This window comes from Hippopotamus amphibius, chromosome 6 (genome assembly GCF_030028045.1).
Source record: "Hippopotamus amphibius kiboko isolate mHipAmp2 chromosome 6, mHipAmp2.hap2, whole genome shotgun sequence".
NCBI lineage: Eukaryota > Metazoa > Chordata > Mammalia > Artiodactyla > Hippopotamidae > Hippopotamus > Hippopotamus amphibius.
In genome coordinates, this window is record NC_080191.1 from 116,502,751 (window position 1) to 116,770,463 (window position 267,713).

The 267,713-nt window shown below is 38.1% G+C and overlaps 3 protein-coding genes across 11 annotated transcripts; 2 read left to right on the forward strand and 1 right to left on the reverse strand.

Moving 5' to 3' along the window:
* The first annotated feature begins 25,963 nt into the window (after positions 1–25,963).
* On the forward strand, positions 25,964–209,578 carry PPP2R3A (protein phosphatase 2 regulatory subunit B''alpha). 5 transcript variants are annotated; one of them, XM_057738039.1, is made up of 16 exons: positions 25,964–26,109; positions 69,563–69,717; positions 85,473–87,934; positions 107,124–107,390; positions 113,361–113,464; positions 122,807–122,909; positions 141,315–141,389; positions 149,308–149,394; positions 152,742–152,898; positions 157,929–157,977; positions 158,439–158,528; positions 180,570–180,745; positions 182,198–182,316; positions 184,024–184,130; positions 191,822–191,868; positions 206,916–207,047. In XM_057738039.1, exons 3-15 carry the CDS (start codon positions 85,940–85,942, stop codon positions 191,856–191,858), a joined length of 3,366 nt encoding a protein of 1,121 aa, XP_057594022.1. In that variant the 5' UTR covers positions 25,964–26,109; positions 69,563–69,717; positions 85,473–85,939; the 3' UTR covers positions 191,859–191,868; positions 206,916–207,047. The 5 variants fall into 5 exon arrangements, with proteins under 5 accessions (XP_057594022.1, XP_057594018.1, XP_057594019.1 ...); XM_057738035.1 differs by lacking the exon at positions 191,822–191,868 and having other exon boundaries at positions 206,916–209,578; XM_057738036.1 differs by lacking the exon at positions 191,822–191,868 and having other exon boundaries at positions 25,984–26,109; positions 69,537–69,717; positions 206,916–209,578.
* A 651-nt stretch (positions 209,579–210,229) lies between these two features.
* On the reverse strand, positions 210,230–242,600 carry MSL2 (MSL complex subunit 2). 5 transcript variants are annotated; one of them, XM_057738044.1, is made up of 4 exons: positions 241,127–241,260; positions 222,317–222,462; positions 221,867–221,931; positions 210,230–214,387 (listed from the first exon to the last, which is right to left on the reverse strand). In XM_057738044.1, the coding sequence occupies exon 4, from the start codon at positions 214,305–214,307 to the stop codon at positions 212,796–212,798; it is 1,512 nt and encodes a 503-aa protein (XP_057594027.1). In that variant the 5' UTR covers positions 214,308–214,387; positions 221,867–221,931; positions 222,317–222,462; positions 241,127–241,260; the 3' UTR covers positions 210,230–212,795. The 5 variants fall into 5 exon arrangements, with proteins under 5 accessions (XP_057594027.1, XP_057594025.1, XP_057594026.1 ...); XM_057738042.1 differs by lacking the exon at positions 221,867–221,931; XM_057738043.1 differs by lacking the exons at positions 221,867–221,931; positions 222,317–222,462; positions 241,127–241,260 and adding an exon at positions 242,334–242,600.
* On the forward strand, positions 225,373–225,615 carry LOC130855102 (cytochrome c oxidase subunit 7B2, mitochondrial-like). Its single transcript, XM_057738046.1, has one exon. The coding sequence runs from the start codon at positions 225,373–225,375 to the stop codon at positions 225,613–225,615; it is 243 nt and encodes an 80-aa protein (XP_057594029.1).
* Positions 242,601–267,713: the final 25,113 nt, after the last annotated feature.

Consider the following 267,713-nt stretch of genomic DNA (forward strand, 5'->3'; position numbering starts at 1 on the left):
GAGAAATCTGCAGGCATCTGCTTTGAAATAATTCTACGAGAGAGTAGAGGAATCCTTCCCAGTGCCCCAAATGAGAAAAAGAACAGTTGCAGTTGGATGTCATTCCTGTTAATCATCTAGACCAGAACAGTCCAACAGAACTGTCTGCAATAAAAGAAATATTCTGTATTTGTACCTTCCAGTTTGGCAGCCATTAGCCACATAGGGGTATCCAACATTTAAAACATAGCTAATACAATTGAGGAACTGAATTTTAAATTTTATTTAATTTCAATTCTTTTAAATTTTAGTTTAAGGCATCTATGGCTAGTGATACCATATTGGACTGCACAGATCTAGATTATAAAACAAGAGGCCAAGCTACCTCGCCCCTTTGAGCATCGTGACCAAGTCTGCCCACAGAACCTTGCCATGAGGACCCTTGCTTAGTCAGCTCCTCCTAAGAAATTAGTCTCCACCGCTCACAACTTTTGAACAAAAAAACAGAAACCCCATGTAACCATTGTCCATTTCTGCAACAAATTTCCACAAACTTTGAAGGTTAAACCAACACATAACACATATTTGTCTCACAGTTTCTGTGGGTCAGAAGCCTGCATATCGCATAAGTCAACCGAGTTCTCTGCTTAGGGTCTCACAAGGCTCAAGTGAAGGTGTCAGCCAGGCTGTATTCCTTTCTGGAGGCTCTGGGGAAGAATCCACTTCCAAGCTCATTCGGCTTGTTGGCAGAATTCAGTCCCTTGCTGTTGCAGGACTAAGGTCTGTTTCTCTGCTGAGTGTCAGCTGCACTTAGCTCTGAAAGGCCTCTCCCTGGTCTACGCACATGGCCCCTCTATCTCAGAGCCAGCACCAGCACATTGAATCCTTCTCATGCTTGGAATCTCTCTGCCTTGCCCTTCTGCCTTCAGCTTTTAAGGGCTTACATAAGTACACTGAACCCACTCAGATAATATCCCTATTTTAAGGTCAATTGATTAGTAACCTTAATTACATCTGCAAAGTCTCTTTGGCCAATAATATACCACAGGAATAATGTCAGGGAGCAAAAACCTTGGGGCCAAAATTCTGCCTATCACAACCAGACAGCAGAGGATGGAGAAACCAGTGAAGCCATAGCTAGCAATTACTTAGTGCTTTCTTGAGTAGAAAATAAAAAGGACTTGGTGGAAAAATGATTTTTAAAAACCTCTTTTGACTATTTTCTGTCTCTTAGATACTTATTTGTCTTACTTCATCACTACAGGAAACTGGCAGCATAGTGGCCATCTCTGATCTCTTTCAAGGATCCCCAAACATTTCAGCTTACAGTCCTTGGAGGGTCTTTATCTTTGGAATAGCTTCCAGCCCAGAAAAGAGAGTTGCTACCACCTCAGAGTCCTTTCCCAGCATAGCAGTAGCTACCAGCAATCTCCAGCACTCTTTCTGGTTTAGCCAGTGCTGAGTTAGATATTAAGTCCTGATAAGGACAACCTGGCCTGAAGGCTGTTAATTAATGAACAACTTTGTGTGCGTACTAAGCTCCTCAGCTCCAGGTAGCAAAATTTCCAATGAGAAAATGAAGTGAATGGAAAAATACTTCCTTCCAATTAGGTGAAAAGAGACACTGAGTTTTCAAGCCTAAACAAAGAGTTGCTTTGTGTCTGTCCTCCTGGAGAGAAAGGAGGAAGATATCTTTGCGCTAGGAGTTCAGAGACAGAGAGAGAACTGAGGCAGAACCAGTCTGTTACCTGAGAGTGAATAAAAGACAAGCTGATGCATTTTCCAAGAGCAAGCACACAGGTGGTCTGGAAGTTCCCATGAGAGAAATCGCTCAGGGGGCCACAAAGTTGAGAACGTGTGAGAACCAAGCCCTGGTTGAGAAGGTCATGGGAAGAGCCCAGCACTGTCTAAGTACCCCTCCTCTGCCCATCATATCAGGAACCACTTAAAATGTACCTGTAGGTTAAGCCCCAGTGCAGACTCTGGGAGCCAGCTGCCTTTCAATAGGGGCAATAAAAATAGAGAAGTAAGGAAAATCTTTTAGCCAGCTTGCTCCAGAATTCCTCTTAGAGAAGCAACTATCTTGTTTAGGAAAATACCTTAAAAAGCCAGGTGGTGGTAAAGGGTGAGCCCTGGGACAGGAGCTGGCAGAAGTTAACATGGAAGCAGATAAACGTCTCTGCTTAAAAAAAAAAAAAAAAAAAAAAAAAACTGAAAAGGGGCTTGGAGTGGGAGAGAGTGAAAGGGGAAGGGGTTGGAAGAGAGGGGAGAGGAGAAAAAGACTTAAGCAACATGGTGGGAGTCTGGAATCTGGGAGTTGGGAGAAATGGCAAAGGGGATTTTTCAACAGGCCTATCCGATGTTAACTCTGTGTCTCTCACTGTCTAGTGCTGATCTGGAGGCCACCAGAAGTTCTCCAATGTGCTGCAAACTTCTACGAGTGGTGCTTTAGGAGGAAACCAAGGAGAAGGAGCTAGACCCATGACTAGGTCCACTTGGCGGGGGAGAAGAACTCAGCCAGAGTTGGGAATCACAGCTAGAGGGGCTGTGCCGAAACCCGAGGAGGGCGATGAACTTCCCCAGGCTGGACTTGAGCCAATCCTAACAGATACTAAGGGGCAGAGTGACTACAGCTGACATCTGAGTTACATAAAGATTAGATCAGCCACTCACCAGCTCAGCACTGCATATATCTTGCTGCTTTTCCTGTTTTAACTTAATATCAATTTTTCCCAAAACCCAAATTTACAGTTTTTCCCTCTTGGATCAAATTCCCAGCTTCATACCTAAATCCCCAGCACCTGGCCCCCTACGCAGACAGGGTTGGGTGAGGTGTGGTCACCCTAGCAAAGGGAAGCAGTACTGGGGAGACCCACTGCCATCATTACAAAGACTCTTGGAAGCAGCTTTATTTTCTGGTCACCTGGTCCGCTTGGGTTGGCCCAGGAGTTTAGGTGCTGGTTTCTTTCCTCTCCCAAACTTGAGGGCTCTGTGGCTGAGGCCCAAGGCTTTCAAGGGGACACCAGGGATGAGGGTGTGTCACCAACATGAGGAGAGGCTTGGCTACTTTGTCAGGACCCATGATTAGATGCACTCCAAAGGCTTGGGAGAGTGTATAATTCTATTCCTTTGATTCAGGTCTAACAATTCCACCCTCCTTAGCTGAGGCTTGTTCATGCTGAAATGCACACAACCGTACAGCCATGTTGCAACCTTTGGTGCCCTGGGCAGAGGCCTCTTGCTGCCGACAAGACTGTGAGTGTGGGTAGCACCTAGCTTCACCTCAGCCGGAACCCTCTCTGCACGGGCTTAGAAACCCCTTATGCCAGAGGCCCAAACAGACCCTCCAGGCTAGTGAATTCTGGTTTCCCCATCTCTCCACTGCTGGCAAACTTTGCTTCCACCCTCAATACTAGCCCCTCTGACGGCCCGTCTTTTTCTGTTATTATCAGCTCCATCCTCCCCTGGCTCATCCTCTCACTTTGCCCTCCCCCACAACCCACCACTTTCCCAACCCTTTCTGCGGGCCCTCTGGAGCCCTCATTCGCTGACAAACTCCCTTCTCTACAGTGTCTTTCTTTGGGCTCCTTTGCCCTCCTGCCTTAACTGAAACACAGCACGTGTTGAAGGATACTGCCTCTCCCACAGCCCCCCGGGAGTGAGGGTGTTTATTCTTCCATTCTTCACACACCCCATGCCTATTTGGGAGAAGGAACGTATTTATTCTTCTGGCCCCCTATGGCCATATCCAAACACTGTTCTTCACTCAGTTAGAAAAACGCTCCACCCTTTGCTGTGACCATCACTGTTATCCACCCTCCCCTTGGTCACTCCCTCCACATTCGCTGGACCTCAGTCTAACTCTCTGCCCCGAGTCTTGCCAAGGTTACAGGTGACTTTCACCTGCTCGCCTCTTCACCAGTCGCACCTGTGGCTTCACCCTGATCATAATCATTACCCAGAGCTATTTCAACTCTGCCAACTGAAAACTCTAATATCCCACCGTGCCAGTCCATTTTTCAGTTCTCTCTTTTACGAACAACAAACAAAAACAACTACTCTTTGACCTCCTTTCGCGGGCTAACCCACGGGCTCCTCTATTTTATTCTAATCTCTCTCCCATCTGCTTTCACCATCTCACGTATGTGGGCCCCATGTGCTGTCCGTTAAACCAGTATTTTACCACTATATTTTATCAATCCATTCAGAGCTAGAGACCCCTGAGAACAGGCAAGCTTATTTATAAATGAAACTCTAAAAACGATGAACAGTGTTCTATGTAAAATAAATATTAATAAAAGAACATTTGTACTAGTATTGACATTATCCAGGTAATCTTAAGCTTTTCCACAGGGCTCTGGCTAATATTTAATGACTAGTAAATCTGAACAAAAGCACATCAGATGCCTATAGGTAAACTCTACTTGGATTTAAATAGAGCCAATTCACCTCCCAGTGGGATTTTGAGCAGTGTTGGAGCAATACAACTTAGAGGAGTCTATCCAGGAACAAATTAAAATTTTATTATCCAACAAATGTTTCTCCTCTCAGCACTATCCTGGTGCCTTATCTTTTTAAAGAATTGTTATAATGTCTTCAGGGAATTATCTCCTTTTCAACCTAACTCTCCATTCATCTTATATCACTTTTCTTCTTTTATCATAATGTAGAAATACTTCTTAATGTCAAACTATAAAAAGTCACTTATATCCAATATTCTTGCCAAAATGTATGAATACTAACCTTCAAATCAAGTCTCTGCAGGAAGCCTTGGCCATAACAGGTAGGCCTTGCTATTCAGATGGCAGGCACTGTTTTCTTCTTCCTTCTCCACTTCGAGCCATGGCTCTCTAGAGTTGAGACCCAAAATCTTGTAAGAAGACGACTGTCAACATTTGTATCCAGCAAAGGGTTAGGAAAATGGTTGCCAGGAGATTGTAGAAAGGAAAAGAAATTGTAAGGCAAAAAAGCCAGAGATGGAAGTAGAGATGGGCCCAGCAGAGATCAAAAATAAAAGACAAAAATCTGAGCCTGATGCAACAGGCTCAGCCCAGTTACAGGCCAGGGGTTGAGAGGCCACAGGAAGAGCCCACTCAAAGCACTGGGTCAAAAGAGTGAGGGGCACCGGGTAGAAGAGGTTCATTGACGCATTCTGTTCACGGAGGCACAGGAGAGATAGGAACATGGGCCGGGTCTCAGGAAACAGGCTGGGCAGGATCACTGTGTGAAACAGGCCCAGGACACCTAGCAGGCACATTGGGATAAGGCTTTCTACCCCCACGCACCATTCAGGAAACCAGTGACCTGGGCACCCAGTCACAAGACGGCTTGGGAGGAATTAGCCCCCTGCTGATGGAGGATGGCTACAGGGAGCCTGGCATCTCTGATTTATAGCCAAACCCCACTGATTTATGGAACAAAAACTACTGATCTCTCCATCTCTCCTTAAAAGGGGTGGCACTCATGAGCAGCTTTGATGGTAATAATCCCTCATTCATTCATGGATCATTTACTGAAAACCTAATATGTGCTAAATGCAGAGCTTAGTGCTGAGGGAACAAAGACAAATATGACAGGACAAGCATGTTAACGTACTTGTATTCACAGCCTCCTCCTCCCCTTCTGTCAACACTCCCAGCCATTTTACGGAGGTTTCTGCTCACATACTCCACTTCTGGATCTGTGCTGTGCTCTGCTGGTCAGGAGAATGGGTGAGAAAGAAGACTGAAAGAACTCAGGGGAGACCATATAATAAAGAATTGAGCTAGAGATGACTGGAGGAGAACAGAGCAGAGTTCGGGAGAGTGGAAGAAAGGAGGGAGGGAGAGGGAAGGGGAGGAGGAGAGAGGGAGACAGAATGAGAGAAAGAACTGAATGAGGCTGGAGTTGAGGTGGTGACAAAATTGGGAGCAGGTGCATCAGTGAACAGACCTGGGGAGATACACCTGTGAAGGCCAGAATAGCACGGGGGTGTGTGTGTGTGTGTGAGAGAGAGAGAGAGACAGAGAAAGAGAGAGAGATTGTAGTTTCTTTTTGTTTTCTTTTTAAGAACTTTTATTGAGATACAATTGACATGCAATGAACTGCATATCTTTAAAGCGTATAATTTGATTTTTTTCTTATTAGTAATGTATATATGGTAATCCCAATCTCCCAATTCATCCCCCCCAACCCCCCCCCCCCAACTTGGTGTCCTTATGTTTGTTTTCTACATCTGTGTGAGAGATTGTAATTTCTGCCCACGGTCTCTTGGAGACTTTATGAACTTCTTTACAGTTGGAATTGTGTTTTACTCTCAGATGCCACACAATGATAAAACTGGCTGCAAGGTGGCCCAGCTCTCAGGGGATTACAGTATAAAACATGGTCCCTGCCCTCTAGATGCTCAGAGTCCAATAGGGAAAACAGTCATTTAACATAAAATAATGCAATAAAACACTGCCAAGTGGTGTGTCACACCTCTCTGTAGGGCATAGGGGTGGCAACTGAGGGAGAGGTCACCTAGTTTACCTCTAGCTCAAGACAGATACATGCTTTCTCAGCAGTAAGGTCAATGGAGCTTAGGAGGGGGTATTTTTTAAGCTCCCGAATCGATTACCAAGAACAACCTATGCCTCAGTCCTGGACAAGAAGAAGCAGGAGATCCAAATTCCCTTCTCGAACTGATCAAAATTCCATCACCTCTAAGACTCACCTGGGTGTCAGGCAGCAAGCAGCCCACTTGGGCTAACTGAGGGCTTCCTTTCCTTTTCTGACTAAGAGCTCTGTGGATAGGGCATGTCTTCCTTTCTACTCCACTACCACCTAAACAAAGGAAAACGTGTGTAGACCGGGGTGTTAGCATCAGAGAACACTGTACGAAATCACATAAGCGTGGAAGGGGAAAATTCGTGAATGCTCAATGAAGCCTGAAATTATATAAGTGAAACACAAAGTCAGCCCCAGAGCAGCTGCAATATTATAGCTGTGGTTTGCATTGAGTTTGCTTCCCCCAGGCAAAGGGAGGACTTAGAGTTTCCAAGCAGGGCTGAAGCAATCACTTTGCTGGTTTGTGCCAGCCAAATGACTCACTCTCAAACCTGTTTAATATGAAACAGCATTAGGAGACTGGATATAGCCTCAGGGAGATCAGCTGCTAACCAGCTCAGATTATAGCTGCAATCCCTCAAACACGGCCACTTAAGAGTGTCTTTCTGCATGTCTTCAGTGGCATATGACACTAAAGGAAAGGGACTGTCCTTGAAGTAGAAAGATCAGGGTTCTGGTTCCCATTTGGTAGCAGTTCATCATGTGATTTAGGTCAGCCTCACCTGAAAAACGAGACTGATACCTTGTCCACAAAATAGGGCAATACCTTCCCTGCCTACCCCCTGCGGTAGTTTTGAGAATTGAATGAGAAATATTATGGGAATTAAGTGAGACGATGGAAATGGTAGAGAGCTGTAAACTAGGTGTTATCATTACAGGCAAGGGTCATAAATCTCCTTTTACACTTTCATTGGAACTAGAGGGAATTTCCTTAAATAGCAGGAATGAGGAAATAAACACAACAAGAATTTTGCTTCCTACTTTAATAGCAGCAACAGTGAAAGCACCAATTTAGTGGGTTATTGTGGACTTCTGTCATCCAGGCAGTAAATTGGAGTCTTCTCAAAAAAGATTAGAGCTCCTCGCCTCAGTGTTATCTGGGACTATCAGTTAGACCAACTCTGATATTTTCCAGCCAGAATTTTGATGAGATCTCTGTCTGAGAAAATTATGAAACTATTTCTCCCATTTGTAATTACATGGGCAAGAAAATAAGCAAAAAGATCTTTCATTGTTTTTTTTCTTTTTTTCTTTCTTCCTTTCTTCTTCTTTGTTTTCTACCTCCATCTCTACCTCCCAGAGGAACTGAGTGAAGCTTGTAAGATGAGTGAGAAACTTGTCTCAGATGAAATTTTAATTGAGTGCCAAAAAACCTCAAAAATCAAGATAGGGACTTCCCTGGTGGTCCAGTGGTTAAAATTCCATGCTTCCACTGCAGGAGGCACAGGTTCCATCCCTGGTCAGGGAACTAAGATCCTGCAAGCTACACAGCTTGGCCAAAAAAAAAAATCAAGATAAATACATTTTAATGAATTATTTTCAAAAAAAAAATTAATTCCAAAAAAGAATGAACAAAATATCACGTTTTTAGATAAAGGTCAGTGACAGTGCTATACCAAGACATATTGAAGCCTGAGGCAGAAGGGAAAATCAGTATTCCTGATCCTGTCTATTTAAAACTTGGTATTTTGTTCATCATTGATTTTTGCCTTAATTTTGATGTATCATGGATAGCAATTTTTTTTTTTTAGATTCTTAGCAGCATCTAAAATTATAGTTTGCTCCTCCTGCACACTGTTGGTGGGACTGTAAAGTGACACAGCCACTACGGAAAACAGTAGGGAGGTTACTCAAAAATCTAAAAATAGAACTACCATATGACCCAGCAATCCCACTACTGGGCATATACCTGCAGAAAACCATAATCCAAAAAGATACATGTACCACAATGTTCACTGCAGCACTATTTACAATAGCCAGGACATGGAAGCAACCTAATGTCCATCAACAGATGAATGGATAAAGATGTGGCACATATATACATTGGAATATTACTCAGCCGTAAAAAGGACTGAAATTGAGTTATTTGTAGTGAAGTGGATGGACCTAGAGTTTGTCATACAAAGTGAAGTAAGCCAGAAAGAGAAAAACAAATACCAAATGCTAACACATATATGTGGAATCTAAAAAAATGGTACTGATGAACCCAGTGGCACAGGAAGAATAAAGACACAGATGTAGAGAACAGACTTGAGGACATGGGGAGATGGAGAAGGAGAAGCTGAGACAAAATGAAAGAGTATTATTGACATTTATACACTACCAAGTGTAAAACAGATAGCTGGTGGGAAGCAACTGCCTAACACAGGGAGATCAAATCAATGATTGGTGATAACCTAGTGGGGTGGGATAGGGAGGGTAGGAAAGAGGCTCAAGAGGGAGGGGATATGGGGATATATGTATAAATACAGCTGATTTGCTCTGTTGTACAGCGGAAACTGGCACAAGAGTGTAAAGCTATTATACTCCAATAAGGATCCAAAGAAAAAAATAAAATAATAAATAATAAATTAATTAATTAATAAATAAAACAAAATTACAATTTGCCTTAGTATCGATGGCATCTTAGATTTGGAGAAATGTTTTCCATGTGGTATGTGGAGCAAGCATGACACCTGGCAATGAAATTCAACTTGGCTTTGTCTCCCTCTTTTTCTTTTACACATTTTTTCAGTGGAAGTCACCTTCCCTGTTCCGGAACAAAAACTCTGTGAGTCCTATGGCTTTTCTGTTCCCTCTTAAATAGTGAACAATCCCACAGTCATCTTAAGTTACAAACACAATCTCAGTTTAGCAATCAGAATGCACAATCCCCTGAAATAATCAAAACTTACAAATGCACCTAGTGGTAAACCTTCTCCCTTCCACCAGCCCCCTAGGCTGGCAGAGTGCTGTAGGAAAGGGGAATAGGGTCTTCTGCTCTCCACTCTCCTTACGTGTCTTCCTCACCCACTAAACACCTGCTGTTTTGCTCTCCTCCCGAATGGTAGGGCCTTGGCAGCAAGGAGAGGAAGGGGATGGAACAGTTCTTAGCAGGCTTGGTGGCTTCACACTTTCTGAGCCAGGAAGATGTTTAACTGGGACCCTTTCTCTTTGGGCATCTTCATTGGCTCATCAGAGCTTCCGTCTCCATTCAAGTATCTGTAACACTTGTCCCATCTGGGTGGTGACTACATGGATGTTTATTATGTAATTAACTCTACTCTTCTGTATGCTTTATATATTCTAATATCTCTTAATTAAAAAAAAAACTGTGAGTGAGAATAAGGAGGAAGAATCCTAAATCTACATGAAAACAAACTTTACTAGATAGAAACTTGCCTTATCAGTCTCTCTCTCTATGTATATCTCTGTCTCCCTCTCTCCCTCTCGCTCTCCCTCCACTCTCGTTTTACTACCAGCCATATCTTCTCTCCTGGTCTTCATTCTTGTCACCCCTACAGACCTATAAAAATAAAAGTTTGTTTAGATGGAGATAAACTTCCTTGCCCTTGTCACATACTAGGTTATTTCTTACTCCTTCTGAATAAGCAGAGCCATATCCCGCTGGTTTCTAATTTCTTCCAGAATAAATGGCCCTGGCCAGAATCCAGTCCACTCCCAGTCCCCTGGGAACTCGTCAAGAGAGCTGGAACATGTCGGCCCTTGACCTCTAGGGCAGAAATCAACAAGAGTCCCACAGCAAGCAAAGCACTGTAAAAACAGCAGTGTCACCAAAGGCAGAAAATACATCTCGTTCTCACCACTGAGAGTCCCACTGTACTGCCAGTCTCCAGGCACTGCAACTGAAGAGAGAAGAATGTTGCAGAGGCTAAACAGTTGTCCCCACTTTAATAAAATAATTGCCTTCATTGTTTAACTTCACAGTACTGGCAGTATATTACTTATATCCTTGAGGGTTCATTTTCCATAGCAAAGTCTTCAATATTCTGCTTTATTGTGGTATTTAAATGTGTGGTTCTATTTTGCCTTCTAGGATCTATAGAGGTTGAAAGTGAAAAACACATTCTCACACATTTCAAAGGGCCTGCCCAGATTCAGGGTGTCTGGAGCAAAACACTTTTCCAACGTGACAAGTTTCAGGAGGATAAGGAGAGAACAATTTGCTATGGTCTTGTGGATAAGTCAACAAAGCATACAGAGAGAAACCAACACAGAGTCCAAGCCTTCTGTGACTAGGGCTGATATTTATGGTTGAGGAGTTGCTTGCAACAGCGGGCTAGGCCTGTGGGGGCGGGGGCAGGTATCCGTTCCAGGAGTAAATCTGTACTCATCTATATTCCTCACTCCCTTCAATCTCCTTCTGAAACTCGTCCCAGAGGGGTTAATAAAAATGAACAGAAAATGGTAGTAGATGAGACAAAGTAAAATGTGAAAAGGGTGAAGAATCTCACAGAACAGAAATGGGATTCCATTAAGCCAGGAACTCAGAGGAAGAAAAAAAATTGCATCTTTATTTTCACTAACCTGTAACTGAAAATCTAGCATTTTCTTCGATAATGAATGGATGCAATATTCCAGAGCAGTTTCATAGCACCAGTGACTTAGTCACCAATACAATTCACAGATATCTTCAATTAATTTTATGGCTATGACAAAAATCTTGAAATATCATTTTGTTCATTGTTACTTTGAAATTATGATGGCAAATTAAATTTGTCACTAGATCTTAATATTTAACCTGTTAATAAAGAAGCATATATAAATATACTGCACATCTGTTTTAATATTTTGATAACTATATTTCAATACTTGGTTTTCTTTGTGATCTTATGCATTTTATGAAATAGATTTTAGAACACTATTCTAAGAAGAGATCCATAGGCTTCATAGACTGCCAAAGGAAAAAAGGTTCAGAATCCTTTCATCAGGCAGTTGCAGACTAGTTGGGGAGATACAGTTCCTTCCCATCAACCCAAATTCAAAAATGTTTGAAAAAGACTTTGGTGAAAAAGGAGGGAGTACGGGCTTCCTAGGTGGCGCAGTGGTTGAGAATCTGCCTGCCCATGCAGGGGACACAGGTTCGATCCCTGCTCCAGGAAGATCCCACATGCCGCAGAGCAACTAAGCCCGTGTGCCACAACTCCTGAGCCTGCGCTTTAGAGCCCGTGAGCCACAACTGTTGAGCCCATGGGCTGCAATTACTGAAGCCCACGCGCCTAGAGCCCATGCTCTGCAACAAGAGAAGCCACGGCAATGGGGAGCCTGTGCACCACAACGAAGAGTAGCCCCCACTCACTGCAACTAAAAAAAGAAGGCCCGCGCCCAGCAAAAAAGACCCAACACAGCCAATAAAATTAATTAATTAATTAATTTTTAAAAAAAAGGAGGGGGTAAAAATATACTTTAGTTATACCTAGAGACTATGCAATTCACTAGAGTATGAAACAGGTTAAAAGCATGGGCTTAGAGAGTCTCTTCATTAAAAAAAAAAAAAAAAAAGGATGGTTCAGGAGGGATAATCTAGGTGACCTTAGAGCCAGTGTCCAGTATCCTGACCTCCAACAGATAACCCCAATCTGGACTATATGGTAGACCCACATCTTCTCCCTAGTGACTGATGTTAATTCAGTTGGGGGTCCTTTCAACCCTGGAAAGGAACCTAGAACTAAAAAGAATAGAAGTTTTTATAGCCAAGTTTCACTTTACCAAATTATTAAATTAACAAACATTCTCCATTCCTTCTGTAAAACCTAACAGTTGATACCCAAGATACAATGAGCCCTTGCAGCTAGTGCTAGTACTCGAGGGCTTCTCTCTAGTCCACTGGCACTTCCTCAGAACTCAATAATAAGAAAACAAACAACTCAATTTACAACCGGCAAAAGCCACATAATTATTAAGGCCTCCTAGACAGCTATTCCTCTGGCAATACCACACAGTAATCAAGACAGTGTGTTATTGGCAGAGGATAGCCAAATTGACCAATGGAACAGAATAGAGAACCCAGAAACAGAGCCATCCAAATTTGCCCATACAAATCTTATTGTTTAAAATAGACTTTATATTTTTTAAAGTTTTGATCTATAGAAAAATTAAGTAGATAGTTCAGAATTCCCATATACTTTCACCCAGTTTCCCTTATTGTTAATGCCTTATGTTAGGATGGTACATTTATTACAATGAGGAAACCAGTATTGAAACATTATTATTAACTAATGGTCACAGTATATTCAGATTTCCTTAGTTTCTGGTTGTCATGTTTCCTAGGCTGTTCTTGGCTATGACAGTTTTTCAGACTTTTCTTGTTTTTTACCACCTTGGCAGCTTTGCGGAGTACAGGTCATATATTTTGTAGGATGCCCCAATATTGGAATTTGTCTGATGTTTTTCTCCTGATAAGACTGTGGTCATTATTATTAGGTAATGGTTATTAGGAGGACGATAACAGAAGTAAAGTGTTATTTTTATCACCTCATATCAAAAGTACATATTATCAACATGATTTATGACTGTTGATGTTATGTTTGATCACCGGGCTGAGCTAGTATTTGTCAGATTTCTCCACTGTAAAGTTGCTTTCCCCCTATTTCCAGACTGTGCTCTTTGAAAGGAAGTCACCATGCACAGATCACACCCAAAAGAGTGAGGAGTTATGTTCCCCTCCTCAAGGTCAGAATATCTACATCAATTATTTGGAAGTCTTTTGTATGGGAGATTTGTCTATTCTCCCCATTTATTTGTTATTCAATCATTTACCTCGGTATGGAATCATGGGTATTTATTTTGTTCTTTGAGCTTTAATCCAATATTACTTTATTTTCTTGCACAAATTGTTCCAACTTTGGCCACTGGGAATTCTTCCGGTTGGCTCCTATGCACCTTTGATGTACCCCCATCAATGTGTTTTGCTTTTTAATCACTTCCTTATTTTCTGATACTATAAGCTGCTCCAGTATCATCTTATATATTTTCTGCCACAGCCCTAGAATCAACAGTTTCTCTAGGAGCACTATTCCTTTTATTGGAGAATGATATTAGAAACCACAATCTGGACACTAGGTGTACTCCCTGTTACTGAGATACCCAACTGTTTTTTGACAAACATGCAAAAGCTAGTCAGTGGAGGAAGGATAATCTTTCCCACAAATGGTGCTGTAGCACTTGACATCCATGGGGGAGTGGGAGCAGGAATAACCTCAACCTAAAATTCACATTTTGTGTAAAAATTAAGTAAAAATGAATCATGGATGCAATGTAAAATGTAAAACCATAAAACTTTTGGTAAACAGTACAAAATATTTGGGATCTAGACTAGGCAAGTAGTTCTTAGACTTAAAAGAAAAATAATACAGAAAGGAAAAATTGAAAAATTAGACCTTGTCAAAATTAGAAACTTTTTCTCTGGAAAAAAACAAAAAGCAACAACAACAACAACAAAAACTCTATTAAGAGAAAGAAAAAAGCTACTAAAGACTGGGAGAAAATATTTGCAAACCACAAAAGTCCGACAAAATGCTAGTATTTAGAATATGCAAAGAAATCCCAAACTCAACAGTGAAAAAATAATCTCATTAGAAAATGGGCAAAAGACGTGAACAGACATTTCACCAAAAAGGATTTAGAGATGATGAATAAGCATATGAATAGATGTTCAACGTTATCAGCCGTATTTAAACCACAAAGACATATCACTACACAAAGAAATGAAACTGTTTGTTCACACAAAAACCTGTACATGAATATTCCTAGTAGTTTTCTGCATAACAGACCCAAACTGGAAACAACTCAGATGTCCTTCAACAGGTGAATAGTCGAATAAACTGTGCTGTATCCACACCATGGGATACTACTCAGCAAGAAAAAGGAACAACTAATGACACACACAGAAATTTGGGCGACTCTCTAAAGAATTACACAGACATCAGTGGTTGCCAGAAGCTGGGGCTGGGGGGAGGGGGGTGTGGGGGAGTGATTGACTACAAAGGAATAACACATGGACATTTGGAGGACATTTCTACACCTTGATCATGGTAGTAGTGGTTACACAACTGCAAGCATTTGTCAGAGCTGATAGGACTATACACTCAAAGGGTAGATTTTATTGTATGTAACAATTGTAACTCAAGTTTTTTTTAAAAAATTGTAACTCAATTTTTAAAACCATGAAAAATGATAGAAACTTTTTAAACCAGCCTCCACTTAGCTCAATTACTAAATTAACCAACATTCTCCATTTGTTCCTTAAAATATACCTATTTGTATCCAGGACACTTTACAGTTGAGTACTTATAGCTAGACCCTCTCTGGTATACCGGCATTTTCTGCTCCCATCAGTTAAGCACAACATAAACCAAGAATCAGCTGCATATTTTCCCAAACTTACCGATGTTAGTTGTGCTTGTTATTCTAATTACCCAATTTAATTAAATGTGACATAAGCCCATGAAACATGAGCATGGAAAGGAAGAGTTGTCGTGTGTATGAAAATTAAGATGAATGCTTTGGAAAGACTAGGTAATGGCAACCTGATAAAAAGAAAAATTCTTAAACTAAAATTGGACAAGACAGCTAATGAAAGACTGAAAGGAAATGTAAAAATCTAAACTCAATCCACAATTACACTGCTTTGCAAGTAGCTTCAAGTTTTAGCTCCATTTTAACACAATCCAAACTAGAAATCATACAGGATACAACTTGAGAGTGGTTTATGCAATGAAAATGTCTCAGAACTCCAATTCAGACTCACTCAAAGAAAGGGTATGGCAAATGAATGTATATTTATATGTTCTAAGCTAAACATATGTTTTAAACCCTTAGCTTAAAATGTTAAACTAGGTATGAACTATTATTTATGATTCCTCACTTTAGCTGAATTTTTCTACTAGTCAATCTTCCACAACCCCCAAATAAGAGTGAAGTGACTCAAACCTAAGATTTAACACTTTTTGTGTTGAGTTCAAGAACAAGATATTTTTTAATCATCTTGGCAATTTGGGTATATTTTATTTGACAGATGGGGTGCTTGAAATGTTGAATTTAGACTTGTGATTTCAATTTGAAATGTTTAAGAATTTAATTGATAGTAGATTGGGGATTCAAATTTGAGATGGGTAAAAGTTGAATTGATTATGATTATAAACTGTGTTTGAATTTTTCAGAGAATCTGAGATACTAAATCTGTAACTTTTGAGTTACTAAGTTTGTAAATAGAGTTTAAGTGCTTAGGAATATTGGTTTTTAGATTTGTAAAATTGCTTATTGAATGTTTAAAGTGCTTTAGAGGATCAAATATGTCACACTTGTAGTTGTAGTTTGAAATATCTAATAATTTCATCAAGTTAATATTGTTAATAATGTTTAGGGAAATTTATCGTATTTATAAACTAATTTTAAGGTGTAACAGAATACTACATTTATAAAAAATTTTAATATTTAAACTTAAAAGCCTAAGGAAAACCAAATTTTAAAACTGGTTACCTTTAACTAATTTGACATTAATTAACCAAATGTAGCTCTAAGTGTTTCTGGTTTGTTTTTTTTTTTTTTTTCTTTCTGTATACAAAAGCTTGCCCTTTAAAAAAACGTAAATGATGAAATAATGAAAAACCAACTTCTCCCACATCCTGGCTCTCATTAAAAACCATCTCCTTAACCTTCAAGCAAAGAAAATCAAACACTTTAAACACAGAGTTACCACATGACCCAGCAATTCCACTGCTAAACATATAGCCAAGGGAAATGAAGGCATATGTCCATGCAAAGACTTACATATGACTGTTCTTATTTGTAATAGCCAAAAACTGAAAGCAACCTAATTCTGGTCATTAGCAGGTGAATGGATAAATGAACTGTACTACAGCCATACTGAGAATATTATTCAGCAATAAAAAGGAATAAAGTCGACACCTGAATCAGTACAATACAGATGAACCTTGAAAACATTATGCTACAGATATGAAAGAAGCAAGATACAAAAGCCACATGTTAGATGATTCTATTTATATAAAATGTTCAGAACAGTTATTGATACTGAAAGTAGACCAGTGGTTGCTGGAAGGGGGGATGGGTAAAAACAGAGTGGATTAATGGGTATGGAGTTTCTCTTTGGGTTGATGAAAATGTTCTAAAATTAATTTTGATGATGATTGCACAGCTCTGTGAATATACCAAAAAAAAATAATGAATTTCACATTATATGGTGTGTGAATTATGTCTTGATAAAATTGTCACAGGAAGGAAGGAAGAAAGGAAGGAAGAGAGGGAAGGAGGGTTGGAAGGAGGGAGAAAACAAAAAGAAAAACAGAAAAGAAAATGAAACACAAACTTCAAACTTTTTAGATTTCCCAAAGTAGTCACACTCCCCCTGCAAGGAAACAATGTCCCTAGAAACTTCCGCACATACATCTAATGACTTTATTCAGTTGTAAATGTCCTGGTTCTTCATATCATGCTCTTCTAATTAAAATCTTGTATGGTGCATCTGACTGAGCCTAGGTCATACCCTCCCATAGCTGCAAAGAAAGAGGGAAAAGTGAGTTCTGGTTTCAACCTGGGAGTCAGAACTCCTAACAATAGAGATTCCCCAAATAAAGAAAAGCTAATCACAGATGCTAAGAAACTATAAGAATGTGACAGACTGTTCACTATGTTCAACCACCTGTGGAATGTGAGTTAAACAGGAGCAAGATGGGAGGCAGAGGGATCAGTTAGGTGGCTGGTGCAGGCCCACAAAGAGAGATGATGGTGACCTGAGCTACCGGTGGCTGAGGCAGCAGTAAGAGAGGCAGAGAGGAGCAAACAAATTTGAGGAACAATTTGAAAGAAAAGTCAGCAGAATTTGGAGATTTGTTTCACAAGAGAGATGAGGAAGCAGGAGGAATTAAGAATTTCTAGCTTATGTTAAAAAAAAAAATTTCTGGCTTTTATAACTGAGTGGATAACGGGATCTTGACCAAAATGAGAAAGGAACATGGAAAGAAGAACAGGTTTGGGAGTGAGGGGAAGGATGAAGGAGTACACTAAATTCTAGATATGTTGCTGGTTTCTAATATAATTCCACTGTGGTCAGAGAGCATACTTTGTATGAGTTGAATACTTTTCAATGTATTGAGCTTTGTTTTGCAGCACAAAATCTGGTCTGTCTTGGTAAGTATTCCATGTGTATTTAGAAAGTATGTGAATTATTTTATTGGATGGAGTGTCCTACAAATGTCAGTTAGGTGAAGCTGCTTAATTGTGTTATCCAAGTCTTCTATATTTTTGCAAATTTTCTGTCTACTTGTTCTATCAATTACTAGAGGAAGGGTTTGAAATCTACAACAATTGTAAATTTGTCTATTTCTGGGTTTGCTTCATGTATTTCAAAGCTCTATTATGTTAAATATATAAACATTAGAGTCGTTGAGATAGGATCAAGATGGCAGAGTAGGAGGACGTGCGCTCATTCCCTCTGCAAGAGCACCGGAATTACAACTAACTGCTGAACAATCATTGACAGAAAGACACTGGAACTCACCAAAAAAAGACACCCCACATCCAGAGACAAAGGAGAAGCCGCAATGAGACAGTTGGAGGGGTGCAATCACATTAAAATCAAATCCCATAAATGCTGGGTGGGTGACTCACAAACTGGAGAACAGTTTTACCACAGAAGTCTACCCACGAAAGGGAGGGTTTTGAGCCCCATGTCAGGCTTCCCAACCTGGGAGTTCAGGAACAGGAGAAGGAACCCCCAGAGAATCAGACTTTGAAAGCCAGCGGAATTTGATTGCAGGACCTCTACAGGACTGGGGGAAACAGAGACTCCACTCTTGCAGGGCACACAAAAAGGTGTGCTCACCAGGACCCAGGGGGAAGGAGCAGTGACCCCATAGGACACTGAACCAGACCTACCTGCTGGTGTTGGGGGGTTGCCTGCAGAGGTGGGGGGCAGCTGTGGCTCACGAAGGAGATGGGGGCACTGGCAGCAGGGGTTCTGGGAAGTGCTCATTAGTGTGAGCCCTCCCAGAGTCCATCATTAGCCCCACCAAAGAGACTGTGGGCTCCAGTTCTAGGTGGCCTCAGGCCAAATGACCACCAGGGTGGGAACACAGCCCCACCCATTGGCAGGCAAGCAGATTAAAGTTTTACTGAGCTCTGCCCACCCAGCCCAACCCACCATCAGTCCCTCCCATCAGGAAGCATGCACAAGCCTCCTAGATAGCTTCCTCCGCAAGAGGGCAGACAGCAGTATCAAACAGTATCAGCAGTATTTCATCTTTTGGAACTGAAAACCACAGCCACAGAAAGATAGAGAAAATGAAAAAGCAGAGGACTTTGTACCAGATGAAGGGACAGGATAAAACCCCAGAAAAACAATTAAATGAAGATGAGATAGGCACCCTTCCAGAAAAAGAATTCAGAATAATGGTGGTGAAGATGATCCAGGACTTTGAAAAAAGACTGGATGCAAAGATCAAAAAATTTACCCAAGACCTAGAAGAATTAAAGAGCAAACAAACAGAGATATGCAACACAATAACGGAAATGAAAAATACACTGGAAGGAACCAATAGCAGATTAACTGACACAGAAGGGCGAATAAGTGACCTGGAAGACAGAATGGTGATAATCACTGATGCAGAAAAGAATAAGGAAAAAGAATGAAAAGAACTGAAGACAGCCTAAGAGATCTCTGGGACAATGTTAATTGCAGCAACATTCGCATTATAGGGGTCCCAGAAGGAGAAGAGAGAGAGAAAGGACCTGAGAAGATATTGGAAGAGATTACAGTAGAAAACTTCCCTAACATGGGAAAGGAAACAACTACCCAAGTCCAGGAAGTGCAGAGAGTCCAGGCAGGATAAACCCAAGGAGAAACATGCCAAGACATATAGTAATCAAATTGACAAAAATTAAAGACAGAGAAAAATTATTAAAAGCAACAAGGGAAAAATGACAAATAACATACAAGGGAACTCCCATAAGGGTAACAACTGATTTCTCAGCAGAAACTCTGCAAGCCAAAAGGGAGTGGCATGATATATTTCAAGTGATGAAAGGGAAGAACCTACAACCAAGAATACTCTACCCAGCAAGGATCTCATTCAGATTCAACAGAGAAATCAAAAGCTTTACAGACAAGCAACAGCTAAGAGAATTCAGCACCACCAAACCAGCCCTACAACAAATGCTAAAGGAACTTCTCTAAGTGGGAAACAGAAGAGAAGAAAAGCACCTACAAAAACAAAAACAATTAAGAAAATGGTAATAGGAACATGCATATTGATAATTACCTTGAATGTAAATGGACTAAATGCACCAACCAAAAGACACAGACTGGCTGAATGGATACAAAAACAAGACCCATATATATGCCATCTACAAGAGACTCACTTCAGACCTCGGGACACATACATACTGAAAGTGAGGGGGTGGAAAAAGATATTCCATGCAAATGGAAATCAAAAGAAAGCTGGAGTAGCAATACTCATATCAAATAAAATAGACTTTAAAATAAAAAATGTTACAAGAGACAAGAAAGGACATTGCATAAAGATCAAAGGGTCAATCCAAGAAGAGGAGATAACAATTATAAACATATAAGCACCCAATATAGGAGCACCTCAATACATAAGGCAAATGCTAACAACTATGAAAGAGGAAATTGACAGTAACACAATCATAGTGGGGGACTTTAATACCCCACTTACACCAATGGACAGATCATCCAGACAGAAAATTTATAAGGAAACAAGTGTTAAATAACACAATAAATCAGCTTGATTTAATAGATATCTATAGGACATTACATCCAAAACCAGCAAACTACATGTTCTTATCAAGTGCACATGGAACATTCTCCAGGATAGATCACATTTTGGGTCATAAATCAAGCCTTGGTAAATTTAAGAAAATTGAAATCATATCCAGCATCTTTTCTGATCACAATGCTATGAGATTAGAAATCAGTTACTGGAACAAAACTGTAAAAAACACAAACACATGGAGGCTAAACAATATGCTATTAAATAACCAAGAGATCACTGAAGAAATCAAAGAGGAAATCAAAAAATACCTAGAGACAAATGACAATGAAAACACAATGATCCAAAACCTATGGGATGCAGCAAAGGCAGTTCTAAGAGGGAAGTTTATAGCAATACAATCCTACCGCAAGAAACAAGAAAAATCCCAAACAAACAATTTAAACTTACACCTAAAGAAACTAGAGAAAGAAGAGCAAACAAAACCCAAAGTTAGTAGACAAACTGGGACATTTGTAGAGACATGGATGGACCTAGAGACTGTCATACAGAGTGAAATGAATCAGTAAGAGAAAAACAAATATCGTATATTAACACATATAGGTGGACTATAGAAAAGTGGTACAAATCAACCAGTTTGCAAGGCAGAAATAGAGACGCAGATGTAGAGAAGAAACATATGGACACCAAGTGAGGAAAGCAGGGAGGGTTGGGGGGAGTGAATTGGGAGATTGGGATACCAAATTGTACACTCTAAATATATGCTGTTTATTGTCTGTTAACTATCTCAATAAGAGTTCTTAAAAACACAAAAAAACAAAGAAAAACATTAGTCATTATGTCTTCTTGATGAATTGACCCCTTTATAATTATGAAATATCCTTCTTTACTTCCAATAATATTCTTTTCTCTGAAATCTTTTCTTTTGATTAATTTTCTTTTGTTTGCATAGTAAGTCTTTTCCCATCCTTTTACTTTTATTTGTGTCTGTGTATTTAACATGCATTCCTTGTAAGCAGCATAAGGTTGTGTTTTCTTTTTAATCCAGTCTCTGCCTTTTAATTGGGGGTGTTCAATCCATTTACATTTAATGTGATTTTGATACAGTTTGGTTAAAGTCTATCATCTTGTTAATCGTTTTCTACCTTTCCAATTGATTACTTGTTGCTTTCTCCTCTTTTTACATGTTCTTTTGGAGTAATTAAAAAATTTAATATTTACATTTTAACTCCTTTGTTGCTTTGTTAGCTTTTATTGTCTTGTTATTTTAATAGTTGCTTTAGGGTTTGTATCATGAATCTTTTTTTTAAATAAATTTATTTATGTATTTATTTATGTATCTATTTGTCTGTTTATTGGCTGTGTTGGGTCTTTGTTGCTGCACGTGGGCTTTTCTCTATTTGTGGCGAGCAGGGGCTACTCTTAGTTGTGGTGCACAGGCTTCTCATTGCGGTGGCTTCTCTTGTTGCAGAGCATAGGCTCTAGGCGCTCAGCCTTCAGTAGTTGCATCACGTGGGCTCAGTAGTTGTGGCTCGCAGGCTCTAGAGTACTGGCTCAGTAGTTGTGGCACATGGGCTTAGTTGCTCCACGACATGTGGAATCTTCCTGGACCAAGGCTCAAACTGGTGTCCCCTGCATTGTCAGGCTGATTCTTAAATACTGCACAACCTGTGAAGTCCTATTTTGCCTCCATTTTTAAGAAATCTTTAGATCAGAATAGAATTTTAGATTAGTAGTTTTTTTCAGTACTTTCAACATGTTATTTCACTATCTTCTTGCTTGTATTATTCCTAAGAAAAGATCTGCTGTCATCCTTTCTTTCTACCTCTATACATAATGTCTCTTTTCTTCTGCTACTTTTAAGATTTTTCTCTTTATTACTGATTTTGAACAATTTGATTTTGATGTGCCTTCATGTGGCTCTCTTTATGTTTTTTGTGTTTGAGTGGGTTGAAATTCTTAGATTTGTGAGTATATGGTTTTCATCAATTTTGAAAATTTTAGGCCACTATTTATCCAAATACTTTTTGTCACCATCTCTCTCCTTTGGAGACTTCATTTACATATGTTAGGCCACATGAAATTGTCCCACAACTCACTGATCTCTTTATGTTTTCAAAATCTTGTTTTTCCTATGTATGCTTCATGTCGGAAATTGCTACTGGTGTGACTTCAAGTTCACTGTTTTCTTTGGCAATGTCTAATTTGCCACTAATCTATCCAGTGTATTTTTATTCAGACATTGTTGTCTTCATCTCTAGAAGTACAATTTGGGTCTTTTTATATATCTCATGTCTCTGTTTAACTTTTTGAACATTTGGAATACATTTAGAGTAACTGTTTTAATGTCTTTTTCTGCTAATAATAACATCTATGACAGTCCTGGGTTTGTTTTTGATTGATTGACTTTTCTCTCTGTTATGGATTGTATTTTCCTAAATCTGAACAAGTCTCTAGTTCTATTATCTGTTTATGAGAAATACAGGGGTAGAGGAACATGTTAAACAGCACCTCAGGGGAGTCAACAGTAAAGTGCAGGATGTGGGAAAATCCACAGGACTAACTACCAATTTCTTCAATATATAAAGTGCACAGAAAGAAAAAGGTTTAAGACTTTTTACCATATATAATGTGATGTGAATCCCCTGGCGGTGTATTGGTTAGGACTCCACGCTTTCACTGCTGAGGGCCCACGTCAGGGAACTAAGATCTCACAAGCTGGGTGGCATAGCCAAAAAATAAAATAAAAATTTTAAACTAAAATAAAAATTTAAAAGGAGCATTATTTAAAAAGACAAACAAAAACAAACAAAAAAACAAATACAATGTGAGGAGATTGTTTGAATCCTGACTTGAAAAAAAAAGTATTTAAAACACTTATGAGAAAATTGGGGAAATTTGAATACTGACCAAATGTTAAGAAATCATTAATTTTTAAAGATAAATGATTTTGTTGTTGTTAAAAACAGACCTTACTTTTTAGAGATACATAGTAAAATATTTATGGGTGAAATAATATGCTTGCTTCAGAATGACCCAGGGAGGGACAGAGAAGGTGAAGATACAGATGGAACAAATTGGCCATGAGATAACTGTTAAAGCTGAGTAATGAGAGCACAGTAGTTCACCATATTATTTTTTCTGCTTTTGCAATATTTGATTTTTCCATAGTTAAAAAAAAATTGGATGTTCTCTTTTCTGAAAAGTCTTGCCATACTCTCTCCCTACACCTAAAAGAATTAATTGTGCTCAGGACTGTTCCCCTATCATCCAAATAAATTAAGTACTCATTTATTTTCAAATCATTCTCCCTAATTCGGCCATAAACCCCTTGAGAGCAAAGATTATGTCTTACTCATTTTCTCTTCTTTGAATTCCCATCACCAACCACAGAGCTGGGGTGCTCAATAAATGATGATGAATTGGCAACTCTCTACCCTAATTTGCCAAGGTGCTTACGACAGAGATGCTGACTCCGTCGTACTGAATCAAATCTCAAGTTAGATGTTGTTGCCTTTATAAATTCACATCATACTGAATGTAAACGTATGGCAAAGGAGCCCCAAAAGTTCTAAAGTTGAAAACTCCAGTAATAAGACTGTCAAGACAAACCAGGAATCCAGCAGGGATTGGCAGCGTCAGCAGTACTGAAATTGTTGTGTAGTTCTCTGTGTACATCCCTTCATTGCAGGTATGCATTACACTGTGACGTTTGTAAAGTCCTTCTGTCCTTCCCTGCCTTTCTCACAAGACTGCTCTAAGTCTCTAGTAAAATACCCGAATGCACACGGAACGGCCTTTTTTAAACTGGAAAGCAGTATGAGGTTTAAAGTACAATATAATGGGGGCTATCCTGCGGCGCAGTGCTTAAGAATCCACCCGCCAATGCAGGGGATAAGGGTTCGAGCCCTGGTCTGGGAAGATCCCACATGCCACAGAGCAGCTAAGCCCATGCTCCACAACTACTGAGCCTGCGCTCTAGAGCCCGTGAGCCACAACTACTGAGCCTGATTGCCACAACTACTGAAGCCCACGTGCCTAGAGCCCATGCTCTGCAACAAGAGAAGCCCTCACAGTGAGAAGAGTAGGCCCTGCTCGCCACAACTAGAGGAAACCTGCATGCAGCAACAAAGATCCAACACAGGCAATAAAAAATTGATTGATTTTTTTTAAAGTATAATATAATGACGTCTTTCCAAGGCATGAAGGCATCTTACAGAGCACATCATTTTAGCTCTTGGAAGATTTGGCCCTGGATGAAATTGTTCAGTAGGCAAAGCATACTTTGAGTGATTGTACAGTTGACCCTTAAACAACAAGGGTTTGGACTTTGCAGGTCCGTTTATACAAAGCAGATATTTTTCAATAAATATAGTACTTGTATTTTCATGTTAGAGATCTTTAAATGTGTGGAAAAGTTTGCGCTTGATAAGAGATTACAATATGTGGAATCAAAAGAACTGGGGTTTGAGTCCTGAATCTATCCAAACTTTTTCAGCTTCCTGCCCGTGGGTGAGTCATATATCAACTCCTTTGTTTTTGAGGCAGAGATAGCACTACAGAGGATTTTCCACTGCAAAGGAGGTGGGTGGGTGGTAGATGCCCCTAACCCACCCAACCTTGTTAAAGGGTCAACTGTATATATATATATATATATAGAGAGAGAGAGAGAGAATATTTTTCTTTCCTTGAACTATAAATACACACACAGCCCCTATTGTATGTCCAGCGCTGTGCTAGGTGCTAGTGACACAGTGAGGACAGATACATGTCCAGGACCTGTCCTCACAGGCCACCTAATCCTTGGCTATTTTTAAGTCTTCACACACCCACATACTTCCCACCCCTAGGTGCTCCTTACTTATGCTGTTCAATCTCCTGATTGGCTTATTTAAGTTATTTACATGTTTATGTATTTATTGACTTATCTTTTTAATTAAGAATTTCACTTTTCCAAATTTTTCGCATGTGCTCTTAGCACATGATTGTGGCAGGTGGCCTATGAGTTCCTGTGCCAGTTACAAGGAAGGCAATTTTGGGAGGACCTTCCTAAGCTGAGTCCTCCCAGCTAGCAATGCGGTTTATGTTTTAAGCCACACCATTTTATATGGTGTTAAATCTCAGGAGTAGTTATAAGCGTGTATGTCTCAGGATAATTCATAAGTTGCACATTGGTTTTATACGGATTTCCGTATTTGTGTTATATTTAACAATAAGTTAAAAATAAATATCTCTTCTTTCAAAATGCACACAACTTGTTCGCTATTTTATAATGATACGGCGCAGGTGCTGGCACTGGTAGGATGGGAGTGACGGGGAGCGCCTGGCCCCAATGGAACCATCCAGTCTGCAACAGGAGGGCAAACCAACTAATGACGATAACAACAACAACGATAACAGTAATAATAAATCAGAGAGTGAAACTCGCATCCGCCAAATCGTAGTAAGCACTACGAATCTCGTCCCCGCAGGGCCGCCATACAGGCGACTGCTCGGACAGCGGCCACGGCGGCTCTCGTGGCGCCCCTGACGGCCCCCTTTCACGCCCGGGCCGGCAGAGTGGGCGGGGCCCGTTGGGAGGGGCGGAGCCTGGCGGACGGGGCGGGGAGCCCGCAGCAGAGGGTGGGGCCGAGGGGTAGGAGGCGGTGGACGGGCGGCTGGGCGGGGCGCGCTTGGGCCTCAGCTCCTCAGGCGCCGCTCTAGCAGCCGCACATCCCGCGCCACCGGCAGCCCTGGCGGCCCGCGCTGTCCGTGAGCCGAGGTGGCAGCCAGAGGAGGAGCCGCAGGCGCTGAGGTAAGCATGGGGGCCGCCCGCCGCGAAGTCCGGAGCCCTCGCGCCCCGGGTCCGGCCCGCAGGTTGTGGCGAGGCCGGGGGGGGCGGTGCGCGGAGGCCCGGGCGGGCGGGGCCCGGGCCTGGGGGCGGAGACCGGCCTGGCCCGAGGGGCCGGCGGGGCCGCGCGGCGCTGACCCTGCTGGCGCAGCCGCGGAAGTCGGGGTTCGAGGCGGTGCGGGCGCCGCCGCACGCCCAGCCCGGTCCCGGGCCTTGTCAGCCAGGGAGGTGTGGAAGCGGCCTGCCCGGGGGGCGCCCACGGCTGAGGGAGGGCGGGGGACGGCCTGATCCCTCCCACTTTCGGAGCTCCGGGGCCAGTTCGCCCGTACAGCCCTCGGGAACTTGTTAATAGGAAAGCTTGGCAGGGAAACAAATGCCAACGTTTTGGAAGAACTGAGAGTCACGTCGTTAGGCGCTGAGGCTTTATTTTCCTTCCCCGCCCCCTGCCCAACCTCGGCCAGACTTGGCCAAAGAAGGATGTGTCACCAGCTTGGGGCCTCGGGCGGGATCCCGGGCCCGGCTGGGAGCGGGAGTACCTGGAACAAAGGTAAACAGGGGCCGGGCAGACCCCGGCCCTGCCCCGTGACCGCGGCTGGGCCACCCGGGTGGGTCTCACTCCCGCGCCGACCCCGGCCGCCGCCTCGAAGGGGCTTTCTCCTGAGGGACCTCTCGATGGAAACCAGCTGGCCGGCCTTGGAATTGATGTTGCATCTGAACTCTGCTATGCTCACGTTATTCCCAGTCCTTTGACTCTGGTAAAGCTTAAGGAAATTGTATCCAGTTTTAGTAGTCAGCAAACGTAAGGGAGGAGAAATTGCTCTTTGTAAATTATAAGGTATTTTCTTATTAGGAAATGGTCTGGAAACACGAAATAAAAATTTTTAACACGTAAGCAAAAAAAGTGATTTGTATGTCTTCCAAAATCTGAGGAAGTGTTCCTCCTCGAATCATTTATGTACAGAACATCGCCCAAACCTTCCCTGCCAGGCATTTTTCTTTGTTCTTCGTTAGTCTCAGGCCTCAGTTTCTTGTAGGGAGAGCACCCAATCTGAGACCTTGAGGATGGCCATACTAGAGCAGAGCGTGTGCTTCCAGCTCAGTAGGCAGGAGGCGTGTGTTATAGTAAAACATGGTTTTCTTTCTTGGTCATAGTATTTTAAATTATTTCAATTTCATTTCTTCCAGGAGTATCCATGACTTTTAGTGAATGCCTTTGTAAAAATCTATAGACTATTCATAATTTATACATACAATTTATTCACACTTATTGCATCCTATCCTCTCTGGCAGAAGAACTTATAGCAAGAGATACTTGTGGAAAAACTTGGATTTCTAAATCTGGGAGCTCAGAAATTGAGCGCAGGAAAAGAAAGTTGTTGTTTTTTTTAATGGAAAGCTTTGGAGAAGTCTTTACCAGGACCAGTCTGTCTGTTGAGTTCAAAAACAGCTTTATCTACAAATAACCTGCACATTAAGCAGTTAAAGATATATTTGTATTCGTAAGTATTTGCATATTTTAATATGCAGCTAACATTCTGGAGAGTGAAAGGGCTATTTGACTTTATCTTAGTCTGAATTAGTTTGGCCGTAATGTTTAGCTGAAACCACTGCCCTAAGAGAATGAAAGGTTTGTTTCAGCAAGAAGGGAATAAAGGGTGTGAGTAATATTGGGGTATGGGGTACTTGAGGGGGGTACGCATCAAACCATAACTTTGCTTTTAAACTCTTCAGTGGCTTCGCATTACCTCTGGCAAACAGTCTACACTGATACGGTCCCTGCTACCCTTCAACACACAGCTTAAAGCTTTACTTCCTCTCTGAAGTTCTTCTTGACATCCTCACCAGCCCACCTCTCCCCTCCCACAGCCCCCCCCCCCAAAAAAAAACAAATCCACCACCTGGAGTAGAATTGATCACCCTTTTGTGGAGGCTATCCTGTGCATTATAGGATGTTTAGCAGCATTTCTGACCTCTAGTTAATAGTTGCCAGTAGTCCCCCCTCACACACACACACACAGTTGTGACAGTCAAACTGTCACACAAACCGACAGTTGTCATGCTCAAAAATGCCTCCAGAAAAAAAAAAAAAAATGCCTCCAGAGATTGCCCAGTGTCCCTTGGGAGGGCCAAAATCACCCCTAGTTGAGAACCACTGTTCTAAAGGGACTGCTGTCTTAACACTAATAACACTACATTGCCCTGTTGCTTCTGTGTCAATTTATTCCGCTAGGTTTGAAGGTAAGAGTAGTCACTCATTTAACAAACATCTGAGGGAGGGCCTACTTTGCCAGCCAGACATTAATTTAGGTCTTGGAATACAGTGGTAAAAGCCACTGATGTGGTCTCTGCACTCCTGGACCTTACAGTCTAAGGAGAGTGACAGACACATACATGTATAATTATACATGTTCTCATTATAATTGTGATAGATTCTGGAAGAAGTACAGGGTGCTCTGAGTACATAAAAAAAGGGGTCCTGACCTAGTTTGGAAACTAGGGAAAATTTCTTTGGGAAATAACCTCTAAGGTGAGGTAGACTCTGAAGAATAAATAGAAGTTACAAGGCAAAGCTTAGGGGGACTACATTCCAAGCAGAAGGAACAGGACCTTTTCTGGGAGCTCATAGGCCAGTATGGCTGGAGGATGGAGAGTGATAGGGCCAGATGATACAAAATGAAGCTGGTAAAGTAGGCGGAGACTGGTGAGCACCAGTTCTCAGTCCAGCCTGCTAATCAGAATCACTAGAGGAACTTAAAACAATACTAGTAGAAGATGTGGCATATATACACAATGGAATATTACTCAGCTATAAAAAGGGATGAGATGGAGCTATATGTAATGAGGTGGATAGAACGACAATCTGTCATACAGAGTGAAGTAAGTCAGAAAGAGAAGGACAAATATTGTATGCTAACTCACATATACGGATTCTAAAAATGGTACTGATGAACTCAGTGACAAGAACAAGGATGCAGATACAGAGAATGGACTGGAGAACTCGAGGTATGGGAGGGGGCAGGGGGTGAAGGGGAAACTGAGACGAAGCGAGAGAGTAGCACAGACATATATATACTACCAACTGTAAAATAGTCAGTGGGAAGTTGTTGTATAACAAAGGGAGTCCAACTCGAGGATGGAAGATGCCTTAGAGGACTGGGGCGGGGAGGGTGGGGGTACTCGAGTGTGGGGGGAGTCAAGGAAGGGAGGGAATACGGGGATATGTGTATAAAAACAGATGATTGAACCTGGTGTACCCCCCAAAAAAATATAAATAAATAAATAAATAAATAAATAAATAAATAAATAGTGTATGGAAAAACAAAAAAACAAAAAAAACCCAATACTAGTGCCTGAGCTATGCTCCAGGCCCATTAGATCAGAATGTTTGCAGTGGGTCCTACTCCCTCCCCCAGCAGCCACGTTCCCCATACTTTTAAAGGGGTAACCACTCTTAGCAGTATTATTATTTAGACATTTTCTGTGGGCATTCAAGTAAATGCATATTCTTTCCTCCTGTTGTTTATACAAATGGTAGCATACTGTATACACTATTCTGTTCCTTATTTTATTCTCTTAACAATGTCCTGGAAATCTTTCCACTCTAATACATAGTTTTCTTATTCTTTTGAATGACTGTATAGTATTCCATTGTATAGATACACCACAGATTATTTAACCATTCTTCTAATGAGCAACATTTAAATTGTTTCCAGTAATTTACTGTAACAGATAGTACTATGCATATGCTAGTTCACATGTGTGTGAATAAATTTGTAGGTTAAATTCCTAGAAGTGGCATTGTTGGAAATATGTACACATACACTGTAAACATTTGTGGTTCTAAAAGATTACTCTGGTCAGACTGGAGAGAATGGCTTGAAAGGAAATGAGTGAACGTTGGAGAAAACTGATCCTAAGATTACAGTGTGCTGTAGAGTGAATTGTGTCCCCCTAAAATTGCTTTTTAAAGCCCTAACCCCTAATGTGACTATATTTGAAGATAGTCTTTAGAAGGTAATTAAGGTTAAATGAGGTCATAAGGGTGGGTCCCTAATCCAATAAAATTGGTGGCCTTATAAGAAGAGGGAGGGAAGGCCATGTGAGCACACAGTGAGAACATTGCCATTTACAAGCCAGAAAGAGAGTCCTTACCAGAAACCAACCTTGCTGGACCCTGATCTGGGACTTCTATCCTCCAGAGCTGTAAGAAAATTAATTTCTGTTGTTTAAGCCACCCAATCTGTGGTATTTTATTATGGCAACCTGGGCTGGCTAAATACAGTCAGCCTTTGCTATCTGCTGGGAATTGGTTCCAGGACCCCTTTGGATACCAAGATCCACGGATGCTCAAGTCCCTTATGTAAGATGGCACAGTACAGTCAGCCCTTCATATCTACAGGTTTGCATCCATGGATACAGAGGGAAAACTACACTGTGGAAAAGTAGAGGAAGAACTGGTAGCTGGGACCAAGTTGGTAGCAGAGGAGATGGAGAGAAGTAGATGAATGCAGTAGGAGGCAGAATTGGTAGGATTTGATGATTGATATGGTACAGGCAGTGAGTGGGAGAAATACGTGCATCAGATGAAGCCCAGGGTTCTCGCTTACGCAGCCAGGTGAATGGTATTGTTACCTGAGCTAGAGAACATTGGAAGTATAAATGGTTGTGGTGGTTTAAATTACAGTTCACTTTGGGACTGATGAGAAGCAGGTGTCACATAAGTATTTGAGAATTCAAATCCAGAGCCCAGAAGAGTGGGACGAACTGGGGAAACAAATATTTAGCTGTAAATTGAAGGATATAGATGGAATCATCCTGGGCAGAGGTTGTACACGCGCAGGGCATAGCTGAATCTGGTTTACAGATGTGTGTTGTTTTTCACATACAATGGTTTTTGTTGTTGTTGTTGTTTAATTTTGAGTTAGTTGCCAGTAAGTTAAAATCTGAAGATCTCCCATGAAAATCTAGATTTGGGGTTTTCCTTTAAAGTGAGAAGATGTAGCACTACTGAGCTGGCTTTCCCACATGGGAACAGTTGATTGGAGCTAAGTCACAGCTGATCCCAGCTGCTTTCTAGTCCACCAAAGAGCCTACCACTCCCTGAAACTTATTCCTGGCCTGCTTTGTTTATTTTCTACTCTGACCCTGTAGGCATTTGAGTGTGGGATCTCTGCTGTAGGGAGAAAGTAAAGAATAGTGATTCTCATTTTGGCTACGCATTGGAAACACTGAATGGTTAAAAAATACTGATGCTGGGGCCTACCTCGTAATTTCTATTTCTAATACTTGGTCTAAATTGGATCCTGGCGTTTTTAAAAAGGTCCTCAGGTGATTCCACTGAGCAGTGGAAGTGAGAACCATCAAGAGAGATTAAGACGAGAAGAGGGCTCAGACTGAGCATTTCAAAGTTGGGTCAAGGAGGGTAGCCCCAGGAGAGGGGTGAGAAGTGGCCAGAGAGGTACAGTGGAATGGCACCTTGCTTGCAGTTAAGGTATGCAAACTTAATCTAATACACTTGAAGGTGTTTCTGTAGTAATTAGATGAAAGAAAGTGTTCTATTTTGCACGTATACTTACTATTTGTTTGGCATGTGCACATATATGCTGTTCATTGCTGCATAGAGTTATGTATACAAAAATTAGGCTTTACTTACTAGGCCATTTAAAGAATTTTCAAGACTAATTTTAACTATATTTGATTTTTGTCATAGAAGCTCACTTTCGAATTTAATTCCAGTTTAAGATGTGTCATGAAAGGCAAGGGAAGAGAGTATTTTTAAAAAAAGAGGAGTCATCAAGTAAAGGTGTAGACCTAAAATGATGCATTGAATTTAGCAAGATGGAGTCTTTGACCTCAACAACAACCATTTTAAATTGAAAAAGACAGAAACCAGATTGAAGTGGATAGAAAGTAAGGAAGTGGAAATGGTGATTGTTGGAAAAATCTTTTGAGAAGTTTACCCAAAAGGGGAGTGATGAGGGAGGGAGAGGTGTCTTATATGTCTCTATGGTAGGTGCTTAGTCTGTGTTGGTTATCCAAACACTTCTTCTGACTTTTCAGTGAGATATCTCAGTGGTACCTGATTACCTCTCTATCCCATTTCAGAGGGGTCTTGCTTATATTTGTTTTGGAGACTTTGTGCTTTTCACTGAGAAGATATTTTGTCAGGACCCTTGAGATTCAGATGTTGGTGATTAGGCCCTTAGTCTCTTTCTTATCTGGGAAGCCATAGAGCTCCTAAAGGCCAGCAGGGCTCCAGTAATCCTGACATCATCCTTTCAGTGAACTGATGAACAAAGACCAGATTGTTGGCATGTTGAAAATGGAATACTTGGCTATGTTAGGGAATATGTATCTAGCTGTCATTCCTAGGGATAGTTTTTGCAGCTGTGTTTTTTTCTAATTAACTTGATAATGCAGTTTGGTTTTCCAGATGCATCCATGTAACATTTCTCATACTTTGAAATCTTTATCATTGATGGTGATTAAAGGGTATAGATGTAAGTTGGATAAGTAGACCGTCATTGAACTTTGAGAGAAGGAGAAGGAGAGAACACCAAACAAACTTTGTTTTCCAAAAGGGTGAATACCATTACCTTGAAGACTTTGGGTTAGAGTGACTCTTTAGAGTGGGTTGTCATGCAGATGTTCACTACCAATCTGTCTTTTATCCATTTCTGCTTCATTGGCAACCTTAATTTGGCACAGGAGAGTTTAAAGGTCAGTTTTACAGTTCATGTTTCTAAGAGTTGTGATCTACCAGCAGAACATAAACCACAGGGGTTGGAAAATGCCAAGGATTATTAGTGAAGAATGATATTTATTAGTTGAAGGCATAAGCCCCATTGCTATAGTCTTTTTGCAAACATGAGTATCATCTTGTAAGGGATGATCCTTCGTAGCTGTCATTGGTTCATCAGTTAGGTGGATGATGGTTAACTTCAAAATGAATGGTGACTCGGTGACATGCATAGCAAATCTCGGTTTAAGAAAGTTTATACTGGGAGTCTACAATAAGAAAATATTTTGTTGAGAAACTTGTGTGTGCTTAGGCAATTGTAGGAATTCTGTTATCACAAATATAGTTAGGTACTATGCCTGATGGTGGTAGATGGAGGGAAAAGTTCACTGCCAAGGTTGTCCAGAGCTCCTTTGGTTTGTAAAGGAGACAATGGTTGCTTGGTAAGAGGATTTAGACTCAGTTCTGGGGTGCATGGCCTTGATCTGTCAACTGTGAGCTCTGCGATTTATTGTTTTTATTGAGTTAAAATTCGCATAACATAAAATTAACCATTTTAAAGTGTACAATTCAGTGAATCTCAATACATTCACAGTGTTGTGCAACTATCACCATTATCTAATTCCAGAACATTTTTTGTTACCCCAGAAGGAAACCCTGTACCCATTAAGTAGTCACTTCCCATCCCTCCCCCTCCCCCATCCCCATTCCCTGGAAACCAGCAATTTGTTTTCTTTCTCTATAGAGTTATTTATTCTAGACATCTCATATAAATGGAATCACACAATATGTGACTTCCTGTGTCTGCCTTCTTTCATTTAGCATGATGTTTATAAGGTTCATTCATGTTGTAGCATGTGTTCCTTTCTTTGAATAATAGTCATTCCTTTCTTTGACTGAATATAATTCCATTGAATGGATATACCACGTTTTGTTTATTCGTTTATCAGTTGATGGACATTTCGATTGTTTACACCTTCTGGCTACTGTAAATAGTGCTACCAAGAGCATTCGTTTGCAAGTTTTTACTTGAATACCTGTTTCAGTTCTTTTGTGTTTATACCTAGGAGTGGAATTACTGGATCATATGGTAATTCTATATTTTACTTTTTGTGGAACCACCAAACTGTTTTCCACAGCAACTGCACCATTTTATATTTCCACTATCGATGTTTGAAAGTTCCAATTTCTCCATGTCCTTGTCAACACTTGTTATTTTCTGGTTTTGTGTTGGTTATAGCCATACTAGTGGGTGTGAAGTGATATCTCACTGATTTTGATTTGCATTTCCCTAATGACTAATGATGTGCATCTTTTAATGTGTTTGTTGGCCATTTGTATATCTTCTTTGGAGAGATGTCTATTCAAGTTCTTTGCCCGTTTTTTAATTGGGCTGTTTGTCTTTTTGTTGTTGAGTAGTTAAGAGTTTTGTATATATTCTCATTACTAGATCCTTGTCAGATATATGATCCTTCAGCAACCACCTAGTCTTCCATTCTAGTGCATAGATGAGTCATGACATAACTAGAGGGCTGGGATCCAGCCAGTCACAGGGCTCCAGGTGCAAAAGGTATTTGGATAGGTTGTACCCATCCAGAAATGAAAGTATATTTTCTTGTGCAGCATGTATTTGTCAAATTCTGTTACTGTTCCTCTCAAATTTAGGGATAGTTGTTCTAGGTGTGTGAGTCATAGTTTTCAAAACTAAAGAGTTTCAGGCGTTGAAGGAGAAAAAGGCAATTCTTTTTATTGGACCAAGAATTCTTACATTTCAGTGTATCAGCTTTTAAATGATCTAGAACTGAGACTATTTCCTGATTCAATGGTTAGTGTTCTCATTCACTTCAATCAACAAATATTTATTGTTACCACTATGTGCCCGGCACTTTACTAGATACCAGAGATACAGTCCCTTATGATACAAGCCCAAACTCTCCTTTGACCCTGCATCCTCCTCCATATCTGTTCCTCTCTCCTGTCTAACTCACCGAGTCCAGTTCCTTTCCACCAGTCTCTCTTGAGTCCTCTCTCTTGAGTGAGGCCTTTACCCTCCACATTGCTAACTCCAGGGAGAAAGCTTATAGTCTTTTTCATACTTGACCTTTCAACAGCATTTTGCACAGTTGAGTATTCTTTCTTTGAAATGCTTTCTTCCCTGAGCTTCCAGAATACTGCATTCTCTGGATTTCTTCCTGCCTTACTGGTGATTATTTTCGCTCATTCCTCATCATCTTCCTGACCTCTGGAAGTCAGAGCCCTGCTTGTTCCTCAAACTTCTCTTCTTCCTTATCACCTCCATGTCCTTGTCATTTCACCCAGTCTCATGACCTTAAATCCACACCAGCTGCTACCACCAAGAACTACCAGTTTTTACTCCAAGTTAGACCTCTCCTCTGAATCTCATACTCTGATATCAAGTGCCTACTTGACCTCTCCATTTGGATATCTAAGGGACATCTAAAAACTGAACTTACATCTTCCCCCTCTAAAACCCACTCTTCCCACAGCCTGTCCCATCTTGGTAAATAGCAGCTCCATTCTTCCAGTAGCCCAGGCCAAAAACCTTGGCGTCATCTTTGACTCTCTTCTTTCTCTTTCACCCCACATTCAGTTTATCAGCAAACCCTCTTGGTTCTGCCTTCAGAATGTATCTAGAATTGGTCACATCCCAACATCTCTACTGCTTCTACCTTGTCCAAACCACCATTGTATCTCACCTGGATTATTGCCATAGCCTCTTTTTCCCTGCTTCTGTCCTTGCTCTTCTAGCAGCTAGAGGGACCCTGTTAAAAGTGAGTTCTCTGGAGGGGGCTGGGGGTAAAGGGGAAGCTGAGACGAAGCGAGAGAGTAGCACAGACATATATATACTACCAATTGTAAAATAGCCAGTGGGAAGTTGTATAACAAAGGGAGTTCAACTCGAGGATGGAAGATGCCTTAGAGGACTGGGACGGGGGGGGGGGGGGGGAGTTGAGGGAGGGTGGGGGGGGAGTCAAGGGAGGGAGGGAATACAGGGATATGTGTATAAAAACAGATGATTGAACTTGGTGTACCCCCCCAAAATAATAAATAAGTAAATAAAATTTTTAAAAAAAACTGAGTTCTCTGATCAGAGGCTTTATGCTTACCTACAAGGCCCCACATAATCTAAGCCCCCTTTTATATCTCTGACCTCATCTCCTACTATTCTCCGCTGTGCTTACTTTGTCCCAGTCACAAATGGTACCTTGTTCTTCCTTCAACAGAACAGTTACATCTCTGCCTCAGGACCTTTGCTTCTCCTAATATCTACAAAGCTCCTTCTCTCACATCTTTGCTGAAGTTCATTTTCCCTAGCACTCCGTTCCCTTTGAAACACTTCTTCCCAGAGCTCTCAATAGTCTTAGTGTTCCTACCACCCCCCCTAAGACTGAGCACTGAGGCTATTTCTCTCCTCACTGTTTGTTTATTCATCTTAAAGCTTTATTTTGAACCTAGTTCCTCCAGTTTTTTTTTTTTTTTTTAAAGCAGTTTGAAAACTGCTTGTCTGTGAGGTTAAAAATAAAAAGCAGAGATTAGTGTCTGTGAATGGGTATGTCATTAAGGACTTAGAAATCATAGCAAAACCACACTGAGCCCTTCTATTTCATGATCACAGGCATATTCCGTATTTCACAGCCTTGAGGATGGAGCCCTGGAATGCTCCTGCTGTGAGTACTGATGAACACAGCACTCCTACCAATGCCAAGCCCCACTCAAGCACTGTGGCTCAGGTGTCAGCATTTTGTATTCTCTCAGCATGGTAGGTCTTAGCAATCTTGGCATTCTCCTGGCATTCTAGTTGAGACTTCTTTCCCATGGAGGCCCTGCTCAGTGAGTGGAGGTTCACTCAGCAGTATTGGAATCCACGTATTAAATGCAGTTAAGGGTTCCACATAATGGAGAGAGTGTGTTGATTCTACTGTGAAATGCCTCAGACTCTAAAGAAAAGGGCAACAGATCACATCCAATGACAGTCTCTCTGGGTAGCAAGTTGAGAGTCTTCATCGGGGTCATTGTTTCTCAGCTTGTTTGCAGACCTGCAGGCCTTCTGAGGGCCTTCTGGTGGGATCGTATTATTAAAGGCTGGAATGGTATCTGTTAATTCATTGTTTTAAAAGATAATGTGTTATTTCTAATGAATTTTTAACCAAAAAAGTATTATATAAATATGTTCTCCTTGCCTCTACTCTTTTCCTAGATGAGCTAATTTCCTAGATGACAAATAAGCAGATACATAAATAATGCAATTTCAGATAGTGGTAATAGTGCTGTGAAGAAAATTAAGAAGGGCTGTTCCTCTAATGGTGAACACTTGGGTTGTTTCCAGTTTTTCCTCTTTTAAACATTACTGCAATGAACATCCTTGTGCTTATGCAAACGTGACTGTTTATATCATATAGATTCTGAAAGATGGAATTACTGGGTAATATAATCGTATAATCAAAATATTAATAGATAATGCCAAATTGGTCCCCACAGTGTCCAAACTAATATTATATAACTAGATAATATGGAATATAATTAAAAGCAGTAATGTGTTTGTTTTTTAATAAAATATTTTTATTACTTTTAGTTACACTAGAAGTATAGAATACATTCTCTTCGTAAAAAAAAATTAACAAAGGCTAAAAATCCTCATGCCTTCACCAACTTAGAAATTTTTGCCGTTCTCAAAAGTTTTTTAAACTCCTCTCTCCTTGTTTTGATTTTTATTCCCCTGTGATTGAGCATTTTTTCTCATTTTTTGACCATTTGTATTTCTTTTTTTTTCTTTTCTATTTGGATTGCATAGCAAGGACTGCTGGTTACCTCCTGTGATCCATTCTTCCTTCATCTTTAGTAATAGGAAGCCCGGCTTTTAGCCAGGTCCATAGCTGCCCATCCAGAAGACTACATTCCTTGGCTTCCTTGGAGCTAAGTATAACTGTGTAAGTTTTAGCTAACAATATGTAACCAGAAGGGTTTGATGTGACTTTCTGAAGTCTCCTTTAAGAGCAAAGACACTCCCTCATCCCTTCACCCATTCTGTATATTGGAACACAGATGTAATGACCAGAGCTCTCACAGCCATGCTAGACTATGAGGATCATGGTGGTAGCTCAGTGAGCCAGAAAGTCTGGGCTCTCTGAGCATTTGGTGGAGCTGCTGCACCAGCCCTCAATTTCTTTTGCGTGAGAGAAATTTAACTTCTATTTTGTTTAAACACTCTTATTTTTTTTTTCTGTTTTATGCAGCATAGCAAATATTTTTTATTTATTTATAAGAGTTCTTTGGGTTCTAGATACTCATTCTTTATTTATGAAAACGGTACATTTTCCTAGAATCTGTTGGAGTCCTCTCCCTTTGTTAGTAATGGTTTTTAATTTTGGTGTCAGATTTACCTATCCTTGTTTCTATGGCTTTTCACTTTACTGCCTTTTTTTTTTTTAATTAACTTTTTAAAGGCTGTCTTTCCTGCCCTGAAGATATACACATAGAATCTCACATTTTCTTATACTTTTATATAAAATTTAAGTCTTTAATTCATCTGGAATTTATTTTTGTGAATAGTGTAAGGGAGGAATCTTGTTCAATTGGCTATCCATTTGAAAAATAATTTTTCTAATAAGTGGCATGCCAAATTATCAGTTAGTAGATTCTCATATATGTGTAGGTTGGTTTTAGGACTCTAGTTCCATTGATCTTTGCTTCTGTGCCATTAATATACTTTTATTTACTATAGCTTGATAACATATTGTAATTTTGGTAGGCAAGGTCTTCCTTCTTTGTTCATTTTAAAAAATATTAAACATCGACAGCACAATATTTATAAAACATCTGTAAAGTGTAAAGAATAGCAGTACAATGAACACTTATTACCCACTGCTCAGTTTAAGGAAAAAATATTTCTATTACTTTGTCTTTGTTCCCCCACCCCAAGGTTCGCTTGACTTTTCTTTCACATTTTCTCTTCCATGTTAGAATTAGCTTATAAATTGATCTTAGAATACATTCATATAATTGAAGGCAATAATAGTTTCTGTATCAATTGCTTTTTGGAAATTAATAAGCTAATTATATGAATGTTTTTCCCATTAAAAGAAACAACTTGGGTTGTTTCCATGTCTTAGCTATAATAAAGCTTGAGTGAATATGGGAATGCAGATATCTTTTCAAGTTAGTGTTTTCATTTCTTCCAGATACATACCCAGAAGTGGAATTGCTGGGTCGTATGGTAGTTCTATTTTTAATCTTTTGAGAAACCTCCATATTGTTTTCCAGAGTGGCTGCACCAATTTACTTTCCCACAAACAGTGCACAAGGGTTCTCTTTTCTCCACATCCTGGCCAATGCTTATTATTTGCTGTCTTCCTGATAATAGCCGTTCTAACACGTGTGAAGTGATAACTCATTAGGGTTTTAATTTATATTCCTCTGAGGATGAGTGATGTTGAGTACCTTTTCACGTACCATTGGCCATCTGTATATCTTTATTGGAAAAAGATCTCTATTCAGATCTTCTACCCATTTTTTTAATCGGATTGTTGGGGTTTTTTTGCTATTGAGTTGTGTGAGTTCTTTATATATTTATATGTTAACACCTCATCAGATAGCTGATTTGGAAATATTTTCTTCCCTAGGTTGCCTTTTCATTTTGTTGGTGGTTGATGGTTTCCTGTGCCATGCAGACACTTTTAGTTTGATATAGTCCCATTTGTTTATTTTTGCTTTTGTTGCCTTTGCTTTTGGTGTCAAATCCAAAAAATTATTGTCAGGACCAGTGTCACAGACAATTTAATTACATTGTTTATACTAGTAAACATTTAGGATGTTACCGATTTTTTACTAGTATAAATAATGCTAAAACAAAAAATTTTTGTATTGTGACTGTTTTTTCTTAAATTAATATTTTGTTTGTTAAATTTTCTCAGAACAGAAGATGCACTAAGGTTAAAGGGGTATAACTATGTAATGCTCTTGATACATAAGACCAAAGTTCTTTCTAAAGGACTTTATCATTTTGTATACTCAACCAACCTTAGGTTTTGTTTGTTTGTGTTTACTCTTTTTCTCCTAAGCAAATATAAAATGTATGGTAGGATAGGACTAAACACAGCATTGTCAGTATCAAGAGGCCCCTACTTTGGTACATAATAAGTTCTCAAAAAAGGTATTCTCAAGTTGGATATGCAAAAACTGAACAATTAGGACAAAAGTGGTGAATATCTATTACTATAAGGATGAGGGAGTGGGGACAGGAGTATTTTATTATGCAGAATAAAAAATTATAAAATTCCTACTTTATGGCCTTAAATGTTCTTTGACTATAAAATTCTAGCTTTTTATATGAAAAAAAAAAAAGATCAGTGTCACAGAGCTTACTGCCTATGTTTTCTTCTACAAATTTTATGGTTTCAGGTCTTACATTCAAGTCTTTTATCCATTTTGAGTCAAGTTTTGTGTATGGGTAAGATAGTGGTCCAGTTTGACTCATTTGCATGTGGCTATCCAGTTTTCCCAACATCATTTATTGACGAGACTCTCTTTTCCCCATTACATATTCTTGGCTCTTTTGTCATAAATTAATTGACCACATATGCATGGGTTTATTTCTGAGCTTTATTCTGTTCCATTGATCTCTGTGTCCATTTTAATTCCAGTACCACACTGTTTTTATTACTGTAGCTTTGTAATATATTTTGAAATCAGGTAGTATGATGCCTCCACTTTTGTCCATCTTTCTCAAGATTCCTTTGGATATCCGGGGTCTTTTGTGGTTCCATACAAATTTTAGGATTGTTTGTTCTGTTTCTGTAAAAAATGCTGTTGCAGTTTTGATAGAGATTGCAATGCATCTGTAAATTGCTTGGGGTAATAATTTGGGCATTTTAACAGTGTTAATTCTTCCAATCCATGAGCATGGAATATCTTTACATTTATTTACATCTTTTTCAATTTCTTTCATCAATGTCTTACAGTATTTCAGTATATCCATCTTTTACCTCTTGGGTAAAATTTATTCCTGGGTATTTTATTCTTTTTAATGCAAGTGTAAATTCGATTGTTTTCCTAATTTCTCTTTCTGATAGTTCATTATCAGCATATAGATGTGCAACTGATTTTTGTATATTGATTTTGTATCCTGCAAATTTACTGAATTTGTTTATTAGTCCTAACAGTTTTTTGGTAGAGTTTTTAGGGTTTTGTAAATATAATACTGTGTCATCTGTAAATAGAGACAGTTTTATTTCTTCCTTTCTGATTTGGATTCCTTTATCTCTTTTTCTTCCTATTGCTCTGGCTAGGACTTCAAGTACTACGTTGAATAAATGTGGTAAGAGTGGGCATCCTTGTTCCTGATATTAGAGGAAAATCAGTTTTTCACTGTTGAGTCTCATACTAGTTGTGGGCTTGTCGTATATGGCCTTTCTTATGTTGAGGTACATTTCCTCTATTCCCAGTTTGTTGAGAGTTTTCATAATGAATGGATTGTGAATTTTGTCAAATGCTTTTTCTGCATTTATTGAGATGATCATATGCTTTTTATTCTTCATTTTATTCATATGGTGTGTCATGTTGGTTGATTTGTGGGTATTAAACCAGCCTTGCATCCCTGGAATAGATTCCACTTGACCATGGTATATGATTCATTTACTGTAGTGTTGATTTCGGTTTGCTAATATTTTGCTGAGGATTTTCATCTCATCTTTGTCCATCAAGGATGTTGGCCTGTAATTTTCTTTTCTTTCTTTTTTTTTATAAATTTATTTACTTATTTATTTGTATATTGCCTGCATTGGGTCTTCGTTGCTGCACACAGGCTTTCTCTAGTTGCAGGGAGTGGGGGGCTGCTCTTCATTGTGGTGCATGGGCTCCTCATTCTGGTGGCTTATCTTGTTGTGGAGCATGGGCTCTAGGCGCATGGGCTTCAGTAGTTGTGGCACATGGGCTCAAAAGCTTTGGCTCATGGGCTCTAGAGTGCAGGCTCAATAGTTGTGGTGCATGGGTTTAGTTGCTCTGCGGCATGTGGGATCTCCCTGGAGCAGGGCTCGAACCCGTGTCCCCTGCATTGGCAGGCAGATTCTTAACCACTCTACCACCTAAGAAGTCCCTGTAATTTTCTCTTCTTATAGTGTCATCGTCTGGTTGAATTAATGGTAAGGCTGACCTCATAAAATGAGTTTAGAAGTATTCCCTCCTCTTCTACTTTTTGGAAGAGTTTAAGAAGGACCATTATACTGCTTTTAAGTGTTGTTCTTAGTTGTAAGTATAGTTTAATTTGTACTCATAATGGACTGCTGGTTAAAGATGGAACATGTGTGAAACACATGTCAAAATATCATAAATTAATGAGGAGCATGAAAAATGATAATTCTGCAAAACTATTTCAAGATGCTCTTTATGAAATACATAATTTGCATTCATCTGATCAAAATTTTTATGAAATATCAAGATGTTTCTAATACTAGGAAACTACATGATTAAAGGAAGCTGGGTGAAGGGTATAAGGGAATTCTCTGTATTCTCTTTTCAGTTCTTCTGGAAATTATAATTATTTCAAAATAAAAAGGTTTTTTTAATCATTTTAAATATAAAAACTTTAGCCAGGAATGCCTTAGTTTAAAATCATATGCGTATTCATACATGCATATAATTGGTATTTACTATCTCATATTCTTAAAGCCACTCTAGAGAAAATAATTTCAGGTTGGTTAACCAAATACAAATAGCAAGGTAAAGATACTATATTGAGAATCATGAAGCCTATATGGGGTCTAATCAAATTAAGATGGTTTCATTTCTAAAATGGATTGTCAATTGAGAGACTCCATGTGTTATGAAGTAAGGAAGAGGTGTGCTCTAAAAATTCATTTTCAACCTACTATACAACTAGTGTTATAGACAGCTGGATGTTTATTTTATTATAATTGATCATACTGTGTTTAGATACTTAAAATTCTAAAAAGGAAAGATTTAAACACTTGAAATATGAAAAAGAAAAAAATACAGAGTTATTCTATCCAACTGGCTTTTGTTTATTAGTGATAAAGATCTATAGTGTATTTGTTTGCTAATAACTTCTCTCAAAGAGCAGCATGAAACCACTTCTTCTACCTTGATATTTAAAAACTAAAGCTCCAAATTATCAAAAGCACTTGATTTTTATATGCTCAAAATGGAAGAATTCCAAGTGTCAGGTTTTTAAAGCTTATTTATTTTGGATGCTACAATGCAGATTAAATTTCACCCTACATTTCCATATACATTTGGTGCCAAGTCCATTTTTAAATTTAATTTTTATTTTATATGCGAGTATAGCTGATTTACAATGTTGTGTTAGTTTCAGGCGTACAGCAAAGTGATTCAAGTATAGAAATACATATATCCATTCTTTTTTAGATTCTTTTCCCATATAGGCTATTACAGAATATTGAGTAGGCTTCCCTGTGCTATATAGTAGGTCCTTGTTGATTATCTATTTTATATATAGTAGTGTGTATGTGTTAATCCCAAAGTCCTAATTTATCCCTCTCCCCACCTTTCCCCTTTGGTAACTATAAGTTTGTTTTCAAAGTCTGTGAGTATGTTACTGTTCTGTAAATAAGTTGGTTTGTATCACTTTTTTTAGATTCTACATGTAAGTGATACCATAGGATATTTGTCTTTCTCTCTCTGACTTACTTCACCTAGTATGATAATAATCTAGGTCCATCCATGTTGCGGCAAATGGCATTATTTCATTCTTTTTTATGGCTGAGTAATATTCCATTGTATATATGTACCACATCATCTTTATCCATTCATCTGTTGATGGATGTTTAGGTTGCTTACACGTTTAGGTTGGCTGTTCTAAATAGTGCTGCAGTGAACATTGGGGTGCATGTATCTTTCTGAACTATGGTTTTTCTCTGGATACTGGTTGTAAATCCATCTTTTAATTTTTTGGCAATTTTATTTGACAACATGTGATTTTCTTTACACCATAAAACAGTTCATCTACTATGACTAGAAGTCAAAATTTGTCCTTAAATATTATAAGTATAATTAAAGACTTTGCCACATGAACTTTATAATAAAGCTTTAATAACATGTTGATCTAAGATGAAATAGTTTTACTTAAAACTGCTTTATCTTGTGTCATACAAAAGTTTTTTAATTTTTTAAAATCCTAAGGAGGTTCACAATATTATTTTTAAAAACATTTATTTTTAAAAAAAGGTTGGGGGTTTGGGGGGAATGAATTGGGAGATTGGGATTGCCATATATACATTACTAATAAGAAAAAAATATCAAATTTTACACTTTAAATATACATAGTTTATTGTATGTCAATTTTATCTCAATAAAAGTTCTTAAAAACATAACATGAATACAGTCCTCTTCCTAATCTGCAAAAAAAAATAAATACATAAAAAATAAATAAAAATAAGTTGAAAATAAAAAAAGGTTGGGAAACAGTGATCTGCATTGTAGACCTGATCACTTAAATTGTACTAATTGATGTCAGATTGGGCCTGGATCCAGAATGGCCAGCCTAGAAAAGACATGTACCATCATCAAAATGTAGGGACAGGGTGTGTCATGTGATGTGGCCCTTTAACCGAAGAGCCCAGTATTGCTGCTCACTTTCAGAAGGGTAATAATTTCCCTTTTTCAATACATGTTGTTGCTTTGGTCTTAAAAGCAGGCAGATGAACACATATTATTGCTCAACAGCCCCACTGTAATCAAAGATTAGAATGTCAAAAAGATTGTAGGCTGCTTAAAAAAAAACACCATGTTAAATATCCATTGCATATGATGAAGTTTTTTGGTTATAGATTAAATGAAGAAAGATCAGGGGAGGGAAAGCAGAAGAGTATTATGAAAGCAAGAGCTGAAAGAAGAATGGAGAGAGAATATCAATGAAGGTGTATGTTTGCATGTCATAGAAAATAATTAATTGTAAGGAATAAATATCCACTTAAAGATATGTTAGTAAAAAGATTATTTATAAAAATAGGCAAATGGGATGTAATGAAACTTAAAAGCTTTTGCACAGCAAAAGAAACCATAAACAAAACAAGAAGACAACCTTCAGGATGGGAGAAAATATTCATCAATGAAGCAACTGACAAAAGATTAATCTCCAAAATATACAAGCAGCTCATGCAGCTCAATATCAAAAAAACAAACAACCCAATGCAAAAATAGGCAGAAGACCTAAATAGACATTTCTCCAAAGAAGACATACAGATGGCTAACAAACACATGAAAAGATGCTCAACATCACTAATCATTAGAGAAATGCAAATCAAAGCCATGGTGAGGTACCACCTCATACCGGTCAGAATGGCCATCATCAAAAAATCTAGAAACAATAAATGCTGGAGCGGATGTGGAGAAAAGGGAACCCTGCTGCACTGTTGGTGGGAATGTAAATTGGTACAGCCACTGTGGAGAACAGTATGCAGGTTCCTTCAAAAACTAAAAATAGAGGGGCTTCCTAGGTGGCACAGTGGTTAAGAATCCGCCTGCCAATGCCGGGGACATGGGTTCGATCCCTGCTCTAGGAAGATCCCACATGCTGCGGAGCAACTAAGCCCGTGTGCCACAACTATTGAGCCTGTGCTTTAGAGCCCATGAGCCACAACTATTGAGCTTCTGTGCCGCAGCTACTGAAGCCCACACATGTAGAGCCCGTGCTCCACAACAAGATAAGCCACCACAATGAAGAGCCTGCGCACCACAACGAAGAGTAGCCCCCCGCTTGCTGCAGCTAGAGAAAACCCATGCGCGGCAATGAAGACCCAACAGCCAATAAATAAATAAATAAATAAATAAATAAATTTTTAAAAAGCTAAAAATAGAACTGCCATATGACCCAACAATCCCACTACTGGGCATGTACTTGGAGAAAACAATCATTCAAAAAGATACATGTACCACAGTGTTCACTGAAGCACTATTTACAGTAGCCAGGACATGGAAGCAACCTAAATGTCCATCAACAGATGAACAGATAAAGAAGATGTGGCACATATATGCAATGGAATGTTACTCAGCCATAAAAAGGAATGAAATGGAGTTATTTGTAGTGAGGTGGATGGACCTAGAGTTTGTCATACAGAATGAAGTAAGCCAGAAAGAGAAAAACAAATACTGTATGCTAATGCATATATATGGAATCTAAAAAAATGGTACTGATGAACCCAGTGGCAGGGCAAGAATAAAGATGGAGATGTAGAGAACGGACTTTAGGACATGGCGGGGAAGGGCGGGGTGGTGGGGAAGCTGGGATGAAGTGAGAGAGTGGTGTTGACATATATATGCCACCAAATGTAAAGTAGATAGCTAGTGGGAAGATGCTGCATAACACAGGGAGATCAACTCGATAATTGCTGATGACCTACAAGGCTGAGATAGGGAGGGTGGGAGGGAGGCTCAAGAAGAAGGGGATATGGGGATATATGTATAAATACAGCTGATTCACTTTGTTGTATAGCAGAAACTGGCACAACAGTGTACAGCAATTTTACTCCAATAACAATCTGGGAAGAAAAAGATTATAGTAAAAATATACAGGGAGCACATCAGTTCACTGCAGTTTTAGAAACTGAACATACTCCTCTATGTATATTATATGTGCTCTATTTTCTTAACACCAGCTTCTCCTGCCATGTTACTCATTATGGATGCCCCCAAACAGTGGTCTCAGCCATCAACTCTGTAGGACTTTAAGACCCAGACCTCTCAGCTAATTGACAGTGTTTCAGTGCTTCAATTCCAAGTCCCCAGGAGAGAAAACATGATTGCTCTACCTTGAGTCAGTGTCCCAACTAAATTTGACCAGGGATTGGAGAGCATGTGACTCATAAAGTTGTCCCCCCTAGCCTGTGAACAAGAAGTAGGGACATCTCTTGTTTGGTATATAGGAGAGAAGACTTGTTTGGGAAGGAATAGATTGGTGCCTGAGCTCTGAAAAAAAAGGATTATAAAATATCTATGCCCCCACAAAAAAAAATAAAATGGCAGTAAGGGTGTAATAGTCTCCCAAGTGTAATCTTCCTAGGAAGATTAGGTCAGTTTACATAAATTGCAGCAATATCTTTTTGGATCTATTTCCTAGAGTAATGGAAATAAACACAAAACAAAAGAAACAAATGGGACCTAATTAAACTCAAAAGCTTTTGCACAGCAGAGGAAACCATAAACAAAACAAAAAGACAACCTACAGAATGGGCGAAAATACTCGCAAACTATGCAGCTGACAAGGGATTAATCCGCAAAATACACAAACAGCTCATACAGCTCAATATCAAAAAAACAAACAACTCAGTCAAAAAATGGACAGATCTAAACAGACACTTCTCCAAAGACATATAGATGGCCAAAAAAGCACATGAAAACATGCTCAACATTGCTAATTATTAGAGAAATGCAAATCAAAACTACAATCAGGTATCACCTCACACCAGTCAGAATGGCCATCATCAAAAAGTCTACAGGAGAGAAAAGATGGCGGCGAAGTAGAGAGACGTGGAGTGCATCCCTCTCCACAGATGCATTGGGAATGCACGGAAGGATGCAGTAATTCCCACAGAGAACCAGCTGAACACCAGCAGACGTCCTCGGACACCAGAAAGGGCTGTGGGGAGCCCGACATAGCCGTTAGGGAGGCATCTACGAGGGCTCAAAGAGGGTGAAGCGGTGGAGCTGTGGCAGATGGGAGGGAGTGAGAAACATACGGAGGGTCCGCAGCGCAGCTCAGCGTTCCCGGACCAAGACATTGATCCGCGGCTGAACGGAGGGTCCAGGAGCGGGAGCGTGGGAACTGGAGAGCTGGTTCAGGGTGAGAAACATTGTTGCCGGTGGGGTGACCGACCGAGAGCACAGGAGGGAGGAGGTCCGCGGAGAGGAGTGCCCGTCCCTGAGAGCTGCCCGGCCATGATGGCGGCTGGAGGCTGCAGGCTCATGGGCAGGGGGGAGGAGCCGCGCGCATAGCCTCTCCCTCTCTTTCGGCGCCTCTGCAACAGGCAGTGGAGAGACGCCCTGTGGGCCACCTAAGGCACTCAGGGATAACAAGCACCCTCAGGCACTCGGGCGGGGCTAAATTAAAACCCCTTGCAATGCCAGCAGCAAGGAGGCTGCCGAGAAAAAAAAAACAACAACAACAGCATCAATAAGAAAAAAACCCCGAGAGAGGCCCAACTCTAAGACTTTCTGTGTACGCCTGAGCCACCAGCGCCCTCTGCAACAGGCACCTCCAAGCCTGACTGAAACAACAGTGCGCCACTGCTCACTCACTCCCAGGAGAAGGAGCCACTATTGTACCCTCTCCCTCCCCACACACCGACGCTTACAGACGAACAATAAAGGAACCTCTGCTGGTCACAGAATAACGCAAAAAAAAAAAACCCAAGGCAAGGAGAAGGACACTTACAGCTGAGACGCTAAGGAGAGAGAAATAGTAGTATCAATACCTGTTGAACTGGTCCATTCTGGGATCAGTTCTGGATTTTTTTTTTTTTTTCCTTTCTCTCTCTCTCTCTTTTTTTTTGGACTTATTAAATACGATCTTAGCCCTAAGGGATCTACAAGTTTTATAACATAATTTTTTAATGATATTTTTTTTTTTTTTGCCTTTTTATATACTTCTATATCTAGCTAAGTTTTTGGTAGTACGGACAATATATCTCTCATACTTTCCTTTCATCCCTATCTTTTATACATTTCTATTCCTTTCTTTTTATTTGCATATTTCCAACCACATTACGCTCTTCTGTTCCCCTTTCTTCCAGCCTTTTTAAGTTTATTTTATCTTAACATACTTATAAGCAACACTGTCGGTCTGCTCAGACTCCTTGCTCTATTCTCCAGATGACGCACTGCCTTGGTATCTAATATTAGGCTTTTGTCTTTATCTTAGTTCTTAGTACAGTTGTCTAATTACATTCTGAGAATCTCCATTCTCTCTGGTGGTACTCCAGCTCTTTTTTATATTTGATCCTAGCTTACAAAATCTCCCTGGATTGATGTTTGTATGTGTAGGGTGTTATTTGTTGTTTGTTTGCTTTTGCTTTTGTCTCTGATTTGTTCTGTTTCAGTTGTCAATTTCTGTTGGGTTTCTCTTTGAATATCTGATAGCACACTGGGGTTCTGTCAGGTCTTTCTAGAGCCTTATGTCCTAACGGATTCAGTAATAGTGTGTCTTATACATGTATGTGTTTCCTAGACTTAATATTCGTTTAATCCAATACTTGGACATTAGTCTGAGGCTTGGACAGTCTTCTATAAACACCTCTATCGCCAGGACAAGCAATCCCAAAAGTTTGGACAACCATGAGGAAACAAAGAAACACCATGCAGGCAAAGGAGCAGGAAAAAAACCCACAAGACCAAATAAATGAAGAGGAAATAGGAAAAATGCCTGAAAAAGAATTTAGAGTAATGATAGTAAAAATGATACAAAATCTCGATAACAAAATAGAGAAAGTACAAGAAACAGTTCATAAGAACTCAGAAAAACAAACAGCAATGGATAACAAAATAACTGAAATTAAAAATACTCTAGATGCTATAACCAGCAGAATGACTGAGGCAGAAGAACGAATAAGTGAGTTGGAAGATAGAATGGGGGAAATAACTGCCACAGAGCAGGAAAAAGAAAAAAGAATAAAAAGATTAGAAGACAGTCTCAGAGACCTCAGTGATAACCTTAAACGTACCAACATTCGAATTATAGGCATCCCAGAAGAAGAAGAAAACAAGAAAGGGTCTGAGAAAATATTTGAAGAGGTTATAGTGGAAAACTTCCCCAACATGGGAAAGGAAATAATTCACCAAGTCCAAGAAGCACAGAGAGTCCCATACAGAATAAACCCAAGGAGAAATACACCAAGACACATATTAATCAAACTAACGACAATTAAACACAAAGAAAAAATATTAAAAGCAGCAAGAGAAAAGCAACAAACAACATATAAGGGAAAACCCATCAGGATAACAGCTGACCTTTCTACAGAAACTCTGCAGGCCAGAAGGGAATGGCAGGATATCCTGAAAGTCCTGAAAGAGAGAAACCTACAGCCAAGAATACTCTACCCAGCAAGAATCTCATTCAGATTTGAGGGAGAAATCAAAAGCTTTCCAGACAAGCAAAATTTGTGAAGAGAATTCAGCACCACCAAACCAGCCTTACAACAAGTGCTAAAGGAACTTCTCTAAGTAGGAAACACAAGAAAAGGAAAACACCTACAAATACAAACCCAAAACAATTCAGAAAATGGTAATTGGAACACACATGTCAATAATCACTTTAAATGTAAATGGATTCAATGCTCCAACCAAAAGACACAGACTGGCTGAATGGATACAAAAACAAGACCCTTCTATATGCTGCCTACAAGAAACCCACTTCAGACCAAGGGACACATATAGACTGAAAGGAAAGGGATGGAAAAAGATATTCCATGCAAAGGGAAGTCAAAAGAAAGCTGGAGTAGCAATACTCATATCAGACAAATTAGACTTGAAAGTAAAGACTATCAAAAGAGACAAGGAAGGACACTACGTAATGATCAAGGGATCCATTCAAGAAGAACATATCACAATGGTAAATATCTATGCCCCCAATATAGGAGCACCTCAATACATAAGGCAAATGCTAACAGCTATAAAAGGGGACATCGACAGTAACACAATAATAGTGGGAGACTTGAACACCCCACTTACATCAATGGACAGATCATCCAAACAGAAAATAAACAAAGACACACAAGCTTTAAATGACACATTAGACCATCTCGACTTCATTGATATTTATAGGACATTCCGTCCAAAAACGACAGACTACGCTTTCTTCTCAAGTGCACATGGAACATTTTCCAGGATAGATCACATCTTGGGTCACAAATCAAACCTCAGCAAATTCAAGAAAATTGAAATCATATCAAGCATCTTCTCAGACCACAATGCCATGAGACTAGATATCAATTACAGGAAAAAAACGGCAAAAAATACAAACACATGGAGGCTAAACAGTTCACTCTTAAACAACCAAGGAATCACTAAAGAAATCAAAGAGGAGATCAAAAAATATCTAGAAACAAATGACAACGAAAACACAACAACCCAAAACCTATGGGATGCAGCAAAAGCAGTTCTAAGAGGGAAGTTTATAGCAATACAGTCCTACCTTAAGAAACAAGAAAATGATCAAATAAACAACCTAACCTTACACCTAAAACAACTAGAGAAAGAAGAACAAAGAAACCCCAAAGTGAGCAGAAGGAAAGAAATCATAAAGATCAGAGCAGAAATAAATGAAAAAGAAAGGAAAGAAACCATAAGAAAAATAAATAAAACTAAAAGCTGGTTCTTTGAGAAGATTAACAAAATTGATAAACCATTAGCCAGACTCATCAAGAAAAAAAGGGAGAAGATGCAAATCAACAGAATTAGAAATGAAAAAGGAGAAGTAGCAACGGACACCTCAGAAATACAAAACATCATGAGAGACTACTACAAGCAACTATATGCCAACCAATTGGATAACCTGGAAGAAATGGATACATTCTTAGAAAAATACAATCTTCCAAGACTGAATCAGGAAGAAATAGAAACCATGAACAGACCAATCACAAGTACAGAAATTGAGGCAGTGATTAAAAATCTCCCAACACACAAAAGCCCAGGACCAGATGGGTTCACGGGCGAATTCTATCAAACATTTCGAGAAGAGTTAACACCTATCCTTCTCAAACTCTTCCAAAATATTGCAGAAGGCGGAGCACTCCCAAACTCATTCTACGAGGCCACCATCACCCTGATACCAAAACCAGGCAAAGATGTCACAAAAAAAGAAAACTACAGACCAATATCACTGATGAATATAGATGCAAAAATCCTCAACAAAATACTAGCTAACAGACTCCAACAGCACATTAAAAAAATCATACACCATGATCAAGTGGGGTTTATCCCTGGGATGCAAGGATTCTTCAATATACGCAAATCAATCAACGTGATACACCATATCAACAAATTGAAGGATAAAAACCATATGATCATTTCAATAGATGCAGAAAAATCTTTTGACAAAGTTCAACATCCATTTATGGTAAAAGCTCTCCAGAAAATGGGCATAGAAGGAAATGACCTCAACATAATAAAAGCCATATATGAAAAACCACAAGCCAACATCATTCTCAATGGGGAAAAACTGGAAGAATTCCCTCTAAGAACAGGAACAAGACAAAGGTGTCCACTCTCACCACTATTATTCAACATAGTTTTGGAAGTTTTAGCCACAGCAATCAGAGAAGAAAAAGAAATAAAAGGAATCCAAACTGGAAAAGAAGAAGTCAAATTGTCACTCTTTGCAGATGACATGATATTATATATAGAAAACCCTAAAGACTCTACCAGAAAACTGCTAGCACTAATTGATGAGTTTAGTAAAGTAGCAGGATACAAAATTAATGCACAGAAATCTCTTGCATTCCTATACACTAACGGAAGAGCAGAAAGAGAAATTAAGGAAACTCTCCCATTCACCATTGCAACAAAAAGAATAAAATACCTAGGAAGAAACCTGCCTAAGGAGGCAAAAGATCTGTATGCATAAAACTTTAAGATATTGATGAAAGAAATCGAAGACGACACAAACAGATGGAGGGACATACCATGTTCCTGGATTGGAAGAATCAACATCGTGAAAATGACTGTACTACCCAAAGCAATTTACAGATTCAATGCAATCCTGATCAAATTACCAATGGCATTTTTCACAGAACTAGAGCAAGAAATCTTACGATTTGTATGGAAACGCAAAAGACCCCGAATAGCCAAAGCAATCTTGAGAAGGAAAAATGGAGTTGGTGGAATCAGGCTTCCTGACTTCAAACTATACTACAAAGCCATAGTGATCAAGACAGTATGGTACTGGCACAAAAATAGAAAGGAAGATCAATGGAATAGAATAGAGAACTCAGAAGTAAGCCCAAACACATATGGGCACCTTATCTTTGACAAAGGAGGCACGAGTATACAATGGAAAAAAGACAGCCTCTTCAATAAGTGGTGCTGGGAACATTGGACAGCAACATGTGAAAGAATGAAATTAGAACACTTCCTAACCCCATACACAAAAATAAACTCCAAATGGATTAAAGACCTACATGGAAGGCCAGACACTATAAAACTCCTAGAGGAAAACACTGGCAGAACACTCTATGACATACATCAAAGCAACATCCTTTTTGACCCACCTCCTAGAATCAGGGAAATAAAATCAAGAATAAACGAATGGGACCTCATGAAACTTAAAAGCTTTTGCACAGCAAAAGAAACCATAAACAAGACTAAAAGGCAACCCTCAGAATGGGAAAAAATAATTGCCTATGAAACAACGGACAAAGGATTAACCTCCAAAATATACAAGCAGCTCATGAAGCTTAACACCAAAAAAGCAAATAACCCAATCCACAAATGGGCAGATGACCTAAATAGACATTTCTCCAAAGAAGACATACAGATGGCCAACAAACACATGAAAAGATGCTCAACATCATTCATCATCAGAGAAATGCAAGTCAAAGCCACAATGAGGTAACACCTCACACCAATCAGAATGGCCATCATCACAAAGTCTGGAAACCACAAATGTTGGAGAGGGTGTGGAGAAAAGGGAACTCTCCTGCACTGTTGGTGGGACTGTAAGTTGGTACAGCCACTATGGAAAACAATTTGGAGGTTCCTTAAAAAACTACAAATAGAACTACCGTATGATCCAGTAATCCCACTCCTGGGCATATATCCAAAGAAAACCATAATCCCAAAAGAAACATGTCCCATAATGTTTATTGCAGCACTATTTCCAATAGCCAGGACATGGAAGCAACCTAAATGCCCATCAGCAGATGAACGGATAAAGAAGATGTGGCATATATATACAATGGAATATTACTCAGCTATAAAAAGGGATGAGATGGAGCTATATGTAATGAGGTGGATAGAACTACAATCTGTCATACATAGTGAAGTAAGTCAGAAAGAGAAGGACAAATATTGTATGCTAACTCACATATACGGCATCTAAAAATGGTACTGATGAACTCAGTGACAAGAATAAGGATGCAGATACAGAGAATGGACTGGAGAACTCGAGGTACGGGAGGGGGCGGGGGGTGAAGGGGAAGCTGAGATGAAGCGAGAGAGTAGCACAGACATATATATACTACCAACTGTAAAATAGTCAGTGGGAAGTTGTTGTATAACAAAGGGAGTCCAACTCGAGTATGGAAGATGCCTTAGAGTACTGGGGCAGGGAGGGTGGCGGGGACTCGAGGCGGGGGAGTCAAGGAAGGGAGGGAATACGGGGATATGTGTATAAAAACAGATGATTGAACCTGGTGTACCCCCCAAAAATAAAAAATAAAAAATAAAAAAGTCTACAAATAATAAATGCTGGAGACGGTGTAGAGAAAAAGGAACCCTCTTGTACTGTTGGTGGGAATGTAAATTGGTACAGCCAGTATGGAGAGCAGTATGGAGGTTCCTTAAAAAATTAAAAATAGAGCTACCATGTGATCCTGCAATCCTACTCCTGGGCAAATATGTAGAGAAAACTATAATTTGAAAAGATACATGCACCCCAGTGTTCACTGCAGCACTACTTACAATAGCCAAGACATGGAAGCTACCTAAATGTCCACCAACAGATGAATAGATAAAGGAGATGTAGTATGAGTGTGTATATATACATATACACACACCATAAAAAAGAAATAATGCCGTTTGCAGCAACATGGATGGATCTAGAGATTATCCCGTAGTGAAGCCAGAGAAAGACAAATATCCTATGTTATCACTTATATGTGGAATCTAAAATTAAAAAAAAAAGATACAAATGAATATGTATATAACAGTTACTCTGCTGTACACCTAAAACTAACATAACATTGTAAATCAACTATACTTAAATTTTAAAATATTTTTTAAAAGAAAATAAATAAAAACAAATGATACAAATGAAATTACATACAAAACAGAAATAGACCCACAGGCATAGAAAAACTTATGGTTACCAATGGGGAAAGGCAGGGGGGTGGTCAGGATAAACTAGGAGTTTGGAATTCACATATACACATTACTGTATATAAAATAGATAACCAACAAGCACTACTGTATAGCACAGAGAACTGTAGTCAATATTTTGTAACAACCTATAAGGGAAAAGAATCTGAAAGAGTTGAGATATATATGTATGTATAACTAAACACTTTGCTGTACAACTGAAACTAACACAACATTGTAAATCAACTGTACATCAATTTAAAAAAATTATTAGGTCAGTTTACAACATGAACCACCCATTGTCCATTCTATAACCCTACGCAACTTTGTTGCCCCAATAATCTATACAGCTGATTCCCACCCAACAGGAATGAGGGCCCTAGGAGATGAAATGAAGTAATAAATGACTAAAACTTTAGGAATATAACCAAAATTTTCCGTAAGACCTGTGCTGTAATGTCTGTCAAGGTATAGACAGAGACCTTGGTCTAAAGTCTGTTTCCCAGCTGCAGTCACGATAAAAGTCTGTTTAGGCAGACGCACAACAAGTCAGACTAGAGAGCTCCATTAAGTTCCATCCAGCTCACCTAGCTTGGTAACCATCAACCTTCAAATGTCCTAGTCCTCCCACTCCAAAGTAATGGGATTGGTTTTGTCTTGAGCCCTTCATGCATAGCACAGGTGAGTAGTAGCAAGGGCATTCATGAGATGGAGGATCACCAGGGGTAGATGTACTGAGTGACAGTGCTACTAGCAAAAGCTCTTAATGGTCTCTTATCAGTGTGGATGTGTCACTTTTCTAAAAGGACGAAGACGTGGTTGACAATATGTTCTCATACTTTGGTAACCAAATACTTATATAGGAATGCATTCTCCAGGGATTTGGACATGTGTTAGCTAAGTTTAGAGATCAGGGTGGTACAGAGCCCCCTTACTGGTGAACCAAAGATCTATTGATGAGTAGACTTTTATAAAAGATGCTTCCTAGCTATAGTACAAGAATAATCGATCCTCCCTTTGGCAGGCAGTCTTTCTCAGAGTGTATTGGGAGGGAGTGCTGGGTCATGCACTTCTAGTGAATTGTCTTCTGTATGTTGCCTCTCAGTACTAGTGCATTTGTGATAGGGCCCAGAGATACTGGTCTTAGGTATGAGGCACATGTTAAACCTTTTCATCAAGTAAAATGAAGGTTAGGCTAAGCAGTTATCAGAAATGTCCAAGAGGGCCGCTTCATCCTAGATGGTGTCAATCAGTCCCTCCTGAAACTAGTTTTAAAAGGTGACCTTTTTCCTAGTCTAAGTCATGTCCAAAGAGTCAGAAATGGTAGTTTATTAGCAAATTGCTTCCTTCCCTTTTTCTTTCCCTTCCTCATTAATTTCTTCCTCTATACCAGGCACTGTACTGGTGTTGGGATACAGTGATGAACAAGCAAACAAGACCTTTGCCTTCGTGGAGCCTACATTCTGTTGCAGGGATAAATACAATAAATGTGTAAACAATAAATAAAACAATCACTGGTACTGATAAGTGCTGATACATTACCAGGTAATGGGGTCGAGAGTAATGAAATGGGGCCTTGGTCAAGGGAGAAGAGTCTGTTGGAGGAACCAAAACAAAGGCCAAGGAAGAGCAGTACAACATGAGGTCAGGGAAGTGGTAGGCAGATTCTGGAGCTATATTGGGCCATGGTAGAGGAGTTTAGATTTTGTTCAAAATGGAGTTAGGTAACCATTGGAGCATTTTAAATAGGAGAGCAATTCACTCTGATTTGTATTGCTGTAGTTGTGCTATTTGGAAAGTGACTGGAGTATGGAGAGGCAAGAGTGGAAGCAGAGAGACCAGTTAGAAGGCCACGATGGTAGTGCAGGTGAGAGAGCTGGATAATTTGGGCCAAGATTATAGCAAGATTCCAATGAGAAGTGGTCAAAATTGAGAGATTTTGGAGATAGGGTTGATAGGTCTTGGTGAATTTATATCTGTGTATGGCCTACACATGTGTCAGATGGCCATTGCTCTTTTTTGGACTTACAAATACCTACCAAGGTATCTGTAAAAAGATCTATTGCCCGCATAAGGTACTCTGGTTGTGTATGTAACAGGCTATACTGGGTTGTCTGTCTATACAGTAAGTAATTAATAACAAACCCTTGCTAGACCTCATCTGCAGGAACACAGAGGTCCCTTAGTCCCACATGTAGAATGTCAACTGAATGAAGAACTTTGGGAGTGTCTCAGGGTTCTCATCATATCCCTCAGGATACTTGAGGCTGAATGACAGGTCGGTGAGGCAGGCTTGGTGGCTGCCCTGACCCTAGACTTGGACCTATCAGTTCAGTCTAACATACCACATGTATGACCAGCAAATATAAAGCAAGTCATGAACAACCTCACTTGTTCTGTTATAGCAGATAACTCTCTGTTTATTCTCAGCTCTCCTGCTCTTCTATTTCTAACTCTATGCTCAACCTCTGTACCTGCTTCTAGCCTTTTGGTTTGGATGCCCGTCATGTCTCCCCTTTGACCCTTGTCCTCAGCTCTGCTTTCCTGTCTGATCTCAGTATCCTCTTTCCCAGCTCCCCGCTCTCCCAAACACACTTATTATGATATTGAATGAAAATTTTCCTGCTGAAATTATGGCCACAGAGCCCCTCTAGAGGTGATGACTCAGACTTGTGCCCCAAGTGTTGTTTTGTTTAGTTAGGTACTACTCTTGAGCCCACAGGATCATAACCTCTTGCCTGAAATTGCCTTACAGAAAGACAAGTGCTTCCTGCACTCTTCCAATGGGCATGCTCAGAGATTCACTGGATTGGTGCAAAAGTGAACCAGTGATCTTATTTGTGATACGAGTTCAGCTTAGATATGTCAAGGTTGATTAGATAGAGGGAATCAGTTGGCTCAATAAATAAGATCCCCAAGCTGTATCCAGGGCAGAAACAAAGAAATGGGGAAGCAGTGGGTTCTGTGGAGGGACACATGAAAACTGTGAAGGTTGTCAACTCAAAATCATCTGCATTTCCTTCTTGCCTGTAGATATTTCCATTGGGCTTTTGTCCTGATCCCCTACCCCAGTTGAATTTTGGGGTGCTCCACAGCATCTGACAATTCATACATTAAGAAGATAACACTGAATTCCTATCTTACACTGTGCCCTGGCTCCACACTGGGGATATAAGGATGAGTAAATGGCAGCTTTCTGACTCATCTCTGCTTCAGCTTCCCTGATCCGGTGCCATCTGAATCCCATCATTTCCCTTCCTGAGAAACTGTAGCAGTGCTATACATGCTTAATAAATAACCTTGTGAATAAATGGAAATTATTTCTGTTTCTTTTGTTCAGAGACTCTTTGCACTAAATCTTTGTATTTATGTTTCCTCCAAATCAAATCTCATATTTCACACTTGCATTAGTTTTCTTCTTGCCCTGATGTTTGCAGCTCCTCCATGTTTAGAGTCTTCTGCATTTTTTATTTCCCTCCTGTTGATTTAATCTCATAGGCCACTTGTTCTAAAAGAAAAATTAAGCTTTGTGCTTGGCTTTATGACATGTCTTGTATATAATTCTGTTTCTGGATATAGTGCCATTTGTGAATATGCTTTTAATTCTCAATTTTATTAGACAAGCTCATTGTCTTAATTATGCTTATAAAGTTTGGTAATATGCTTATCATCTGAAGTTCGGATAAGTACAATAGCATTAACATTATTCATTGGTTTTTAAGGGTCTAAACTTTATTGTCTTATCTGTTATGATTTTATTTTATATGGCTATTTGATGTGTCAGTTTCATCATTCACTAATAAATTAAATTTTCAAGGTTTCTGAAACACAAAATTGGGGTTAAAAAAAACCTTTTGTGGAATTGTGGAAGGGACTCAGGTATTGACTACCCCAGCTCCTTTGGCTTTAATATGGACATGGTATAGGACAGAGGGGCTTTGATGTTAGAGAAAATTGTGCTCAAATTAGTTTTTTCACTTTCTGTTGGGTTGGCCAAAAGGTTCGTTAGGTTTTTTCTGTAAAATGGTTCTAGTAGCACTTAGTTGTGTTTAACTTCATTTGAAACAATTTTGTTAGATTGTTGTCATATCAGCTTGCATTTTAAAAAAGATATCAAAATTGGTGAATTTTCATTTAGCCATTTTAATATTGAAGATGGAAGAAAACATTTTTGGCATATTATGCTTCATTATTTCAAGAAAGGTAAAAACTCAACTGAAATGCAAAAAAAAAGATTTGTGCGGTGTATAGAGAAGGTGTTGTGACTGATTTAACTTGTCAAAAGTGGTTTGCGAAGTTTCATGCTGGAGATTTCTTGCTGGACGATGCTCCACAGTCAGGTAGACCAGTTGAAGTTGATAGTGATCAAATCAAGACATTAATTGGGAACAGTCAACATTATACCACGTGGGAGATAGCCGACATACTCAAAATATCCAAATCAAGGGCTGAAAATCATTTGCACCAGCTTGGTTATGTTATTCGCTTTGATATTTGGGTTCCACATAAGTTAAACAAAAAAACCTTCTTGACCGTATTTCCACATGTGATTCTCTGCTTAAACGTAATGAAAATGTTCCATTTTTAAAACAAATTGTGACGGGCGATGAAGAGTAGATACTGTGGAACGGAAGAGATCATGGGGCAAGCAGAATGAACCACCACCAACCACACCAAAGGCTGATTTTCATCCAGAGAAGGTGATGTTGTGTATATGGTGGGATTGGAAGGGAGTCCTCTATTATGAGCTCCTTTTGGAAAACCACACAATTAGTTTCAACAAATATTGCTCCCTGTTAGACCAACTGAAAGCAGCACTCAACGAAAAGCATCCAGAATGGGTCAACAGAAAACGCATAATCTTCCATCAGGATAATGCAAGACCCCATGTTTCTTTGATGACCAGGCAAAAACTGTTACAGCTTGGCTGGGAAGTTCTGATTCATCCACTGTATTCACCAGACATTGCACCTTCAGATTTCCATTTATTTCAGTCTTTACAAAATTCTTTTAATGGAAAAAATTTCAATTCCCTGGAAGACTGTAAAAGGCACCTGGAACAGTTTTTTGTTCAAAAAAATAAAAAGTTTTGGGAAGTTGGAGTATAAAGTTGCCTGGAAAATGTCAGAAGGTCATGGAACAAAAGAGTGACTACTTTGTTCAATGACGTTCTCAGTGAAGATAGAAATGTGTCTTATTTTTACTTAAAAACCAAAGGCATTTGGCCAACCCAATAAGTATGTAATATGAGCAAGTTGGTTTTTTTTTTTTTAACTTCTCTTAGCCTCAGCTTCCTCATCTTTGAAATGGAGATAACACTGTGCTCAATGCTGGCATAAAAATTAAATTAGATAATGCAGTTAAGTGCTCAGCACAATACCTAGCATATAAGTACTTTTTAAATGATGGTGTAATAATACTAATTTTCCCTTTGCACGCCCAGTACAAGAAGGATCAGTCAACATAGCAGCATGCCTCTTCCCCTCCCCCAGTCCTTCACGCACACCTCTCCCTGCATCTAAGGAATACAAGCCCAGGATAAGAGGAAGCATGTCAAATTCTCCTGGCTTTCTCATTATCTGCTGATGATGGTAGCATGAATTCCTGCAGAGGATGGTCTTATGCCTGATGTATGACCATTTTCTTGACTCTGCCAGTGGAGGCTTAGAGAGGGTGTTCTTACTCTGAACTCACCAGTAAATTTTTGGTAAATGATACGCCTTCAGATGTTGTGGTTATTAAAATATACTTTTAAGTGTTCTAAAGGTGTGGGGCAGGATCATGGGAGAAAGTGGCTAAAACAGGGTAGAAGACAAGATTAACATATTTAACATTGTGGAGAAAAGGTCAAGAACCTAAGAGGCCAGGATATCAGATGGATTATCTATTTGAATGTTGAAATCAATAAGAATTACACTAGAAATAGTATTGGAGTCACAGTGAGCCAAAAGCTAAAATTGAGGAGTGAAAGGAGCCTTAAATCCTGCAGTAAGGAAGAGTGATGAGTGGTAGGGTCTAATGGTATGTGACTCAGAGCAGGGAATTTGGGGAGAGGGCAGTGGGAGAATGGTGTGGAAGTAGCAATGAGGAACAAGAAGGGCACCTACCAGGCCTCATGTTTGAAGGGTGTAGAAGAGTAAAAGAGTCGTCATCTAAGAGGGCTACAGGGAAATCAGAATCCTCAGGGGAAAGTACAGTTTCAGTTTAAATAAGAAGGTAAAGGAAGTTGAAGAAAGCTTCAGAGAAGAGATCCAGGATCTGGGAATTTTGCTGCTATCTACCCATGAGTCCCACAAGGGCTCAGTGAAAGGGTTAGGGTTTCTGGAGATAGGATAGAGGCTTGGAGTCCATCATCATCATCATCTCTCCCTTGCGTACATCCTCAGTTCCTTTGCCTCTCTCTCACTTCAGCAGCCTTGCCTGGCTAAACCACAGCACTGATTAAATGCAATTCTTTGCCTATTCCATGCCTGTAAAATCATGCTGCTGAGCTTGCATTAAATTAATGACCATAACCTCAGGTGGGCCCGTAATGCTGCCTGGCAATCATACTAGATTTCCCCAGTCATTTTCCGTTTCATTTCCTCCTAGATGATTATTGCATGTCTTCAATCTCTTTACACGTTCACCATCTCCTCCCCAATCTTCACTTTCAACTGATGACCTTGCTTCCTAGTTCAGAAAAGAAATAGAAGAAAAAGAGCTTTCACCAGCTTTCACCACCATTCCTACCTACTACTTGCAGTAGTATCCATATACTCTGCTTTCTTTCCTGTTACTGTTAAAGCACTAACCTAAGTGCTTTGTAATTCTTTCTCTTATATTAGTTTTACCCTTTCTGAATCATTGTCTTAAACATGAAAATATGTTTGTATTTCCCCCATCTTAAAAATAATCCTCCTTGACTCCCTTTTCCCTCTAACTACTGCCTTGTTCCAGTTAAGCTTCACAGCAGAACTTCTTGGAAGAATTGTCTATATTCTGTTGCTAGTTTTTGTCTTTGCATTCTTTTTGGTACTCAAGCCAGTCACATTTCTGCTCCCAAAATTCCATCAAAACATTTCTCTATAGTTATCTGACTTAACATTCAGGAGCAGAGTTAACTGCTATCTCCTCCTTGAAATACCTTCTTCACTTTAAAATCCTTGTCAAGCAATATGGTACTGGCACAAAAACAGAACTGTAGATCAATGGAACAGGATAGAAAGCCCAGAGATAAACCTACATACATATGGTCACCTTATCTTCGACAAAGGAGGCAAGAATATACAATGGAGAAAAGACAGCCTCTTCAATAAGCGGTGCTGGGAAAACTGGACAGCTACTTGTAAAAGAATCTAGAACATTTCCTAACACCATACACAAAAATAAACTCAAAATGGATCAAAGACCTAAATGTAAGGCCTGACACTATAAAACTCTTAGAGGAAAACATAGGCAGAACACTCTGTGACATAAATGACAGCAAGATCTTTCTTGACCCACCTCCTACAGTAAAGGAAATAAAAACAAAAATAAACAAATGGGACCTAATGAAACTTAAAAGTTTTTGTACAGCAAAGGAAACCATAAATATGATGAAAAGATAACCCTCGGAGTGGGAGAAGATATCTGCCAATGAAGCAACTGACAAAAGATTAATCTCCACAATATATAAAGCAGCTAACGCAGCTCAATATCAAAAAAACAAACAGCCCAATCCAAAAATGGGCAGAAGACCTAAATAGACATTTCTCCAAAGAAGACATACAGATGGCCAACAAACACATGAAAAGATGCTCAACATCACTCATCATCAGAGAAATGCAAGTCAAAACTACAATGAGGTATCACCTCACACCAGTCAGAATGGCCATCATCACAAAATCTGGAAACAACAAATGTTGGAGAGGGTGTGGAGAAAAGGGAACTCTCCTGCACTGTTGGTGGGAATGTAAGTTGGTACAACCACTATGGAAAACAATTTGGAGGTTCCTTCAAAAACTACAAATAGAACTACCGTATGATCCAGTAATCCCACTCCTGGGCATATACCCAAAGAAAACCATAATCCCAAAAGAAACATGTCCCATAATGTTTATTGCAGCACTATTTACAATAGCTAGGACATGGAAGCAACCTAAATGCCCATCAACAAATGAATGGATAAAGAAGATGTGGCATATATATACAATGGAATATTACTCAGCTATAAAAAGAGATGAGATGGAGCTATATGTAATGAGGTGGATAGACCTACAGTCTGTCCTACAGAGTGAAGTAAGTCACAAAGAGAAAGACAAATATTGTATGCTAACTCACATATACGGCATCTAAAAATGGTACTGATGAACTCAGTGACAAGAACAAGGATGCAGGTGCAGAGAATGGACTGGAGAACTCGAGGTTTGGGAGGGGGCGGGAGGTGAAGGGGAAGCTGAGACGAAGCGAGAGAGTAGCACAAACATATATATACTTCCAACTGTAAAGTAGATGGCCAGTGGGAAGTTGTTGCATAACAAAGGGAGTTCAACTCGAGGATGGAAGATGCCTTAGAGGACTGGGACGGGGAGGGTGGGGGGGACTCGAGGGAGGGTGGGGGGGGGAGTCAAAGGAGGGAGGGAATACGGGGATATGTGTGTAAAAACAGATGATTGAACTTGGTGTACCCCCCAAAAAATAATAAATAAATAAAATTAATAAGAAAAAAAAAGATGCTCAACATCACTAATCATTAGAGAAATGCAAATCAAAACTACAATGAGGTATCACCTCACACCAGTCAGATTGGCCATCATCAGAAAATCTAGGAACAATAAATGCTGGAGAGGCTGTGGAGAAAAGGGAACCCTCCTGCACTGTTGGTGGGAATGTAAATTGGTACAGCCACTATGGAAAACAGCATGGAGGTTCCTTAAAAAACTAAAAATAGAACTACCATATGACCCAGCAATCCCACCACTGGGCACATACCCTGAGAAAACCATAATCCAAAAAGGTATATGTACCACAATGTTCATTGCAGCACTATTTACAATAGCCAGGACATGGAAGCAACCTAAATGTCCATCAACAGATGAATGGATAAAGAAGATGTGGCACATATATACAATGGAATATTACTCAGCCATAAAAAGGACTGAAACTGAGTTATTTGTAGTGAGGTGGATGGACCTAGGGTCTGTCACACAGACTGAAATAAGCCAGAAAGAGAAAAACAAATACTGTATGCTAACACATATATATGGAATTTTTTTTAAATTTGTATTCATCAACTCAGTGGTAGAGGAAGAATAAAGATGCAGAGGTAGAGAACAGACTTGAGGACATGGGGAGGTGGGGAAGGAGAAGCTGGAACAAAGTGAAAGAGTAGTACTGACATTTATATACTACCAAATGTAAAATCGATAGCTAGTGGGAAGCAACTGCCTGACACAGGAAGATCAACCCAATGATTGCTGATGACCTAGAGGGGTGGAATAGGGAGGGTGGGAGGGATGCTCAGGAGGGAGGCTCAAGGGGGAAGGGATCTGGGGATAAATGTATAAATACAGCTGATTCGCTTTGTTGTACAGAGGAAACCAGCACAACAGTGTAAAGCTATTGTACTCCAGTAAAGATTGGAAAAAAAAATACTTGTCAAGAACTACGCAGGATCTAAGATTTTACCCTATTTGTAAGCTAACAAGTTAGCTTGCCAGTTTCTTGAATGGTGGTAGAAGACACAAGACTTCTGGGTCAAAGACAAAAGACAGTTTATTACTTACAGCAAGTAATAGCAGTAACCAGAGTAGGAGTCTCTTTGTACTGGTTGCCTTAGGCCCAGTTAGTCTGAGGCAGTGTGGAGAGGGCCAGACTGCACCTGCACACATGGTGGGTTGAGTTATTAGAAAGGAAACCTGATCTTAGAGAATCTAAATCTTTTATAATGGGCAATAAGCATGCCTTCTCTTTGCTCCAGAGAGAGACAGTACCAAGTTTTTCCAAGGCTGTTTGCTATACAGACGTTCTTTAAAAAGATCATATGGAACTATCCTATCATATAAAATATCGTATCACTGACTATCAAGTCAGGCAGTGCCTTGCTTGCAATGAGTACAGAAACATGAGAGACCCATGGAGAACTGTCTCACAATTCCTCCCTCTCTGACAACTTCTTTTCTTTCTCCTCTGCTGATTCCTCTTCACTTCCCCAGACTCTAGGTCTGAGCTGTCTAGTAAAATAACCACTAGCGCATGTAGCTATTTAAATTAAATTTTCAGTTATTCAGTTGCATTATCCATATTTCAGGTGCTCAATAACCACGTGAATGGCACAGATATATAAATATTTCATCATCTCGGAAAGTTCTGTTGGACAGCGCTGCTTTGTGTGTTTGAGTGCCCCTAGGCTCAGCCTTTGGATGTTTCTTTCTGTATTCTACTCCTTTATTGAAATATAGATTTCTATAGAATCTTGTAGAATAAGATTTATTATAGAATAAATATTTATATATATTTCTCTTTTCTTTCTATATTCCCTCCCTAGTTGATCTCATCCAGTCTGAGGGCTTTAAATATGACTCTCAAATTTGTATAAGCCTAAATCTCTCCCCAGAAGTCCAGATTTAATTCTCTAATAGCATTCTGCACATCTTTACCTGAATGTCTTATAGGCATCTCAAAAGTAGTGGCCAAAACTGAACTACTGACCTTCTCACCACCACTGTTCCTTCTCCCACCAATAAACCTTTTCTTCCTGCAGTCTTCCTGGTCTGAATTGTCAGTTCTCTTCTTCCAGTTCAAGCAAACAACAAACAACAGTTTAAAAAAACAAAATCAACCCTTAGATTCATCCTTGACCTCCCTCTTTTCCACAAAACCCACAAATCTGTCCCATTGGCTCTTGTTTCAGAATATATCCAGAATCTGACATTTCACCCTTCTCCTGCTACCACCTGGTCCAAGCCAACATCATCTTTTATCTGGATTATTATAGGCAAATTTGGCCCCCTTTTTGGTCTCCATGCTTCTACTCTTGTCCCCTGTAGTCCATTCCCATAAGAGTAACTAGAATGATCTTGTTTAAAAAGTAAGTCAGATCATGTAATTTCTCTGCTCAGAATTCTTTAGTAGCTTCATATCTCAACTCAGTAAAAGTCAAAGTCTAGTCACACTGGCATTCTCACTCTTGCTAAAATATTCAAGACATGCTCCCACTTCATAGCCTTTATAATTGGTGTTCTTTCTACCACTTCCCCCACAACCCAGCTCCACACATATGCTTTTTCCCTCATGATACTGACTTATTGAAGAGACCAGGCCAGTTGTCTTACAGAATGAGCCATATCATGAATTCCTCTGTTTACTCATGGTGGTGTGTAACTTATTTCTCTATTGCCTGTATTTCCTGTAATTGGATATTAAATCTAAAAGTTTGATTAAAGCTAAATATTCCTGGCAAGAAAAGTCCATACGTAATATTCAGTCTTCATATTGCATTGAATTGGGAGGTACATATCTGATTATCCCACCATTAGTAATTCTAAGTTTAAGGTGTTAAGATGGTGACTTTCAGATCCCTCCATTATAAATCTATATTTTTACCTTTGTGATTAACAATCTGAAGGGTGAATGTTATTTTTTTAATCATCTGATTTGGAAGAATATTTTTTAGCTATGTAAGTGTTTTTTCAAACAACATTTTTTTAGAGATCCATCCAATATATAAAACAGATAAGAGCAGAGCTATTCTAGTTGCAGTAGGAAATGGCTACTATTGGCAGTGTCGAAGGGAACTCTGACGAGCGCAGTTTGTAATTCACAGAGCCCAGCCAAGCGCTGGAGGAAATGGAGACCCAAAGAGGATTCATGAAGTCTTAAGGCAGCCTAGCATCTCATGAGAAAGGCTCTGTGTACTTCGTGTTAGAGCACAGTGTGGGGAGCTGTCACTTCCTGGGAAAGCCGTGGTTGTGGATGATCACTAGAATGGCACTTGGTTTTTCCCTGGCAGTCCACACACTGTTTTTAGTTGCCTGAGTGCTGTCTTTGACATTCTATCTGTTCTGCAGATGTGAAGATTTGAAGTTACTTCATTTTTAGTGTGTGTTGGGCTGCAGTCTTTTTCTCTGTTTCTCTTTTGGAAATTCTTCATCCGCAAAGAATTCCAGATTCAGACATTATTCATCTCATGTCTGGAACACTAAAATCTCATGAGCTTCCATGTGTCTTACCTCTTTCCACCTTTAGAATATTGAAAATGCTGCCACAGCTGAAGTCAGTTTTATCATTTGTTTGCTGCTTGCTTCCTTTCTGCACCTTGCTTATCATATAGCCTTAATGTGCCTTAGTAAAGAATTGAACAAGTAAATTTGGTATATCCACAGAATGTATACAAGGTGTATGGTATAGATTTTTATATTCATGAAAAGATGTTTCCCTATATTAAGTGGAAAAAGCAGATAATAAACTGTAACTGTCTCACTTTTGTTTAAAAAATTAATAAATATTCACAAAAATCCCCATGTCTATTTATGTGTATGTTTATGCATGTGTTGAAAGTCAAAAAGGGCAAAAATGTTCATATTGAATAGATACTGTCTCTGGGTGTGATCTTTATTTTCCTCTTTGTATTTCTCTTCCTCTCTCTTTTTTTCCTAGCAGTCGTGTCTTATTTCTACAGTCATTGCTTTTATAAAGATTAAAACTATTGTTTAAAAAAATAAGCAATAATAACTTTGGTCTGTCAAATCCAAGCTATGTCAAAGGCAATCCCAGGCTCCTCCCCAGCTCACTGCCATCCATGTCATCTTTTGGGATTTTTCTCTGTTCTTATCGTCCCATTCAAGCAAGTTTTCCCCTGGCCCAGGCTTCTATTTATTTTACTTCCAGTTCCTGGTCATCTCCTAGAATTGCCCACTTGGCTCTGGAGAGCTTCCCTGCTCACTTGTACCCAAATAAACTTGTCAGAAAAGGAAATGAGGATGTAAAAATTATATTCTAAAAGCAACTGTCTCTAGAATGTGGTCTCCATCAAGGCCTAGAAGTGCCCCAGTAAATACCTGTTGAATGAATTGATCTATTCTTTTTTGTCTCATTTATTTTATAAGTTCCTACAATCAGGAGCTTTGCTTGTTTTCTATAATGCCCTAAACATTTTGGGTACTTAATATACATTAATGAATAGTCCTTTTTTTTTTTTTTAAAGATCCATAATTTACCTAATAAAAGTGAATGTAGGATCTGTTGGGAAGATTCCACATGCCACGGAGCAACTAAGCCCATGTGCCACAACTACTGAGCATGTGCTCTAGAGCCTGTGAGCCACAACTATTGAGCCCATATGCCACAACTATTAAAGCCCATGTGCCTAGGGCCCGTGCTCCACAGTAAGAGAAGCCACTACAATGAGGATCCTGTGCACCACAATGAAGAGTAGCCCCCGCTCGCAGCAACTAGAGAAAGCCCATGTGCAGCAACGAAGACCCAACGCAGCCAATAAATAAATTTAATTAATTAATTTTTAAAAAAAGTGAATGTAGGATCTGTTGTCCACTTTGACCAGAATTTGTGCTTGCATAGCGATACAGAAAAGAACAGGATTTAAAGATAACTTACATTCAGATCATACTCATAGATTTATGATCATGGGTAGTCACCTAAGCCTCTGAGCTGCCTTCATTTGTAGCCTCACTGATTCTCTTCTGGACTCTCCGCAGAGCCCTTCTACCTGGTCTGCCTGGCTTTGGTCTCGCTTCCCCAACTCTGTCCTCCACAGTGCTACACAGAGTGATATACCCAGTGTAAATCTGACCTGCTCCCCACCCCACCCCCACTGAAACCTCTCAGGGACTCTCTGATGCTATGTTGCCTCTCCCCCACCCCTTCAGTGGTAGCACCTAGAAGCCTCTCTTCAAACTTGACACTGGAATAATGCCAAAGCCTCCTGGTAGCTCCTAATACCTCCCAGGCTACCTCCTGCCTTGCTCCCTTTGTCTACAAAGCATCTTCCCTTGCTTTCTGCAGCCACTACTTCTGCTCAGCTCCAGACTGGGCTTGGCAGTCCTTCTCTCTGGGGTGCCTTCCTTGATATAAAAGATATTCTCTTTCTCTGCCCACTCACATTGTAAGCTGTTTAAGGCAAAAATATAGGATTTGTAGTCCCTTATCTTGAAGAGTACCTGGGTTATAGCAGCATTCAAATGTTAATTAAACAGTGTTGTATATATGTTCTTCTAAACCATCCAAAGGATTTTTATCTACAGAATGTGATTTCATTTTTATATGATCTCCTCCAAAATAAGAAAAAGGCTTAGAAAAAGAAAATATATGAATTAGAGTAACTTAAAATACTACCAGCACACAGGGACAACTGTTGTTGATGTTTTGGAATATATTATAGAGAATTTTTTTTTAATTATAAGATGGTCAAACTTTAACCTCCTAATTTTCCTTTTAGTGCCAGTACTCAGAGAAATCAGTAGCTTTGCAAATTACATGCATTAACAAGTAATAGCCAATTCATTGTGCTTCTCAAATCAAAGAATACAAAATAGTTTTCTGATAAAATACAGCGTTTTTGTAATTCTAAGTAAGAAAGAATTTTTTTGCTTTTCTTGTGTTCCCTTGACCCCAGAGCCATCTTTCGTCCTATTTTTCTAGAAGAGAAGGTGAATCCCAGTGAGGGAAGTGACTTGACCTTCTTACTGAGCTGGACAGTGCAGAAGCAGAAGCTGGGACAAGGAGCCCCTGACTGCCCACCTGGTGCTTTTCCCCTCAGCCACATTTCCTCTTTCTCCACTGGAGTAAAGATAAAAGTAAGTTTTTAAGTGCTTCCTAATTCCTGTATGCTCAAATTAGGCCTGCTGCTGAGATGTTCTTTTTTTTACTTTTAGTCTCATTAAGACATTAGCCCTAAACCGAGAGCATTAATTGTTCTTTCATGTTCATGTATATAGTTTCTTTGAGCATCAGAAAAATACTGCCTTCTAGGAGATTTATTAATTTATTTTCTCTACTGTTTTTGAAGTGAACACAACAAATAAAATACTGCAGGTCTCCTTTTTTATCCTGAAGTAGTTCTATAGGGTATGTTTTTGTAGTCCTCTAAATTGTTCTCTTGGGATCAGTTTCCATACTGAGTCATCCACCACAGAGTGCCTGTGTTTTCCAGGCAAACTGTTTTATTATTTCTAAATGACTCATTCCTTCTGAATCATCACACCTTATGTACTCTGTTAAAGAAAAAGTTTTAGTCACTTTTCTACAATTTTTCCTCCTCTAGTCTTCAAAATGTCCCATTTAAATGACATGGACATTCAGCCAATTTTCCCTTGCATCTGCAATTTATGTGGATCATTTTCTTCTTGAACTCTTTAATCAGTTGAGATAAGCAGTGGAAGTTCTTTACCTCATACTCTCTGCTCCAGATGTTTCCTGAAATAGGACACATAAATAGCAACATAAAAATATGTGTAACATCATTCCCTGTTTTCCATCATTATATTTATGTTGTTTAAGCTTTGATCATCTTCCCAAACTTCTACATGAAATTAGGGAGAAACACCTATAAAACAAAAGTATAGCTTTAATGTTTGTTGGTACAGAAACTCTTTGGAATTCAGCAAAATGGAAGAATGTAGCACTTTCCTCCCTTGACTTCCAGGTCATATTTGGCTGGTTCTCTTCCTGCCCTTTGAAAATTCATTCTCCATCTCCTTCCTTTCATCCTTGTCCTCACCCTGTATATAGCAGCCTTCCTCAGAGGTTTTTTTTTTTTGGGGGGGGGGGGGCTTGTATGGTTGTTGTTTTTTTTTAATTCTTACCAGAGTATAGTTAATTTACAATATTGTGTTAGTTTCAGGTGTACAGCAAAGTGAATCAGTTATACAATATACATATATCTACTTCTTTTTTAAGATTCTTTTCTCATACAGGCCATTACAGACCTGTTGTTTTTTTTTAAATACTGGGTTTTTTTTGGTGGGGGGGGGGGTGTTAAGCTTTTTATTGGATTATAATTGCTTTACACTGCTGTGCCAGATTTGCTGTACACCAAAGTGAATGAGCTGTATTTATACATATATCCCCATATCCCCTCCCTCCCATGACTCCCTCCCACACTCCATATCCCAGCCCTCTAAGTCATCACCCATCATCGAGTTGATCTCCCTATGTTATGCAGCAACTTCCCACTAGCTATTTTACATTTGGTGGCGTATATATGTCAATGCTACTCTCTCACTTTGTCGCAGCTTCCCCTTCGCCCCCCTGCCCCACCCCATGTCCTCACGTCCATTCTCTACATCTGCATCTTTATTCTTGCCCTGCCACTGGGTTCATCAGTACCATTTTTTTAGGTTCCATGTATATGAGTTAGCATACAGTATTTGTTTTTCTCTTTCTGGCTTACTTCAGTCTGTATGACAGACTCTAGGTCCATCCACCTCACTACAAATAACTCAGTTTCAGTCCTTTTTATGGCTGAGTAATATTCCATTGTATATATGTGCCACATCTTCTTTATCCATTCATCTGTTGATGGACATTTAGGTTGCTTCCATGTCCTGGCTATTGTAAATAGTGCTGCAATGAACATTGTGGTACATATACCTTTTTGGATTATGGTTTTCTCAGGGTATATACCCAGTGGTGGGATTGCTGGGTCATATGGTAGTTCTATTTTTAGTTTTTTAAGGAACCTCCATGCTGTTTTCCATAGTGGCTGTACCAATTTACATTCCCACCAACAGTGCAGGAGGGTTCCCTTTTCTCCACAGCCTCTCCAGCGTTTATTATTCCTAGATTTTCTGATGATGGCCAATCTGACTGGTGTGAGGTGATACCTCATTGTAGTTTTGATTTGCATTTCTCTAATGATTAGTGATGCTGAGCATCTTTTCATGTGTTTGTTGGCCAGCTGTATGTCTTTGGAGAAATATCTATTTAGGTCTTTTGCCCAATTTTTGATTGGGTTGTTTGTGGATTGGGTTATTTGCTTTTTGGGTATTAAGCTGCATGAGCTGCTTGTATATTTTGGAGATATGTCCTTTGTCCATTGCTTTGTTGGCAAATATTTTCTCCCATTTTGAGGATTGTCTTCTTGTCTTGTTTATGGTTTCTTTCGCTGTGCAAAAGCTTTTAAGTTTCATTAGGTCCCATTTGTTTATTCTTGATTTTATTTCCACTATTCCAGGAGGTGGGTCAAAAAGGATCTTGCTTTGATGTATGTCATAGAGTGTTCTGCCTGTGTTTTCCTTGAGGAATTTTATAGTGTCTGGCCTTCCATTTAGGTCTTTAATCCATTTTGAGTTTATTTTTGTGTATGGTATTAGGAAGAGTTCTAATTTCATTTTTTTACATGTAGCTGTCCAGTTTTCCCAGCACCACTTATTGAAGAGGCTGTCTTTTTTCCATTGTATATTCTTGCCTGCTTTTTCAAAGATAAGATACCCGTATGTGCCTGGGTTTATCTCTGGACTCTCTATTCTGTTCCATTGATCTATATTTCTATTTTTGTTCCAGTACCATACTGTCTTGATCACTGTAGCCATGTAATATAGTTTGAAGTCAGGAAGCCTGATTGCACCAACTCCGTCTTTCCTTCTCAAGATTGCTTTGGCTATTCAGGGTCTTTTGCATTTCCATACAAATCACATTACAGAGTGTTGAGTAGAGTTCCCTGTGCTCTACAGCAGGTTCTTATTATTTATCTATTTTATATATAGTAGTGTGTATATGTCAGTCCCAGTCTCCCGATTTTTCCCTCCCCCCACCATCCCCTGGTGACCATAAGTTTGTTGTGTACATCCGTGACTCTACTTCTGTTTTGTAAATAAGTTCACTAGTACCCTTTTTTTTAAAGATTCTACATATAAGTGATATCTTAGGATATTTGTCTTTCTGTGTCTGACTTACTTCACTCAGTATGACAATCTCTAGGTCCATTTGCTGCTGCAAGTGGCATTATTTTGTTCTTTTTTATGGCTTGGTAATATTCCATTGTATATATGTACCACATCTTCTTTATCCATTCTTCTGTCGATAGACATTTAGGTTGCTTCCATATCCTGGCTATTGTAAGTAGTGCTGCAGTGAACATTGCATGTATCTCTTTGAATTATGGTTTTATCCAGGTATATGCCCAGGAGTGGGATTGCTGGGTCATATGATAGATCAATTTTCAGTTTTTTAAGGAAGGTCCTTACTGTTTACCATAGTAGCTGTACCAATTTACATCCCCACCAACAGTGTAGGAGGGTTCCGTTTTCTCCACAGCCTCTCCAGCATTTATTGTTTGTAGATTTTTTGATGGTGGCCATTCTGACCAGTGGGAGGTGATACCTCATTTTAGTTTTGATTTGCATTTCTCTAATGATTAGTGATGTTGAGCATCTTTTCATGTGCTTTTTTGGCCATCTGTATGTCTTCTTTGGAGAAATGTCTATTTAGATCTTCTCCCCATTTTCTGATTGGGTTATTTGTTTTTTTGATATTGAGCTACATGAGCTATTTGTATATTTTGGAGATTAATCCCTTGTTGGTTACTTCGTTTGCAAATATTTTCTCCCATTCTGAGGGTTGTCTTTTTGTTTTGTTTATGGTTTCCTTTGCTATGCAAAAGCTTTTAAGTTTAATTAGATCCCATTTGTTTATTTTTGTTTTTCTTCAGAGTTTTGTCCTTGGCTCTTTTCTCACCCTGTGCAGATTCAGTCTTGTCCACTCTTATGGCTTTAAAACCTTTATCTGGTGCTTACTCCCAAGTCTTTATTTTCAACTCCTGTCTCTTCTCTGCCATGTATATTCATCTGAATGGGAAATCTCTCTCCTGGGTATTTCCCCACCAAAACAACCCATGCCTGAAGCTGAATATGTTTCCCCTACACCTTGCCACCCAGCCTTAGCACACAGTAAGCAGCCCCAGCCTCATTTTTACATCTCCCTAGAACCCATTGTTAAAAATTTGTTTTCAAATATTACATATTCTCATATTTAAAGTGTCAGTCCTTAAAAGACCTTTGGAAAATACCAGTTTTTCTTCCTAAGTAGGCCTGCTTCTCAGAAACAACCACTGCCAAGTTTTTCTTAGCTATTTCTCCCATTATTTGCCTTCTTATTTATAAATGCTTATATATTGCAACTTCATCAATTAATTTTACATATTGTCTTGCCTTCCTAATATGAATTTCAATTCTCTCACCCCTAGTCTACCACATTAACAAAATAAAGGGTAAAAATTATGTGAGCATCTCAACAGATGCAGAATAAATATTTAACAGAATTAAACCACCTTATGAGATTTTTTTAAACTCTCAACAAACTAGAAATAGAAGAGAGCTTTCTCAAGCTGATAAAGGATATCTACCAAAAACCTGCAGCTATCATCCTACTTAATGGTGAAAAACTGAATACTTTTACCTAAGATCAGGTACAAGGCAAGGATTTCTGAACTCACTACTTGTATTCAGTATTGTTCTGAAGATCCTAACGAGTGCAATAGTCAGCAAAGCAGTAAATATTGGAAAGGAAAAAGTAACACTAGTCTCAGACAATATGATTGTCTATATAGAAAATCCCAAGGAATTTACCCCCCAAATACTATAATTAATAAGTGAATTTAGCCAAGTGGCAAGTGACAAGATCAATACACGTAAATCAAGTGTGTTTCTCTATACCAGCAAGAAGCGTAATTGAAAATGAAATTAAAATAACAGTACCATTTGTATTAGCATCAAAAAGCATGAAATACTTGGGAGTAAATTTAATGAAAGGCCTACAGACATTGCTCAGAGAAGTTAAAGAGACTCTAAATAAATGGAGAGATACAGTATGTCCATGGATTGTAATGATTGGAGACTTGATATTGTTAAAGTCTCCTTTGTCACCAGGTGGAGATTTATATTCAGTGAAATCCCAGTCAAAACCGCAGCAGGTTTTTTGTGAAAATTGGCACACTGATTCCAATATCGATATGGAAGTGCAGAGGACCTAGAATAGCCAAAAGAAAAAGAAAAAAATGGAGGATTTACATGATTATTTTAAGGTTTACTGTAAAGCTACAATAATGAAGACAATGGGGGGGGCTTCCCTGGTGGTGCAGTGGTTAAGAATCCACCTGCCAGTGCAGGGGACACGGGTTCAAGCCCTGAGCCAAGAAGATCCCACATGCTGCAGAGCAACTAAGCCTGTGCGCCACAACTACTGAGCCTACATTCTAGAGCCTGCAAGCCACAACTACTGAGCCATGCGCCACAACTACTGAAGCCCATGTGCCTAGAGCCCATGTTCCACAAGAGAAGCCACCGCAATGAGAAGCCCACGCACCACAACGAAAAGTAGCTGCTGCTCGCTGCAACTATAGAAAGCCCCTGCACAGCAACAAAGACCCAACACAGCCAAAAGTAAATAAATAATAAAAATAAATCTTAAAAAAAAGGCAGAATGGTATTGGTTTGTATAAAGACAAAAGAATAGAGAATCCAGAAATAAATCCATATATATGGTAATTTGCTTTTCAACAAAGGCTCCAACATAATTTAATGGGGACAGGATAGTCTTTTGAACAGGTGATGTTGGCTGATGTTCAAACTCAGCCTCATACCATACATAAAAATTAATTCAAAATAGATGATAGACCTAAACATAAAACTTGAGATCCCAAGAAAACTTTAAAAGAAAACATCTGTGGCCTTGAGATAGGCAGAGATTTTAAGATAGGATACAAATGTATTAACTATAGAAGAGAATTTGATTAATTGGATTAATAAAATTAGTAGAATTAAAACCAAAAGCTATGCTTAAGAAAATGGAAAGGGAAGCCACAGTCCAAGAGAGAATATCTACCTCTAAAATATGTAAACGAACTTTTAGAATTCAGTAGGCAAAGACAACCCAAAAGATTTGAATAGAAACTTCACAAAAAAAGATACATATGAATTGCTAATAAGCATATGAAAAATGCTCAATATCATTAGTCATCAGGGAAATGCAAATTAAACCCACAGTAGGATACCACTTCACACCTGCTAAAATGGCTAAAATTAAGGAAACTGACAAATATCCAAAAGGTTGTAGAGCCACTAGAGCTCTCAAGTGTTGCTGATGAGAGCATAAAATGGTAGAACCACTTTGGAAAACTATTTTACAGGTTTTTATGAAGTTAAACATACACTTCTTGTGACTCAGTAATTCCATTGTTAATTACCCAAAAGAAATGAACGCATATTCACAAAAAGACTTTTACTTGAAGGTTCATAGCACTTTTAATTCATAGTAGTCCAAACCAGAAACAACCCAGATGTCCATTAACTGAATAGATAAGACAAATTTGGGTTTACTTAATTATATAGTAGAATATCTACTAAACAGTATAAAGGTGTATACAACTGATGCGTGCAATAACATGGATGAATCTCAAAACCATTGTTTGAAGTGAGAGAAGCCAGACTAAAAAGTATACATTTTGTATGATCACATTCTTGTGAAGATGTAGAACTGGCAAACAATCTGGTGTGATAGGAATCAGATCAGTAGTTGTCAGATATTGCAGGGTAGGAGAATTTATTGGGAAAGGGCACAGGAATAGTTTTAGGGTGATGTAAATGTTCTTTCTTTTTTAGGGCATTGGTGCTTGTTAAATCTTGAAATACACAATATGAACATTTTTACTGTATGTAAATTATACATCAGTAAAGCCGATTTAAAATAGAAGTGAGGCTCTAAAGAGCTGAGAGGAAGCTCTCCGTTTTGGAGTAGCGTTTGTCAGTTAGTGGGCTTCACTATAAGGTGATCATGTGGTTAGGTGGGATTTCTAATCTCCAGAAGAGGATCTGTTAATCCATAGTGGGGGCTGGGAGTTGGAGGTAATAAGCCTGGTTTCTGACGTGGACTTGGGCAGGGAAAGGGGGCTGGTGGGCTTATTCAGAAAGTAGACTTCTACTCAACTTTAAGGTCTTTACCACCCTCTCTGTGCGTGATAGCCCTGGGGTTGGTGCTTTTCTGATTCAGTTTTTTTCACCAGCAAATAAGATTCCTGTCTTAGCAGGATGAAGGAGGGATGATTTTCTGAGTTTGTGGAGTAGGGTTGGGGAGAACTCTGACTCTTCCTTTGCAGACTTTCAGACAATCCCCGTGTTCAATCCTCTACTCTAGCCCATTTTCTGTGGTACTTGGTACCTCCTAACCTGGGCCTTTTGGGGGTTGGGCAGGGGGAATTGGTTTGTTTGCCATTAGTATTCCTTCCTCCTCTACTCTGCTAGGTCATTTACCATTCTGCTGCTATTTTTTATCTTCATATACAGTGATTTGGGATTACAGGTGTCTCTTAGGTTCTTTAAAGATGGAGTTTACTTTCCTATTTTTGTTCTTACTGTTTGGAGGAGACCTTAAAACTGTAAAATCCATACCATACATTTTCAACTTCAGCAATACCAAACTCCTGCTAATTCTCCAAACACGCAAGGTTTCTTCATATCTCTGTACCTTTGTAGAACTCCTTTCGCTTGTAAGATCCAGTTTAATCCCTTCTTCACCTGCTAAGGCTTTTATCTCTCAAAATCCAGTTCTCCCTCCTAACTTTTCTTGTCGGCTGCCTCTGTACCTTTATTTCACGAGAAATCCACTTCATCAGGAGGTTTGCTCTGGAGGAATACCAGGAGCCACTGGAAAGTACTTGTTAGAGTAATCATACACTGATTAAAGTGGAAGTGATAGGAAGTGTTGAATGAACTCTGAAGTTGTGTATGAACCACTTAAACAGAAATTGGGAAAACAGACTCTGGCCCATTGGAGGGATGAAAGAACCAGGGAAAATGAAAGGCTTGGGGGAGATGGGCAGGCAGTGTGCAGCAAGACCTGAGGAGGAATAAATGTAAACATTCAATGTATCAATTCTTAATTTCCCTTTATGCTTTCTACCCCTGATATAACATGTTTAGACTGATATTTCATCAAATTGAAGATTGTAAAGCACTTCTTATTTTCTGTGCCATTAGGAAAGAAAAAACTCAAACTAGACTTCCATTGACAGATATTTTTAATTATACATAACTCTTGTGCATACATAGTCTTTAAGAATTTTTTTTGAAATCTTAGTTGTCAAGGTTACCAGTGACCTTCACAATGGCAAATCCAGTAGGATATTTTTATTTTTCCCTGACCTCTCAGCAGCATCCAACACTAGCGACTCCATTTTGAAAGTTTCTCCTTCAACATCCTTGAAATTGCTTCTTAGGATCCCTCTAAGAATTCTGTTCTTCTCTTTAACCCAGAAATGTCAATGATCCTCAGCCCAGAGCCCTTCTCACTTTATGTACTCACCATGAGTGACCTCTCAGGGCTGCCTCTCCAACCCAGATCTTGCTGCTAACTCAGGTTTTTTTATGCACATTTCATCCAGTCATCACCACTTGAATGTTCCACAGGTACCTCTTCAAACAACACATTCAAAATAAAATTCCTCATCTCTTCTATGGCCACCTCCCATAAACAAAAACAAAAAGTCTGTGTTGGAAGTGACAACATTAGTCCCCCAATACCCAAGCCAGAAACCGAAGATTCCTCCCTCTTACTTGCTCCTCCTCCTTTTCTGTGAATTCTTTCTCACTACTGAGTCAGTGCCCCCCTCTCTGTTAACTACTGCCACCTACTTGGTTGAGGGTCTCACCACTTCTTGCACGGATTATTAGAGTAGCCTTCTAATTGATTTCCACGCCTCCACTCAGCTGCTAGAATGGTCTTTCTCAAACATAAATCTCATCATGTTACTCCCCAGCCTAAAAGTCTTTGCTTCTTTTCCCATAGTTTTCAGAATAAAGTTCAGACTGCTTAGCTTAGCACACGAGACAGTCTGTGTTCCAGTTCCTGCTGCTCTCTGGTTTCCCCCTCTTGCATGTCTGTACACTCCCCCCAGTGAAATCAGCTGGAACTATCATAGTTCTGAACTCACTGTGCCATGTTAGGCCCCTGAGCCTTCACATGTATGTTTCCGTCTGCCTAGAGTATGCTTCCTTTCCTTTTTGTCTAATGAGTTCTCATTCATCCCTCAAAACCAGGTACATACATCCCTTATTTGAGGAAGCCTTTCCTGACTCTTAGGTCTGATTTAGCTACTCTCTTTCAAAATGGACAAAGGGCATGAAGAAAGGCTTTGTGAATGAACAACACAAAATGTCTACCAGGTAAATAAAAACATGTTCAGACGCAGAGTAAAATGGTGCACTTCATTTTTCCATCCATTAAATTGGCAAAGATTTAAAGAGTGCTATCACTCAAGGAGCATGTGGGGAGATGGGCCCACTCCTACACTTATGTTGGAAGTATAAATTTGCCATTTTTCCAAAGGGCAGAAAATGGGTGTATGTATCTGTGTTTCTAAGAACCATTAAAAAGTGTCTGCATACACACACACCCCTTTTGACTCAGCATTCTACTCCTTGGAATTTATCCTAAGAAAATAACTTTTCTTTGTAAAACATATTTTCACAAGAAAATTTCAGGATGTTCATTCATAAAAGTATTAACAGTGGTTATTTCTGAATGGTGATATGAGTAAAATGTTTTTCTAACTTTTCTAATTTTCTAAGTTTTCTGAGAAGAACATGTGTTAACTGTGAGAGCAAAACAGGGGAAAACAGGAGCCCCACCCTAGTGTTCCTGATACCCTCTTGTGCTTGCCTCCCTCGTTGCCCTCATTAAACAGTGAGTGTGCTGAGAGCCATCACCATGAATCACTCACCATAATCCCACCAGCGCCTGGCTCAGAGTAGAAAATGCTGGATGCATTACTGTTATACCAGTAACAGCTAACAGTTATTGAGCATTTCCTGTGTCTTGAGCACTGTTCTAAGCATTTGACATCTTAGCCTAATCCTCATGAGATGGGTACTATTATTATCTCTGTTTTGCATGTGAAACAGGCTGACAAAAGTTAACCAACCTCTGTAAGGCTGCATAGCTGTAAGTGGCAGGGTTGGGATTCAAACCCATGCAGACTGGCTTTCACTGAGAGACACCAAATAGCATCGTGGTTCTGAGTTGGATTGTATCTCTGATTGAGAATAGTTGGATTAGATTCCATGTCTAGGATTCCAGCCAGACAACTGGGTATCAGTTGAATAGTGGTCTAAATAAAAAGGCAGAATTTGACACCCACAGATGTGAACCAAATACCAGGGAAGTAAACTTCATTTCTTTGCCCTTTAAAAAAAAAAAAAAACTCAGATCATTTTAGACTATAAACTTCTCATTGAAATTGGTGCCACCCCTTGGGATTTAGCTTTGTTATATGTTCCCTCTTACTGCTGTTCACGTCCCTTCAAAACTTAAACTCAAAGACCTAAATTTTTAATTAGTTCTTTAACTCTTCCTCCTACCACTTCTCTGTCTCAGTAAGATTACTTATAACAGGTTCATCAAATTTCATTTTTAAAACCTACCAATCTTCATTTTTGCCATATCTTCTCTTTTTCCTTCATATTTTCTTTTAAAGTCTCAAAATTTCTGGAAGTTGCATTCCTATTATCTGGAACTATACTGAATAATACAGTGGCCACTAGCTACATGTGGCTTTCTAAATTAAAATTAATCACAATTAATTAGAATAGGCAAAAGATTTAAACAGCACTGCTCCAGGGAGATACGGGGCTGGTCAGTAAGCACAGGAAAAGATGATTAGCATCATTCGCCATTACAGAGATGCAGCAGGTTAAAGGCCCAGTGAGATAACACTACCCGCTATTAGAATGGCTAGAATAGAAAATAATGACAGTCACAAATGTTGAAGAGGATGTGGAATCAACCATTGCATTACTGGTGGGAATGTAAAATGATATAGCCACTCTGGTAAATAGTTTGGCAGTTTCTTATAAAAATATACTTAACATTCAACCTAACCAGATTTGTAAGTAACCTGTGGTTACTTACCATAGAGAAATGAAAATCATGTTCACGCAAAAACCTGCACAGTAATATTCACAGCAGCTTTATTTGTAATAATCAGAACTGCAAACAACATAAATACTTGTGAATAGGTGAATGGGCAAACATGCTGTGGTATATCCATACAATAGACTCAGCAATCGAACTGTTGATACACGCAGTAAAGTGGATGACTCTCAAAATCATTGTATTCAGTGGGAGAATCTCAAAAGTTTCACACTGTATGATGCCACACATAAAACATTCTTGAAATGGCAAAATCGTAGTGATGGAGAACAGATTAGTGGCCTGTTGACTATATGATTACAAAAGGGTAGTATGAGGGGTTTTGAGGGGCTGTGGGGTAGTTCTGTATCCTGATTGTATTGGTACTTACTATAAAAGGAAGGGAGGAAGGAAAGAAAAGGAAGGAGTGATTCATGTAAAACAGGTGAAATCCAAATAAGGTCTCTTAATAGTCAGTTTCCTGGTTTTGATCATTGTGCTGTGATGATATAGGGTGTTACCATTAGAGAAAACTAGGGGAAGGGCACACAGGAACTCTCTATATTATTTTTGTAACTTCTATGTGAGTCTAAAATAATTTCAAAATTAAAAAAATTTAATTAAATAAAATTAAAATTAAGTGCTTCAGTTACACTATCCACGTTTAAAGTGCTCAACGGCCCCACGTGGCTAATGGCAGCCATATCATGGCAGACATGAAATGTTTCCATCAGCGCATAAAGTTTTATTAGACAGCACTCGTCTAAAAGCATACATCTGAAATAAATTTTAAAAAAATAAAAAAAATTAAAAAATAAAAATAAATAAAAAATAATAAAAGCATACATCTGACTCTGGCCAGTGTTCTCTCCTCCTTGACTATTTCAGATTCTAATATTACATAAATACTTTCTTGTATTTCCTGTCATGTTACCTTATCAACTGGTTGTTTTGCTTATTTTCAAACCTAGAAAAATACTTCTCTTTAGTTTCTCAAATTTCAGAGAAATTATATAGACATGTCAATTTAGGAATTTATCTGATGTGTTTTAATAGGTATCTGGATATTTAAATTTTCTAACAGTTCTGTATTTTGCTTCTGGACCAGTTTTATCACCTGTATTAAGATATTGTCCTGGGACTTCCCTGACAGACTCCATAATTCCACTACAGGGAGCACAGATTCAGTCCCTGGTCAGGGAACTAAGATCCTGTATGCCCCCAGGCACAGTGAAGAAAAAAAAAAAAAAGATACAGCCCTAATAGCTCTCATACAGTTATCCTAATATACTTTCTTGACAGTATCCTTTGTATTTCCCTTATCTCTTTTTTTTTTAATAAATTTATTTATTTATTGGCTGCATTGGGTCTTAATTGCTGCACACGGGCTTTTTCTGGCTGCAGCGAGTGGGAGCTATTCTTCATTATGGTGTTCAGGCTCCTTATTGTGGTAGCTTCTCTTGTTGCGGAGCATGGGCTCTAGGCGCATGGCTTCAGTAGTTGTGGCTCACAGGCTCTAGAGCACAAGCTCAATAGTTGTGGCACATGGGCTTAGTTGCTCTGTGGCACTTGGGATCTTCCTGGACCAGGGCTCGAACCCATGTCCCCTGCATTGGCAGGTGGATTCTTAACCACTGCGCCACCCAGGAAGTCCTTTCCCTTCTCTTTTATCCTTACCCAAAAGCTCTTTCAAAATCTTGGCTTTATGAAAAGATGCATAGTTTTTCGTGTTTGGTGCTCTTTCTTCCCTGTCTTCTGGGTGTACATCTTTTAAAAGGTAATTCCTTCCATTGCCATGTTCTAGTCTTTTGTCCCATAACACTTATTCCTCTTTGGCACCTTTGTATTTTCACTTAAAAATTACTGGGTACTCCCTTTACTATGGAACTTCATCATACTTGAGCTTCAACCACGCTGCATGATATTTAGTTTTATAGTTTTATAGGAGCCACCATCTGGGGTTCGAAGGCAAGAAAGTAGAGGATGAAACAACAGCTCAAGATCCATTCACATAGCAACAAAGTTGAGACACTGAAGGAAAAAAAGAATGGGGGTGACCCATGTGAAGAAAACAAAGAAAGAAAGAAGGAAGGAAAGAAAGAAAGAGAGGGAGGGATATTGCAATTAACATTTATACATTTGTGGAAGGAAAATCTGAATATTATAATGATGTCAGTGTTCCTTCAAAATAACTAATAAGTTTATTGCAATTATAGTCAAATTCCTATAGGATTTTTCTTAAAACTTGACAATACAGAAATTCATCTAGAAGACCATCGAAGAATATTTGGAGCATAAAAAAGAATCATAATTAGAAATATGAGGAAAAAAAGCCAGGTAGTAAAACTTACGACAACAGTAATTATGATAATGTAGGATTGGCATAAACACGGAGTAATAATCATCGAATCTGAAGAGCCAGGAAATGTATACCCTAAACACTATAAGAATTCAACAAAAGAAAGAGTTCTTCATGAATTAATTGTATTAATTGTATCTGATTTCACTGTCTCTAACATATAAGTAAGCAAAGGATATGAGGAGAAAATTTACCACAGAAGAAATATAACAAATAAGCAAAATAAACAGAATTTTCTAGGATTGAAGAAATAAAAATGAAAACAATGAAGTTCTGTTTCTCATTATTAAATGAGTAAAGGTTTTTATTGTTAAAATGCCAGTACAATTGACGGAGCAGTTAAACTGATGCTCTCCTTCTCTGCTGTCATCACCTCCTTCCTATCGTTGCCTTACTGCACCTTTCTTGAGCAGTAGTATTGCACATTCTGTCATTTAGCAAATCATATTGGCTCTACCTTTGAAAAATATACAGCGCTTAAATGTCTCCGCTGTTCCTCTCCTGGTTCAAGCCCCCCAGCCTTCTTGTCTGATTTATTGCTATTTAGCCCCTAACTTGTTTCCTTGCTTCTTATCTTGCTGCTCTACAATATCCTCTGAACACAGAAGCCAAAATTACCAATTTAAAATGTAAGTCTGAATAAAAAAGAAAAAAAACAAAAAATAAAAGGTGCTTTATTTTAAAAAAATAAAATGTAAGTCTAATCCTGTCATTCCTCTGCTCAGTAGATATCAGTTGCTTCCCAGCTCACTCAGAGTAAAGCCAAATTCATCATAATAGTCTACAGACCTTGCATGATGTACACTCCCACCTTTCCTTTCTGACCTCTTCTCCCACACTGCCCCACCTTGCTTTCTCTACTGTGGTCACTTTAGCCTGCTTGTCATTCTTGTAGTAAGTCTAGTATGCTCGCACCTCAGAGCCTTTTTACTTGTGGTTATTCTGCCCGAGATGATTTAGCCCAAAATACCTCCTCAGTCTGCTCCCTCACTTCTTTCAGATTTCTGTTCAGATGTCATTGAGGTCTTCCGACTGCCCTTTGTAACACAGCTCCCTCTCATCCTTTCTAAACCCTTGCTCCACTTCATTTTTTTCTATTGCACATATCACCATCTAAGTTATATGTTTACTTGTGTGTTGTTTTTCCAACTAGATTGTCAGTTCAGCAAGGACAGGAACTTTATTCACTGCTGTATCTCTAGCACTTAGCAAGTGCCTAGCACATAGTAGGCACTCAGTATTTATTGATTAAGTAGGAACATTGATTGGACCTTTTTGTTTTGTTTTAATTTTTTTGTACTTTTATTATTTTAATTAATTTTTATTGGCGTATAATTGATTTACAGTGTTGTGCTGTGTAGCAAAGTGAGTCAGTTATATGTATTTTATAGTAGTTTGTGTCCCTCCATCTGGCAGATATAACAATTAGAAACATATACATATCTAACAACAGAGTATCAAAATACAGAAAGCAAAACTAATGAATTAAGGGAGAAATAGAAACCTCAACAATAATACTTGGAGAATTTCAATAATAAATAGAATTACTAGGCAGAAGTTGATTGAACCTTTTTGGACAGCAACTTACAGCATGGTTTAAAAGCCTTTTTATTTTTTTTAAAGTAAGAGAATGATTAAATTCTATCCATTGATGACGAGAGAGAGATCTGCATGTGGCAGGGTCTGAGAGGATGAGATCAACAGCAGTAATAAAGGTTGTTTTTCTCCCTCAGAGACTAAGAAGAGAGATGATGGTAAGGGAATAATTTCCAAGTGTAGAGGAAGTTGTAAAATCAAGAACAAGCACTATGTGTTGGCCATCTTTAAGAAAACTAGGTTGATGGAAGCAAAATGTTGATGCAGGGCGGTCACAGAAAATAAGGTTATAGGTGGATGGGAATAGATGTTGAAAGTCTTGAAAATGAGTCAGAGGAGCTAGGCCTGCCATGATGCATGATAGAGATCAGGAGTGTGAATTCTTGAACTGTGAGAGGTGAGAGAGCTCTCTAAATCCAAGGTAGTTAGTGTCATATAAGGTAGCAAGGAGGATGGGATAAGAAATACCAACTGAGAGGCAATTGTGACAACGCAGAGTCGAGGTAATACTACTCTAGGTAGTAAGGAGTGTAGGGTGTAAAGAAGCAAAGGCATGAATCAAACATAAGCCATCAGTGATGTGGCAAAGAACAAGGTGATTAACTGCATATGGGATGCAAAGGAAGAGGAAATAAAAGGTTCTCTAGGTATTAAGAGATCATATTCCCTTTTAATTATTTTCTTTTTTCATTATAGGTTTTCCTGTCGTTCACAGAGAAATGGATCATTTAAGCCTTTGGAGGACTCAGTTATCACAATACTTCTATGCTACCAACTGAGATTCATGACAGTAAATTTATGACCGTAAATGTCTACATCATAGAACTGCTGAAGAACTAAAAGAGAATATTCTTTATTCTTCTTTAAAGTTATTCCTAAAAATAACCCTATAATATCATGATATTGCTAAATCAAACTAGAAAGCACAATTATTAAATTATTAGGCTTGCTAAACAAGCACGCATGTGCAACAGCTACTGTATCCTGACAGTTACCAAACCTCAAATTTTGATGATTTGCCTTTGTGGGAAAAGTCATTATATTTGCAAGAAACCACTGAACATTGTCATCAAATATATTTTTAGCTGAGTGTCATTTAGGAGAATTTACTTGAAACAAGTTCTAGAAAATTCCACATCCCACCACTAAGTGGATTTGATATTATGGCAGCAACTTACAGACTTGTGGTTAGTACTGTGAACCACTACAGCAGTGTGGTGATAGACCGGCGTTTTGAGCAAGCTATACATTATTGCACTGGAACCTGCCACACCTTCACACATGGAGTTAACTGCATTGTGGTACATCATAGTGTTTGTGCAGACCTCTTGCACATCCCTATGCCTCAGTTCAAAGATGCAGATCTGGACTCTTTGTTTCTACCCCATGGAAATGGGTTTCCCTCAGCTGAAGGTGACTATCCCCATCAGGCCCTCACAGGCATACCCAGGGTCAGGAAAGGATCTACATTTCAGAACACCTGTAACTTAAAGGACATTGCAGGAGAAGCAATCAGTTTTGCCAGTGGGAAAATAAAAGAATTTTCTCTTGAAAAACTCAGAAACTCTAACCATGCAGCTTACAAAAAGGGAAGGAAAGTTAAGTCTGACTCATTTAACAGGAGGTCAGTTGATTTCGACTTGCTCTGTGGCCATTATAATCATGATGGGAACTCCCCATCTTTCAGTTTACTCCGGAGTTCCTCAGTTGAGGAAAAATCTTTATCCCATAGAAACTCACTCGATGCAAACCTGACTTCAATGCTTCTTCACAACTTCTCTGAAGAAGACCTGGTTACTCAAATTTTGGAAAAACATAAAATAGATAATTTTTCTTCTGGAACAGACATAAAGATGTGCTTAGACATCTTGCTAAAATGCTCTGAGGATTTGAAAAAATGCACAGACATCATAAAACAATGTATAAAGAAAAAGTCAGGGAGCAGCATCAATGAAGGAAATGGTAATGATGCCATTTCTAGCTCTGAAACTGTCTATATGAATGTAATGACCAGGTTAGCATCCTACCTGAAAAAGCTACCATTTGAATTCATGCAGTCTGGGAATAATGAGGCTATAGATTTAACAGAACTGGTCAGTAATCTGCCTAGTTTACAACTGACTCCCTTCTCCCCAGTATTTGGCACTGAGCAGCCCCCTAAATATGAAGATGTTGTCCAGCTCTCAGCCCCTGACTCTGGACAGTTTCAAACTATAGAATTGCAAGATGACAAGCACAGTTCTAGGAAAACAGACACTGTAAAATCCATTCCAAACAACTCTACAGATTCCTTATATAATCTAGAGATAAGTGATCCCAGAACTCTAAAAGATGTCCAGCTTCAATCACAGTCATTAACCATGAACCCTTTAGAAAATGTTTCTTCTAGTGATCTAATGGAAACCCTTTATATTGAAGAAGAGTCAGATGGAAAGAAAGCATTAGATAAAGGACAGAGGACAGAAAATGGACCCAGTCAGGAGTCATTAAAGGTAAATGAAGTTAGAGCAGAATTATCAGACTGTGGTACTCATCTTAAAAAGTGTCCAGCCTCAATGCAAAATGAAATTGGTAAGATATTTGAGAAACCAGTTGTTAATTTACCTAAGGAAGATCTTAAATCAAAAATTCCTAAAGTTGAAGAGGGAAACCACAGAGATTTTATGAATCCTAACAGTCAGGAAGAGATAGATAAATTGTTAATGGATTTGGAATCTTTCTCACAGAAAATGGAGACCTCTCTAAGAGAGCCACTTGCTAAAGGTAAAAGCTCTGACTCTCTAAATAGTCATAGTCAGCTGACTGGTCAGCTCCCTGTAGATCTTGAGCCTAAATCTAAAGTCTCTTCACCCACGGAAAAAGTCTCACCTTCCTGTCTAACAAGGATTATTGAAACCAACGGACACAAAATAGAGGAAGAAGATCGAGCCCTCTTACTGCGAATTCTAGAAAGCATTGAAGACTTTGCTCAAGAACTGGTTGAATGCAAATCAGGCAGAGGGAGCCTATCACAAGAAAAAGAGATGATGCAAATTCTACAAGAAACCTTGACAACTTCCTCCCAGGCCAGTTTATCAGTGTGTAGGAGTCCTGTTGGTGATAAAGCCAAAGACACTACCTCAGTGGTTTTGATTCAGCAGACCCCAGAGGTGATCAAGGTAAGACCCAACAATCTTCAGTCCTGAGAAGTCTCCAAAGAAATGTTCTAATGTTTGCAAAATTTATGAACAAAAACTTTTTTTATTAGTCATTTTATGTTCTACTAAAGCTCCTGCCCAACACTAGGCATGGTCTCACTAAGTTCAGTGGAAAAAGCTAAAAAGCAGAGTCTTTATAGAGTCAAGCAGACTGGTTTCAATTACCTTCCCCACCCTCTATCTTCTTCCTAGCTCTGTGACCAAAGGAAAGTTACTTAGCCTTAATATCCTCATCTAGATAATGGAAATAATAACGATCAAGATAACTTACGTGAAGCACAAGCAAGGTGCCTTGCACAAAATGGCATTTAATATTAGTTCTCACCCTCCTCCGTCAACCAGTGGGCCACTCATTACTGCATGCCTGTGTAGAGTGCAAGCCTCTGTAGAACTTAAATCCAGTTGGGGAAACAAAACTAACATACCAGAAACAGTACATGAACATGTAGGCACATCTCTGAAAGTTAGTGCAGTAGGTCTTCAGAGAAGGTAAAGACTAGAGTATATGACATTTCCTTCATCATGGAAGTGAGAGTAAATATCAATCTAGAGTCATAGGGTAGAAGTATTTTCAAAAGGCTTTGAATCTACCCTGCTACTGATAGCATTGCTTTTGAATAATCCAAGAAAGGGAGTTATCTGCCCATTTGTAGGGGTGTATGTGTGTGTCTTAGCACAACAGGATTGTTTTGTTCATTTTACATGTTCATTACATGTAAGAAGCTCTGCTGCACCTCACTCAGGGACCCAGGCTGATGGCTTATGGGTTCACTGAGGAAGGTGAAGAAATGATGGAGCTTTTAACTGCCTTGTCCCACACATGGCACACTTCCGGTCTGCTCACAGCCCAGTGACTCCAACCTGAAGTCTAAGAATCATAGAGGAGCACATAGAATATTTGGTGAGCACTGTCTCTACCATATGAATATACCATACATGTCAACGTGTATGAATTCAGACATGAAGCCAAATCAACAAAGCAAGTTGTAAAATAAAGATATGAATTACTTATGAATTAGAGATAATTACATTTGTATAAAAAGTATGAATAAATACATGGATACATCAAGTACAATATTCAGAACAATAATTAATCCCTGGAGGAAGGAAGAGAGATGGAACTGAGGAAGGATGCACGGGGCTTCAGTAGTATTAGTAATGTTCTATTTCATAATCTGGTGGTGGGTCATAAGTATTTTGTCATTTTATGCCATTATGTATGTCTTTAATATAATAAATTAAAAAAACAAATGGATATTAGAGATGGCATAAATATGGCCACGTTAAAAACAAGTTACTATTTTAGCATTAATATTTTCATTGGAACAGGAAAAAATGCATACTGTGATCAGATGAATAATTTTTACCTCGTATTTGTTTTGTGGCTGTTGTTCTCCTGTGCACATTTTTAGTTACAAGTGACTCTAAAGTTTAAAATAATAACATACTTAAGATTATTAACTAATTTAGGTCTAAAGATCCTCAATTGTGCACTGAGCATTTCTGTGAAATCTCTGTGTGAGTCTCCTCATTCATTGATTCAGGGATGGTAATATCTTTAGTTAACGTGGGTCAGTGCTGGGGAGAGAAACTATGGAAATTAGTTTTAAAAATAAGAAAAAATCCTTTCACGTACACAGGTAATACTGATGTGCTTAATATTTTATAAAGAAAAGGAAATGCCTATATAGCAACCTCAAAATGGTAATAACAGAAGATCTAACAGTTCTTGTTATCTGAAGCATGCTAAGATATTTAAATGTATTATCTAATTGTTTTCCCCATTAAAAAAAAGTCTGCCTTCTCTGATGACATATTCCAATGTCTCACAACCACTACAGCCAGAAACTCTTACTGTAATACAGTGTTTTGAATTTCATTTAACCCTCGTTTGCTCCATTATCATCTGTGAAACAAAGGAGACAAAATTCTTCTAAAAGAGGTGGGCTGTAGAAAGCAGAAAATGTGAACCTGAAACCAAGAATAGGTCCTGTGCAGCACCTCTCCTGTGTCCCTGGCTGACAGCTCATAAGTGGGTCTCCAGTTTAAGTATAGCTACCTTAATAGTGACACGCTGGCCTCTAAATGAGCTTCCCAGTTTTTTTTGACAAGTATGGACTGAACTCAAAATCATATTAAAAGACTCTCCCATAGGTCTTTTAAGTAAGTTCCAATACCATGGACTACAATTTGATGAGATTTAGTCTTTTGTCCCCCTAAAGGTACATAATGTTTTTAATTGAGGTATAATTGACACATAACATTATATTAGTTTCAGGTGTACAACATGACTTGATATTTGTATACACTGTGAAATAATCACCACAGTAAGCCTCATTACCATCCATCACCATACATAGTTACAATTTTTATTTCTTTGATGAAATGTTGAGATTTCTTCTTGATAAAAGTTGAAAAAGCAATTCATGAAAAGCTAATTTAAAGAAACAGGTAATATAAAATGTTTAATTCAGGAAGATACTTAATGCAAGAAAATAAACCATTCTTCCTTGACTTAGTTGCCTCCCTACCTTTTCATTTTTTTTAATATTTCTTTTCTTCTTATGAAATATTTTAAATCAGTAATTGGCAAATGTCTTCTTTAAAGGGCCAAACAGTAAATATTTTAGGCTTTGCAGGTCACAAGTTCTGTGTCACATAGTCTTTTTTATTTTAAACAGCCTTTTAATAATGTAAAACCATTCTTAGCTCCAAGTATTAAAAAATAGGAAGTGGGCCAGATTTGCCCCACAGACTGTAATTTGTCAGCCCCTGTTTTAAACAAATCGAAGAGCATTGTGAATGATAGAAAATGCATTCTTATTACTCACCACTTAGCTTCGTCAGATCTTAACGTTTTGCTGTAGCTTTGCTTCAGATCTTTGCTTTGTTTAATATTTTTGCTAATATCATCATCGTTTTAAAAAAAGTCATCTCAGATATAGTTGAAATCCCTAGGACTCCCTTCCCCAGTATTCTCTCCCCTTTCCAGAAGTAACCACTTCCTGAAGTATCAGTGTTTATCTCCTGCAAGTTTTTTATACAGTATTGTTTTTATTCTTTATTCATGTTTTTATTCTTATATAAAACGAATAGAAAATAGTGGAAAATAAAATCAGAGAGGTAGGTTGGGGCCAACTTGAGTGACCTTTTTTTGCTATGCTAAAGAGTTTGTTCTACAAAAAAGAAGCAGACTCACAGATATAGAGAACAAACTAGTGGTTACCAGTGGGGTGAGGAGTGGAAGGCAGGGCAAGATAGGGAAAGGGGGTTAAGACGTACAAACTACTAGGTAGAAAATAAATAAGCTACAAGGATATATTGTACACCGTAGGGAATGTAGCCAGTATTTTAAGATAACTGAATGAAGTATAATCTATGAAAATGTCAAATCACTGTATTGTATACCTGAAACTAATATAATATTATAAATCAACTACACTTCAATTTTTAAAAAATAAGAGAACAGCTTGTGGAGGAGAGAAGGAGGGTGTGGCTTAGGTTTCAGAGGGTTTCATAATAACAAATGAGTGAATTATTAAAGACATTTTGACATGGGACATAAAAAACAGAAAAACTATACTACTTTGAAAGTTCATGTAATAAGTGCTATTTTAATTCCATGTTTTATTACCTCCAGCAGATGGTATTACAGTCATTTTTGGTCTGTTTTTAGCCTAATGGGGCAATAACCTGTTAGCTGTTATTCACAAGTTAAAGTAATAAACCCTAGAAAATTATTTACTTTTACTTAATTTTAGTAAAAACAAAGCCAGGGAAAATTTTCCATTACTGCTTGTGTCAACTGAAAGAGTGGAGGGCAGGGGGTAGGATTCTTCAATGAAAGGAGAAGTTTTTTTTTAAGCTGTTCTATAATATTTAAGTCTAGTGAAACCGTACAGATATCACTAATTGAGGGGGGAACCTGTGTGAATTACTAGCAAGTACAAATGAAAATTTTAATGTTTAATCTTTTTTAAAAACTGTTAATTTCAAGATTAAAGAGTAAAACTATTGTCTAAGTATTGCCAGGTATGAACTTTAGCAGGACCTATTTCAATAATGTGGTAAAGATCATTTATAGTTGTTAAAAAATTATTAAAGAAGACAATTTAGGTGCTACATAAACAAACTTTAACACGTGATGAAATAGAATCTCCTTTCAGAGAATGGCAAAATGGAGCAAAAGGCAAGAAGCTTTTATAGGATAAAGGATAAAGAAAAATGAAGAGACAAATAGAGAATGGCTGATTGGCGGGGGCTCCATAGTCAACCTTGCTAGGGCTGAGAAGGCCCAGAGTTGGCTTGGCATTTGGAGATTAGCTGCCTGAATATACTACATTTCTGGTCAAGTGGACCATTTACAGGGACACATAAGTTATCCAAGTTTTGGTTTGGTGATGTGGCAGGAGCTCCTGGGCAGGAGCAGCTCCATCTTGAGCCTAGAAGTTTATTTCAACACAGTTAATACATTATTAGTATACAAAATGGAGGTTGCTAAAATCATTTAAAATGCTTTTAAAAAGATAGTTTCTAAATAGCTTAAGTGTGTACTATGTACAGCATACAGTTGGGGATAAAGATGAATCAGACCTCATAAGCCTTTGTGGAGCCCACAGTCTAGTAGGAGAGATGAGCTATTTACTGTAATGCAAAGTAGAAAGAATGGATTCCGTGAGAGAGAGAAATGAAGTGCTACAGGAGTTCAGAGGATGCAGAGAGAGATCCCAGCTTGTGGAATTCAAGGAAGTTTCTCTGGAGGAAATACCATTTGGATATGGATACCCTACTCTTATCCAGTTAATTTACTTAAGGTTCTAAGTGTTAATGATACTGAGGTTAGAGTTTCATTTCTCACATTGGCTGAGACCATTTCCATTTTGTTGCTAGACATCAAAATATACCTTAATCTTCTCCATCTGTCTTACAAATATAAGCCTTTGGTCCTAGGGGAATCCAGTAAGGATGGCTAGATGGATAAATCATAAATCCATTATTTCTCTCAAACCCAAGCTCTCTGGTCTCTAATCTTAATGATCAAGGGCAAATGAAATTGGCTTAACAAAACTCTCCTTCCAAAAGAGTATAAAGGGAAATATCAGGCTGCTCTGCTTACATTATTTTGAATTCCAAGTTAGTAGAATTCACACTAACAAAGTAAAGAGTTAGATGGGTGGGACCCATTTCCCATCATTTTTCTGCAGCTTTTAAGTCAGACTTTAAGCAGACAGTCTATCTGACAACCTAATTCATACCTTATCTTCTCTTTTACCACTTCAGGCTCCAAAATTGTAATCTCTAGCTCCCAAACATACACCTAATAGAAATGAAATATTAAAATAAGCACATGCAGAGAGATTTATGAATCCCTCTCAAGTTTCTTTCCTGGGCCACTATCCTCTACTGGCCTTTATTTAGCAAATAGTAACATTAAATAAGTATTTATTGAATGAATAAACAAATAGGTGAATGAATAATCAGATGAAGGGATTTTTGCTTGTCTGCCCATTTCTCAAATAGAAACTCTGCCCTGTTGCGTGAAGGCCATCTCTTTCCCTGCCCTTGGCTTCTCAAGGATGCATGCAAAAGGACCTGACATCTGGTTCCCTTCTAGGACTTGAGGGTGGTGCCTCAGCAAGACTCAGTTATCTCACCCAGACCTCTGATCTCTTAGTTCATCTGGCTTTTAACACCTAAAAACCTATGGTGTTCTGGGGAAGGTCCCATCGCCTTCCCTGGCAAGAGGGGAGAACTTCATTAAGAGTATAGATCATTTTAACTTATCGCAGGATGGAAATCTCTTGATTATAGACTGTAGGCATTTTGAGGAGATGGTGCTCTCTTATTCACCATTGCACCCTCAAACCCTATGGTAGTGTTGCCGTGAAATCCGTCTAGGGGTGCGGATTCATGATCTCCGGAAGAAAAGAATTTCTCCTGGGATCAATAACAAGCCACTGCTCAGGTTTAAGTAGCAGAATAACAGTTTATTAGGGAGATAAAGTACAATAGCTTCTGACTCAGACACCAGAAGCGGGTGGAGAGACCCACTATTGAGTCCTACATGTGTCTTATATACCCTAAAAATAGAGGAGCTAATTATAACCCCCACCTAGTTACTTTTAACAATAGGAATTTACAACAGCAATGGATTGATTACTAAAAACCATGACTTTAGCCCAAGGATTAAGGATTGATCTGTCCCCGGAAGGGTCATGATATTCATCAGAATTTAAAATTTCTTGACTCAGCCCTTAGCTTACAATCAAAATTACAAAGGGGAGTTGCAAGAATCAATCTTAAAGAAAGAAGGAGTTTTAAGCTTTAAATCACATTCTCAAGTCTTCTGACTTTCCCCCAGCCGGTCAGGCCCGGGAGCTCTCACTGAAGCTCTCAGTAGTACCTCCACATATGAGCTGTTTGTTTAAATCCTGAAAATTCCTTTCCCCCATTCTTAGAAGTCCCATCTTCTAAGATCCCCATGGATTTAGGTTGGAAAAGAACTTTTCTGGCAACTTAATTTCAGTATAGTTGTTCATTTTTGTTTTGTTTTTAGATGCCCAAGAGGGTCAGAGAAATCTTTCAAGGTGGGTAGGATTTGCACTGTTACTAGAACTCACTTTGTTTTTTTCTGACCCTGATCAGGAATATGTTTCTGAGATATCATTCCAGGGAGAATAAAGGGCCTTCCTAGGTTAATGATCTAACAGTATGGGTTTTTTCAAAGTTTAGATGTTATATTGTATAATTTAATATATGTATTTAAATGCAGAATAATTATGAAAATAAAATTATAGTAGAGCACACTTTTGGAATCTTATTAAAAGTTTCTTCTGGAGCATTTCTCTTTTTACTGTCTAGGTTTGTATCCATGCCTTCTGGGAATGTTTGAATAGAAATCAAAACACTCATCAATACAATAGGAAACCATCTCCCTTCTATTTCATTTAACCACCATGTAGATTAATAAAAGTAAAGGGATCTGGCCAGTGGGACATATAAATTTTCTGAATGAGTTCAGCCAGCATTTCCCCTCTACCTTTAATGTTTTCTGAGATCAGGTCCTCTTGCATCCCCATCCTTTCTAATTAATCAGTATCACTTATCTCAGATATCCCCACCTATGTTCAGGAGAGCATGGTAGGTATGTATGTACTAATGTAGAAAAATGGTCAGGATAAATAGATAAAAATTTAAATTGCAAAACAGAGGTACCATTGTGATCCCTTTTTGTTGTTAATATGTGTGTACACAGAAAAATTGGGGGATCAATATGCTCTAAATTATACACGTTCCTCTTGAAGTAGAATTGAGACCCAGATGTCCAGGTATTCCTGACAAGTATAGCCATCCCCAGCCTCCAGGACAGGGGTGAAGAGGGGCTCCCAGAAACCAGACTGCTGCTGGTAAGCCCTGGCTTCCCCTCACAGACCCACCTGACACACAGCTTCACCATTCTCTGCCTTAAGACCATCAGGACTAATCTAATACGCCCTGCATCCCTGTTTACATCAATCACCACAGAAGTCTAGGAATCCAGATCATCACTCTCCTCCTCACCCTACTCTTGTACATCCCCTTTCCAAAGTCCAGCCCTGGAATCCTTTCACCATGCCCTCTTGGTCATTCTCTGGCAAAATGTCTTAAGTCATCAAACTCTTTTCTAAACATTCCCTTTACCCTCTAGTTCTAACTGAAACCCGTCTCCGCCTAAGGGTACTATAGCCACATGAAATGGTGGCTCTTTTCTTTCCCACTCCATTCCCTGTCTCACTGGATCTAAAGGGAGCAGTAAATGTTCTTACGTTTCATTGCAACTTCCAGACTATTCTTTTTCCCACCTCCCTGAAACTGCTCTTCCCCCAACTTGGAGCTTATGTCATCAGACTTGCCTCCCACTACCACCAACCCCCACTCCCACCCCCATCCCCAGGTCCCTTCCCTTATTTTGTAAAGATTTTAGCTCCTGGCTGTATGACACTTTCCAATACTACTTGCTAAAATTCTTGTGATTTTTCAGTAGATGGGGCATCCAATACATGGGCTTCTCAGTTCTTTGATCTCTCCTCCAATGAGCTTGTCCTCTGCCCTGCTTTAGCTACTCATTCTCTGGTCCTGTGTTTATGTCAGTGACTTTAAAAGTATGGTTCCCAACTAACAACATTAGCATCATCTGGGAGCTGGATAGAAATGCATATTCTCAGGCCCGGGCCTACTAAATCAAAGCTCTGAGGGTGAGGCCCAGCAATCTGTGCTTTAACAAGCCCTTTAGGTGATCGTGATACATGATCTTGTTTGAGAACCACTGTCATAGTTCATCATTAAAATCACCCCCTGAATATACTCTCAGTTTCCATGCCTTGCCCTCATTTTGTGGTACTCACCTGGGAAAACTCCAACTCATGTTAAATTTTTTTCTCTGTCTACTCTGAGCTTTTATTTGTCCAGCAGACCTGGGCTGGAGAATATCACACAATCATACTGAGTGGTCTTGCATTAAATTTATGACCACCAACCTCCAGTGGGCCTTTAGCACTCTGGCAGTCCTACTACATTTCCCTAGTCCCTCACTTTCCCACTGTGCAAATGACTCTTTTGTAGTTTCTTTGTCCTCTAACATCTCCTCTTCCAACCTTGCCCTCAGCAAATGACTTCCCTATATTACTGAGAAAACTGAAGCAATCAGGGGAGACCTATAGCCACCCATCTAGCCATATCAGTACCCATATACTTTCCCTTCCCTTCTGTTACTATGCATCAACAGTCCAGGCACCTAAGGCCATCTTCTGTACTTGTGCTCTAGATCCCATCCTCTCCCGTCAACCCAGGGACACTCCTCTAGTGATTGACCCTTTTCGCCCCCACAGTCATCAGTTTTTTGCCTTTGATCATTCCATCAGCAGATAAACACGCAACAATTCTCCCCTCTTTAAAACCAGGCATCCAAAAGGCATTTTGGCATCCAAGAGACACAGTTCCATCAGCTGTTGTGTTTGCAACATAATGTTCATCCCTAGGGTCCTTAACCATCAGTTCTAGCCTTCTCTTTGACATCTCTTAATTCAGCCCTCACCCAAAGTTACTGAGAAATCACACACATGCATATCCTCAACAGAGACACTGGGCAAGGTATTTTATAGTACTGCCACTGTGCATTCATTGATATTCAACATGGCAGTGTTGCTGCATTGGAAATCCTCTATTCCTTCTAACTTGAGTTGTCTAACATGTTTATAGGCCAAAAATGAATTCTTATGCTCTATAATGAGCAATCTCTACTTGAAATAATTACTGAAGAAAGAAGGAAGGCAGACTAAGAAGTACAGAACTCTAGGAACCAGAAATTCAAGAATTATAATATGTAATAATTTTAGGTTCTTAATTATCTCTCCTGCCCCAGATCCTAGAAGAGCATCTACCCCCAAGTATTAGGAACAGTGAGAGGTAAAAATACTAGATTTCTGGGTTCTTTCTCTTATGGGTCATGGAATGTGTTCCTTCATTTGGAGGCAGTTGAAGCAGGACACAAAAATGCTTATTAGATCTCCTCCTGTTTTGCTACAACCAGTGAAGTTAAGGCTAGAGGAGCAAAGAAATCATAGACCTTCACCACCACCACCCAACCTCCTTCCCCCATTCCAGTGTTTCATTACTTAAGAGTAAAATAACATTAACAACACAAAGCAAGCTATTAATTAAACAATGAGAAAACACCAAGTTGGAGCATAAAGGAGGATGTGAAAATTTATGATTAACACTAACTAGCTTAAAATCAATTTCCTCTATTAAAGCTTATTTACAATGATATTTTAAACAAAGTCTATGATTCCAAGTTATTATTACCTTTTTTAACTGCTCTGCCAATTAGAGCCAAGATAAGAAAGGCTTTTTTAAATTGAGATAGAATAGTATAAAGTTCACACTTTTAAAGTGCCTAATTCAGAATCACTATATTGTACACCTGTAATTTACATAATATTGTATATCAGCTGTACCTCAGTTAAAACTATATACCCTATAATGTTCATTATATCACTTTATATTTATACATCAATAAAATAGTCACACCAAAAAAATGCGTAAATCAGTAGGTTTTAGTATATTCAACAAGATTGTGTAACTATCAGCACTAATTCCAGAACGCTTTCATCACCCCACAAACATCTGTATTCATTAGCAGTCACTCTCCATTCCTCCTTCCCTTCAGCCCTGGGCAATCACTAATCTTTCTGTCTCCATGGATTTGCCTATTTTGGACATTTCATGTAAATGGAATCATATAATATGTGGTCTTTTGTGTCTGGCTTCTTCCACTTAGCATAATGCTTTAAAGGTTTATCATGTAGCATGTGTCAGTACTTCATTCCTTTTTATGGTTAAATAATATCCCATTGTATGAAAATACCACATTTTGTTTATCCATTAATCAACTGAAGGCCATTTGGGTTGTTTCCACTTTTTGGCTACTGTGAATAACACTGCTATTAACATTCATGTACAAGTTTTTCTGTAGACACAAAAATGGCTTTTGATTTAGCATTTTTAAGTTTTTCAAAACAGCCAACTTCCTTTTTCAAATCAGAAGTACCCTCTTAATGTAGCAGAACTTCCTCTTTAATATGTAACTTTTTTTTTCCCCTACAGCATCTTATGAGCAAAATCTTTTGATGTCACTTCAGAGTGACTCTGCTGTCTTTCTGGACCTGATTCTAACACTCACCTCAACACAGGTCCTCACAGCTGAGTTGATTTCCCAGGCTTGCTGTGCTATGCATTTTTGTCACTCACTCAAATGTTCGTAGTTTTGCTGCCTTGTTTATTCCAACAGGTCTTCTTCACTCTGAAGCCTTGACTGATGCTGTTATCTTAGTCTTCAAAGTCATCTTCGCCTCAGGCTGGTGTGACTTTACATGTTGGCTTATAAAATAAAGGCTAGACTTATTTTAGGACAACACATTGCATATATCAATACAACATTAACTGTTTAGCAGTTTTATACAAGTCAAAATGAGTGATTTACATCTTCAGCAAATGTTCAAAATTTTCTCTATCTTATGTAATCAACCTGTTTTTTCTTTAAAACATCCCATAGAGCTGATGCTTTCCAGAGAGAGAAGATTAATATTGTATATCACCATTGTCTTTGTTTTCAAAGGGGGAAGGGCAGGGAGTTATGAGAGGATTTGGAAAGCTCTAGAAAATCCATTCTGAGTTTCAAACTAAACTTCAAAGACTGAATTCTACAAAAACAGAATATGTTGGGTGTCACACAATTTTATCCTTTTGTCCCATTATCACCTTCCTTCAGGGTACAGGCTCTTTCTGGACTCATACCTCAGTTCTGTAGGTCATTTCAGGACATGATAAGGGAATATCTTTTCTTGCTTGATATATTGGAGACTATCCTAAAACAGTTCTTTAGTTTCTAGAGTCATTGCAGAGAGGCCAGTCTCTCTTCTGTGTACCCCTGCCAGAGAACCTGTAAAACCCTGCAACCCAGGAATCCGCCACCAAGCTGGTTCTCTTTGAGAAAGGATATCCTCCTTACTGAAGCATGTTTGCTTTGGGGAAACATATATGGAATGGTAAGATAGGAAAGGAACCCCAGTCAAGGCAGCTGGATCTTGAGGTAGCAACTGATATATCCCAGTCATTCCCACAATAAGAGAACACCAGTCTTTTTCACCCTCTAGTCAACTCTCTTGACACAGTTGCCCTGCAGACCCAGATTGGGCCTGTGGTCCAAACAGGGCAGCCTGTGTCTTCAGGCAGTGTATGTGCGTGATTGATCTGCAAGCCAAAAAGAGATGCAGGTTGTTGTGCAGGAAACACCTACTGTTGGCTAGCTGTCTTGTTAGGATGGACTTCATGTATGCTGCAGAGGGCAGGAGAGAATATCTCATGGTTTATTCCAGAAGGACACTGGGAAGACCCTTACAATCGACTCTCTCCTAACTTTCCATCTTTTCAAATTGAATTTATAAACTGTATGTTTATAGTTTTCTATTCTTCCTCATCATGTTTAGTTCCTCCAGGAGAAACCCAGCCCCAAGGGTTGTACCACTTTCTCTGTGATTAAATTAGAGAGAGAAGAGAGTGGATCATAGGCTGTGTTTGCATCAATAGTGGACTTCCTTATGTTTGATCTTTTTCCAGTAAAGAAGAAGTCACTCTAAAAACCATGTTCTTTGCTTCTATGTTCCAGTTATCATATACTTCTTGAAACTAACTCACATTCTCAGATTCTTTCTGGAACCAAGCAGGTATACTTCCATACAAACACAAATAAATAAATAAAAAGCAAATAAACAAACTTCATAATAGTCTTTCTTCGTAATAACTCATTGCCACAGACCAGTTCTTTCCTAACTCCCTTTAGGGGACCTGGCCTTTTCTCCCTCTGAATTTTTTGGAAAGCAGTTGGATAAATAAAACTTAGAGCTTATTTCGCCATCAGAAGACATGGAGAAATGTTTTCTTCTTGGTTAAGAGGGACAGCAGGACAGGCTTTTAACCAGTGTTCTGACTTTGAAACTCCAGAGATTTATGAGAAGTAAACGAAATGAAAGTATTTGTTGTCCTTTGCTCCAAACCAACATTGTGCTAGGTGCAATGAAGAAAAAAAAGGGATCACTTCTTTATCTTCTTTACATCCTTGGCACCCAGCAAAGCAGCTGCAAATAATGTGTCAGAAAAATATTTGTTGAGTGATTAAATGACTTTAAAATTGACCTTACCCTCAAGAGTTTAGACACTGTTGGAAAATATTGTCAGATTATAAAATATTGTTGTGGAAGCCCTTTTACTTGAACATGATTGGGATGGATAGTTACTCACTAGGGAATTGTAAACTCTATGCATGTATTCTGTAAAATGTGTATCTTAAACACTTTATTTTAACTCAAAACGTTAATTATTCAGATCTTTTAATGTGGAGCCAAAGCCTTTTCTTTGGGAATGAGTGTCATAATTGGAAATTGAAGTTTCATGACATCTTTCTTTAATAAATCACACTCAGTACATTTGTTAACTGATTTCCAGGAGCTTAAGTCAGTAGTGAAGCGATTTGAATGTAGATACCTTCTAGATTTTAATGATTTTTCTCCTTTATCTCACCAATAACTAATTTTACAGCAAAAAAAATTTTAGTAGTTTTTGCCTTTACCGAGTCTTTATAAAACATTCAACTTAGGGGTTTTCCCTGCAATTTTAGAAACATCAACTCGTTTTTCCACAATCATATTTCCTTAGTTTATTGTAATTGAATTGAATAATTACTGTAAAAAGTACAACCAGTGTAAACAAATAGGGACAAATACAGCCAACTCTTAGTAAGCATAAAACTGAACTACTGAGATAAGAAACATGAGAGCATAACAGAAACTAAACTATTAGCCATGAATCAGTGTGTCCTGGGCATTGCTGGTTGTCTTTTATAGGTGAAATGGAGAGCATTGGCTTGTCCAGAGAATAAGTTAAGTGGAAGTCATTCAAGAAAGATTCTATAATATTTTATTAAGAGAATTGCAGTAAGGGAGCTTACATAGATAATCCTTCATGAAACAGGTAAAATTTGAGCTGAATTTTGAAGGATGGTTAAAGTGTGTATAATTGGAGGAGAAGGAGCATTCTCAGGAAGGGGATGTAAAGTCACACCCCTGAAGCCACGGGTTGATGTTGAGAAGGGGAGAAATACAACTAAGGTGTGATTTAATTGAAAAAGCATGAAATCACAAGTCTAAAAGCCTAGCTGCATTCATAACAAACTTTTTTAATGTTTTAATTTGGAGGTAAATAATGAAGGAGGAATTGGAGTGTTACAGGCAAGAGTGTAGGGAAAGCTACCTGGCTCAAAGAGTTAACCTGAATGAGAGAAAATTGAGGGGACAAAGGAGAGGCCCAGGTTGAAGCATTAGACCAGTAGTTTCAACGTAATCCTCTTTCAATCATAGTATATATCAAAAGCTTTCAGGTAAGATTTTGTGGAGAATTCTACAGCTTAAAAAGAAATTTGAAAACTACAGTTTTAGGCATATAAGCCCAATATACAAGTTATAAAGTATTATCAGAATGTCTTAAAATCAAGAAAAAAAACTTAAGTTGTAGGAAACAAAGAAACACCAAAGAATTTAATTCCCAGTAAATTAGACAAAGTTTCAGCAAAAGAGAATTGTAAGTTGTTTTTGGTTTGGGGGTTTATTTGGTAATACTTGGTTTATACTTTCTAGAAATAGAAAAACAATATGAATTGAATAACATGGATGATTGAAAATAAATATTGAATTGTAACTATTAAACATGAGAGAAAACGTGAAGACTTACTTGTAAATAACTATGAGGCAGCTATTCAATGTATGATAAAATAATAGAATATTTTTTTAATCTGAGATTTCTTGAAAGCTTCTTACGAAAAAATGAGTTTCACAAATTCAAGATGTATTATGCCATTGCTATTTGATCACCTTTTGTATATTATAGCCAGATTTCACTCACTTCTGTGTACTAAATCTGCTTTATTTTTTGGCATTCCATTGTTCCACTTTCTTAACCAATACTTTGACAATAAATTTTCAGATGTATCCAGATTCAAAATCACTTCAAAAAAGTATGTTTGATCACTAAGATAGTCTTCTGCAAACAAACCCAAAAAAAGATTTGATTTTAAAATCTGAGACTAACAAGTATCTTTGTATATTCCCGTTTAAGGATGAAAGTGTTTTTCTCCATTTTTTGACTGGATACATCTAGAGGGTTTTAGATATTTGCTTCCCTTCAAATAAGAAATTTTTTAAAATTATTCTTAAAGTGATAGTTTCCAATTTGAAGTGCAGCATGTTCTTTTATCATAGAATATTAAATAGCAAAATCAAAAATGCTCTACATGTTCTCTTCTTGCTTGAGGAGAAACTGTTTTATGTGGATTGACACCTCACATACTCTGAGTTTAAGAAGTTAGCATTATCTGAGAAGTCACTATTTTTAGGTCCAGCTGTAATGTTTCTAACTTTGGTGATCAGAGTAGTGGGTGCTTCCTTTCCCAGAAGGCTCTGTATTCTCCACATGGGCAGGTCAGTTTGACATAAAGCTACCTACAAGGAGCAACAGGCCCCTTGCAGCCCGTGTTTCTTACTTGAAAATTATGAGCAGGTCTTGGGAGCCACAGGCTGTATTTGGGAACCAGCTGCATGTCAGTACAAGCATGGATTGTGGTCCCTGGAGGCTGGGAGAGCACAATGCTTGAACTTAATTTCTTTGGGAGATAAGAAGAAAAAAATACCTTTCTACCTGACAAGATTGACAACTTACTAAGTCTGACTATCTTCAGAAGTGTGCTGGACAGTTGCTAAGTAAACATCCACTTTTCAAAGATGATGATCAAGGAAACATCTCTACGAAGGGACCCGGATTTAAGGGGAGAGTTAGCTTTCCTGGCCAGGGGCTGTGATTTTGTTCTCCCGTCACGGTTTAAGAAGCGGCTGAAGTCATTTCAGCAGACACAGGTTTGAAACTTGGGTGTTTCTTTTAAAATATTTTTATTACTAATAAAACCACCCAGTGAACTAACTTACAAATAATTTTACAGCTCACTTGATATTAGATCAAGGAATTAATCTGTGTCCTCTATTCAGCTATTTGCAGACAGCTATTTGTAGAGAGATTCCAACAGGTTTAAAAATAGACCTTCTGGACCTGAAGTACAGTACTCACATTTTTCTCTTGTAGAGAGGGAATCCAGTTTTAGAGACAATAAATACAACTTAACAAATATTTTACAATTTAGAATTTTTCATAGAAATATCTTTGACAAATTAGAATTTCCATGTTAAAAGCTTTGTTTGCACTTTGAATCAATTAAACTAAATCTGTGTTAACATACATACATCTGTAATGAATCTTTTTTTCAAAAGGATATTGATCCTGATAGTCTTTTTTTTTTTTTTTTGAAAGAGCTGTTTTTACATATGTAGGCAGTTGTGTGTGTATGATATACTGTGTGTAGGTAGCAAAGGATGGCAATTACTTCTGGGTTGTGAAAGAATGTCTTCCCTCAGCTGAGGTTGCATCATTTCTGCCTGCAGTGGCTACTTGCTTATTTGCTTACAACTGTAGGGCCAGTGTCTGATCAAGCAAGTTGCCTAGCATTGAATACAATACAAATCAAGGGCCAGATCAGTGATGGACATCCAGAATCCAGCAAGAAACCATAGTTTCTTAGTTATTCTGCCCTAGCGTAATTTCAAATTATTTGAGTGAACCATATGAAATTGCTTTTTTAAAAATAGGTCAAAAATGGTCAAATGTTGGAAATGCTACAGTAACCTAAGGGTACTATTCAGAATGACTATCTAAATGATACTGTATAGGGAAAGAATGTAATGGAGAATTGAGATACTTTACACAGCTAATTCTGTTTTAATGCTGTTCCTAGATTTGAATGAAATAGTTTTATTCAAAGTGGACAATGCTAAACTTGGTAAATCTGACGAACTTTATATTACTGTTTTATTCTATAATGTTGTAAAACGTCAGTTTTATTAAACTACTGTATGGCTTAAATTATATGTCTCCTGTTGAACTCGTGGAAAGTAAATCAATACACCTGAAAGTTCAAAGTAAATGTATTCTTTTTTTTTTTTAATTACAAAGTAAATGTATTCTTTTTATTTTCCCTTTAAGTATTAACATCAGTTTTATTAAATATGGAATTTAACAGTGAATTAATACTTGCCTATTAGTGAACTGCTCCATGTTAAGTACACTGAAGAAAGCAAAGTAGACTGTTATATAATTTAATATTTTTCCATTCACATTAAAACTTTGACAGAAGAGTTTGTCTGAATGTCACTTATTTCTGTCAAAGCAAAAGTGTAGAGTTAACATTGAAGGGCTTGCTCTAAACCTTCTCCAACAGTGTGTGTTCACGAGACTATTGAGTTTCGTCCCCACTGGCACCAGTGGTCTTAATCCTATGGTTATAACTGCCCTGAAGTTATCCATAACTGCCTTGGATGTCACACTGTGGGAAACATTTTGGGGAAACAAAAAATACTTGTAGTATTTTATACTTGTAGTCTCGCAAATCTCTATTATTCTAGCATAGAATAATAGAAAGGAAATGACAGTAATACAAATGACCTAAGTAAAGCTCCTGAAGAATTATATGCCTTATTTTAGAAATTTAAGAACAGTTTCTGCTGTTATTGACTCATAGGACTATGTAATAATAATTGCAGATTTAGCACTAAGGCAGAGAGAAATGTTTACTTAGATTATCAGTTTGTTAAATCAAAAGTAGTTCATAAACTTTAAATTGCCTTAGTGTAAGGTAATGATTGTTTATTTATTATTGAATCTGAAGGACCATGCCAAGTTATGTTTAGTCTTTTGAGAACGCCATCCTTTGGCCTTGTGACTCATTTTCTTAAAGACATATCTCTGCCCAGCACAGTTTTGAGCCCTTTCCCTATGTTATATCCTGTAATTTCCTTTAATCCTCACAACAGCCTTCCAAGAAGAAGGTGTTATAGTCTCTTTTATTACTGAAATTCTAAAGGGTTAAGTAACTTTCCTGAGATCACAGAGCTAGTAAGCCATCACTGTTTTTTGTTAAGTTTTTCATATTTTATTGGCATGACCCCTCTGCCACTTCTTCCTTGACTATTGCTTTAAATGGGTGACATCCTGATACTGCAGCAAAGGCTTGGTGTGACCAACTGGCCTTCATATCCCCAATGATATTAATATATGAGCAGACTCCACTCTGTATTAATGTCAGAGATTAATGTGAGAAATGGGCCTTGTTTAACAGAAGTCAGAGGTTAAGTCACATTTGTCACATATTTATGTGAATGTAGCCCATCTTCCTATAATACTCATGCTTTTCGAAGATAGCAAAAATTTTTACCATGAATTTAAAATATCATGTTGTGAGTCCATATGTCAGAAGGGAATATTATATTCAGATCTACTTCGTACTGATACATCATTGTTCAGACTTTATGAATTGCATCAGGATATAACTTAAGGAAGAAGAACCCTCGAGTTAATAGTTTGTGTTCACAGTGAGTTTAAAATAAATTTAGCTAGTCAACAGTCATGTCCATCTTTCATACCTTATGTAGCATCTAATAGTGCCATGCTCATGAGCCTTGGTAGATAATTTGGTCAAAATTAAGAATAGAAATTAAACTCTGAAAATCTTCATGGAATCTTTTTTGCTTTTTCTGCTAGGAATCTCAGAACTAGATGTAGTCTTCATTGCTAAAATAAACTTCTACCTGAATATTAGTGTACCTCCCTTCCCCTTTCCCTTAAAGCATGGATAATCTTAATCACCATGTTACTACCCCCAACCCCCCCAACCTTTGTATGCTGTTCTTTCTATGTCTCTTTATGGTCCACCACATCAAATCCTTTTTGGAAAAAGGAATGATATAAACTATTAATGAATTAATAAACTGTAAAGAGAGTTTGGCCGTGGTGAAATTAATGACCACGATCCTTGCCTATTAGCGTGTACCAAAAATGAGAGAAATGTGTATCTCGGAAAAAATGGCATGCCCTGGTGGCAAGTAAATCAGCCTGGTAGAAGACATTCTAAAACTAAAATGCTTTAATTTTTTTAACAGTTTCGCTGTATCAGGGACTGGCAGTGATTCTACCTAGATAAAGTCAAACTAGGGAAGAAGGTCAAAGGACAATATATTTTAGATCTACATATTTTAAAAGAACTCATTCTGTCTGCCTGATGAAGGACAGGTAGAAATGCACAGAAAGACCAAGTCTTCAAGAAGAATTTACTAATCCAGGTCCAAAAGACTGAGAATTCACCTTGAGATCCTCAGTAGGTCAGCAGACATTGCTCTTAAATGTCTGCCACATCACTGGTGGGAAAACGTACTGTAGGATTTTCTAAGCACAAATCTATATAAACTCAAGCGTTGTCAGATAAGTAATATACTGATTGATTTAGTATAGATAAGCATTCCCTCAGAGTATGCTTACCCCACTCTAGAGTGAGCTCTTCATCTGCACTACTTCTGCTTGTGGCTTCTTGTATTTATGCTCAACTTCCTATTACTGGTGAGGACTTTCCAGTAATATATACTGTTTAGAATATTTGTGTCTCATAATCATATTTTCCTTCCAGATTCAAAATAAACCAGAAAAGAAACCTGGAACACCACTTCCATCTCCAGCCACCTTTCCAAGTAGTCCCCGACCTCCCTCCCCTGTTCCTCATGTGAATAATGTTGTGAATACGACAGTATCCATAAACATTCCACGGTTCTACTTTCCTGAAGGACTCCCTGATGCCTGCAGTAATCATGAACAGACTCTAAGCAGAATTGAAACTGCTTTCATGGATATTGAAGATCAGAAAGCAGACATTTATGAAATGGGAAAAATTGCAAAGGTAATAGAACTACTAAATGACGTATAATCTCCCTTTCTCTAGCAATTCAAGTCTCCCTCTCTTTACTGCCTCCTTGCTCTCCGTTTTTAAGGATGCATAGATTTTTTTTCCATATTGAAAAAATTTATTTGATGCTGCTGTATTAGCTATGGTTCTACTTCATGGAACTCTTAAGTTTGAAAAAAGCCTTAGTGGTCTCCCAGTCCAACCTCCCATTTAGTATAGAAATTCCATTCATGGCATCTTCGACACATAAATTCATTATCTGCTTGAATGCCTTCAGTGACAGGAAACTCACTACCTTGCCATGCAGCCTGTTCCATCATTAAATAGCCTTACCTGTTAGAAAGATTTCCCTTGTGTTGAATACAAATCTCTTTTTTTGTTCTCGTTCATTGATCATAACTCCTTGCCCTGAAGCCAGATAAGGAACCACTAGACCTGCTCAACACTGTAATTCTTCTCAGAAATAAATGAATTTGCCACAAGGAAGCAAGTCTTTGATACTTTCCAATATATCCAACTGCTTGTAATTTAAGATCTTAGTCCCTAATGCTAGGACTACTGTAACATCTTCAGTAACTGGATGCTAATTCTCCAGCCTCCTCCTAGAACAGTTAATACTGAGCATAACCATCAGTTTATATTTGATCCTGTCATCCCCCAGATCAGCAGTATTCAGGGATTCCTACCATCTATAGGAGTGCTTTGTTTTGTTTGGGTTCTGTTTTTATCATGCACGTATACTGAAGAGTCATATCATACCTCAAGATGTGGCAGTGGTCTCAAGCTGTGCTTCAAAAGACACAGGGGGTTAGTAGGCTTAGGGCTGCATGCAGGCAAGTAGACACCAAGTGGGAGTTCCCAAGACCCTATGCACCCTTCCACTGGGAACGCTTCCTCTGCTTTCAGGAATAATATTTAAGAGCTTTTGAGGATAAAACCCAAACTACTGTTCATGAGCCTGACCCACCTGCCCTCCTGCACGCTGACCTCTGCATTTGGGCTCTCAGTTCTCCCCTCCAAAATGGGCTTCCACTCTGCCACCCCCATGTCACCCATCCTCTAACACCCAGCTTCCATCGTGTCCTGAGAGAGGTCCCTGAACCCCTGCCCTGTGGTGACCCATCCTCTCTCCTACCTCTAATCTCAGAACATTTGTTACTGCTGTTAATTTGTAAGTAGTGATTTTAAGGGAAATGAAAAAGAATTCTTTTTTTTATTCCTTTTTTTCTTTACCCTCTCAGTCTTAGAACTTGCTTGTTGACCCTTTAGATGTTTCTAGTGAAAAACAAACTCCTTCATTCCAGAAATAAGAGCTCAACCTGTTTCCACTCTTTTGTATGTATGAGGAAACTGAAGCCCCACAAGTACGTATCTGAAGTCACAGAGTTTGTCCATGTCAGGAGACAAGTACTCTGGCTCCTGCATTGTGCTGTTTCTACCCTGTGTCCCCGAACACATGCTAACATGCCATCAGCTAACTTCCAGCTGTATCCACCCAAATAAATTTTAAGTTCTTTCAGGGCTTTGGCATTTTCTTACTCAGAGCTTTGAGAGATGGCTGTTCTATGAATCAAGGTGGTAAATTATCTGAATGGGCTGAAACGACGAATCTAAATCCAAAAGATAGGATTTAGCAAGGATGAATGAAGTCTGCATTTGGAGATAACATGTTAATCGCATAAATGCCAAACACAGTATGTCTAACATGGCAACAATTTGTATGAGAGGGACAGGAGGTTTCATGGAGCACTTCGGGCAGGCAAACAGGAGGAACTGCAGATTGAGGGACATGGTAGGTCCCTGGTGCTCTGCTGGGCTCCCCACATCTGGAGAGCCAATCCGAGTGACTAGTGCCTTGCTGTCAGAGACCTGCAGCCTGCTCTGTCTTGAAGGTCTCTGGGTCAGCCTTCCTTCTCTGAGTATCCTCAGCCCCTGACTGAGAGACTTTTCTGCCACGCTGCTTCCACCCTCCTGCTCTGGCTGTCCCACCTGGCTCATGGTAGCCCTGCCCTGCCTGTGGCTCAGTGGCCTGCCAGCACTCCACAGTGAATCTACAGTGAGCAGAGAGCCTAAGGACTCCAGATGGTCATGGGAAGTGTAGGAAAGAGTGTAGTCAAGTCAGGGAAGGGGTTTGCATGCTGGGGAATCAGGGAGGACTTTCCTGTTTACAGGTGGTGAGGATCAATCTGTAGGTGGCATCAGGAAAAACAGCCAGTGTTGAAGCTGGCAACATAGAGAAGTTTAAAAAGATAGGAAGCTATTTTGTTTAGCCATAGTAACAGTCATTTACATAACAATTTGCTGTTTATACCACATTATCATATGGCACAATAACCAGTATAAACATACATGTCTAATTAACTTGTCTGAATTGGACTTGATTATAGCCCTAAATTCCATTCAGGGATACCAAGCATTTGTGTTCATTGCTTTTAGACCTGAATTGTCAGCTCAGGTAGCAAGGTGAACTGCTCATACCTTTAAAAAGTTAAAACTAACATTGCATATAAAGATGAGGATTGTGTATAATGACCTCAGAAGTACTGTATCAGCTCATTTTATTGGATTTAGCCTCTTTATTCTTAAAATCATTTATTTCTAAAAATTCATTTAATCGTGTCTTCCTGTTAGCTAGTCCCATGTAATCCACCTTTTCCTTGGTTACGGCCAGTCTGTCAGCACTCACTGAATCAGCCTTACTTTCCGTCATTCTTTGCTCTGCAGACCGTCTTCACCGCTTGGCAGTGGACTCTGCCTGCAGCACTCATCCTCATGTGCTTGTGTTCTCATGACAGGTTGGCTATAGGAAAGGAGAAGATGGCCCCCAACGGACAGTGAAGGAGGTGGTGGTCAGAGCAATAAAGGAACGTTTTTATGGACTCTTATAGTTTATAAAGCTACTTGGAAGGCCAGTTTGAGTTTGCAGTCTACTCTTGGTGATGCTTAAGTGTAGCTGTAGAGACTGGGATCTTTTTTTTAAGTGCAAAGAAAACTGTGTTTATGAAATCTGCATCTATTGGTGAAGTTTAGCTCATTCGTCTTCGACCTCAGCCTGCAGAGATTAATGTCCATTTCTGATTAATTTCTAAGTGTGTAGTTTGTACTTTTTCCCACGACTTTAAGTAGTGATGGAGAAGAAATGAACAGAGAATGAATCTAAGCGGGACAAAGGCAGCATAGGAACAGAAACTGAGGAACAGCAAGGAAAGTATTTGTCACCACTGAGTTTTAGCCTCTAGCAAAAAGTTGAGGGAAAATAAGGAAACTGTCTTCTGAACCGTACAAAGCCCTCCAGCTCCTCTCATTGGCTGACATAGCACCATCTTGACCCATCGTGCCTGTGCCCTGTAAGGTAGCCTCTCTGTACCTTTATTTCTTCATCTGTAGAATGGGATAAAATACCTGCCCTCTTCTGTATTGGATCAAATGAAATAACAAGCATGACACATTTTAAAATGTTAAAGAACATTATAAATATTGGGTGATCATCTCTTCCTGTGTATCATTAGATAACCTTGCTTTCAGTTCTTTATGTTGTTAGGCCATTTTTAGATCAAATTATAGGTGTTAATCAAGTTTTCTTTGCTCCGGCAACATTGACCTTTACCTCCTCCCCTAAGCTTACGTTTTCTAAACCCATTTCCGGCATGTCCTCTACCTCCTCATTTGTCATCCAGTCTTTTCCTTTGTAAAAAGCCTTGACATGAGCTTGTTCTCTCCTTTGTTATAAAAGTCTCTATTCTGTTGCCCTCAGATTCGTATCATTTACTTTTTTTTAGGTTCTTATTGATCTCCTGACTCCCTTTACCTTAATTCTTTGTTTTTAAGCAGATGCAGGCCAGCCATACATTTTTTTTAAATGGTCAAAGTGGAATGTCTGCAGTCCTTGCCATCCACTGCCCTTCCAGTTTTTTCCTTTGGCATTTTCTCCAAGGGCCTGATACCCTCATGCTGCCTACCCCTTGGCTACTCAGGGTGCCCCACTACAAGAAAAATAGGCCACCCCTTTCCCATTTACTTCAAAACATATCTATTCTGTACTGTATCTCTTAGGATTCTGCTTTTGGTCATAATAAATTTGTAAATGTTCATCCCAGTGATTTACTATACTTTACGAGCTGACATACACATTTTAACAGGAGTCTTCTGAATAAAAGACCATAATCCAAGGAAATGAAAGATGTTTAATAGTGGAAGTAGCCTCACGGGTGATAAGTGCACAGTCCCTGGAAGTGTTTTGCTGAGCTGGTGACCACTTCCCAAGGATGAGCTGGAAGATTCCTGATTCCTTCCATTTCTGAAAAATCCATAGTGACTCTAATGATGGGAGCTTCGAGCACTTTGGCAAGCCAGTTCCAGTCTCTCCCTGTATTCTCTCTCTTTTTGTGGCTCTGCACCCCCATCTCCATTATACAGGCTATTCTTTCAACTTTCCCAGCAGTTGCCAATAGCTTGTCACATCTAAGAGCATTTTCTTGGCAAACTACCATTCTGCATGAAAGGGAGGATTGGGATTTAGGAAAATGGATTTGACAGTTACCACCCAAAGTATATTAATTGTGAGCTTTGTACCTTGGCAATCATAATTTACACAATAAACAAAATCCATTTGGTTGCTAAGCAACACCTTTTCCTCATTCTTGACCTCAGTGGAGGTATTTAACCTCTGGACTTGAGAAATCTTAAATTCCACCCTGCTTGCAGAACATGCTTTAGTGGCCCTAGCAGAAGCAATCTCTTATTTCTGCCCTGTACTTACCTCCCTTGGCTTGAATCTCACCATCCATATCCTCATCTCTGACATGAAGCCAGCAGCCCTGGGCATTTTCTCAGCATAACTTAATCTCAGACAAGCTACTGTTCAGGCTTCTGTGGGGATCCGCTATGCACTGAAGCCTCACATCACGAGCAACTTCATCTCAACCTAATGTGGATTCACATCTAGTCATCTGCCAGAGGAGAAGCTTCCCTTTGTGGAATAAGGCTCAACAGATCCTGTATCTAATATGAATAATGACTATCTTTATCCGATAACAAGATGTGACTCTTCTAGGGCTTCAGATTTGGGAATATGTTTTATGTGTATATACAAAATTGGGAAGATGTGGAGACTATTTCTCCGCTAATATTTAGATATTATTATTACTTGGAAGAATTTTCCCTCTAGAAAAAAAGCAGGCAAGTTTGGTACAAACTTTCTTATAAGAGTATAAGAATAATTTTTCTTAAGTGAAAGAAAGAGCTTTTTAATTGAGGAGAAAAAAATCATTACCTTTTAGGGTATTGTATTTTATTTCTTTCTGAGGCTTTTATAATGTATAGTCATTTGTGGTATCTTCTGATATATAAATAAATGATAACATTTTAATTTTGCCTTTCATCTTTCACCTGAACTGTAACCATTTAAATAGATTTATAGCTGTTTTCTTGAACAGTCCAGGTTTTTCTGGTTCTTCTTGAACTTGGGGCTTAATAACACAGTAAACGAAGGAGAAAGAGGAAGAGAAAAGAGGTGGTAGACTGTATTGACACCAAGTGAGTGAGCAAGAAAGGTGGCTGTATTTTTCTGCTATGGGAAGGAAGGGCATATACAACCATGACATTCAGTCACTCCTTTTTCTTTCTAAAGGTAGAAAATATATGATGTAAGAGTGGTAGGAAGAGAGGGAGACCAGTTGCTTTAACTATCAGGGGAAAGAAGCGTCACTATAAATACACTTAGAGAAGGCAAATGGATTTTCATTTTCTTCATTAAACATGTCATCCTCTTATTTTGTTTCCCCTGTCTCGCTGAATCTACCCCAGCTGATATATCTGCTTCTGCCCCAGTTTTGCTCCTCCAAGGGCCCTTCTGTCCTCTGTGGCATGTAGGGTAAAAGAGTAAAAGCCACAAAGGCCCTTTCTTTGGCCGTGTCATCCCTTCACTGCCCCTTGGCTTACACTGTATTTGTGTTTTATTTGCAGGTCTGTGGCTGTCCTCTTTATTGGAAAGCCCCCATGTTCAGGGCTGCAGGGGGAGAGAGGACAGGATTTGTGTCAGCACAGTCATTCATCACCATGTGGAGAAAGTAAGTATGAGAGCAGTTACTCTGGGACTGGGCAAGGAATTATCTGGTCCTCATGACATGCTTTATAAAGGTCACTTATTTTACTCATTTATTAATTTTCCTCTTACTCTTTGTTTCAACAAGTAAAATTCAATGATTCACAGCTTTTTATGCCCACACACAAATTCTTTACCTGAGCCTTTATCTTACATGTCTCTAATCGGTAAAACAGATCTTCAGAAATACTTCTTTAATAACTATTTGATAGTTTCTTAGTTTCAGTTGTTAACAATTTGAGTCTTAGGATTTGACTCTTGTAGCAGTGCCATAAATGCACCTTTAAGGGGAGCAAACCACATGTCACATGCTTCCATTCTCATATGATATAATTTAGAATTGTTATCTAGTTGATTTATTAAAAATAACTGAATTCTAATAGATTTTAGTCATTACTTTTTTTTTTTTTAATGTATTTATTGGCTGCGCTGGGTCTTCATTGTGGTGCACAGGCTCCTCACTGTAGTGGCTTCTCTCATTGTGGAGCACAGGCCCTAGGCGCGTGGGCTTCAATAGTTGCAGCACATGGGCTCAGTAGTTGTGGCTCACGGGCTCCAGAGCACAGGCTCAATAGTTGTGGTGCACGGGCTTAGTTGCTCTGTGGCATGTGGAATCTTCCCAGACCAGGGCTCAGAACCATGTCCCCTGCGTTGGCAGGCGGATTCTTTACCACTGCACCACCTAGGAAGTCCTAGTCATTACTTTTTGAAAGCTCCTGTTAAGGAACAAAGGAATAGTATATTTATCAAGATACTCCTGGATTTTAACATCCTGACAGGTTTTCTTGAATTCAAATCCAACTTTCTTCTCTCTTTTCTGTTTTCTCCCTTCCTTCTTCTTTAGAAGTTGTTTTTTGTTTTTTTTTTTTTAAACAACAGAAGTTTATTTTCTCACAGTTCTGGAAGTACAAAAGTCTAAGATCTAGTTATCGGCAGGTTTGTTTTCTCCTGAGGCCTCTCTCCTTAGCCTACAGGTGGCCACCTTCTCACTGTGTCCTCACAGGGTCTTTTTTTTTTTTTAGCTCTTTATTGGAAAATAATTGTTCTACACTCCTGTACCAGCTTTTGAGGTACACCAAAGTGAGTCAGCTGTATTTATACTTATACCCCCATATCCCCTCCCTCTGGCAACTCCCTCCCACGGTCCCTGTCCTGGCCCTCTAAGGCATCACCCATCATCAAGTTGATCTCCCTCTGTTATACAGCAACTTCCCACTAGCTATCTATCCTACAGTTGGTAGTGTAAATATGTCTATGCTACTCTCTCACTTCATCCCAGCTTCCCCTTCGCCCCCCGCCCCCCAGCTCCGTGTCCTCCAGTCCATTCTCTGCATCTGCATCCCTATTTTTGCCGTCACTGGGTTCATCAGTACTATTTTTTTAGATTCCGTATATATGAGTTAGCATACAGTATTTGTTTTTCTCTTTCTGGCTTACTTCACTCTGTATGACCGACTCTAGGTCTACCTACCTCATTGCATATAGCCCCATTTCGTTCCTTTTTATGGCTAATATTCCATTGTATATATGTGCCACATCTTCTTTATCCATTCATCTGTTGATGGGCATTTAGGTTGCTTCCATGTCCTGGCTATTGGAAATAGTGCTGCAATAAACATTATGGTACATGTTTCTTTTGGGATTATGGTTTTCTCTGAGTATATGCCCAGTAGAGGGATTACTGGGTCATATGGTAGTTCTATTTTTAGTTTTTTAAGGAACCTCCATACTGTTTTCCATAGTGGCTGTACCAGCTTACATTCCCACCAACAGTGCAGGGGAGTTCCCTTTTCTCCACACCCTCTCCAACATTTATTGTTTCTAGATTTTTTGATGATGGCTGTTCTGACCAGAGTGAGGTGATACCTCATGGTGGCTTTGACTTGCATTTCTCTAATGATTAGTGATGTTGAGCATCTTTTCATGTGTTTGTTGGCCATCTGCATGTCTTCTTTGAGAAATGTCTATTTAGGTCTTTTGCCCATTTGTGGATTGGGTTATTTGCTGTTTTGGTGTTAAGCTGCATGAGCTGCTTGTATATTTTGGAGGTTAATCCTTTGTCCGTTGCTTCGTTGGCAAGTATTTTCTCCCATTCTGGGGGTTGCCTTCTTGTCTTGTTTATGGTTTCTCTTGCTGTGCAAAAGCTTGTAAGTTTCATTAGGTCCCATTTGTTTATTCTTGATTTTATTTGCATTATTCTAGGAGGTGGGTCAAAAAGGATCTTGCTTTGATGTATGTCATAGAGTGTTCTGCCTGTGTTTTCCTCTAGGAGTTTTATAGTGTCTGGCCTTAAATTTAGGTGTTTTTTTTTTTATTAATTTTTATTTTGTTGGGTCTTTTTTGCTGTGCGCGGGCTTTCTTTTTTAGTTGCAGCGAGTGGGGGCTATTCTTCGTTGTGGTGCGCGGGCTCCTCATTGCCATGGCTTCTCTTGTTGTGGAGCATGGGCTCTAGGTGCGTGGGCTTCAGTAGTTGCAGCACATGGGCTCAATAGTTGTGGCTCACAGGCTCTAAAGCATAGGCTCTATAGTTGTGGCACACGGGCTTAGTTGCTCCACGGCATGTAGGATCTTCCTGGAGCAGGGATCGAACCTGTGTCCCCTGCATTGGCAGGCGGATTCTCAACCACTGCACCACCTAGGAAGCCCCCATTTAGGTCTTTAATCATTTTGAGTTTATGTTTGTGTATGGTGTTAGGAAGTGTTCTAATTTCATTCTTTTGCATGTTGCTGTCCAATTTTCCCAGCACCACTTATTGAAGAGGCTGTCTTTTTTCCATTGTATATTCTTGCCTCCTTTGTCAAAGATAAGGTGCCCATATGTGCTTGGGTTTACCTCTGGGTTCTCTATTCTGTTCCACTGATCTTCCTTTCTATTTTTGTGCCAGTACCTTACTATCTTGATCACTGTAGCCTTGTAGTATAGTTTGAAGTCAGGAAGCCTAATCCACCATCTCTGTCTTTCCTTCTCAGGATTGCTGTGGCTCTTTGGGGTCTTTTGTGTTTCCATATAAATTCTAAGATTTCTTGTTCTAGTTCTGTGAAAAATGCCGTTGGTAATTTGATAGAGATTGGGTTGAATCTATAAATTGCTTTGGGTAGTACAGTCATTTTCAAAATGTTGATTCTTCCAATCCAAGAACATGGTATGTCTCTCCATCTGTTTGTATCATCTTTGATTTCTTTCATGAGTGTCTTATAGTTTTCTGCATACAGGTCTTTTGCCTCCTTAGGCATGTTTATTCCTAGGTATTTTATTCTTTTTGTTGCAGTGGTAAATGGGAGAGTATCCTTAATTTCTCTGTCTGCTTTTTCGTTGTTAGTGTGTAGGAATGCAAGAGATTTCTGCGCATTCATTTTGTATCCTGCTACTTTACTAAATTCATCGATTAGTGCTAGCAGTTTTCTGGTAGAGTCTTTAGGGTTTTCTATGTATAATATCATGTCATCTGCAGAGAGTGACAATTTTACTTCTTCTTTTCCAATTTGGATTCCCTTTATTTCATTTTCTTCTCTGATTGCTGTGGCTAAAACTTCCAAAACTACGGTGAATAATGTGAGAGTGGGCACCCTTGTCTTGTTCCTGTTGTAAGAGGGAATTCTTTCAGTTTTTCACCATTTAGAACGATGTTGGCTTTTGGTTTCTCATATATGGCTTTTATCATGTTGAGGTAATTTCCATCTATGCCCATTTTCTGGATAGTTTTTATCATAAATGGATGTTGAATTTTGTCAAAAACTTTCTGCATTAGAAGTTATTTCTTGATATATTTATCAATTTAAGAGAATGTTATAGCATGCCCCTTTTAACTGCTCAGCTCTTTTAACTGATCAGCTTTCTTTAAATGTGTTCTTCTCTTTTCTGGGCTAGTTGCCCTTCCTGATGAACTATTGGGAAATGCTGTTCACCCGATACCATCTTCATCATTATTTAAAATCAACATATAATAGCAGCAGAATTCAGCTTACAGATTCTTCTAATTCTTTCATGCCACCTCAAAGCCCTTAGTAGTATAATGCTTGAGAACATAATAAGTGATTAATAACTGTATTCTTATTTTGAAAAATCTGGCACCAAGTTGAGTTCACCAAGTTCTTCTTGCATTACAATAGAAGTAAAGTGATCAGGGCATATAAGACTACCAGTTAATGGACTTCTTTTAAAGAAGCACACCAAAGCTAAAAGTTATAAATGCTTCATGTTTTCCAGGTGAATTTTGTTAACAGGGAATAGTTTTAAGTTGTTCAAATACCAAGGATTGAAATGGCCCTAGGACTAGAATCACTCCTCGTACACCAGCGGGATGACCTTCCAAAGTCAGGGCCATGGTCACCATTCCACTTTTCCTACAGCAAATAGGAAACAGCTAGATAAAAATCTTAAAAGGGGTTTTGTTTTGTTTTTTCAATGCAGTTGTAAAAGAATTCCTTTGAGTCTAGAATTTGCAAATTAAAAAGGCACTAATTAGGCAGCAGTAAACCAGTAAAAGAATTGGCATGTGACATTCTGGCTGTTTCTGACACCCTAGAACCTGAGGGAAGAAAGTAGAGCCAAGGGTCTGAGCAATAGGAGGGGTCAGCTTAGATTCTTTCTCCTTTCCCCACCAGTAAAGCCAGGACTTCAGTGGGGTTGTCTACTTGTCTATTATTGATTATTATTGTTGTTATTTTAAATCAGCATATAACAGGAACAAAATTAAAGAACTTGAAATGGGTAGCTGTTCTAGCTTTCATTCAGCTACCTTCTCTCCCCCTGGTAGGTGCCAGACCCTGAAAAAGGCTTCCTGTGGAGTGTGAACAAGGTATAGAAAGAACAGGGATGTTACACAGCTCTTGTCAGGGATATCTTCAGCCACTGAAGTCAGCATTGTTGGCAAAAACCACCTAACAATCTGGGAAAGCAACAAGAAGAAGTGAGCTATGATTATTTCAGAGAAAGCTTTGAACAAACCAGGAGTTTAAAAAAAAAAAAAAAAGGAAGTAGTTCATTCTATAAATAATTAGAGCCAGAGAGCAGAACTATACCTACTTACATTCTAAGTTATTTTGAATATGCTAGGACCCTGTGTTTGTGAGCCTGAGACTGACTATCAAAGGAAAACCAGTAATCAGCTTATTTATTGGCAATTAACTGCATAATATTTTTTAAATAAGTAAATTTATAAAAAAAATAGTAAAATGTTGAAAGATTTCCCTGAGATAAGAATGAGAAAGGGATGTCTGCTCTCCATTCAATATTGTAGTAGTCTAGCTGCATAATATTAAGGAAAGTAACAGCCAGGAGTTTTTTTTGTCTTACAACTTCATGTCACTGAGATAGGATGGACATTTATGTTGGTGGATAGAGCAGCAGCAGCACCCACAACAGCTGTATTCCTTTATTGAGATGAATCATTTTCATTTTATCTCTAAGGAAAAGAGATTTCTACAAAGGCAAAAGGGGAAAAAAGACATGAAGCTCAAGTCTTCATTTTCCATTACTGCAGGAAACTGCTTATGAAGTTATATAGCATGAGTAACTGTCCCTGTCTTTTTTCATTAAAAAAAAAAATTCTATGAATGAATAGGTGTAATGTCTCTGTATTGAAGCTTTATTTTCTGTCCAGATGCTGTAATGACTGGAGTGCCCTCTAGCGGGAGCTCCTCTCTGAGCACTCAAAATGCCTTTTAAAAACCAGGGTGCTTTAAAGGAGACCCAAATATGGCTATTTTGGGAGACTAAGCAGCTAGGCATGATGGTTTGAATTACCACACTGACCTTGAAGAAGACGTGTTTGTTTTTGTAATTTTTTACAAATTGTACCCTTTGCATAAAGTGACTTGGGTCCAAGTATAGTATGTTAAAACTTTCAACTACAAAAAAATAACTGGCAGATAATGACACAGAATTAAAACATATTGGCATATACATACACATGCTGACCTGCTCCAATAATAGGCTGTATATAATCTTGGGGGAAAAGTCAAATACAAAAGTCACAGCATAACAGGAAATAATCTGCCTCCTGTCCCAGTGTTCATGTGGTGGAGGCTTCTGAGCCCTCCTCTGCGTGGTTTGAGCGTGTACGCCTTAACAGGCTCTTGTTCTCCTGCCTCTGCTCCCCTTCCTTCCCTGCTCTGCTGCCCATTTCATATCTGTACTTTAACATCTGTTTCTCTTACAGTCAAGACATTTTTAGGGGAAAAGCATTTCCTCACAGCTTTTCTGAGTTCCTAGATTACCAACTTTGTGATAGAACTCCTCTCAAACAGAGTCAGTAATATTGCTCCAGCTTTTTTATGCTTTACTTCCTCTTACCTTTTCCTGTCAAAGTGTCATTTGTCCCATTAACAAAACAATATTTTGTCTTAAGAGCTCTGGAAGATAGCTTAGAATAGCTATGATTACCTTCTTTCTCCAGCTCTCACAACTTTTTTTTTAATCTCTTTTTCCCCTGCCATAGAGAGTTTACAAGCCACTAGCACTGGGAATCGCAACTCACCTTTTCTTTCTGTTTCGTGCTTCTGATAGCAAAAGGCCATACCTGATTTGACTTTTCCCTCTCAGATTATCACTTATCTGTCACATCTGTGAAGTTTTTACTTAGCGGTGCTATCCTATCTTGATAAAAGCACTGTTTTCCGAAGACCTCACTGCCTTTTTGTTGTGATCATCCCACCCATTTTCCAATCCTAAGAGATGGTTCCCATCGGCACCTATTTCACTAATCTTTTTCTGAAATATATATTTATTTAACTTTGGGGATCTTGAGCATGCTGAAGAATGATAAGGAAAATAAAGATCATTCTGTGGCTTTAATAATGACAGCTGAAGTCAGTTAAGTGTGTATCTGTTAGTCAGATCACAAACATTTTTTGAGAATCTTCTATGTAAAAGTCACTATGTCAAGTGCTAAGAGAAAAAAGAGCTATAACTTTGCCTGCCCTTTAGGTGCCAGAGAAATAAAAGAAAGTTCATGTAGGACTTCCTAGGTGGTGCAGTGGGTAAGAATCCGCCTGCCAATGCAGGGGACATGGGTTTGATCCCTGCCCCAGGAAGATACCACATGCCACAGAGCAACTAAGCCTGTGCGCCACAGCTATTGAGCCTGCGCTCTAGAGCCCGTGAGCCACAACTATTGAGCCCATGTGCCGCAGCTACAGAAGCCCACATGCCAAGAACCCGTGCTCTGCAACAAGAGAGGCCACCACAATGAGAAGCCTGCACACCACAACAAAGAGTAGCCCCTGCTCGCCGCAACTAGAGAAAGCCCGTGTGCAGCAACGAAGACCCAATGCAGCCAATAAAATAAATAAATTTATAAATTTATAAAAAAAAAGTTCATGTATTACAATGGTGTATGTAATACATACAAATTAAATAGTACAGGGATTTAGTTGTCAGAGAAGGCTTTTTGAAAGAGGTGGGTTATTAGTTGGACCTTGAAGAATAGCCAGCGTTCAGATAGCAGAGTCGGGAGAGGTGGTATTCTAGGAGAGTAAAACAGGATGAGAAATGGCACCAAGGCAAGAATGCACATGGCACGCTCAGAGAAGTGTGGGTCAGGCCAGCTGACCCGAGTGGGTGTTTCATTTAGCAAAGTGGTCAGGTAGGCAGGCAGGCTCTAGCCGAATTAGAGAGGGCCTTAAATGCCCAACTTAGACATCTAGACTTACCCACATAAGTGGTAGAAAACTGTTGAACATTTTTGGAAAAGGGAATTATGTAATCAAAGAATGTTTTAGAATGATGAATTGTCCATGATGTGAGGTTGGATGGACACTGAAGCCCATTATGACCCTCTTCCCTTTTAAAAGTCTCAGCAGGAAGTAATAAGACCCTGGACTTGATGGTAAAATGGAAATAGGAAGGAAGGAATGATTGTCTGAAATGTTTCGAGGAAACATTCCTCAGGACTCTAGTATTCCCACCCCGTATTCCAAGCACCTAGTGGTCCAAGCTAGAAACTTGGGAGTCATCATGGATTTCCCCTCATTTACTCCCCTACACCTGTCAACTACTGTGTCCTTCCATTTCAACCATATTTGCCCCTTTCTCTTCATCTCCCACTGCCAGTACCCATGCTCAGGCCCTTGGACAGATTTCTGCTTGATACTTAACGAAAAACACATCTGATCATGTCACTGTCTAAGTTAAAATTCTTCTGCGAGTAGGGGAAAGTCCAGGCTTCTTGATCTAACATAAAAGGACCTCCAGGATCTGATCCTACATGCTCATGTCCCCTTCCCTTACCACCCCAGTGCTTGCAGTTGCCCAGATAATCTGTGCAGTCTCATACCAGACATTTGCACATGCGACCCTCTTGATCCACAACAGCCCACTTTTCCTACTTCACAACTCTTCAGGAAATCTCGCTGGCCCTCCTGTGTCCTTCCATGATGCCTTCAGTTTATTACTTCTGTAATGAGATTATACAGGAGTATAATCTTATTGGTGTAGCTCTCTCACTAGACTGTAAGCTCCTTACAAGGAGACAAAACCATGTCTTATTTTCTTAGTATTCTAAGTATCCACAAGGCCGACACAGTATCTGGCACACAGTTAGCATTCAATAAATGATTAAGGAAGAAAAGCAAGAAAGTATGGAGACTAATTGGAAAATAAGGAAGAGAAATAAGTTTAAAATAGCCTCAAATTTTCAAGCTCAGATAACTTGGAGTGGTACCACCATTAATAAAAACAGACATCCATGACTTTGACAGGAAGATTTTAAATTTGGTTTTTGCTGTTTTGACTTTGCTGTCAGAGTATAGCCTCCAAATGGAAATATCCAGCAATTAGTTGGGCATGAGGAATTCTTTGAGCTTGAGGATTTAATAGGGACTTCATTTTTTCTTTAGCCTGGTCCTTCAAAGTCTAATTTCAAAAGCCCCCTATCAGGCTGGTCCTGAATGTGTCTGCCAACCTGGACAAACAGAAGTTCATGTCTTATGTGGTGTGTAGTCGTCCATTGGACATGTCCCCTCCTGGCAGGCAGTTCTGGAGTTCTGGTTCCAGATGCCCTGAGCTTACCTGAATGGACATTCTCCTTCAAGTATATTTTTACCTGCATTAGTTCATTTGACTCTGTGTTCTCAGAAGCATTCTACAAAAATAATATACTGTCTTATTGTTGACCTTTCATTAATATGGCTCTTTGGCAAAATCAAGAGCATGGAAATTTTTCCAATTTCTTTAATCATTGAAAAGAGAGCAGTTGATTCTTGATCTAAGCAGCCTGAATTCATATCAGACTGAAATTACCAACTATGAATGTTATAGTCATTGTTCACAGTAGCCAGTCTTCCTAAGCAGTCGTTTCTTTTCTAGGTTGCTGAGTAACCATCATGACGATGCCTCTAAGTTTATCTGTCTTCTTGCAAAGCCCAGCTGCAGCTCTCTAGAACAGGATGATTTTATTCCTTTACTTCAGGTAATTTTCATTTCCTTTTAAAAATGGGTTTTATTTTTAGTTTCAGAGGTTTTTAAAATTTTTTTCAACTGTAAGGTATGTCAATTGAGATATACAAATTTAGAGGTCAGATTTCTAGATGACTGGTTTCCAAGCTTGTTTTAGCAGCAGGATCCTTTTGTTAAGTGAAAATTAATACAAATAATAGTATAAACAGATAGTATAAAACAGATAAAACAGGGCTACTCCCACTGAAGCAGAAGAGAGAGGCCTTAATCAGCCTCCCCTCTGCCCACCCACAGCAATTACGGAAGCACCTTCTGAAACCAGGTGTTTGGTCCAGTTAGTTGAGTTGACCTTTGTTAAGGTTAAAGAGAAAGAAATCTCCAATAGAAAGAGCCCACTGGGGAATAATTATATCCAGGCCTACTGATGAGAAACAGTCGCATGCCAATACTGGATCTGTTTATAGCATTCTTCATAGCCTGATACATTGCCTGTTAATACTCTTAATTTCATATCTAAATATTACATTTTCCTAAGTAGTTCACAGATTCCTTGAAGCTGAGACCTGCCTTTCATTTCTGTTGGATGCACGTCATTTTCTTAATTGTTCTAGTAAATCCTTGTTGACTGTTAGTGAGGATGCCTAAAGAAGGGCAGAAAGGTACATTGACATATTTCAAGTTTTTTAAAGTTGTATTCATGGCTACCATCATTTTTTTTTATAGCTTTTTGTTAAATTGCAACATACATGCACAAAAAGACACTAATCAGAGTGCATCAGTTAATTTTCACGTGAGCGCATCTGTGTAACTAGTACCCAGATGAAGAATCAAAACATTACCAGTACCCCCAAAGCTCTTCATGCTCCCTCCCGCCCTAGGGAAACCACCATCCCGACCTCTAACACTGTATGACATAGATTTCTAATTGTCAGAACAGTTTTACATGTTCCGAGAATGAAGTGTGGTTGTAATTTATTTTATGTGCAGGGTTTTTGAGCTTATCTTAATTTGCTTAGTAGCCTTGATAATCCTTAGACTCACCTGCTACATGTTTTTGTTCCCCCTTAAAAAGTGTTCATGGGAATGAGGATTGTTAATAGTTTTTTACATTTAATCAAGACCCTCATACATAATATCCAGTATCATGTGTTCCTATTTATGTTTTGTGAAAGTTCTCCAGCCACCCCTCACCCCCTCGATCCATTCCATTCCCAGCCCTGCTCTGTCTCCTACAAACTGCATCTTTCTGGCCCTCTTTGCCGACTAGCTCCCAGTTGGGTCTGGCTGATGGGTAGCACTCCCAGGAGGTGGGAGGGCAGAGAAGAAAGAAGTTAGCATGTCTTCCTGACTCTTTGCTTCAGCACCGTAACCGTACTTCTCTGTGATACAGCTTCTGCTGGATGGCCGCCTTTCCACAGCTGTAGTGCCTGCTGGGCTCCATAGCTCTGTTCCTCCCCCTAGGAATTGTAACAGTATCTTACTGTTGCTCATCCCTGGTGCCTCCCATTCCCTTGTTTGTTCCTTTAACCTGCCCACGGCTCTACACATAGTTGCTTCATGAAAGGTTCATGTGGGTGAATTCTTTTTCCTGTGGGAACCTACCCTGAGTTTTATCAGAAGCTTTAATAAAAGCTTTGACAGGAATATAAATTAAGCTGTACCAAGAGCATTACAAACAAACAACAAAGTTATGAGTTACTGGATTTTTTTACTTCCTTCCCTTAAATGTAAGGAGTTTGTTTTTTTTTTTTAAGAACTTTTTTTTTCTTTAAGAACTTCTATTGAGATACAGTTGACATACAATAAACTGCATATATTTAAAGTGTATAATTTGGTATTTTTTTCTTAGTAACGTATATATGGCAATCCCAATCTCCCAATTCATTCCCCCCCAATCCCCCCGCTTTCCCCACTTGGTGTCCATATAGGAGTTTTATTTTTATATAAGAAGTGGACGTGTGGAGTCTTCTGGTAAAAGATGACAGACTGATACATTTTCTTCCAGTTCTTTTCCATACTTCTCCAAAGTTAAAATATAGACATTTAAAAGGAATAAACCCATGAAAGTGAATGGAATGGCAGAGAGGAACAGAGGAGAAAAAAATCAGTGTACAAGAGATGTAGTATTTCTTGAAGATAGAAAGCAGAAGCAGGCTAAGGAGACCACAGCCTGGAACGAGGGGCTGTGTATGGGCTGCAGTGGAGAAGTGAGCTACTCTGTTCCACTCTGCTCGTTAGAATCCCAGAGAGGCTATAAACTCAGAGTTGGCAGAGCTGATGAGAAGTATTAGAAATGGGGCATCATTGAAGGCTGGTATACAGAGCAGTTGACCAGTTGAATCCTTACCTGGTTCCCAAATTTAAAGTGCAGCCTGACAAATTAACATAATAAACAATAGAGCATGTTAAGAAAAATTCCAGTAGAGGAACATCCTAGATAGTGTCTGACCAGTACTCATTCGAACAGTCAAGATCATTAGACGGAAAGGAAGTCTGAAAAACTGTCTTAGCCAAAAGGAGCCTAAGGAGGCACAACAGCTAGAGAGATCCAAGAGAGATCCTAGAACAGAAAAAAAGACATCAGGTAACAACTAAGGAAATAGGAATTAAGTATGGCTTCAAATAATAGTAATAATGTTATCAATATTGACTTGTTAATTATAGCAAATACTAATGTAAGATGTTAATAATTAGGGCCGTGGGTACAGATATATGGCAACTTTATACTATCTTCTCAATTTTTCTGTAACTGTTCTTAAAAAATCATTTTTAAAAAATAACTACTATATTCAGAGAAATTATATAAAACAACAATAGATGCTGACACAAGAAAGAGCTATTCAGATTTTAAAATATAGGTGCCAAAATTTAAAATTTCAACATAAGGCCTGAAAACTAAAGTTAAGGATATTTCTCTCAAACACAAACTCACACATGGAGGAGAGAGAGAGACAGAAGAGAAGACATAAAGGACCAATTCAAGAATTTAAACATCTAACTAACTGGAATCTAAGGAAGAAAGAAGGAGGAAAATAGAAAGAAGGAAATCATCAAAGAAACAATACAGGATGGGGAGAATTGGAAAGACTGTAGTGATAGGATGGGTCCAAAGAGCAGGAACCCAGTGGGATTCCTGTTTCGTTTCTTGGGGAAACACAGCGTGCCTGTGTAACCATCATCTGATCAAAAACAGGATGTGACCCTCCCACCCCAGCCTCTCATGTTCCCTCTAGTCACTGCCCACATAACCAGAATATACAGAATATAAGTCTTCTGGTTGAAAGGAGTCTCTGAGTGCCAAACACATTGAATAGTAAAAGATATACATAAACAAGTCCTCTTGAAATTTTGTAAAACCACTGAAATCCTCCAGAAAGAAAAACCAGGTCACCCTAATAGGAATAAGAATTGGGGTGGTATTAGATCCTCATTGGCAGCTCTGGGGAAATAGATTTGAACTCAGATTTCTATATCCTGTCAGTCTATCAATAGGATATAAGGTTAGAATAAAGACCTTTAAAAACTCAGAAAGTTTATCTCCTGTTTTCTTAGAGAGTTACTTGAATATATTCTACAGCAAATTAAGTAAACCGAAAAGGAGAAATACATGAGATCCAGGAAACAATGGACGCGATCCAGAGAAGCAGTGAAATAAAGTCCCAGGTTTGCAACTGAAGAGCAGCCAGTCCAGAATAGAGAAGGTGGAGGATTTCTCTGGGAAGGGAGGTAGAAGGAGATAGTTGTTATATATGAGAACAGGGGAACTGGAGAGTATGATGAAGATGCAGCTTTGTGTGTCAACAAGCTAAAGGAAAGTGATTAGAAACTCCAAGAAAAATGAAAAAATTGTGTAAAACAGTCATGTATAAACATGAAGCAAACTGAAATATGACATGATTATAAACAACTAATGAAAGGTAAGAAAAGGAAGTTCATCTAACCTCAATGCCTGGAACATTCTCCATTGAATGCCCCAAGGGACATGATATTGGGCCAATAAGAAATGAAATGCATTCCTTGTATACTGCTTAACCTAGCATTCAACAGTATTTATATAGTCAAAATGTCATAAAATATTTTAACACCTAAAGTCACCCTATGGATGATCTGTACAAAATTTTAATGTGGTTGCAGAACAGTATTTAAACAAGCTGAACAATGTGAAAGTCAAAATACCAACAAAATGTGAAGGAAAAAGGAGGGAGAAGAGAAAATAAGGGTAGGAGTGCTATTATCATCATCCTATGTAAAAGGAAATTAAGATGAATGCGATGAAAATTAAATGTATAAATAGATTATTTGAAGTTTACAAAGATAACCAATACAAGAACTAAAAATCATAACCTCAAATATTGGGTAAGGGAAGTAAAGTGGGACAGTTTAAATGAGCTAAATCCTCATCTTCCCTAGCAAAGAATAATAGATATTGTCTAAAGTTGATAGAGCTATAAAGAAAAGTAATTGTAACATAGTATTTACTTATACTTAAATAATAAATTTTATGTTTATAGAGGTAAGCAGCAAAAGAAATAAAAATATAAATGATTCAAAAGAAGTGAGGCTAAAGGTACATGAATGGGGTAGGTTAGCAGAATGGTTCTTTCCATCATAAGTTCTTATATACTCCTTGACTTTATACTGTGTATATATAATTTTTTTATTTTTATTATGGAGAATTTTGAGCATATACAAATGCAGACAGAGTGATCCACTGAACCCCCAGGTACCCATCACCCACCCCCAATAATGATTAGAAACTAAAAGATGGAGAACTTAAGAAACAGTGGCAATTTTAGTAAATTGAAATCTTGGTATGGGGAAAACATTAACAGAATAGACCAACAATTAATTCATTTCACCCAGAAAAAGGAGAAAGCACTAATATACAAAATAAGAAATAACAAGGGAGAACAGAAAAAAAATTTTTTTAATCATAAAAGAGTACTTTGCAGGCCCAAAATTGATTTGGAAATAAATTTGAAAACCTAGCTGAAATGGATAATTTCCTAGGAAAACACATCTGACCAAAATTGACCCCATTTTATTTAGAAAGCTTAACAAAATAACTTCCTTAGAAGAAGTAGAGATCTTTATTAAGGAACTACCCCACAAAAAACACCAGGCCCAAGTAGTTTCACAGGGGAATTCTACAAAACTCTCAAAGACCAGATAGTCCTAATACTCAATAAATTATTCCAGAGAATTGAAAAGGCAGGAAAACTCCACAGCTCCGTTTATGAAATAAATATAACACTGATACATAAACCCGGTAAAGAAAGTACAAAAAAGAAAACTGCAAATAAATATAATTCATGATTAAGGATAAAAAGTAATAAAATATTAACAAGCAGATGCACACAACCTGGTGGTATTTATTCCAGAAAGTCAAGATCGGTTCAGCAATTAGGCTCTTTATTAATATCATATATTGTATCTAAGAAAAAATCATGATTGTCTCATTAGATGCTGAAATAACTTTGGACAGAATTTAACACCCGTTCATTTAAAAATGCTCAAGAAAGTAGGTATTTGACATACTTTCTTAACATGATTATAATATGTATACCTAGTGCTAAAACCAGTATGTTATTTAATAGGAGAACATTAGAGGCATTTCCATTAAGATCAGAAACAGGGCAGGGATGCCACTATCTCCACTACTGTTCAGTACTCTGTTATGTACTAGAGTAATTATATAGTGCAAGAGAAAACAATTAAAGGCATAAGAATGATTGAAGAAGTAAAGTATCTATTCATAGGTGACGTGACAGTAAACTTGGAAACCCAAGAGAATCAGTGATAAAACTCAAACAATAAAAGATTTCAGTAAAATAGTAGGAAATAAAATTAACATACAAAATCAACAGATTTTCCATTTCTGACCAAAATGGAGTACCTGGGACTGCATTTGCCTTCCCACCTGAAACAACAAAAAACATCAGGCAAGAAATATCAAATAATGGTTTTCAAGGTACCAGACATCTGTCAACACAAGATAGTGATTCCTGAGAAATAGTAAAAAAAAAAAAAAGGTGCGGTTTATAATTGCCTTGAGAGGGTTTCCAAGCCACAGTGTGTTGATGGGGAGCCTAGGCAGAGTTCAACAAACTCCCTGAGCTTATGAGACAGAGCCAAGAATCTAGAAGGACCAAAGTAACTAAAATTCTCAGGACAGAGTACCAAAGAGGAAAGAAATGCACAGAGAGAAAACTCCAGAGATATTCAGAACTCCCCCATGAGTATTCAGCAGAATACTGATCAGCAGGTATATGTGAGGAAAGTAACCAAAGCTGAAGAGAAAGAGCTACCCAAAATTAGAGGGAACAGTACCTGTGGGTCACATAGGGCCAAGAATAATATCTGTCCCTACCAGCCAGACTGGGAAACCTCATAATACATGGCACTTTGGGTAGAGCAGTCATAGGAGTCTTGCCTCAGTAGTGGGGAATAATTAGCCCTAAATTAGATAGCACTGGGTCCTGTCTAACAGATCTGAAAAGCAAGACCTATAAGGATGAAAGTTTTTTCAAAGTAACTTAACAGCATCCCAGAACGTAAAATATTTATTCTATTCAGAACTTGAGAATGTAAGAATATAAAAATATCCAGACTCAAAAAGGTAAAAAATTCACAATGGCTGGCGTCATCAAGCATGCAAAGAAACAGAAGAATACAATTGATGATTAGGAGAAAAATCAATCAATTGAAACTGACTCAGAACCTGACACAGTTGTTAAAATTAAAAGACAAGTATATTAAAACAGATATCAAAACCGAATACTTTCTTTTTAATCCCATAGTTCAGTGTGGTGAAATGGAGAGAGCATTGTATCCTAATCAAGAGACCTGATTTTTTTTTTTTGTAATTTATTGGCTGTGTTGGGTCTTCGTTGCTGCACGTGGGCTTTCTCTAGTTGAGGCGAGCGGGGGCTACTCTTCATTGTGGTGCGTGGGCTCCTCATTGCCATGGCTTCTCTTGTTGTGGAGCACAGGCTCTAGGCTCATGGGCTTCGGTAGTTGCAGCACACAGGCTCTAAAGCGCAGGCTCAATAGTTGTGGTGCACGGGCTTAGTTGCTCCACGGCATGTGGGATCTTCCTGGAGCAGGGATTGAACCCATGTCCCCTGCATTAGCAGGCAGATTCTCAACCACTGCACCACCTAGGAAGCCCCAAGTACTTTTTTAAAAACCTAAATTTAACTTGTAGAGATGAAAACTAAGGTGTCTGGGATGAAAAATGTACCAGGTTAGATTAACAGCAGATTAAATATTACAAATTCAATGACTAGTGAACTTGAAAACGTAGAATAGAAACCATCCAAAGTGAGTCACAGAGACATAAAAAAAGAATATAAGAAAAATGAAAAGAGCATCAGTGAGCTATGGGACCTAACTTCAAGCAACTTAACATACTTATAAATGGAAGAGAGGATGTTGTAAAATAAAGAATTTGTCAGGTCTTAGTCCCAGGTTCCTAGGACAGAGCTTCTAAAGCCTTGAAATTTCCCAAATGATGGGTGTCTTTGTTTTTCATGGTGGATTCTGGGACTGTGCCTGAGTTTATACTAATGAGGTAACTCATCATGGGCTCCTGTATAGTTCCATGATGAGGGCTTGCCATGCCAGAAAGGCCAACCATGTGATTAGAGGTTGAGGCTTTCAGCCAGGTGACATCAGCCTGACCTCCAAAGAGGGAGGGAGCCTGGAGACTGAATTCAGTCATGTGGCCAGTGATTCAGTCAATCATGTCTACATAATGAAACCCAGTTAAAAACTCTGGACACTGACACACAATTGAGCTCCCCCTGGTTAATGAAACACAGTGATGTGCTGGGAGGGTGACATGTCTTGAAGACACAGAAGCTCATTTTGGACCTTCCCAGACCTTACCCTCTTATTTGGCTGGTCCTGGTTTTTATCCTTTATAATAGAATAGTAATCATAATATAGTAGTCCTCAGTTCTGTGAGTCATTTGGGCAAGTTGTTCAACCTCAAAGGATAATGGAAACCCCCATATTTATAGCCAGGTAGTTAGAAGTATGGGTGACCTGGGAACCCCAGAGTTATGGCTGGTGTCTGAAGTGAAAGGAGTCTTGTGGAGGACTATACCCTTAACCTGTGAAATCTATGCTAACTCTGGATAGTTAGTGCTGAAATTGCATTGCAGGGGGACAGAAAATTACTTGAAGAGATAATGGCCAGAATTTTCTGTACTTGATAAAAACTATAAACCCACAAAACTAAGATGCTCGGTAAGCCCAAAGCACAAGAAACACAAACAAAACTATACTAGGGCACATCATAATAAAGTGGCTCAAAACCAATAATAAAAAGAAAGTTTGAAAAGTAGCCAGAAAAAAGTCACATTTCGTAAAGTGGAACAAATATAAAGATGACAGCGGATTTCGTGTTGGAAAACTCCAAGCCAGAAGACAGAGGAGCAACATCTTTAAAGTACTGAAAGAAAAGAACTGTCAACCTTGAATGCTATATCCAATGAAAATATCTTTCAAAAATGAAGGTGAATGAAAGATTTTTTGGGACATAGAAAAGCTCAAGGAATTCATCACCAGCAGAATTGCACTACAAGAGATGTGTTTTGTGTTTGTTTTTTATTTGTTTGTTTGTTTTAAAAGTTGTTTAGGCAAGGAAGAAAATAATACCAGATGGAAATACAAATCTACACAAAGAAATGAGCTCCAGAAGTGGTAACTACATGTATGTGATTTTTTATTATTCATGTCTTTTTAGAAGAAAATTAACTCTTTAAATGAAACTATCAACAATGCATAATGGTGTTTCTAACATATGTTTAAGTGCAGTTTGACAACAATAGCATAAAGACTGGGAGAAGAGAAATGGAAATATATTGTTATGATTTGCACATAATCCATGAAGTTGTATAACATCTCTTGAAAGTAGATTGTAATAAGTACAGATGTATGCTGTAACCTCTGATGCATCTCTAAAATAACAGAGTTATAGCCAGGAAGCCAAAAAAGGAAATAAAATGAATCATAAAGAACACTCAGTTAACACAAAATGTGGCAGAAAAGGAAGAAAAGGAACAAAGAATGGATGGGATAAATAGCAAGATGATAGAATTAAACCTAACCATATCAATACTCACATTGCATATAAGTGGTGTGAATAACCCCCAAAGGCAAAGATTAGGACAAAAAACCAAGACCCAAATATAATATGTTGCCTGAAAGAAATATAAAGACACAAATAGGTCAAAAGTAAAAGGAGAGAAAAATATATACCATGCGAACACTAATCAAAAGAAAGCTCCTACAGAAATGCAAATCAAAACTACAGTGAGGTATCGCCTCACACCAGTCAGAATGGCTGTTATCAAAAAGTCTACAAATAACAAATGCCTGAGAGGGTGTGGAGAAAAGGGAACCCTCCTACACTGTTGGTGGGAATGTAGATTGGTGCAGCCATGGTGGAACACAGTATAGAAGTTCCTTAAAAAACTAAAAATAGAGCTACCATGTGATTCAGCAATCCCACACCTAGGCACATATCCAGAAAAGATGAAAACTCTAACTTGAAAAGATACATGCACCCCAATGTTCATAGCAGCACCATTTACAATAGCCAAGACATGGAAGCAACCTAAATGTCCGTTGACAGATGAATGGATAAAGAAGATGTATATAATGGAATATTACTCAGCCATAAAAAAGAGTGAAATAATGCCATTTGCAGCAACATAGATGGACCTTGAGACTATTATACTAAATGAAGTAAATCAAAGACAAATATCATATGCTATCACTTATATATGGAATCTAAAAACATGGTACAAATGAAGTTATTTACAAAACAGAAACAGATTCACAGACATAGAAAACAAACTTATGGTTACCAGAGAGGGATGGGGGGATAAATTAGGAGCTCAGGATTAACAGATACACACTACTATATATAAAATACATATACAACAAGGACCTACTATATAGCACAGGGGACTATATTCAGTATCTTGTAATAACCTGTAATGCAAAAGAAACTGAAAAAGAATATATATTATATATGTGTAAAATAAGTAACAGGGATATACTGTATAGCACAGAGGATTATAGCCATTATCTTGTAATAACCTATAGTGGAGTATAATCTGCAAAAATACTGAATCAATATGCTGTATACTTGAAAATAGCATATCGTAAATCAACTATACTTCAATAAAAAAAATTTTTAAAAATAACTGATTCAAATTGGTAAAATAAATGTCTGTATTCCAAAAGATAAATTAGTAAAAGACAGGACCATAAGGGAAATACAGTTAGTAGACAAACAGTGGGAAAATGTTAATTCTCACTAGAAATCAAAGATATGTAAATGAAAGCAGTCCGAGGGTGACAATTTACACATTCTAAAAGTACCCCCGAAAAGTTGAATGCTAATATCCAATGATGGTGAAGTTGCCCAAAAATTGACTCATACATTCATTATAGCCATATTGTTCCCACTCTTTAGCCAGAAATATTACCACTAAGAACTTAAGAAAGAAATAATTTGGAAATGGAAATCCCACGGCTGAGCCCTTTGGCACCTTCACGTTTCCATCCACATACATTGTTTGGAGGATCTACCTATATACCCAGCCCTCTCTCCTCGTGAATCTCCAGGAAGAAAGCAGACCCCAGCAGAGATTGTCCTGGGAGAGGGGTTTGGGGATTTTGAAGACACTTCAAGAGCTCTGAACTCAGTCAAAAGGGGCCATGAAGACAAGAAGGGGCAGAGAGACCCCTAAAGCAAGCTTCATCGTAATATTAATCCCTTACATTGTTAATAACCAAATGTCCCAGGCTTTATCTGCTAAGGAGTAAGGATGAAGTCCCCATCAATTCCCTCATTGCAGTAGCCCTCAGCTCTCCTGCAGGCCACCAGATCTCAGCTGCCCTTGACCCATGCCTCCAAAGTCTGTGGGAATTATTTTTGTGAGGTAAGCCTATTCATATTTTGACTTCCTCACTGAAGCCCACGTAGGGAAGCAAAGTTTGCCGCCCTGAAATGTCTCTTTGGCATGTAGATTGTTTCAAACTGAAAACAAAGCCCAAAAGACTCAGGAAAAAACTTCAACCTTCTCCCTAACTGCCTAAAGAAGTTAGACAGAGGGCCTCTTCCCAGAGCAGAGCTATCAGCAGAGATCTCTGCAAAGAATATGGGCTAAGTATGGTGGGGGAAACTGGGCAGGGCCTAGAGATCCGAGTCCACTCTGTGTCCTGTTGTCTCTGTTTGGCCCGGCAGACATTTGTTTAACAAACATTTGCTTTTCCATCTTCATGTGAATTGCCTTCCTTCTCTTTAAAGTCCCAAACCACTACCCCCAACATCCTCTTGTGTCTTTAGCTGAAGATGGTATTTAAGGTAAGGGTTTTGGCCATTTTCACTAGTTACTCAGTTTTCCTGGGTCTCTCCCACGTACACATATTATTTAAACTTTTGTTTCATTTTTCCCCTGTTTAAAAAAAAAAAAGGTCTTACAAATAAATGGAAAGACATGCCATGTTCATGTATTGAAAGACTTGCTGTTTTTAAATGCCCATACTAGCCAAAGCAATCTATAGATCAGTGCAATCTCTGTCAAAATCCCAGTGGCCCCATTCACTGGCAACTACCATTTCTGTTCTCTGCTTCTATGAGTTTGACTATTTTTTTTTTTCCATTAGAGGGCAGTGTTTCATGAATTTGACTATTTTAGATACCTCATATAAGTGGAATCATGGATATTTTGTTCAATGGGTGTAAAGTTTCAGTTATGCAAGACAAATAAGTGCTAGAGATCTGCTGTACAACATAGTACCTATCATTAACAATACTGTATTGTGCACTTAAAATTTTGTTAGAAGGTAGATCTCATGTTAAGTATTCTTACCAAAAAACAAACAAAAGAAACAAAAAAAGAAGCAGCACGGGGAAAGTGTTGGAGATGATGGATATGTCTATTACCTTGATTGTAGTGATGGTTTCCTAGGTGTATGCATATGTCCAAATTCATCAAATTGGGTATATTAAATACATGCAGTTTTTGTATATCAGTTATACCACAATAAAGTTGTTATTGCAGAAATAGAAAAACAATTCTAAAATTCATATGGAATTTTAAAGACTTGGAATAGCCAAAACAATCCTAAGAAAGGAGAAAAAAGCTAGAAGCCTCACACTTTATGACTTCAAAACATATTATAAAGACACAGAAATCAAAACAGGATGGTACTGGCATAAACACAGACATATAGACCAATGAAACAGAATAGAGAACCCAGAAATAAATTCTTGCTTATATGGTCAAATGATCTTCAATATGGGTGCGAAGAATAATAGTGGGGAAAGGATAGTCTCCAACAAATGGTGTTGAGAAAACTGGATATCCACATGCAAAGGAAAGAAGTTAGACCATATCTTACACCATATACAAAAACTAACTCAAAATGGATTAAAGACCTAAAAATAGGACCTGAAACTATAAAACTCCTAGAAGAAAACACAGGGGAAACTTCATGATATTAGATTTGACAGTGATTTTATGGATATGACACCAAAAGCATAGGCAACAAAAGCAAAAACAGGCAAGTGGGATTATATCAAACTTTAAACCTTCACAGCAAAGAAACAGTACAGTGAAAGGCAACCTATAGAATGGAAAATATATTTGCAGACATATCTGATAAGAGGTTACTATCCAGACTATATAAAGAACTCCTGTGACTCAATAACAACAACAGTAAAAAACAAATAACCTGAATTTAAAATGGGCAAAGGACTTGAATAGACATTTCTCCAAAGAAGATAAAACATCTAATAAGCATGTGAAAAGATGTTCAACATCATTAAATAATCAGGGGAATGCAAAGCAAAACCACAATGAGAAAAAAAAAAAAAAAACAACACAAAACCACAATGAGATACTACTTCACACCCATTAGGATAGCTACTTTTTTTTTTTTTTTTAATGTTGGTAAGGGACTTCCCTGGTGGCGCAGTGTTTAAGAATCAGCCTGCCAATGCAGGGACATGAGTTCGATCCCTGGTCCAGGAAGATCCCACATGCTGCAGCGCAGTCAAGCCCATGAGCCACAACTGTTGAGCCTGTGTGCCGCAACTACTGAAGCCCACACGCCTAGAGCCTGTGCTCCACAACAAGAAAAACCACCACAATGAGGAGCCCACCCACCACAATGAAGAGTAGCTCCCACTGCCCACAACTAGGGAAAGCCTGTGTGCAGCAACGAAGACCCAATGCAGTAAATAAATAAATAAATAAAGTTTTGGTAAGGATGTGGATAAATTGAAATACTGGTAGGAATGTAAACTGGTACAGCCACCGTGGAAAATACTATAGAAGTTCCATATGATCAGCAATACTACTCCTGGGTATACATCCAAAAGAATTGAAAACAGAACCTCAAAGAGATATTTGTACACCCATGTTGATAGCATTATTCACAATAGCCAAGAGGTGGAAGTAACGTAAATGTCTATCAGTGAATGAATGGATAAAGAAAATGTGGTATATACTCATACATACAATGGAATATTGTTCAACTTTTTTAAAAAGGGAAATTCTGTCACATGCAGCAACATAGATAAACCTTGAGAACATTATGCTAAGATAAATAAGCCAGTCACAAAAGACATATGCTGTATGACTCCATTTATATGAGGTATCTAAAAGTGGTCGGGGGGCTTCCCTGGTGGCGCAGTGGTTAAGAATCCGCCTGCCAATGCAGGGGACACAGGTTCAATCCCTGCTCCAGGAAGATCCCACATGCCACAGAGCCACTAAGCCCATGTGCCACAACTGCTGAGCCTGCACTCTAGAGCCCGTAAGCCACAACTATTGAGCCCATGTGCCACAACTACTGAAGCCCATGCACCTAGAGCCTGTGCTCCACAACAAGAGAAGCCACCACAATAAGAAGCCTGTGCACTACAACGAAGAGTAGCCCCCACTCTCCACAACTACAGAAAGCCCACATGCAGCAACGCAGACCCAATGCAGCCAATAAATTAAAAAAATAAAATTAAAGTGGTCGGATTCATACAGATAGAAGGAAGAATGGTGGTTGCCAGGGGCTGGAGGGAAGGTGAGGTAAGGACTCATTGTGTGATGAGTGTAGAGTTTCAGTCATCCAGGATTGAGTGGGTGGTAAGTGGGGGGAATCTGGAGATCTGTTCCACAACAATGTGCAGGTGGTTGACAATATTATACTGTACACTTGGAAATTGTTGGGAGGATGAATCTTATGTGTTTTTTTGCCACAAAAAGAAAAGGCTGGGTGGCTATATTAATGTCAAAGTAGTTTTTAGAGAAAATAATATTGCCAGGGAATGATAAAGGAATCAATTTATCAAGAGGATATAACAATTTGAAATGTTTATACACCTAATAACAGACCTTCAAAATGCATTGAAGCAATAATCCGATAGAACTGCAAGGATAAATCCACAATTATAGTTGTCAATTTCTACGTGCTGCTCTCAATAATGAATAGAACAAGTAGAGAAAAAATCAATAAGAGTATAGAACACTTAAACAAGACTATCAACCAACCTAACCTAATTGACATTTGTGTTATACTTCACCCAACAATAGCAGAATACACATTATTTTTTTCTCTGAAATCTTAGTATATTTTATTTTCCCCACATGTTATCTTTTCTACTTTATATTGAAAAACACAAAGGGTAATTCCTAAACATAGGAATCTGAGTAAGAAGGTATGGGTTCAAGCATACCCTTATATAGAATACACATTCCTTTAACATGTACACAGAATATTTACCAAAATAGACCATATTCTGGGCCATAGAACAAATCTCAACAAATTTTAAATATTCAGCTCACAAAATATGTTCTCTTACCATAATGGAATTAAATTAGAAATAATAACAGATCTGTGAAAAATTCCGAAATATTTGATAGCTAAATAACACTTCTAAATAACCTATGGGTCAGAGAAGAAGAAATCAAAAGGAAAATTAGGATGTATTTCAAAATGAATGAAAATGAAAATACAACATCAAAATTTATGGGATTCTGCTAAAGCTGTATTTAATAAGTGAGTATGGCAAGATTACAGATATATGATCAATATATGATACTCAATTTTCTTCCTATATACTAGCAACAAATATTGGAAATTGAAATCTTTTAAATACCATTTATAATACTACCCCAAAATATTAAATACTTAAAGGTAAATCTGACAGTAGATGTGCAACATCTGTGTACTGAAAACAGTAAAACATTGCTGTGAGAAATTAAGATTTATATAAATGGAGAGATTGTCTTCTTTATGGATGGGAAGACAATATTATTAAGATGTCAGTTCTATATTAGATTTGACTCTTAGAAACATGGTAATGTTTTGCATACTATCCCTCTGAGAAATAAATAATGAATTAAAATCAACAAAGACCTGTAGGAAAGAAACCCAAAATAGAATATAAACAGTAACAAATGAACTGAACTGTATTACAAGTGGATAACACAACCACACTGAAGAGGATAAAGGAAGATAAGGAAAGACCTAACCTAAGTAACCTTGGAAACAATATTTTAACTGGCTACTCTAAGACTAAAGACAAAAGTACTGTACACAAATACTGTAGTCTAGTTAGCAAATTACTTTCTCAATGGGGTAAGTGTTGGCATTTCTGTTAAAGTTACAAAGGAAAGGGGGAAGGCAAGAACGAACCTTGCAATATTGAAGTCAGTTATGTGTATGATTACATAGTTTTTAATATATGTAGATAGATATAGAAAGAAATACATGGACTGATATGTATACATATATTCCTAGTTCTGTCTGCTAAGAGGGTACAGTAGCCATGACACCCTAGTAGTAACAAGCACACCTAACCCCCAGATTTGGTTTCTAAATGCCATTCTCCAATAAAAGGAATCAGCGCTGCTTGGAGAAAAGGTTGATTCTAAAGCTGGAGCATGGAAAATATAAGATGAGCCTGGACCACCTTGTGATACCAGAAAATATGGACGTGCTCACAAAAGGATGGGGCATGTCAAGAGGACACAGAAGCCAACCTAATAGAGTTCCCAGTGACCAAAGCTAGCTCAATATGAGCAACAAAATAATATTAGTATTTTGTGATACTATTGATATAATGATATAATGCAATACAATAATAGTATTGGATTATAATCCATAGAATAAAATAAATACCCATGAGTCTGTACTGATATAAAACAAATAATACATGGGAGAGAAAGGACAGCTCTTCCTTACAGAAGAATTTCAGTTAATAAATATAGAGGGAATGAGGGAAAAAACAAGGTAAACACCACCATGTAAATGCCACAGTCAGTTTCCGTCAATGGCAAATAAAATCTGTGGGCAAAAGTTTGCAGAGAAACAGGATATTGGCAAAGTCTTAAAGTATCTCCCCCATGATATTTATCAGTTATTAAGGGAAAATAATAAATTTATGGTGGCAGACCCAGCAGATACCACTTTAATTAAATGTGTTCAAAAATTAACACAATTTGTAAGACATAACATCACATACTCCTTATATGACTGAAAAAGACACAACATCACTTCTGTGGTATACCCAGTAAAAGTATGTAACTTCAATACAATCATCAGAAAATACCAGACAATGCCATATCGAGAGACATTTAGAATAACTGTCTCATTAAAGTGTCAGAATCATGAAATACAAGGAAAGATTGAGAAACTGCCACAGATTGGGAGAGACCAATGAGACACAAGAACTAATGCAGTTAGGATCCTGGAACAGAAAAAAGACATTAGGGGAAAAGCTGGTAAATTTTGAATAAGGTCTGTAGTTTAGTTTACCTCAATGTTCATTTCCTAGTTTTCCTAGTTTTGATAATTGTACTGTTTGTAAGTTGTTACCATTATAGGAAGCTGGTAGAAGGACATGGGAAATCTCTCTGTAATACTTTTGCAATTTCCTGTAAGGCTAAAATTATTTCCAAGTAAATATTTAAAGAAATATTTACTTGGAAATATTTACTCGGTTTTAGACTGTATTGGAAGGTATGAATAGCTAACTGCTCTGAAGAAACAAAGAGAAGAGATATAACTGGTGTCTGTCCATTTATGACTAGCCAATTAATAGATTATATCTATGTTAGCATTGCTATTGCCTCTGGTTATTAAATTAACAGTAATTATCTTCATTAGGTTCTCTAGGCTCATTCAAATTGCTTTTAAAACCTAATTATGGGCCGGAGAGGGTGGGGGGGACTCGAGGGAGGGTGGTGGGGGAGTCAAGGGAGGGAGGGAATACAGGGATATGTGTATAAAAACAGATGATTGAACTTGGTGTACCCCCCAAAAAATAATAAATAAATAAATAAAATTAAAAAAAAAAAAAAAACCTAATTAGAGGGCTTCCCTGGTGGTGCGGTGGTTAAGAAGCCGCCTGCCAATGCAGGGGATACAGGTTCGAGCCCTGGTCTGGGAAGATCTCACATGCCTCGGAGCAACTAAGCCCATGCACCACAACTACTGAACCTACACTCTAGAGCCTGTGAGCCACAACTACTGAGCCCATACGCCACAACTACTGAAGGCCACACGCCTAGAGCCTGTGCCCTGCAACAAGAGAAGCCACTTCAATAAGAAGCCTGCGCGCTTCAATGAAGAGTAGCCCCCGCTCTCTGCAACTACAGAAAGCTCATGCAGCAACGAAGACCCAATGCAGCCAATAAATAAAAAATAAAATAAATAAATTTTAAAAATAAGCCAAAGATCATTTTTTTTAAAAAACCTAATTATAAAATAAAAACAGTGTTTCAAGATTTTAATATTCTAATAGTCTTCCAAGAGAACAAGATATGAGATTTTAAAATAAATAAAATCATAAATTGGAAAACAGATTTGTCAACACAGTTATTTTGATGAATATTAGCTGGTTCACACACCTTAACATAGATTTAAAGCTATTTGGCTATAAGCCTATTTTTTTTCCAAAAATTTCCCATGTCTGTAGTTTAAGAAAGAATTCTTCTGGTTGGCTTGTGTCTGTCATCTTTTCTGTGTAAATTTCACTTAGCAATCCCTACCAAGACCTATGGGATGAATTTCACTGACATGCATGTTAGAATTACAGTACGTACCTATAAAACATTTGATTCACAAATTACCAAATATAGCTAAATTAAAATTTTAACTTTTTATTGATGTATGCTATGCATATTGAAAACCCATAAGTATGCTTGTGAAATATTTGAATTTAATAAAGTACTAATTAAATTTTAACTACATTGTTCAATATTCTGAAACAGCGAGTTTGCTCAACTGGCAAGTATTCCACAAGAGGGAAAAAAATTCTGTAGGTGTCTTGGGGTTTGTTTGGGTTTTTTTTGTATATTTGTTAATTTAGTTTGGTGGTGTTCTTTTTCAGGATGTGGTGGATACACACCCTGGCCTCACGTTCCTGAAAGATGCTCCAGAATTCCACTCCCGCTACATCACTACGGTAGGCTGAGTCCTTTTTTGTCTTAATATAAGTCTATAAGTCTCCTTTTTTTGTCACTATCGAGTATCCAGGCTTTCATATCTTTATGCAAAATGGGCTTTAATGATTATCGTAAGTGGAAGGAAGTAAAATTGAATTAATTATTTATATCTGTTTCCCTTCTTACATGTGTCCAGTGCTTAAGTGGTCTCTTATATACAAAATTTAAGTGATATGCTCATTCTGTTTGGTCTTATGAGGTATACTTTTTGCTGTATCATTAATATTGATACCCAGTTGATCTTTACCATTTGCAAATAATACAAAAAAAAATTTCAACAGCCTCTTCCAAAAAAAAATGTGTCTATAGTACCTCAAAGTTAGAACTAAAATGATAATGAGAAATAGATTGTATGTAATTAGAAAACAAATCATGTAAGAATTTAAAATAGCATGATCACAGTCTCCTGTTTTGTGAGGTGTTCTCGTTCCCTGTTTCTCATGCACGGCCTCATTCAGTCAGTCACAGGCAGGGCACACGTTATGAGTAAGAGTACACAGGCCTGCAGCTCACACTGCAGCCACACCAGGCATTCTCTGCCCTAGCTTCCAGATTATCCTTGGAAGAATTCCACAGATGAACCTCAGGACACACCTCACATTCACAGCCATACCCAGGTGTGAATCAGATCCCCTGGTAAATAGGGCAGTCTCCTCTGAGGGAGACCCTCTCATTCTTAGGGTACTTTTTGTTGGCTGTGGATTTGTTGGGTTCTGTTGAGTTACAGAATACTACGATTCTTTTTCTCCTGTAGGAACTTCATTATTTGCTTTCATGTTGATTTTCTTCTGTCATAAAACTTTATAAGACTTTATTTGAACCATGAGGTGTCACTGTCATCTAAGATTATCTCAGAAGTTATTTTTGCCTATTAATCACAGCACTATAGTAAACTATTTCCACCACAATCACTCTGGCCCAGCTGGTCACCCTCGTTTCTCATGTGGATTCCTTCTAATTGGTCTCCCTGCTTACAGCCTCATTGCCCTACAGTCTAATCTCCACAAAGCAGAGTTATCCTTTGAAAGTGTAAGTCAGATCATGTCACTTCTCTTCTCAAACCCTCCAGTGTTTCCCCATCTCATTCAGAATAAAAGCCAAAGTTCTTGCCAAGATTCTCCATAACCCTCTCCCCCCCCCCCCCGCCCACACACACACACACACTTACACCCTCTACTCTCTACCCCTTGCTCACTCTGCTTCAGCAGTGACCTGCCTCCTCTCTGTTCCTGGAGCAGACCAAACCCACTTCTGCCTCAGGTGCTTTGTTCTTACTCCTTCCTCGGCCTGGAATGCTCTTCCTACAGATTTCCACATGACTCACTCCCTCACTTCATCCAGATGTGTGCTCAGATATTGCCTTCTTAGCGAGACCTTCCCTGATCACTGTCTACCTTCTTTACCCTTCTTCTCCCTCTGTCCCCTCCCTCTACACTTCTATTCCTTTGTTCTGCTTTATTTTCCTTCTTGGCACTCATATCATCTGACATTTAAATTTTTTATTTATTGGCCATCTCCTCTATAATATGAACTCCACAGAGGAGGGACTTTGTCTATATTTAGATATTGCTGTATTCCCAATACCTAGAATAGTGCCTGGCACATAATAGATACACAGTTAAGTATTTATTAAGTGAATAAGTGAAGTTAGTCATGCTTGAGAATTCTATATATAACCCTGGTTTCAATTCCAGTAGGAATTATTGGGTTCTGGTTGCTGACTGTTCTATAAACTCAAGGCATATTAATAGTATGTTACAATCTCAAGGATTAGAAAAGATTTTAGAGATAATCTAGCCACCAACCTTCTACCAACTCAGAAAATGCTGTCTACAGAGGAACCTTTTATTGGAATTTGTTCTTAGAAAAGATATTAAAGGACAGAATTACAAAAGAGATAAATTTTCCTTCTGTACACTTTCTAGTTTGGTATTGATTGAAGTATGATCCCTGGGCCTATGATGGTCTGTGGTCATCTAGCAAGTGTCCCCCAGGAAGTTTTATGACTTCAGAGTGAAAAGCCATGAAACAATTTTCTTCACATATAATTCACATTTTCTGAGAAATGCTAGTATGTTAATCGTTGAACAAAAAAACTACGTAGGTCAGTTAACAGCATACAGTTAATTATTTCTGCTGACATATTTTCATGGCATTTACATTTCTTAAATTTACACTTTGTTAGTATTATGCTCCTTTATCCCCAATTCACAAATATGAATCCACTATAACTGATTCATTTTGCTGTACAGCAGAAACTAACACAACATTGTAAGTCAACTATACTCCAATAAAAAATTTTTTAAAATGAATTCGTTACTCAGAAGTAGTCATTAAAGTGTAAAATACTTGTGAAATAATGATAATGGGGCAACTCAAAACATCATCATAACATAAGTAGTAAATAAGATCCAATTGAGAATGCAGAATGTGAATCTGTATGTACCGAGATAAGTGTACCTACTGTTGTGATAATCTCATACTACCATCCAAAACAGGAAGGTGCAAATAAAAAGCATCACACTGAAAACCTAGAAACAGAATTTTATTGAACTGGTTATCTGTTCTCCCCAGTACCTGTTCTGTTATGAAATTTGGTCAAATATAATGACTTGGAGTCATTGAAAATTTTCCGTTATTCAGAGTACAGTGAATTTTTCTATAAAAAAATATGAAATAAGCTTTTTAGTATGAAATTAATTAATTTTGTTGCTAAAGGCATAGAAGTAACCAAATCAGAGAAGTCATTCTCTATGCTAATCACAGCAAAGACAAATAACAGTATTTCCAAGAAACTTACAAAGATCAGCCTCAGAATTAATGACAAATATCTCAAAAAGGGCAAAATTAATTTATCACGTGACCCTCTTGAATGTTATATAATCTCAGCGGCATACAGTAGAGGACAATTACTATATTTTGTTTGCATGATAGAGTTATTCAGTTATTTCACTTTACAGTTGGAAGAAACTACTGACACAGCATATGACTCAAGTATTAGCTTATGTGTGGCACATATATGATGAAGAAAAGTTGGGCAACTTTTGTTTTCCATCTATCACTGAAAACCTGTGCTACAGGAAAAGACTTTTTATTTGTTCAGTTAATTACTTTGTCAGCTGTTTTAGACTGGAAAGACAGAATACTAACTTATAGCAAAAAAGGACATCACTACCTAAACAAGAGGTTATACCCAAAGTCACTCCATGTTCTCCTTTATTTCCAGATAAGTGTTGGCAATTGAGAAATAAACCTCTTGATACTAAATGAAAATGAGAATTGGAAATATCAGCAAATTATAGCCCTTGAGTTTGCAGGTTTGCATACCATGCAAAGAAATTGCCAGTGAATAAGACTCTGCTTATCCTTACTGGCATATGCTGACTTTTGAGGAAAGAGGTACTTTAAAATAAGTGATAAGATTGAAAATACTTTTTTGTGATATTGGTGCTGGCAGTAAAGACATTTCTGTGGCTTGCTCAAATGGTGTCTTAGTGATGTATTCAGTGTCTTGATTGGCCTGAATCTATCACTCCAGGCTGAAATGTCAGGATTTTCATTGTTGAGGACAAGGCAGCGATTTTCCTAAACTAGTGGAGACTGCTCATCACCAACAGCTTAACTCTTTCCCCTTGAGAACATTTCCTCTTGACAGAGAAAGAAATCATTTTTATTAGTTTTTTTTAAATCCAAGTTCTGCAAAAGAGCGTGAAGAAATGTTTTTCAGAGCCATGTTAACTAGAGTGGACCAGGAACCTGTTTACCACCACCACCACCACCCCCCACCAGCCTAATAAAAGAGCCATGCTTCAACGCTGAGTTGTTCATCTGCATTCAAGTCACCTACAAAGAGCAATCTCCCTGTAATTTCTGTGTCTGCGTTTGATCTGCTTATCAAAAACTCCAACAGAGCCACCAAACACATACTTCCATTCCTGGTACCCTAAAATTGTGAATTAGAGGTTTCCAATTCAATAGATATAAAGAAAAAGAAAGGAAACTGACATGATTCGGTTTGTCTATCAAGTTGACTAGAGATCCCTTGGTGAAAAATTATCAAATTTCATTTCTCTCACAGGTAGTAAACAGTTATTCTTACTAATTTTTATATTTTGTTTGATATTTTTTAATTTTTGATTAATTTTTTATTTTTTTTTTTATTTTTTTGGGGGTACACCAGGTTCAATCATCTGTTTAATTTCTTTTTTAAAAACCTAAAACTGGTAGACCAAAAGTTAGGGTGAAAAAAAAACAACTGTAATTAAAATAGAACCAGCAGCTACACGCTCTCACCACTAGATGGTGCCCTACCTCGATAAGCTAAAATGCTGCATCAGTAGTGTGGAAACCAATAAATGTGCTGATGTAGTGGGGCCACTGAATAAGGAGATTTCGGCTATGGAAAAATGGAATACAGGTACATTTTTTTACAGTATGAAACAAGTAGGTTAGCAGAGGCTAAAAATAGGAAATTATTTAATATTCAAAATGTTTATGAGTTTTAAAAATTCTGTCAAAAAAAACAAAAGATGAAGAAAGGATAAAATAAGCAAAAATAAATGCATATTAAAGTTTTATAATTTTGAGCATAACACAGTATCTCCATAAGTAATATAAAATATTTGAGGAATATATAAATATAAAATTTAGATAGGAAACTTAGACTTTAAGATAAATTTATATTCAGAATCAAGAAATAAGGACAAAACCTAATAATGTGCAACAAAGAGAAGTTTGGTGTAATAATATGTATTGAAATTGACTTTAACTTGAGAGAGGGGACATGGAACTATGATAAAATATATTCTTAATTTTTATTTTCATATATATCATTTCTGACCTAAAATCCTCCATCTTTTTTATAGGGACTTTTGTGAAGCAAGTGCTAAAAATACAGTGTTGAGTAAAACACATTCTCTGCCCTGAAGCACCTCCCTCAGAGTCTGAGTGACTGGGGCCAGTAGAGAAATTATAGACACCAGCTAGTCCCAGCTCCCACCTAACACGGGAATCCTGTGAGCTTCTGCTTAAATAATAGTGGTGAGAAGAAACCTCCCTACTTCATACAACCCATTGCTTCATAAGGCTAATTTTAGGAAACTCTTATTTACAATGAAGCATTTCTAATCAGTAAGGGCATTTCTATCTAGTAGTTCCAATAGTTCCAGTTCTAGTTCTACCGTCTGATGCAATACAAAACAAATCAACAACTTCTTCCACCTGATAGCCGTTCAGATCATGGTCACATCTACACTCTATAGCCTTATTTTTTCTCAAAGTAAACACAACTACATTAGTAGTATCTTTCACAATAATTTTGTATACAGTTCCCTGTTTTATATTTTCTATATATCTTATATGCAATCTATCTATAAATCATAGCCAACAACACTGATTTATGTAAAATATTAATTGGAGAACTTTCCTAGGTTAGCATCCATCTGCAGTTCAAAACTCTGAATAGTTATTCAATTAGCTATGAATCCAACCCATGTCTCTATCACAAATATAACATGGAAGTCTTTGTTACTTAGCTTTCCCACCTCATTAATTTATCAAGCAGTTTTCCAAAGAAGACATACAGATGGCCAACAGGTACATGAAAAGATGTTCAACATTACTATCATCAGGGAAATTCAAATCAAAACTAAAGTGGGATATCACCTCATACTTGTTAGAATGGCTATCATCAAAAAGATGAGAAATAACAAGGATGTGGAGAAAAGGGAACCTATGTGCATTGTTGGTGGGGATGTAAATTGGTGCAGCCAATGAAGGTTCCTCAAAAAAATTAAAATAGAACTACTGTATGATCTAGTTATTCTGCTTCTGCTTCCAAAGGAAATGGAAACACTAACTTGCCAAGGTACATGCACACCTGTCTTCACTGCTTCGTTATTTACAATAGCCAATATATGGAAACAATCTAAGTGTTCATCAACAGATGAATGGATAAAGATGATGTGGAATACAATGGAATATTATTCGGCCATAAAAAAAGAGTGAAATTTTGCCATCTGCAACACCATAGATGGACCTTAAGGGCATTATGCTAAGTGAAATAAGTCAGAGCAAGACAAATACTGTTTGAAATAAATCTTAAAAAAAAAAAAAAGCTCATAAACACAGAACAGATTGGGGGTTGCCAGAGGTGGAGGGTGGGGAGAGGGCAAAATGGATGAAGGGAATCAGAAGGTATAAACTTCCAGTTGTAAAATAAATTAGTCATGGAGATGTAATGTACAGCATGGTGACTCTAGCTCATAATACTGTACTGCATATTTGAAAGTTATTAAGAAAGTAAGTCTTAAATGTTCTTATCACAAGAAAAACAAATCCTGTAACTGTGGAAATAGATGTTAACTAGACTTATTGTGGTTTCTATTTCACAATATATACAAATATCAAATCATTATGTTGTACACCTAAAGCTAATATATGTTAATTATACCTAATTTTTAAAAATTATCATGCAGTTATTGACCACCTGATAATATAGGCAAAGCAACAAATTAGGCACTGGGATGCAACTGAATAAAGACCAGGTTCCTTAGTATTTGGAGGTAATGACAATCAGGTGTACCTGTGTTTAGGCTATAACCACAGGATGACTGAAGGAGACTCAGGTGACACCAGGAGCACAGACGACAGCTCAAAGTCCCTGTGCTGGGGCTTCCTATGGAGTTGGTAATTGAGCTAGACTCTGAAGGACCAGGGGGAGTTAGCATTGGTAGCAGAGATGGGGTGAGAAATACTGGACAGCAGAAGTCTGCACCTTTATCCTTAGGCTAGTTTTTCCCTATTTTTGGCAATCACTCTCTTTGGTAAAGAATTCAGAAATGGAATAGTAGTTTAGTTCCTCATTCGGCCTACTCTTAGGATAGATGTCCAAATGTCTTCCCTTTATTGTTCTTCTTGCCCTAAAATAAAATAGCCAAAAAAAAAGGGTGGATCTAACCTCTTCTATGATAAAAAACCACCAAGGATACAGGATTTCCATATCATTAATCAAAATGAAAGCCAAAGTACCAAAAAAGCTGCTTAATTGCTCTCCTCACCCTTGCTTCCTTTCGGAGAAGGAAAAAAAAAAAACCTAGTAGGTCAAGGGCAAATTAAATGGATAGGAATAACCCCAGGTAAAATTGTTCAGAATGCACTGTGGCCTCCTACCTCCAGGATTGCAGCCTTTCTTCCTTCTCCAGTCCTCCTCTATACCACAGCACATACATCCTCAATTTCAGACACATTTGCTACCCATCCTCCTCCTCTCCCATCTTGTCCAGGATCTTCTCCAGAGTTTCACCTTTGTTAAACTTATTAAAACACTTTTACTTTGCTAGTAAAAAAATTGTTCATGCCCAAATAATGACTTGGGATATAAACTATCCTAGATGTATCTGAGTTTCCTGAGAGAATCTGAAAGTCTTCAAAACTCCAATGGATAAGGCTAAAAGAACCAGAATAATGCCCTCTTGAATCAAACCATGTTGGCAGGCATTCTTCTGACCCAGTAATTGTTAAGCCACCCCAGTGTATATTTTCCACCTCATGTGCCTTCCAAAAACATCTAGCCCTAATGAGCACTATGTGAATCAGGCAACTCTATGTAAGATGAGAGGTAAAAATGAAAGTGACATGTAGGCACCTGGGAAATGTAGACTTGTGAGCAAAGAATTTTTTTATTCTTAGAATTATAAGGGCAGATGCAAACTATATGGATGTAGACTTTTTTAATATAGTATTGTTACTAGAAATGACACGATATAATCAAAAACCAAAAACTTAGCTTGGTTCAAAGAATATTCGTAAGATGGCCTTTGATAAAGTAATAGATATCTTTAATGTTTTTATTTGGTTTTGTTTTCCTTTTGGAATCAGGTTATTCAGAGAATATTCTACACAGTCAACAGATCTTGGAGTGGAAAAATTACTGCAACAGAGATAAGAAAAAGCAACTTTTTGCAAGTATGCCTCTCATTGAAATTCATATATAAGGAGCAATTTAAGTAATAATCTTACTTCATTTAACAAATATTTGAGTGCTTATTATGTGCAAAGCCCTGTCACTACTTTCAGTCATTAAGCAGTTATCAGATACCTGGGATGTGTTAGGGGAATAAAAATGAATAACAAGATTTTCGCATCAGGGCATGCACCGTGGAGCAAAAGAGAAAACTGCACAGACAGCCACACCTGACTTGAAAAATTCCACAGAAATGTATCATAAACATGCAGTGAATGCTTCACAGTAGGACTGGCATGACATCTTGACCTTGGAGATATCAAGGGTTCACCAAGTTAAAAAAAATTAAAAGGGGATTCCAGATAGAGGAAGCAGCATAAGCAAAGGCCCACAAGCATGAAAGTGTCATGTTCGGAAACTGCGGAAACAGTCTTAAGTGGTCACAGGCTACAAGGAGAGGGAGTGATCAGTGGTGAGGCCTGAGGGGGAGACAGGGCCAAGTTAGGAAGGGCCTTGCAAAAGAAATGAAGGAATTTCAGCTTGTTCCTTTTAGCAGTGAGTCTTTACCCAGCTCCTGCTAGAGAAAAATACTAAAAAATTCCTTTTAAGAAAGAATATATTTCATTCAATTATTTTATTTATTTTACCAAATGAGAAAGTATTGACCACTAGTGGGAGCCTTCTACTGAGGCAATCTTCATGCCTGATTGTTCAAGCATTTCTAGTAACCTAAAGAGAGTAGAATTGGTCACACTTGAAAGGAAATGAAATACTTTATTTTAAATAAATCATACTAAATGAAGCTCAGGCTAAAATACAACCTTATTTACTCTGTGTTTTTTCCCATCTTCATCTGGGAGAAAGTAATGAAGACTTGTCAAAATTAGCAATCCATAATAGATATGAAACATGTTTATTCTAATAAATGAAAAGTCATTATTAATATTTGTTAAACACCTGGTGTCTGCCTGGGCTCTCAGGAGATAATGTGGGATGGGTTGAGATGGCAATAATTCCATTTAAAAGGCCTTACACCTTAAGAATGATAATAATCCCTCACATTCCTGAAGCACGTTAGTTTATATTTCTAGATCTCTATTATAATCCATATTTTTTTAAATGATGATAAAATTTGAGGCCCAAATATGGTTGAATGACTTGGATAAGACCACACAGCAAGTAAGTGGCTGAACTGGAAACAGAACTCAAGTGTTCTGCTTCCCTCTATTTTCTTCCTTACCCCTTTCCTTAGTCTTCCTCTTAGTACATGAATCTATGCTCATAAAACATTCAGATAACAAAAACATATATAGAATAATAAGCAGAAGTCACTATTTATCTCTTCACCCTGCCATTTCACTCCATTTACTGGAGGGAACCCATATTATCTGTGCTTTTATCCCTCTATATATATATGTAGGTGTGGGCAGGGGCTGTGTATAGAGTATATATTGTATACATGGAGTAAATAGTTTTGTTCCGTGTGGCTGCTTTTTTTAATTTTTTTTAATATGTGAGTCCATACTTATTATTCTGTTAACTTTTTTTAGCTTAACAGTATGTCTTGATATTTTTTCATTTCTATTCATATAAATCTATTTCATTCTTTTAACTACTGCATAATCTATGGCATGGCTGTGCTGTAATTACATACTTCTCTATCGAAGATGTTCAAGTGGCTTTCATATTCTCCCTATTACAGTAATGCAGTGAACATCCTTATACTTCCTCTTGTGTGTATATGAGTAAGACTTTCTCTAAAATAGACTACTAGAGGGAAAATCCTGGATCAGATGGTATGTGCATTAATTTGATAGATCCTGCCAAGTTACCCTCCAAACGCCTGCACTAGCTCATACTTAAATTTACATACTCACCAACAGCAGAAGTTATTCTTTTTTTTCATTTTATGATAATCTAGTAGATGAAAATGAGAGCTCCCTGCTTCTCAAGATTTGTTTTATTGTACATATTCTGCTTTATACACATTAAAGAGCATTTTATAAAACAAAACATTACAAGCAAGTTTGAAAAACAGAAGAAAGCATAGTTTACCACTCTAATAAAACTAATACTTTTATATGTGTTCTTCTAGTCTCATTCATATGCATATTTGGATTTTAGGATTTAATACAGTTCTTAGTGTGTACAATCTTATATCCTTTATTTTGCACTTACCATGTCATGATTTTCCTTTGTTTCAATGTAGTCTTTATAATTTTTACTGGCTGCAAAATCTTTCATTGAGTGGCTTTTACCATAATTTGGAATTGAAGGTGAAAAACATTATAAGAAAGATGACTGTTTCATAATACAAATGTATTACTTTGATAAAAATTATTTTCTAAAATGTAAATACTGGAAAGCCAAAATTCCATTTTATTTTCTAATAATATTGACATATGTTTTCTTTTTAAGATTTAGCTGGTACATGTTTTAACCTTCCTTTTAAATTTTACTTCATACTTATCTCTTATGAACAGCATATACCTAGATCTGCTTTATGGGTTTGGGTTTTATTCTCAATCTGAAAATCTTTTACTAGGGAGATTTAGCTCATTTACCTTTATTGTGACTGTTGTGACCTGGTCTTATTTCTGTCATCTCACTTTGTATTTTCTATTTCCTGAGTTTCCTTATGGTTTATTCTTTTTTCTGAATCTTTCTAAAAAAGTCTTCATTTGTCTGCCCATTTATATGATAACTTGGCTGATTATAAGAATTCTAGGCTCAAAAATCATTGTTTATGGTGTTTTCCCTAGGGGCAGACAGTGAGTCAGTGGAGACTCAGGTTTATTTCCAGCTCAGGGCCCTGCAGCTCTACCCCCCATGCCTTCTATGCCAGGCTACCCCACCCTATCACAGTGGTATACAAAAGTCACCTTTATGGTAAACTCGATGCCATTACAAAACCAAACCCTGCATGTGTATGCCCACTCTTCATAATAGAATAGATAGAAGACCATTCTTCATAACTTTGAAAAGTTAAAAGCAATGTCACTTTATGGCCATGTAATTGAAAGTCTGTTGTCTGATTGTTCTGTGCTTGCTAGTCTGGGGACCTCTGATATGCTGCAGTCCCTTTGGTAATAGTTCTTCCCTTTCCCTGCTTTTAAATCCTCCGTAGCACCTACTCTTTGCTAAGAACATTACAAAGCTCGTAAATGCTTGTAAATTGATCAATTGATTAAAAAGTAGGAAGAGGCTGCCTACTGAATTTCCTGTCTTGGTAACAAAACCAAAATTTTTAACTCAATTTATAATAAAAATTTACTAGAATCTGTATAGTGGCCAAGCTGGGTCTTCATATTTTTTAAATAAATTAATCCTTCTATTCATACCATTTCAGACTCTAGCCCTTTTGGAAGAAGAGGAAGATATAAACCAAATCACAGATTACTTCTCCTATGAACATTTCTATGTTATTTATTGTAAGTTCTGGGAACTAGATAGTGATCATGACCTCTACATCAGCCAGGCCGATCTTTCTCGATACAATGACCAGGGTGAGTGTTTCTATGAATGTTGACTTAACTGTTTTGAAGAAGGCAAGAGTTAAATTGTGCTTACTCATTATGGGGAATTCCCATTTCTTAAATTCTGTATCTAATCCAGTCTTCTTGAAAGGGCCAAGAATTTGTAAGTAGAAATGAGTGAAGATATTAATTTTTTATTTAGAAAACAGGTTTAGGAGAAGGGGTTTGGAGGTAAGAAATTAGTCTTAGTTTTGATGAATGGGTGAGTTTGTTTTTGTTTTTTTGTTTTTTATTATTTTTTGGGGGTACACCAAGTTCAATCATCTGTTTTTATACACATATCTCCATATTCCCTCCCTCCCCCGACTCCCTCCCACCCTCCCTCGAGTCCCCCCCACCCTCCCTGTCCCAGTCCTCTAAGGCATCTTCCATCCTCAAGTTGAACTCCCTTTGTTATACAACAACTTCCCACTGGCTATCTATTTTACAGTTGGTAGTATATATATGTCTGTGCTACTCTCTCGCTTCGTCTCAGCTTCCCCTTCACCCCCCGCCCCCTCCAAATCCTCGAGTTCTCCAGTCCATTCTCTGCATCTGCGTCCTTGTTCTTGTCACTGAGTTCATCAGTACCATTTTTAGATTCCGTATATGTGTTAGCATACAATATTTGTCTTTCTCTTTCTGACTTACCTCACTCTGTATGACAGACTCTAGGTCTGTCCACCTCATTACATATAGCTCCATCTCATCCCTTTTTATAGCTGAGTAATATTCCATTGTATAGTTATGCCACATCTTCTTTATTGGGTGAGTCTTTATAGCGATGCTTATTTTCTGATGATGAACTGAATAGGAACCACATCTGTGTAAAGTTTATTTGAAAGAGAATGTATATACACCTTTATAAATTCTCATTTATACACAGCCAAGGATGAAAATGATGTTTCTAACTTGCCAATGTTTTCAAGGATTCATAGAAACTTTTTGGAATTTAGTTCTAGAAAATGTATTTTCTCTGCAGATGAATTTGGTGTGCTTTCTTTTGTCAGAAAACAAAAAATTACATATTACATGATATTACCCTTTTTACTTCATTTTGATCAGTGGTAAACAGAACCTATTACCTGCTGATTTAATATTCTTAACCAAGCACCAATATACAGTGACTCATTCTTCTCTCATAAGATTGTCCCTGTTCTATTCTTAAATGTCTTCTCAGACACTGTGGGGGTTTTTTAGTAAGCCTTTATTTTTAGCCTTTTAGATGTAGCAAAGTACAAATCTTAAATAAATGCTTTGAATTTTGCTTCTGTTATTTGGTATATCTGTAACTAGTAGTATACATCTTAAGGAAAGTTTCATTCTGTATGTCAGTTTTCATAGAACTTTCCATATTTAAGAAACAGAGTTCTGGCTCACAAAACTCAGGTGCCAACCAGGCATTAAGAGGAAGTACTAAATTGTACTTATTTGATAAACAAGCATTTTAGTACTCTATCTTTCCTTCTTCAAGTACAGGTGTACCTCGTTTTATTACATTTTGCTTTATTGCACTTTGCAGATAGAGCATTTTTTACAAATTGAATGTTTGGGGGAGTCCTGCACTGAGCAAGTGTTTCGGCACCATTTTTCCAACAGTATTGTTCACTTAATGTCTCTGTGTCACATTTTGGTAATTCTCACAAAATTTCAAAATTTTTTCATTATTATTTTAATTGTTATGGTGATCTGTGGTCAGTGATGTTTGACATTGCTATTGTAATTATTTTGGGGTACCATGAACCACACCTGTATGACAGCAGGCTTAATTGATAACTGTTGTTTGTGTTCTGAGTGCTTTACCGACCGAGTGTTCCCCCATCTCTCTCCTCTCCTCGGGCCTCCCTATTCCCTGAGACGCAACAATATTGAAATTAGGCCAGTTAATAGCCCTACCATGGCCTCTAAGTGTTCAGGTGAAAGGGAGAGTGTCACATCTCTCACTTTAAATCAAAAACTAGAAAGCTTAGAGGGGAAGGCATGTTGAAAGCCAGGATAGGCTGAAAGCTAGGCCTCAGTTAGCCAAGTTGTGCATGAATGTGAAGGAAAAGTTCTTGAAGGAAATTAAAAGTGCTATTCTAGTGAACACATGAAAAAGAAAGTGAAACAGGGATTTCCCTGGCCCTCCAGTAGTTAGGACTCAGCACTTTCACTGCTGAGGGCCCAGGTTCAGTCCCTGGTCAGGGAACTAAGATCCCAAAAGCAGCGTGACATGGCAAAAAAAAAAAAGTGAAACAGCCTTGTTTGCTGATATGTAGAAAGTTTTAGTAGTCTGCACAGAAGACCACACCAGCCACAACATTCCCTTAAATGAGAGCCCAATCCAGAGCAAGACCCTAACTCTCTTCAATTCTGTGAAGGCTGAGAGAGATGAGGAAGCTGCAGGAGAAAAGTTTGAAACTAGCAGAGCTTGGTTCATGAGGTTTAAGGAAAGAAGCCGTCTCTATAATATGAAAGTGCAAGGTGAAGCAGCAAGTAATCCAGAAGATCTAGCTAAGATAATGAAGGTGGCTACACTAAACATCAGATTTTCAATGTAGATGAAATAGCTTTCTGTTGGAAGAAGATGCCATCTAGGACTTTCATAGCTAGAGAGGAGAAATCAGTGCCTGGCTTCAAAGGACAGCCTGACTCTCCTGTTAGGGGCTAATGTGATGCAGGTGGTGACTTTAAGTTGAAGCCAGTGCTCATTTATCATTCCAAAACTCCTAGGGCTCTTAAGAATCATGCTAAATCTCTTCTGCCTGTGCTTTACAAATGGAACAACAAAGCCTGGATGACAGCACATCTGTTTACAATATGGTTTTCTGAATATTTTAAGCCCACTATTGAGACCTACTTCTCAGGAAAAAAAAGATTCCTTTCAAAATATGATGCTGATTGACAGTGCACCTGGTCACCCAAGCGCTCTGATGGAGATGTACAATGAGATGAATGTTTTTTACATGCCTGCTGACATAACATCCATCCTGCAACCCATGAATCAAAGAGTAATTTTGGCATTCAAGAAATACATTTCGTAAGACTATAGCTGCTATAGGTAATGATTCCTTTGATGGGTCCAGGCAAAGTCCATTGAAAACCTACTGTAAAGGATCACCGTTCTAGATGCCGTTAAGAAATTCATGACTTGTGGGAAGAGGTCAAAATATCAACATGAGCAGGAGTTTGGAAGAAGTTGGTTCCAATCCTCATGGATGACTTTGAGGGAGTTAAGACTTCAGTGGAGAAAGTAACTGCAGATGTGGTAGAAATAGCCAAAGAACTAGAATTGGAGGAGGAGCCTGAAGATGGGACTGAATTGCTGCCATCTCATGAGAAAATGTTCATGGATGAGGAGTTGCTGCCTATGGATGAGCAAAGAGCAGTTTCTTGAGATGGAGTCTGCTCCTGGTGAAGAAGCTGTGAAGACTGTTGAAATGACAACAAAGGATTTAGAATATTATATAAACTTAGCTGATGAAGCGACAGTGAGGTTTGAGAGGATTGCCTCCAATTTTGAAAGAATTTCTGCTATGGGTAAAATGCTATCAAATAGCATTGCATGTAACAGAGAAATCATTTGTGAAATGAGGAATTGATCTATGTAGCAGATTTCATTGTTGTCTTATTTTAAGAAATTGCCACAGCCACCCCAGCCTTTAGCAACCACTACCCTGATCACACAGCAGCATCAAGATCATCGAGGCAAGACCCACCACTAGCAAAAAGATTACAGTTTCCTGAAAGCTCAGATGATTGCTAGCATTTTTAGCAATAAAGTATTTTTAATTAAGTTATATACGTTATTTTTTTAGACGTAATGCTGTTGCACACCTAATAGACTATAGTATAGTATAAACACAACTTACATGCACTGGGAAACCAAAAAATTCGTGTAACTCACTTTATGAAGTGGCCTGGAACTGAACCCACAGTATCTCTGATGTATGCCTATAGTCATACCTTCCTATTACAAGAATAACATAAAGATGGAGATATTTATAAGGGTATCAGGTCAACTTTATTAGCTATGCACCTTCTAATTACCAGTGACCAGATCATCTGTATAACGTGAGCTAGCCTCCAGAGGTCATACAAAACCCTGTGGGCTCTAAAGCGCCCTCTCTGGCTAGCATAACCATAGTTCTCATTAAGCCCTAAAATATTGTATATACACATATAGTAACTCATGAGAAGCATAAAGAAGGAAGTCCAGAAAAGCAGGCATCTAGGCCTGCATAATAAAGGGGCCACTGAAATTTTGGTGTTCATGCCATTGCCTGGGGCACTTGTTAAAAGAATAGATTTCTGTCCTTACCACATCCCTAGGTCTGAGATCCATTGTTTTCTCCTTTGTTTAACTAATGCTTTTGGTTACTTTGAACTCACAATGAGGTACACTGATACAGATTATCTAGGATATATCATCAAAAGCAACATACTATCTTAAGATACAATCATCTCTCTGAATAAAACTTACTGATGGAATTTATTTAAAAAATTGTACAATATATCACGTTATATCCTGGACTTTTATAGGATGAGAAATATTAAAAAAAAGTATTTGAGGTATGTTTTGATATCTTTTATAAAATTCTACCTGAAAAACAGTTTGTTTTACTTAAATCCCCAACAATCAGTTCCCCCCTTGAATTTAATGCTAGGATAAAATCTGTCTTGTTTTAGAGGAAAAGTTGTCCTGTCTTATTAGATAACAAGATCAATACAAATTTTGTACATTTTTGTCTTAGTTGTCAGGATATTCAGAACCAATTTGGTGCTCAACTATATTAATATATCCCAACTGTCAGGCACATCCATTTGCCTGTTTTTTAAATGACTGATTGATAGAGAAAGCCATCTCAAATTCCTGCTTTCAAAAAGCATAAATTATACCTAGGTAAAAATTTTAACTACTCATATTCTCATCATGGAAGATTATTAAGTTTTAGCTTGTGGCTACTTGAAAATAAATTTGCCAAAAATATTGCCTTTTGGAGCATGTTTTAACTACCTTTTTACTTTTTATTTACATTTAGCTTCATCAAACAGAATTATTGAAAGGATATTCTCTGGGGCAGTAACAAGGTAAGAAAAAGCATCTGAGTTTTCAAATGAACTAGAAGTAATACTTCAACAATGTCATTTTAGCAAGGCTTCCTGCATAATTTGTCAGTGCTGTAGGTGAGATAATACCCTACAAAACATGCAGTTGTGGTTTCATACAAGATGACAGTAATTCTTTAATATATGGTCATTAGTCCTTTATCTAAATACAAGTAACAGTATTTAACCTGGTGATTATTTGTATTCAAATTAGAAACAAGATTTCTTTCGTCATATCTGCAAATGCTTTCTGATTTCACCCTCTAGGCATTTGAGAATAAGATAGGCAATGGAAGGGGTTGCCCTTTGTGAGGTTTCCAGCATTCTTTTTTTTTTTTTAACTTGATTTCCAAGGAAATGTTACTTTATTTCTTAGTCTGTCATCCTACTAAATTTATCTGAGTAATTGCTCAGGAAACTTTATAACCATGTGTTTTCTTCAGGGGAAAAACAGTACAGAAAGAGGGAAGAATGAGCTATGCAGATTTTGTTTGGTTTTTGATTTCTGAGGAAGACAAAAGGAACCCCACCAGGTATGACTTCTAAGTTTCCTTTGCCAAGATGTTAAACACATGAACAAAGCTTGAAAAATTCATGATGTATACCTAGTGAATGCCAGCTCAACTAGGGGTGCCAAGATGGGTTTCACTTAGTCTCTGTCCTGAGACTGAATCCACAGTCACACTGTATCAAGAGAAGTGCTCTTACCCCTGGAAACAAAGGTGAAGTGATATGTGAGCTGGCCCTGAAGGATAGTAAGCATTTATATGGAATATGGGAATAGATACTGTGGATTTTAGTTGTTTCATGATCTTCCTGGTTCAGTAGTAAATTGGAGAGGAAAGAAGAGCAAATTGTGGATGACTAGTATATGAGAACACGCCCTCATTCTCCCAGTTAGAATCATCTCTCCCTTTCCTTGGCATACCTTGATTTGTAGCTGTGAGTTTACACAGCTGCTTCTTACACATCTGTAACGCTGTGTTACACACGCTAGGAATAAAAAGAAGAGAGGGACACAAAAAACTATGTCCCTCTCTCCTTTTTATTCCTAGCGTGTGTAACACAGTGCCCTGCACATAGCTTATGCTCAGTGCCAAGGGAGGGAGAGCCTGCAGTCCCTTATGCTGCTTGCTGGTATCACTGACTCAGCTGTCTGCATGTTAGTTCAGAAAGTTATCTCAATGTTGATATGGTTTGGAAATCATTGACATAGAAATAAAACTAATTTATTTCATGGGCAGCATGTTATATTAGTTTAAATAACTTTGTTGTCCATTTCAAAGATAGTAATTTATTGTTCATTATATACAATTTAGAAAACATGGATAAAGCAGAAGAAAATAAATTTTAATACTAATAATTCTAACACTCAGAAAAAGACACTATTAAAAGTATGTGTTGTACAGTCTTTTTCATATAAACTTTTATATAAACTCTTTGGACATGTAGATTAATTAATTCCATAGGGTTAAATCCTAAATTTAATCCTATGGAATTTTATCTCCTAAATATCCTCGAGCAGTTTTAGCGAACTAGTTGTAACATCCACTATATTTTTCCTTAAAATAAATTCCCCAGAAAAGGAATTGCTAGGTTAAAGGGTATAGACTTTTTTAAGGGCATTTATAAAAACTTTAAATTGATTTGTATCATTTTATATTTTTATAGACAAAGTATTGAGTGTATCCTATAACCCTTATTCACACTAGGTATCTTCCTTTTAAAAATAGTTTCCAATTTGATAAGTAAAAAATTCAGTATTCTCTTTTTTGCATTTCTTTGATTGCTAGTGAGGCTGAATTTTTTCATACATTTTCGGTCATTTTTATTTCATCTTAGGTGACTTGCCTTTTCATGTTTTATGCTCATTTCTGCTGGATTAATTTTTTAAGTTTATAGATTTATCACAAATATACAGTAAATATTAAAAATTTAAAAATACTTTCAGAAACCTTAATATAAAATTCATTCATAATTCCTTGACCCATAGTTAACATTTTGGTATATGCCCTCCTACCTCATCCTCATTCTACTCCTCCTCCCTCCTCCTCATTCCCCTCCATCCTCTCCTTTCACTCCTCCACCTCTTCTCTCTTTCTCTCTGTACTAAATGACATAGTATACTAAATCGTATCATATGATACAGTTTTGTGACACACTTCTTCACATAACAGTGTGTTTCTATTCCAGTGAGTGTGTGCATCTTTATAACTTATCATTAATTCATTATTTTGAATGCTTAGGTGGTTTTAATTACCTAAATTTCCAAAGATTTGAAGACTGCATTTTTCTGTTTCTTGGTTTTTGGTGTTCTGTTAACCCTCTCAATTTCAATCCTTTATCTTTCATATTTACTTAATTATGAAAAGCTTTCCTCAAAGACTTCCCATCTTTTCGTCGTATTATTCCACAGGAACAAACTGTATCAGTGATAATAAACAAGCTTTATATAACAAACATGAATATATACTTGCTCACTATAGGCTTCTTTAAAAAACATAAATTACATACTCTAATAGCTAGAACAGTGTATTGTTGGGTTCATAATATATAGAGATGTAATTATATAACAATATAGCACAAAAAAGAGGGATAAGGGAATAGAGTTATAGAGTAGTAACATTTCAGTATCTCACAGGAGTTAAGTATAAAGCTGAAGTAATCCTAAGAAGTTAAAATGTATACGGTAAGTCCTAGAGCAACCTGTAGGAAATTAACTCAAAAATACATAGTAAAAAAAAAGAAAATCATGGGCTTCCTAGGTGCTGCAGTGGTTGAGAATCAGCCTGCCAATGCAGGGGACAGGGGTTCGATCCCTGCTCCAGGAAGATCCCACATGCTGCAAAGCAACTAAGCCCATGCACCACAACTACTGAGCCTGCACTTTAGAGCCTGTGAACCACAGCTGTTGAGCCCATGTGCTGCAGCTACTGAAGCCCATGCACCTAGAGCCCGTGCTCCGCAACAAGAGAAGCCACGGCAATGAGGAGCCCGTGCACCACAATGAAGAGTAGCCCCTACTCACCGCAACTAAAAACAGCCTGCGCACAGCAAAAAAAGACCCAACACGGCCAATAAAATAAATAAATAAATAATTTTTTAAAAAAAGAAAAAAAGAAAATCATTGAGTTAAAGTGTTCCACTTAGAAAATATTCACTTAAATATAAAAGAAAGCAATAAAGGAAAAATAGAGGAAAAACTCTAAAACACATAAAAAACAGAAAGTAAAATGGCGGACCTAAGTCCAACCATAACAATAATAACATTAAATGTGAATGGAGTAATCATTCTATCAAAAGGGAGAGATTTTCAGACTGGATCAAAAAAAAACATTTTTTGGATACAATTTTGTGCTGTCTGTGTGAAACACATATTAGATTTAAAAATACAAGAGGGGGAAAAAAGGAAAAGGAAGGATCAAGATATGTCATGCAAACAACAACCATAAGAAACCCAGAGTGGCTATATAAATATCAGAGGACATAGGCTTCAATATAAAGTTGTTACTAGAGACAAGAACATTCTGTTTCATAAAAGGGTCAATCCAGCAGAAAGACATTACAATTATAAACATATGTACCTAACAACACAGAACCCAAAAATACATGAAACAAAAACTGATAGAATTGCAAGGAGAAATAAATAATTCAACAATAATATCTGGAGACTTCAGTACCCCGCTTTCAGTGATGGACAAACAACCAGGAAGAAGATCAACAAGGAAATAAAAGTTATGAACAACACTATAGACAAAACTGTAAATCAACTGGACCTAACACGTACCTATAGAACTCCCCACCTAAGGACAGTGGAATATATCAATATATTCTTCTCAAGTGCACATGGAACATTCTCCAGGATAGAGTATGTGGTAGGCCATATAATAGCCTCAAAAAAATAAAAAGTGAAATTATACAAATTATGTTCTGTGACCAGAGTGGAGTAAAATTAACAGAAAGAAATTTGTGGATTCACAAATATGCAGAAAAAAAACACACTGCTTAAATAACCAATGGATCAAAGAAGAGCACCTAAAGAAAATTAGAAAATAATTTGAAATGAATGAAAACGAAGGAACAACATAGCCAAACTTTAAGATGAATGAAAAGGAAAACACAGTATACCAAAACTTATGGGATGAAGTTGTAAATCCATCTGTTGAAAAAGAAGAAATGTCTTAAATAACCTAACCTTCCACTTTAAGACACTGGGAAAAAAAGAGTAAATGAAACATAGCAAATAGAAAAGAATAAAGATTAGAATTGATAAATGAGAGAATAGGAAAACAATAGAGAAAATCAGTGGGTCCAAAAGTCAGTTCTTTTGAAAAGATCAGTAATACTGATAAGGCTTTAGCTATACTGATCAAGATAAAAAAGAGAGAACATACAAATTATGAAGGTCAGAATTAAGAGGGAACATAACTACTGACCGTAAAGGAATGAAAAGCATTATAGTATACATATTATATATAACAACTTTATGCTAACAAATTAGGTAATGTAGACAAAATGAACAAATTCCTAGAGAGATACAAACTACTGAACTGGTTCAAGAAAATATTAAAAATCTGAAAAGGAAAAACAATCCTAGGCTGACCTGGCTTCACTAGAGGATGCTACCAAACACATTTATAAAATAACAATTTTTTTACAAACTCTTTGAAAAAATGATTGAGGAAGGAACACTTCCAAATTCATTTTTGTAAGGCCAGTATTACCCAGATACCAAAACCAGACAAAATATTACAAGAAAACAGTAAACCACTATCCTTTAATGAATATAGATGCAAAAATACTCAAGAAAATTAGGAAACTTAATCAAGCAAAATAAGAAAAAGATTATATACCACGACTAAGTAAGATTTATCCCAAAAATGCAAGGTTAGTTTACCATCTAAAAATTGATCAATGTAACACATCACATTAATAGAACAAAGGATAAAAACCACATGATCATCCCAGTAGTCTCAGAAAAAGCAGTTGAAAAAGTTCAACACTGCTTCATGGTTTAAAAAAAAAAAAAACCCACAAATTAAAAATGGTAGCTAAAGCTTATCTATGAAAAACCCACAACTAACAAGTAGTTAATGGTGAAAATTTGAATGCTATTTTCCTAAGATCAGGAAAAAGACAAGGATGTCTGCTTTATTCAACACTGGATCCTAGACAGGATTATCAGGCAAGAAAATGAAATAAAAGGCATCCAGATTAGAAAGGAGGAAGGAAAACTATCTATTTAAATATGATATTCTCTTATATACAGGAAATCCTAAGAAATCAACTAAGAAACCATTAGCAGTTAATAAAGGTTAATTTCAATTTACAAAATCAATTTACAAGATTGATAAACTATGTCAGTTTACAAAAATCAATTCTGTTTCTGTGCATGAACAGTGAAAAATCCAAAAATGAAATTAAGAAAATAATTCCATTTATAATAGCAGCAAAAAGAATAAAATACCTAGGAATAAATTTAACAAAAGAAGTATAAAACTTATACTGTGATAACTATAAAATAGTTGAAAGAAACTAAGGAATATCTAAATGAAGCAAAGATCTTCCATGTTCATGGATCAGAAGGCTTCATATGGTTAGCATGGCAATATTCCCCAAACTTGATCTGTAGATTCAAAGCAATTCCTAACAAAATCTCAGCTACTTTTGTTGTTGTTGTTGCAATAATGGAAAAACTGAATCTGGAATTAATATGAAAATACAGAAGGATCAGGGTAACCAAAACAATCCTGAAAAAGAACAAGATTATAGCACTCATACTTTCTGATTTCAAAATATATAAAGCTGAGCTAAAGACCATGTAATACTACCATAAAGACAGACATACAGATAAATGGAATTGAATTAGGAGTCCAGAAAGAAATTCTCACATTTATGGTAACTGATTTTCAACAAGGATGTTAAGACAGTTCAATGGGGGAAAAATGTCTTATAACAACTGGTGCTGGACATTGGATATCCACATGCAAAAGAATGAATTTGGACCCCTACCTCATGTTATACAAAAAAAATTAGCTCAAATGGATCACAGACCAAAATGTAAGAGCTAAAACAACTTTCAGAAGAAAGTATAGGAGTAAATTTTCATGACCTTGGTTCGATGCATTCTTGGATGATACCAAAACCATAAACAACAAAAGAAAAAAAGGAATGAATTAGACTGCATCAAAATTTTAAAAATTTATGCTTCAAAAGACAACATCATTAGAGGGCTGGGAGGGAGTCGCAGGAGGGAGGGCATATGGAGATATATGTATAAATACAGCTGATTCACTTCAGTGTACAGAAAAAAACTGGCACAACAGTGTAAAGCAATTATATTCCAATAAAGAGCTTAAAAAAAAAAAGACAACATCAGGAACATAAAAGATAACCCACAGCATGGAAGAAAATATTGTTAGATGCTATATCTGATACATGACTTGTATCTAGAATATATAAATAATAAACTCAGTAATAAAAAGACATTACTCAATTTTAAAATGAGCAAAAGATCTAAATAGGCATTTCTCCAAAGATGATAACTGTATGGCCAATAAGTACATAACAGGATTTTTAATATCAATATCATCAAAGAAATGCAAATCAAAACCACAGTGAGATACCACTTTACACCCACTGGGATAGCTATGAATAAAAAGTCAGATAATAAACAAGAGTTGGCAAGGATGTAGAGAAACAGGAACACTGCTATTGGGAATGTAAAATGCAGCAGCCACTATGGAAAACACTGACAGTTCCTCAAATGGTTATAGTGTTACCATATGACCCCGAAATTCCACTGCTAGGAATATACCCCCAAGAGAAATGACAACATATCCACACGAAAACTTGTACACCCATTTTCATAGCATCACTATTTTTAGTAGCCAAAATGTGGAAACACCCAAATGTCTATCAGTTAATGAATGGGTAAATAAATGTGATACATCCATATAATCTAATATTCAGCAATAAAAAATATGAAGTACTGATACATACTATAACATAGTTGAATCTTGAAAATATTATGCAAATTAAAAGATATCAATCACAAAAGACTACATATTGTATAAATACATTTATATGAGTTGTCCAAAATAGGTGAATCTATAGATTCAAAAGGTAGGTTAGTAGTTGCCTAGGCCATGAGGGACTGGAGGGGTGGGGGCATAGGGGAGAATGAGATATAAGTGCTGATGGGTATAGAGTTTCTTTTTGGAGATGATGAAAGTTAACCGTGGTGATGGTTATACAACTCTGTGGATATACTAAAAACTATTTGATTATACATTTTAGATGGATGAAATCTATGATATGTGAAATATATCTCAATAAAGCTGTTTTTAAAAAGTTGAGATAATACAAAGTATATTCTCTGATCATAATGGGATTAATGTAAAAATCAATAAGAGAAGGATGACTGGAAATTAACACAATTCTAAATAATTCTTGGGTCCAAAACTATGTATCAAGAGAAATTAGATATTCAAAAGATAAAGGAATACTACGAATAACATACACACATGTAAAAATGGTGACTTAAATGAAATGGACCAATTCCATTAAAGTCACAACTTAACAAAAGTTGTCCAAGAAGAAATATATAAACCTGAATAGTCTTATGTCTATAAAAGAAAATTGAATTCATAGTTTAAAACTTTATGAAAAAAGAAATCTCTTAGCCCAGATAATTTCACTACTGTATTCTTCCAAACGTGTGAAGAAGAAATATCAAATTCTTCCAGAAAACAGAAAAGGAGGGAACAATTCCCAGCTTATTTTATGAAACCAGCATTACTTTGATACCAAAACCAGACAAACACATTCAAGAGAATAAAACTACATACCAACATCCCTCATGAAGACAGACCCAAAAATCATTAACAGAATACTAGCAAGTCAAAGCTCAACTTCTCAACCTCTCAGTCCCCTTTCCCAAAATCAGCAGATGCCCCAAGGGAAAGATGGTCCCAAATGCTAGGCTCCTCCTTTCTGGATTTCCTTCTACATCTGGACGCCATAGTTCACTGCCCTGTTAATAGTCCAGTGCTTTCACAAAGGATTTTTACTCCAGATTTTCTCAGTGGGAAGGTTAATTCAAAACATGTAGTTCATCATTACCAGAAGCAGAACCCTTCAGATCAGCTTTTCATACCTTGAGATACATAACTAGATCTTTATTTTGATACAGATGTTGCCAAAAGAGGTTTTTAAGTCAAAAGCTTTCTTTTGTGCCCCTTTTCTGCCTTTCATGTTGCCTTTATCCTACCTAACAGCTAACATATTGTTGAGGCTTTATTCTTTGCCAGGTAACAAGTGTGTCATATGTGATGGCTTATTTAATCTTCATATCACTATGAGTTTAGGTGCCAGTGTTCCAATTTTACAGTTGAGGAAACAGATGGTCTGAGAGATTACACACCTAGTAGGTGACCTAGCTTGGATTCAAGTCCAGGTCTGTATCACTCCAAATTTTGGAATATTTATCACTATAAGGTATGGCCTGTCATATGAGACAGCATGTTTGCATGTCTGTCTTCTTTTGTTTTTTTTTTTAAGAACTTGTATTGAAATACAGTTAACAGACAATAAACAGCATATATTTAGAGTGTACAATTTGGTATCCCAATCTCCCAATTCATCCCCCTCCAACCCTCCCCACTTTCCCCACTTGGTGTCCATGTGTTTGTTCTCTACTTCTGTGTCTCTATTTCTGCCTTGCATTTCCTCTTTCATAGTTGTTAGCATTTGCCTTATGTATTGAGGTGCTCCTATACTGGGTGTATATATATTTATGATTGTTATCTCCTCTTTGAGGATGGATCCCTTGATCTTTATGTAATGTCCTTTCTTGTCTCTTGTAACATTTTTTATTTTAAAGTCTATTTTATCTGATATGACTATTGCTACTCCAGCTTTCTTTTGATTTCCATTTGCATGGAATATCTTTTTCCATCCCCTCACTTTCCGTCTCTATGTGTCCCTAGGTCTGAAGTGGGTCTCTTGTAGACAGCATATATATGAGTCATGTTTTTGTATCCATTCAGCCAGTCTGTGTCTTTTGGTTGATGCATTTAGTCCATTTACATGCAAGGTAATTATTGATGTGTATGTTCCTATTACCATTTTCTTAATTGTTTTGTTTTTGTTTTTGTAGGTCCTTTTCTTTTATGTTTCCCACTTAGAGAAGTTCCTTTAGCATTTGTTGTAGGGCTGGTTTGGTGGTGCTGAATTCTCTTAGCTGTTGCTTGTCTGTAAAGCTTTTGATTTCTCTGTTGAATCTGAATGAGATCCTTGCTGGGTAGAGTATTCTTGGTTGCAGGTTCTGCCCTTTCATCACTTGAAATATATCATGCCACTCCCTTCTGGCTTGCAGAGTTTCTGCTGAGAAATCAGCTGTTACCCTTATGGGAGTTCCCTTGTATGTTATTTGTCATTTTTCCCTTGTTGCTTTTAATAACTTTTCTCTGTCTTTAATTTTTGTCAGTTTGACTACTATATGTCTTGGCGTGTTCCTCCTTGGGTTTATCCTGCCTGGGGCTCTCTGCACTTCCTGGACTTGGGTAGCTGTTTCCTTTCCAATATTAGTGAAATTTTCAACTAAAATCTCTTCCAATATTTTCTTGGGTCCTTTCTCTCTCTCTTCTCCTTCTGGGACCCCTATAATGCGAATGTTGGTGCGTTTAACGTTGTCCCAGAGGTCTCTTAGGCTGTCTTCAGTTCTTTTCATTCTTTTTTCCTTATTCTTTTCCACATCAGTGATTATCACCATTCTGTCTTCCAGGTCACTTATTCGTCATTCTGCCCCAGTTAATCTGCTATTGGTTCCTTCTACTGTATTGTTCATTTCAGTTATTGTGTTGCATATCTCTGTTTGTTTGCTCTTTACTTCTTCTAGGTCTTTGGTAAACTTTTTGATCTTTGCATCCAGTCTTTTTTCAAAGTCCTGGATCGTCTTCATCATTATTCTAAGTCTTTTTCTGGAAGGGTGCCTATCTCCTCTTCATTTAGTTGTTTCTCTGGGGTTTTATCCTGTCCCTTCATCTGGTACAAAGTCCTCTGCTTTTTCATTTTCTCTATCTTTCTGTGGCTGTGGTTTTCAGTTACACAAGACGAAATACTGCTGATACTGCTTGATACTGCTGTCTGCCCTCTTGTGGAGAAAGGTATCTAGGAGGCTTGTGCATGCTTCCTGATGGGAGGGACTGATGGTGGGTAGGCTGCATGTCTGTCTTCTTATCAGCTAGGTTATGGAATCCCTAAAAGAGCATTCTCTTGGTGTCCTGAAATTCCTTACTGCTTAAGAGACTCGAAATTAGGCATTGGCCTAATTTGTTTCCTTGGCTCCTGCTGGCAGTTACTAGGCACCCAGTGTATTTGTTCTCAGGTGCTTCACATTCTCTTACAATAGCAGAATGTGATCAGAAGACAGTTAAACCTCACTGTTTTAAAGTAATGAAGAAAATATCTATACATCAAAATCAAACACTTACTTAAAGTGTAATAGGCAACACTTTACAGAAATCAGATTTGTGGCTTATGAATGACAAGGGGTAGAAAAAATGCATTTCATGAAAGAAGTAATATACTCACTAAAGTGTGATGAGTACTATGTAAAATACTACTTACAAAATTGTAATCTTGAGTCTTTCCTATGCCTGGTCCTGTCAGGGTTGGATATGGAAAGTGTCTTTGGATAGATAATTTTTTTGTGGACAGGCTCTTGCAACTAACCCTCTTTTGGTATGTCCTTTAACCACCCTTCTGGGCTGGCTGTTTATCACATTCTGCTTCTACCTTGGTTTCTGACTAGGTGTCCTCTCCACCAACTATCTCATTCATCTTTATGTCTGAGGATACTAGGCCAGTGCCTTTGAAGGTAGTGGGTGCTAAAATACGTATACTGAACATGCAAAGGAATGTACATTTAGTTAATTCATAAGTAATAATGAAGTTCCCCATAACTTGCTTCTTCAATAGCTTATAGGAGTTTATATCAGGGATAAGGCATCTCTGGCCCAGAACTTAATTTCATTCAGCCTGAGGACAAGGGCAAAAGGTAATCTTGTTTATGTCTATAATTGTACAAATACAATCTTTAATTAATATATTTATGCTTTAAAACCAAAAATTGGTGGTAAATACAGCAGAAATTTAACTGATTCTCTTTGGGGTAGTTATTCCTTTTGTGTGATTTTCTGTTTTACAGTTTTCCTGCAATGAATAGTCATTACTGCTAGACTTAAGAAAATATTACCTTTGTTAAAAAGAAAAGAGGAAAGAAAAAAAAATTAAATCTGCACTGGAAAAAAATTTAGAGAGTATCTATTATTTTTAATAAGAAAATTCCCTCTGAGCATGTCCTATAAGTGCTTAACCATCCAGCAGCCCCTGCTTCTAAACTTTCAGAGACAAATAACTATCTACAAATAATCTAAGGTATATTATTTTTATTTTTCTAGCTCTGAGCCTTAAAACATTTTCTCTTTTTTGTGCATTGATCCTTTTTATGCTAATACTCACAGAATTACATCAGATTCATCTACCACACAATATTCTTTCAAATATTATATTTAAAGGCAGCTCTCGTGACTTTGGCAAATATTGAGGCAGTTTATTTGTCTCTTTCTTTGTGTTCTAGCTTTGTTTCTCTCATGGGCTATTACAAAGAACTGAAGTGTATGGCTTTAGCTTTATTTATTATATAGACTCTTTTATCTTAGTTCTTAATTGAAAATGCAACTGACTTTATATTTCTCAGTAAAATAAGTTGCCTTTCACTAAGTCCTATTAGATAATTGCCAAAATCAAGAGGTACTTCCTTCTATTGTCCTAATTTTTATTATCCTAAGATACTAAGAAGGAATTTCAAGGCACCAGGAGGCCTTAGAGACCAGTCAAAGGACAGTCTACTGCTTCTTTTTGTACTATTCAAAACATTATTACTTAAAAAGTAATGATACAGTAGTAAAAGAGCCACATATTACCACATTTATTGTAGCCCTCTCTTCATGAGATCTGTCTCCTCAAGGTTTTTCTCACAATCAGTAAATGTTCCAAAGTGGGGCAGTATTAAAACTCTGAGAGTAGATGTGATATAACTGGAATTCACCACAGCCAAACTCTGTTACCTCATGTTCATTGGATCCAGTGAATGTCTCCTCTGTTATTTGACGGTAATGTTAAACATCAGGCTGGTACAATTGTTAAAATAGATTTTTCAAAAGAATTTTGCAACTATTACATTTCATTTGTTTCAGTAACATAAAATTTATCTTTCAGAATAAAGGTGCATTACAGATCTTAGTGTGACTTACTTAAAAACAATTAATAGTCACAACTTAGTTATTTTCACCTTTCTCTCCTCAAAAGAGATTTTTTTTTTAATTAATTTTATTTATTTATTTATTTTGGGCTGCATTGGGTCTTCGTTGCTGCACGGGCTTTCTCTAGTTGTGGCGAGCAGGGGCTACTCTTCATTTGGATGCACAGGCTTCTCATTGTGGTGGCTTCTCTTGTTGCGGAGCATGGGCTCTAGGCGCGCAGGCTCCAGTAGTTACGGCACATGGGCTCAATAGTTGTGGCTTGTGGGCTCTAGAGCACAGGCTCAGTAGTTGTGGCACATGGGCTTAATTTGCTCCTCGGCATGTGGGATCTTCCCAGGCCAGGGCTCGAACCCATGTCCCCTGCATTGGCAGGCAGATTCTTAACCACTGAGCCACCTGGGAAGCCCCAAGAGAGATTTTTTAAAACCATTCAGTGTATAGTTTCTCTATATAGTTTGAGGCCTACAAATGGTATTTTAACCAAGAGTCTCTTAGAATCTTCTCTTGAGAAGTTTTACTTTACCATGAATCAGTGGCTCTTTATAGAAAAATATTGTTCCCTGTTACCAGTTAGTGCTATTAGCTTCATATACTGTGATGAATTAATGACATGGCTATACTTGCTACTATAGGTGACACTGTTAAATGATAAAGTGGCCATAGTAGAGTGTGGGTAAGCTTCTGAATGAAGGTAACAACTTAACCACATATAGTACTTTTAGTCCCTCTTGAAATTCCACTAAAATGAGAGTACAGAGATTTTTTTTAAGGAATAAATCCATAAAACAAAGGAAAAAAGTGAAAACAATAATAAAGATTTAGAAACCAGAAAGTAAATAAATTTAGCACACTACCTGAAAGCTAAGTCACCATGGGAAAGGACAAAGAAACAACTGGATATATCACAAAAACCTCCAAACATTCAGGACTTGGGGGGTACCAGGAACGTTGAAAGTAGGGGTGGGATAAAGATAGAACCAAAAATGAGGAGAGTTTATAGAAAGTTTGTTTAAAGAAACAGCTGATCTCCAGATCATCTCCTCTACCCAGGGAGGAGACTGGTGCTTTATTCCCTGGACTGGGGAACACTGGGCACAACTAAAGGTAGGGCTACCATATTGAAAGCAGATGAAATGAGTGTATGCATACTTGAAAGCTAAGATGCCCAGTCTTCATTCCCCACTCAACTTTCAGAATCTTGGCAACCTGTCCTGAACCTCTAGGCAGGAGACAAAAAGATGCTTTTCTGGAGAATCTGGCCAGCCCAAGAATAAAGACCTAAAAAACTGACACTGCTTCATCCTCAGGGAAAGAACCCAGCCACATCATTTTACAGTAAAGCTCAGAGTCAATAAACCCATAAGCCAGAACTTCCAGTCAGCTTTTTAGCATCTACTCTTAAATATGAGCAGAGAACAAAGGATCACTAAATACCTACGCAAAGCTTCTTACATAAAAGATAGAGACCAAACAAATAGAAGTAGGGGAAAATAACTTGGATGAAATAGAATTCAGGGAGAAGAAACCTTCAGCAAAAACAACAAATACACTATTATTAGTATCCTCAGAAATAAGAGAAGAAATTAAATTCATAGAACATGAACAGAATAGTACTTTTAACACTCATGGAACCAAAAAAGAACTCTGGAAAATCAAAATTATGATAACAGGGAAAAAAAACAACAACAATGTTCAGAAGATAAAGTTAGGTAAACCTCCCAAAAAGAACCCAAAATTTGAAGTAATATAATATAGAGACAAGATATGAAAATTAGAGAACAAATCTAAAAGTCCAGCATAGCTGGAAATTGAAAAATGATACAAGATTTGCATGGTAATTTTAAAATTCAGCCATAAGAGAGTGATGTCAGCGAGATGGTGGGATGTAAGTTTCCGCTGCTCATCCCCTAGCAGAAACACCAATTTGAACAACTATCCATGAACAAAAATACCTTCACAAGAGCTAAGGATTCCAAGTCAGCACCAAAAGACCCAGCCTTTTGGTCTACCTCAGCACCACGTCAGATGCCATGTCCCCAGGCTCCAGATTCACCTCTGTATTCCAGTTCCAGGCTCACCGCAGACCAGGCCAGCCCCTGCAACCCCAGACTCCAGGTAGGATATCGCAGACTCATCCTCCAGACTCACCTAGCACCAAGCTAGGTTGGTGGCCCCAGACTCATCCCAGTGCCAAACCAACTCTGGAAACCCAGGTTCCAACAAACCCCCAGTAGACCTCAACACTGGCCAACTCCCACAGACCCGGAATCCAGACTCACCTTTGCAGATTCAGCTTTCAGGCACCACAGGCCCATCCCTACACTAGACCAGTCCCTACAGAATCAGGTTCAAGATCCATCTATTACCAGGTCAGCCCCCATGGACCCAGGCACAGGCCCACTCACCTGCTGACCAGGCACCTGAGCAGCCTACCTCAGTACTCCAGCAGCAAACCTGTTCACAGACCTCCACTAGATAATCTGTCCAGAATCTCTGAACAAGCAGACTGGTGAAAGGCTTTCCCTGCCAAAGCCAGTCTGTAGAGACTGAAATAAATGCCCACTTACTCAGATGTAGAAACACCAATGCAATGTGACAAGAATCACAAATAATCAGGGAAGCATGACACAATAAAAGGAACAAAATAAAACACCAATAACTGGCCCTATAGAAATTGAGATCTCTGAATTCCCTGACAGAGAATTCAAAATATTCCTCTTAAAGAATCTCAGTGAGCTACAAAAGAACACAAATAGACAGCTAAGCAAAATCAGGGAAACAACACATGAAGAAAATTAGAAGTTCAACAAAGAGAAACCATAAAAATGAACTAAATGGAAATTCTAAAACCAAAGAACAAAATTACTGCACTGAAAAATTCTATAGAAAGCTTCAACAACAGAGCAATTAAACAAAAAGAATCAGCATAAAAACAGTTCAATTGAAATTACACAATCAGAGAAAGAAAAATGAAAAAGAGAATAAAAACCTTCCAGGACCTTCAGAAGACTATGAAAATAAATAATATATGCATTATGGGAGCCCCAGAAGGAACAAAGAAAATGGGCAGAAAACTTATTTAAAGAAATAATGTCAGGGCTTCCCTGGTGGCACAGTGGTTAAGAATCTGCCTGCCAATGCAGGGAACATGGGTTGGATCCCTGCTCCAGGAAGATCCCATATGCCATGGAGCAACTAATCCCATGTGCCGCAACTACTGAGCCTGTGCTCTACAGCCTGTGAGCCACAACTATTGAGCCCATGTGCCACAATTACTGAAGACCACACACCTAGAGCCCATGCTTCACAACAAGAGAAGCCACCACAATGAGAAGCCCAAGCACCACAATGAAGAGTAGCCCCTGCTCACCACAACTAGAGAAAGCCTGTGCACAGCAACAAAGACCCAACACAGCCAATATATAAGGAAGGAAAGAAAGAAAGAAAAGAAAAGAATGACAGAAAACTTCCCTAATCTGGAGAGGGAAATGAACATCCAGATCCATGGAGCCCAAGGAACCTCAAATAGATAAAATACAAAAAGATCTTCACCATGACACGTTATAATCAAATTTTCAAAAGCCAAAGACAGTATTGAAATCAGCAAAAGAAAACCAACTCATCACATACAAGGGAACTCTTATAAGACTAGCACTGTATTTCTTAGCATACCCTAAGGCCCATATTTGTAGACCAGGAAAGAGTGGCATGATATATTCTGAATATATGCTGAAAGAAAAAACTGTCAACCAAAAATACTTGGCAAGGCTATACTTCAGAAATAAAGGCGAGATAAAGACTTTCCCAAACAAAATCTGTGGGAGTTCATCATTACTAGTCCTGCCTTACAAGAAATGCTAAAGAGAGTTCTTCAACCTTTCCTTAAAGGATGCCAACCAACATAAAAACATAGAAATTACAAAACTCATTGTAAAGGTAAGAATATAGTCAAGGTTAGAATATTTTAATACTATAAGGATGATGCATAAATCACTTTTAACCCTGCTATAAAAGTTAAAAGATGAAAGTATTTAACTATGACTATAATAATTTTATAGTGAGTACACAATATATGAGATATAAATTGTGACATCAATAACATAAAATGTTACAGAAGGGAAAGTTAAAACATACAGATTTTTGTATGCAGTTAAATTTCAACTGTTGTCAACTTCAAATAGACTTTTATAACTATAAGATGTTTCATGTAAGCCTCATGATAACCACAAATAAGAAACCTGTAGTAGATACACAAAAGAGAAAGGAGAGTACATTGCTACAAAAAAAATTGTCCACTGAGAAAGGAAGGCAGTAAGAAAGGAAGAAAGAGATAACAGAACTAGAAAACAGAAACAAATTAACAAAATGGCAATAGTAAGTCCTTACCTATAAATAATTACTTTAAATGTAAATGGATCAAAATCACCAACCAAAAGACACAGAGTGGCTAATGACTAAAAACAAAACCGTACAATATACTGCCTATAAGAGACTCATTTTAGCTTTAAGGACACACATAGCCTAAAAGTGAAGGGGTGGAAAAGGATATGACCTGCAAATGGAAACAAAAAGAAAGCTGGGTTAGCTATCCTATATCAGACAAAAGACTTTAAAATAAAGACTAATGAAAAAAGAAAAGGACATTGTAGAATGATACAGAGGTCAGTCCAACAGAGGATATAATGTGTAAATATTTATGCACCAAACATGTAGGAGCAGGTATATAAAGTAAATATAATCAGACTTAAGTGGGGAAATAAACAGTGCTACAATAACAGTAGGCTTCTTTAATAACCCACTTTCATCAGTGCATAGCTCATACAGACAGAAAATCAATAAAGGAAATATCAGCCCTAAATGACATGTAGCCCAGCTGGAACTAACAGACATAAATAGATCATTCCATTCAATAGCAACAGGATACACATTATTTTCAGGTGCACATGGAACTTTTCCTATGATCATATTTTTGGCTACCACAGTCTTACTAAATTTTAAAATATTGAGTTATATCAAGTATCTTTTCTGACCACAGTGGTGTGAAACTAGAAATCAGTAATAAGAGGAGAATTCACAAATGTGTGAGAAGTGAAAAACACTCCTGAACAACCAGTTAGTCAAAGAAGAAATCAGAAGAGAAACCAGAAAGTATCTTGAGACAAACAAGAATGGAAGCATGCCAGAACTTATGGGATGAAGCAAAATCAGTGTTCAGAGGGAGGTTTATAGCAATAAATGCCTACATTAAGAAAAAAAGAAAGATCTCAAATAACCTAACTTTACACCTCAAAAAAGTACAAAAAGAGCAGACTAACCCTGAAGTTAGCAGAAAGAAGGAAATGATAAAGATCAGGGCAGAAATAAATGAGAGACTAGAAAAGATCAATGAAACTAAGAGATGGTTTTTTGAAAAGATAAATGAAATTGACAAACCTTTAGCTAGACTAAGAAAAAGAGAATACCCAAATAAAATTATAATTGAAGAGGAAGCATTACAAAAATACAAAAGATCACATAAGACTACTATAAATACTTACATGCCAACAAATTGGATAACCTAGAAGAATGGATAAATTCCTAGAAACATACAACCTACCAAGACTGAATAGGAAATGTGAACAACCAATAATGAGTAAGGAGATAGAATTAGTAATCAGAAACCTCCCAAAAAAGAAAAATCCAAGACCTAATGATTTCACAGCTGAATTCTACCAGTGAAAGAATGAATTCAGATTATCCTCAAACTCTTGCCAAAAAGTGAAGAGGAGGGAATACTCCCAAATTCATTTTATGAGACCAGCATTACCCTTGTACCAAAGGCAGATAAGGACACTATAAGAGAAGAAAATTATAAGCCAATATCTCTGATAAACATAGATACAGAAGTCCTCAACAAAATACTGGCAAACTGAATTCAACAACACATTAAAAATGATCATACACCATGATCAAGTGGGGTTTATGCCTAGGATGCAAGGATAGTTTGACATGCAAATCTATAAATGTCATATACCACATTAAAAGAATAAAGGATAAAAGTTATATGATCAACTCAATAGATACAGAAAAGCATTTGACAAAACCAAACACCCTTTCATGATTTAAAAAAAAAAAACAGGGCTTCCTAGGTGGCGCAATGGTTAAGAATCTGCCTGCCAATGCAAAGGACATGGGTTCGATCCCTGCTCCAGGAAGATTCCACATGCCACGGAGCAACTAAGCCCTTGTGCCAAAAATAAAAAAAAAATTAAAAAAAAAAAATTAAAAAAAAAACAAAAAAAAAAACAAAAAAACAAAGAACCTCTTATCAAGTTAGGTGTAGAAGGACTGTACCTCAACATAATAAAGGCTATGTATGACAGGTCCACAGCTAACATCATACTCAATGGTAAAAAGGTGAAAGCTTTTCCTCTAAGATCAGGAATGTTTTTCCAAGGAAGACATACAGATGACCAACAGACACATGAAATGGTGTTCAACATCACTAATCACCATGGCAAGGCAAATCTAAACGACAATGAGATATCATCTCACACCTTTCAGAATGGCTGTTAGCAAAGAGACAACAAATAACAAGTGTTGGCAAGGATATGGAGAAAAGGGAACCCTTATATACTGTTGGTGAGAACGTAAATCAGTGCAGCCACTACAGAAAACAGTATAGAGGTCGCTCAAAAAATTAAAAATAGAATTGCTATATGATCCAACAAGTTCACTTTGGAGTATACAAAAACACTAATTTGAAAGATATATGCACTCCAACGTTCACTGCAGCATTATTCACAATAACCAACATATGGAAGTGACCTAAGTGTCCATTGATAGATAAGTGGATAAAGATGATGTGATGCATACACACACAGTCACAAAATGGAATTTTACTCAGTCATAAATAAAGAATGAAATCTTGCCATTTGAAACAACATGGATAGACTTTCAGGGTATTATGCTAAGTAAAATAAGTCTAACAGAGAAAGACAAATACCTTATGATTTCATTTATATGTGGAATTTAAAAACCAAACAAACAAAATAAGACAGAAACATACTTACCAATATAGAGAACACAGTGGTGGTCACCAGAGAGTAAGAGGGTGGTTCGGTAAAATAGATGAAGGGAATTAAGAGGTACAAACTTCCAGGTTTAAAATAAATAAGGCACATGGATATAATGTATAGCATAGGGAATACAGTCAATAATATGGTAATAACTTTGTATGGTGACAGATGGTTACTAGGCTTGTTATAATCAATTCATTATATATATAAATGTCAAATCACTATGTCGTACACCTGAAACTAATATAATATGGCATGTCAACTATACTTCAGTTTTTAAAAAGGAGGGGAAAACAGCTAGCTTGGGGGGAGTTGTCTCGTTGCAGGTCTTAAAAGTGGGGGCGGGCACAATATGGGGTTCAAACTTTGCTCCTTGGGGAGAAGTTCTGGATTTTTAGTTTCCTGCTGATTGTGTGTCACTGTGCCAGGTTGGGGTTTACAGCAAGATTGTGTTTCAGCATCTCCTACCCACTAAGATGTGGATTTTTTCTCATTTGCCCAATATGTAGGAGTCACTCAGCTAGTTTTTAGGGTTTTTTCAGAGGAAATTGGTCCATATGTAGTTACAGATCTGGTGTGTCTGTGGGAGGAGGTGAGTTCTTAAACCAGAACTCTGAAATCAGTCTCTTGAAGAGATATCTTATTCATTACAGCATTATCAGAATAGCCAAAATATGGAATCAACCTAAATGTCTCTCAAAGAATAAATGGATAAAGAAAATGTGGTATATGCATACACACAATGGAATATTATTCAGCCTTTAAAAAGAAGGAAATCCTATCATTTGCAACATGGATGAACCTGGAGGACATTATGCTAAGTGGAACAAACCAGGCACAGACAGACAAATAGCGCATGATCTCACTTACATGGGAATCTAAAAAAAGTCAAACTTACAGAAGCAGAGAGTAGAATGGTGGTTACCAGGGGTTGGGGGTATGAGGAAAATGGAGAGATGCTGGTCAGAGGGTACAAAGTTGCAGTTATGTAGGATGAATAAATCTAGAGATCTAATATACAACATAATGACTATACATTTACTATAATATTGTACTAAATACTGGAAATTTACGTAAGAGGGTAGACTTCACGTCCTGTCATCCCTACCCCCCCCCCCCCCCCCCGCCAAAATGGAAACATTGTAAGGAGACGATACATTAAGTACTTTACTGTAGTCATGGTTTCACTGTGTATATCACATTATTTTGTTATATATCTTAAACACATGCAATTTTTATTTAAAATGTTTTTAAATTTTTTTAATGAAATTAGCCACAGTAAAAAAGTAGAAAGAAACATAAAATTAATTTTAATTATATATCTTATTTAACCCAATATATCTAAAGTGTTAGTTCAACATGTAATCAGTATAAAAGTATTGATAAGATATTTTACTGTTTTTTTCTTACTAAGTCTTCAAAATCTGTTGTGTATTTGCACTTAAAGACATCTCAAAAGAAGATGTGGCACCATGTATACAATGGAATATTACTCAGCCATAAAAAGGAATGAAATTGAGTTATTTGTAGTGAGGTGGATGGACCTAGAGTCTGTCATACAGAGTGAAGTAAGCCAGAAAGAAAAACAAATACCATATGCTAACTCATATGTATAGAATCTAAAAAAATGGTACTGATGAACCCAGTGACAACCAGGGCAAGAATAAAGATGCAGATGTAGAGAATGGACTTGAGGACATGGGGCGGGGGGGTGAAGGGGAAGCTGAGATGAAGTGAGAAGGTAGCATTGATATATATACACTACGAAATGTAAAATAGATAGCTAGTGGGAAGCTGCTGCATAACACAGGGAGATCAACTTGATGATGGGTGATGACTTAGAGGGGTGGGATAGGGAGGGTGGGAAGGAGTCACAGGAGGGAAGGGATATGGGGATATGTGTGTAAATACAGGTGATTCACTCTGTTGTACAGCAGAAACTGGCACAATAGTGTAAAGCAATTATACTACAATAAAGAGCTTTAAAAAAGAGAGACATCTCAAATTGGACTAACCACATATGGCTAATGGCCACCATATTGGACCATGCAAATTTGAATAATAAGAATTCCAGAAAAAGAGAATGGATAAGGGAAAAGAGAGGGCAGGGAAGAAATACAATAATTTAAGAAAATGTTCCAGAACTAAAGAATACTAATTTCCAAATTGAGCAGGCTCTGAGCCTAGCAAAATAAGTGAATTAGATGCAGACCAAGGCACTTCATCATGTTATTTCAAAACACAGGGACTCAGAAACCTCTACAGGCTTCAGAGGCGGAGAGAAAAAAAACAGATTGCAGTCAGAGGATCAGTGGCTTTAGACTTAACAACAATGGATAAATGGAAGACAATGGATCAGTGCCTTTAAAATTCTGAAGGAAAAGAACCACCAAGCAATACTATAAATACCAACCACATTAGGGGGTAGATAAAAGGTATTTTCAACTATCCATGAGCTAAAAATGTACCTGCTATGCTCCCTTTTTTAGGAAGCTACTTAAGGATGTGTTACACCAAACAAGGAAGTAAACCAAGAATGAGGAAAATGTGAGATATAAGAAACAGGAGGAAGGTGAAGGGAATCCCTAGGGTGAAACTGTGAACCAGGCCTAGAGATCAACCAGTCCAATTAGAGTAGGTCAGAAGGAACCAAGAAAGACTTCAAGGAAATGCCATTGATAGAATACCTAATGGAACTGATTATGGATGTAGAAAACTGGCAGAGGTTTTAGGGTTGAATTAGTAATAGATACTGTGCCCCCAAAACTTAGCAAATAAGAGATAAGAGAGAAATGTAAAGTTATAAACTGTGAATGTTGAGTAATTTATCTGTATTAAGAGGTTGGGAAGGGCATGTGGGTAAGATGGAATGAGTGGCAAAGAGCTGAAACCTCATCTTTCGCAGTGCAGAATTAATCCACAGTCCTTAAAACAGAAATATGAGAAAGGAACAGTATAGGCATCTTAACTAAAATGTAAAGATAAAAACCAAAATAATCAGGTGTTGAAAATGGTTGGATATGGGGAAGAGAAAATAAAGGTCTGCTATTTTTTTCTAAGCAGTTTTGTAAAACTATGTCTAAAGTATACACATGTGTAACTTTTAAAAGAAACATGAACAATAGTAAATCTGAGTGAATAAAGGACTTTTAAGGGACCATTGCTAATGAGTGTCCTTATCTCCTAGCATTGAGTACTGGTTCCGCTGCATGGATGTGGATGGGGATGGTGTGCTCTCCATGTACGAGCTAGAATACTTCTATGAGGAGCAGTGTGAACGGATGGAAGCCATGGGCATTGAGCCCTTGCCATTCCATGATTTGCTGTGCCAGATGCTTGACCTGGTGAAGCCTGCCAGCAATGGTAAGATTGAATAAAGAGCCATTTGCATTGTACACCTACATAACATATTAGTTGCATTCAAGGAAATGCAATGGATAGAATACCTAATGGGACTAATTATGGACGTAGAAAACTGGCAGAGGTTTTGGGATTGAATTAGCAACATGTACCATACCCCCAAAACTAAGCAAATAAGAGAGAAAAGAAAAATGTAAAGTTATAAACTGTGAATGTTGAGTAATTTATCTGTATTAAGAGGTTGTAATCCTGGGATGTAATCCTGGATTGTCCTAAATTATTTAACTTCCCAGAGTCTTATATACAGGCTTTCCAAATACAGAAATATTTAAGTTTCTCCTTCACTGTTAGCATAAAACCAACAATTGATGGCAAATTTTGTTTAAGAAATAGGCTTTTTCAATTTAAATAGAACTACCATATGATCCAGCAGTCTCACTCCTGGGCATATATCCACAAAAAAACATAAGTCAGAAGGATACATGCACCCCAGTGTTCACTGCAGCACTATTTACAATAGCCAGGACATGGAAGCAACCTAAATGCCCATCAACAGAGGAATAGATAAAGAAGTTGTGGTACAGATATACAATGAAATGTTACTCAGCCATAAAAAAGAATGAAATAATGCCATTTGCAGCAACGTGGATGGACCTAGAGATTATCATACTGAGTGAAGCAAGTCAGAGAAAGACAAATATATGATATCGCTTACATGTGGAATCTAATTTTTTTAAAAAAAGATACAAAAATGAACTTATTTACAAAACAGAAGCAGACTTACAGATATCAAAAACAAACTTATGGTTACCAAAGGGGAAACATGGTTGGGAGGGATAAATCAGGAGCTTGAGATGAACACACACACACTACCGTATATAAGCTAGATGACTGATGGGGACCTACTGTATTGCACAGGGAACTCTACCCAGTATTCTGTGATAACCTATATGAGAAGAGAATCTGAAAAATAATGAATAAGTATAACTGAATCACTTTGCCATACACCTGAAACTAACACAACACTGTAAATTAACTATACTTCAATAGAATTAAAATATTAGAAATATGAATTTTAAAAATTTTAAACAGAAGAAAAAAGAAATAGGCTTTTTCATAGAAACAGAAAGATTAGTGACTGCCAGGGGCTGAGGGTTGGGGAGGGGAGGGGAGAGGAAGTGGGACTGCTTGATGGGTACAGAGTTTCCTTGGGGATAAAGAAAATGCTGTGGAATGTCATAGTGGTGATGGTTGTGCAACACGGTGAATGTATGAGAAGCCACTAAATTGTATCCTGTAAAATGGTTAAAATGGTGAATTTTATGTGAACTTTACTTCAAAAAAAAATCAGTTTTTATCATCAGTAAGCATGTGCATATACTTTTAAACTTCAGTAAAAGTTTCTTGCACTTGCCAAAACAGCTCTTGAAATTTACCGGATTTGTTCTTACACAGGCAAAATAACTCTACGAGACCTGAAGAGATGCAGAATGGCACACATCTTTTATGACACTTTCTTTAATCTGGAGAAATACTTAGACCATGAACAGAGAGATCCCTTTGCGGTCCAGAAGGTACCAGTATAGTTTTAACTTCTATTTGCGGGCTGCAATATCAGGGGTTGTGTGCTACAGATAAAAATGGTCTCTTTTTACAGGAATTTTGTTATCTAAAGAGGTAACATTTAAAACATTTCATCACATACTGAAAAGAGAGAATAAAGGACCTAGAGCACATCTCTTCCCATAGTATTAGAAAGTATGCTGGGCTTGATTTAATTGTACTATTCAATTTCGGGATGACATGGTAATGAAAACTAGATTCTCTCCATGGTAGACAATCTTCAGATAATGTAACACTTTTTCAAGTGGTGATGATCACTGTACATGACCGTCAGTTTGAAGTCATTCTACAGGTGAAGAGGGGTGAGCTGCCTTCCCCATACACAAAAACCTGTAGACTCTCAGAAAACCCATGTCCAGAAAAAAAAACCAACAAAAAGCAGAATATCACCACTTCTGCTTCTATTCCCCTGTTTAAAGAGTAAAAATTATATTGATGGGAAAGAACTGTTTCGGTTGAGTCCTGTAGGAGTACAACTACAGGAAACTTTATCAGTCTTTTCTTTGTCTTCCATATGTTGCATAACTGTTCGACATAAATAGTAGTAAGAATACAACGATCGGCTTCTAAAAACAAGTACTCTGCACCGGAACTTGGGGCATATCAAGGTTGATTATCACTAGCCTAAAGTCAGTATTATATTTCATTGAGCTTAAGATGCCCCATTATTTTATATACCTTTAAGCAAGAAAAAACATTGCCAATTGTAGGTCTAAGATGCATGCCAGTTTCAGAGATGTTAAAAGGCTGGGGTGAAGTTCTTAAAATGGATTAAATATAGTAATTAATACATTGTGTAGTCACTGTTTAGGTACTTGCATTCTTCTAGGCATAACTAACCTTACGTCCTAGGGCAATGCTAACTTAATTTCGTCATGGAAAACATCATTTTACCTAGACCATATAATCCAAGATGCTGCCCGTATTGTAGAAGGAAAAGAAAATATATGCCCTTTTTCCCCCTCATTTCTTTTATTTTTGTTATAAATTTTACAGTAAATTTTTTACCTTTAAATTTTCCTTTTTTTTCTGAGAAGTAGTAATTATCAACATTCTGATCTGCAAAGAACGTTATTAGTCAGAAAGTGCTCAGTAAATTCCAAGCACTGTGTTGAAGAGACATTGGTTATATAGAGATGACTCAGTATATAAAGAATGGGTATATAGAGATGAAAAAAGAAGAGCAAAAGGTAGCAACCAAGCATACACAGTATAGTGAAGGAAATGACTGGGGGGAGAAGGGCTGTTTCTAAGAGGATAACACAGATGACATGGTATCTGAGCTGGCTTTGAAAGAGGCAATAAAAATTTGCCAGAGGAAGGGGTGGTACATTTCAGGTAAGCATATGTAAACCACAAATCACTCCAGATAGCTGGTGTGCAAAGTGCCAGAGGAGAAGGGCCTAGAGAAAAGATTCTGATTACAAGCCTGAAGAATCTAGACCTAAGCAGTCTAGTTGCTGAACAGTACCTTATAATTTTGTGATTCAAGGTGTAGAAAATCACTTTAGGAGTGTTACTTTAGCACCTCTTTTAAAATGTTTAAAGGAAACATTTTTCAGGTAGGTTTTTTTCAGTGATGTAAAACGTTTGTGGTGACCTGTCTCCAATTCTTTGTCTTTGATTTTGTTTCCTTTGGCCATGCTCTTCCCAATTAGGATGTTGAGAATGACAGTCCTGAGCCCTCCGACTGGGACAGGTTTGCTGCTGAGGAATATGAGACCCTTGTAGCAGAGGAGTCTGCCCAAGCACAGTTCCAGGAAGGGTGAGTGAGTCTCCCCGTGTCCTGTAGAACTTTTTTAACAGGGGTAACCACATTAGGACCACCTTAAAAAATCAAGGTAATAATCCTTTCCTATTTTTGCCATTTTCGAATATCATAAAAATGAGTGATATTAACCAACTTTAGTTAAATGAATATTTCCCCAGCAGTCTTCTCTTTCCTTCTTCCCTTTCCTGATTCCCTGAAAAGTCTTCTCATGTGCCATTTCCTTTAATGAAGTTGTACCTTTCACTGAAAACTGAGATCACTGTGCAGTACTTTGCTAGAGATGTTAGTAAACCCTATGAGTGCAGGAGGAGGCTAAAAGAACTGAAGCTCTTTTAAATAATAAAGATCATAATTTGTTTAAAACAAATCTTTATCAGACATGGTTTTGTGCATTCAACCCTGAATAGGAAGTAACTTCTACAAAGGATTTATAATAGGGTATAGTCCCATAAAGGGACCATGGTAAGAAATTAAATTATCCAAGACTTTTACTGCTTAGAACATTTCAGTAACTAATTTACTGGCTCTTTTCATCTTCCAGTGATTCCTTTAGCAGTTCCTCTAATTCTTCCTGAGTCATTGTTTCTTTAAGGCTCTCAATCCTTATTATTAATGTCATGCATTTTTGAATAGGCAGTGTATTCATTTGATTTAATATTCAAATAAAAGAATAGTAAGTTTCCTACTACCCATTTCTCCCCAGAAGCAACCACTGTTATTTTCTGCGTACTCTTCCGAAGACACTCCATCCCACTCCCTCCGACATGTTCTCACACTCTCTCTCCGATACACACACACACACACACGTGTATATATATATATATAAAAGCAAATACACATATACATTCTTTTATTTCTTTCTTTCTCTTACACATATTGTAGCATACTCATTATCTGGTTCCCTGCTTTTTTGCACATTTTTATAAAGTTTCTGTTATACAAGATGAATAACTTCTGGAGATCTGCTGTATAACATAGTAACTATAGTTAAAATATGGTATTGTGTATTTTAAAATATGTTAAGAAGATAGATCTCATGTTAAGTGTTCCTACAAAGGGAAAAACACACACACACACAAGGAAATGTTTGGAGGTAATGGATATGTTTAGTGCCTTGGTTGTGGTGATGATATCACAAATATATGCATATGTCCAAAATCATCAAGATGTATTCACTAAATGTGTACAGTATTTTTGTATCAAACTTCAATAAAGCTAAAAACAATAACAAAAAAGATTGGGAGACCAGCACAGAGAACCAAGTACTTGTATTTTATGATCATTGAGATAGAAATGAGGCATCACAAATATTTGGGGGGCCCTGAGTATATGAAAAAATTAACAAAAATAACTGAAGATTGGAGAAAAAAACAAATCAATAAATTGGAGATTATTCCATAAATATATTTAATGAATGTGCTAAGTTTTTTGTAACTGCATAATATTCCACTATATAGCTATACCATTATTTTACATTCCTCTGTTCATGGACATTATAGTGAAAATAGTGAAATATTAGAGATATGTTGCAGTGAATAATCTTACATACGCTGCATTTTATACATATGTGGAATAAATTTCTAGTGCGTAGCAAATAGCAAACTTGCAAAGACATAGGAGGATTTTAGAGAAAGCAAAAGAAATGATGCAGACACCTAGAGCTAGATATGGTGGGGAGCCATTTCATCCCTAGACCTAAAAGGACAAGGAGATGAAACCATCATCAGAACCCAAAGAGAGCAGCTATATGGAGAGGGTCACCAGACAGGACTTGTGACCTTCAATAATGGGATTTAGCCAACCTGTGGCAACCCGTCTGAGAGACAGCTGCTAAAATATCCCATTTCATTCACATATCCTTCAGTATCTTGCAGGTGCTTCCCTTTGCCTTCCAACCAGAAACCAGAAGACAAGATAGCCCACTGGTGTGGTCCATTTGGGTCAGACTCCTGGGGCACAGAGCTAGGGGAAGAGTAGATCTAGAGGGATAAACAGAAAATACCCAGCTCATCAGATAATGTCAAACAGTCCTCCACAGAGATTGTACCATTTTTTCCCCTACCATTAAGCCTTGACTGTCTTTTTTGAGAGTACTGAAGAAGCCATCACCAAACCATCTTCTTTAATCCAGAGATTTCCTTAAATATGCTTAGCCACAAAACCGGTGTCTCATTTTTATGTCAAAGACCCAAAAGAAACCCTTAAAATCATTCATCATTCATTGATTATCTTAAGTCTGACTGCATCAGAAGAAAAGACAGGCAAGTTGATTCACAGGCATGATTTAGTTTTTTAGCAGTGAGCTTCATTAATAGGAATTGGGGTAAGTTTACTGATCTGATGAAGCAATATCACTACTGTTAAGAACATGTGTAGATGTTTATAATAGTGAAAACTGGAGACAATCTAAGTATCTAATAAGATTAATAAAAATTATCCTACATATACACAGTGCAATCCCATGTAACCATTAAAAATTATTTTGTGGGTGTATAATTCTTGACTATCAAAGAAAAAATAGGGATGTGAAAGAAGTCTTTGAAAGATCAAGTAAAACTGAATAGAAAGGAACAAAATAAAGTATCAGAAAGAAAATTAGGTATGTATAAGGAAAACAAAAGGGATCTAACTTATATGTACTAAAAAACAGAGCAAATGAAATAGAGAAAATATTCAGAGATAACAGAAAAGCTCTTTTGAAATAAAAGAAGACCTGAGACTAAAAGGTTAGAAGTCACACCATATCCAGGAAATACTGATAATGACTGGCCCCCATAGATATCTGCTAAATTTAACAGAATTCAAAGATAAATAAAAGTTTACTTTGGGAGCTGTTTCCATTTTTTAAAAATGCAAGTTACCAGACCGGGGTGGGGGGGTGGCCGGGGAGGGGTGCGGAATCAGCCTTTCCCCAGATACCTCCACAGTAAGAATGAATACTAGAAGATCTTAAAATAATATTTATAACTTTCTCAGAGAAAGAAATTCTATATCCGAAAATTTTATACTAACCCAAGATGGCATTTAAGCATGAAAACACAAATGGATATTTTCAAACATATAAGAACTGAAAGGAATAAAGCACCCATGAGCTCTTCTTTAAAAAGGACATAATCATAAAACCAAGAGATGAACCAAAATAAAGAGCCCAGAAATGGAGTAGCCATGGTGGAAAAGAAATAATAGTGAGTGTTCAACCCATTTAAATATAAAAGGATAGAGTCAGAACATAATATTCTGGAAAAAGTAATATAACTAAAAGTGGGATAGAGAGAGGAGGAAGAAATATATGTGCAAGTTTCATTAGCAGGGCTTCAACAGCAACCCTCTAAAGCTGATAAATCAAGTCGAGGGTTTAAAACTATTAATTAAAATAAACACTTTAAAAACCAAAGCCAGATTCTAAATATTCTAATTCAATCAGAAAACATGTACACACAAAAAAGAAAAACACAGACCACACAGCATAAAGATAACAGAACTAAAACAAATACTTTTAGATCAGGGAATGTAAATGGAACAAACTCACTTAAAAGGATTCAATTATGGAATGACAACAAAAGTTGAATTAAGAAAGACTAAACACCCAAAAAAGCTCTCCTGATAACATCAGATATATGAAGCAAAAACTCCAAAAGGAAAAAAAAGGAGAAATTGAAACCTGATATTTGCAGCCACAGTAAAATATTGCCTGAAAATAGGTACCTTTGTGGTTTATTGTCGAGAGACCATTTACAAAATACATATTAGGCCACAAACAAAACTTCAGTGGACTTCTAAAAAGTAACAACAATACAGACTAGCTTCTTATTTCTAGGAGGTAAACAAAGCATCCTGTAGTTTTCAGTCTCTCATACCATATAAAAAGAAGAAATACAGAGCACCACCTGAAGTAAGAAGAGAAACTTGCAGTGGACCAAAAGAAGGAAAGTAGATGGAATCAGATTGAAGAGGGAGCCAGAGCTCAGGTTCTATGCAGGAAGATGCGGAAGATAATTGCCACAGATAAAGGGAGCAGCACTTAAAGACGATTCATACCTTAATTTGACTGAAACCAAGAGCAAGAGGGAGACCAGAAGAAGAAGCATCCAGGTGGGTTGAACCCTTTACATCCCATCCTACCCCTAAAGGAAAGACAACAGCAGTGACTATGGGATCTTGGGGCAGCATGGCCCATCCATCTCCGTGTTCCCATTAAGAACACTAGCAACCCCATGTTGCTCTCTCCTAAGCAGCCAGTGCAGAGGCAACAGTCTGTTCTCTACTACACAGTAAAGTGGACAAATATCAACCAATAAAATACTCAACAAATGGAAGAATTTTCAACCCTGGAAGAAGACTCACTGCAACAGTCAGAACAAGACATCAGAATGGGTACATTTACTTTTTTTCTTTTTTCTTTTTTTTTTTGGCTGCACCGCACAGCATGTGGGATCTTAATTCCCCAACCAGGGATCAAATCCACAGCCCCTGCAGTGGAAGTGCGGGAGTCTTAACCACTGGACCAACAGGGAAGTCTGACTGTTTTTAGAGAGATAAGAGAATATTACACTCTTCAAGCAAGACTGGCCAGTATCTTTCCAGTATCTGGAAATGAAAAGGGAAAAAATTTTAAATGAAAAAACACAATCACTGGGCTAAATAATAGAATGGATACATCTGAAAAGTTTTTGATTTGGAACATTGATTGTGATACAGGAGTAAGAAATCCTTGTAGAAACCTGTATAAATAATAGCCAGATAATTCCCAGAATTTTAGCTGTTTAAACAAATAAAAATATACACAGAAACAGGAATCAGCAAATTTTTTCTGACCAGGTAGTAAATATTTTAGGCTTTGCAGGTCTCTGTCACAATTACTTAGCTCTGCCACTGTGGTGTGAAAGTAGCCATAGTATGTAAGCAAATGAATGTGGCTATGTTCCAATAAAATTTTAATAAGACACTGAGATATTAATTTCAGATCATTTTCACATCATGAAATATTCTTCTTTTGATTTTTTTTTTCAAATTTAAAAAGGTAAAACCATTCTTAGCTCATGGGCTATACCAAAACAGGTGGTGAGACAGATTTAGCCCACAGATTGTAGTTTCCCAATCCCTGTACTAGAGTGAAATTTTAGAACATAAAAGATAGAGAAGAACTGAAAAGCTACTGGAGAAAGAAAAAAAAAAAGGTTAGCCACAAAGTAAACACAAAGAGAAATAGAGGATTTCATTGAAATACTGCAAAGAAAATAACTGAACCTTGAATTTTGTTCCTGTTTAAATGTGAGGGCTAAAGACATTTTTAGACATTCAGAGATGCAAAATGTTTACTACCTGCAGATGATCTCTGAAATAAATATTAAAGGGTATTCTTCAGCAAGAAGGTAAATATATCCTAAAGAAACAGTGGGATACAAGAAACAGCAAAATTAGTAAAATTTATCCTTAGAATTAGGGAAGTATTGATTATATAGATAATGTTAACAGAGAGAGTAAAAGAAGGTGAGGGTGATATGTTATGAATCATTATTAGAGTGGAGAATATAGACACTGATAAATTTATATTTTTCTTGCAATGACTAGAGTTAAAGTATGTCTGTTAAAAATTTTAAGGACAGTCACTAAAAGAATAAAAATTAAATGGAAAACTTTCTAATCATTTTTGGAAAAGACAGTAGACTATTAATTGGGAAAAAATTTTGTATAAAGAAAACTCAGTGTAAGGACTTACCTGGTGGCCCAGTGTTTAAGAATCCGCCTGCCAATGCAGGGGACATGGCTTCGATCCCTGGTCCAGGAAGATCCCACATGCTGAGGAGCAACTAAGCCCATGTGCCACAACTACTGAGCCTACACTCTAGAGCCTGTGAGCCACAACTACTGAGCCCATGTGCCACAACTACTGAAGCCCACATGCCTAGAGCCCATGCTCTGCAACAAGAGAAGCCACCACAATGAGAAGCCCACGCACCGCAACAAAGAGTAGCCCCCGCTTGCCACAACTAGAGAAAGCCCGCGCACAGCAATGAAGACCCAATGCAGCCAAAAATAAATAAATAAATAAATAAATAAATAAATAAATAAACTCAATCTACTAAAAGACAAGTATGTTTATCAGTATTCTTTTGGTGAGAAGTGACTTTAACTCAAATTGGCATAAGGGGGAAAAAGCATTAGCAAAAATGAAATTATTGGCTTATAGAACTGAAAAGTCTGGGGATAGTACTGACTTCAGAGACTTAGACTTTATCTCTTTCATCTCTTAGATAATGCTTTTCTTTCATTCTTTCACTCTTTAGCAAGCTTTTTCATATGTGGTGGCAAGATGATAGCTTTAAGTTCAAATAAAAGAGAAAATCCCTTTCCCACAAGATGCAACAAAAGCCTAGAATCTTTATTGGCTCTAATTGGCTTGGTTTGGGTCTAGTCCCTGAACCAGCTCCTGAAGGAGTGAGGCCTAAAACTTAGCTTGGACAGGAGTCAAGTTCATCCAAACCATGTGTTTTCCCAAGGAAAATTTGGGAAATTTGAAAATACAGCCAAAAAAGGGGAAATGCTATACTGGTAAAGGAACAATAGATGTCCACTACAGTAAAAAAGGAGACAAAAAGACAAAGACAGTACAAAATAAACAGACAGAGTAAGTCCAGATATAGTATGAATCACAAAACTCAGAATGAATTAAAAATCCAACTGTATACTATTCTTTTAGATTCATACCTTACACAGAGGTAACAGTCAAATAAGTAACAAACAAGAGGAAATCAGGTATAGTAATGTTAATGAGACAAATAGAATTGAAAGCTTTAAAAGAAACTTAACAGTATTTCAGCAGTTGGCCATGAAAATAAGTTATGAACTTTATGCAATACATAAAACAAGTCTGATAGAAATACAAGGAAAAATTGACAATCCCGTACCATAGTCATATAAAAGCCAACAATCAAATAGGTCACAAAATTTATAAAGAATATAGAATTAGTAAACTTTCATAGAGGTACTCAAGAGTATACTTGGTACCCAAAATTATACTTGGTACTCAAAAAGTATATATGGAACCATCACAATAAAGTGCCTATTTATTAAGGCAGAGAGGAAATTGCAACATTTTTTTTAATTACTAGCATGTAGGCCACATTTATTACTTAAAATGTAACCTGAAATTAACAACAAAAATGTACATATCTGGAAAGTTAAAAATAAAATTTTGAAAAATTAAATGTATCTTAAAATAACTGTTAAGCTAAAGAGAAGATCAACATACCAATTAGTTTCTTTTAGAACCAAACAATGAAAGCATTATATTTATTAAAATCTGTGGGATATGGACAAGGGAAAATATGTAACCTGTAGACAGAAATAAATGAATTAGGTTATCTCAAGATGCATGAAAAAGGATGACAAAATAGACCCAAATAAAGTACATGAAAGGAAGAAATTAAACAATTGGATTTCAAACAAAAATAAATCTATTAACTTGTCCATACATACCCATATTCTGTGCCAAGCACTATTCTAAATATTTTAATTCACAAAACCTCTGTTTTGTAGGTGTTGTTATTCCTATTTTACAGATATTAAAACTACAGAAGATTAATTTGTCAAATCTACCAACATATATAAAAGAATACATCATAAGTGAGTTTTATCCCAAGATTGCCACAGTGGTTCAACTTTACAAAATTTGTCATTAACAGATTAAAGGAGAAAAAAAGAAAGCAAGATATAAACTGATTCTTTGAAGGTATGTGATAAGACATATTTTCTGGTTTGGAAAAAATCATGAAACTAAACAAACGTAAGAAGAGCACCTCCTTAATGGGTATAGAGTATTAATCCCATACCCCAGAAATAACCAGCTAAAAAATATGGAAAAAAATCCTACTTGTGATATCAACAAAAAAAGTGACTTGAAAATATATATGAAGAAAATATAAAATTTCACTGAAAGTTATAAAGGTTCCCCATGTTAAAATTAATTTATTAATTTGATATAATCCCCCCAACTATGTTGTAGAACTTGACCAGCTAATTCTAAAACTCATATTGAACAATAAATACAAAAGAATTGCAGTGAGTTCTGAAAAGAAGCAAAGGTATGGTGGGGCACAGGGGACGTGTACTATAAAGCCATAGTAATTAAACTCATTATAGAATCCATGCCAAAACAGAAGATTTATGCAAAGCAATATATTATATGATAAAGACAGTGTGTCAAGAAAAGTCTAGTCAGTAAAATGTTGGTACTTTGTGGTGGAGTGAAAAAAGTATATATTAAGCTAATATCTGCATGCAAATAAAAATTTTAAAAGCAAAAAAGTGATGGGAGAAATTTATAAGGAAATTATAAATTTGAGTATATTTAAAAAGTGACAAATTCTATATCGCAATCAAAAGGCAAACACATAGGGTTGAGTCATATGGTCAATAATAATATTCTTTCATAAACTGGATTCTTCAAAATCAGTAGTTAAGAACATGAATGTTAACCAGTTGTAAAACATCAAAAGATAGAAATTTCACCCAGGGAATAACAATGAAAATTCCCATTTCACCAGCAGTTGAAATACAGTAGCCGGATATAGCAATTTAAATGTTATTTGTAGCTGACAACAAAGCCCCAAAATACATGAAACAAAAATTGCCAGCCAATTCAGCAATTATAGTCAGAGGTTTCAACACTCCTCTTACAGTAATTGATAGAACTAGAGACAATCACTAAGGATACAGAAGATGAACAACACAGTCAATGTATTTGATCTAATCAATATATACACTCCACAAAACAGTAGCAAAATATACATTTTTCTCAAATGCATATGGAACTTCTTCAGGAAAGACCATATGTTAGGTGAATAAAACAAGATTCAGTAAATTCAAATAAAGTGTTGTCTGACCATAATAGAATAAAATTACAAATCAATAACAGAAGGAAATCTGGGAACCCCAAAATGTTTGCAAATTAAATAACATACTTATTTAAGTGTGGGTCAAAGAAGACACTGCAGGGAAATTTAATATTCTCTTGAAACCAATGAAAATAAAAGAACATATGAAAATGTATGAGGTGCAATTAAAGGCAGTGCTTAGAGGAATATTTATGGCCCAGAAAGGTCTAACATCAATAATATAAGCTTCCATCTTAAGAAGCCAGAAAAAGGAAGAGCCAACCATACCCAAAATAAGTAGAAAGAAGGAAATAAAGATCAGAGTAGAAATTCATGAAATAGAAAATAAGGAAATGATTTGAAAGAACTAATGAAATCAAAAGTTTGTTCTTTGAGGAGGCAAGGATATACAGTGGAGAAAAGACAGCCTCTTCAGTAAGTGGTGCTCGGAAAACTGGACAGCTACATGTAAAAGAATGAAATTAGAACACTCCCTAACAACGTACACAAAAATAAACTCAAAATGGATTAAAGACCTACATGGAAGGCCAGACACTATAAAACTCCTAGAGGAAAACATAGGAAGAACACTCTTTGACATAAATCACAGCAAGATCTTTTTTGACCCACCTCCTACATTAATGGAAATAAAAACAAAAATAAATAAGTGGGACCTAATGAAACTTCTGCACAGCAAAGGAAACTGTAAGCAAGATGAAAAGACAACCCTCAGAATGGGAAAAAATATTTGCAAACGAATCAACAGACCAAAGGTTAATCTCCAAAATATATAAACAATTCATGCAGCTCAATATCAAAAAAACAACCCAATCAAAAAATAGGCAAAAGACCTAAATAGGCATTTCTCCATAGAAGACATACAGCTGGCCAAGAGGCACATGAAAAGCTGCTCAGCATCACTAATTATTAGAGAAATGCAAATCAAAACTACAATGAGGTATCACCTCACACTGGTTAGAATGGGCATCATCAGAAAATCTACAAACAGTAAATGCTGGAGAGGGTGTGGAGAAAAGGGAACACTCTTGCACTATTGGTGGGAATGTAAATTGATACAGCCACTATGGAGAACAGTATGGAGGTTCTTGAAAAACTAAAAATAGAATTACCATATGACCCAGCATTCCCACTAATGGGCATATAGCCAGAGAAAACCATAATTCAAAAAGACACATGCACCCCAATGTTCACTGCAGCACTATTTACAATAGCCAGAACATGGAAGCAACCTAAATGTCCATAGAAGATGTGGTACATATATACAATGGAATATTACTCAGCCGTAAAAAGGAACGAAACTGGGACATCTGTAGAGACATGGATGGACCTAGAGACTGTCATAAAGAGTGAAGTGAGTCAGAAAAACAAATATCGTATATTAACACATATATGAGGAATATAGAAAAATGGTACAAATCAACCAGTTTGCAAGGCAGAAATAGAGACAGACGTAGAGAACAAACATATGGACACCAGATGGGGAAAGCGGGGGGGGGGGGGGGGGGGGGGATGGGGGGGCGCTTGAGATGGGATGAATTGGGAGATTGGGATTGCCATATACACATTACTAATAAGGAAATAAATATCAAATTGTACACTTTAACTATATGCAGTTTATTTATTATATGTCAATTGTATCTCAATAAAAGTTCTAAAAAAAAGTTGGTTCTTTGGAAAGATTTTAAAATAGAGATAAAGCTTTAGGAAAAAGAAGGAGAGAAAGGAATAAATTAAAATCAGGATAAAGGAAGGTGCATCACTATAGACACTATAGAACTTAATTATAAAGAATTATGAACAACTTTATCCCAATAAATTTCATATCTTAGATGACGGACAAAATCCTTGAAAGACTCAAATTACCAAAACCAGCTCAAGAAGAAATAGAAAATCAGGATAGACTATATCAAGATACTAAATAAGTTAAGTTTCCCCAAAGTTTTCTTTGCCATTGGTCCAGGTGGTGCCAGTGGAAAGTTCTATCAAATATTTAAGGGGGAAAATAATAATCTTTCATTAATACTTTCAGAAAATAACAGTAGGGGGTAACACTTCTGAACTTATTTTAGAAAGCCAGTATTGCCCTGATACCAAAGCCAGACAAAGATACCACAAGAAATGAAAACTACAAACCAATATCCCTCATGAACATCAATATAAAACTTTTTACAAAATATTAAAAATATCAGGACTTCCCTGGTGGTGCAGTAGTTAAGAATCCACCTGCCAATGCAGGGGACATGGGTTTGAGCCTTGGTCCAGGAATATCCCACATGCCGAGGAGCAATTATGCCCATGCGCCACAACTATTGAGCCTGCACTCTAGAGTCCGAGCCACAACTGTTGAGCCCACGTGGCACAACTACTGAAGCCCATGCACCTAGAGCCCATGCTTCACAAGAGAAGCCACCACAATGAGAAGCCTGCGCACGACAACGAAGAGTAGACCCTGCTCACCACAGGTAGAGAAAGCCCAAGTGCAGCAACGAAGACCCAACTCAGCCAATAAATAAATAAATAAATTTTTTTTAAAAAATTCAAATCCAGCAACATATAAAAAAGATTATACACTCTAAGTGGGGTTTACCCCAGGAATGAAAGGCTGTCTTAACATCTGAAAATCTATTAATGTAGTACACCATATTAACATAATAAAGGACCAAAAGCACATGATCATTTCCATGGACATAAAAAAAGCATTTGACAATAACTCTTACCCAAGTAAGGATAGAAAGGAACTTCCTATAGTTGACATCATACTTATTGTGAAAAACTGAATGCCTTTCCACTAAGACCAGGAACAAGGCAAGGATGTTTCTGTTCCTTCCCATTTCTACTCAACACTGAAACTCAGGGTCCTATCCTGTGCCAGTAAGACAAGAAAAAAACATTAGAAGTATTCAGACTGGAAAGAAAGAAGTAAATCTATTCCTAGATTATGTAGCCTTTAAGTAGAAAATACAGAGAAATCTGCATAAAAGCTACCAAAACTAATAAATGAGTTAGCAAGGTTTCAGAATACAAGCTCAACATACAAAAATCAGTTGTATTTCCGTGTATTAGCAATGAACAATCAAATAGTGAAATTCAAGTAAAAAATAATAATTCTATTCACAATAGCATGAAAAAGAAAAAAATACTTAGGAATAAATATAACAAAAGAACTATAATACTTGCACACTGAAAACTGCAAAACACTGGTAAGAGAAATTAAAGAAGACCCAAATAAATAGAATTAGAAAGCTCAGTATTGTTAAAATGTCATTTCTCCCCAAATTGATCTACAAATTTGTAAAACCCACTCCCTATCAAAATCCCTGCAGGCTTTTCTTATAGAAATTGGCAAACTGATGGTAAAATTTATATAGGAATGCAAAATACCTAAAATAGCCAAACACTTTTCTAAAAGAACAAAGTTGAAGGACTTAGGCTACCTGATTTCAAAACTTATTATAAAGCAAACCACCATCATGGCATGGTAGAACTGGTAAGTATACATAATCAAGGAAACACTCTATGTATACAGCCCATTAATTTTCAACCAAAGGAGGAAAGGTAGTATTTTCAGAAATGATGCTGAAATAATTGGATGTCCATATGTAGAAGCAAGAACCTCAATCCATATCTCACACCATATACAAAAATAATTATCTCGAGTTCCGTGGTGGTCTAGTGGTTAGGATTCAGTGCTTTCACTGCCATGGCCTGGGTTCAGTCCCTGATCGGGGAACTGAGATCCCACAAGCCACATGGCGCAGGGAAAATAATTATTGTTATTTTATTATTATTATTATTATTATCTCAATAAATGTAAGAGCTGAAACCCTAAAGCTTCTAGAATAAAACACAGGAGAAAATCTTTGTGACCTTGGGTTAGGCAAGAGCAATAAAAATATTGATAAATTGCACTTCCTTCAGAATTAAAAACTATTGCTCTTCAAAGACACCATTAAGAAAATGAAAAAGACACACTGGGGAAAATATTTCCAAAAACATTCTGATAAAAGACCCTATCTAGAATATATAAAGAACTTACAGCTCAGTAATAAAAAGACAACCTAATTTTTAAATGGACAAAAATTTGAATAAACATTTAACTAAATTAGAGGTACAAACAGCAAATAGATATATGAAAAGATGCTCTACATCATTAAACATTAGGAAAGTGTAAATTCAAACCACAATGAGATACACTACACAGCCACTAAAATATCTAAAATCACTAGTTGGCAATGATGGAAGAAGCTGGAACCTTCATATATTGGACAGATGTGGATGTCAAATTATGTAGCCTCTTTAAAAATGTTTGGCAATTTCTTTAAAAGTTAAACAAACATTTATCATATGAATCAGCAATTCCACTCCTAGGAATCTACCCAAGAGAAATGTTCACCCAAACACTTGTCCATGAATATTTATAGGAGTATTATTCATAGTAGCCCAAAGCTGAAAGTAATCCAAATATCTGCTAAACTGGTGAATTGAGATAATAGAATGCTCTTCAGCAATAAAAAAAAAAAAAAAAAAGGAATGAACTACTGACAAACACAACAACATGGATGAATCTCAAGCCAAGTGAAAGAAGCTAGCAAAAAGAGTATACTCCCATCTTGTATGATTCTATTTATGTAAAAGTCTAGAAAATGCATTAGGGACTTCCCTGGCAGTCCAGTGGTTAAGGCTCCGTGCTCTGCAGGGGATGCAGTTTCGATCCCTGGTTGGGAACTAACATCCCTCATGCTGCACATCACAGCCAAAAAAAACAAGGCAGGCTTGTGGTTGCCAAAGGGCAAAGAGAGGAGGATGGATTGGGGGTTTGGAATTAGCAGATACACACTACCGTATGTAGGGTAGTTGACCAACAAGGATTTACTGTGTGGCACAGGGAACTCTATTCAATATCTTGTGGTGACCTATGGTGGGCAAGAATTGGAAAAAGAATATATATGTATAACTGAATTTACTTTGCTGTACACCCAAAGCCACCAGATCAGCTATATCTCAATAAAAAAGAATACTGCAAATTTTAACATTTTTAAAAAAATTCTATAATGACAGAAAGCAAATCAGTGGTTACCTGGGGAGGGCAAAAGTGATTTTAAAGGAGCATGAGGAAACTTTCGGGGGTGGGGGCAGGGCACGGATATTTTCATGATCTTGATGTGATGCTTTTACAGATGTATACAAAAGTCAGCTTATTAATTGTACACTTTAAATATAAGCAATTTATTCTGTGTCAGATATACCTCAATAAATAAAAGGAAAGAACTACTAATACATGCAACAACACTGATGAATCTAAAAAATACCATTCTACATGAAAGAAGCCAGACACTGAAGACTACATATTATATGATTCCTTTTATATGAAATTTCTAGAAAAGGCAAAATTATAGGGCCAGAAAGCAGATCAGTGGTTGCCTAGTTCCAGGACTGAGAGTAGAAGGTGAATGCAAACAAGCACAGGGAGAGGAGGGCCAGATGGAGAAGCGAAAGTATTCTAAAATTGAATTGTGGTGATGGTACAATTGTAAAAATTTACTAAAACACATTAAACACTTAAGATCAGTGAATTCTATGATATGTAAATTAAACTTAAATGTTTGTAAAAAGCAAGCACCCAAAAAGTTTAGCTTATCAAATTGGTAGGAATTTTTTAAAAGATAGTTTTAATTCATTAAATATTTGCATTCTTACTGTATGCTAAGCATTATTAGATATTGGTGAACACAGGCAGGATCCCTGCCTGTGCAGGGAAAACAAGCAGATACAATTAAAATAAAGTGTCTTAACTGCTGTCTCATAGAAGCAGCACATTGTAGTAATAGATATTGCTGTTAGAAGCAAATTGCCCAACCTCCCTGGAAATTAATTTGACAATATGCTGCAAAAGCCTGAATTCGTACCCTTTGACTCCCAATTCTATTTCTGGGTATCTATTGTAAATAATCAGAATTTAGATAGAACTGTTCTATCCAAACAGTTGGCACTGGTCACAGGTAATTATAAAATTAAAAAATTCAAAGCAACACAAATGTACAGTAATAGAATAGTTAAATAAGTCATGGTATCTATGTCATATTAATACAGACATTTAAATTATGTGTTGTACAAAAAGAACATGGAGAAATCAGGGTCACAAAATTGTGATATAATCTCAATATTAAAAATGTGTAACTCTAGAAACAAGCTAAATGATAAGGCTCCAAAATATTAACAATGGTTAACTCTGGGCTGTGGGATTGCAAGTAATTTGGTTTTTTATACTGTTCTGTAATTTATAATGTTTGTATAATGAACATGTACTACTTTAATAAAAAGGAAAAAGTTATTTTTCTCTTTTATCTGTTTATATAGGTAATATTTATTCGCTGCAGAAGCATTAGAAATGGAGATAAAAATCTTCACCTAAAATGCGCCACCCAGAGATAGCCTGACTTATCATTTAGGAGTATATCCTTCTAGACATTTCTTTGCAAATAGATAAGTAATTTGTTTTACAAAAATGGAATTTTATACTACATACTGTTTTGTAACCTGCTTTAGAGGAAGGAGACCATAGAGATAGCAGGTCTAAACACTTAGAAGTTTATTAATCTAAAAAGAAGAGAAAATGATGGCAGCTGAAGAGAATAACTGGCTCAAGCAAAAGTTTTTTTCAAATTGTGGTAGTGCTCAAAGAAGGTGCCAGTGTGTTTGGAGGGGAGAGAAGGGAGGCAAAGGGATGCAGACAGAAATACAGGTGAGGGGTCACAAGAGGAGATGCAGAGACCAGCTGTAGTGAAATTCGACCAGTGCATATGAGAGGCTTCTGCTGGACACCCCTATTCTCATGTTGTGGGAGATAAGAGAAGGCCTGCACAAAGCACGTGTGGGTGATGAGATCTCAAGGGGAGAGTTCTCGAGAAGCCTTACAATAGCCATGGCCTGTAGAGTGAGCACCAGAATGTCAACAAAGGAAAAGAAAGGCCTGTGTATAGTTGTTAATAACTGACTGACATGGTTCAAAAGAAAGGCCACACCCAGAATTCCAAGGCTACAATGCCTAAGGCTTCATCTCAAGAAAGAGCATAAGCTTAGGAGCCAGACAGATCTGGATCTACCTCCCACTCACCAGCTGGGCAGGTTATCTGACTCCTGAGGCTCAGTTTCAGAAGATACCAGCAACTACCTTCCAGGCAGTTGTGAGAATCAAAGATAATATATATAAACACCTGGCACATAGCAGATACCTGACAAATAGTAGCTATTACTACTACTACTACTCCCTGAAGGGGAAGTTACAATATAACATCATGGTTAAAAGCACAGAATTTGGAGTTAGACAAATTTAGTAAAGTTCAAATCCTTGCTCTATCACTTACTAGGCATCTAAGCCTCAGCATCCCCTATACAATGAGGATACCACCTGCCACACCAAGCTGTTTATGGGTTAAAGAAGACAGTGTACATAATATACTATGCCCTTAGGCATAGTACCTATACAATCAATAAACAATGGCTGTTATTGCTACCACTTCTGTGATCTTGGCCAGATGACATAACCTCTCTGAACTAGAATTTAGTCAGGTATTACGTTAGCATTCTTCTGCCTACTTTGTTCCCTTCATTCCCAGGGCACAGAACATGGCACACAGTTGGCACACAGTAAATATCTGTTGCATGAACAACAGGACTGTACTGAGAATGAGAGATAAGTATACAATGTATCTAACAGTGTCTGGCATATAAACGTTGGGGAAGATGGACCTAGTTCCCACTGGAATATGGGCTCCTTTAGGGCAGAGCACCTGGCTTTATTCATCTTGTAATCCCAGCACCTGGCAAACTGTTAGGGATGTAGGAGAGCCTCTCAGCAAATGTTTACTGAGTGGCACAGAAGGCAGCAGTAATCTGGCAGCCACCCTCAGTATAAGGAAAACTGCAGGAGCCCAGACAGCTTGACCCTCCAAAAACAACTTGAAATTCTCCATCTACTTTACCATCTAACATCATAGGTCACATCTGGGCCAAATGCCTGTACCTCCAGATTCAAGGCTGGTACCTAGGTAATGCCTTCAATCAGCAACCTAGTAATTAAAAAATAACAAATAATCTAGTTATGACTCCATATTTTAGTGAAGTGAAAGAGGGTCAAGGGTCTCCATAGTTATGAGTTTGCAGACATTATGAGTTATCCCATCTAGCATCAAGGTAAAATGAATGGTCATGGGGAAGCCAGAAAGACAAGGGTACCAGTTACATACCTAGTCAACTAAATGTGTCACCTGTTTGAAGATAACAGGTTATGACACCAAATTTATTTATAATGGACATTCTTACGGTTTCTGCCATGAAGTTTAAAAGTCCACAAAAATTGTGAAAAGCAGACTAAAAGGTCCTCCATGTTGCTATCTTAAACTGCAGCCTGTAATAATTAGAAAGAAGCTTCTCTGCCAATCTGACAAATACTTCATTACTTCAGATTTTTAGTTGTCTCTTACATTATCTTAAAAATACTTTCTTAGAGTATAACCCTACAGTATATTCACCAGCAGCTTCATATTTGATTAACCTAGATTAAACACAGTTTTCTTTTTTATTTTGAATCTTTATCTGATTAGTAGAGATAGGCTTGCTGCAGAGAAAATGGAAAATATAAAGAGATTAAAATCACCCTTGGTTCCTTCATCCAGAGATAACCATTATTTATACTTTGGTACATTTCTTTTTGGCGCTTAATGTTACTAGTGTCTTCAAAAGCGTGGCTTTTTATGCTTCAGAGTATTCTCTCAAGTAATAAGCATCCATTTTCCCTATCATCAGACATTTAGATAATTTAGAAGAACTGTTTTCTATGGAATGTTTTTAAAGATGGATTTCGCCTTTATATTAAATATAAACATATATTGAATTACTCTTTGTATGAGATCTACATTTACTTCAGTCAGCACTGGAAAATAAGACGCTGTAGGCAAAGAAAGCCAGTCAAAAACCCACTGGAGCAATCTTCCAGCAATGTGAGCTAGTGAGAGTCAAGTCTGGAGTAAGGGGCTGTGTGGGGCCTGACTGTCCTCAGTGAAGGAGAGTTCAGCATAAGAGCAGGAATAGTGGGGTATGGGGTGCATATGTGTATATATTGGGGCATGAGTTATAAGCCTACAAGTAGACTAGTTCTGAGCCATCATTTTAATAGTGAGCAATAAAGAGCCTTTATATGAACCTGAAGTGAATATGTTTTAATTTTTTCTGCATTCAGCAAACACAACGCAGTTTTAATGTATTTCAATAGATATTCACTGGTATCTAATAAAAAATGAATTAAACCCTGTCCCTCCCTTTAAGTTTATGATTAGCATATATTTAATCCAAAATTTTTATACCGTCTACATCCAAAATAAATAAGAATTAATAACTGGTAGCTTATGACCCTAGAACTGCAAGTGATACTCAGCCATCAAAAATGAAGTAGGATCAACTTTCTGAGGCAGGAAAGTAGGTGGTACATACTAGGAAATTTTAAAAATTGAAGCAAAAGATTTTCTATAATAGTTATAATAATAATAATAGAATAATAATAATAATAGAATGGGTCAATAAGGAAATTCTTTGAACCAAATATCCAACTTCTCAAGTACTGGTGTTTCAGTTAATCCATTTTATGTGAATGGCTTGGGTTATCTGTTCTTAAAAGTATAAAGGTAAAATTCATCCACTCCTATTTCTAAAGTGTTATAGACTCCAAATTAGAGAATTATTTCACATTGTATTGTATGCTTATAGCCACCATATATCTTAGATTTCCTCAGACAAGCCCTGAATCAAATTTTTTTCTCTTTGCCCCTATAAATAGTCAAAATCCCCAAACTGGAATCAAACCACAGCTCCTAGACAACACCCTGAAACTGCATAAAATTCCTTTTTGTCAGACCACATATGTGCCAGTCATTATTTCTGCTCATTCCAGCTATACTTCCATCCCAGGAATCTGCAGAACTAGCCTTAATACTTTTGCCCAGAAATAGCTCATCTGAAAGGGGAAACTTAGGGAAACAGGTTTTCTAAAGGCTACCATATTGCTAGCAAAAATATATTTGATATTTTGCAAAAACATCAATACATGGACCATTATGCTCCCTTACACTAACAATACTGTGTTACTACTACTAAGTTAAAGAATTTGTTCTCAGTTTGATACCTAGGGTTTCTTAGTGAACTGTTTGTGAACCCTATGAGTTCTGCTTTAATCCTCTGCCCCCTCTACTCATTTAAAAATGGCCAATTAAATTAACAGAGAATACCTCATAAAATAATTCCATTTGAGCCCAGAGGAGTCTCAGTGACCTACAAATAAACCTGGAAGTGGTCATTTAGAAGGAATCAGTAAACATTCTCTCCCTCAGGAATTCCTGGAAGAGAAGGATAAAGATTAAGGCTCTTACAGTTCAGACTTTAGTGACTTCAAGATGACTTCTGCACCCTAACCATTTTACTGACTCCAGCCTTCCCCAGCAACTCAACACATCATTTTACAAGAGCATCAGGACATTATTTTTCTTTCAACAGTACATTTTAAGTACCTAGTGCCAGGCACTACACTACATATAGCCCAAGGAAATTAGTGAGTTACAAAATGGACACTTCACAGGCAAGTGGGGATGACAGACGTTTAATTGTATAATTAGGAAAGAAAGAAACAGGGTAAACCAATAATGGAGAGAGGCTTGCAACTTAGGGTTGCTGAGGGAAGAAGTTTCTGAGGTGATAGAACCTAAACCTAAAAGTTGAGAAGGAAAGTTATGCAAAAAGCAGGGAGCAAAAATGTTCTGGGCAGAGGAAAGAATATGTGCAATGCTCTGAGGCAGGGAACTGTGCTGAGGACATTTTAAAAGGCCAGTGTAGCTGGAGCATAGTGAGCAACAGGGGGAAACGTGGCTGGAAAGATTAGCAGAGGCCAGATCATGCAGGGCCTAGGGAAGCCAATGAAAAAAGGTAAACAAGATAGTGATGTAAACCCACTTGCGTTTTTTGAAGATTACTCTGCTAGATTGGTAGAGGTGCAAGAATAAAGGCAGGGAGACAAATAAGGAAGTCATTACAGACATCTAAATAAGAGATGCTGGAAGCTCAGGCACTGGGAATCAAGAACCTTTTAAATGACATCTCAGATTAAAAGATGAGCACAAGTTAGCCAAAGGGGGAAGGGCACTGCAGGCCACTGAAAAACATGAACTGTGGCATTAGGTCCCAAGACCTATTCTGACACTGTAAACAGTCTGGTATGGCAAAAGCAAAGGGTATGTGATATGAGCAAAGGCAGGAAGACCAATTGTTAGAAAACAATTGCAGTAATCCAAGCAAGAAAGTATAGCATCCTGAACCAAGTTAGTGACAATGGAGAGGAAGATGCAGGGCTGTATCCACGTGATGTTGAAAGTGGCAGGAGAAAGTGGCTGGATTTGAAGAGGGGAAGGAAGAGGAGCTTGGAATAACGAGGTTTATGGCTTTGAATGGGTAGATTATGGTGCTGTTTGCTAAAATAGGGAGAACCAGGGTTGTGGGAAGGATGAGTCCAGGTTTGTATACACTGCCATACGGGAAGAGCCACATAGTAGACAGCTGGATACCTGGCAGTCTTCAGCTTAGAAAGAGGCTGAGGCTAGACATGTACATTTAGAAACCACAGGTGAACGCGTGGTGGATAAAGCCCTGAGAAAGACTGATTGCTCAGGAAAATACAAAATGAGAAGAGCTTAGTCCAGAACCCCTGGATGCACTGACACTAAAGGGGCAAGAGTTAGAGCAGGGTTTCTCAGCAACAGCACTGATATTTTAAGCTGGGTGATTCTGTTGTGAGGCATTGTCTGGCACATTGTAGGACGTTTAGCAACATCCCTGGACTCTACCCACTAGATGCCAATAGGACCTACCCAGTTATGACAATCAAATGTCCCCAGACATTGCCAAAAGCCCCCCAGGGAGGGGGGGAAATCACCCCCAGCTGAGAACTGCTGAGTTAGGGTACAAGGACTCACCAGCACACTGACAAAAGGACACTAACGAGGCTCTGAATGAGGTCCCTCAATCCATAAGATTCCTCCAAGTGTCTGTGTATATTACTGCTCTTGGTGCCTTGAAAGTACAAAAGAAACGCAGGTGATATTCCACTACATCCAACCCACAGAGCATTGGAATACTTTTAGGTACCAGATTGGATCAAATCCATTGCTAGAAATCCCATTTCTGTATGAGGCTACAGTGGGGAAACATACTCTTTTGTAAAATTTTTTATTCACAAATTACACAAAAAGTTGTGACCCTGCCCCCCAGTATAGGATCAGGTGTCACCATCCTGCTTCAGTAAGCCCCAGCACTTCTCCATCACGAGAATAATATGTGATATTTTCCAAGAGTTCACGATGTGTGGGCCCTCATGCCCTATCTCTATTCAACCCTCCTAAGGGTTAGGAACTGCTACTAGTTGAGGAAGCTGATGCAGGGGGGTTAAGTTACATGCCCAAAGTCACAGTAAGTGACCAAACTGAGGTTAGAACTCAGCTTTGGAGTCTGACTCCGAAGTCCATGCTCTAAGGTTAAACCGCTTAGCCACTATTCCAGATGGCCTCCATTAGTCTACAAAGCTCTGTGAGGAAGGGGCTGGTCAGTCTTTTTCACCATTGTATTCCTAGCATTTGGCTCATGCTTAGCAACAGGAGCTCAAATATTTACTCAGTGAGTCTCACTTCAGACTTAACTCTTTAACTCATTCCCAGATCTGCACTGAGAGCTCACAGATAGCAAGTTAGGTAACCAAGAGGAAGAAAATGTCTTTCACTGTGACAGGAAATAAGCAGCAACAGTGTCTGACACTGCATTTCTAGAATTCACTTTTCAGAGTTTTTCCCCCAGAAATGGAGGCTCTGCCATCAACCCGGCTTTAATTCCATTAAAGCAAATTACTCTCCTTACTGCCTCCTTATTCAACACATACCAGTTATATTGAAGCCTTGAGGAGATGGGGGAAGAGTGGAAACAGAAATTAAGTATGGAATATTCTTGCAAAATGATAGCTGTAAATAATTTATGATAGGATCATAAGTGGTACTCAGGAAAATTTTCCAAACAGATACGCTTTTTAATAAAAATTTAATATTCTCTACTCTCTATGAATAGGTGCCACCTACTGGGTATTCCTGTCTTCGCATATTTTTCGTCACCAGGCAGTCTTGGTACCTTTTTGATAAAAGGACTATATATCCAGAAATTTCTACGCAGATGAAGCAGCCATCATTCCCACAAGAAAATATTTTGCCACCCCTGCCTGGAGTATCCAGGAGGGGTAGCCTGGAGGATATGGAACTCAGGGAATACAAGTAACCGCTAAAGAAATATGCTGTGGAGTTCTGCAAAGAATGGAAGGAAATCCATGAGTGGGCTTTAGTCTGCACTGTGTACAAAGATGTACATCTTAAATGTACTTCTTGGAAGCCATGGAAGCTATAAAGCAGTTTGAGAGTTGAGAAAGTTCCCCACTCTGCATGGAAGCCACTTCAATGAAAGCATTCATGTAAAGCTTATCCTTTCCAGACCTCATACCCTCCCTAACCTAGCTTCATCCATAATGCTCTCGTTCCCAACAAAGCCTCTAGGGAAAGCTTGATTCAGCACGTTTTCAACATATTCTAACACGAACTTGAGCTTTAAGAAACAGAGAGAATGTATTTTCTGTTCCAGAGCACTGTCTCCTCCAGGGTAGTTCAGTTGTTTATATATAACTGCCATTTAGCAACTCGGTACTTTCGCTGGCTGGTCTTCAGTCTCTAGTTTGCTATACTGACTTCTATCCAAACATTACAACTTTCTTTTAAAAAATCAGTAACTCACTTTTGCTTTGTTCTTTCAGCTCCTTTGAAGATTATGAAACAGAGGAACCTGCCTCTCCCTCTGAAATTGGAAACAAAGGCAATAAAATAGTGACCTCAAGCCTTTCAGAGAAATGTGGAAAGCTTCAGTCAGTGGATGAAGAATAGCTGCCAATGTCTACATGAAAAGGAGATATGTATTTAAAATGTTTTTTTCTTGTGAAGAGATGCTCTAGTTTGCATATTGCTTTTTAAAGGCTTTGATTTCAGCAAGTGTGTATATGCACTAGGAATTTTTCAACGTTTTTGAGCAATAGCTCTGGATACACATACCCAATTTGGGAGACTCCTCCAATTTGCCTGAAACCTCTTACAGAGCTTTTCCTCAGAAGCAAATAAGATATACATCACCTTTCAACGTCTGTGAATCAGCACTCTTCCCCCCTGAATGTACCAAGGATCTCTTGGGGACAGTGCCAAGCACAGTTCTCTGCACAAAAGCAGGAGTTGCCTCTGTTGTCCAGCATCCCTGAGGCCCATCAGGGCTCCTGTGGAGCCCAGAAGAAATCTTCACTTGCAGAAAACTTGACTCAAAAAATTCTGGAACTTGAAAAAGCAGTCAGGGCCTCCAGAACTGAATTAGCCCTGATAATAAAAGCACTGCCAAAACATCTCAGAGACTTCTTTTAATTGTATGTGTACTGGAGTTCAAAGATCTTGAACTTACTTAGTTTAATGTAATTTCACAATGACCTGCCAAACTGCTAGTCACTTTACATCCTCAGGTATTATAACCACTGGGCCTTCCAACCTTGCTGGCAAGCTCTAAATAATCCCTCCCCATCCTGACTGTGGATCTTATATAAAATCCGAAGAAAAACTTGTTAACTGAAGATAAGTACAGAATATGACTCATACTTGGGGGGAAAAAAGTTTTTTAACTCATCTAGTATTTGTAAGGAATTACTGAATGACTTCTTAAATCTAAAATTTAGTTGACGTCCCATCTACACTTCATTATCAGAAAGCCTACTTGAAGACTTAAATAATTATATATGAAAATTCTTACTAGACATATTCATCACTGAATATTAAGACTAGGCCAGTAGTAAAGGCCTCAATCTAAACATTATTCCTTACTTAATGCTGAAAAGAAACTATTCCAAATATTGCATCCACTTCAGTATTTATCACAAAAATGGAAGAAAACAGTGATGCCACCCATAAAAGAAAGCAACTTTGTTTACTGTAGTGGTAAGCTGTGTTCATTATGGAATACTACATTTTTCAGCAAGCCACAATGCAGCAAAGTCCCATAATATCATTGAAGATAAAATTGAAAATAAACTATTAAAAAGGATGGAAATTTCTGATAGTATAAAAGAAACCAAGAAACTTTTTAATATCCATCTCTGTCAAAGTCATCAAGTTTTCTCCTAGATTTTTTGTTTTAACAAGTCCTAAATGTCAGAACAACTAGCTCCCTTTTCATCCCACATTGGTTCCCTTGCTGGTGTGAAGGCCAAACTTTGAAATAATCAAACCTTGAGCTATGGTAGGCAAAAAGTAGAGAAAAGGAGAATCCAGGAAATGCACCATCAACTAAGTACAGTTATTAATAGAATCAGCAATCCTTCCTGTCAGTATCCCCCCAGTTTCCTGTCATGTTACCTTCATGATCAGAACTGACGTTCCATTTAACTATTACAGAAAGTGGTATTAGAACTTAGTTTCTAATAGTTCACAAAGAAGAAATAAAAGCTTAAAAGTGACTAGATTTTTAGGAAACACTACATGCAATAATCTAAACACACTGGTAAATTATTAGGATTAAAAGTATGTATGTGGTACATGAAATTTACCATCTATCCCATCCAACATTTACCAGGGAACAAAAGCAATTTTTTTTTTCAGATAAAAATACTTTTAGGTATTTTTTTTTAGAAGCCAGATATGATTTAAAGGTTTTATTAGCCATAATGATCTAAACTATTTTTAAGACTCAGCAAAAATTCAGTTTTCCAATATACATTTGATTTTTTTTTTTTTTTTTTTTTTTTACTAAATGGCTGTACTTTACCTTGTTTCTCCTTACTGAAGTCCTCTTGCTTTCACTTTGGTCAACATTCGTTTCAAAAGTGTGTAATTATTATAAAATTACAGCTACCAATATCATTCCACTTAGGATAGGGCTTTTAATTTAGGTTACCCAAAGTATCACATTTTCAGACATAAGAATGTGTTTCACTGTACTCCCTTCTTAGTACTGAATGTAAGAAATGTGAATTCTGAGGAACTAAGTATATGTTTGACTTTCTGGTAAAGATCATGCAGAATATAGTCATTACTGCCCAACTGGAAATTTCAAGTTGTTACAACATCCAAGACTCCTTGATAAAAGTTAAACTGAGGGTATGATCTTAACATTAGTCAATGAAAAATGAGTTTCATAGCAGAACATTAATTGCCAAGGTAATCAAACTAATGAAATTCTGTATATTTTCCCTGCATCTTATCTATGTCATTGTGTACTGTTCAAAGTGTTTATAAAACTCTATAGATTGATCAAATGAGAAGTCATTTGCTTAACTTTTGGAAATGTTACAGTGTGTTTGGGTGGAGAAGCCTGCATGATTTAACTTTTTTGTTCTTCCCTTTTTGCAAAACTAAATAAAGACAAGTTGTCAAATATGAACTAAGATAATCACTATACAGTTTCGGTTTTAATCACACTTGTAATTCATTTTTATGTTTGAAAGAGCAGCATTATAAACAAGCTTGAGTTTCAAAGAGAGTAACTCTTTGAACCCTTAGGAAGACTTTATAAAGAAAGATCTGGAAGGATAACACCTCATACTGAGAAGCAATTTACTCTGAGGGTGGGAATCTGGGTTTGGGAATGAGAAGTTCACAGGGATCAAAGGAGACTATAGCCTTATATATATTCTTTTAAAAGAATGTGTAATTGTTATTTGGATACCTAAAACAATTTTTTAATAAGGAGGGAGAAGAAATACCATCCACACATTAGATTCTGATTCTGTACTTTGAACTTAGTCTAAAGCATTTTATATTTGTTGCCTATGATACAGGAAAAGAAATTTTATTTTTCATCTGTTGAAAAACTTTTACTTTTCTTCAACAAAGTCACCATCAAGTTGTATTAAGAAAACTAAAAACACAGTGAAGGAATTCTTTATCCTAGGACTGTTATTACACCTCTGCTTAAGAGATGCAGACCTATGGAAACTAATCAAAAAGATAAGCTCTGAAACTGTCAGCTCTAAAACTTCTGTCACTGAAAGATCATTGGATCATTTATGGTAATTACAAGGAGTCAAAAGAACAAGTGAAGATGAGTCATATTAAATGCTGTTACTGTTTTAGTGCTTTCAAAATCCTATTGAAGTAAATCCAGTTACTTAAGTAATAATTTCTCAATCATCCCTTGTTAGCCATTGGTCAGTATTCCTAAAATAACTTACAGTATAAAGAAAAACAATGTAAAAATCAAGGCACTGTAATTAATTACTCTTCCCCAAACGTACATAATACAGGTCATTCAGAGCATGCTATCCCAAACTCCTCATATTCTACAACATAGAATTAGAAAACTAACATTTATTGATAGATTTAAGGTGTAATACAGGTTTCCAAAAGTGTGGCAGTGAGAATACCAGCATAAAAAAGAGAAACTTGTGCTAAAAACAACCTGAATTCATCATTGGCAATATTACATAACAATCAAGGCCCTCACATACTAACGACTTCCACTTTGTCTATATTGCCAACCTGCCATGCATCAAAAAACACAAAACTTAGATTATCAAACTTGGGAAGCAATAAGGTACTCAAGGAATTTTAAGATCATAATATTAGGAAAGTTTGAGAGATTTGCAAAATATACCCTAATCATCCATGTGTACAATCTCATTTCTAGTCATTTTTGCAGTGACCATTAGTGAATAAAGAACAGGTTTACAAGTTTATATAGCAGGGCACCTGGGTCCAACACAAACCTGTTACAAACTTTAGGCAAATACATGTTCCATAAGACAGTGCTAACACTTAGAGGAACTAAATAAAATTCCAAAACTTGGAAAGCAAATAAAGACAAGACAACTAAGAAGCATTTTCCACCATTTACTCTTGTTATCAAAAATAGTTCAACTCTTCTTGCAAAACAGAAACAAAATAGTACATACTGGACACATACATCACATTTTTCTTCCTATGGCTTTAGCCCACCCCCACCCCACCAAAAGAGACAAAAAGGAAAAAAAAAAGGGGGGGGGGAGAAAAAAGCCCAACAACAACAACAAAAACAACTCTACCTGACCACATTCACAGAAAATGACACCAGGATACACTACAAAACAGAAGGAGGTGTCATCTGCTCTGTGTCCAAAAGTTTCTTCTCCATGTCTTGTACTAGGTGAGTAACCATCATTGAACATGCTGTGTGCCAAATCAAAACATAACTTCAACACGTGTCAGATCTCAGGAGAGATGGTGAATGTAGTAGAAACTGAAAATTTTCCAGCAGTATTTTTCTTTAAATAAGCACTGTCAAAGCAGCAACTCTTCTTTTAAATCATAAGGTCATTTCTTTACAACCTAGTCAGTCCTTGTTTTATTTGGGCTGTGCTCTTTCAAGCAACTGACTAGATTTCCCTCCAACAGAATGTTTGTGACTCACTTATCTCCCCCATAAAGATTACAGGGAAGAAGTGCATTTAAACTGAAACACAGTTTGTGCTTTACATGCAAGAGTATTCCAAAGAAAATCCTCCTAGCTTCAAACCTACCTAAATGCACAGGCTTCATAAAAAGGCATTTTTATTAGGCCTCTATAAGGAAGCCTCCAATAGCACCCTAAAAAAACAAAAAAAAAAACAAAAAAACAAACAAACCACCACATTCAAAAATAAAGTCTGTGCCAAACTATTAGAGGAAACAAAAAAATCACTTTGAAGTGGCCAATGGCAATAGGTATAATGCATAAATCTGAGTAAGTTTTGGAGCATTATTCCAAAATTATTATAAATAAATCCCAATTTCTAAATAAAACTTGTATAATTTTTTTTAATTGTCACATACTATAGTCTAAATTCAATTACCTTCAGAATAAAACTGCTCTTCTCCAATTCATTTACCTAATTAGAACATTGCTCAAAGTGAAGGCAGGATTTAGAGTTTTTTTCCCTAGAAATGAATCAGACAACTAAAAACGGGGATCAACTCAGAAGAGTTTTGTGGCATAAACAGCTAAACATATGCAGTCTGACAGAATTTCAGTTTGTTCACTTTTAAAAGACAAATTTCTTCAACATTCTAATGAGGGGCAAATTTTCTTTCATAATACTGCTGATTTAAGAACTGCTACATACACCAGTAGCCAATTTTCATGATCAGAAATGGTATTACGTCAGCACAAAGGTTGAGCTAAACACATCAGCTTTTTAACAGGAGAAACATCAATGATATCTGAAGGTAGCACTGAGTCTCCTGAACAAACTAATGGCTGCTTTTTCACAAAACGTGAGCACAATCTTTATGGACTGACTAGATACCACTTCCTTACATTTAATCATAAACTTTGATTATGCACAAAGCATGACCATAAACAATGAGGTTAATGTTATTTTCCTTGCCAAAGTTCATTCTGTATAAATCAGTTGCATCAGCATTTGTTCTCAAACTATGAGGTTCTGTAAGAACTAAGGACATATAGTTGTAGGGTTACTCCTCCATTATCTGCAAACTATTTCCCCGACACTAACACATATAACTTAGCAATGAAAACACTTGATACAAGTGATCTATATGCAGGAGCTCCGGCAAGTTAAACCAACAAAACCATAGCTGCCGTAAAACTGTAGCTATTTCCCTACCAGAGGTAGGTTTAAAGACCCACTGATTTAACAGTCGAATCTCATGTCTATAGCTTCATCCAAACTTTTATCATCATGTGTACTGGCAGCTAAAAACGTCGTTACTGGGGACCCTGTGACATTAATTACACTGGTGCTGGTACTAGCATTGCGCACAGCAATGCTAGTCACGTTAATGCCCAAAGTGAGCCTGGTCTGCTCCAAGGCCTTTTCTGGCACAGCAAATGCCTCCAGCTTCTTCTCCCCATTGGCCATATAGGAGTTTTGGCAGCCACGACATATACAATCTAAGCAGGCTTTGCGGTTAGAATAGCAAGGGCAGCGTTGGCCGCGGCATGTAAGAACACTTGGATTTTGAGTAGCACGCCCACATTTACACCCTTTTTTTTCCTGGGGTTTTTTATACACAGTCTTGGTAGGACTTCCTGGCATAAAATGATGACTAGGAATCTTTTCCTTTACTGTTTTGTCTTTTTTAAGAATACCTGGCTTGGTTTTAGAGTGAGATTTCTTGGATCCATGTTCATGACTCTTTTTCATGCTTTTAGTAGATAAAAGTACAGTTTTGCTGATTTTGGGTGTCGTGCCTCCATTGGGAACAGTTGCTATAGGTTGAAGAGAAATTTTGCTCTCCCGTTTCACTGTCACAGGAGCAGATGCCCCCAATGTTGGGCCTCGAATAATGGTAGAAATTGGAAGTGGCTGAACTTTCTCACTGTCGCTTTCTGATCTGGATCGTTTTCTGTTCAATTTTGCTACCTTCGGAGTTGCTGCTGTGCATGATAACCCATGAAGTGCAGGACTGGTGGACATAAAAACATTATGGCTAAGAGACTGGGAAGAAAGCTGCAGAAAAGGTCCATTGGATACAGTGGCTTCCAAGTTGGGCTGCAAATTAGGGCAACAAACTTCTGTGTTTGAAACAGTTTCTAAGCTGCGGAGTACTTCCTCAACACTCAGTAATAGAGAGTCACCAGGTTTTATATCTTCACTGAAACTGCAAATATCAATGCCTGTGGAGCATAAGTCAGTGGCTACCGTGTCACAGACAGGTGGCAAACTGTCAGACAGATCTTCAGTTTTTATGTCAACAGTGTTACATACATCAATCGTATTTGAATGTTCAGGTGAAGGAATATTTATACCAAATCTATCTATTGAAAGCCCATTATAAGTAGGCAAACCATTGATAACAGAACTGCCAATAGCAATGCTGAGGGTGCTTTCAGATATTGGAGATAAACTAGCTTGAGGATCAGTTGTGGGTTCTGAGGTCGAAGGTAAAGGGGAATGTGTCAAACACAAAGTAAAGGATGAATCTGAGGGTTTTTCCGTCTCCTCACAAAACAATGATCCATCATTAAGCAAAGCCAAAATATCAGAAGAACAGTCGACTGCTTCTATTATATCCCGTGCCAATGTAGTCTGTGTTATATATTCACAAAGTTTTTTGTAGCAGTTCACTAGGATGCTTAACTGCTTGTTTTCCTCAAACTGCTCATAGTCTTTGCACCAGCTACATGAAGGTTTCATCATCATTTTCTTGCCTTTACAACTTTTGCAGACATAGTGTTGGCAGGTGGAGTTGGTGGGTGCAATAGGATCTTGTAGCAAATGTCCTAAGAGGGAAAAAGGAGGAAAGCAAAGATTTTAGTAAAATAAATTTATAATTTCATATACTGAAGTTGAGATTGTAAGTAATCTATTAAAGTTAAGATGGGTTAAAACTCACCAGACCAGATAACAAAACACGTTATCTTACAGGAAACAGAAAAATAATAGCTCACTTCACTTCCATGCCATATTCCCCATTCCTTTATCTCAAACAGAATCTTCCTCAGTCTGTGTTTCTCCCCCAAATCAGTATGTTCTGGTCCACATTCTTATTTTCTTCTCCAAAGGCTATAAAGAGGTAGTGATCAGTCACTAAAAGCACAAACTAGGCTTAAAATCCTTGGGATCTCAACCTAACACAACTATTAGTAATGCTACAACATCACTGAGCAAAACCATACTGATTTTTATTTTGTGTGAGACACTGGGGAAAAGGTAAGAGCAAGAAAGAGTTAGTCCCTGCCCCCATTAAACATTGTTTGAGGGCATTAATCAATCAGTACAAAGGCATCTTCACAGAAAAAAGTACAATTTCAAACCATTTACCAATCATAAACTAAGAGAAGACCAAAATACAGCTATGATGAAAAAGAACTATATTTATTTATTAAGAGGAAAAAAGAAATATTACTAAACTCAATTCTTTTACAGAAAATCAAAATACAATGACAATGGGCAAAGAATTATGTTTAAATGTAGTTTAAAAAAAAAGTATAATACTGGGCTCAAATTCTTCTGACAGAATACACAATTACCATGGTCAAAAACCACAAGTATCCTAAGTATAGCAATATACTGTAAAAGTGAATGTGATCCCCCAACTCCTACAGTATAAATGATCTGCACATATGAATCAGAAAGGGAAAAACAACTAGATCTAGTCCCTTTCTCTACCCTTACTCCCCAAAGAAGCAATTGCTCACTGGTTCCCAATTCAGGACAAATAGTAATTAACTCAAAGCAGCACCTGTTTTCTCACATACATTACATAATTTAAGACTGGGACAGAAGGCACTTCTGGTTATAGCTAGTGAAATCAGCAAACCCTCACCCTTAAAAGCAACTATAAACCTGAAAAGTTTTGACAAAAAGAGTCATTTTCACAAAGACATAAGAAGCATTTATGTTTGAAAAACTGCTGAATTTTAGGTAAGGACAGTGGGAATCTGCAGTGTTCTGCTCTGAGTGTTATCCTGTGAGAACCAGAAGCTGCTGTGATGGAAAAGGACTCATTTCACTTAGTACAGAAGACAATGCATAAACAGAGGCATTATCATTGGAAGTGACTTGTCAGAAGCTGGCCAGTTGGGGAGGACAAACAGCTCAGCTCTTACTACCCTGAGGTTACACAAGCTCAGGTTAGACAGAGAGGCCTCACTCAGGATGGCAATTTTCCCCTAATCTGATCTATAAATTCAATGTAATCCCTATGAGAATCCCAGGTGGCCTTTTCTACGAAATTGACAGAATGATTCCAAAATTCACATGGAATCACAAAGGACCTGGGACAGCCAAAACAATTATGTAAAAGAACAAAAAAGCTGGAGGACTTATACTACTAACTTTTACAATCTTCCATAAAGCCACAGTAATCAAGACAGTATGGTAATGGCAAAAGGATAGGTACATAAATCAGTGGAACAGAATAGAGTCTAGAAAGCAGTTTACATTTATGGTCAACTGATCTGTGTGACAAGATTGCCCAAATAATTCAATAGGGGAAAAGCGTATTTTCAACACACCGTGTGAGACACTTTGATATCCCAATGCCAAAAAATACACAACATACACAAATATTAACTCAAAGTACATCACAGACATAAATCTAAGAGCTAAAATTCAGAAGCAGAAGACAATGCAGGAAAAATCTGTGACTTTGGGTTGAACAGTATTAGATGTGTCATCAAATGCACAAAAGGGAAAAAACTGTAAAATGGATATCCACAAGATAAAAAACTTGTGCTTCAAAAGTCACCATTAAGAAAAGTAGAAGATAGGACTTCCTAGGTGGCACAGTGGTTAAGTATCCGCCTGCGAATGCAGGGGACACGGGTTTGAGTCCTGTTCTGAGAAGATTCCACATGCCACGGGTCAACAAAGCCCATGCGCCACAACTACTGAGCCTGCGCTCTAGAGCCCGTGAGCCACAACTATTGAGCCCATGTGCTGCAACTATCGAAGCCCACGTGCCTAGAGCCCATGCTCTGCAACAACAGGAGCCACTACAATGAGGAGCCTGCACACCACAATGAAGAGTAGCTCCCGCTCGCAGCAACTAGAGAAAGCCCGTGTGCAGCAACCAAGACCCAATGCAGCCAATAAATAAAACTTAAAAAAAAAAAAAGAAAATGAGAAGATAATCCATAGACTGAGAGAAAATATTTGCAAACCATATATCTGAAAAAGGGCTTCTAACAAGATACATTAAAAAACTTTATACAAGTCAATAAAGACAACTCAGTTTAAAAGCTGAACAGAAGATCTGAATAAACATTTCACCAAAGAAAATATCTGAATATTTAAAAAGTGCGTGAAAATATGCCAATATAATTAGTTATTAAGGAAAGTAAAACTATGCATATTGCTACACACCTACTAGTACGGATAAACTCAAAATGATGGACAATACCAAGAGTTTGCAAAAATGTGGGGTGATTAGAACACTTCTACATTACTGGTGAGAACGTAAAACGGTAAATCACATTGGGAAACAGTTTGGTAGTTTCTTTAAAAGTTAAACATACATTTACCATACAAACCAGCAACTCTACTCCTGCAAGCCTACTCAAAGACAAACGAAAGTATACACCCGTATAAAGAGATGTCTATGAATACGCATAGCATTATTCATAATAAACAAAAACAATCCAAATGTCCATCAACTAGTGAATAAACAGAATGCAGTATATTCATACAAAAGAATACTGTTCAGCAATTAAAAGAACAAACTATTGGTACATGCCACATCATGATGAACTTCAGAAACATTATGTTATGTGAAAGAAGCCAGATGCAAAAGAGTACATTATTGCATTATCCCATTTATATAAAACGTCTAGAAATGACAGAAAAGCAGTAATAGTGATTGCCTAGGTCTGCGGACTGGAGCAGGGATTAACTGTAAATGGGCACAATGGAATTTTGGGGGTGATTAAAATGTTCTAACCTCATATTGTAATGATGGTTGTAGAACTCTTAAAAAATAAATAAATAAAAATACTTTAAAGACAAGGCCCCAGTAGTTACAGAGTTCAGCCTTCTTTCTACCCAATGGAGGAATCCCTTAGAGTACCCTTGACTTAATCTAAGGAACAGTGTAGATGAATACACAGAGATGTGTACACACTTGAAAGGATAAATCATAAGGTAAAAAAATATCTACTGAGAAGGAGAGACTGAACAAAGTGACAGGGACAGCACTAGACTATTCTGGGTTTAATCTATTTTGTAGCTTTTAACTTTTAAACCATGTAAATACATAATTATACAACAAAGCTAAAGAATTTAAAGGGAAATTCCTTCAAATCAAAAGCAAAACCAAACAAGAAACTAATTTCTTATCAAACTGATGGTATAACCACTCAGTTAACTATTTCAAATGACTTTAAAATGGAAAATTGACTCTAATCCTTGCATCTTTGTTTTGTTTTCAGAAATTACATATTTTGGTGGTAGTGTTGATAGTTATTATAAAGCGTCAGTGTCTAATTGTGGGATAAAGTATACGTTGATGTCTTTGAAAATCTTAATTTTTTTTTAATAAGAGGAAGGAAGTCATAAAGTATGAAAGCTAAGTAAAAAATACTGTACTCCTGAATTTCAATTGGTTTCATCAGTATGAACTCATGTTTTCATCATAAAAGTACATATTTCCTAGCACTATACACTGAAAAGGTGTGGAAACAGGGACCAACCCCAGTAGCAATGAACTCAGATAATGATGTAGTTGAAAAACAATTTCCTATTCAAAGGAATCACGGCTTCTTAGACAAATGACTGATTCTAGATCTGTGATATAAGTTAGACGAGATCAGTTTTGATTACCTTCTTATGCCAGAAAGCAAGGAAACTATCAAAGATCAGGATAATGTTAAAGGGACTCAGGAGCAAACCTAAAGAGGTTTCCAGAGACAAAACATGAGAAAATCTGAGCATGCCTAAATGCAATGGAATATAAAGCACATTTAAAATGTTCAAATCTCTAGAGTTCATTTAAAAAAAGGAAAGAGAATCAGTTTCAGGATGCTAGTGAACCACCTCATTAGTCTGAAAACTGGTAAATAAAAAGCAAGAAGCAAGTATTTATTCTGATTTGCCTATATATAAGCTAAACCACCAAAATAATCGAATCACAGATGAGAAGTTTCTCTTTATGGGAATAATGTAACTAATAAATGAAGGATGGCATAATTTGAATGTCATCATTTTATAACCCTTAATGATTTGCAAACTGTACAAGCTAAGTGATAAGGATTATCTCTTCTTGCCTTCATTCCATCACTGATTTTTTCACTAGTCATGTCAATCAAAACCTCCCCTGAGCTACCAAGCATCTTTAAAGGACTTACACCATACACATCTTTGTATTCTTCTATGAGATTTTAGGAGACTATGGCTAATACTGAGAACTGAAAATAGGCTAGAAAACATAAAAACTATCATTTAGTGATTCATAATTCCACCACCACTGAGTTCCTAAGAACTTCCGCTATGTGGTCTCATATTAACTACTGGATTCCCCAACCATTCCTCAACACAAATATTTGAAATTTTAATCTATCATTAAAGATGCCTATAGGCAAATCTGTTTTATGCACTCCAGCTAAGTATCCTAACCCTCGAAAGCTTCCCAGAGGGTTCTCTTTATACCTCACAACAAAGGCAGCTCCAGCTATATAAGGAACAAAGAAAAAGTTCAGGGGCTTCTTAGAGCTGGGATAAGTGTTAGCCATATACTTACTATATGTCCCTAAAGAAACTCCTCCCTGCAAAATTAAGAAATGTCACATAACACTCTTAAAATTGTAAATATACATCTTATCCTAGAAAGTAAAATGGACGGCCAATCTGAGTCAAGAAGAAGTGTGTCACTTACTGGTAGACTGTACTATAAAAACTGGGTAGTATTGGGGGAGAGGTTTTATTTGCTTTAGCTTACATCATGTTCCACATAGTTTCACACTCAAGTACAAAACTATTTGCTCAAAATACACATCTTCAGACCTTAAAGATGTGTAGTTCATGACAAAAAGTTTTCTCACTGCATTGCCTTGAATCTTTAATCTGGAATATATCACAGGAATTATCTTCCTTTACATAATATTAATACAGGTTTTCTTGTGTAACTAAATGAATTTGGTATTATGTGCCCCGTTTAAATAATGCTAAATGATGCGATACTGACCCTAAAAATTCTAAAGACTAAATTTCACTTTTACTCCTCACCTTAATAATAGTTACTAATTCCTTTTTACTCTCCGTCTGCTTAATTTTTCCCATCCCCAAGTCAGCCAATTATAACCAGAGACTAAGATTTAATTTTAGATTACCACAACAGTCATGCTGGGAATTTCTGGGAACACATAACTATTGGCAAGTAATTTACTAAGATATTTAATATCAGATTTTTTTAATGCTCTTAATTTTGTGAAACTTATTATATTAGTTTCACAAAATCAGAAAGTAGTAATAATTAACCTTCATAGACCTACCATCCACATTCAATAATTACCTAAATTATGCCATATCTGCTTGATTTACCCATCTTTTGTTCTTAAGTATTTAAAAGCAAATCTCTGCAAATCTCGCCTCTATATACATCAGTATAAATCACTACAAAGTACATTTTCTTACGTAATTGCAATGCCATTATCACACCTAAAAAAATCAATTATTTAAATAAATTTTACTTGGGTTTAATTTAAGGGGAAAAATTTTATGCCCAAGAAAAGGGCTTTAATTCTGGCATCCAAAAAACACTTCAAAAGTTGTATTTTTCCCAGTAAACATACTTTTTAGCCATAAAACATTCCTTCTATTAAACAGATTTAACATCATTCAAATCACTACTTTACAGTATTAATATACCAAAGGTAGCACTTGGATTGGTTGCCATGCACTGTATCTTTATCCCTGACAAAAATCACTGCCAGCATCAAGAATTACAAAGCAGCCTAAGTTTGAGAGACAGAGACCCAGAGCACCAAAATAAATAAGCAAACTATAACCAGGTCTCAAATCAGCTTGCTCCTTGCTCCATACAAGTGATAGGCACAACTCCCTAGTATAGGCAACAAGGATATGATTAGTCCTGGAGAACTCTAAATACATAACTGATTCCAAGTCTGAACAAAGCCACTGGAAATTCATTCACTTCAGAATACCATTGGTAAAAGTGGACCATACCATAAAGGTTATGCAGCCTACCAAGTAAATTATGTCTTAAGCACTTCTGAAACAAGATCTTTTATTCTCCTTTTAACAGTGATGCTGTTTAACTCCACTAATATTCTGACCAGATGACTGGGGGAAATTAAGTTTTAAAAGGTATGGAGAAAGGACACACACAAAAATAAAACAAATAATGGTTAAAATGCTTAGCAAAACTTGTTAATGACTAAAAAATGATCTTGTGAACACTGGACCTGGCAATAATCATCATCATAAAATAAAACCTGCAATGGCAAAAGCTAAAATAGGTTAAAATCTGACAGGGACAAATTAGATGTGAACAACAAAGAGACTAAAAAATCAATTCCTCATTCTAAAGCTTACATGGAAAAGAAATGAGTCCAGTGAAAATAATTTCAGTAAAATGAAAGCTGAAAAAGATGGAAAATGGTTTAAGGAATTAAACTACCTCTATGGCTTAAATCTTGGCATTTGACAAAGAAAAAAAAAAGCATTATATAATTCTAACTTAAATGCCACAGGCACAAAAATATTTATCAGAATCAAAACATTCTGTATTTACCACCATTCTAGTCCAGAATTCCTTCTCCTAGTAATGATTCTATTACAGCAACAAGGAATGCCTAATCAAAAACCTCAGACTATGCAAATAACTTTGTATAAGGCTTATTTGTTGTTGATGAGATGACACTTGAGGATCAGGGAAAATTAGCCAAGTCTCATATGAACAATATCCTGATGCCACTATTAGAAAGCAAAAAATGCAGAGTGAGGTCACGGTTAATAATTAAAACCATCATACCATTTCTCCAAGAAGCATTCTTAGAAACTAGAGTATTAAACAGTCAAGGAATTCACAAAAAGAAGTAAATCTTATAATACTTAGATATATAGTATATATCAGCAATCCCCAACCTTCTTCCTTTTTGGCACCAGGGACCTGTTTCATGGAAGACAATTTTTCCATGGACTGAGGGGAGGCGGGGGGGGGGGGGGGGGGGGGGAGGGGTCAGGCAGTAACTCGAACTAAGGGGAGCAGCAGATGAAGCTTCCCTCGCTCACTTGTCGCTCACCTCCTATTGTGCGGCCTGGTTGCTAACAAGCAATGCACTGGTACCTGGTATATATGGAGAAGTACCTAGAAAGGGGGAAAAAAATCAGTATAGAACCCCACAACTGTAAAATTAGTGGTATCCTACAAAAGACAGAAAGCAGTTTTCTGCTTTAACGGATAACGCAAGCAACATGAAACAGAAGAGAGATCATAAAAGATATATTTCTACATACTAACTCAATAAAATATGCTTTCCATCACAGCTTAAATTTGTTTCCCAACAAATGGACCCACAACAAAACTGCTTACAAAATTAAAGGCTACCAGATACTTACATTAAAGCTCTAAGGCAAAAGGAGGAAAAGAATAAAAGTGACAAAATTTCACTTGGTAAAATAGAATAATTATATTCATGCGATTTTCTTAAAATCATTACTAAAGAAACTTTTGTAAAAAAAGTAGTACTAACTGGTTATCTTAAAATATTCATAAAAGTAGAATTCTTGGGACTTCCCTGGGTGATGCAGTGGTTAAGACTCTGCACTCCCAATGCAGGGGGCCTGGTTCAATCCCTGGTCAAGGAACTAGATCCCACATACATGCCGCAACAAAGACCTGGAGCAACCGAAAAAAAAAAAATAGTAGAATTCTTAAGAAGTTTTCTAGGTTCACTTACGTTACTGGTTCTAAAGTCGATTTCCTCAGCAATCACTGTTGAATAAGATAATGTACTTTTCATCAGTAATTCCTTTCCAAATGACCTAGATAACTGTATTGACCACCTAAGCACACATAGTCACAGAAAAAGAAACAAATACAGAAAAAGAAGGGGGGCGGGAGCTTTATTAGCAGCAAAAAGCATTTTGTTGTCAGCCAAATCACATTGCTGTGAAACTCTTGAATCCAAGAGAGGACAGTAACTTAAGCAATGACAAAACACCTCCCTGAATGATGACAAGTGGCACACTAGGTCTTGGAAAGGCACTCTCAAATGTTGCAGACATAAAATCTTTAAATATTTTGTTTAGAAATGCTGTCTTGGATTCTTCTGCTACGCAAATCTTTCCTGCACCTTAAGGGTAAGACTTTTTTTTATAGACTCAATCTAACCGAATTTATTGCAAACATACTTCATATGTTCCCCATTTTCCACAGTACAAGCAAAAAGGAAAAAAATCTTTGTCCAGATTTTAAATATTCTCAAGAAAAGTCAATAAAGGGACTTCCCTGGTGGTCCAGTGGTTTAAGACTCGTGCTTCCATTGCAGGAGGCACAGGTTCAATCCCTGGTCCGGGAACTAAGATGCCACATGGCAAGGCAGGAAAAAAAACCCCAAAAAACAAACAATAAAAACGTGTGAGCCTGATCTCTCGGGGCGGGGGGGTGCTGCAGCTTTCATTTACAAAAGGTAATAAAAATGAGACAGCAGAAACACTAGCAATGAATGACTGGCGGGGGGCGGGCGGGGGGGGACGGGACAGGACACCAATTAAAAACCAAGATCTTTGTTCAACATGTTTGAGAAGGTTCCTTTTTGTTCCATTCCAAAACATGTTTTAATAATGAATTTTTTTCTGTATGTTTGGCTCTATACAAATTAATCATTTTCTTTCATTATATTATTACATGACTCTTTCAACATTTACCTATTTCTCATCAACATGAAAAACTGGTAGATGTTAAATCCTTTAAAGTTTACAAATCTGTTACAAATCAAAAGAAGTTTTTAAAGTTCATCAGTGATGTCAATGGGTAAAAAAGATGTGGTACATATATACAATGGAATATTACTCAGCTGTAAAAAGGAATGGAACTGTGACATTTGTAGAGACATGGATGGACCTAGAGACTGCCATACAAGGTGAAGTGAGTCAGAAAGAGAAAAACAAATATCGTATATTAACACATATATGCGGACTATAGAAAAATGGTACAAATCAACCAGTTTGCAAGGCAGAAAAAGAGACACAGATGTAGAGAACAAACATATGGACACCAAGCGGGGAAAACGGGGAGGGTTGGGGGGGAATGAACTGGGAGATTGGGACTGCCATATATACACTACTAATAAGAAAAAATACCAAATTGTACCCTCTAAATATATGCAGTTTATTGTCTGTTAACTGTATCTCAATAAAAGTTCTAAAAAAGAGAAAAATAATAAAGTTCATCAGTGTTGGAAGTCAGGTTCCTATGCACTCAAACTTTTGAGAGAGAGGTCAGTGTGCTGAAAGTTTATCAGATGAGGAAGGAGGGACAGAAGAACAAATTAGGCTGGGATGTATCACAACAAAGGCCTCAGATGACCCCACAGGGAGCTCTGAGGCTGGGATGGCTCTTCAAGGTTGTCCTATGGTGAGACAAGGGAGACAGGTCTTTAATGGACTATTCTTTGAATGCAGATCACTCCAAGAAAGAAGATCTGAGCTTCGGTGAGTGGCTGTCTTCAGCCAACAGGAATTCCCAGGGAGGTCTGACAACCTCAGCAACACTCCCAGTAACTAAGAAAATAAAATAAAGTTCTTCAGTCCTGAAATGGGGATTTAGGTAGTGTATACATGGCATCCACTACAATTAGTAATTTTAACTGTCCAAATCTGATGAATTTTGAGTTTAAAAAGTGTAATAAATAATGATTTAAAAATGACTACCCCTCTATTTCTTACAGATAAATATCTAAGTTCATTCTAGCTCTAAAATTTGATGACCTAATATTTTATAGCAAGATCTTTAGTGCATCAGAAGTCTTGCACTTGAATACTATTAATGGTTGAGGTGATAGGTATTATCAATATATTAGAGTTCTATTTTGTATACTGAAATTTTCTATAAAAGTCTCAAAATAAAATCCAATGAGGGACTTCCCTGGTGGTCCAGTGGTTGAGAATCTGTCCTGCAATACAGGAGATGTTGGTTCGATCCCTGGTCAGGGAATTAAGATCCCACATGCCACAGGGCTACTGAGCCGGTGAGCCACAACTAGAGAGCAGCCCAGGCACTGCAATGAAAGATTCCTCGTGCCGCAACTAAGACCCGATGCAGCCAAAACATAAATAAATGAATACTTATAAATAAATAAAATTGTTTTTAAAAGTTTAAAAATCCAATGAAAGCTTGCATATTTCCACTTCCCGTTATTTTTTTCATAACTTAAAACTTACCAGCTTTACATATTTAAATATTCTCAAGTCTGATCTTTCTTCTTTTCAAAACCCTTCATAAAAGTACAACTAAAAACTGTCCAAAGTGTTGTTTGGCCTGAGGCCACCTAGTGCTGGAGACCACAGGCTCTTTGGTGGAGCTAATGGCGGACTCTGGGAGGGCTCAAGCCAATAAGCACATCCCAAAACCCCTGCTGCCAGTGCCCCTGCCTCCTTGGCGAGCCACAGCTGCCCCCCACCTCAGCAGGCAACCCTCCAACACCAGCAGTGCCTAAAGACTCAACTGGATACCAATAAGCATCACTGGGTTTCTTTGCAAGGAAGCAGCAGCTTCAATCAACTGCAGTTCTGTCATACCTTCATAATGTTTCCCTTGGTCAGAAATGCACTAAGTAGTCTTAGGATTCAAAGCATTCAGCAAATTAGGGCAAGGCAGAGCCACTCAAAACACTCACTTGATTTTCATGACAAGTATGGTGATATTCTACTAGCCAGCGGAACTGCTTTCTGTCTTGTTGCATGGGTGTTTACAGCCACACAGATTGGAATAAAATGGAACCTGTCCCCTGTTCGCAGAGTCACCCCAAAAGAGTGGAATGATGAGTAACCATAATACAGAATTGTTTCAAAAGCAACTTGTCATTTAAGTACTCTGCTGCTCATTAAAATATAGCATAATTGAAGAAATAAAATGCATTTGAAAACATTAAAAAAACAAAACTGTCCAAAGAAAACAAAACACACCTTCAAGCAGCCTTTAAAAGCCAAAGTCTTTGGGTCTTTGGATTTGGGATGCATTCATTCATTCATTCATTCATTTAGCTGAACTGGGTCTTAGCTGCTGCCTGTAGGATTTTTTTTTTTTAGTTGCAGCATGTAGGGTCCAGTTCCCTGACAAGGGATCAAACCTGGGCCCCCTGCACTGGGAGTATGAGTCTTAACTGCTGGACCCCAGGGAAGTCCCTAAAACCCAAAGTCTTTGGAATGACATACATGGCCTTTCAGAATCTAGCCCCCGCCCACCCTCTCCCCCAAATTTTGTACCTTTAAGCTTTCTGCACAAACTCCATGCTCCATTCTCATCTGGCCATTCCAAAACAAGCAATGCTTGCTTACTGATTCCTGTGATCTGCTCTTCCTAGAATGAGGACATTCCTTCCTTGCATGGTAAACTATTTACTCTTCAAGAATTGATTCAAATATGACTGCCAAGAGGAAGCCTTCCTTAATTCCTAGCCCTCAGTTTACACAAAAAGCACTTTGCACATTATACTGCCACCATTCACTGGGTCTCACTTACTCAAGGCCAGAAACTTATTTATCTCTGTATCTTTAAACCAGCGTTGGCACACAAGCCAGAACGTAATAAATGTACAATGAACGAATCATAAAAAGCATACTAGAGTTGGGAGTGACCTTGTAAATAAACTTGTTCCATGGCCTCATTTTAACCAAGATGGATTTTCACAAGATTACATAGCTAGTTACTAGCAATGAGAAATAGAGTCTTAGTCTATTGATTCCCAACCTAATATTCTTTATATGTAACCAGCAGCATCCCTACTTCTGCTATTAGGTCCATGGCATCCACTGAGACAATTTTCGCTTCTTTTCACTTACCAAAAAAAAGGATTACTGAAATTGGGCCGTAACAGAATCAACAATTAACCACAAGATATAAAACATTTTGAGGGAAGGAGATATAGCAACAGGTACTGGCAGTAACAAACAGTGAGTGGGGCAGGAAGAGTGAAACCAAGGGGAGAATGGATGACCAATAATAGTTTTGTGAGGGTCAGGAAATCTTTACTGCATAGAAACTGGAGCTACAAGAGTCCTGCCTGCATTCTCTACACATCGAGCTCAATTTTTAAAGATAATCTTAAATGTTTTAAGTGAACATACATGCTATAAAGCATTGTACTAAAGACAGCCCAACAAAAAAAACCCCTGTCTACATATCAGTCTGTGAATTTACAGCATGAGAAATCTTAACTAAAGACTGTGTATATATAATAAATGTCATATATATAATGTGAAGCATAAAGTAAGTAAATATGTACATACTAAGCACACATGACTAGCATGAGCTGGTTTTTGTAAGTGATGTCACTGTAGAAAGCATGATTATTCATCTATACAACTGAGACTAGTAGCAGCATTAAAATGATGCTGATCAACCCCTATACACATATATATATATATATATATATATATATATATATATCTCCACTCAGCCTAGATTCAATCTCCAAGAGCAATATGAAGGCATAAACACTGGGAGAATATACCTCTCCTACTGATGTCAAGTCTGACATAGGGCCTGAACAATAATCCTTCCGATTATAATCCAATCAACTGATCTAAATATCCCCATCCTCCAACTTTTCAAAATGAAGAATTGTTTAGGCTATCTTCATTTAAGAAAATATTCCTCTTTCCTCAATCACTTCAGCAATTAACTTCTGAGGCCCAGCTATACGCCAAGCACTGTGCATTTAACAAAGGATACTTGGACCTTTTTTACACCACTGAATTACAGCACCAAAATTATACCCCAAAATTAAAGATGTATAAAGTATGTTTTGTAACAACATTAAGAGACCTGCTAGACACACAAACACATGGGAATAATAATCTGGATTCAGCTAAGAACAAAAATGACAATACCAAAAAAGATTCTATGTATCACTTAGCAAATGGGCATAGGTGAATTAACTGTTTCAGACAACTGAAGCTGTTCTTTTTAAAGCTTGTTTTTAGTCTTGGAAAATGTGCCCAATATATTTTTTAGCAGACACACTGTGAAATCTAAACCTCTTAAAAATCTTCTCATTAGGCAAAATTCATGAGTATGAATGCTACTCTAAAGAAAAAGCTCAAATCAAAGAGAAGTGAAATGAGAGAACCCTCTTAAGAAGGCAACAGCATTTTCCTCTTTGCAGAGCTTCCTAACCCACGTCCGTTTTCTTCTTTAAATTTCTGATTGAGCGGCACTTAGAATATGTTCCTTTAAATTCTCACACAAGTTTATTTCAGCAATAAACCAAAAGGCAAATACAGGCCTCAAAAAAATCAACAGGCTCAAACAACAAATTAAAGTTTGAAGGAAATTATTAGTTCTCTAACTAAATATTCAAGCAGCTATGCCCTAAACCACCATTAGCACCGATCATCTGGATTCCACAAACCTGTAAACTTTTCTTTAAAGTATCAAGCACAAATAAGTTCACAGGATGACAGAAAAATGTGCATTTTAATTTAAAATAAGAGAATGTTATGATAGATATTCACTGGTCACTAAAAATGGTGACAAAGAGAGAGGTATTTTGACCTCTTGACCAAGTAATTATTTTAAAGTTCATTACAGGACTTCCTAGGTGGCGCAGAGGTTAAGAATCCGCCTGCCAATGCAGGGGACACGGGTTCGAGCCCTGGTCCAGGAAGATCCCACATGCCACGGAGCAACTACGCCCGTGCGCCACAACTATTGAGCCTGTGCTTTAGAGTCCGTGAGCCACAACTATTGAGCCCATGTGCTGCAACTACTGAAGCCCACGTGCCTAGAGCCTGTGCTCCGCAACAAGAGAAGCCACGGCAATGAGGAGCCCACGCATCACAACAAAGAGTAACCCCCACTTACCACAACTAAAGAAAGCCTGCACACAGCAAAAAAGACCCAACACAGCCAATAAAATAAATAAATAAATAAATTTATTTCTTAAAAATAAAGTTCATCTCATCAGGGGTCCTCAACCCCCGGGCCATGAACCATCCCCCGCCCCTGGTCAGTGGAAAAACTGTCTCCCATGAAACCAGTCCCTAGTGCCAAAAAGGTTGGGGACCACTTTAAATAACTAAGCACTGCTATACTGAGAGACCAGTGATAGCTAAACATGTATACCAAGAGAGTGGGCAGTGAAAAAAAAGACACAAAATCTGTGTTTCCAGTTTAGGAAAAGGATTACAACCAGTCTGCTGAGAAATGAAAAATGAAAATCGACTGCTAAATACTGCAGTTTTAAAAATATGAATGTTACTCAAGCCAAGCTGTTTACTGAATATCTGAATGGTTAAATTTCAGAGTCTCTTTAACTTTTATGTCTTTGGTCAACCTAAAACTATAAAAAAATATTTCCTGATACTCTTGGTGATGTCAGTAGTTTATACAAGGTAAGTAAGCTTCACCAGTCAAATACTATTATAAACTAAAAAACCAAACATTCACCATACATTATTAAATGCATGATATATAAACCGCAACACACTCATAAACTCAAGTCATGCCTCATTTCACATTCTAGTAAGAATTAAAAGAGAATGCCAGACATCATTTATCTTAATAATTATGTAGGGGAGACTTTTATAGAGTGTTTTGTGGTTACAGAGCACTTTTGTAATATTCTGTTATTTTCATTATTTTAGCAAAGCCACGGACGGTCTCTCATTAAATTACTACCAGTAAGATAAAACAGGCTAGTCAATACGGCACAATTAAGTTGATTCACAGCTGAACAACCAAACATTAATTGAATAAATCAAAATAAAGCTAGATCCAAATTTCCCAAACTGGTGTTCCATTGTATCAGAATGCATTAACAGTTTTGCTTTGATACCTTCCTGGAGAGTCATCCCAAAATTTACATGAGTGTCTTAAAACTGAAAACTACCACTGTTAAGAAACTTGCTTTAACACAGCATTACTTAAATTTATTGGCACATATATATACTTTTTCAGTACACCTGAAAACCTCACATAGGGAGCATCCAAAGAGAGCATTACTCTCACCCAGGGATTAGTGTTAGAATCACCTAGACAACCTACTCCAGATGGACTTAATGTCTAGAGATACTGCCCAGGAATGTATATTTTTAAAAAGCTTCCCAACAAATTCTAATCCACAACCCGGGATTAAAGATACTTTAACCTTTTTTGCCTTGATGCCATCTTTCACAGTAACAAGAACTGGAACATCTTTCTAATCAGTTAGGTAAGAAACTTGATTTTATGAAAAGAAGTCTTTAAAATCAATGTATTATCAAAGATTATACTATAAAGTGCATTTTAATAAAACATACAATGACAAATTTTGACTTCTCACTAACAAGGCATACATCTTGCTTTATTTAATTATGTAATAAAATGCATTCTGGCAATATATTTTTAAATGACATATCTTGTTTGTAAACTCATGAATGTTAAAAACTGGCTAAAAGTGAATATATTATGCAAGGACAAAACTGTAAATGTGACTTGGTATTTGGAATTCTTATATCTTATACTAAAAAAAAAAATTTTTTTAAGTGTTTTGTTACCAAATGATAAACTAAGGGTGGCTTTAGATTGGTATTTGCAAACACTTCAAATAACACACAGCAAGTGTAGTTAGTATTTGTATTTGTAGTTAGTAATCTCTAAAAACAGAAGGCCATACTGTATATTATTATATATTCTCTTGCTAACACTGCTTTTTGGATAATTACCTACACCTTGTTGATACAGAGAATATTAACAGAACATAGATAATTTACAGAGAGGAGAATAATAATCAGGAACCAGATATTTAGAATCATTAGTGTTTTTATGTTCCTCGTTACCTAGTATTTCAACAGCAACTTAAGTTTTTTAATGTTTCTTATCCCTAACTAATGGCCATTGAATGGATATATGAAGAACTGAGAAAACTAAAACAATATAACTATGAGTTAACAAGATACATGACTAAGTATTGAAGCAATTTAAAACCCTCATGGCAGATAGAAGGATTTGGCAGAATTATCAACTGGTATGGCAACCAATCTGGTCCAGTATTCATCTGACATCTCGAATTGCCTCATTTTAAAGGAAGAAAAATTGTTAAATTTTTTTTTTTTTATAACGGAAATCTTTTACTACGTGAACACAATGGAATACCTTGAACCCAATTCACTAACACCGACTTGGGGAAGTTGTTTTTCAAGTCTACAGTGGTGAGCTCTAGTGATCTGTTCATAACCCTATCCAGCTCAATGTTTTAAAATCAAAACCCAAGACGAAAACATTGAACACATCTTTCAATGTTCCCACAGCTTTCAGGAACAAACTAAGTTCTTTAGCTGTTATAGCACTGTCCAGTAGAACGTTTTTATGCAATGATGGAAATGTTTTATATCTGCAATAAGATAGCTATTACCCACACTTGGCTAATGGGCACTGTACTTAAAACTGTCACAGCAGCCACTGGCTGCTGTATAGAACAGCGTAGGCTTAGAATATAATCTCATTCTGCTTTCAAACAAAATGGAATAAGTAGGCTTACTCTCCCAACTGAAACAAAAACTGGACAAAACGATGGTTTTCAGATATACTGAGCAACAGGCACCACAGAACAGCAGTCCCTGAATGGAGGAACAAACAAGCTAACCCCTACAACCGCCCCAGCTTATGGTCTGGAGATAATTTTCAGGCCACAGCACAAGGAAGGAGAACCAAGAGAAAGCCCAGTGGTCTCCCTGAGTTGAGAAGACAGTGCTGGGAGGCCAAGGCAGCTGGACTTCTCAGGGCAGAGTACTAGAGATGACAGAGCTGCACAGAGGAAGAACACCATATTTATACATGGTCCCTTTCAAATCTTCAGCTGAGTACTGAATGATCAGCACATGTGTAGGAGGAAATTACCCCAGGATGGAGAAAGAACCCCCAGAAAGGAACAGAAAGAACCACCCCTATAACTCAGAGGCAGCAGAACAGTTCCTATCCCCACCATCTAGTGTGAGAAACCTCATAACTCACAAGGCATCAGATAAACTAGTCAAAAGGTTCTTGCCTCAAGCGGCACAGAAAAATTAGCCCCTGAAGGTTGCTCTGGTTCCACCTAAAAAAACCTTAAAAACAAGCCTCGAAAGGATCAAGGATCAAACCATCTGCCCGTAACTTAGCCTCATCCCAAGCACAAAGCTCAAGAATATTTATAGTACAAAAATACCCACCCACAAGGTAAAATTTTACCAACAAGGTACAATTCGCAATATCTAGCACCCAATCAAAATTAACTAGGTATGCAAAAATGCAGGAAAATATGACCCATGCAGAGCAGAAAAACCAAAGAGCAGCAAAACTTCTACAGGATTAGGGCTGAACGTTAAAAATTAACTATATTATATAACTATTACATTATATATTTTAACTATATTCCATATGTTCAGAATTGTTTCATGCACCTAAAAACAGAACTTCAATATACATGAAGCAAAAAAGTGATAGAAACTCCAAAGAGAAACTGATAAATCCATAATTACAGTTAGAGGTTTCAACATCTTTCAAAAATTGACAAAATAGAAAATCAGTAATGACAGAGATCTAAATAACACCATCAACCAACCTATGAAAATGTTTTACTTGACCAGAAACACTGTGAACCAATAACTATTCTGTTAAACAAGATAAAACAATGCTGATTCTTATCCAGGTAAGGTTTCAGAAAATAATTCAAGATCCCAACAACATTAGAATTCTATAGTTCAAAACAGATAGGGCTATTTTGCAGAGTAAAATTTAACTCCCTACCCCAAAGGTATTCAGGGAAAGGCCTGGAAGAACTCTGAAGAATATTACAGAAAGGACTATTTAATGTGAAAAAATGGCTGTATGATTTATGGTCCTTTCTGTCTAAAGCTTTATAAATTCTCATCATGAAAAATAATCTAGTAATATCTTCCTTGTAAAACCTATGTAAAAATTGAGCTGGCAACCTCAGTGACACCATAGAAGGATCCTTCAGACAACTCACAGCTTCTGGTGAATAGCATATGCCAATCATAGCCTATGTCATATCTTGAATAAATTCACTCACAAACTGGACAACCAACTGATTAACTGTATGTAGAAGAGATTCAGAAATCCATCACAAGGATACCTGAATTGGAATGCTACCTTCTAATCCTAGAATCCCATATTATATACAGCCAGAGTCCCAAACTCCAGAACAACAGGCAGAGAGTCAAACTTCAAGGGAATGGCACTTAGCAGTATTGGAAGGAGGTCAAAAGCTACACACCAGACCACCCAACCTTCACTTTTAGGTACGCCTTTTTTTTTTTTTTTTTTTTGCCATGTGACATTCAAGATCTTAGTTCTCCAACCAGGGATCAAACCCACACCCCCTGCAATGGAAACACAAAGTCTTAACTACTGGACCACCAGGTAAGTCCCTAGGTAAGCCTTTAATTGCTGCATAAAGAATTTTAACACTACTCAACTTTGCCAGAAAACCTAAATTATTTCCAAATTTGAGGGCAGACAACATTTTAAGTGCACATTTTCTGTGGATTATAACAATAAAAATGCACAAATGCTAACTGACTGACAAACTAAAGTCAACACACACAAAATACACTGGCTATAAAGCTATGCTAAAAACAGCTTGAGAAAACCAGATATTCACTCCACAAAGATTCAAGATTTCTGAGCAGAAAAACAATGAATGAGAATAATTCTGTTACAATATTATGGCATCAGAACAAGGAAAAGATGAGGAAAAGGGCCAAACATACAGTAATTAAGGTGAAAAAAAATTATCTGAATTAATTTCCTGAGATGGGAACAACAAAGAGAAATCTTTAGAAGAGAAAAGACAAAAGAAACTAAATGGATAAGAAAAAAAGTCAAAGATGATGGATACAGAGAAAAGTATAAATTAAAACAAAGATTCTGAAATATAATCTTTTAAAATAAAAGATAAAATTTGGGATTTCCTGGTGGTGCAGAGGTTAAGAATCCACCTGCCAATGCAGGGGGCACGGGTTCGAGCCCTGGTCCAGGAAGATCCCACATGCCACGGAGCAACTAAACCTGTACTCTATAGAGACCGTGAGCCTGTGCTCTAGAGCCCAAGAGCCACAACTACTGAAGCCCACGCACCTAGAGCCCGTGCTCCACAACAAAGAGTAGGCCCTGCTCACCACAACTAGAGAAAGCCTGCCCACAGCAATGAAGACCCAATGCAGAAATAAACAAACAAATAAACAAAATTTTTTTAAAAAAAGAAAATTTAATCAGAATTCACAAAAACAAATTAAATCACACATTAATATAGCCAGGTGGACTGTGAGGGAAGTGTCAACTGAGAGAAGCTAATATAATAAGGCATTAACCAATTAATGATGGTATGCTATCAATGCAATGAAAGCAAGGAGTGCAAAGACAGGAGGAGAACTGAATGTTTGAATTAATTTGAGAGAATGAAAACCACAACCCCAAGACTCAAAAGACAAACTGTTTGTTTTACTATATCAAACAGTATGTAAGATGACTTTAAAATCAAGGTTTCCAGGAAAGGGAACAAAATTAAAGTTTTTAGATTTTAGCCTTTCCTAAACATATTTCCAATATTTCCTCACTAATCCCAACTCCCAGGCACCACCAAATTATTAAACACTGTCTCATCCTTCTCTTCATTCTCCTCAGGCCCACAGTAGATCCCGTCTAATTCCTATCTTAACTGAAACCTCTCCCAAGCAACTGATAAGCCAAGTTTTATCAATACATTTCAGTACTTTTTACCAAGTATATACCATATGAAGGAACTATACTAAACATGTTTATAAATTTATCATTTAATCTATTCACAGTGAAATATGCCTAACCAAAGATAAAGTATAATAAGGTATACATCAAAGAATTAAAATGTTATGACAACCATAAAGAGGACAAAATTTTCCCTTTCCATTATCTTATGTTGTTCCCTTTTCACTCCCACCACTATCCAGGCCTTTATAATATGGATATATCTGTTATCCTTCCTAACTGGGTTTCACTATACTCCAATAACCAACCCTATATTCTATTGCCAAACTAATCTTTTCTAAAACAAAGTTTCAATCACATCACCCTCTTACTTAACATATTTCTCAAAAAACAACAGGGATTTGCAAATTCCCGTACCTATATCAAGATGAGGGAAGGCATAAAATACAGATTACAAGGCCCTGCCCACAGAGATTTCAATTTGATTGGTCTGATGTGATCATTGGGAATCTGAATTTTAACAATCCCTTTAGGTGAGTTTGATTCAGATGGCCTACAGGGCACACTGAAAACAAACAGGTCTTACAAGGTGTCAGATTCCTTAGCCTGGCATCAAGGTGCCCCACACAAAAAGCCCGAGTTACCACTATTAAGACATGGATGGGCTCTCCTACAAGGACTCTTCATTAGAGATAAACTTGATTTTCTGTAGCCTAAACAAGCCAAATGTTCTCTCACTCAAAACTTGCTGAAAATGCTCACGTTTCACCATTCCTCTTGGCCCAGCTCAAGCACCATACTTCCTAGATCTCACTAGACTGAGTTTCTGCTACCTAATTCTACAGTACCAAATTGTATGCCCTGAATCATTATTTAAACTGGTAACTTTTCAGTTGATTTTATCATATGACAAAGGACTGTGGATCAGAGCTCTTTTCTTCTCTCAGCATCCAGAACAATGCATATAGAGTCCTTTCCCTAAGGCAATTTCACTGCACATAAACATAAGAAAATAGGAACTAATACTTTAGAACTAATTTTAGAATACTAGAAGGGGAAATTGTAAAAAGGAGATTTTTTTCTTAGGAAAAGAAACTAACAGTAATATAAATATATCTGAAGTAAGAGTATCTGCCAACACATAGTACTAAATACTGTTCTTCCTTACCAGCCTACTAGATAAATGTTCCCTAAAGAATTCTTCACAGATAAGAGAGAACAGTAAACCTAAGTCCCAAGAAAAAAACTGATAAACCAAACTCTGCTTTAACCCCAATCAGGGTTGCCCAAACTTTGACCCAAACAGCTATTCAAAAACAAGTTACCTGGGGGGAAAAACTCACCTAGTGTTAATTCCTGAAATTTTTACACGTGTGACAAAGTTAACTTATGAGTATTCTACCAATATTACGATGCCTGAGATCTGGTATAATGTAAGTGTCTCTAACACACAACATATGGGTAGGGGCCGTGTCTTAATTCATCTTTTCATTCCAGCACTGAGAACATCGCAGGTGATAAGAAAGATTTTATGAGCGAAATAAAACTTTCAAGATAAAAAAAAATGATAGTGATTCTCCAAAGATGATATACAAACAGCCAAGAAGCATATGCAAAGATCACCAACATCACTAATCATAAGAGAAATGAAAATCAAAACCACAACGAGATATCAAATCTCACACCTGTTAGGATGGCTACAATCAAAAATAAACACACACACACACAAACATGAAACACAAGTGTTGGCAAAGATATGGAGAAACTAACTGGAAATCTTGTTCTGCTGGTAGGACTGCAAAATGACACAGCCACTATGGAAGACAGTATGGAGTTCCTCAAAAAATAGAAATACCACACAAATACTGGCAATCCTACTTCTGGGTATATATTCAAAAGAATTAAAAGCAGGGTTTCAAGAAGTGTTTACACACTCATGTTCTTAACACTATTCACGATAGCCAAGAGGTGGAAGCAACTCCAATGTCCAACGCTGGATGAATGAATAAACTAAGCACAGTGTAAAACACAATAGAATATTATTCAGCCTTGAAAAGGAAAGAAATCCTGTCACACGCAATAACATGGATGAACCTTGAAAACATTATGCTAAGTGAAATAAACCAGTCAACAAAAAGACAAATACTGTATGATTCTACTTATAGGAGCAATCTAAAGTAGCCAAATTCAGACAGACAGAAAGAATGACTGTTACAAGGGGTTGGGGGGAAGGAAGAAAATGGTATTTGCTTCTTAGGTATAGAGTTTCAGCTATGAAAAATCAAAAAGTTCTGGAAACCTGTTTCACAACAATGTAAATATACTCAACACTACTGAACTGTAACTTAAAAAATGGTTAAGATGGTAAATTTTACATTATGTGCTTCCTACAACAAAAAAAATTTAATTACACTAAGTACAAGAAAAAAACCTTAAGTATCAAATGAACTCACACTTGAGAAAAATATAAATATAAAATAATGCTTATGTACGATTATACAAATGGCCTTTTAACTTAGTCTCTGTCTAAAAGATATGTAGTTTAAAATAAGTCACTCCAAGATATACGTTCAAATTTCATTTAAGAAGATTCTTTCTGCTCAGTCAAAAACAAAGTATTTCTGCTAAAAGAATTCAGAATTCCAGAACTGGAAGAGAATCTTGAGATCATCTACTTAATTAATTCCAATGTGGGCCCACAAACAATGCCAAAATGAGAAAAATAAGGGAAATGAAAGTAGTCTTTCGTAAAGCTAAATCTATTTAATTTTAAAGCATATACTGTATTTTGAGAGCATATCTTTCCTACTTTGAACCTTGCTCTTTTTAACGGTAACCTCATCCATTCAACAATACTTGTTCAGTTAACTGTTAGGTGCAGGGCCACAATGGTGAACAAAACCAACAAGACTCTCACCCTCAGGGAACCACCTACCTTGCAGTGGAATGTGAGAGTAGCAGTAGTAGGAAAAGATAATAGGGTTTGGTTTTTAAAGTCCTTAACATCCAAAACAAAAATTTGGTCAGCCTAGGTCAGTGGGAAACACTATTCTCCAGCCCCTTCCTATTTTATAAATGAGAACCTGGATATTTCAAAGTTCCACAGCTATTCAGTAAAAGCCAAAATCACTTCGTTTCTAGAATTTAAAACATCAGGGAAATATTCATGTCCCTGAGTAGAGATCTGACCATGATTAATTTACAGGACTCCAAATATCTGAGACAGTAATATTTTTCCACTTAACATGTCCTTCCAGTTCTAACAGTATTTGATTCTACACATCAAACTTGTTATATCATTTGAGAACTTAAAAGCTTAATAAAAAACTTAAAATCCCTAGGGCAGAATTTATCAAGTCTCATGCCATCAAAAGAAAACTCATTTTACATACTTCATGATAAACGATAAAGGAAGTCCAACATCTAGAACAAGGAGAAAGAACTGACACAAAAATAGTACCCACAGTAATACTGTCTTGGTCACTGTTTCTGTGGTCTAGAAAGTACAGTAACTCTCTGGAGCATTGCTATCCCAATTCACCAGAAATCAGAAAGTTTAAATATACAAAGCAACTGAAAAACAAACAGTGATAACCAGCTAATTAACATTTCAAAGAACAATGATAGCAAAACCTGTAGTTCCAGTGAATAATCTAGGTTTGACAATATTTGACCTTACAGTTCAATCTCCTCTCACTTTCTCTACCTCTACCCTTTCTCTACCTCTACCCAAGGGTGGGATACTAAGCCAGACACCAAGTCCACAGACTTGTTCCCATGGGTTCAAAAGGTTTTTCCCAACTTAAAATTAAACTCACATATAACACAAATTTGCAGAGACAAACTTAAAGAAGGTATAATTATCCCCTTTTGTAGATAAAAGAAATTTAGGCCAAAAGTTAAAGTAACTAAGTAGAAAAGTTAAGATTTGTACCTAAATGCAAAGTTCATAGACCCTTTTTTCCCCTCCCTCACCTCCTCTCTTTCTTCCTCTGAGTCTGTCATAAACACCTACATGCAAGTCACTGGATAGGACAGGATGAGGCAGAAGGAACACAGAAATGTACAAAAAATAGTATTTTCCCTAAAATAAGATAATTTGATATAAAAATTATACTTAAAGAGTTAAAAGCACCTATGACATAACCAGTGGAGGGAGGGAGTTGATGAGTTAGACCATACAGGAAAGGAATATATTTTAGGCAGAAGGAACTTCAGAGAGCAAAAGTAGGAAAAAGAGGAGGAAGACACAAGGCATGTATGTTTGAGAAGACAAAAATATCAAACTGGGTGAAGCTGAGAAATTATGTAAGAGGGAAGCTGAATACGAAGCTGAAAAGCTAGCACTGGCTCAGACATTGGAGGACCTTTGAAACAAACTCCCTATTTACAGCACCAAAAGAAAATTAAACTTAACTTTTCCATATCTATTATCCTAATGACATAAGACTGCACATGCCGTATTAACTGGAATGAGTTTATGCTTTTCAGCTAGGAAAAAAGAGTCCAGGACAGTATCTGACACAAGGATGAAAAATGTTGGATCTGAATTCACATAAATGGTTTTGGGGGCTTTTTTCTCATCTCCTGATAACCACAGACTCACGTCCAAAGAGATTAGGGGAAAAAATAACCCACATCCACACTGCTGAAATTTTATGCCAGTACTCAAATTATAAGGGAGAAGTAGAACCCACAGATCTTTTCCATAGGATGGTGGGGAAGGGAAACTTAAACAAGAAGGAATAATTACAAAGCCCCAATGTCAGAAAAATTCCTCTTTAGTTGTCAAGACTGGATTTTAAAAAAGTTACAGTTGGACTTTCTAATGTAGCTTTACCTTTAATACCAGTTTTTAAAATCCAGATTAGACTCTGGGAAAGTGTTCAATTAGACCACAACTGTCCTGAAGCTATTGATAAAAACTTAAAATTCCAAGAATCTACACTATTCAAAACTACCATTTCCCTCTTAAAGATCTAAGTCCCATCCACCTTGTAAAAAGAAGACCTAGCAGATCTTCAAGTGTTACCTGGATAATGATACCACTATTGCAGCTCTAGCAGCCCAGACGGGCTGGCCTATGCCCTTTACATCACCACAGCAGCAATTCTCCCACCAAAAGAAAGGTCTGTGTTGAAAGAAGTTGAATCAGCCCTATCTCCTCATTCCGCAAACTATCAAAAGCTGTAAAGACATTTAAAAAGTACTACATTAAAAAAAAAAAAAGTGAGAGTAGAGTGGAGTGGGGGGAGTATGCTGAAACCAAGCAAATTCTTATACTACATTTGTAAAATATAAGCGGAAAAGAAACTCTGAATGTAGCCCAAAGCTCTCACTTTACACATTAAGAAACTGAGGCCCAGGGCAGTTAAGTGATTTGCCCAGTGCAACTGCTTCTCTATAAAGGTGTTAAGTGTCCGTTACCAGTCAGAATAGCACTTAATTCTAACATAGTTACTTAAATGTTCATGAGATTAAGTACCTGGTGTGCCCAAAAAACAAAAACAAAAACCACACTTCACCTTTCTGCACCCCCCTCAAGGCTTTGCCCCAGAGCTACACAGAAAATGCTGAATGAATCTCAAATGAATACTACTCTTCCCTTCAGCCACTACAGTAGCAAAATTTCTATTTAAGTGAAAGCCTGAAATGCCTGAATTTCTCAAATTCTGACTAATCAACTAAGTGGATCAACAAAATCTCAAAAGTTTTGGCGAAATAAGTATATGGAGTATTACCGCTTTGTTTTGGTTTTGCCAGTTGCCCTTTCCTTTATAGCGACGTTTTCAGTTTAGGTCTTTTGAAAAATAATTACATGTATACAGTTATTCACTTAGATAATAATCACAGATTATCATTTTTGAGACACGGATTTACTTGACAATTTAGCATATCTTCATCTCTCAAAAATAACTTGAAAATATCCTGCCCAGCACAAACTAATATTTCTTGAACAGAAACACCTAAAACAACCCTCTACCAGGCCACAGCACAGTAAAACCACAAAGAAACGTAATCCTGTAGAAATCCCACGAGCTAAAATGCAGTTAGCACCATCACTCTGCCCTGGCTCACTGGTTACGGTCAAACTGTCAAAGCATTATAAGAACCTGGGGGAACAAGTTCCGCACCGAGTTCACCGACTATACCACCGCCCACACATAAAACGTTTGGGAAAAGGCACACAGGTCACATGTACATGTTTTAATCAGGTTAACCACGTTTAACCGAGTGTTAAATCAGCTCTGGTATCAAAAGTTAAAAAAAAAAAAAAAGGCAGCAACATGCATTTATATTTCACCTCAAAAAGAAACCACCACCAGAAATGGTACAGAATTGACTCAAGGCGAATTAAACAGTTGTGAACATTGAGGCCGCTGTGCAGAGTGGTTTGGAAGGGTTGTCTTTCTGATATGCTGGGCAAAAGTCCCCTGGCGACTTTCAAAACTAAAGACCGCATACTATCGCACAAATAACAAAAGCTTAATACACACTACCCCGCCGTCAAACCACTCCTGTTACCATCGCCCAGAGAGTTGTTTGGGCTTTTTTAAAAAAAAAAAAAAAAAAAAAAAAAAATTTTAAAAGGGAACAATAAAAAGCGTCTCACCGCAAACGCAGCACGAAAGGGACTGTCGGAAGTAAGGCAAGAGCCTGTTAATCTCTGTAAACGCCTTGGGGTCTCCGGGGTCGTAGTTGAGCACTAGGCGGCTCGCGGAAATGTAGAGAGCAGTAGCATTCACGGGGTTCATTGCAGACACTCTGACACCGTTGGCTCCCGGTTGAAGAGAAATTCCGGATCCAACTTTGTAAGCAGCCAGGGAACAATGGCGAATTTGCAACAATTCGGAGGAAATCGGAGCAGAACCACTGGCCAAAGTAGGAACCCAAATCCGTACAAGTTTGTGGAGCTAAAGCAATCCTCCCACACATGGGGCCTTGGCGCCCCTCCTCCGTCCCTGAGACTTGCAGACCAAGAAAAAAAGGAAAAAGAGCGAGCGAGAAACCAGCGTTCGAGTTCGTCCCGGGCGGCCGCGGGGCGCAGAACGCGGCGACTTCGGCGCTCAGTCTAGCCCCGCGGCTCGGCGGGCGGCCTGCGCTCGAGCTGCATCTCGGGACGCGGAGGCACCTCCTGTGGTCGAGCTGGGCGGGCGTGGGAGCAGGCCCCGGCCCGGTCCGAGGGGCGGGCACGCTTCTCACGGGCTGCAGGGCCCTTACTCCATCACAGCGCCCGGCGCGGAGGCAGCGGCGACGGCAAGGACTGCGGCGCGGGCGTCGGCTTCCTCGATCTAGTGCACCGAGCCGCGGCGGCGGCGAACGTGGCTGCTGCGGCTGGCGGAGGCCGCCGCCGCTCTCTCCATATCGGACGCGGGGCCCGGACTGCGCCTAGCTCTCTGCTCCGGCGGTTGCAGCCCGGCTGTTCCCTGAGGTGGCGAAGCGGGCAGGAGAGGCCCCCGCCCGAGAGGGGAGGGCCGGGGAGGAAGTGCGCGGGCCGGCGGCGGCGGCGGCGGCGGCGGCGGCGGGAGGGGGCGGGGAGCAGGCCCGGCCGGGCCGCGGCGGCGCCCCTCGCTCCTCAGTCGCTCACTCCGAGGTCACCAGGCGCAAGCACCGCCCCCTCACTGCCCGGCCATCTTCTCCGCGCCGCACACACGGACGCCTCCTCCGCCAAGCACCACGGCCGCCGCCGCCGCCCACGGCGCCCGCCCGGCCGCGGCTGAGGCTGAGGCGAGCGCTCACACCGCCAGGCCCCGCCGCCGCCCAGCGCACACAGCAAGGCCCCGCCGCAGGCCCCTCCCCCCGTGCCTCGCCGCCCTCACCCCGACTCCACGCGCCACTCTAGCTCGGTAGGGCCCGGGCTGCTGCGGCCTTAATGGATCCCGCGGGCTGTGCGGCGCCTCAGGCCCTGCCGGCGACGACGACCGTTACCCCAACGGGCAAAGCCACTGTCATCCCCGAGACTCCCCCGCCGCCGTCGTCGCTAGCCCTCGCACGCATGCGCAGACCACACTCTCACCCCTCCCCCCGCCCTTTCCTTTCCCTTCGCTTCCCTTTTCCCCTGCTTCTCCTCTAAGAGCCCCCTCCACGCCCTCCCTGAGCTACCGGCTCGCTCGGCGCATGCGCACTCCACTACCCAGCTCCACCGCCTTTCGCCCTTACGCGTGCGCTTTGACCGCCCACCCAGAACACCGGATAAACACATCAGCCCGCTCACGCCAGCCCCTCCCCGCTGCCAACCCACCCTGAGCTCACTGCGCATGCCTGGCTCTCCACTTACGGCTCTCTGTACGGAGCATGCTCCCCGCGAGCCTCTTGCTCTCTCCGCCCCTCCCCCATGCGCTCTGAAATTCCCTTAGGCGTGTGGGCTGTGGTGAAACATTCGTTAGTTGACCCATCTGTTCCCAGTGGGGGCTGTAGGCTTCCCGCAGTACACTGCTTCGTCGGTGTCCGCCAACGCGGAGGCCCGGCTAGGTCGCGCCATGTGGCGCTCCGCCTTGGCCCAACGCGGCCTCTCCTCAGCCTGGCTGACCGCGATGTGAGGCGAAAGCCCCGCACCGCCCCAAGCCCCGCCCTCGTGGCCTTTCTGCTGGAACCGCGCTTCCTGACCGCCGCTCGTCGCTTGCAGGCACTCGCCTGGCCCAGAAGGGAGGCGCCGAGCGACGTGGCTGCTCGCGCAGCGGACGTTCGGGCTGCGTGGGCTCGGTTGGGGCCGCGGGCCGCGTCGACGGCAGCCTGAGGCCCCTAAGGCCCGGGCAGGCCGTCTGAAGCGGCGATGCCCGGACCCACCTCCCTGTCCTGCCCGTCCGAGCAGGCTCTTCCCGCGGCCTCTGGTCCTTGGAGTCCGACCCACGCGGGTAGCCCGGCCTTCCGGGAGCTCTCCACGACACCAGAGTCCAATTTGAACACAAAACGAACCAGTATTTTAGCTCCTTTAACAGACCTGGACGCTGTGTGCGAACAGATCTCTTAAAGAACCCATGGTCCTGCTTCCGAACCCAGATCCATCAAAGTATTTTTTTAAGCAAGTTTTGGCCTTATGTTTTTGCGGGAGACCAAGGACACTGAGATATAAATAAACAAAAGCCTAACTTAACGTCTGATTCCCCTCCCCTCCGAAAGAACAAAACCCTCTTTAAAAATAGAAACAGCATAAGAATCGTTATCTCTGGACACAGCAAAAGCTCTTCCGCATAATTTTTTGCCCATAGTAAATGCTCTAGACAGGTTTGCAAAATAAGATTTATGACGTATGTAAATCTTTAGTGCACAAATACATGTTTTAGAGACTTGTCACTTAGAGTAGGAATGAGTTAAGATATCAAGGGAACCCATGTAACCTCTGATGTATAATTTCTGTTACCTTTCGAGGACAGGTTTATTTTTTTTACAAGTCCTAGTATATTATCAGTATGTAAGTATTAAGCAAAAATAATCTATTTTCCTAATTTTGTAAAACAAATCTGTGCAAAATATATTTGGTCTTCTTGTATCTAGAAAATGACAAATAGCCTATAAAATTCACCTTTTTTTTAAAGCCTCATCTTCCTTTTTTTTTAATAAGAGATCTTAGTCTTTTCTAAGCTCACTTTCAAATAAAACTGTTACAATATACAGTTCTGTTTTTACTCCAGACTCTAAAGTTCTTCTGCAATATACAGGTTGTTCTTCCCCAGAGGACCAACACAGAGAGTAAAATAATCAGCACTGTTTGCGTTCAGACAGTATAAATTATCAGTCGCCCTAGGCAAGTGATTACTTGCAGGGCTTTAACCTTGCTCATTTTCTTATAAACCGATTTTTAAAAATCTCTTGAGATGTGCGCATCAAATTAAGATTAATTCTATACATGGTTCGTGAGAGAGAGAGAGGAAACAGTTCTTTTTTAGCTTATGAAATTGGTTGCAACTGGTGATAGGCTGTGACACTTAAGAGGCAAAGCATCTCCACACTGAAGTATATTCCCTGTCTAGTAACTATTGCTTGCTTGATGCTTGCCTAAAAAGAAAACAAATGAACTGTTTATACCAAAAAAGTTCTTGGATCAAATATTTGCGAGAAATAATATATAACAAATTCCTTACACTATCAACGTAATTTTTTTCATACTTTGTGTTTAATTATTACTTGGAAGTAAGTGGTAGGGTTGCCAGAACTAACAAAAATATGAAATGCCAGTTTAAAAAAATTAATAAACTTTATTTTAGAAGAGTTTTGAATTAACAGAATTATTGCACATATAGTACAGGCAGTTCTCGTATATTCTACACCCAGTTTCCCCTATTAGTAACATCTTACCTTAGCATGGTACATTTGTCACAATTAATGAACCAATAGTAACCTTATTATTAACTAAAATCCATATTTTATTCATATTTCTTCAGTTTTTCCATATGTCATTTTCCTGATCCAGGATCCCCTCCAGGGTAGCACATCACATTTAGTCATGGATCCTTAGGCTCTTCTTGGCACTTAGTTAAATTCTTATTTCAGACAAACAACAAATACTTGTTTCCTTCTTATTATCGTATTTCCTACCCATTTTGAATTAAAACTCCCCTTTGCTGTCTTCCAAGATTTCCAAGTGCTTACCTCTTTCATTGCACTTATCACAGTAAGTGGCAGTTGTTGGTTTAGCCCTGTCTTCTCCCTATTATACTGTAACTGTTTGAAGAGCAGTTTTCTGTTCTTCTCCCTCTTTGCCTTTTGCCATCATTGCCTAGCACAGGGTTTGACATATAACGGGTACTCAGTAATTGTTAAAATAACGATGGGGACTTCCCTGGAGGTCCAGTGGTTAAGACTCTGCACTTCCACTGCAGGGGCCGAGGGTTTGATCCCTGGTCAGAGAACAAAGATCCTGCATGCTGTGGTGTTGCCAAAAGATTAAAAAAAAAAAAAAATTTAAAAGATAAAATAACGATGAGTTACTAGAAATGCGATAATGTAAGTAAACACCCCCGGTACAGTGGTGAATAACAGGCATGGACACATGTTTGCTTCTCTTTGGGGAAAGACATAAAATTTCTTTCCAATTTAAAGACAGTTCTTACTTCAGCTTGATCAATGTCAATTCTAACATCCTTAATAAAACCAGAAGTGTGCATTGATTTGAAACACTCAGAGTAATCAGTCAACAAGTATTTATTGATTGTACTCTAGCACTTTGGGGACAATAAAACAAATGCAGAAGTAGTTCTAGTTGTACTTTAAAAGAACAAAGATCAGGCTGGCAGTAAGTTAAAGGGATTTTCTAAGAGGTCAAGCCCTTTACAGACTTGTGAGATAGTTGTTTGCCTTGTTTTCTCTTATTCTTTCACCTTCCTTCCTCTGCCCCTCCTTCTTCCTACACCAAAATCTATCTAGAGATAATGTTCCCTCTCCCACCTTCCCAGGTTGATTCCCCCTGACTGGGTACTATCTCCACTCCATTGCCTTTGCCATTATAACCATCTGCTGTCTGTGTCCCCACCAACCCAAATTTATATGTAGATATCTTTTTTTTTTTTTGTCTGCACCCTGTGGCATGTGGGATCTTAGTTCCCTGACCAGGGATTGAACCCATGCCCCTTGCAGAGGAAGCACAAAGTCTTAACCACTGGACCTCCAGGGATGTCCCTATATGTATATAGAAATCTTAACCTCCAACATAATAGTATTACAAGGCAGGGGCTTTGGGAGATAATTAGGTCATGAGGGTGGAGCCCTTATGAATGGGATTAGTGCCCTTATAAAAATGACCCCAGAGAGCTCTCTCTCTCTCTGCTATATGAGGATACAACAAGAAGTCAGCTGTCTTCAACCCAAAAGAGAGCCCTCACCAGGTGGTCACGCTGACACCTGATCTCACACTTTCAGCAACTAGAATTGTAGAAATAGTTATTATCTAAGCCGCTCAGTTTCAGTTTATGGTATTGTGTTACAGCAGCCCAGACTCACTAAGATATCATCCCTACCAAATTTTAACAAGTGCTTAATCTACTGTCATTGTGGAAAGAAATCAATCCAATTAACCTCAATCTATGGAGAGTGATAATAGCTTAATCTAACTCACAACAAATCTTAGAAGACTGGCCAGAGCAAATACCTCTTTATGGGGAACAGTAAACCAGATGAACTTAAACCAAGGCCTAATCCAAACCAATCCTATTCTTTCCGACCATTCCTCTCTGTTACCAAACTTCATCTTCCATCTTCTGCTCTTTGGCTGTGGTCATACCTATCTCCTCCTCAAAAGGAACCCCTCAAAAGAAACGTATCCCTTTGCATATCAATTCCTGTTGATATTTTTTCAATGAAATTTTTTCCAAATCAATACATATATCCAGTCATTTCATTCAAAACGTATATTTAGCAAGTCCAGCACCTATTTATTTTATTTCTCAAATATTAAAATTGCCTTCAACTTCTTCATCCCTAACTCTCGCCTAAATAAAGCAGCTGCTTTGTTGGTCATCCACCTAGCACAGTGCCAGACACATATTAAGGTACCCACTAAATGTTACTGTTTTTATTCCTTAAGACACTTTCAACACTATTCAAATGCCTATTAAATTTGCCCATTCATTTATGCAACCAACATTTATTGCCAGTTATACGCCAGGCATTCAGAATACAAAAATGAATAATTCAACAGCTTCCAGCCCTCAAAGAGTTCACAGTCTTGTTGGGATGGCAGCTATGTAAACAGCTAATTTATAATTCAGAGTGGTAAGGATTTAGGGATGCACTTGATGTAAATCTAAAATATCTTAGCAGATATTTCTGTTACACTATGGGTTAAACAAGCTTGTATAGACTTTCCTGGGAAAATAACTGCAATTATTCATAGCATTGTTTCTAAGGGAAAATGTGTTCTGCATTCCAAACAGTCAATTTAAAATTGAATTTTTGGAACGCAGCCCATTTTTCCCTGGGGGCTGTCTATGTGGCCATTATCTAAGATCACTATTTGTTTTAGGACAATTTATATCTCTTTACAATTCCCACCTGTTCCATATGGCCTATGGTACAACCTGAATGTTGCTAGTCTCAGGGCCACCAACTTACTCTACGGGGTTCAGCACTACATGACTGAGACTGTTGAGTCAAGAAGAGCCTCAGTACTAAATTTGACTGTTCAAAATTTTACTATTAGGGCAACGAAGACCCAATGCAGCCAAAAATAAATTTTGAAAAAGAAATTTACTATCAGGGAAGGTAGTGAGAAAAATTCATGAAATGGTAATGAGAGTTTTGAATTGCTGCTATATGAAATGAGAAAGGCAACTGCTTAGGGACAGGAAACGGGATTACAAAAATGGTTTCCAAAAGGGTATATCTCTTGGATAAAATAGCTCTGTAAAGATATCTTAACAGACACTCCTGGACAATAAAGGCTTAAAAAAATGGTCTTTGAACCACTAAAGACCCCAAGGAGCCAAAGAACTCCCAAGAAAGAAGAACAAAACAGGAGGCATCACATTTCCTGATTTCAGGCTATGCTATATAGCTATAGTTATCAAAACAGTACGGTACTGGCATAAAAACAGACATAGACCAATGGTACAGAATTGCGAGCCAAGAAATAAACCTAAGTATATATGGTCAACTAATATCTGACAAGGGAGCCAAAACTACTCAGTGGAAAAAGACAAGTCTCTTCAATAAATGGTGCTGAGATAACTGGATATTCACATGTGAAAGAATGAGGCTGAACCCATATCTTACACTTACAAAAATTAACTCAAAATGGATTAAAGACTTAAATGTAAGACCAGAAACCATGAAACTCCTAGAAGAAAACATAGGAATAAAGCTCCTTGACATGAGTTTTAACAATGATTTTTTGGATATGGTATCAAAGTCACAAGCAACAAAATAAAAAATAAACAAGTGGGACTATATCAAACTAAAAAGCTCTACACAGAAGAAGAAACCACCAGCAACATGTAAAGACAGCCTGTGGAATGGGAAAAAATATTTGCAAACCATATACCTGATAAGGGGTTAATATCCAAAATATAAAAAGAACTCATATAACACAATAGAAAAAAAAAATTAAAAAATGGGCAGGGACTTCTCTGGTGGCGAAGTGGTTAAAAGTCCACCTGCCAATGCAAGGGACATGAGTTCAATCCCTGGTCAAGGAAGATCCCACATACTGCAGAGCAACTAAGCCTGTGTGCCACAACTACTGAGCCCACACACCACAACTACTGAAGCCCATGCACCTAGAGCCCATGACCCACAACAAGAGAAGCCACCACAATGAGAAGCCTGCACATCACAATGAAGAGTAGCACCCATTCACCACAACTAGAGAAAGCCTGCACACAGCAATGAAGACTCAATGCAGCCAAAAATAAATTTAAAAATAATTTTAAAAAATAAATAAATAAAAATAAATATGGGCAAAGGACCTGAATAGATATTTCTCCAAAGAAGGCATACAGAAGGCCAAGAGGTACAAGAAAAGGTGCTCAACATCACTAGTCATTAAAGAAATGCAAATTAAAACCACAATGAGATATCACCACACATCTGTTAGAATGGCCATCAGCAAAAAAGATGAGAGATAGCAAATGCTGGTGTGGATATTGGGGAAAAAAAGGGAACCATGGTGCACTATTGGTGGAATTCTAAATTTGTATAGCCACTGTGGAAAACAATATGGAGGATCCTCAAAAAATTATAAATAGAACTACCATATGATACAGCAATCCCACTTCTGGGAATATATCTCATGGAAATGAAAACACAGTAACTCAAAAAGATAACTGCACCTCCATGTTCACTGCAGCATTATTTACAATAGCCAAGACATGGAAACAACTTAAGTGTCCATCCATGGATAAATGGATAAAGAAGTTGTTGCATATATATACAATGCAATATTATTCAGCCATTAAAAAAATTAAAAAGAAAAAACAGGAAAATACTACCATTTGTGACAACATGGATAGACCATGAAGGCATTATGTTAAGTGAAGTAAGTCACACAGAGAGAGACAAATACTGTGTGATTTCATTTATATGTGGAATCTGAAAATAAAAACAAACAAATTCATAGAAAAAGAGATCAGACTTGTGGTTACTAGAAGCGATGTGTGGGGGAGGGAGTATTGGAGAAAGGTGGTCAAGAGGCACAACTTTCAATTATAAAATAAATAAGTACTAGGGATGTAATGTACAATATGATCTCTATAACTAACACTGATATATGATAAGCAAGAAACTTAAGAGAGTAAATCCTAAGATTTCTCATCACAGGGAGAAAATTTTTTCCTTTTTTCTTTTCTTCTTTATTTTCTTCTTATTGTATCTATATGAGAAGATGAATGATAGCTGAAACTATTGTATTCATTTCACAATATATGTAAATCAAACCATCATGCTGTATGCTTTAAACTTATGCAGTGATATGGGTCAATTATTTCTCAATAAAACTGAAAAAACACCATATTTGCAACTCAAAGATAGACTAAGAATGAAGATTTCTAACATGATATATATATATGTATGTATATATATATGTATGTATATATATATGTATTTGCTGTATACCTGAAACTAACACAACACTGTAAATTAACTACACTTCAACTTTAAAAAATGGTTTAAAAAAATATATTTCTAACCTGAAGTTGAACACACTAAACTTTGTGAGCCATATTGTCCTTCTTGTTATTCCTGAGCTTTGGGAGGTAGCATGGTAGAGGAACTAGTGTGAACAAATCTTTATTCCAATACTTACTATGTAGATTTGGGGAAAATATTCAAGCTTTCTGAGCCTTGGTTTTCTCATCTGTAAAATGGGGATAAAAATGCTTTCCTTGAAGGGTTACCATAGAGAGTCATATATTCATCAAATGTGTTTCTAACACAGGCTCTGTGGGTACACAGATGAAAAAAACAGTCTCAAGGAGTTCCAGTCTACCAGCTAAGACAAAAATGAACATACAGTTATAACACGAGACAAGTACTTCAATATGGTGCTATAAAAACATGAGAAGGGACACAAAAAGCTCAGAACATAGAGGAAGTGATATTTAAAACATGACCTGAAGGGCAAGTGGGAGAAACAGGGGAAGGACAGGAAGAGTCTCTAGACAGAAGGAAGAGAATATAGTAAGGCCTAGAGGAAGAAGCTTGCATATTTGGGAAACTTAATGTAGTTGAATAGGGCTAAAGCATATACATTATAAGAGGAAAGTGATGAGATATGAAGGACTTTATGGACATTATAAGGGTCATCCTAAGAGTAATGGAACATTATAGAAAATAGATTTCAGGGTGATGGTGCAAGATTAGAAGCTGAGAGGCCAATTAAGAAGTTACTGCAGTTGGGATACCAAATTGTACACTCTAAATATATGCAGTTTATTGTAAAAAATAAAAAAATAAAAAGTTAAAAAAAAAAAGTGAAAGGGAGTTACTGCAGTATTTCACCAAAAGATGATCTTGCTCAGGGGTCGTCAATTACTGCCTGAAAGGCCAAAGGCTTATTTTTGTATGGCGTACAAGATAAGAATTTTTTTACACTTTTAAATTTTTTAAAATAGTAATAATATTATTTTATGACACACGAAGTTTATATGAAATGCAAATTCAATAGTCTTATTGGAACACAGCCACACTCAATCATTTATGAATTGTCTAGAGTTTCTTTTGCACTTCTATAGGAGATTTGAGTAGTTGTGACCTGCAAATTCTGAAATATTTACTAGCTTGCTTCTTACATTAAAAATTTGCTGACCCTTGTTCTTGGGCATCAAGCTAATGTGGTGTCAGTGAGGGATGAGAGATATTAGGAGACTGAATCAATAGAACTTGGTGAATGGTGGAATGTGAGAATGAGGGACAGTCATAGGTGATGTCCAAGTTCTCTTATTTTGCCAATAATAATAACAAACACTTACATGGCCTTACCATGTGCCGGGCACTGATCTAAGTCGTTTATTAACTCATTAATCTGTTCAACAACCCTATGAGGTAAGTACTATTTTATCATCCCCATTTCATATGTGAGGAAGCTGAGGCACACAGGTCCAGTAATTTGTTCAAGGTCACATAGTTAAGGTGAGGTGAGAATTGAATCCAGGCTGCCTGGTTCCACGGTCTCTACTCTTAACATTATTCTATAAACTCAGAATAGGGAACTCAGCAGGAAAAATGGGTTTGGAGGGAAATGATGAATGCAGGTTTTAGAAATATGCAGTTTAAAGTGGCTGTGGAGAGACTTCCCTGGTGTCGCTGTGGTTAAGAATCCGCCTGCCAATACAGGGGACACAGGTTCAATCCTGGGTTCGGGAAGATTCCACATGCCACGGAGCAACTAAGCCCGTGAGCCATAACTACTGAGCCCACGTGCCACAGCTACTGAAGCTGGCATGCCTAGAGCCCATGCTCCGCAACAAAGAGAAGCCACCACAATGAGAAGCCTGGGCATCAAAAGGAACAGTAGCCCCTGCTTGCCACAACTAGAGTAAGCCCACGCACAGCAATGAAGACCCAATGCAGCCAAAATTTAAAAAATAAATAAAATAAAATAAAAGTGGCTGTGGAACATCCAAATGAAATGTCCTGTAGGCAACTGGATAAATGAGTCTGGTGCTCTGGGTGTAGGAGGGAGGGTTCTAGGTCATAGATATAGATTTGGGAGTCACATGGCAAGAGCAATCATAGGAGAGAGAGGAATTACCCAGGGGAAATAAGAAGAGAAAAGGGCTAAGAATGAAACCCCGAGGACCACCAATATTTAAACAAAGAGCAGAGAAAAGCATCCCACAAAAAAAGACTGAGAAGGAGTAGTTATAGAGACAAGCAGCAGACTGGAAAGATTTTTCATTTTTAGTGAGGTGGTGTATGTAAGTGTCTAGCACAATAACCAGCATACTGTAGGCATCACAAATGGTAGTTCCTTTTACTACTGAAGTCTTATTTGAAAGGTCTAGCTCTTTTTTAGCTGTGGTATGGGGCTGTTCCAAACCTTTTCCACATTCCCTTGTCTTTGAACTCCCATCTCACCTTGCCTTCCAATTCTTAGCAGAGGACCTTACCTCTACTTTACAGAGAAAATCAAGATCTCCTTCTTCTCTGCACGAAAATATTCCATAATTCCCCACCTTTTATTCTTCCCCTCTGTTTCTGGCTTTCTCCAGGACTTTGCTCCATGGTTTTCCCAAGTCTTCCTTCTTTAACCTTCCATCCCTCATCTCTCTATTTCTCAGTTTTATCTAGCTATGCCATATGCTTCAAAAAACCACCTTTCAGACCACATCTTCTCTCTTGTCCTTTAATCTGACAAACTTTTGGTAGACTTCAACCTTATTTCAATTTTTTCAATAACCATTAATTTTTTCATCTCTCGAAATCAGATTTCTGGCTCCACCATTCTAATGAAGCTATATTCTTCAAACCACAGAGGGTCCCTACTGTTTGACTTGTTTATTGTCCAATCACTGCTTTCAACAACGCTATATTAAGTTGTCCTTCCTTGTCCTTGTATTACATCTTAAGTAGAGCCCATAACTTTCTGGTTAACAAAATCCAGTCTAGTTTAAAACTCTGAATCAAGAGTAGGTTTGGGGGACTTCCTAGGTGGCGCAGAGGTTAAGAATCCGCCTGCCAATGCAGGGGACACGGGTTCGATCCCTGCCCCAGGATGATACCACATGCCGCGGAGCAGCTAAGCCCGTGCGCCACAACTATTGAGTCTGTGCTCTAGAGCCTGTGAGCCACAACTATTGAGCCCATGTGCTGCAACTATTGAAGCCCACTCGCCGAGAGCCTGTGCCCTGCAACAAGAGGCCACAGCAATGAGAAGCCTGTGCACCACAAGGAAGAGTAGCCCCCGCTCGCTGCAACTAGAGAAAGCCGTGTGCAGCAACGAAGACCCAACACAGCCAATAAAATAAACTAATTTAAAAGAAAAAAAAGAGTAGGTTTGGCTGAAATCACAGAAAACCTAAAATAATAATGCTTAGACAACATAGAAATTTATTTCTCTCATGTTAAAAAAAAGTCCAGAGGTAGGCCACATACAGTTGACATGGTAATTCCACTGTCATCAGAGACTCAGGCTCTGTCTTTATACCCTACCATGCAAATACATCTACCTCCAAGATTATCTCGCAGTCCAAGATGGCTACGGAAGCTTCGGCATTTCAGACAACAGTAAGGAAGAAAGGAAAACAAAAAGGCGCACCTGCCAGCTAAGTCAGCACATTTTAAGCACTCTCCAATTTTAAGCAGCCTACATAACATTTATATTTCTTTGGCCATAAGTTAGTCACTTTGCCATGCCCATTTGGAAGGGATTCTGGAAATACAGTCTCTTAGTAGGTGCATTGACTTGCCAAGTAAAATGGAAGTTCTACTATCAAGGAAGAAGGAGAGAATAGACTTTGGATGGCAACTAGCAGTTTCTGCCACAAACTACAGTCTGAAGATATTTTAAAATCTCATCTCTTCTTCTCCCTTCACTCTTCAAGATCTAGCTCCTTGGTACAAATAGGAGAGGAAGAGGGACAGGGCAATATTACCCTTAGACCCAGACTAGCAGGGGAAACCTCTCCTCCTGTCAGGTAGAGGGGTCCACAAAGCCAAGGAGATTTGCCCAAGAGTCTAAGAAGTGGCCAAGGGACAGAAGTTGGTAATAGTGACTGGATGTTTGGGTTGAGGGGAACATGTTAGAAACCTTGAAGAAGGAGGAAGAGTCAGGGTATAAAGAGAAGGGATGTGGGCCAGGAGCTATAGTTGGGAGACCAACTCTACCTGTGCTGCCATATTCTGGTGTGAAACTCCGAGTACTTCAAAAATTCTAAATTCTAACCTAGCCTTCCATGCTGTTTTGAAAATATATTTGTCATATTATGTTTGAAAGCTTTTGTTAGTTTGATTTACAACTTGTAAATATTTAGAGATATGGTACATGAGCTGCCTTTTATACTCTTGCCCTGGGCCCTGCTAATGATTGGGGTGGATCTGGTGAAGTGTCTGCCCAACTGGAAAGGATTGCAGTTCTTGCCCTGATGGTTGCCACTGCTTCTCTGGCTAATGTTAACTGGCAACTGAAGTTCTGAGTGGCAGGTATCCAAGTGCCAGATCTCTCTTGGGTATTTTTCTAGGACTACTTCTGAGTGTCCACTCACATGTGTCCAGATATTCATGGGAGAATATCTCGGGTTAGCCACTTCCAAGACATCTTTGGTTCACACTCCCAGCACTCTATCCCATAGCCTCCTACTGCCAGCACCCTCTTGCCTGGTGATAGCTCCCTGGGTGATAGTAACCATGTTGGGGACTGCCAAAATGGTTCAATCGTGGCTACTTTCCTCAGGGCCCATCTAACAGGAATTACTCATCCTTGCTATGAAAAATGGTGGGAGTTCAGACGACTCCATGGCCTACCTCTAATGCCCATCTGACAGCTCTCTTCAGTTCCTTTCCCTTTGCTTACATCAAGTGTCCTACTCAAGAATACATTCAACAAGGAAATCAGCTTCCCTCCTCCACTTATCCTGACTCCAACCTCACTTGGTGGTGAGAATAGAAGAAAAGCATGGCTTCCCTGGGAGGAGAACAGAAAGCCTCTTGCCATAAACACACAACCACAAGACTGGACTCTGACCCTCTGTTTCTTCCCTGTTTTGCTATGAACTGGGAAGAGAGAGAAGGTTGGGATGGCAGTGTTGCCTTAGTCTGAGGAAAATGGCTGCAACACTTGAGGGCCTCTCCTTCACTATCCTCAGCTATGGGCCCTCAGCCCCAGTTCTGGAACAAAGGAAAGGTATCATTCAAAATATCCATTTACTTTACTAAATCTTAACCCTTCTTTTCCTTGACTGTTGTGAAATTTTTTTTTTATCATTCATTACATCTTTCTTCTGAAAATATTCTTTCTCCATTGTTCTGTGATTTTGCACTGTCTGAGTGTTCCTATGTCTGTGTATTCTCTTTCTCATTTGTGGATTATTTCCTCATATTTCAGTTTGATATTTAAGATACCCCTAAACTGAAATCAGCTATTTACATCTCTCGCTTAGTAGACCATAAGGTTTTTGAAGGCCTGAAGTATTAGTTCACTTATTTTTGAATAGATGCATGAGTGGTTAAATGAATGAATTCAGGCCACGGTTGGTCGTTCTTCTTATTTCATATCCCTGCTCTGGCAAGTCATCTTCTCTAATGGATTAAGTGATCCCTTCTTCTTGAATAACTGTTATAGCTGTATCCCTACTTTGACATCTCTTCTGAGCTCCAATTCGCGTCTCTAGCTTCTTGCTTTCATCTTCACCTAGATGTTCTGTAGTCACCTTAAAATGCATATATCCAAAGCACAATTTCCCCAATAACCAGATCTCACATTGCTCTTCTCTATTCTTTCATTATGCCATTGTTCTTTCTTTCTCTAAAGCTTATAACCTTGGGGTTACCATTGTGACCACTTCCCCCAACAAGACTTACCATTCTTTTTTTCTTAAAAACAATAACAAACCAGCTTATAATGATTATTATGATTCCACTTTTATGAGGTACTTAGAATAGCCAAGCTCATAAAGACCAAGAGTATAATGGTGGTTGCCAGGGCCTGAGGGAGGGGGTAAAGGAGCGTTATTATTTAACGGGCATAGAGTTTCAGTTTTACAAGATGAAAAGAGTTATGAAGATGAATTGTGGATGGTTGCACAAAAGCGTGAATATATTTAATACCTCTGAACTGTACACTTAAAAATGATTAAGATGGTAAATGTTATGTGTGTTTTACCATGATAAAAACATTAAAAGCAACAACAACTTTATTACAGATGTTATACATCTGCAGAAATTTATAAATGCAAACAAAAAAGACCACCTGTAAATCCACCTGTTATCAATTTGAATGTCTTTACAGATCTCTATGTATATACAAATACATATATATTTTCTACCAAAATGAGATCATGAATGCAATTCTATTTTGGAAACTGTCTTTGGAACCTATTTTTTTCACTTGATGATATGCCATAAGCATTTTCCTGTTTTGTTAAATTTTATTCTACAACAGCGGTTCTCAAATTATGGTCCCTGGCAGCATCAGCATCACCTAAGGACTTGTCGATGCAAATTCTCACACACTACCCCATACTTACTGAATCAGAAACTCTGGGGGTGAGCCCAGCAGGCTGTATTTTAACAAGCCCTCCAGGTAATTCTAATGTGCACAGAAGTGTGAGAGCCACTGTTCTATGATATGACTTTTTAACAGCTGATGATATTCCATTGAATAGTAGTACTGCAATCTACTTAAGTATCCTGCTATTGTTGGACATTGAGGTTATTAATTTTTCACTATTTAAATAACACTCCAGTGAATGTTGTTGCGAGTAAACTTTGAAGACATCCCTGGGAATAAAATGCTATTTTATTTAGGTCATTGTATCTAGGGCTCCTTTCATATAGCACCTTAGCCTATGCCCAGTGTAGCTTCTTTACCTCAAACTTCCAGTTGACTTTTAGCCAGACTCTCTAATGTAAGCCTCCTAGACTTATAATTTATCTTACTCAGTATTGACTTATTAAGCTTTTTAAGACTCTAATTTGCACAAATCTTACCATCCTCCTCTGCTCAAGAACTGCTACTATTTATTCATTCATGCATTCATTATTTAAGGTACTATGTTAAATATATTTCACTCACTGTTCTAAATGATATAAGAAAAATAAAAATATGGACACAGTTCTTTACCCTCACCTACCTTTACAGTATAGTTGGAGAGATTGACAAAACTGACATCAATCATTCACACAAATAAATATAAAATGACAACTTTGATAATTACAAATAAAAAGAGATGGTATAAGAGACATGTAATAGAAGGATTTGATTTAGTTAAAAAAGTCAGGGAAGGCTTCTCTAAGGAAGTGCCAAACTGAAATTTAAGGATGAGTAGACCTTAAATATTGAAAAATGAAGAGATGAAACTCCTACCCTGTGAAGGCAAAGACCCTGCAGAAGGAGAAACATGGTGATTTTGAGGAGTTTACAGAAGACCAGTTTGGTTGGAGAAGAGAGATGGAGAGGATGGTACTAGATGAGTCATAGAGATTGGTAGGATCTAGGTCATGCAGGGTCTTATAGATAATGTTAAGACTGTCTTTATCATATGAACAACATTGAAAATCCATTGAAGAGTTTAGGTCTGAGAATGGCATAATCATAAAATAGTTGCTTAGATGGATTAACTAATTAACTAATTCCAACCTTAGACTTCTGCTCTCCCCCATTTACATTCTCCTCTGGACAAACCACCCACTTTCAAGTCATGAGTAACTTCAAAAAGGAGACTGAGAATGAATGGCCAATCGCATAGGACAAAAACTAGGAGTATGTGATGTCAAAGAAGCCAAGAGAATTTTTCACGAAGGAAGAAGTAAAAAAGAAGCGAGTGATCACTGGTATTCAAGGCTATGAGAAGGTGGATAAAATGTAGATTTAATATGTCCATCACTTCCCAATGCTAATAAGATAGAGTCTGAATTTCTTACCCTGGTATTTAAGGCCCACATCAATTTTATTTTTACCTACCTTTCCATCCTTTTTTCCCATGACATCACTAAAATGAGCCTTTTAGACGTGGGGCTGTTCAGATAAGATGCTTTATTTATTTTATCTGGAACACATAGTACACTCTGCCTACCAATCATCATTGGCTGTATCTTCTGCCCGTCACTGCTTATCTAATTACTACCTATGTTCTAGGCCCTGACCCTATTACTCCTCCTCTGTGAAGACTGCTGTGGAGGTCATTAAAATATACCTCTCAGATCTCTGATTGCAGTGAGCATAATTGGCTGAGGGAATCAGCTGTTGCCCTCCAAAATTCATCACTATTTGCACCAAGGTTTTGCTTCCCAGGGGCTGCTCCCAGACAGCAACTGAGCATGGCATAGATACTAAGGCAGGCCCATTCCTAGGAGAGGCCAGACTCCTCTAAAAGATGACTTTGATAAATACTAAAAAACCTTCTCCAGCTGTCCTTAGAGCTGCACAGGGTGTAAGATGCTTCCATCCAACTTTCCTTCCCTCATTCTTTCACTCAGAGTCAGACTTGCATTGTAATCTGATGGCTCTCCCAGTCTCCCTTTTTTGCCTCCCCATTTTCTCTAACAGTCACTTTCTTTAATACATTTCTTGCATGATTAATCATGTCTTACATAATTTCTCAGGGACCTGGACTTACACAAGTGGTACCAGAAGTGGTCCAAGAAAACAGGTGGTAAGATAAGAGAATCCAAAGAGAATGCGAACCCGGTTTGTAGGTGGGGCACAGGTAGTTCCTGGCACAACATTGTAACTCAACTGTTAGATTCCACCAGTGTTAACCTGGGAAAATGGCCCAATGGAGGGGAATACTGTAGCAGATATGATGACACAGGCATTTGAAAAACATGGGAAGGAACAATGCCTACAAAGATAGTAAAATTGGGTGGTTACTACCAAGCTGTATTGATGCCTGCAGAGAAATGAGAGACTGAAGGCCATTAACAACAAGCAATTTTTGGTTAAGTGAGAGAGTCAGAGGCCTTTGGGATAGCTTACAAAGAGACCTTTATCTCCATCAGGGGAAGGGAATACACAGCTGAGTGGCAGGATGAAGACCTAATTGTTAGAGTAGCAGAGCTCCAGATACATTAGAAGGCTCAGCTAAGGCGGGTCTGCAATGGCTTCCAAGGGCACTGAAGTACTGGAGAGAGGCAGCAAGTGCAGCACAGACTTTGGGTGGATGGAGTGCCCACCTTCAAGACACAGTGTATGTATTAAATCAGAGACCTCTATACAGTGCTGTGTCCTCATTAGGAAGAATACATGGGTCTGAGACCCAAGAGATAGAAGCAGAAGTGACCCCACTTACTATCACACCCAATGCCCCACCGAGGAATTTTGTGCTTCCTGGACCCACAATTCTTGACTCTACAGGTTAGATATCCAAGTGCCCAAAGAGGGCACACTTTTGCCAGAGGACATAACAAGGACTCCACTGAATTACAAGCTGTAGCTGCTGCCATGGCCCTTTGAGTTCGGTGTGTCCAGGCACCAGCAGGCGAGAGGAATCACTACCCAACAAGGGTAATTGACTCTGCTCAGCGGGGGTGGGGGTGGGGGTGGGGGGGTTGTTTTTACACAATGGGGACAAGAAGCCAGGCCATCCACTTGGGTGCCTCCTGGTACTCTCTGCTGTAGCCATGGATGGATATACAATGCAACCTGGCCTGGGAAAGGTATGATTAACCAATGGTTCAGATGCTTCCTTCCAGAATGAAAGTTTGGGTCACATCACCAGGTAAGTCAACAAGACCAGCTGAGGTGATTGCTGAGGGTGAGGGGATTTGAGAATGGATGGTGAAGGAGGGAGAGGATGAATACCAGTTGTGGCTTGGAGATCGACTGCAGCGACAGAGGCTACAGTTTGTGCCCTCTTCTGAGTTTCCTGTCAGGAAGAAAGGCCCACAGGAACAGGGAGGAAGTGCTTCCCAAACCTGTGGGAAGAGGCATATCTGTGTGGGGCAAAGTGTAGGCTGTGATAGCCCTGAGAATGTACCTCTCAGATCTCCAACTGCAAGGAGTGTAATTGACCAAGGGCCCCAGCTACTGCTCTCTGAAATCCATAGCTGGGTTCACTCTGAGGCCACACATCTTTCAGGTTGCTCCCAGCCAATGACTGAGTGTGGCAGGGAAACTGAGGTTCCCAAGAGATGTGGGGCTCGTCTGGAGGGTAACTTTGCTCAAGGACTTCCTAATGGTCTTGCTCCACTTTCCTTAACCTGTTCTGCAGTTTAAGATGCTTTCACCCAGCGCGCCTTCCATTCTTTCCTCTCTCCTTCACTCAGGGTCAGATTTACCTTATACTCACAGTCTAGAGTCTCTCCCAGACTCCCCTGTCTCCCTCCCCATTTTCTCTCACTGGCATTCACCTTAATCCATTTCTTACACATTTAATCCTGTCTGGGTGTCAGTTGTTTTAGGGACCTGGAAAAGGACAATCATTTGTCCTTTTCTTGGCTACTCACCATCTTAACTGGACTATACATCTGCCCTAAGCCCTCAGCAGTCAGTAGTAGCTTCCTATTTTGAACTTTTCTAGCACTTGCCCCCAGCATTCACCTAACACTTCCCAAATGCTACCTAGAAAACAACATTTATCTTTCCACACCCACATCGTCCCAATTAGTTTAGAAGTCCCTTGGAGATAGCTACCATCATGTCACCCTTGTCAACCTCTGCACTTCACCAAATGCCCTATACACAGAAGGAATTCAGTGCAACAGTACAGGAAAGAGGTTGTCAGGGTGCTGAGTTGTTCATACTATCTTGCACCCCAGGATTGATGTTCCCCACTTACTTCAAGTTCCTGTTGTACTATCTCTTTCTCCACTCTCCAAATCCCCTACTCAAAGAGTTCCCCATCTTTTCAGGGTGTTTTCCTCTTTTTGTCTTTCAGTTCCCTGCCCCCAAAGCCCATACATTTTACCACATACATTGACTGAGTAGAGGATGTGGCATAGAGAGCTAACTGGCAACCAAATTTTTATGGTCCCCTTTCTGTAGCATGGAGTTGTTGCTAGAAACTGTCTGGCCAGCCAGGGACCACATTGCCAAGCTTGCTCCTGTATCCAGGGGTAGCTGGGATCTTTAAGAAGCAGAACTCCTCTTCTGCTTGTCTCCTTCCCCATTCTCCGGTTGAATATGGAGGACTCCAGGGATGGTGAGGCCACAAGATGGAAAAGGCCTGGGTCCCTGAATCACCATGTGGAGGAACACCTACACTGGAATGTTGGATGAGTGAATAATAAGCTTCTATTATGTTAGGACACTGAAATTTGGGTGTTGGTTTGTTACAGTTGCTAGCATTATTCTAAATAATACAGAAATCATTTGTCCTTTTCTTGGCTACTCACCATCTTAATTCCCTTTTATTTAGAGGGAGTCTCCTTTTATGGGACTCGATGACAAACGGGTTAGATCCTTCTCATGTTAGGGTGTAGGCATGTTACTTAGTCTCTGACAATCTGACACATTTCCACCCAAGACTCCGAATGTGGGAATAATGCAAAGATACATGACAATATAGAAACCATTCACAGTGGTGACATGGCCTTGAGAATCCAGGGGCAGTGGAAGCAAGATCTGGCAACAATGTTTTTTAGGTCAATGTTCTAACCAGACTGTTCTTGTGGCATGACTTTGGCTGTGTTTTCCAGCTTCTAGATTCTCTTGCTTTTTGACTTTTCTTCATCCTTCTTGACAAATTCCTTCCTTACAATAATTAATTATCTTCTTCAGAGCTCCAGAATTGGTTTCATCCACACTATCATTCCTATCTACAACTGGCCTCTCCTCCCAAGCTAGAGTCAATGGGATGACCACACCCAGCACTGTGAAAGGCACTCTAAATATGTTGTCACACAGTTTAATCCTTTCATCTCTTCTATAGGGTCAGCATTATTATTGCTATAAATAAATGAGAAAATTTCAGCTCAAAGAGATTAACTGATTTTTTCAGTGCTTGTGAGTGTTACTTGGAATTCAATTTTGATAGCATTAAAGCAAGTTTTTCCCTTGCATCAGAAACCCTTCACCAACTCCTAATTACTGCAGTGCTTCTTTTTAGGGTCTCTTATAGCCAAAAACCATCTGATTCTGGAAGTATGGAATAACATCAATATCTATCTAATCCTTTCCTATACATAAAAGGGGTTGTAAAGAAAATTTTCTTGTTGCAGCTGTTTTCTAAGGCTCTGAAGAGTATGTTTTCCTTTTCCTTTTTTGTCCTTCCGTTTCCTTCTCTTCCTTTTCCTTCCCTTCCCTTTCATCCTTCCTTATTTTTTCTTTCTCTCTTTCTCTTTCCCTTCCTTCTTCCCTCCCTCCCTTCCATGCTTCCTTCTTTCCTTCCTCCTTGACAGAACTAAGACTCTTGTCTTAGAAATTTCTAAACAGTTGGAAGAGGGGTAGAAAGGAGGAGGGTGAGGGGAAACAAAAGAATTTTTCCTGTATCATGGCTACATTTTAATTTAAATGCAACCCAGTATCCAGAAATGGAGAGAATCATTAAGACTCTTTTGGTTGAAATGGAAAAGGCCATCCTCAGGGATAGTAGAATCAGTATACTCAGAAGGCAATACTGGAACTGTTCTTGTGAGCTGAAGGACCTCTTTCTTCGAATCTACATCATTTTTCTTATCTTCTACTATTCCAGCTAGGTGTACGTACCCAGTATACCATAGTTCTGAGCACATACATCCCAAACCCATTGCCAGGTATAAACACAGATAGAATTGGAATGCAATGTGGATGGGAAGGGTGAAATTAGCAAAACTTGAACAAGTAATTTTAATGCAACTTACCAAGAAGGTACCATCACAGAAATAGGGACAAACTATGGGAACACAAAAGAAAAATGCCATAATTTTGTGGGATGGAAATCATGTTGGATATTAGACGGAGGTGAACCAAAGCCATCAGGAAAAGCAAGAAGGCGAAGGGAGTGTTCTTGGAGAAAGTTAAGGCTATCTGGTGGGCCAGGTGGAGGAGGTAGGAGGAAGCCCCAAGAAAAGGACTAAACTAAACTGGTGGGGAGAGAAAAGGGACGCTACCAGTGGCCTGAGGGGCAGATTTGTGCTTCACAGGGCTGAACAAGGTGGGAGATTGAGAGATGGCAGTAGAAAGGGGGTAGGTTGCTGAGCAGAGCACTGAGGGAAAGCAGAAGCAAAGAGGTAGGAAGACAGAGAACTGGTTAGGGAAGAAACATCACTAAGAATCATAAGCCTCTTTTGGTCGAGAAAGAAAAGGACCTTTAAGGCAGAGGGGCCAGGGCAGGCTGCTCAGTGGTAGCAGGAACAACATAAATGATTCCAGCCAGAGCTAAGATTCCAAAGTGAAGTCTGCTAATGAACCACTTTCTGGAACCCAGGTAACCAGAGAAAGTGTAAGGCTCTCTTACACAGATATCACCAATAAAAGGTAGAAATTGATGAAAGCTATAAATGAGGAACAAAAATCAGATGGGAGTTTAGAGAAAGAAGAGGTTGCTTATAATGGGAGAACAGCAAGGAACAGCAAGAATCTGCAGTGACCTAGTGTAGCATTGGAAATGATGTCCCCCCCAAAGATATGTCCAAGCCCTAACCCCTGGCACCTGTGAATGTGACCTTATTTGGAAATAGACCCTTGCATATGTAATCTTGTTATTGATCTTGAGACGAGGTCATCCTGGATTTAGGGTGGGCCCTAAATCCAATGACTGGTATCCTAACAAGAAAAGGAAGAGGGAGATCACAGGCAAGGGAAAAAAGGGAAAAGGTAGGAGGAAAGGGGGTGGTAGAGAGAACCTCTGGGTTCCAGGTCCTGGAAGTGGAGCAATTCTTGGTGATTACAAGGCCCAGTGTGTGGGTGGCTGAAGTGGAACAGAGCTGAAGGCCCTTCTTGTTGAGGAAACTGAGGTCTTCTCAGGCCAGGTAGCCACAGGAGAGCAGTATGAAGGCTGAATGAACTTTCTAAGAATGGTGGTGAAGGCAGGTGTGTGGTTAACTGTATGTGTCACCCTAACTAAGATGAGGCTAAGGGATGCCCAGATAGCGGGCAAACATTATTTCTGGGTGTGTCTGTGAGGGTGTCTCCAGAAGAGATTTGTATTTGACTGAGCATAATTGGTAAAAAGGATCCTCTTCACCAATATGGGTGGGCATCAACCAACCCACTGAGGGCCCAAGGAGGTCAAAAAGGCAGAGGGAGGCCAAAATCCCTGTCTCTGCTTGACCTGAGATATCCATTTTCTCCTGCCCTACGACATCTGCTTTCCTGAGTCCAGGGCTTTGGGATTCAGATGGAGATATATCATTAACTATCCAGTCTCCTTTTCTCAGACTTTTGGACTCAGACTGAATTGCACAACAGGGTTTCGTGGCTCTCCACCTTTCTTTTTTCTTTCTTTCTTTTTCTTTCTTTCTTTCTTTCTTTCTTTCTTTCTTTCTTTCTTTCTTTCTTTCTTTCTTTCTTTCTTTCTTTCTCTTTCTTTCCTTTCGTTCTTTTTCTTTCTTTCTTTTATTTTTAATAAGATCACATAATCTTTAATATTCATTGATACATATGTAAACATGCAATAAGCTATGAATATTATAGAGTGCTTTCTTTTCTAACTGAGGTATAATTGACATATTTCAGGTATACAACATAATGATTCTATATTTGTATATATTGTGGAATGGTCACCACAACAAATCTAGTTAACATGTCACCATACACAGTTACAAATTTTTTTTCTTGTGATGAGAACTTTTAAGATCTATTCTCTTACCAACTTTCGAATATGAAATACAGCTTTTTAGTCTGATGTCGTCCCACCTGTTTATTTTTGCTTTTGTTGCCTTTGCATTTGGTGTCAAATCCAAAATATCATTGCCAAGACCAAGGAGCTTACTGCCTCTGTTTTCTTTTAGAAGAATTATGGTTTCAGTTCTTACAGTGAAGTCTTGAATCCATTTTGAGTTAATTTTTGTGTGTGGCGTAAGATAGTTGTCCACTTAAAGTCTTTTGCATGTGGCTATCCAATTTTCCCAACACTGTTTATTGAGAAGACTGTTCTTTCCCCATTGTATATTCTTGGCTCCTTTATTATACATTAATTGATCATATATGTGTGGGTTTATTCATTGGCTCTTGATTCTTTTCCATTGATCTACATGTCTGTTTTTGTGCCAATACTACACTGTTCTGATTACTACAGCTTGTTAATAAAGTTTGAAATCAGGAACACAATGCCTCCAGCTTTGTTCTTCTTTCTCAAGATTGCTTTGGCTACTGGGGTCTTTTGTGGTTCCGTACAAATTTTAGGATTGTTTATTCTATTTCTGTGAAAAAAATGTCATTGGAATTTTGATAGGGACTGCGTTGAATCTGTAGATTGCTTTGGGGAGTATGAACATTATAACAGTATTAATTCTTCCATTAATTTGTGTCTTCGATTTCTTTCATTAATATCTTATAGTCTTCAATGTACAGGACTTTCACTTCCTTGGTTAAGTTTATTCCCAGGTATGTATGTTTGTATATATGTATGTATGTATTGACTGCACCATGCAGAATGTGAGATCTTCCCCGATCAGGGATCGAACTCACACCCCCTGCAGTGGAAGTGTGGCGTCTTGACCACTGGACCGTCAGAGGAGTCCTATTTCCAGGTATTTTATTCTTTTTGATGCAATTGTAAATGGGTTATCTTAATTTCTTTTTCTGATAATTTGCTATTAGTTTAAAGAAATGAAACGGATTTTTGCACATTGATTTTGTATCTTGCAACTTCCCTGAATTCATTTATTAGCGCTAACTTTTTTCTGGTTGAGTCTTTATTGTTTTCCATATATAATATTTCATCTGCGAATAGTGACAATTTTACTTCTTCCTTTCTAATTTGGATGCCTTTTTTTTTTCCTTGCCTAATTGCTCTGGTGCATCTTGCAGACAGTAGATAGTGGGACTTCTCAGTCTCCATAACCACGTGAGCCAATTCTTCTTTTTAAAATTAATTTCATGGAAGTATAGTAGGTTTACAATGTTGTTTAATTTCTGCTGTACAGCAAAGTTACTCAGTTCTTTTTCATATTCTTTTCCATCATGGTTTATCACAGGATATTGAATATAGCTCCCTGTGTTATACAGTAGGACCTTGTTTTTCATCCATTCTATATATAATAGTTTGCATTTGCTGATCCTAAACTCCCAATACTTCCCTCCCTCACCCCTACCCTTGGCAACCACATTCTATTCTCTATATTTGTGAGTCTGTTTCTGTTTTGTAAATATGTTCGTGTCATATTTTAGATTCCACCTGTAAGTGTCATCATATGGTGTTTGTCTTTCTCTTTCTGACTTACTTCACTTAGTATGATAATCTCTAGATCCCCCCTTGTTGCTGCAAATGGCATTATTTCATTCTTTTTAATGGCTGAGTAATATTCCATTATATATATATGTATGTGTATATATATATCACATCTTTATCCATTCATCTGTCACTAAACATTTAGGTTGTTCTCATGTCTTGGCTGTTGTAAATAGTGCTGCCATGAACATAGGGGCGCATGTACCTTTCCAAATTATATTTTTTTCTGGGCATATGTCCAGGAGTGGGATTGCTGGATCATATGGCAACTCTATTTTTAGTTTTTTTGAGGAACCTTCAAACTGTTCTCCATAGTGGCTACACTAATTTACATTTCCATCAACAGTGTAAGAGGGTTCCTTTTTCTCCACACCCTCTCCAGCATTTGTTATTTGTAGACTTTTTACTGATGGCCATTCTGACTGGTGTGAGGTGGTACCTCACTGTTGTTTTGAGGCAATTCTTATAAAAAACCTCCCTCCCTCTCTATCTATCTATCTATCTATCTATCTATCTATCTATCTATCTATCTATCACTTAATACTTCTGTTTCTTTGGAGAACCCTAACCCTCACTAATACAGCAGAGAAGAGGGAAAAAGCGAGCCCAACATAGACATCACAAGAGAAGGGGGAGGAGGGTGTGTTGTGGAGGTCAGGGAATGCTGAAAGGTGGTACCAACAGATGGCAAAAACTTTAAAGCTAGAGCATTTAAGCAAGGGCAGAAGGGTGGTCTGGAAGTGCCTCTGGAAAAAAGGATAGGCCAGTTCTGTTCATTTCCCACAGAGCCCAAGGAGTTAGAAAAGATGAAGATTTTCCAAGATGGCTTGAAAAATGTGTGTGGTCTGGGGAAAACCAGGTTCCACATCTTGATAACCATTTTAACTGCAATTTAAACCAGGGCTCTTGTAACCTAATCTTAGTAGTCAAAGAAACACAGTTCGGGGGAAAGAAGTGTGAATTTAAAGTACTTCTTTTTTTCCTTTAGTTTTTCAACTAAAAAACTAAGGGAGAAGTGCATTCATAATGTACAAGAAACATTAAAAAAATCCTCTCTCCCTACATGGATGGTAGCTGCTCTCCAAAATTTCCTCTAACACCCTTTACTCCTGCCCATGCAAACCTCTCTAAAGTGAGAAGACACCGGTTCTGCACTAAGTCTAATTAATCTAGAGCTCCTCCGGCCCTTGTTCTGAAATTAACTGCTGAATTTGCACTGATGTCACGCCTTTCACAGGCTGCTCCCATTCAATCAGGGGCAGGAATATTTTGGCTCCAGGACTCAACGGCCTTGCTGAACTT

Excerpts from the sequence above, each read along its gene's own strand:
- PPP2R3A (XM_057738035.1), top strand. The coding sequence starts at position 85,940 with ATGGCAGCAACTTACAGACTTGTGGTTAGTACTGTGAACCACTACAGC. Across the intron at positions 87,935-107,123 it reads AGACCCCAGAGGTGATCAAG|ATTCAAAATAAACCAGAAAA; the intron begins GTAAGACCCAAC and ends TTTTCCTTCCAG. Across the intron at positions 158,529-180,569 it reads GACAAAAGGAACCCCACCAG|CATTGAGTACTGGTTCCGCT; the intron begins GTATGACTTCTA and ends CTTATCTCCTAG.
- LOC130855102 (XM_057738046.1), top strand. The coding sequence starts at position 225,373 with ATGTTTCCCTTGGTCAGAAATGCACTAAGTAGTCTTAGGATTCAAAGC.
- MSL2 (XM_057738041.1), bottom strand. The coding sequence starts at position 241,268 with ATGAACCCCGTGAATGCTACTGCTCTCTACATTTCCGCGAGCCGCCTA. Across the intron at positions 214,388-241,126 it reads CCTTTCGTGCTGCGTTTGCG|GACATTTGCTACAAGATCCT; the intron begins GTGAGACGCTTT and ends TTTCCCTCTTAG.